Here is a 288358-nt window from a genome sequence, read left to right as displayed (position 1 = left end):
CCTCGGTCTGGAAGAGACAATGGCTCATGCGACTGGGGAAAGGGCCCCTGCCTTCACTTCTGAAGAATTGGAGAAACTCGTGGATGGGGTCCTCCCACCGGTATGCGCTACTCTACGGTCCTCCAGACCAACAGGTAAGTACACTGGGACCATGCTTTGTGGCCAATGCCTGTGTTGAGTGGGGTGGATGAAAGATGGTGGGGAGGGGAGCGATTGAGGCATGCATCAAACGACAGATGAGGGCATGTGCCACATGGCAAGGGTGGGGATGGGGGGGCCACTCACATCGAGCATGCGGAAGGTGATGATTTTTTTTCTCCCCCTGTACATGTCACATAGGTCAGCACCCACCAGAAAGTCGCTATTTGGTGTGCCATCGCCAAGGACGTCCGGATCCTGGGGGTCCACAACAGACGGGGCACCCAATGCCAGAAGAGGTGGGAGGACGTCCGACGCTGGAGCAGGAAGACGGCGGAGGCTCAGCTGGGGATGGCCTCCCAACGTAGGAGGGGTGCCAGTCGTACTTTGACCCCCCTGATGTCCCGGATCCTGGCGGTGGCCTACCCCGATTTGGATGGGCGCGTGAGGACATCACAGCAGACACAAGGGGGTGAGTACAAACACATTCTGCTGACTTTGCGCGCAGTGGAGGTGTCTGGGTGGGGGAGGAGGGCTGTGGGTATCCCTAGGCCAGGGCAATTTCTGTAGGCTAGGCCCCTCTGTAAGGCATGGCCCTGTGCCCCCGCCCCCACCTCTGTAGGGTGCCAAGTACAGGTATCCATGGCCCTGTGTCATCTATGTGTGCAGTTGTCGTCCATAGGCATGTAGGCCATGTCCCACTGATTGAGTAGTGGACCCCAAGTGCGCGGCGTAGTGCAGGGGGCTTCTGTGTCTGTCCTCTCCGCCAACGGTGTCGCCTATGCATGCACTCAACATTTCTTTATTTCTCCCCCCACCCTTTTTTGTGGTCTTTCTGTTCATGTGTGTATTAGCATCATCAGGCGGAGGAGAAGTGGCATCGGAGCACGAGGGAGCTGCATCCCACATGGCCCAGGAGGGCCATGCAACGGACTCTGAGTACACCAGTGGGACGGAGGGCGAGGGAGCTCCACAGCGGGGACTCGTGCTGATGTCAGTGACAGCGACTCGTCCTCTGAAGGGAGCTCCCTTGTGGTGGCGGCAACATCCGTGCCCCCCGCAACAACAGGTACAGCCGCCACCCAGCGCACCAGCACCGCCCTCCCAGCAGCCCCTCAGCGTTTGCCCCGTGCCCGCTCACCCAGGAAGGTGGGCATCTCCTTCGCCCCAGTCACCTCAGGCCCTGCCCCTGTCACCCCTGCTGCCCTCAGTGAGGAGGTCATTGACCTCCTGAGGACCATCATTGTTGGGCAGTCTACCCTTTTGAATGCCATCCAGGGTGTAGAAAGGGAGGTGCACCGGAGTAATGCATACCTGGAGGGCATTCATTCTGGTCAGGCTGCCCATCAGCGATCGTTCAACGCTCTGGCCTCAACACTGACGGCAGCCATTGTCCCTGTCTCTAGCCTCCCCCCTCCAACTTCCTCCACCCAGCCCAATCCCCTGTACCTCTGCCTATCCCAGACACACCATCAGACCAGCCTGCACACACCTCAACACCCAAGGGAAGCTCATCCAGACATAAGCACCACACAAGCATTCACACAAGCAACATCCACATGCAGACATACCAACAGCCACTACCTCCACTGTGTCCCCCTCCTCCTCGTCTCCCTCCTCCCTCCCTGTGACGTCTCCACTCACACTTGCATGCACAACATCTTCAGCCACTACGTCCATCACCAGCACACCCACCAGAACACTCCGCACACGTGCAGTCACCACCCCCACTACCATTTACACGTCCCCTGTGTCCTCTCCCAGTGTGTCTGTCAACCCCCCTTCAAAACCACACAAACGCAGGCAGCCACCCACCCAACAGCCATCCACCTCACGACAGCCTCCAGCCCAAGCACCCGCACCCAAAGACACCAGACTTCACACTCCTACAACCACATCCTCTTCCTCCACTCCCATACCCACTACACCTACCCGTCCCTCTCTTTCTAAATTGCTTTTCCTTTCCAAACTTGACCTCTTTCCAACAACTCCCCCACCCCGTCCATCTCATAAGACTCCAATCAGCACCTCAGCCACCACAAAACCAGGACCTATCAAGATGATTTGCCAAGGACTGTGGAGTCCCCCACCCTCAAGGACAGCTAGTTCTGCTAGGAGCCAAGGCACGGCCAGCCCACCCCCGGAAAAGCACCCAAAGATTGCCAGTGGCCGGCGCGAGAGGCCAAAGACACCAGGGACCAAAATCCCTACCCTGGCTCCTGCAGGAAGTGGGGTGCCACCTGGCACACCGGCAAAGGTGGGAAAGGGCCACAGACGACCAGGGAAGGGTGGGAAGGGCAGCACGCCCGACAAGTCCAGCAGCAGGCCAGCTGGCCAGGAGGGCCCCACCAGCCCCATCCCAGGTGTGCAGGAGGACACCCACAGGCCCGGTACTGCAGCCCAGGAGGGCCCCGCAAGCCAACAGACTGATGGGCAGGAAGGCCCCGCCAGCCACATGTCAGGTGGCGAGTGACATCCATGCCATGGCCGGATCCGCTGACCTGGACACTCATCTCAAGCACCGCTGAACAGGGCACCGCCGTCTCAAGCACCGCTGCACTGGGCCCTTCCTCTCAAGCACCGCTGAACAGGGCACCACCGTCTCAAGCACCGCTGAACTGGGCACCGCCGTCTCAAGCACCACTGCACTGGGCCCTTCCTCTTAAGCACCGCTGAACAGGGCACCGCCGTCTCAAGCACCGCTGAACTGGGCACCGCCGTCTCAAGCACCGCTGCACTGGGCCCTTCCTCTCAAGCACCGCTGAACAGGGCCCTTCCTCTCAAACACCGCTGAACTGGGCCCTTCCTCTCAAGCACCGCTGAACTGGGCACCGCCGTCTCAAGCACCGCTGAACTGGGCACCGCCGTCTCAAGCACCGCTGCACTGGGCCCTTCCTCTCAAGCACCGCTGAACAGGGCACCGCCGTCTCAAGCACCGCTGAACTGGGCACCGCCGTCTCAAGCACCCCTGCACTGGGCCCTTCCTCTCAAGCACCGCTGAACAGGGCACCGCCGTCTCAAGCACCGCTGAATTGGGCACCGCCGTCTCAAGCACCGCTGAACAGGGCACCGCCGTCTCAAGCACCGCTGAACTGGGCACCGCCGTCTCAAGCACCGCTGCACTGGGCCCTTTCTCTCAAGCACCGCTGAACAGGGCACCGCCGTCTCAAGCACCGCTGAACTGGGCACCGCCGTCTCAAGCACCGCTGCACTGGGCCCTTCCTCTCAAGCACCGCTGAACAGGGCACCGCCGTCTCAAGCACCGCTGAACTGGGCACCGCCGTCTCAAGCACCGCTGAACTGGGCCCTTCCTCTCAAGCACCGCTGTACTGGACCCTTCCTCTCAAGCACCGCTGAACAGGGCACCGCCGTCTTAAGCACCGCTGAACTGGGCACCGCCGTCTCAAGCACCGCTGCACTGGGCCCTTCCTCTCAAGCACCGCTGTACTGGACCCTTCCTCTCAAGCACCGCTGAACAGGGCACCGCCGTCTTAAGCACCGCTGAACTGGGCACCGCCGTCTCAAGCACCGCTGCACTGGGCCCTTCCTCTCAAGCACCGCTGAACAGGGCACCACCGTCTCAAGCACCGCTGCACTGGGCCCTTCCTCTCAAGCACCGCTGAACAGGGCACCGCCGTCTCAAGCACCGCTGCACTGGGCCCTTCCTCTCAAGCACCGCTGCACTGGACCCTTCCTCTCAAGCACCGCTGGCCCATTGGCAGAAGGGGCAGGCCCTCATCTGTGTCGGGCAGGGCTGCACGAAGCACTCTGGGCACCAGTCCCCCTCCAGAACCAGTATAGACTGTCATCCACTTGAGAGACTGTGGCTTTGCACTCCCCAGGATGTGACAGTGGGCAAACCACCCACTGTATGGACTTGAGAGACTGTGGCTTTGCACTCCCCAGGATGTAACAGTGGGCAAACCACCCACTGTATGGACTTGAGAGACTGTGGCTTTGCACTCCCCAGGATGTAACAGTGGCCATGGAGGCCCCTCGTGGATCTGGCGTCGTGTACTCATGTGGCTGAGGTGCCCCCCCTTCCCTTCCCCCTGAGGTGCCTGTAGTTTTGGTATCTGATGCCCCTGCAGTGTTCTCTCCGCTGGTGTCAGGTATCCTGTGTGGGCTTTGCCCATGGGATTTGGGCCCAGTGGTCCACGGACAATGCCTGCAAAAATTATCGGACTTTTAATATTTATGTATATAATTGTTTTAAATGTGTGATATTTTTATAAGCCAGTAATACAATATATTCGACTGTTTATGATCATTTCCTTTTGTCTTTGCATTCTTCTGGGGGGTTTGGGGGGGGAACTGTGAAGTATTTCTATGCATTGATGTGTGTGTTGTAGTGGGTGAGGGTGGGGGTGGGTGTGTCGCGTATGTGTGTGCCCATAATATTTTCTCCTCCCCCCTCCCCTGTGTCGTAGGTGCAGTACTCACCATTGTCTTCTGCGCCGGAGTTCGTGCTCCTGGTAGAGGAGCAGGAAGACAATGGCTGGTAGGATGTGGAGTTCGGGTTCCATGCTGTCCAGATTCCTCGTGGGGTGTATGGAGGTGAGCGTTTTCCGTTTGAAATGGCTGTTTCCACCGTGTTTTTATCGGCGGGGCTAGCGCCCCGGAAAAGGTGGCGGATATGTGGGTTGTGATAGGGTGGGCGGTACATTGTCTCCCGCCTGTCTGTTGGCGGTGACCGCCGCGCTGTTTGTTTGTCCCGCCGTGGCGGTCGGAGTGTTAAAGTGGCGGTCTATGTTGGCGGTTTCCGCCAGGGTCAGAATTCCATTTTTTTTTATCGCCAGCCTGTTGGCTGGTTAGCTGCCGCTTTAACACCGACCTCCAGGGTTGGAATGACCCCCATAATGTCTTGCGTAAGCTATGTGGTAGAGAGGGTCAAATGAGAAGAGATATGGAATGATAGGTCAGGTAAAAAGTCCTTCCCAGCGCCACCCCACACACACACATCTCAGTTTTATTCCCATGTGCCCTTCATTATTATTATTATTGGTAACGTGAGTTTTTCCAAGCAAGTGTCCCTAATTTTGAATAACCTCCTGAAACACAAGCATAGGCTATGAAACCATCAGGCTTTTCGAAGAAGTCCTGCACAGATGCCTATTTGCAGATTGGCTTTGTTTGCTTCTTGGATGTATAGGTGTTTTTTTACTAGACGGAGAAGATGATGCAGAAGCTTGGAGATCGCAATTTAGCATTTAAAGAAAACGCCTGGTTCACAATGTGCAAACCTGGTGAACTTTAAATAATAAATATACCCCCCTGGGTACGAGGCATAATGTATGCAAAGGTTGTGTTCCCCCTATGAGATTTATTTGAGCCATTTATTACAGCACTTTTACCGCCTGCTGAAGAGCAGGCATTAAAAGGGGCCTTCCATTCTTCATAATGGGCCCCTATGTACTCTGCAGGAGTAGCGCCAATATTTTGGTGCTACTCCTGCAGAGTACATCAATAGCATCATGAAAATGACGCTATTGCCCCCTACCCTGCGCCATGGTGCACTGTATTTTAAATACAGCACACACATGGTGGCGTAAGGGGGCTGCTAAGGGGCGCAGGGAAAGTGGCGCTTTCCATAAATCTGCCCCCAAGGGTTTGCTCCTGGGCTAGTTCCTGCAAAGTGATGCAAAGCTGTTCAAACTTTTGCAAGGGTCTTTAATTTCCAGCACAAAACATATTTTGTAAATAGGGCTTTGCACTGCTTCACACCATTATCCAACAAGGGGCCATTACTTGGGTGAAACTTTGGTGGATCAGCGCACGCACCCATAGTTTTTGATGCTCAATCTAAATAAATAGCCAGACTGAGTTTTGCAACAAAAATAATGCCTCACACAACTTGTATGTTTCACTGTAAACTATACATAGAATGTATGGAAAGTTGACAAATTTGTGTAGATAAAGGATTTTTTACGTAAAGGGTATTCTTCCAGTGCAAATCCTATGGCAGGCATCATGCACACACCTGTGCACCACAGTGCAAACATTGTGAAAGACACAAGGCAGCCTGGGTGCATGCCAGAATACAGGTAGTGAGCAGGGTATTTTAATAAATATGGCTCGGTGTTGCGTTCTCCTCCTTGTGAAACACAACACAGTTTTTTTGTTGCTGTGCTACGCTGCGTTTCACTATGGCTTGTGGAATTAATTAAGGATGTAAAGACTTTTCAAAGACAAAAATTGGGCCTGGGGATTCCATTCAGCAATTTTTCCCAAATACTGGGGAAGCACATTTACATCAGAGTCAGTGAGGTCCCATATTAAGCCTCCAAAAAGATGCCTTCATTAACCTAACTGTATATAGGCCTTCTCTCTTCTGTGTGGCCAGCAGTGTAGTATAGCCTGCTTCTCACCAGACCCTGATGTGCGGCTCCCTGTGCCCCTACAGATTAAGAATGTGCCTTAGCAGGGTGTTAGGAAGGATCCATATGTTTGCAGCAGTCTGTGAACGCCTGGTACCCGGTTGGGGCGAAGAAGAAGCTTTCACTTTGCATCATGGCAGATGATCCCAGCTGGCCTGCTAATAACACAAGCTGGCTCTCATCATTCGAGATTTCCCCTTGGATTTGCAAATTATGGGTGGTGTGAAGAGTTCCATATGTACAGCACTGACATCTGACTACCTCCCTGATCAGTAGAATCACAGCATCACTGACAGCAGGGCTAGTCTGTGAAGAATTTCAATCCACACCCCACTGATCATGGCATCATCTTAATGCATGTATGTATTTACAAACATATGTATGGATGTATAGATGCACTATTTGTCTGGTGTAGCTCTAGCTGAAAGGCAGTGGAGGGTTTCTCAGTGCCAAAGACAATGCTAACGAAGTATTAAAGAGAAAGCTGCATGTCATGAGTGGAGGTGGAGTTTTCCTTTACCATCATGCAGAATCCTTTAGTCAGCTGAGGCTCCGCTGTCAGAAACCAGGCTCTTCCAACACCTTTAAAAGTCTGTAGAGTTAACACGGAAAGTCCCAAGCACAGATCTCCCCTTGATGCTGCATCGCTCTTGCTCCTGTCTTCTCTTTGCTCTTTCCCCCATTTATTCTGTGCCTTCTCCTTATTTTTTCTAGTTTTCACTGGTTTCTCCTTGCTCTTCCCCCTGTTTTTTGTGTGCCTTCTCCTTGCTTTTCCTTCATTCTCACTGCTTTCTCCTTGCTTTCCCCCGTTTTTGTGTGCCTTCTTCCTGCTTTTCCCTCATTCTCACTGCTTTCTCCTTGTTTTTTTCTCCTGTTTTTTGTAACTTCTCCTTGCTTTTCTCTCATTTTTCACTGCTTTCTCCTTGCTTTTCCCCCTGATTTTTGCGCAGCCTCCCCACACAACTCCGGACCATCACCTCACTTCTGGAATTCTGAAGAGCTCTCAAGACCTGGCTGTACGAATGAGCCTCTGGGACCCGCAATACCCTATTGGGTGATAATGTGCACTTTACAAATCCTGATTGACAGAAGATGCATTGGATGAATATTGACTGTTACTATGTTTCTGCACACTTCTATGAGGGACCCTTACTTTATACTCCCAACACACTGGAATAATTTCTCATTTGTCTCAGGCTTTCTATATTCATTCTACTGTACAAAACATCCACAGAAATCATGATGGAATGTGAACATTGTTTTCCGGTAGGAAGGTTGGACGACATGTACTTTTTCCCCAAAGTTTGCAAAGTTTTCTACTTTCCCTTCACCCTGTAAATTTACCCCACATTGCAAAATAGTTTTCATCAGAGAGCGGGATAACGTTTGTTCAATTTTAACCCATTCTAATTTGAAAAACTGTAAAGACGTTTTGTGAGGCATGGGGGTGAAGACGGCGGACCGAGGCTAGGCCCCAGGAAGTTGAGAGTTTCATAGACTCCGGCACACTCCGCGTGCTGTCCATCTCAAAGAGACTGCATCAGTTGTACCTGCTTCTGACGACCATCTTACCAGAAGACCGGAGCACTGTACCGCTCACAAAGATGGCTCTCGGTCTCCTCCTCCTGCCCTGGCTTCCTCAAACCGCGAATCTGGGTGTTGCCACTCCCCTCATGATGGGGTGAAAGGATTACACAGAATATCCACTGCTCTACTTCCTGGTATTGTAAGACTATGACACTTTTCCATGACAAGTTTACCTTTAGCAGATTTTTCTATGCACAAAGGAAGATGCTTGTAAAATTACCTGTTGCACAGTTTTCCTATGGGCAGTGGCATTGCACAGGAGCGCCTCACACTGGTGACAAGAATGAAGAACCCACAAATGCCCAATAGCCCCCCCCCCCCCAGCTGCCCGAGTACACCTGATGGCTGAATCCCTTGAGGCCCCCCTAGAGGGGCCCACCCCCAGTTTGAAGACCCCTGCCCTAGGCTCTCCCACTGGCCTCATGCTCCCTCTCACCCTAAGTCACTCCTGCTTGCTCACTTCCCCCATTTCTCTCCCACTGTCACTCTTTGAGGGAGTGGGGAGGCAGCATGCAGCAGTGGCAGGAGTGAGGACAACAGTGTAGCGGTGTGTGTGTGTGTGTCCAAGCCGGATTAATAAATAGACAAAGTAGGCACTGGCCCATGGGCCCCACTCTTTTTAGGGGCCCGCGACAACGTATCAAAATTAATATTCATTTGATCTTGAAGGAAAATTACAATCAAGCTTTCTTAAATTGTTTCCAAAAGATAGAAAAAAATGAATCGACTCAAAGAAACGAAAACGTTACTTTAAAGACTCTATAGAGAAAATACTGCATCAATGTAATGTACCCATTAACAATTTAAAGTACATAAACATCAGATTCACATAACAGTTTGTCTCTTAAAACCTCACTTTTGTCACCTGTCAGTTTGTAAAAAAAATTGGTGCAAACTAGTACGTGTAATGTTTAGTTTTGTACATTGAAATTGGTTTATAAAATGTGCTGGTTGGTAAAAAAAAATGTAATAGGAGATTATTTGCAAGGGGGCCTCCACAGGGTTTAATCCGGCACCGATGTCTGTGTGTGTGTGTGCATCTTTGTGTGTCTGTCAGTGCATTTCTGAGTGTCTCTATGTGTCTGTGTGCGTGCACATGTGTGTGCATCCATGTATGTGCACATAGTGAGTGTCTGCGTGTGTGCATGCATGTGTGTGTATGTGCAAATATGTGTGTACACGTGTGTACATCTGAGTGTCTGTGTGTGTGTATACACACCTGCATGTGTGTGTGCTCACAAAAGTGGTAATAGGTGGCAACTTGTGGGCACCCTTGTGATCATGTATCATGTGCATTCCCTGTTGATGGCCTTTGCATAATGGCGGTAATTCTTGGCAGCGTTTGGGCATTCATGATATGATGCCCATTTCCCACTCTGACATGGTGCTGGCCTTGGCAAAATAATGATAATTCTTGGAAACTTGTTGGCATCCATGGCATGATGCACATTTCTCACCCTGGTTAAATGTTGGTCCTTGAACCATATTGGAAATTTGTGGCAACTTGTGAGCATCCATGGGATACTGGTCACTGCTACCACTAATAACTTTCATAATAATGATATGTCTAGCATCATGTGGGCATTCGTGGGATGATTCCCAACACTAGCATAATGCTCATCCTGGCACAACAGTGTTACATTTTGAGCTATTGTGGGCTTCCATGGCAGTGTGAGCATTCTGGTAGTATTGTGACAGTCTCTTCCATATGTGGGCATCCATTGCATACCAGTGGTATTTCTTGACATTTTGGATATCCTAAGCACCCCTATCCTCTATAATACTGGTCTTGGAACTATGGTGGTATTTTGAAACTTGCATGCATACACTTTTATTCTCTATGAGGGATTTTTAAATATGGATTGCTCAAAGTGATGAGCCTGCCTTATTAATATTAAAGTGTGGTTATTGGCTATTTGGCTACATCTCATAAACAACTTGCATAAGTCCCTTAAGCAATGTGCATACGTCCCATAAGCAATACGCATAAGTCCCACAAAAATGTGCATAATTACCATAAGCAATGTGTGTATTTCCCATAGACAAAGTGCATAGATCCCATAGGCTATTTGCTTAAGTGCCATAAATGGACAAGGGGCACATTGTAAGTTGGACAACTTGGAGAATATTCAGCAGTCTGTGGAAACCCTGTATGCTTTTCCCAGCCTCCACAGTATGCAGGAACTGGCATTTGATGGTTACCACCTGCCCTCAACAATGAGTAACCATTCCATACATTGCGACTACAGTTGCTATTGCAACTTACTGCCTTTAACCTTCCCATAGCTCAGCATGCTCACGTATCTGGAACACTCAGACTTTATGGAAGTCTTGGACCTACCAAAGTTCATCACTGCCCTTCACCTGTGGCTTGCGGTGAGAAAATGCGTGTCCCTCCTGGTGTGATCTATGGCTGGATAAGCTGATGTATCTGTAATGGATCCAGAAAGGGAGAAGAGAGAAAGAACTGTCATGCTCTGAACTGAACTGAAAAATGTTCCACTCAGAAGATGATTCTCCTTTGTAACTTGAGAAGGATAGATTGTTATTGGCAGGAAGACAGAGCCTTCTAAGCAGCAGCCAAGTGAGAAGCCGTAATTCACTCTGATGAGAGATGATGTAGGACGCTGGGCCTGCATCCATCAATGCATGGCTGCTGTTGCATCATTATCTGCTGCTTGGCCCCTCAAGCCACCAGGGACCAAAAGAGGAGAGAAAGATGCTGCTGAGGCTTCTGTGCGCTACAGAGGTTGTCTAGGGTAGTGCCTATGTTCATCCGTGGTGCATTAGTGGTGCTTCCAAACACAGGACCTCCTGACCCAGACCTTCAGCCTCTGTGCCTAAGCTTCAGTGCTGGCAGCAGGTATCATCCAGGAGGGCGATCCCTACGCCTTCACCCTGAAGATGGGTGGAATCACATGTCCAATAGGACAATTACAAACAGCCAGTCACTGGCAGCAGGACAGGTGCTCTCGATATGAGGCTGCCACCTGTGCTGAGGATCAGGGCTAGTCTGATGAACTCAGGAAAACATGCAGTTTGGTAGATGTCTCATCCAGTATAAAGGTAAAGCATCGAGAAAGGCTGAACCTGGGACAAAATATTAATCTGTTGTCAGTGCTTGAAGTTCCAGAGGGGGTCGGCACATGTGCATTTGGTTAGAAGGGATCAGTAGGGTAGCTACATCTGCTCTGAATGATGGAAGTGGCAGAATGGAGGCAAAAAGGGCAGAAGGCTTTACCCCTCAGCTTGACAATCCTCCATTGCTCAGTTGCAGCAGGTTTTGCTCAGACCCTTTCTGAAACGAATACATATCATAATGTTTGGTATTGCATGAGGACACCTACATGCAGTGAGTTAGTACTGTCAGCCCAATACCGCCTACACAGAACACCAGTGTAATTGTACCTTTTTAACAGGTTCAGCACAGATGCCCTAGCTGGGCTGGGCTTGGGACTTAACCAAGATGTTCCCATACGAAGGAAATCTTTCTCCATAGAAGCCAAAGAATGAAGGACTGCATTCAGTTTACCCTATGAGTAAGATGTTCTTGTCATACTGACATATCACAAGCACAGAAGTGAAAACGTATGCTGTCCAGATGAAGATTTGTGAACAATAGGGGATAATTTCAAAGTTCATTTTGGCTTGAATCTGAAATTTGTCGAGGATCAGTGTTTTAAATGGGGCTTTTTTCTTACTATCGAAGGCAGAGTCGGCTGCCATTTTGAAGCAACTCACGTGACAAGGCAGGGTTTTGTTGCTGCAAAACAAAATACATTACGCTGCAGAGAGTTTTCTCCTTGTGCGACTAGGACATTTGATTACTTTCTTTAATGGTATCCCATGCCCCAGGAAGATGTAAACTGACTTAAATATGGTGGGGTTAACTTCACTATGACCTGCTGTCCAGGGTACAAGTCCTAAAAAAAGAAGTTGGGGGGATTAACTAAATTACACAGATGTAAACTGACTTAAATATGGTGGGGTTAACTTCATTATGACCTGCTGTCCAGGGTACAAGTCCTAAAAAAAGAAGTTGGGGGGATTAACTAAACTACACAGTATGCAAGTGACATCGTGGTGCGTGACATTAAAGCGTGACATCACGGCATCACAGGAAGTAACATCACTACCCATGACCTCATAGAAAGTGATATCACAAAAAGTGACATCAGATCTTAACTCTTCACACACGTTTTGTAGGTCTTTCATGAGTATATTTAAGCACATTATGAGATTTAACAGGTGAGATTTTGTGCACGGGTTGTGCCATAAATGTGATGCAACCTGATGCAAAATGTGGGCCGTAATTTATACTTTTTTTTTTAACCTCTGCCGCAAAGAAGTTGGCAACAAGGAGAAACATAGCAGTGAATCTGTTCTGCTTAATTGATTGCAAAGTCTGCATTTCAAAATATCTTATTGGTTAAGGCACCTGCTGCAGAGAACTTTGTGTGTCTAGTAAATCCCAGGGAACAATAATAATGGTAAGATATCTTTGGAGGGTAACACATTTTTTTGAGAGACCTATGTGTTTTTCTAGTCCCAGTTTTGAATCAAAGTAGCGTAGAGGGTTAATGTGTCTCCTGCAAAGCAGATCATTTAACATGTAGATGACGGATTTTTATTTTATTTAGCTAGGTATGTGAGTTACTGCTTTTAACACAGACATCCTTTTGTTACTTGCAGTTTGTAAATTGTAATCCTTCTAATATAACTCAGCAAGCTAGTAAAGAAATGTGACTCCCACACCTTATTACCCTCACTGTCTTATTTAACACATCTTTTACACATTGATAGGATTTATTGTCAATGTATAATGTGTATGTGTGCTGTAACGCGCTCTAACACCCTGCATTGGGCTGAGTAGTGCTATAAAATAAATAAAACAACATAGTGAATTAATTGTTATTGGTGTAAATACTGCAACACATCAAAACATCTAACGTTCTCAGAGTGCATGCACATCTCTTATTTACAGGGATTGAACACTGTAAAAAGCATGCCTCTCCTAAATATTTGTAAAGTGATAACAACAAGCTGTGTGCCTTTGTTTCCACTCCCTTATATGTGCATCTAGGTTTTAGAAACAGATAACTCCTAGTCAGGAAAGTGGAATAAAAGGAGGCCTGATGGCTCCATAAATTCAGCCTTTGTTATGGGCCCAGCGGAAGTCTAACAAATGAAAGCCCCTTTGCCGCCTGCACAATATTGCTTGAATCGAAAGCAGACAAGGTGCAGGTGCTGCTGAATGTGTCCCAGTGTCTGAAAATTACACCAGGACATGTTCAGTATATTTCAGTAGGGTCAACTTCTTGCAGGGTGGACAGCATCCACCCTTCTGTAAATAGTGGGTGGACGCCGTGTACCCACATGTACCTCCGACTTGTGCCCTGCTGGTGGCCCAGTGCAGTCCAGCTGCAGCTGGCTGTGGCTCCAACCATGGAAACCCATCAGTTCTTACACAGCTAAATGGGGAGAGGTGAAACTGCAGACTTAGCGGAGCAGAAGCACCACCATTTTATGGTGACAGTCCTGCCCCATCAAATTTTAAATGACTCCTCGTATAAATGCATTTGTCAGGAAAATTACATGGGAGGCTGTTAGACCTGGCATCCTTGGCATTGGTCTCCTCTGTCTTTTTTGTATCTGCTTCCCAGGTTTTGACTGTGTGCTGGACTCTGTTTTTGCTGTTTTGGGGTTTTTGCTACTCTGAGCACTTTACCACTGCTGACCAGTTCTAAAGTGAAAGTGCTCCCTGTGTAAAATGTATGTGCGATTGGTTTATCCATGATTGGCATATTTGATTTACTAGTAAGACCCTAGTAAAGAGCAGTAGAGGTGCCCAGGGCCTGTACATCAAATGTTACTAGTGGGCCTGCAGCACTGGTTGTGCCACCCACCTGAGTAGCCCTGTAAACATGGCTCAGACCTGTCACTGTAGTGTCTGTGTGCATTTTTCAACTGCCAATTCGACCTGGCAATTGTACCCCCTTCCCAGGCCCAAACCTTCCCTTTTTATACATGTAAGGCACCCCTAAGGTAGGCCCTTGGTAGCCCTATGGGCAGGGTGCAGTGTATGTTAAAGGTGGGACATGTATTGATGTGCTTTATATGTCCTAACAGTGAAATACTGCAAAATTCGGGTTTCACTGTTGCAAGGCCTATCTCTCTCATAGGTTAACATGGGGGCTGCCTTTAAATAACTTTTAAGTGCAGTTTCCCTTTGGGAGCAGACAGACATTTGGAGTTTGGTGTCCCTGAACTCACAATTTAAAAATACATCTTTTGGTAAAGTTGTTTTTTTTAATTGTCAGTTTGAAAATGCCACTTTTAGAAAGTAGGCATTTGCTTAAAACATTCTGTGACTCTTCCTGCTTGTGTATTCCCTGTCTGGGTCAGACTGACAGTTGGGCTGTTTTTGAATGCCCTCTAGACAGTGACACAAAGGGAGCTAGGGTGTAGCCTGCATATCCTGATGGGCCATCTGAGCTAGAGTGGAGGGAGGAGTGGTCACTTACACCTGAATGGGCTGTACCTGCTTTCACACAATGCAGTCTCCAACCCCTTGGTGTGAGTCTGGCAAGGCAGGATCTTGTGAACAACAGAGACTTTCCTTTGACGTTTGCCTACTTCAAAGGCAGAAAGGAGTATAAGTAGTGAACCCAAACCCCCAGATTTTCAGATTACTTCTGAATTCAAGAGGAACCTCTGCCAAGGAGAAGACCTGAAGAGCTGGAAGGGGAGTACTGCCCCTTTGCCTGTGACTGTGCTTTGCTGGGTTGGCCTGCAGTTGGTGCTTCTGCCTGAAAGAGAACAAAGACTGGACTTTGTGGTGTATTCCTGCTTGTGAAGAATCTCCAAGGGCTTGGACTGAGCTTGCCTCCTGTTTTGAAGTCTTAGGGCCATCAAAGACTTCCTCTGCCAGCACCTGGAGTCTCTGCTGAGACTCCTACCCTGCCAAGTGGTGCCCTATCCAGTCCCTGGGCCCTAGAGAGGTGAAGCTGGTAGGACAAGGACTGAAATCTATGCACAGGATGCCGTGAGAGGAAGATTTTGACGCACCACCTGCAATACGGCTATAAAAATGAGTGCCACCCACTTTGCGGCTGAAATCGAAGCACCACCTGCAGTGCACCTGGGAAATCGACATATCACCTGCATCGTGGCTGAAGAAACAACGCAACACCTGCTAGCAGCTGCTGAAAACGATGCAGACCCCACAAAGCACAGTTTTCCATCAGGATTTCACACACATCATCGCTGGGCGTCAAAATCATCGTGAACCTGCACGAATTCGAGGTAACCCTTCCCGAAATTGATGCATCGCTCTCTTGTAAGAGAGAAAAATGACACATAACCTACCCGACCTTAGAAGAAACGCCACACGGCCTCACTTGCGAAGAAAGGAATTGATGCATCGCTGACTTTTCTGCAGCACGCTCTCCCTGCTTTATTTTTTTCGCAAACCAGGTACTTTGTGTAACAAGTATGTTTAAATTGCTTTCTATGGAGTAAGACTCTTTTTATTTTAAAAATTCATATCTTGACTTGTGTATGATGGATTTTTTTAGCTTTGGCCTTGTTTGATTTAGATAAATGTTGGCTATTTTTCTAAACTGGTGTGGTGTCCATTTGGGAGTATTTTCACTGGATTACTGTGTTTGTTGGTACAAATACTTTACACATTGCCTTTGAGATAAGCATGACTGCTTGTGCCAAGCTACCAAGGGGTAAGCAGGGGTAATCTGAGTGTGTACCTCCATTTCCCTGACTAAAGTGAGGGTCCCTGTTTAGACAGAGTGCAAACTGACTGCCAACCAGTTACCCCATTTGTAACAATTCCTATGGTGCACAATTATGCACAAAAAGACTGGGCCAGATGTATCAAAGTACCATTTAGCATTTCATAATTAGCAAATTTTAGGAAATCGCTATTTGAGAATTGCAAAATGGTATGAAAGAGAATAGCGATTTCCTCATAGCGATTTCTTAAAGTTCGCAATCACTATTAGAGAATCGCTGTTAGGAAATGGGACTCCATTCATCCATATGGGCCTGAAGGCCTATTGGTGCAGATGGTTTTGCATTTCCTAATTTCCAAATTCCTTTTAGGAATTCACAATTTAGGTAATGCAAATCCTAGGGTTCTGGGGGCCTAAGGCCCCTTTTGATGCCCCCCCAAAATAATGTGCACATGTAAAGTGCACACATGCCCTGGGGCATGTGTGCGCTACATGGCACTTGAAAAAATGTATTTTCAATGCATTTTTGAAAATTGCCCATGGTTACCACCAACTTGGAGTTGGTGGTAATTGCATTTCCTAAATGCCCAGTTTGCATTTAGGAAATGCATGGTAATCGCAAATAGGTACTCCCTATTGCAGCCCAGTCCCAGGAAGGCAGAACAAAGGATTTCCTCTGAGAGAGGGTGTTACACCCTCTCCCTTTGGAAATAGGTGTTAAAGGCTGGGGAGGGTTAGCCTCTCCCAGCCTCTGTAAATGCTTTGAAGGGCACAGATCGTGCCCTCCTTGCATAAGCCAGTCTACACTGGTTCAGGGCCCCCCCACTCCCCACTCCCTGCTCTGGCGCGAAACTGGACAAAGGAAAGGGCAGTGACCACTCCCCTGTCCATCACCACCCCAGGGGTGGTGCCCAGAGCTCCTCCAGTGTGGTCCAGACCTCTGCAGAACCTACACCAGATGAGCAGGCAGCAGACACTGCTGAGCTTTTGGGTACAGGGGGACCTGCTAGGGAAGAGCTGAGTGTGGCACAGCAGACCTGTCCCACACTAGAGGGTTTAATACAGCAAGCTGTCAAACAGCAGAATGGGGATATCACTGGTAGCCATAAAGTCTATTTGGAAGATAACCTCCTCTACACTGAGTCAAGGGACCCTAAACCTAGAGCTGCCAGGAGATTGGTCATCCCTTTGCAGTATAGGGAGTTTCTTCTGACTTTGGCTCATGATATTACTTTGGCTGGGCATTTGGGCCAGAGTAAAACCTGGGACAGACTTGTTCCATTGTTTCACTGGCCTCACATGTCAGAGGACACTAAGGACTTTTGTCGGCCCTGTGTGACCTGCCAAGCCAGTCGCAAGACTGGTGGCACACCTAAGGCCCCCTTAATTCCACTTCCAGTTGTTGGGGTGCCCTTTGAAACGGTAGGGGTTGACATAGATGGCCCCCTTGACCCTCCAACAGCTTCAGGCAATAGATTCATCCTGGTTGTAGTGGACCATGCCACTAGGTATCCTGAAGCTATACCCTTAAGAACCACTACAGCTCCTGCAGTGGCAAAAGCCCTCCTGGGAATCTTTTCCAGAGTGGGTTTCCCTAAGGAAGTGGTGTCAGACAGAGGTAGGAACTTCATGTCTGCATACCTCAACGTTATGTGGAAGAAGTGTGATGTAATTTACAAGTTCACTACTCCTTATCATCCACAGACAAATGATCTGGTTGAGAGGTTTAGTTAAACTCTCAAAGGCATGTTCATGGGACTCCGTGAACAATTCAGGAGGAGATGGGATGTCCTGTTGCCATGCCTCCTTCTTGCTTATAGGGAGGTACCCCAAAAAGGAGTGGGCTTTGACCCCTTTGAACTCCTCTTTGGGCACCCTGCAAAAGGTCCCCTTGCTCTTGTAAAGGAGGGTTGGGAACAACCTTTAAAAGCTCCCAAGCAAGACATTATGGATTATGTACTTGGCCTCAGATATAGGATGGCTGAGTACATGAAAAAGGCCAGTAAAAACCTTCAGGCCAGCCAAGAGCTCCAAAAGCAATGGCATGACCAGAAGGCTGTCCTGACCCAGTACCACCCAGGACAGAAGGTGTGGGTATTGGAGCCTGTGGCCCCAAGAGCACTCCAGGACAAATGGAGTGGACCCCATCTAATAGTGGAGAAAAAAGGTACGGTCACGTATTTGGTAGACCTAGGCACTGCCAGAAGACCCCTTAGGGTGATTCATGTCAATCTCCTGAAACCTTATTATGAAAGGGCTGACTTAACCTTGCTCATGGCCACTGATGAGGGGCAGGAAGAAGAGAGTGACCCTCTCTCTGACCTCTTCTCCACCACTGAAGCTGATGGCTTAGTGGAGGGAGTTGTGCTTGCAGATTGCTTTACTGCTGAGGAGAAGGACAACTGCATAAATCTCTTAGATCAGTTCTCTGACCTATTCACACTGATCACATAATCAACACTGGAGACAGTTGACCTGTCAAAAGTAAGATTTATAGGCAGCCTGACCATGTCAGAGATTGCATTAAACAAGAGGTACAGAAAATGTTAGATCTGGGAGTGATTGAGCCTTCTGAAAGCCCATGGGCTTGCCCAGTGGTGCTTGTCCCAAACCTCCTAGTAAAGAGGGTAACAAGGAAATGAGGTTTTGTGTTGACAATAGAGGTCTCAATCAAGTAACCAAAACTGATGCTCACCCTATACCCAGTGCAGATGAGCTGATAGATACACTGGCTTCTGTCAAGTATCTAAGCAATTTTGATTTAACTGCAGGGTATTGGCAGATTAAGTTGTCAGAAGATGCTAAGTCTAAAACAGCATTTTCAACCATTGGAGGGCACTGTTAGTTCACTGTTACGCCCTTTGGATTGAAAAATGCACCTGCCACTTTTCAGAGTATGGTGAATACAGTCCTCCAAGGATTGGAAGCCTTTAGTGCAGCATATCTAGATGATATAGCTGTCTTTAGCTCCACCTGGGATGATCACCTGCTCCACCTGTGGAAAGTTTGGAGGCCCTGCAAAAGGCAGGCCTGACTATCAAGGCTTCAAAGTGCCAGAAAGGGCATGGGAAAGTGGTTTATCTGGGCCACCTGGTAGGCGGGGAACAGATTGCACCACTGCAGGGGAAGATCCAAACCATTATGGAATGGGCTCCCCCTGCAACTCAAACCCAGGTGAGAGCCATCCTGGGCCTCCCAGGGTACTATAGGAGGTTCATTAAGAATTATGGCACCATAGCTGCCCCTCTTAATGACCTCACATCCAAGAAGATGCCTAAAAAGGTATTATGGACAGCTAGCTGTCAAAAGGCTTTTGAGGAGCTCAAACAAGCCATGTGCTCTGCACCTGTCCTAAAAAGCCCTTGTTACTCGAAGAAATTCATAGTCCACCTGATGCTTCTGAAGTAGGGGTAGGGGCAGTTCTATCACAGCTTTACACTGAGGGCCAGGATCAACCTGTTGCTTTTATCAGCAGGAGTTGACCCCTAGAGAAAAGTGTTGGTCTGCTATAGAGAGGGAGGCCTTTGAGGTGGGCTGGGCCTTGAAAAAGTTGAGGCCATACCTCTTTGGTACTCACTTTTGTGTTCAGACAAACCACAAACCTCTATTATCGCTAAACAAATGAAAGGTCAAAAACCTAAATTGTTGATGTAGTCCATCTCCCTACAGAGAATGAACTATACAGTGGAACATAGACCTGGGAGTACACACTCCAATGCAGATGGACTCTCCAGATATTTCCACTTAGACAATGAAGACTCATGTGGGCAAGGTTAGCCTTACTGTCCCTCGTTTGGGGGGGTTGTGTAGGAAAGTACCATCTTGCCTGGCATGCTACCCCCATTTTCACATGTATGTAAGTTTGTTTTTGCCTGTCTCACTGGGATCCTGCTAGCCAGGACCCCAGTGCTCATAGTTTGTGGCCTGAATGTGTGTACCTGTGTAGTGACTAACTGTGTCACTGAGGCTCTGCTAATCAGAACCTCAGTGCTTATGCTCTCTCTGCCTTTTAAATTGCCACTATAAGCTAGTGACCATTTTTACCAATTCTAACTGGCACACTGGAAAACCCTTATAATTCCCTAGTGTATGTTACCTAGGTACCCAGGGTATTGGGGTTCCAGGAGATCCCTATGGGCTGCAGCATTTCTTTTGCCACCCATAGGGAGCTCAGACAAATCTTACACAGGACTGCCACTGCAGCCTGAGTGAAATAACGCACATGTTATTTCACAGCCATTTTACACTGCACTTAAGTAACTTATAAGTCACCTATATGTCTAACCCTCACTTGCTGAAGGTTAGGTGCAAAGTTACTAAGTGTGAGGGCACTCTTCCACTAGCAAAGGTGCCCCCACATAGTTCAAGGCAATTTCCCTGGACTTTGTGAGTGCGGGGACACCATTACACGCGTGCACTATTCACAATGGTAACTCCAAATATGGCCATGTAACATGTCTAAGATCATGGAATTGTGCCCCCATGCCAAATCAGGTATTGGGGTGCCAATCCCATCCATCCCCGGGGCTTCGCTATGGACCCTGGGTACTACCAAACCAGCTCTCTGGGGTTTTCTCTGCAGCTACCGCTGCTGCCACCCCACAGACAGGGTTCTGCCCTCTTGGGGTCTGGGCAGCCCAGTCCCAGGAAGGCAGAACAAAGGATTTCCTCTGAGAGAGGGTGTTACACCCTCTCCATTTGGAAATAGGTGTTAAAGGCTGGGGAGGGGTAGCCTCTCCCAGCCTCTGGAAATGCTTTGAAGGGCACAGATGGTGCCCTTCTTGCATAAGCCAGTCTACACCGGTTTAGGGAACCCCCAGTCCCTGCTCTGGCACGAAACTGGACAAAGAAAAGGGGAGTGACCACTCCCCTGCCCATCACCACCACAGGGGTGGTGCCCAGAGCTCCTCCAGTGTGTCCCAGACTTTTGCCATCTTGGATCCAGAGGTGTGAGGGCACTCTGGAAGCCTCTGAGTGGCCACTGCCAGCAGGTGACATCAGAGACCCCTCCTGATAGATGCTTACCTGACTAGGTGGCCAATCCTCCTCTGAGGGCTAATTAGGGTCTCTCCAGTGGGCTTTTACTCAGATAACACCTTGCAAGAATTCACCAGAGTTCCTCTGCACCTCTCTCTTCCACTTCTGCCAAGGATCGACCACTGACTGCTCCAGGACACCTGCAAAACTGCAACAAAGTAGCAAGAAGACTACCATCGACATTGTAGCGCCTAATCCTGCTGGCTTTCTCGACTGTTTCCTGGTGGTGCATGCTCTGGGGGCTGCCTGCCTTCACCCTGCACTGGAAGCCATGAAGAATTCTCCTGTGGGTCAACGGAATCTTCCCCCTGCTTCAGCAGGCACCAAACTTCAGCTTCATTGGTACTCTGGGACCCCTCTCATCCTGATGAGTGTGGCCCCTGGAACACAGGTGGTGGACCTAAGTGACCCTGACAGTCCAGTGGTCCAACTGTCCAGATTTGGAGTAGGTAAGTCCTTGCCTCCCCTCTCCAGATAGTAAGCCTGTGCACCACGTGAACTGCAGCTACAAGGGCTTCTGTGCACATTTCCAAGAAATCCTGCATGCACAGCTCAGCCTAGGTCCCCAGCACTCTGTCCTGCAATGCTCAGCTCCCTGAGTTGATCTCTTGTGTCGTGGGACTCCTTTTGCAGGGTTGAGATGACCACTGTGTTCAGACTTCTTTAACCCATGTTCAAGGACTTCTGCTGGTGCTTCCTTCTTGTGCATGGGCTCTTTATGTTGCTAAGGGCCCCCTCTGTCTCCTCTCCCAAGTGGCGACATCCTGGTCCTTCCTGGGCCCGGGCAGCACCCTTTTTCTTGAACCGTGACTCTTGCAGCTAGCAATGCTTGTTTGCAATCTTTTGCCAAAGAAACAAGTCTGCATCCTCCAGCACTCCGTGGACATATTCTGCATGAAGAAAAAGTTCCTAGCACCTTTTGTTGTTGCAGAATCTTCAGCTTCTTCCATCTGGTGGCAGCCATTTTGCACCTTCATCTGGGGTTTAGTGGGCTCCTGCCCCCCCGGACACATTCACAACTCTTGGACTTGGTCCCCTTCCTTTACAGGTCCTCAGGTCCAGGAATCCATCTTTAATGCTTTGCAGTCTGTTGTGGTCTTTGCAAAATCCTCTATCACGTCTTTAGTGTGTTTCTGTGGAAATAGTAGTACTTTACTCCTACTTTCCAGGGTCTTGGGGTGGAGTATCTTGGACACCCTTAGTGTTTTCTTACACTCCCAGCGACCCTCTACACACTACACTAGCCTAGGGGTCCATTTGTGGTTTGCATTCCACTTTATTAGTATATGGTTTGTGTTGCTCCTAGGCCTATGGCATCCTATTGTATTCTACAGTGTTTGCACTACTTTCTGACTGTTTTATTCACCTGATTTTGGTTTCTGTGTATATTTTGTGTATTTTACTTACCTGCTCAGGGAGTCTATAATTAATTTAACTAAAATAAAGTACCTTTATTTTTAGTAACTCTGAGTATTGTCTTTCTTATGATATAGGGGGTCATTCTGACCCCCGCCGGTGGCGGATGCTGCCGGCCTGGCGGGAACCGCCAGAAGACCGTACCGCGGTCGAAAGACCGCGGCGGTCATTCTGAGTTTCCCGCTGGGCTGGCGGGCGACCGCCAGAAGGCCGCCCGCCCGCCCAGCGGGAAACCCCCTTCCACGAGGATGCCGGCTCCGTGTGGAAGGGGTGCGACGGGTGCAGTTGCACCCGTCGTGATTTTCAGTGTCTGCCACGCAGACACTGAAAATCTATGTGGGGCCCTGTTAGGGGGCCCCTGCAGTGCCCATGCCCATGCCAATACCATACCGTGGTGGAAACCGCCAGAACCAGGCTGGCGGGAAGGGGGTCGGAATCCCCATGGCCGTCGGTTTCCCGTTTCTGACCGCGGCTGTACCGCCGCGGTCAGAATGCCCATGGAAGCACCGCCAGCCTGTTGGCAGTGCTTGCGCGGTCGTTGGCCCTGGCGGTCCATGACCGCCAGGGTCAGAATGACCCCCATAGTACCTATATGATATAAGTGGTATAGTAGGAGCTTTGCATGTCTCCTAGTTCAGCCTAAGGTGGTCTGCTATAGCTACCTCTATCAGCCTAAGCTGCTAGAACACTACTAATCTACTAATAAGTAATAACTGGACCTGGCACAAGGTGTAAGTACCATCAGGTAGCCACTATAAGCCAGGCCAGCCTCCTACAACAAGGAGTTGTGGGGCTGGGTGAGGAGATGGCAGTTGGTCTGCATCTATGAGGGCATCAAAAGCAGCAATCGATGAGTGAGAGATGAAGCAAGGGAGCCTCTTTGAAGGAGGAGGCACCGCGTAGGTAACTCGTTGAACAAAGTCGCACCCAGGTGATCTGGGCACTCCGGAACACAAATATTCTGCCCCTGCACCTACCTGGAAAGGCAGCACAACATCTGGTGCACAATGGTAGGAGTCTCACCAGACAGGTCTGATCACATTGCCGAGCAGCAAATTTAGCACCTCCTCGGAAATAAGGCACCATATCTGGTGTGCAGCAAGTTGAGGCGTGCCTGACAATGCCGGTCACACAAACCTCCCTGGAATGAGGCACAACATGGTGGTGGTGTGTGGTGACTTGGGTTGCACCAGTCAATTCCAATCACACAAACAAAGAGTTACCAATTTCGTACCTCTCTGGAAATGAGGCATAGCTTCTGGTGCATGGTGACTTGAGTTGCACCAGACAATTCTGGTCACACAAGCGAAGAGTTACCAATTCCGTACCTCCCTGAAAATGAGGCACAATGTCCGTACCTCCCTGGAAATGAGGCACAATGTCTGGTGCGTGGTGACTTGAGTCGCACCAGACAATTCCGGTCACACACACAGGCACAAGTTCAGTGGTGCCACCTGAAGTAGAATGCAGCACTGCTACAGGTACGCCCCCACCTCCGAGGGTCACAAACTGTGAATCGGACACTGCACGCAATCAGCATGAAGTCAGTTTGTCACACAAGAGAAATGCGGCACGATTGACAAAAAGTGCCACGCCGGGTCCCCCACCTGGGAATAGGCTCACCACCAACAAGATGCTTATGCATGTCGAGGCCCCACAATGCGGAGCCACACTCCTTGAATATGGGCAGTTCCTTTGGGGCTCCGCACCAGGCAATCTGGTCTCCAGGTACAATACTTGGTTTCATGCTCACACTGCTGCTACCAGGTGGGCACTTAAGAAGTGTCACAGGTAGAAGGTGTGGGTCCCTTGCACGAAGTCTTTGATGTCCCTGAGACCTCCACCAGAGAACAGAGGGCATGTCAACAAGCCCTTGTGGAGCACACTTTAGGGTACCACACAGCGGCAGGCAGTCAGCCCAGGCCAGCCACTATTTGGGAGGGGTGTGCGGTCCCTTCAAATGGGAGTAATCTTCCTTGTGCAAAACAGATTCCTTTGGCATTGTGCAGCACACATGCCAATATCTCCGGTCCTGCATCCCCACAAGCGTATCTCTCCTTTGCTGCAGTGTGGCACCAGTAGTTACACTGTAGTGTTCCTTTAAAGTTGGAAGTGATTCAGAGGGTTCTCCTTTGAACCACAGATGGCTCCCCTGAATTTCAGTCCTGTCTACCATGGGGCCAGGGAATGCAGATCTTAATCTTTAGTGGGGCCGTGATCTGGTTCCCAGAGGCCAAGAGTCAAGACCTCTCTCTCCAATCTATGCAGCCAGGCCCTCAAATGGCAGAGGTCTGAAGTTCCAGTTGGATGATCAGGATGAATCCAATGATAGAAAACATTATGAGGCTGCTCCACTGTTACAGCTAGGAGTAATGGTAACTTCCTCCATGTTTAGCTATGGGCAGAGCAACTCACAGGTAATGAAAACACAGATGGATATTCTTCACTCACTGGACATAAGTGTCCTTGTGCATACACACAGCTTCTATGACAGGCTCAGCAAATGTTTGAAACACCAGTGGGCATGCGCTCAAACACTGGCCAGTTCGACTTCCTAACCTATAGGAAAGGCATGCACACTTTCAAACTGTACTTACAGTGGAAAAGTGCCTAAAGCCCTAAGGCCATTAAGAGAGAATCAGCAAAACCTATGGAAAAAAGCAAACAAGTTTGGAGAAACACAACCTCTTTGTGCCAGGCCTAACAAGCACACAAACGGTGATAGAGTGAGAATACCAGAAAAATCCCAAACCTATGTAGAAGAATAGAGTAAATTCTAATAAATAAAATATCAGAATGACAAAAAGCCACTCAGCAGAACCAGAGATATTCATTTTCAAAGTTTTATGGGAAAACAGCGCCTAGAAGCTCAAAGTGCCATTTGCATCTGGCTGCGCTAGACCATGGGAAAGTCACTAGTTCAGGTCGACCATGATGGGGTGCAGGTTGGAGTTAGTAACCATGTTAGTCCCACTGAATTGTTACTTTCAATGTCCGACGCAAACAGTTCCATTCACGGAGAAAAAACAACTCAAGAAGCAGCACCCTGTGGCACACCGAGTGGTGTCGTTCACACTTTATTTCAGCGCAGAACGAGATCCCAGTGCTGTAAATCAGCACAAGCAGCACAACAGGCCGATTGTCAAGGCTAAAAATCCCCTCACCTGAAATCCAGGTTTCTGCAGGAGTTAAGGAAGTCCACATATGTCCCTTGAGACACGTTATCGAATGAGTCTGCTTATGCACCTGAGTCGAGAACTTGCCCCAAAGGCAAAGTGAAATTGGACAACAGAGAGAAGAGAAAGAATTCCACCAGCTTCTTCCAGAACTAGATCTGGTCTCTCTGGTTCTTAAGGGATGTACTATCAACTGCTCTGGTCTTTTCTTCATGTTGGGTAAGTAAACCTCTGGAAGGAACTCCATCACTCCTAAGAAATAAAAGGATTACAGCAATCAGTTTGAGAATATGGTCAACTTGTACCTCACATACAGTTCTACATTAATTTGGTTTCTCATGCCTATTCTTTAAGCTGAGGATGAGAGCATGAGTCTCAGGATTTCCGGGACTGAAAATTGACCTTGCCAATGCGTATTGCCTAGGAAGGGCCAACAATTAGAATGTCACTAGGGTGACTCCTTTCTATACCAAAACATAATGCACAACATGCTACCTATCTCCAGGGGTACCTGAATCATACTTGTCTTTTCTGGTAAGTTCCACCGCAATCCAATGTGCTTAATTCTCGAATCAAAGGACCTTGTTGTCAATCACAAGTCTTTCAAAACTCATTGTATTTCACTAACCTTATTGTCTTTTGCTTCTGTGCGGTTGCACCACGACACCCTTGTATAACCAACTGTTTTTCTGGAAATGTCACAAAATATTGTGTTTAATAGTTTTTTTCAGGTGCCAGAAGAAACAGACCTACCTGTAGTGTGGCAGTGGAGAAAAGAATCAGGCCCAGAGGAAGAACAGGTAAGTCTTCTTGAAGTCAGGTCATGTGCGAGCTCCTCTCTCTCTGAAGTCAAGATGGAAGTCAAAGGAAGTTTTGGTCCTTGGATGTGGTCTTTAAAAGACCACATCCAAAATGGCTGATGTTCCCAAACTCTCATGTGGGTTCAGGAAGGGCTTGCCTCTTCTAGAAGGCCCGCCCAGAGACCTTTCTTAACAGATGGGAATACAGGAATAGCGCAGCAGGCCCAGGGGACAAAAGGTGATTACCTCAATTAATAGTAGCGCCTAAGGCCCCGGGGGAATCATTACTTTAATGCCTAAATGGAAACCTGCCAACAGGAAAATTAAACCCAAAGAAACGTGGAGCACCAGGGGAAACTTCATGGTTTGTGTGTCAATGTGCATCATTGGTGTGTAACATACTGAGGGATATGTCAACGTGTAGTATAAGCATAGAACAGATAGCACCAGCAGCGTGAGACTTGACACCGATTCCCGCTAATTCACAGAACTCTGCTGAATCTCACAGAGTTGTCATGTAACTCAGTGGAATTCCACATTTCCAACCACTGCTAGTTTTCTTTAGTAGGAGTACATTCTGATGCCAGCCAAGGGTCCAGAAACTTGGGAGCACCTCTTGGAGATCAGAGATTCATTCCAGCAGAGCCCATCTAGGCTCAGGCAGGTCCAGTTGCAGGTCCTGGCATGTCCAGTTGCAGTAGGTCAGTTGGGCAGTTGCAGAGGGGCCTCTAAAGCTTGTTAAAGCTGTAGCTCCCACAAGAGGTCTACCAAGTGACCCTTGGAATAACTCTGGTTACCTGAGGATGAAGGCAAACAGGTCCAATCTTCCTTCTCAGACAGCAAGGCAGTCCCTCAAGCAGCAGGGCAGTCATCTCGCAGCCAAGTTGTCAAAAGTTCCTTTGTGTGCAGAAGGCATAGCCCTTCAGGTGTAAAGGCTTTGAAGTGTAATCCCCTCCCCCTCCCAAACCCCTCCCTAGTCATCCTGCCAGGATGGCTTATCCTGTCTACACCTAAGCCCCCCTTCTGTTACTATGTGGAAGCAATATACAAACCCCAACAGTAGAGCCATTCACAATCATGAGACCCAAAACACTGGGAAAAGTCACAAATGGGTGAGGCAAGAAAATGCCAACTTCCTATAAGTGGCATTTTCAGAATACTAAATAAAAACCCGACTTTACAATTAAAGAGAAGAGTTCATTTGAGTGTAAACTGCATATCTCTATCACTTATTCAATTTAATGTGGCAACCCCGTATTATTCAATTCCGCAAAACAGAAGTGGTGAAGGCAAAACGTTTGGGGGAGGACCAAGCCATGGATGACAGGTCTAACACCTGGTTTCTGTGTAGCTATTCAAAGGTTTGTAATATAGTTCTCTTAGGCAGTATCTAACATAAGTGATTTTCTCAGATCTCCTAGACAAACAAAGGATATCATTAGTGCTTCTAGGAGCAGGTTATGCTGAATTTACAGTGAAGGCTGGTGATAAGTAGGTTGTATGTCTTCATCCAGACGTAAAATTGCACTAGCCAGAAGCTTCAATTATGCATTCTTTAAGGGCAGTGAAAGCCACTCTCAGCCCAAACAAAGCATCTTCGTATCAATAACTAATTACATTACAGTTCCAACTCAGTAACGTAGATTGATGGTTTCATTACAGCTTTTAATTAGAAGGTTTTCTAATTTATCTCTTAGGGAGTGCTTTTAATTGGTAATTGAAGAGATGGTGCTGGTCACACAGAGGGCTCAAGATGTTTTGATATTAAAAGATATGAAGCAACTAAATTATAAGGCAGGCAAGGTCCACCTTGAGAGGACATGACTGCTGATAAGGAGCCATAGTGAACTTTCAAGTGGACAATAAACAGAAGGCTTCTCAGAGCTGCAGACACACAGGGGTGGTTGATTTTACTCCAGTTAAAAAAGGAGCACAGTCCTTGATCCATGTGAGCAACACGTTAACATAGGACCATGTACCGGTTGATTTGTATGTATTTATTTAAAGGTGGTATATAACCTGGGGCTGGTCACAAGGGTAAAAAGCACATCACATAAAATAGGAACAATACATACAAGAGAGAAACTCAAAGAGCGGGAGAAACAAGATCACAGTTTCAGGTACATTCTGAAGAGATGTGTTGCAAGTCTTTTTGGGAAGGACGTGAATTGCACCTTGGATAATCTTGAAATTGGTAACCGCTCTAGTGTCTTTCACAAATTTCTCATGATTGTTGCTGATGCTATAACAATACATAAGGGCATATTTACAATAAAGTGACGCATCGGTCCCGGTGTGCCACTTTTCTTGTGCTGCCCCATCTAAAGACACCATGGTTGTGCCGTATTTACAATACGGTGCACCATGCTATCATTAGGACAATAGCGTCAAAAAGGTTGATGCTATTATGGTGCTTTTGCTGCACTAGCATCAAAAATATTGACACTAGTGCAGCAAAGCACAGGGAGGGTCATTGATTAAAACAGGTGTGCCGTTTTAATACCTGCTCTGAGCACGCATTAAAAATGACGGAATAAATGGTGCACTGAAATGTTGTAAATTTCACTGTGCCATTTTTTCGGGCCTCTCTGCATCAGAAAGCCCCCCTTGCATATATTGTGCCTGGACCAGGAATAATTTGGTGCAAGGGTTTCCAAAATGGCTCAATGCAAGCATTGTGCCACTTTGTAAATATGACGTGGGAGAAAGTCCTCCTTAACACCACCTTAGTGTGAAACAAAAATGACGTTAGTGGGTTGCAAGGTGGTGCTAGGGGCCTGTAAATATGCCCCATAGTTCACAAAGTTTACTGCATGTGTTTTTTCATGTTAAAATCACGACTCTTGCACCCCATTTTAAGATATTCAACATCCATCCAATTTCGAAGTTGAGAAGGAAATAGTATTGAAGTTAACTCGTGAGAAAATGCAGTATTCTATTAAGCACTCCGTACAGAATAACTATGTAATGGCATAGACATAGCAACATCAGGATAATAAGTTTTGATAGCTAAAAATTGTGACCATTTATGAAAAGCAATGCAACTGTGGAATATGTATTCAATGAGCTATGGAAATGTGTAAAACATCAATTGTTGTACAGCGCTATGTTGCTATCCTGTTATGATTCCAATATTTAAATGCTGATAAATGAATACGTAGGTCAATAATTGGGAACAACATAAGATTTTGTTCGCATAATATACACTTTACACCCTTAGTGCAGTGGTGTAACAAAGGTCCCCTCAGCCCCCATGGCGAGGGCCCCACCCCCCAAGTTTGAGGGGAACCCCTCAGCACAGTACCCAGGCCTGAGAGCTCCTGGGTAAGTCCGGAGGAGCAACCCTCCCTGTACTTTGTGGGTGGGCCCCCTCAAGTTTTGTTACGCTGCTTCCTTAGCCAAATCTCACCAGGATACACTGTGCAAGATGGTTGCATCTGTGCAGCGGCGACTGATGCATATCTCAGGGGGAGAATAAAACAATTTGTAAAAAAACGTACCTTTGCTGCTGCCACTTCCTTGCTCCTCTTCCCTTGAAGCTGTTGGTGTCCCAGCACTCCATGGGACACAAGCACAGACTCCCCACGGAATCCTGGTGCTGACTGAGAGCAGCGTCAGGATTGGTCTGAGTGGCTTGGTCTGAAACAGTATACCACCACCGGCCTGGAGAGGGCAGTAGGTGTCACTTGAGCAGGAAATCATGGCAGTACTGAAGGTATCCCACATCAAGATGACAACATCAAGGTATGCAGGCATTAACAGTTTTCTGGCAGCATCTCAGTTCAAGATGGCAGCCCATACAAACAGAAAGATATTGCTTGACGTTGATTCATATTTTTGTGGTGGGATTGCTAAAAATAATTATGGCCATTGGACACTATGCACATTTGAGAATGACTAAATGCAATATTGGACTGCAGTGCATATGACCTGGTATTATTTGCACTGGAGCTTTAAACATTCTATTTTTTGATTTGTATGTGCTATAATGATAGAGAACAAGATGCATCCTCTGTGGTTCGTAAATACATGAGGCCTCGCTGTTCGAAAGTGGATTATTGGTGAGGGCAGGTAAGTACCTACACTTAGCAATTGGCCACAAACCCCCACTAGACCCAGTCAGGGGCTCAATAAATTAATTCCAGCTCAACCCTTGGTAGCTTGGCAACGAGCAGTTGGGCTTAACTTAAGAGAGTGTAAAGCACTTAAAAATCACAAAACAGTAAATAAGTAAAACACAAAACACAATAAAAATCTAACACCAATTTATAAAAAATAGATTATATATTTATCTTTAAAATGACACTAAAACGAAAAAAATCCAATAAAGGGAACTGGAGATATGAATTTTTAAAGACCAAAATCTCCAATCTGTACATCTAGTTGCACTCGACCGGAGCAAAGTCAAAATTTGAGGCCAACTGTGATGGAGCCCTGCTTGGCTACAGTGAATGGGGGGCCTCAGTTAAGGTTAGACCTTCAGACTTTTTCTTGCAAATTTTCTGAACGGGAACGAAGTCACATGTTGAAGCCGACCTCTCTGGAGACCTCTTTGAATAAGCGTCGAAGGAGGCCTCGGTCAAGGATGCTACATCGGACTTAGATGATTTTTCATGATGGAAATCTTCAACTGGGACCAAGTTGAAATCAAAGCCAACTTCGCTGGAGCCCTTCTTAGATCCAGTGTGCTGGAAGCCTCTGTCAACTTTTTACGTTCGGACTTCGAAACTTTTTTGGAGCTTTTTCTCTCCCAAGTCAGATGACCTTGCTCAGAAAGCTGATTCCGAGTCAACGTCATCAGATTGCCTTTCCAAGAGCTCCCAGTGAAATCCTGGAAGTCTGGGGCTCTGGAGCTTTTCAGTGGGACGGACCTGCAAGTCAGGCCGGGTCACGGTCAACATAAGCCTGTTGACTCACAAAATCGAGTCGGTCCACTTATGGAATTTTTTTCTAAAGTTGATCCAAACTTCTCCAAACTTCTGGATCTTCTTCCAAAATGTCTTTGAGGGTCCTTTAGGAGTCCACAACTCACCCCCAAGGTTCCAGAAGCTCTGGGTTGCTCATTGAGGGACCCTAACTCCGAGAATACACTGGTTAAAATCCAAAAATGACCACTAGTCTGCTGGTCGGTATTTTCAGGGCTTGATGCAGGGGACTCTAGTCAGCTATTTTCTACCTGTAGCATACAGGGAGTCCCTTCTTGAAGCAGTAGAGGACAGGAAAAGTCATTTTCTTTGTAAAGTTCAAGTGTGCAGCTGGTGCAATCCTTCTAAGAGTAGTGTCCAGGTGCAGCCCAGGGGTTCAGCAGGGCAATCCTTCTTCTTCTTGTCTTGTTCCTGTAGGGATCTGAGGTGGGCTACAGCTCTACCAACTTTATCCTTGCTCTTGGGGTGGAAAGCAGGGGGGTGGCTCTGTCCAATTACGTGCAGGCCACCACCCTCTTGAGTGACCACTTCCTGGGAAGTTTGCAAAAATCAATCCCAGGGAGCAACATCCTCCCAAAACCCATGATGGCAAAAATCCAATCTTAAAGTTTAGGTCCGACTGAGCCCACCCAGTAGTGAGGCTAAATTTCCCTTAACACCCCCGCTCCTTAATCTAATCAGGGGGCACCTGGCTGTCTGGGTTTACAGGAAATGGGGGAGGTACAGTGGCCATCCCAAATGTCCTTCCCTCCTTTGAAGACCAGTTTGGCTGCTTTCCCCCAACCTGTTCTACCGTCTGCTGAGGCAGATCTCCTTCCATCAGATGCTTCCTTTATGTCAGCCCAGGCCACTTCACACCTCATCAAGGCAGCCAGGCTCAGGCTGCCAGAGGCTGACCAATCAGAGCAGGGTACTGCAGGGCTGAAACTGGTAACTTTTAGTAAGATATCTAAAACTCTTTCTAGGTAAAGGTATATTAAATTCAACAGTGGCAAGTTGTTGGATTTATTATAGTTTTAATTTGATACTAAACATGCCATATTTAGCTCTTTCCTATCGAAAATAAGATTTAAAAGTATTTTAAAATAAAGTCTCTCCGTGTTAGCCTATGAAGCTGATTCACTGCAATGGGGGAAAATGAATTTAGCAATGTTACCCTCACCACGGCCTATATAAGATCTGTTATGAAGTCCCTGCTTATAGGTGTACTACACTCAACCCCAGTGGCACGTAGGACATCCTTTGGTGTGACTTATATGTACAAATAAGGTAGCTTAGGACTTTAGAAGTACTTTTAATTCCAAAGTCGAATTTCAGGTTAGCCTTAACTAAAAAGTAGCCAGCAAGGCAGGCCTGCCTTTAAAATGGCACTGGGAACCACAGCAGTGCCCCTATTGGTGTATTACCTATGCTGGGGTCCCTAAAACTACATGCCCTACCATATACTAGGGACTTATAGTTAGGTTGGTACAGCCAATTATAATTAGCCTAATTTGCATATCCATTTTAATCAGAGAACAGGTCCTGGGACTATTTAGCAGTGCCCAAGGCACCATCAGAGTCAGAAAAGCACTATCATAAGTGAAAAATGGGGCAAAAAGTTAGGGGGCTTCTGCAATCAGCCCCGTTTTCCCACACTTGCTATATATAAGGAGCTAAAACGTGCCAGGAGAATGAGCTGCTGCACCCTTTGATATTCATCATTAAAGTGCCTGATGTTTCATGGATCTTGGTGTAGGGTGTCATTTTGTTGTGCATATATACATAAATAAATATTGCCTACTGGCAGTCACCAGTAGATAGTTATAGTTAGGACCATGTTTCCATCGAAAAAGCATTTTTGGCTTCATGTGTCTTTTGCACCGTAAAATTTCCCAAAGAAGTGGCCCAGTGATTCTTGTTGCGCACTGGAAGTTTAGGGGTGATGCATCAAATTGGGGCCAACAAAAAGGGGGCTCAAAAAACATTGTGTTCCCATGTTAATTCCCATAGGAACACGACTACGTCCCAAACCACTGGATGGAATTACACCAAATTTGGCAGAATGCTAGCTGCCGGGACGCAGATTGTGCTTTTTGTTACTTAGTGAAAATCTGTTCAGTCGCTTAGGAGATATTTGAGGGCAAATAAATTTGTATATCTCTGGCGGCAAATAATTTGCAAAATTTGTGAATTTTCACGAACACATGTGCGAAAAGAAGCTTTTCAATTGGCTGCCCGCAACCTGACTAGAAAGTTACAACCGCCATTTTATTTCACTGGACACCTCCACAGGGGTGAAAATTCAAACTGAAAGTGGCATTAGGGGTCAGGATGAAGGAACCGTGACCCCAGGGGTCTGATATAGGTGTGTTTTAGTGGCAAATTATAGGTTTAATATAATTTAGAGTCACTGCGCATGAATTCCCATCAGTTATTCGCAAAATACTCACGATTAAGGACAACATTTGAAAGCAAAACCACAGACTCATTCATACATTAATTCATTCACTCATAGATGCACTCAGAGGCTCAGGTGCCCACTCACACACTCATGCACCCACTCAGACCCACTCATAGACTCACACACCCACTTTCAGACCCACTCAGACTCACGCACCCACTCACATATCCACTGACAGGGACAGGCCTTGAGGCCAACCTGCGCTGCACACGGCCAAAGGCATGAATGGCGCAAGGTTGGGTGGTCATAAGGGCTTGGCTGCAAGGCCAAGCCTTGCGACCAAACCCTGCTGTTTACGGCCAAAGGCCGAGCGTGGCAGGGGTTGGAATAACGTATAGTTATTTAAATTACTTTACGTTAAAATTCCATATAAATTCACTGAAAAAAACAAAGGTTACAGGGGCATTATAGTTAGGGTCTGAATTTACTCATACAAAACCATAAGTTAGAGTTCTTTCAAGTTACTAAAACTCACACCCTAAGGTAACTATGACTCGTGCCTTCGCCACGCACAGCTAATTACTCCACATATTATGTCATCGATGAGATCTTGTATGCCTTCTTTGATATCACTGCAACATTTGCAATAACATTATTGATAAGAAAATTGTGCATGGCAAGGGCGCGAGTTATAGTTACCTTAGGGCACGAGTTTTAGTTACTTGACTATAAATGCTGAATTTCTATGGTTTTGTACAAGTAAATTCAGAACGTAACTATAACATCCCTGTGACATTTGGTTTTGTTCAGTGAATATATATATATATATATACTAGGTAGTTACAGTTAGACCCGGTTTCTATAGAAAAAGCTGTTTTTTGCTTGCCTATATTTTTGGCGCCGCTTGCTGAATCTTCACGAAAATTAGCAAAAACATTCTGCTGTCACATCAGCTGCTGTCTGGAAAGTTTCAGGATGATCTGTCAAGCTGGGGCCGAGATAAAGGGGGGGGTGAAATTTAGAGCGTTTCCAATGTTGATTCCCATAGGTAAAATGGAATAGAGATAGCTCTAAAAACACTGGAAGGAACTACACCAAAACACCAAACTTGGCAGAAAGGTAGCTCTTGGACCAGAAAGAGCCTTTTTTGTTATTTGATGTAAATCCATTCATTAGTTTTAGCAAAATTAAGGAAAATCTAAATTTGTATATCTAGGGATGTGAAGGATCTCATGCAGAGATCTGATTGGCTGACAACACTTCAATAAGGAAATGTTGACAGCCATGTTGGGACTCTGCTTGAGCTGAGTCCCATAAAAAAAGTTAAAAATAAAGAAAATGTGCCAGGTACAGACACACTGACCCCTTAGCTCTGGTGGGGGGATCCCCCCAGAGCTCAAAAGCATTTTCTTGTGAGTTTTCACTGAGATACATGGAGGATCCGCAAATCTGGTGAAAATGTTTAAAAAAAGAAGAGAGGGCTCCTGCGCTTCATTTTTTTGAAGCCCCTGGGTGGGCCAAGTCCCTAGGGAAATTTTAATTTCTAACAGGGGAGGTGCCTGGCCTTTGCCCGTAGCCCTGGGAACCACCACCTCCAAGGGGCTTTATTTAAACTACATGGGGGAGGCTTCCACAGCCTCAGGGACCACCACCTCCCCGGGCGAATAATTAAATATGTGCCTCCACAGCCCCGGGGACCACCACCTCCATGTGTCAACTAGTTAAATATGTGCAGGGGGCGCATCTCCCCTGTGCCCAGGGGACCACCACTTTCCAGGGCATTATAGAAAATGCCTGCAGGGGGGCAACTTGGGCCCCCCTGCAGTCCCAGGGATCACCACCTTCTCGGGTGCATAACAAATAATGTAGAGAGGGTCCATTTCGGACCCCCAAGCCCTGGAGAGCACCACCTCCCTGGGGCTATATCCTCTTGGAGGGGGGCTGCATAGCGCCCCTCAAGGAGCCACTGATGGCCCTGGGGAACGCCAGCTCCTGCTATGTCCCAGGGCTCCCACCCCAGGGACATAGCTGTTTGCTGTGGAGCTTTGAAGCTGCAGCAAAGTCACAGCAAGCACTCATGTTTCTGACCACGGGACCTTTCAAGCAGGTCTCGCTGTCAGAAAGTAGAGCTTTCATCTGTGTTCCCTGCATGGAGGTATGCGTGCAGGGAACAGAGATGAAAGGTTTGCTTCAGCAACCACAGAGCTGCTACTTAAAGTAGCTCCTTGGTTGCTGAAGCAATTCGACTGCAGGGGATGCCTTGAGGCTTCTCCCACGGTCCCAAATAGCACTTAAAGGGCTTTTTCGAAAATGAAAAAAAATATTAAAAAAATGTAGGGACTGCGGGGGAGCCTTTAGGATCCCAGATAGCCCATAAAGGGCTAAACAACAAGAAAGTGGAAAAAATAAAAGACTAGCTCAGTGTGAAGATCACAGACCTTCACACTGAACGTTGAGGGCTTGAGTCCAGCTGGACTCGTTTCTCTCCTTTTTTTTTTACTACAAATGTTTAAGCCTCATACTGAAAGGTGATCTTACTATTTTTAAATGACAAATAATTTTTTCTTTTCAATTTGTCCAGAAGTATCTCATTTTAAGTATATCATATATCAAAGCCTAAAAACCTCTTTATCGCTTTCCCTCTCACTCTCTTTCAATCGTTCTCCAAATCATACAATCACTCAGACATGTTAGAAATGGGGTCTTTGGTTGGCAGTCAGGTTACCCCCTGTCCAAGCAAGGACCCTCACTCTAGTCAGGGTAAGTCACACACAATCCAAATTATCCTGTGCCCACCCTCTGGTAGCTTGGCACTGAGCAGTCAGACTTAACTTAGAAGGCAATGTGTAAAGCATTTGTGCAATAAATCATACAATAACACAGTAGAACACCAAAAAAATACACCACACTGTGTTTAAAAAAATATATAATATGTATCTGGTAAGATGCAGGTCAAAACAATTAAAATGCAATAAGTATTTGCACCTTGTGATGTAGGTCGTCTTTTTCAGTTTCTAAAAACATGAAGAACAAACCATAGAACACATACATTGTGATTCCTTCTTAGTTTATGTAACCCACTTATAATTACCTAATGTCCCTTCTCCCTTTTAAATTCTGGTTCCTGGTAGGCTGGACTTTGGTATGCTGTATGTCTGGAAGACAAAACTCAAGACCATTAACTCAATAGGTAAGGCTCTATGAATCTAGGTAGGCAAATAAAAATCAGTGTGGGAAACTGGCACCTTGTTGAAGTAACCTCCACTTTTTGCCTGGTTTCTGAATGCAACTTGGACTTGAGTGCACTGGGATCCTGCTAACCAGGTTCCCAGTGCCAGTGTTCTTTCCCTAAAACATTGTAAAAGTAATTGGATACACCTTCAGCTACCACTATAAGTCCCCAGTAAAAGGTACTTAGGTACCGAGGGTATGGAGTGCTATGGGTAAGCCCCTGAGGGCAGCAGCCCTGATTGTGCCACTCTTAAGTGCCATGCATCCAGATGCACCCAGCACTGCCTGAGTGTCCTGGTGCAAACCTAAAATACAAACTCGACATGGCACACTCCCAGTGTGCCCTGTCCACCCTACACTGCATATGTTATGGGTAAGTCACCCCTCTAGTAGGCCTTCCAGCCTAAGGCAGGGTGCCCCATACTATATGTGAGGGCATAATTGCATGAACAATATGCCCCCACTGTGTCCTTGCCAAACCTGGGACATAGTGAGTGAACAGAGCAGCCATTTTCATATATGTGCTGGACACTGGTCAATACGAGTTTCCCAGTTACATAATGGCTACTCTGAACCATAGGTTGTTTCTCTCAGGATGATAAATCCAAACTGGTACCAGTACCGGATTTATTATAAACAATACCCAGGGGTCACCTTAAAGGTGCCCCCTGCAAAAACCAACTATCCTGGCATGGTTGCTGACTGGTTCCAGGAAACCTGCCACATCCAGACAGCCAATATGCAAACCTGGGGGGAGAGCCCTGTCTCTCTGGTTTGTAAAACTATGCCCTTCCTGGGTGGAGGAGCTAACACCCCCTCCCTCAGGAATGTGCACTGCCCTGGCAGTGAGCTTTAAAGGGCTACTGCTTTTGAAACTCGATCACCACGTCTGCTGCTAGCAGCAGATGGCCTCCCCCTTTGCAAACCCACACTTTTGGAGGGAGCAAAGGAGGGAAACCACACAAAGGGTAGGAGGAGTGGCCTCACTGAGCATGCACCACCCCTAGGGGCTTGCAGGCAAAGTGGACCCTTCATTTCATTTTCCTCCATGTTGGATGGCAGGAAAATAGCCAATAAGGTCTTACAGGAAATGGTAACTGTAGTGGGTGTAGCCACCCAAGGGTAAGTGTCCCATTGGACACTACCAGGTTCCATCTAAAATACCCACTAACTTCAGTATTTAGTGGACTCCCCAGACCAAGAGGTCAGATTGGAAAAGACAAAGAAGACCAGCACCAAAGCAAGAGAACTGTGCTGCACAAGAAAAGGTGCCAAACCCTGCCTGCTGTGCCCAGGACCCGAAAATCGCAGCTGAAGAGGAGCTGGACACTGGACCAACTGCAAGAAACCAAGGGGACCTCCAGGCTTCAATAATCACTCCAGGTCTCCCTTCTGAGTGGAGGCACCACTCAAAATCAAAGCAAGAACCAACAAACTGGAGAGGGTCACTTCACCGATCAGCTGATATCTCTGCAACCGGAAGTTGCAGCCAAACTGGATAACACACCGACAACTGCCCAGATGTAACCTACAAGTGTTCCAAGTTTGGTGGCACTGCACCCTCCAGTGGCGGAGTTATGGGAATGCCCTTGGTACTGGTCAGCTGACATCAGACAACCAGAAAACCAGCTCCCTCAGAGCTGAAAAAGGATCATGAGGAATCTCCAGTCAAGGGACTTCAAGAACACCCCAGACCTCTGAACAGAGTGTCTCGTTTTCTTGTAAGCAGCCCTCAAAGAGACTCACCTCTAGCTCCAAAGGACTCCATTGCACACAGCTCCTGGATCTCAACTCGCCCTGCATTCGACCGCCCTGTGCCCTGCAACAAGGAACCAGCTGTGCTCCATGGGTCCCCAGCCCCTTGCGACCTCCACAGCCCAAGAGGACCCTAAGGGACCATATTTAAACCTGCAAACCAGCTCCTGTTCCAGGTAGCCCCTCCAAGTGGCCCTGTACCTGTGCCAATAGACTTTCCAGCTCTGCTTCCGCTGGAACCGAGAGCTGCCCGAGGTTCTCCAACTGGCACAAGGTGCCCACCGACTGCTGCGACCATCCTGCCAAAGAAGAGACTGGTAACTCAACTGTACGATTTTTGATGCATTTTTAAAGGTGACTGTGCATTGATTCCAATGGTGCGTAATTACGCACAGAAAGCCTAACTTTATCAATACTTTGAAAAGCCATAACTTAAAAAGTACTTAACGTATCTTAAAGATCTTGGTCTTAAAATGTATATTCAAGTCTGAAGTATTGTTATGAATTCTGGTCTTGAGTTATTCATTGAGTGTGTGTGGTGCATGATTGGATTTATGAGTACAGCAAATACTTGGTACATTTCCCGGATTAGCCTAACTGCTCGACCAGCTACCTTAGAAATTGGAGCATTAGGTGGTCTAAGTTTTACCTCTGGAAACCAACGTGTGGTTGCCTGGAGCCCTTGCATAGTGTGCCTAGTTTTGCGCACAACATAAAGGGCCAGCCTCCTACAATCAGTCCTTTTGATGGTAAATCAAAGTTCATATAACATTCAGATGCTTAAATCAGCTTTTATTTCCTGAAATCATAATGTACAAAATTAAAGCATTGCCTTTGCTATAAATCACTCTTCAATAATCAATGTCATCTGCAAGCGATAATATAATACCCTTAATGTAAGTCTTTGTTCACTTATCAAAACTTGCACTGAAAATTAGATATGTATTTCTTTTCCTCTTTTTAGAAATAAACAAAAAATGATTGACTTTACCAGTCCTTTCAACAAGACTCCATTAAATGAGTATTTTTAGCCTCTGACATTTGTACAATTCTTAAATGTTACCGGAATGTGCAGATTGCTTCTTCAACAATGTCTTTTGTTTTTTTCTTTTGCAGGTAGTCAGTGGATACGGAGGTCCAGTAGAAGGACAACTGACAATTAAGATGGCAAGGAGGGACTCGCTGCAATTCCTGGCAAGGATGCCGAGCGCTCGGAAAGTGGTTTCACAGAAGCCAGAGGACGACGCCTTCATGGGCATCCAGCAAACAGGTGAGTACTGGAGGGGATGGGAACACTGACTATGAGAAGTCATCATGGTGCAGCTCGTAGCCTTATAGGCTACGCGTTCCACCCTTAAAAGGGCAGCCAACTGTACTTGTGTGGCACACCCAACAATGCAAAATAACAGTGGTCTGGGATGCAGCCGGAGTGACTAAGACATATTCAAGCATTTATTCCATCACTTTTTTGTATAATTAAGTGTGTTGCCCGTGTGGGGTGGGTATGCCCAGACGTGGGTTCTGTGCACACTGTGTCACTGCAACCATGCTATATCTGGCTGAAGAGCTCTATATGGGGTGAAACAAGTCCTGAGTTGCTTGGGTGCCAGTTCAGGGAGGACCTGGCCTGACAGTTCGGCCTGGACTGTTGCCATTTGAGCAAGGTCTAGACTGATTTGCATATGGCTGGGTTTGAACTGAGATGGAATGGTGTATAAAATAACAATGATGGACTGGGATGTGGCCTCTGATGATTTCCAGTGGGCGAGATTAATTCAAGCATTCCACCCATCACTTTTTTGCATACTTTGGTTTTAAAGCACAGGGTGTCGACAAGTAAACACACAAACATAGGCCCTCATCATGACATTGGCGGTAAATCCCGCTTACCACCATGCCGACTGCCAACATAACGCCGCCGCAGCAGATAACCACCAAGCATATTATGACACACACATACCAATCCGTCACTATACAGCCGTACACATAAGTCCGTCAGCCCAAAGGTCAGTGATAAACTGGTGGTAGCAAAACCCACATAGTTACGCCAACAGAACTATGCCCACAGCATTATGACCGACGAATCACTGTGGCGGACATTCAATGGCGGTAAACCATTGGCGGTACAAACCGCCGTGCTCAAAATATACACACTCAAACAAAACTACACCAGATTGGACAATTCAAACTACACACACCTGACACACATACACACACCACACCCACACCACTATAAAACACACACCCACACTACCCACAGCCCTTTACGGCTAGAAAGAATTGCCAACAGGGAGAGATACAGCAAGACCACCCACACAACCACAGCCACATAACATCCTCACCTATACACCATCCATGCACCTTACATCACACACTCCAACACATCACCCCACACACCCTCACCCACACCACTCACACTACACCCATGGCACCACAACGACACCCCAGATTCTCTGAAGAGGAGCTAAGGGTCATGGTGGAGAAAATCATCCGGGTAGAGCCACAGCTATTTGGATCCCAGGTGCAGCAGACATTCACTGCTAGGAAGATGGAGCTATGGCGGAGAATCATGGACAGGGTCAACACTGTGGGACAGCACCCAAGAACATGGGACGACATCAGGAAGAGGTGGAACGACCTACGGGGAAGGTGCGTTCCACAGCAGCAGCAGCAAGACACCAACTATCTGTACAGAGGACTTGCGGTGGACCCCCACCTCCTCCCCCACAACTAACAATTTGGGAGGAGCAAGTCTTGGCAATCATGCAATCTGAGGGCCTGGCAGGAGTAGGAGGAGGACTGGACTCTGGTAAGTCAAATCTCTATTACTATCACCCCCCTACCTGCATGCCATCACAAACCCCCACCCTTACCCTCACTCCCATCACTTCACCACCTATCACATACCCCACCATCACAACCCACTCATCCCAATACCAAGCCCTGTATGTACCACTAATGCAGGGACACCCCTCACAGACCTCCATGGACACCTATCACCACTGCATGCACACTTGAGAGAATCACCTAGCCCACCAAATAGCAACTTACACAAAGGAAAATCTGCCAGGGCAACAACAACCAAAGAGGGCAACACACCCATGCACATGATGTCACACGCAGAAACAATAACACTGCATTTACATCCCCACAGGTCCCCCAGCCAATGTCACCGGAGAAGAGGTGCCAGCAACATCCAGTCCCCCCATAGAAGAGGCCCACAGTGATGACAGCAGCTCTGCTCGCCTGGATCTGGATGACCAACCTTGCCCATCAGGGATCTCTGGACAGTCGGTTACCCAGGCACACTCTCACACCACCACAGAGCCTCTCCCCTCAGGAAACACCACCACAGCACCCACCCAGTGGGCCCATACCTCTGTCCCCAGGACACGTCAATCAGCAGTGTGTCCACCACTACAGGGACCTCAGGCCACCCCACTAACACAGGACGATCAGGGTCCTGGGGTCAGTGGCAGTGGGCACATGGTTTAGGGGACAGAGGCACAGGACAACAGGGAAACTGGGAGGAGTGTTGTGCCCAGGGGGAGGGCAGGCCCAGGGAACCGACTCTCCAGGAGGCACTCACCACGATCCTGGGAGCACACCAACATTCTCAGGATACGCTGGGCCAGATACTGGACAAGTTGCAGGAGAACATGCGGCTGCAGGAGGGACAGTACCTGGGGATCAGGGAGGACTTGAAGGACATCAACACCACCCTGGTCTCCATTGCCGGGGTGCTGGCAGACATGGCCAACACTATGAGGGATGGAGTGGCACAACAGCGGGCCCCTACCACTAGCCAAACCGATGAACAATCCTCCGCTAGTGGACAGGAGGCCCCGGCATAGGGCCAACAGGCCACCAGCACCCCTCCCCCTGCAGAAGGAGAACCACCCCGCAAATGTTCCCTGCGATCCGGGCAGAAGCCAGAGACTATTGCTAAGACCCCCGCTAGGAAATAAGACTCTCCTGGTTGTCACCCTTGTGTCCCACTCTGTGACCCTGTCTACCTTGAACTGCCATTGCTCCCCTTCTTATGCCCCCTTAGACAATGCACCTGTGCTACAAATAGACTGGACTGTAACCTGGACTTTCCTCCACCATCACCCCAGCCCATTGCACATTGCCCTCTACTTCTTAGCACTTAAATAAACACCCTTTGAAAAAATACAAGTATGGAGTATGTCAAATGATTTAAGTATGTATTTGTTTAACAAGGTTTAAACATTGAAAATCAACTGTACAGTAATGTATACATAGGAATGACCTGTAGTTGGCTGCAGTCAACACACCAGGAGCGATAGTGGGGCACAGATATCTGCAAATAGAGATGCCAAAGGATACAGTGAGTGGCCATAGAAGTGGGACAATTAGCCTGCCAGTGACAATGTCAAACACAAAACAGTCATTTAAATGTGAAGTTACACTCTCTTACCTGTGTATCACTGGAAGTATTGTCGAATTATTGCACTTCTATTGTCCTCATCCTCCTCGTCTTCACGGTGCACAGGGCCCACTGCTGCCACACGGCCATCTCCAGCCTCATACTCCTGCAGAAAGGGCACTTGGTGACGTAAGACAAGGTTGTGCAACATACAGCATGCCATGATGATTTGGCAGACCTTCTTGGGTGAATAGTACAGGGATCCACCTGTAGATGGAGGCAACGAAACCTGGCCTTCAGGAGGCCAAAGGTCCTCTCTATAATTCTTCTTGTTCACCCATGTGCCTCATTGTAACGTTCCTCTGCCCGTGTCCTGGGATTCTTCACAGGGGTCAGTAGCCATGAGAGGTTGGGTTAACCAGAGTCACCTGCAAATATTGAGGGACAACTGTTAGCCACACACCAAGCCTTAGGGCCCACACCATACCCATACACCACCATATACTGGGTGGGAACCAGGGCTCACCTATTAGCCACACCCTGTGCCTCTTGAGTTGAGCCATCATATATGGGATGCTGCTATTCCTCAGGATAAAGGCATCATGAACAGACCCAGGATATTTTGCATTGATGTGGGAGATGTACTGGTCCACCAGGCACACCATCTGCACATTCATGGAGTGAAAGCTCTTTTGATTTCTGAACACTTGTTCATTTCGCCGGGGGGGGGACAAAAGCAATATGTGTTCCATTAATTGCCCCAATAATGTTGGGGATGTGTCCCATTGCATAGGAATCAGCTTTCACTGTGGCCAAATCGTCCACCTGGGGGAAAACGATGTAGCTGTGCATTGTTTAATGAGGGCAGGCTACACTCTGGTCAGCACTATTAGGAACACTGGCTGAGACATTCCAGCTGCCAAGCTCACTGTCACTTGGAAGGAGCCAGTTGCCAAGAAATGGAGCACAGATAGGACTTGTACCCGAGGAGGGATCCCCAGTGGGGTGTCGGATAGCAGAGATTAGGTCAGGCCCCAATTGGGCACACAGCTCTGTGATTGTGGCCCTGTCAAGTTTGTAGGTGAGGATAATGTGCCTGTCCTCCATTGTTGCAAAGTCCACCAGGGGTCTGTACACGGGGGTATGTCTCCATCTCCTACTCATCCGTAGCAGTTGCAATCTATGGGGCAAAATGGTGTGCAGCTGGTCAGTATCTCTTATTTCCAACCACTACACTTCAATGCATGTTGTGATTGTAACAGTATTTTGTTGGAGAGGTCCAAATGGTGCATATGTGTACTGTGACGCAGTTAGGAGCCATGGCCTGCCCCCCACCCTGAAATGGTGTACGCCTGTCCTGTATGGAGGGACAGGTGGAAGTGAGGTAATTCAGCTGACGTTGTATGCAGTTGCGGGAGGCGGTCGAAAACCACAGTGCAACTCCTCATTGGTTAACATTGGCCCTATGGGGAACAGTGGCCAATGGTGGTGTACGCCGGCGGCGATGGCATGCACCACCGTGGATGTCACCGACATTTTCTATTTGTTCACTCACTTGCTACCTGACCTTCAACAGGAGAGGACCTACACTGCATGTGCTGCTGTGACCTGTGTCTGGAACTGACCATGACTCGTGTCACTGGGGAAAGGGCCCCTGCCTTCACCTCTGCGGAGTTGGAAAGACTGGTGGATGGGGTCCTACCCCAGTACAGAATGCTCTATGGGCCTCCAGACCAACAAGTGAGTACACCGTGAGTACGATGCATGGGGCGTGAATGCATGGAGTGCTGTGTGTGACAGCCTCATGTAGGGGGTGGGTGGTGGATGGGCACTGGGAAGCGTGCAGCATGTATGGTGGGCCATGTCTGTGCTAATTGGGATGGGAAGGGGCATGGTGTGCCATGAGTGTAACAGGCAAGACGGGCCGACAAATACCTTTCCCTGTGTCCATTTCCCTGCAGGTCAGCGCCCATCAGAAAAAGGATATATGGCGTGCCATCGCCAAGGACGTGCGGACCATGGGGGTGTACGGCAGGCGGAGCACCCACTGTTGCAAACGGTGGGAGGACCTGAGACGCTGGGCACGGAAGACGGCGGAAGCCCAGCTGGGGATGACCTCCCAACGAGGAAGGGGTGCCGTCGAACCCTGACCCCTGTGATGGCCCGCATACTGGCGGTGGCCTATCCCTGCTGCCCTGAGTGAGGAGGCTATTGACCTCCTGAGATCCATCTCTGTTGGGCAGTCAACCATTGTGAATGCCATCCAGGGGCTGGCAGCCCCAATGCAACAGACAAATGCATTCCTGGAGGACATTCACACTGGCATGGCGGCCCAACATAGATCAATCCAGGCTCTGGCCTCCTCTCTGATGGCAGCCATTGTCCCTGTTTCTAGCCTCCAACTTCCTCTACCCAATCCCAATCCCATTCCCCTCAACCCCAACCTATCCCATGCACACAGGCAGACGAGCATGCACCCAGGACAACACACAAGAGTGGACATGGCAAACGCAAGCACCACACTTCATTACACAGGCACTCACACAAATACCATCCAGATGCAGACATACCAACATCCACTGCCTCCACTGTGGCCCCCTCCTCCTCTTGCACCTCCCTCCCAGTTGCATCTACACTCACACCTCCATGCACTACATCCTCATCCACTACCCCCATCACCAGCACACATAACAGCACACGCCCCTCACTGGCAGTCACCACCCCCACTTCCATGCACACGTCCCATGTGTCCTCTCCCACTGTGTCTGTGCCCCCTCCTCCCAAAGTACACAAACGCAAGCACTCAGACACCCAACAGCCATCCACCTCACAACAGCATCCAGCCAAGCACCTGCACCCAATCACAGCAGACAGACACCTCCTACAACCACTCCCTCTTCCTCCACTCCCAAACCATTTCCCTCTTCCCACCCCAATGTCCCTACGAAGCATTTCCTCGCCAACATTGACCTCTTACCTAGACCCCCCGTCCCTCATGTCATGCCAAGGTGGTCAAAACCCAGGCAAGCACCTCAGCCACCCAGTCTACGTGCACAGTAGTGTCCACAGCTACACCAGGTGGGAGAGGATCCCGGGCACCAGGCAGCCACACTGATAAGGTGCCTGCACCAAGTGTTGCAAAGAAGGGCAAGGAGGCACCCCCAACTGCTGCAGGGAAGGGCCAGGAGGCAACACCAGCTGCAAAAAAGGAAGGGCAGGGAGGCATCCCCAGATGGTAAAAGGAAAGGCAAAGAGCAATCCCCGTCTGCTGAGAGGAAGGGCAAGGAGCAGTCCCCTGCTGCTGCCAAAAGGAGAAAGGAGCCATCCCCAGCTGCTGGCAGGAAGGGCAAGGGGTGGCCTGCACTAGCAGGCAAAAAGGACAAGAGGCCTGGTGCTGGGACTCAGTCGGCGCCCCCAACACCAACCATAGTGGTTCAGCCGTCCAAGGCTGCAGGGGAAGGGCTGGAGCCTCCCTCCACCACTGCTAGCACCAGCACCGCCACCAGCACCACTGCCAGCAGCAGCAGCCCCAGTGGTCAGCCATCCGAGGCTGCAGGGGAAGGGCTGGAGCCTCCCCCCACCACTGCCAGCACTGCCACCAGTACCGACACCAGCACCGCTGCCAGCAGCAGCCCCAGTGGGTAGCCGTCTGAGGCTGCAGGGGAAGGGCTGGAGCCTCCCCCCACCACTGCCAACACCGCCACCAGCACCACCACTGCCACCACTGAGCAGTCATCACCGCCGGCGGACAGTGTGTAGTCCTGCGTCCATGGGCTGTAGTGCGGCCTGGCCCAGCAAATCCTGTGGGTCTGACACCCAGGTGAGAGACTGTGACCTTGCACTCCCCAAGATCTGCATCACAGGACATGTTGCCCCCTCCAGAAGCAGTGGAAGAAGCCATGCACTCACCCCATCCTTCCCAGGATGAAGCTCACTGGGCACAATGCCCCCTCCAGAAGCAGTGGGCAACTCACCCACTTGAGAGACTGTGGCCTTGCACTCCCCAGGACCAAGCAGTGGGCAAATCACTCACTTGAGAGACTGTGGCCTTGCACTCCCCAGGACCAAGCAGTGGGCAACTTACCCACTTGAGAGACTGTGGCCTTGCACTCCCCAGGACCAAGTTCTGGGCAAATTGCCCACTTGAGAGACTGTGGCTTTGCACTCCCCAGGACCAAGCAGTGGGCAACTCACCCACTTGAGAGACTGTGGCCTTGCACTCCCCAGGACCAACAAGTGAGCAAATAACCCACTTGACAGACTGTGGCCTTGCACTCCCCACAACCAAGCAGTGGGCAAATCACCCACTTGGGAGACTGTGGCCTTGCACTCCCTAGGACCAAACACAGGGCATGTTGCCCCCTCCAGGACCAGTGGCGTTGTACCATCTTCCGGCTGAGGTGCACCCCCATTCCCCGTCCCCCTGAGGTGTTTGTCTATTTTCGACCTGATGTCCCTGCAGTGTTCTCTCCGTGTTGTTGCAGGAGTGAGGTTGGGCCTTGGAGTTTGTGATGTGGCCCTGTGGCCCACAGACATTGAGTACTGGGCAGCTCTCACTCCCTCTCAGAAATACAATTTGGCTTTCGCCCAGGGGTGGGCACAGTCGAACAAACTCTTAATCTGACACTTATAGTCCAGAAATATACTAAAGCCAAAAGGGGCTGTATACACTTAGCATTTATGGATCTCTCCTGCGCCTTTGATACAGTTAGCAGGGAGAAATTGTGGAAGGTAATGTTGGGTATGGGCGTGGATAAAGACATAGTTATATTACTTAGTAAACTTCATGCCTGCACAGAGGCTCGGGTCCGTTACTCCCGGGAGGGAGGCCTGACAGAGAAATTCCCCTCACAAAAAGGGGTCAGACAGGGATGTGTTCTTGCCCCTTTTCTCTTTCTCCTGTATATAAATGGGCTGGAGAAATTTCTTTGTGAATTAGGGAAAGATTCCCCAGTTATCAATAACTCTCCAATCCCTGTACTCTTATATGCGGATGATGCAGTGCTAATTTCAAGGACAGCAAATGGCCTTCAGATATTACTGAATGCTTTTAATACTTTTATGAGGAACCTTGGTCTTAAAATTAACAGAACTAAGTCATTTGTTATGAAGTCCGGTCCTAAATTAGCAAAAACAAAAAAATTTACTCTAGATGGGCAGGAAATACTTAAGGTCCCACATTTTACGTATCTGGGGGTCCCCATTGATGTAGATTTTAACTGGAAGTTTTTAGTTAATATACGCTCAATACAATTCCAAAAAACCATTGAAGCCGTTTTTAGGTTTGCAAGTAGACTCCGGCATAAACCTGTTAAGGAAATGATGACTGTCTTCACTTCTAAATGTCTCTCTATCGCGACATTTGGAGCTGTGGTTTGGGGGCTTGCAGAATGTACAGGACTCCAGATTATAGAAAATAAATTTCTAAGAAGGCTACTATCAGTCCCTCAATCTACATCAGTAAAGTTCTGTCATAAGGAAGTAGGTTTGAGATACATATCTAGCTATATAAAACTTCAACCTCTCATACTATGGGTGAAAATCTGGACTAAGCCTGAAGCGCTTCTCTGTAGAAAGGTGATACAGGACTGTCTCCTTCTGTCACGTTTTCTAGATATACCCTGGCTTAGATATGTTTATCTCTCTCTCCTATCATTAGGATTAGGAGATTTTTTTCTCAAACCAGATACTCTAACAAGACAGGACATTAAGAAGGTTAAAGACATATTCTGGCAGAAAAATCAGGACATGGACCCAGCCTTTAGTTCAATGAGATTATGGACGAGTTATGAGACACAACAACTTCAACCAAAGTTGTATCTGACCATTATTAATCATGAACGACAAAGGTTCTTACTCACAAGACTACGTCTAAATACCTTACACTATTTGGTAGCATTTCCAGTTGCTGGAACCTGGTTTAAGAACCTTCCTCCTTGTTGTTGCGACAGAAAGTCATCTCAAAGTACATTACATTTTATGCTTTTTTGCACTTTATATACTGCTCCAAGAAAAAGGTTTTTACGTCCGCTATTTCAGTCTAACAGTATTAGAACTAGCCAGCTTGCTTATTCCCACTTACATGATTTGGGAAACATGGACATAATCCAGGCTGTGCTAAGTTTTATATATGCTGCTCATGGTGCTCGGAAAATGTATTAACAATGTTTTTAGACATTTTTATGACTGTGAAATCTGTATGTAATTTATATATTTATGTTATGTCTTTTATGGTCTTTTGGCACCGAATATAGTAAAGTAAAGAAAAGAAAGAGTACTGGGCAGTGTTCACTTGCATTGTAAATATGTATATACTTTTTTATTTGGATGCACGTATTTCACCTATATTTATCTTATTACAGCCTTTTTACACTATGGTAGTTGTCCTTGCATTATTCCTGAGGGGTACGGGATGTATATGTTATGTTACTGCATCTAGTGTGTGTGGTGTTGAAGGTAGGAGTGTTGCGTGTTGCGTGTGTGTTTCACTTTCTTTTTCTTCTCCCCTCCCCTGTGTGCGAGGTGGCAGTGCTGACCGTGGTCGTCTTCGCCGGCGTTGGTGTTCGTAATGGAGCATAAGGTAGAAGAGCATGGGGAAGACATGCAGCTCGGGCTCCACGACGGCATGGTTCTTCCCTGAGTCTCCACAGGTGAGTCCTTTGACTTCTGAAATCTGTTTCTACCCGGCTTTTGATGTTGTTGGTACCGCCCCGGAAAAGGTGGTGGATTGGTGTCTCATAATACAGTGTGCGTAACATTGTCTTCTGCCTGGCTGTTGGTGGTTACCGCCGTGGTGACTGTTGGTTTCACCCTGGCGGTCGGTGTGTTAAAGTGGCTGTCTGTCTGAGCGGTTTCCATTGTGGTCATAATTTCATAATTATTACCGCTGGCCTCTTGGTGGTATTACTGCCACTTTAACACCAACAGCCAGGGTTGTAATGAGGGCCATAATGTGATAAGATTCAGTTTTCAATCACTGGTCACAGAACTTTCCATAATTTCAGTGCATGGGTGGGAGGGAGTTTTGTTACATGGTGCTGCTGCACAAGAGCATCTGAAATAATTCCCCTTACAAGTAAAAGTTGGGTGCCCCAAGTTAGTAGAGTGCTTTTGGAAAGTGGCCTGAATAGAGGGTTTTACATACTGTAACATAACACTGGACACTTTAGCCTGGAGAATGTGTGCTTGAACATTGTGGATAATGTATACTGAGTATGGAGCATTTTAGGACCCTGGGGAATTGAAGAGCTCTCAAGTTTTCAAAATTGTTAGGCGTGAGAAATAATATGCATTTTGATGACATCACAGTAAATGTCACACAACCTTCGGCCCTCCACCCAGGCCTCCCCCAGAGGTTCCCTGAACCCGATCTTGGTGCTTGGGTTGGTCGTCCCAGGCCAAGGAGGAGGGGGGGGTTAGAGTGCTCCATAATTGCACTGCTTCCGGCTGAGCTGCAAGGCCACGCTAGGCAATATTTGCATGCCCAGCGGGGCAGGATGCAGCATCGTTCTAATTCGTAGTGGACTGTCCCTAACCCCATAGGCTGAGACTGGCTTGAGGACATGGTGATGGCCCTAACCCGCTGTGCACAGGGCAAAACAAGGCAACCAGGACAAGCATGTCTGCACACTGACTGCAGATTTGGTCAGTGCGGCGCATGTCTCTTCTGGGTGCTTGCCCCTGAGCTCACCCAAGCCTCTGAATTATTCTAGGGAGGCTCTTGGCTTCCGTTAGGTTGGCCCTAGTATGCCTCAGACAACAACGGCCAGTCATCCCAGGCTGCTCAAAGGCAATACTGCTTGATTGGAAACAAGTAGAAGTGCACCTCTGACAGCTTAGGGACTTCAGGGTGGTCACAAAAAGGGATGCATCTATCATGGAGCCACAGCGCTGACGTATGAGAATTTACATGAGGTTTTGCGTGAGAATCAGCTGTCTCAGTGAGGCAGCTGATTCTTTAATTTGCGTCATTCACACATGCAAAGCGTGAGACCTGAGTCCTTTGGTATTATGGTCTGAATTATGGTGTTTTCAATAATGGTGCTTTCTAGATACTGACTTATTTTCCTCACTTCACATAATGGGATTTTTACCGATACTGACCAGAGGACAGTTTAATCTATTTAAGGAAGAGTCTGGCGTCTGCTGGATTGTAGGTGTGTGAAGGGTAAGCCTGTCTTTTGTTGAGGATGCTGTGGCCAGCATGGTCAATGCTGGGCTTTTATCACCCTTTTTTGCACCTTTTCAAACTGGTAGGGCAGTTCCATGATCTACACCTTCTCTGAACTGAGCCTCCGAAAGCCACCTGGACGTAGCTGAACACTAGCAATGAGACATGGTGCATTTCAGGCCACTTTCCAGCCACTCTCAAAATTATTAAGGGTGCTTCTTCTCTTGCCACCTTGTTGCTCCACAATTTGTCTTCTGTGTGGGACAACATTTTTGGCGTGGGAGGGTGATGCTGCTTGGCAGTGGGGTCCAGGCTACTTGTATTTTGGACCTAAGAGGGTAGAAGGGGTCAGGCCCTAGAAGTCAAAGACAAGTTGCCTTCAACACCAAAGCTGACTGAAGGCATCAGAGGCAGACAAAGGGGTAGATCTATGGAATGATACCTCAGCCACATCTTGGAACCTTACACCTCTCACCATGGCAGCCTGTGAATGTCCCAATATGGATACCTCCATGCTCCTGTCACATTTGGAGAGTAACACAGTAGTCTGGCATCTTTTATTAATTATAATAATAACAATAATATTAATAATAATATATTGCTTCATAGCACCTTTTTGCCATTGCTAAGTGCTGTAAATTGCAGGTTTTACTGTTACCCAGTTTATTGGTACTCAGTTTACTGACCATGAAACAATGGAACGCAGAGCCTCGGATTCACGCGCATGAGCTACTCCTTACCATATATGTCTAATTTTGTGAGTCATCCCACTGTTTATTATGGCCTTGTTGGAAAATGGGTTATTGGTAAGGGCAGGTAAGTACCTACACTTAGCAATAGGCCACCAACCTCCACTCAGGTCCAGTTAGCTCTCAGTAAATTAAACCCAGCTCAACCCTTCGTAGCTTGGCAACGAGCGACAAGGCTTAACTTAGGAGACAGAGTGTAAAGCATTCAAATATCACAAAACAGTAATTAAATAAAACACAGGAAACAGTTTAAAAATCCAAAACCAATTTAAAACATTTGGAAATATTTTTAGCTTTAAAATGACACCAAAACTAATAAAATCGGATAATGGGAACCGGAGATATGAATTTTTGCTTTCTAGCGCATAGAAACAAAAAGCGCCAATCTGGTTATCTGGTCGCACCTCGACCAGGGCAAAGTCAAAGTTTAAGGCTGACCGCAATGGAGCCCGGCTCGGCTACAGCCGGCGGAAGGCCTCAGTCAAAAGTTTACCTTAGGACTTAGTCGTTTTTCTGAAGATTTTCTTCAGCGGGACGAACCTGCCAGCCCACTCCGACCTCCCGGAACTCTTCCTCAGATACGCGTCGTGGGAGCCCTCGGTGGAGATTTTTACCTTCGGACTTAGTCGTTTTTTCGAGGTGAAAATCCTTTGACCGGGACAAACCTGGATCTTGATCCAATGTCCTTGGAGCCCTACTCGGATAAGCTGGCTGGAAGGTCCCGGTCAACTTCCTACGTTCTGACTTAGGGCCTGATTTTAACCTTGGCGGACGGCGGAGGCCGTCCGCCAAGGTTCTGCCGCCAAATGACCGCACCGCGGTCACAAGACCGCGGCGGCCATTCTAACATTTCCTCTGGGCCGGCGGGCGCTCTCAAAAAGAGCGCCCGCCGGCCCAGAGGAAATGCCCCTGCAACGAGGACGCCGGCTCAGAATTGAGCCGGCGTAGTTGCAGGGGTGCGACGGGTGCAGTTTGCACCCATCGCGTATTTCAGTGTCTGCATGGCAGACACTGAAATACTTTGCGGGGCCCTCTTATGGGGGCCCCTGCCGTGCCCATGCCATTGGCATGGGCACGGCAGGGGCCCCCAGAGGCCCCGCGGCACCCCCTACCGCCATCCTGTTCATGCCGGGTTTCACTACCTATGCTGGGGTCCCTAAACCTCCATGCCCTACCATATACTAGGGACTTATAGGTAGGTTAACTTTGCCAATTATAATTAGCCTAATTTGCATATCCACTTTACACAGAGCACTGGCCCTGAGACTGGTAAGCAGTACCCATGGCACAGCCAAGAGTCACTAACCACCAGTACCTGTCCAAAACGTTTTGGGGGGTGACCAGGGCAAAAAGGAGGACTTTCCTACAGGCCTCCTGGAGGGCATTCCCTGACAATTTCCCTTAGAGTGGCCTCTGATTGTTTGCATAGATGTTTTATCTGGCATCACCTTGAAGCCTGTTGAGGCTGTCCAGAACACTGTGAAACTGGCAAATATAATACGGGTGATGAAGACTCCCAGCCCAGAGCAAACATTCCCCTGCACCCCAATATCTCCAGCCACCTGCCCACAGACTCTTGCGAACCAAGCGTTTACCACCTTGCCCAACCTGTATTCTACAGTGCCCGGGTGCTTTGGTTACCAGTAAGTCAGATCTGTGCTAGTGACTTTGGCTATTGTAAGAGAATATAAGTAGGTAAACAATTGTGTACCAAAGAATGCATGTCTGTCAGCAAAGGGATGATCTGAGTCATGCATCCAAGGAGACCCAGAAGAGGCCACTATTTATCAAGTGTTAGAATTCAGCAGGTGTAGCAGCAGTGTGAGAGTGACCAGAAGCTAAGCATTTTTTAATCCCAATTCCCTCAGAACCCACATCCAGAAGTTCGAATCAGGAATGATGTAGAAGGCCTCCTTGAAGCAATAGTTGGCTCACCCATAGTAGCACGGGAAGAACCCAATGTAGAGGTGGGGCAAGTTATAAATGTTCCCAGGAAGTCAGGAAGCTCCACCCTTTGCAAAAGAATTTGAGATGTATCAACTTGACCCAAGGCAAAGTTTTGCGTCACCTGCCAGATGAGTCCTGGCTGGCACCCTAATATCACGCCCAGGACGGGTGGGACGACTGGCCGCATGGCACCATTGGTTGCCAGTGGTAAGCGGGATCTGTTTGAAAACTACCAAGTTCACAGATTACTTATGTGTGACATTTTCTTGGTTTCATTGTGGGAATCAGTGACATTTCACTGCTTTATGTGTGACACTTTGAGTGACATCTTATAGCAAGTTTAACTTCCTAACCATGTGCTATAGCTACTGATGTCAGCATATTCAAAAAAGCAAAATTATTAACATTGTAGGCCTAGCAGTAGTGGGGCAAGATAGCAGGAGGCAGCAACTACTAACTTTAAAAAAAAAAACCTGCACCTCTGCATAGCAGAATTGTTAACTATCCATTATTTTCCAGTGATTATCTGACTACTTGAATTAGCAGATTTACTAATGCGCTTTTTAGCACAAAGGAGTAATGCAACAGTTGTTGTTTGGTCGGGTTGAAACACAAGACCACTCTTATAAGTATTATATAAGTATTTCGCATGAGTGGACCTATCATTTTTTTTTTCTGCTTGAGTCCCATGGCATATTTAATTTGCATTGAACCCCAGTCATATTCTCAGAGTTGCCCATCTTAATTCACATACAATGGCCCAGATGTGCTAATATTGCACACAATTACCATTACCACAATCATAGACACACCAAAAAGGCCAAGGGGACAGGGGCTTTGAGCAGGTAGGTTGCTTCCTCGCTCCCTCACTGCTGCCAGCTGCCGCCAGTCTCCTGCTTGGGTTTTCCACGTTTTTCCTCGTTTTCTTCGGTTCTGGTATTTTTTTTTCTTTCCCTCCCCATAGCCGCTGCGTCCCCGCGGCCCCGACCCCCTCCCTCCTCGAGTTTCATTTCTCCCAATGGGTTCCCGCCTGGAACCCAGCTGCCCCGTCCCCGCCCTGCTATTGGCTCCCTCCACCCCTCCTCCCAGCTGACACACCCTCCCTCCTCCCCTCTTATGCCGGCCGCAGCGCGGTGAGGACAGCGACCTCTGACCCTGCTTTGAGCAGGTAGGTTGCTTCCTCACTCCCTCGCTGCTGCCAGCTGCCGCCAGTCGCCTGCTTGGGTTTTCCACGTTATTCCTCGTTTTCTTCGGTTCTGGTATTTTTTTTTCTTTCCCTCCCCATAGCCGCTGCGTCCCCGGCCCTGCCCCCTCCCTCCTCGAGTTTCATTTCTCCCCGTGGGTTCCCGCCTGGAACCCAGTTGCCCCGCCCTGCTATTGGCTCCCGGCACCCCTCCCTCCTCGAGTTTCATTTATCCCCGTGGGTTCCCAACTGGAACCCAGCTGCCCCGCCCCCCCACCCTGCTATTGGCTCCCTCCACCCCTCCTCCCAGCTGACACACCCTCCCTCCTCCCCTCTTATGCCGGCCGCAGCACAGTGAGGACAGCGACCTCTGACCCTGCTTTGAGCAGGTAGGTCGCTTCCTTGCTGCTGCCAGCTGCCGCCAGTCTCCTGCTTGGGTTTTCCACGTTTTTCCTTGTTTTCTTCAGTTATGGTATTTTTTTTCTTTCCCTCCCCGTAGCCGCTGCGTCCCCACGGCCCGGCCCCCCTCCCTCCTCGAGTTTCATTTCTCCCCGTGGGTTCCCAACTGGAACCCAGCTGCCCCGCCCCTCACCCTGCTATTGGCTCCCTCCACCCCTCCTCCCAGCTGACACACCCTCCCTCATCCCCTCTTATGGCGGCCGCAGCGCAGACGCGCCTCTGGCAGGCTGAAGGCGTGCCAAAGGCAAGCCTGTCTGCACCCGTCCGCGCCAAGACCGCGCCCATCGCCAGGCCCCCTGGCCAACACGCCCGCGCTACCTTTCACTATTACACCGCCGACAAACTCCACGCCTTAAACCCAGGTTGTTCCTCCATCTGCATCCAGTCCACACCAACGCGCACCAGAGGACCCTTCTCCTGCAATGCCTGCAACTTCACCTGCAAACTAACCCCCGAATACCATACCAAAACAACAGACTGCCGCCTAAGATGCATCCTGCTGAACACCCGCTCCGTCCACAAACATGCTATTGAACTCTGGGACTTACTGACCACACACTCGCCGGACATCGCATTCCTCACCGAAACATGGATGAACCCTGCCTCGGAACCTGACATAGCAATAGCTATACCAGATATTTACAAAATCACCAGAAAAGACCGCAACAACAAACCATGAGGAGGAATCGCCATAGTCCACAGAAACACCATAAGAGTCTCCACCAACTCCGACGACATCATCAAATCCGCCGAGCACCTCCACTTCACAATCTACGTAAACGCCAACAACACACTCAGAGGAACACTGGTCTACAGACCCCCTGGCCCGAGACCACAGTTCTGCGACGACATCGCCGACACCATCAGCTCCCAAGCCCTCGCCTCAACGGCCTACATCCTCCTAGGCAACCTGAACTTCCACCTGGAGAATAACAACGATACCAACACCACCAACCTAATCAAGAACCTCGCCAATCTCGGCCTCAAGCAACTCGTCACTTCACCGACCCACTCCGCAGGCCATACACTCGATCCCATATTCTCAACCAGCAACCACGTCTCCTTCAGCCGAACTCTACTGGACAGACCACTGATGCATCCATTTCTCCTACCAGAAACCAGTCACTCACCGCCACCGCATACAACCTCCCCGATGCAACTGGAGCAAAATATCCACAGACCAACTGATTTCCACCCTCGCCCAGACCCCCCCCCTGGACCTCAGACCCCAACACAGCCGCCACCAACCTGCAGCACTGGATAGAAGACTGCGCCAACACCCTCGCACCACTCAAAAAACACCCAAACACCCCGCACATAATCAAGGCCAGCTGGTTCACCCCAGATCTACAGGAATCCAAACGACGATGCCGCAGAGTGGAAAAAAGCTGGCGCCGTGACTCTACCATCTCCAATCGCATCGCCTTCAAGGAGGCCCTACACAGACATCACCAAATGATCCGCACCGCCAAAAGGACCCACTTCAAAAACTGCATCGACACCAACGCTCACAACAGCAAAGCATCATCAAAGAGCTCTCCACCCCCAGGGCCTGCTCCAACAAACCCCTGCCATCACAGGAGCTCTGCAACTCACTCGCATCCCACTTCCTTCGAAAGATAGAAGAAATCCACAACAGCTTCAACTCCCAGACCCACCAGCTAACTACAAACACCCACGAACCCTACGCTCCAAGCAAAACCCACCTCCTCCACACCTGGACCCCTGTCAACACAGAAGACACCGCCAGCACCATGGCCACCATCCACTCCGGATCACCATCGGACCCCTGCCCACACCACATCTTCAACAAAGCTAACACCATCATCAATCCCTATCTCTGCCACACCATCAACAGTTCCTTCGAATCAGCCACCTTCCCAGAGAGATGGAAGCATGCAGAAATCAACGCCTTGCTAAAGAAACCAAAGGCAGACCCTGACAACCCCAAGAACTACCGACTGATCTCCCTCCTCCCCTTCCCAGCCAAGGTCATCGAAAAAATCGTGAACAATCAACTATCTCGGTTCTTGGAAGACAGCAAGGCACTCGACACCTCCCAATCCGGATACCGCAAACACCACAGCACCGAGACCACACTCATTGCTGCCACAGACGACATCAGGACCATGCTTGACAAAGGAGAAACAGCAGCACTCATCCTCCTGGACCTCTCCGCAGCTTTCGATACGGTATGTCATCACACACTCCGCACATGCCCGCAACAAAGCACTGGACTGGATCTCATCATTTCTCACGGACAGGACCCAGATGGTCCGCCTCCCGCCGTTCCTATCAGAAGCCTCCGGAATCACCTGTGGAGTCCCTCAAGGATCTTCGCTCAGCCCCACACTTTTCAACATGTACATGGCCCCCCTCGGCAACATCACACGAACACACCACATCAACATAGTCTCCTACGCTGACGACACTCAGCTCATCATCTCTATCATGAAAGACCCCACTACTGCAAAGGACAACCTCCACAACAGACTCCACGCCATCGCCAGCTGGATGGAATCATGCCACCTCAGGTTAAACGCAGACAAGACAGAATTACTCATCTTCGGCACCAACCCCTCAGCTTGGAACGACTCCTGGTGGCCCACCTCCCTAGGATCCGCACCCTCACCCACCACCCAAGCCCGCAACTTGGGCTTCATCTTGGATTCCACTCTCAGCATGACTAAGCAGGTCAATGCCATCTCCTCTTCCTGCTACAACACCCTCCGCCTGCTCCGCAAAATCTTAAAATGGATTCCCATCGAAACCAGGAAAACCGTCACCCACGCCTTGGTCAGTAGCCGATTAGAATACGGAAACGCCCTATATGCAGGAATAACAAACAAACTCCAATCAAAGCTGCAAAGAATCCAGAACGCATCCACCCGCCTCATTCTGGACATCCTACGCTGAGACCACATCTCACCCCACCTCAGAGACCTACACTGGCTGCCAGTATCAAAGAGGATGACCTTCAAAATCCTCATCCACGCACACAAGGCCCTCCACAACACAGGTCCCGCCTACCTCAACGACAGCCTCACCTTTCACACCCGCAACTGCCAACCGCGCCCTCGCCTACGTTCCTCGCATCCGTCTCACGACCACCGGAGGAAGATCATTCTCTCACCTTGCCGCAAAGACCTGGAACTCCCTACCGCTCCACCTGACCCAAGACCTTCTATCATTCAGGAAACACCTCAAGACTTGGCTTTTCGACCAGTAGCTCTCCCACCCTAGCGCCTTGAGACCTTACCGGGTGAGTAGTGCGCTCTATAAATCCCTGATTGATTGATTGATTGAAAGGTGATCCAGGAAACATTTAAGTGTCTTATCTTAAAACAATGTTCCTGGCCATACAATTTTGCAGAGGGTATCAGGCCACATGATGCCAGACACTTTGAGTGTTTCCAAACATTTAAAGTGTCAGTGATGGCAAAGTCAAGAAGCCCAGCCAAAGCAGCTGGCTCAGATCTAGTGAGATCAGCTTTCTTGCGGACCATCGGGAGTGTCTGTGCAGCTAATACGTTCCTGAATTTTCAAATCAGTACCTGCAGCTGCTTCAACCAATGCCAGTGTGTTGCGTGGGTAGCTGCCTTTTCCCTGTAATTGCAGGATATGTAGGGCCATATTTATGGCCAACTCACGCAGTGCAGTGAAGCGCAGTGCCGCAAGTCACCTTGCCGTGCTGCGCTGCATGACAGGGAATGGACAGGAATGCCCCATGTTTAAGGCAATACAGTGCATTCCTGTCCTTTCCCTCTGTGCTGGTGCACAATGGGCTGGCTAGGGCCAACGGAGGTTCCCTTGCCCCATGGTGCAAGTGTGCCTGCTATGCATGCAGAATTATTTTTGTGCAGGGAGGGGCACCTTCCTGCAAAAAAATCAATCCTGAGAGGCAGAGGTGTTTTCTTCTTTCTATGTGTGCTGCACAATGCAGCACACATAGAAAGAGGAATAAACGAACAGAAATAAATATATTTCTCCTGTTTACGCCTCACCTGGGGAGGTGTAAAGTTTTGGCAGATTCCCAGGTTTACTTTTTCTTGTAAATTTTGAAATGTGTCAAAATCTATGGATGTTGAATAGGAACACCTACGCAACACCCAGGGAAATGCATCCCTAGCGCAGAGTAATGCAACGCAGCAATTTGCACTGCATTACATTACTCTGGATGTATGAAGCACACAGGGTTATTCGAAGTAGCCATATATGACTGAATAAATCTCATTTTTCATTTGTGTTGGTCTTGCACCACGCTGCATGGTGCAAGAGCGATGCAAAGGGGCTCATAAGTATGCCCCACAGTTACCTATCAAGCTTCTCCTATGGAATTGGTGCAGCTTCCTTCCCTGCATTTGAGATGGAAAGTATGTAGCAATGTCCTCTCCTTGTAAAGATGTGTCCCCCAAGTCCTATCAGCAACCCACACCCCTGTGTGTACAGCTGTCTATACGCATGTTTTGATCAACTGGTCCCTCCTTCTTTGGCTACAGCGGGGAATCGTTTCTGTGTGTTTGGGAGGTAAACATCTGATCTGTGTTCTAGCAGACTGTGTGAACCCAGCACCTGCTGCACTTGTAGGTCTGCACAGCAGTGGGGGACTCAAGGCAAGCAAGAGGCAGCAGACAAGACAGTGACACCAAGTAGCCTCCCTGTAGAACACAGAGATAACCTCTGATCGGAGTACCTCAAGTGGTGAGGTGTAAGGACACCATCGAACTGATGTGTCACACTGAAGTCTTTAGTCTTTATCCGCGGTAAGTGGTAATGTGGTGACAAAACCACCAACAGGCTGGTGGTACATACCGCTACATTATGAGAGTGGCGGGTTGGCTGTAGCCAACCCGCCACTTCTCCACTCCTACCGCCATGGCGGTATGAGCCCCCGGGCCGGAGATGTCTATCTCAGGTCTGGCAGCCGGCATAGTACAGCCAGCGGCATTACGAGCCTGCCTACCACCATGGTTTTCGTGGCAAAAACCATGGCGGTAGGCCCTAACGGTGACAGGGAATTCCCTGTCACCGGCAGGCGGCTCCCTCACCCAACCAACACTCACCTGACACCCATCACCCCTCTGCCATCCAAGCTACCCCCACCACCTCCGATCCTCACACAGACACACTCACCCCGATACACGCACACACCCGCAGACACACTCCACGCATACACCCTATTACTTACACCCGCTTACACACATACTTCCAGACATGCTCACACGCATTCTTACTCACTTCACCATTCTAACACACATTCACTCACATGCATACTACCACGCAAACAACACAACACACACAGATGCATTCAAACACACACATTCATGCACACACTCAGACACACACACACAACACCCCACAACCTCCCAGCGCCATCCCTGTCGGAAGCCCAACTTACCTAGGTCGAGGAGGTCTTCTGGCAGGGAAAGGGAAGGGACACTGCTATCGCCAGCAGTGCCCCACAAGCAGAACACCACCAGGCCGTATTACTGGAGCTAATTCGTCTGGCGGCGTTCTACTGGTGTGGCAGTGCTGGTGGTAGCAGCATCAGCTTACAACCGTCTGCCAATATGATCACTGCCGGATTTCCACCCTTATTGTGGCAGAAGTCAGGCAGTGCTCCTAATATGGTGGACGGATGGTAGCGCCGGTGATGGTATGTTGGCGGCTGTCACTGCGGCAGAAGGCGCTTTTTACCGCCAATGTCATAAAAACGACCTATGTCTTTCCTGGAATTCTGAAATATCTACCTTTTCCCATGGGTTTCAGTATTTAGTTTGATTGACAGGGAAGGAGATATTGGTCAGTTGCTAAGCTAAGAAGTGGGAGACCTGCTTTCTAGATCTCGGTTTCAACATGTGACTAAATTGTGTGATCTTGGAGAAATCACTTTCTCTCCTTCTGCTCTAACCTACCAAAATTAAGGGTACTTTTAGTCCAGTTAAACACCAGTATTAGATGCTACATATAGAAAGCGTGACATTGCTTCTGCCTAAAAGCGCCTTGAGGCAAATGTATTTTGAAGCATTGTGCTGTACGCGGTTATACACTCTCCAGGCTTCTACCAGCGATCAACGCACAATGTTTTCTAGTTTCAGAGCACCACCAGATTTTTAATGAAATTACAAAGGGCATTGGGACGCCCTTTACATGAGGCCCTGGGCAGGTGGCCAAGCTATGCTGGTAATATTCCAGTCTCAAAAGTTTGTGTCTTACTTGCTAGAGCCCAGATTTACTTAACTTTAATACAACAGAGAGCAGCAAAAATACAGGAAACATGCAAAGAGGCAGTAACAACAAGAAATAAAGATATTCTTTGTTACGCCTGCCTCGGTTAGGGGCACCATTTTGGCGCTAACCCAGTTGTAGAGACCTTGGTAAATCTGGGTTTGCTTCAGTATACATGGGAGGATGGATCTGTGCTCCCGATGCGAAGTAATGCATGGCAGCGCTATTGCTACACAAATATTACTCGTATTTCTACAAATGAAAGCCACCTCTTCTATTCCATTGACGCTTTGAAACTATATCAGAACAATTCCATTTCTTGACATCATGTATACATTTCCCTATGCATGTCCCGTGCATTTAGGCCCCGAGGCCCTTCCTGAGGAGGAAATTAGAGCAGCTGTAACATAAACAATTTGCGACTCATATAATGTCTAAATAATTATTACTAATCGCATATATTTCTTTCTAATTAGGTATTCAGTTGTTTACGTTACACTTGAGCAGACAGCGCGGGTGAGATTGGTTTGCAGCAGACGGGAAACAAACACTGCACGGCTCACACTGAAATTTGTAGAGTTATGGCTAAGAAAGGTGAGAGGTCAGCTGCCAGATGTTACTGGCGCAGGCCCACTGGCACTATCTGCACTGTCTGCGCCTGCGGATCCCACAGGAAGTCTCAGCTTCTCAGGATGCTCACAGGGTCCATGCGTCAGGTACAGCGTGGTGACGCACGCATGAGCCAGCCAACGCTGAAACTCACGCTTACTTGCCTGCTTTTGCCTTTCTAATGTGCTGGAGGTGTGATGTCCTCCCTCTTCTCTGGAGAAGGTTTTTTGGGACTCTGGGTTCTGGCTTAATTTCATTTAAGTTATTTATTCACTAGTTTATATGCTAGATTGTTGCTGTTTTTTATTTTGTCAATCTCTCATCTATTCACTCTGACTTTCCTTCCATTTTTTTCTTTCAAGTGCTTTCCATTTCGTGACCATGTCATAGATGTATTGAACGCTTTTGGAAAGGACTACAGAAATTCAAGTAAATAAAGGCCCATATGGTCAAGGGACTCATGATGAGTAGCACTGGCGGCACAGGTGTAGAGAGCCACTCTGGCACTTCCCAACAGTGTTGCTGATTGCTAGTATTAGGGCTGGTCCCCGGCCCGAGGTGTTAAATAAACAAGTGCAGGGACGCAGAGGGTCTTTGGTTGCTCAACTGTTATCAGAGTGTGGTGTCCTGTTTATTAGCCGACTGATTGCAGTGCGGCCTTGGCATCATCACACTGGTGACGATGATGGACCATCCCACGGTGCCTTTTCCCTGCTTGTCGGTGGGAGTACCCACCCGCTCCGGTCCATTTGCCCTGCCTGACCTGCAGTTACATTGCGTCTGCCCTTGGTGCACCACCGACGAGGCCGAAGCAGCGCTGGAGATGGCGAGGAAGACGGACCACACCGCCGATCTCCAGTCATTGGAGGTACAGCGGCCCGATCCTGTCTGCCTGGCGCCTTGCCACGCATTAGTGCTGCCACCCTCTCATGTGGAGGGGGTTGAGGACTCATGCCGCTATGCCTTGCTTCTCCACCCAGCGCTGTGCCCCTGTGCCTCGATAGCTGCCCTTCATCGTGCTTGTTGGAGGGACCGCTCCAGGGTGTTTGCTGGCACGGAAAGCACAAAGACTGGCTGATTATGGTGGGAAACAATAAAAAGAAAAAAACTAAGGGGGGAGAATAAAGTGAGGACTTTCATTTTCATTTTCAAAGACAGGAAAAAGGAAAAGGGAGGATGCACCATTCCATAAAGGCACACTATCAAAACCTAGAGTTTGGGACTAGCATTTCAACGTGGAAGCAGTGTAATGAGCACCTCACAACAACATGACAAACCAAGGCAATACCTAACACTGGAGCCCACTCATCAGTCGCTGCGCTGCCCCTGTTAGCCAGTTGGCAGACCCCGCCACAGCGGCACCACAATGGCGTCATTGGCTCGGCCGGCTACGACACTATTTTCGCACCACCAGGGAGAAGGATGGCGCAGTGCGAAGGTCCCTCATGATGCACATGGGAGGTGATGAACTAAATGAGCTATTCGAGATGCTGCCTAACACCGGCGGCGACAATGACTTCGGCATTATGAGCGGTTCAAGCTTTGCCAGGCCCAGCAGACAGACACGGATTCTGTCGACATATTTTATGTGAGGCTGCGAAAGCTTGCAAGCACCTGTGTGGTTCTCAACCAGCTGGAAGAGATAGGGGTGCTGATTATCCAGGGGTGCCGCTCCAACATGTTTGCGCAAGCTCATTTTGAGACAGCTGGGCATCACGTTAGATGAGATATTGATTTTAGCCTGCTCAGACGAGCTTTCCGCCAGCCGAGCGGACGACATGACCGCATGCCTGCGGCCAGCCCTATTCGTGCATGGCACAGCGAAGCAGGCCGTAGTAAAAGAAGAACAGGTTGATGCTATTCAAGCGTGCCAAAATCTCCCACACCCACCACTCCTCCAGAAGCCGGACGACAAGGAGTGCAGAAACTGTGGCCTCGAACACAGCACACCAGGGGTCTGCCCAGCAAAGGAAAAACCTGTTTGAAGTGCGGAAAGCTGAACCACTTTACCAAAGTATGCCGAGGGGGGCGACCAAGCCTAGGGTAACACCAACCAAGATGGCAGCTGTAAGGCAGCTGGTGTCCGAAGATGGGGTGGGAACGTTGACTGGTGAGACCTGCCCTGGGAGTGTCCGATATGAGGATGAAGACGACAAGGATATCTTCATCATCTTGTTTGCGGGATGGCCAGAGCAGAAGCGGTGTCTGCCCCCATGTGCACTGTTGACATCAACGGTGCCTCGGTGACAGTCCTCATCAACACTGGCACCTCTGTTAACGTTATGGACATTGACCAGTATCACTGGCTATCACCCAGACCACCTCTTTTGCCTTACAGTACCAAAATCTACACTAATGGCAGACTTGACCTCCTGCCTCCCCAACAGGTGATTGAAGTGACCGTCAACAGCACAAATCTCTCGACGAAAGTGAGGTTCCATGTCGTTAAAGGGAACTGAGGAATCCTGCTAGGATGCCACACCTCTGAGGACTTGAGCTTGTGTTTTTTGCATGACAGATCCACACCATCAAAGGGGAACTGCTCGACAAAGTCACCATGGTGTACTTCCACCTGAGGAAAAAGACCAAAGTGGTGGTTGATGCCAGCCCCATCTGACTGAGCGCTGTCCTACTCCAGGAACAAAAGGATCAGGAATGGGCACCCGTGGCTTATGCAAGCAGGGCCCTCTCAGCAACCAAGGCCAGATTTGCCCAAATATGAAAGGAAGCGCTCGCCATTCAGTGGGCCTGCCAGCACTTCCATCTGTACCTGTGTGGGCAGGAGTTCCAGGTGGACACCGACCACAAGCCTCTAGTCTTGCGGGTACTGCCTAACTGGCTCCTCCCCGAATTGAGTGTTGGGCTGTGCTCCTCCAGCCGTACAGGTTTAAAGTCATCTACTGACCGGGGGTCAACAATCCGGCCGACTACCTGTCGCGGCATCCCCCAGAGCAACAGCGGAGCGAGCCCCAGGAAGATGAGGAAGAGCTGATGGAAAGTTTCATGAGGATGGTGGTCCAAACGGTGTGCCCCATGGCCATAACAATACTGGAGATTACAGAGGCCTCTGGAAAAGATCCTGTCATTTGTAGAGCCAAAGAAGCGCTGGCAAGGAGGGAGTGGAAGCACTTCCTAGATGGGATGAGGTCGCTTGAGCCCGATGAAGGCATGTCCATGCAGGTGACGTGGAAGGTGAGAAACGACCTGTCTGTAGGGAGCGAAGGCCTCCTGTTGTGGGGGCAAAGGATAGTACTACGGCGATGAGTGTGGGATCGGGTGGTTGAGCTTGCCCACCAGGGGCACCAAGGGACAGCCAAAACATAAGCTCACCTTTGGAGCAAGGTATGGTTTCCAGGGATGGACGCCATGGTTCCCGTGCTCACTGAACTGCTGTGTACCCGGCCGTGGTCCAGGGTGAGTATAGACTTTGGGAGTTGTCCTGATGGTCGGTTGACTGTTTTGGTGTTTGATTCCTGCACACTGTTTCCTGTGGTCGAGTTGGTGGCATCCACAGCATTTGAGCATGTCTGGCCAGTGCTTGAGAAGAAGTTTGCCATGCTTGGTCTCCCTGAGGAGATCAGGGCGGACAATGTCCCGCCTTTTCAAGGGCAAGGATTCCAGGAGTACCTGGAATCACAAAATAAAATAGCAGAAAATGTCTCCATCTGTGAAATTACATGTTCTAGGCCAAAACATGAAAACAAGGCAGCTAACCACTGCATAACTGGACCACACTCAAACAAGCCAATGGTTGAAGTGGTCTGACCCTAAGACCATCTCGGTATGTTATACTGTTTGTTGGGTGTTGTGCTTTCCTCAGACCTGGAAAAGAATTAAAGCTGTCCATGGCCAAACCTAAAATTCAAGCCACTGCTAAGGTGAAAAAATAGAGAAAGGGATAGAGCAGCAGAAGTTAAGCAATGTTACTAGATAACTCCATGTAATCGGTGACACTATTTTCTAGGTCTGGGATTTTGTAAAAAACATTATGCATTCTATCAGATACAGTGCTGATTCAAATGAGTTAATTACACAAGTACATCTGAAATTAACAATCTTGAAAATGAAAGCACAGAACTGACTGACATGGATTCACCAAGGAAAACTATCCCTTCCCCCACAAAATTTACCTTAATAAATTTAGTTCAGGGAGTGCTGAAAGAGGGCCATTTCAAGCACACCCGGTCCACATACTTTAAGGCACAAAATGTCCTGTTACTTTACATTAATAAGGATATTGCAAGTAACTTCAAAAATTAATGCCTCTGTATTTTGTTCAGTTGTTCTGTGTTTGTGCATTGTGTTTTGAATTGCTATTGTGTTATTGATGTAGTGTTAATGTTGTGCTCTTCTGCTTTAGTACTGTAATGTTTTATTGTGTTGTTCTATTGCATTGTGGCACTGCGCTTTGTTGGGGTTGCATGTTGGATATCTTTTTTGTTTTTTAAATAGCATAATATATCAAGTACTCCGTGAGAAAAAATGTCATGAGTTAATAAAAATGTTCCATATTGAGAAGGATGATCACTGTCAGTGGGTATGCATGTCTTGCTTCTAAGACATATTATCAAGAAAAATAATACTGACAACTATTGTTAATAAATATTGAAACTGAAACACAAAACACAATAAATATTGAAAACACAAATATTGTCATTCTATACATAAAACACAAAAAACATAAATACTGACCGCAAAAAAAACAGTGGTGTAAAAATATCTAAAATTCCTACAAAAGTTCTTAAAAACAAATAATATATATATATGTATATATATATATATATATATCCACAAATAAATCTATATATAATAATGTACATATTAATGAACTCGAAAAACATAATCAGTGTTTATCATATAAATACCAAAAAAATAAAGTACATTTACTAACCGAGCAACCAATTAAAAATTAAACAAATAGAAACTCTTTCCAAATGTATAAATAGTAGAGAAAGAAAATGAAAAGATGTAACTAACTCCTGTAGAAGAAGCTACCACTGTTAGAATGTATCACTTTGACTGACTGAAACCACAACCTGAAAAGCTAAAATACTCCCAGAAATAAAGCCCCAACATTGACAAAGTAAGTAACAAATTATTACTTAACTTAAACTTGACGACAAAAATAATGTAAGTTGTTTAGTACACACAAATAAATAGCAATTATTTAAAAATATATATCTTTAAAATACAGGCCCCAACACCAAGACTAGAAAAAAAGGACACAAAACAAGGCAAAAAAAACGATCCACACAACTATTGCAAAAATAAATTACATCAAAATGAAACTTAAGTGTAGGAGGCTGGCTTGTAGTGGGTACCATAGGTACTTACACCTTATGCCAGGTCCAGTTAGCCCTTATTCGTGTAGAAGAGGTGTTTCTAGCAGCTTAGGCTGATAGAAGGTAGCTATGGCAAAGCAGCTTAGGCTGAACTAGGAGACATGTAAAGCTCGTACTATACCACTGGTGTCATATGCACAATATCATAAGAAAACACAATACACAGAGGGGGTCATTCTGACCCTGACGGGCGGCGGAGGCCGCCCGCCAGAGTTCCCCCCTCCGAAATACCGCTCTGCGGTCGAAAGACCGCGGAGGGTATTCTAAGTTTTTCCCTGGGCTGGCGGGCGGTCGCCAAAAGACCGCCCGCCAGCCCAGGGAAAAACTCCCTTCCCACGAGGATGCCGGCTCGTAATCGAGCCGGCGGAGTGGGAAGGTGCGACGGGTGCTGTTGCACCCGTCGCGTATTTCACTGTCTGCAAAGCAGACAGTGAAATACTCGTAGGGGCCCTCTTACGGGGGCCCCTGCAGTGCCCATGCCAGTGGCATGGGCACTGCAGGGGCCCCCAGGGGCCCCGGGACCCCCCCTACCACCATCCGGTTCCCGGCGGGCGGACCGCCGGGAACTGGATGGCGGTAAGGGGGGTCGGAATCCCCTCGGCGGCGCAGCTAGCTGCGCCGCCTTGGAGGATTCAAAAGGGCGGCGGTACACTGGCGGGAGACCGCCAGTGTTGCCGGTCTGACCGCGGCTTTACCGCCGCGGTCAGAATGCCCTGCGGGGCACCTCCGGCCTGTCGGCGGTGCTCCCGCCGACCCTGGCCGGGGTCAGAATGACCCCCAGAGTTACTAAAAATTAAGGTAATTTATTTTTATGACAATATGCCAAAATTATCTCAGTGAGTACCCTCAGTATGAGGATAAGATATATGTACACAAACCGAAATTAGGTAAGTAATAGCAAGAAAAGTAATGCAAACAGTGTAGAATTACCATAGATTGCAATAGGAGCACATAGGTATAGGGGCAACACAAACCATATACTCTAAAAGTAGAATGCGAACCACAAATGGACCCCAAACCTATGTGAGCTTGTAGAGGGTCGCTGGGACTGTAAGAAAACAGTGAGGGTTAGAAAAATAGCCCACCACAAGACCCTGAAAGGTAGGTGTAAAGTGCACCTACTACCCCCAGAGAGCACAGAAGTCGTGATAGGGGGATTCTGCAGGAAGAACAAACACCAGCAATGCAACAACAGTGGATTTCCGGACCTGAGTACCTATAAGACAAGGGGAACAAGTCCAATAGTCGCGACAGTGTTGAGAGTGGGCAGGAGCCCAGGAAATGCTAGATGAGGGTGCAAGGAAGCTGCCACTGGTTGGAAGAAGCTTGGAGTTCTGCAAGAAAGAAGAGAGCTAGGGACTTCTGCTTTGGAAGACGGATGTCCCACGTCGCGATGAAGCTTGCCGACGTATTCCCACTCAGAAAGACTGCAAACAAGCCTTGCTAGCTGCAAGGGTCGCAGTAGAGGTTTTTGGGTGCTGCTGTGGCCCAGGAGGGACCAGGATGTCGCCACTTGGAGGAGGAGACAGAGGGAGCGCCCAGCAACTCAGGGAGCCCTCACAGAAGCAGGCAGCACCTGCAGAAGTACCTGAACAGGCACTTGGAAGAAGAGTGAACCAGAGTCCACGGGAAGTCACAAAAAGGGAGTCCCACGACGCCGGAGGACAACTCAGAAGGTTGTGCACTGCAGGAAGGAGTTTCAGGGACCCAGGCTTGGCTGTGCACGAAGGAAATCCTGGAAGAGTGCACAGAAGCCGGAGCAGCTGCAAATCACTCGGTACCCAGCAATGCAGTCTAGCATGGGGAGGCAAGGACTTACCTCCACCAAACGTGGACTGAAGAGTCACTGGACTGTGGGAGTCACTTGGACAGAGTTGCTGAGTTCCAAGGACCACGCTCGTCAGGATGAGAGGGGACCCAGAGGACCAGTGTTGCAGTCTTTTGGTGCCTGCATTAGCAGGGGGAAGATTCCGTCGATCCACAAGAGATTTCTTCGGAGCTTCTGGTGCAGGGTGAAGGCAGGCTACCCCCAGAGCATGCACCACCTAGAAACGGTCGAGAAAGCCGGCAGGATGAGGCACTTCAATGTTGCTAGTAGTCGTCTTGCTACTTTGTTGCGGTTTTGCAGGCGTCCTGAGCAGTCAGCGGTCGATCCTTTGGCAGAAGGAGAAGAGGGAGATGCAGAGGAACTCTGATGAGCTCTTGCATACGTTATCTAAAGAATTCCCCAAAGCAGAGACCCTAAATAGCCAGAAAAGGAGGTTTGGCTACCAACAAAGGAGGATTGTCTACCAAGACAGGTAAGAGCCTATCAGAAGGAGTCTCTGACGTCACCTGTTGGCACTGGCCACTCAGAGTAGTCCAGTGTGGCCCCCAGCACCTCTAAATCCAAGATGGTAGAAGTCTGGGACACACTGGAGGAGCTCTGGGCACCTCCCCCGGGAGGTGCAGGTCAGGGGAGTGGTCACTCCCCTTTCCTTTGTCCAGTTTCATGCCAGAGCAGGGCTGGGGGATCCCTGCCCTACTGAAGAAACCTACGGCGGACCCCAGGGACCTGAAGAACTTCCGCCCCATCTCGCTCCTCCCCTTCCCTGCCAAAGTCATAGACAAGACCGTCAACAAGCAACTTATCAACTTCCTTGAAGACAACAACCTTCTCGACCCCTCGCAGTCCGGATTCCGAGCCAACCACAGCACAGAAACCGCCCTCATCTCAGTCACTGACGACATCAGAACGTTGATGGACAACGGAGAAACAGTCGCCCTCATCCTCTTCGACCTCTCGGCTGCCTTCGACACCGTCTGCCACCGAACCCTAATATCCCGCCTCCGCTCCACCGGGATCCAAGGACTGGCCCTGGACTGGATCACCTCCTTCCTCTCCAACCGCTCCCAAAGAGTCTACCTCCCACCCTTCCGCTCAGACCCCACCAAGATCATCTGCGGCGTCCCACAAGGCTCCTCGCTCAGCCCGACTCTCTTCAATGTCTACATGAGCCCCCTCGCCGACATCGTACGCAAACACAGCATCATCATCACCTCCTACGCCGACGACACTCAGCTGATACTTTCCCTCACCAAGGACCCCACCAGCGCCAAGACCAACCTGCAAGATGGAATGAAAGACGTCGCAGATTGGATGAAACTCAGCCGTCTGAAACTGAACTCAGACAAAACGGAAGTCCTCATCCTCGGAAACACCCCGACCGCCTGGGACGACTCCTGGTGGCCCACGGCCCTTGGCACCGCACTAACCCCCTCAGACCACGCACGCAACCTCGGTTTCATCCTGGACCCACTTCTCACCATGACCAAACAAGTCAATGCCGTATCATCCTCCTGCTTCCTCACCCTCCGCATGCTCCGAAAGATATTCCGTTGGATCCCCGCCGACACCAGAAAGACCGTGACCCACGCCCTCGTCACGAGCCGCCTGGACTACGGCAACACCCTATACGCAGGAACCACTGCTAAACTACAGAAACGTCTGCAACGAATTCAAAACGCCTCCGCCCGCCTCATCCTCGACATACCCCGCAACAGCCACATCTCCGCCCACCTGAGACACCTGCACTGGCTTCCCGTCAACAAAAGGATCACCTTCCGACTCCTCATCCACGCACACAAAGCCCTCCACAACAAGGGACCCGAATACCTCAACCGTCGCCTCAGTTTCTACACACCCACCCCTCAACTTCGCTCCGCCAACCTCACTCTCGCCGCCGTCCCTCGCATCCGCCGCACCACGGCAGGTGGGAAATCCCTCCCCACCAACCTCAGGACCACCCAGGACCACTCCGCATTCCGGAGGCAACTCAAGACCTGGCTCTTCGAGCAGCAGTAACCCCTTCCCCATAGCGCCTTGAGACCCGCATGGGTGAGTAGCGCGCTTTATAAATGTTTATGATTTGATTTGATTTGAACTGGTGTAGACTGGCTTATGCAGAGATGGGCACCATCTGTGCCCATCAAAGCATTTCCAGAGGCTGGGGGAGGCTAATCCTCCCCAGCCTTCACACCTATTTCCAAAGGGAGAAGGTGTAACACCCTCTCTCAGAGGAAATCCTTTGTTCTGCCTTCCTGGACCAGGGCTGCCTGGACCCCAGGAGGGCAGAAACCTGTCTGAGGGGTTGGCAGCAGCAGCAGCTGCAGTGGAGACCCCGGAAAGGCAGTTTGGCAGTACCCAGGTACTGTGCTAGAGACCTGGGGGATCATGGAATTGTCCCCCCCATACCAGAATAGTATTGGGGTGACAATTCCATGATCTTAGACATGTTGCATGGCCATGTTCGGAGTTACCATTGTGACGCTTTACATAGGTAGTGACCTATGTATAGTGCATGCGTGTAATGGTGTCCCCGCACTCACAAAGTCCTGAGAATTTGCCCTGAACGATGTGGGGGCACCTTGGCTAGTGCCAGGGTGCCCACACACTAAGTAACTTTGCACCCAACCTTCACCAGGTGAAGGTTAGACATATAGGTGACTTATAAGTTACTTAAGTGCAGTGGTAAATGGCTGTGAAATAACATGGACGTTATTTCACGCAGGCTGCAGTGGCAGGCCTGTGTAAGAATTGTCAGAGCTCCCTATGGGTGGCAAAAGAAATGCTGCAGCCCATAGGAATCTCCTGGAACCCCAATACCCTGGTAACCTCAGTACCATATACAAGGGAATTATATGGGTGTACCAGTATGCCAATGTGAATTGGTAAATTTAGTCACTAGCCTGTTAGTGACAAATTTGGAAAGCAGAGAGAGCATAACCACTGAGGTTCTGGTTAGCAGAGCCTCAGTGAGACAGTTAGGCACCACACAGGGAACACATATAGGACACAAACCTATGAGCACTGGGGTCCTGGCTAGCAGGATCCCAGTGACACATAACAAACATACTTACAACATAGGGTTTTCACTATGAGCACTGGGCCCTGGCTAGCAGGATCCCAGTGAGACAGTGAAAACACCCTGACATATACTCACAAACAGGCCAAAAGTGGGGGTAACAAGGCTAGAAAGAGGCTACTTTCCTACACTAAGTATGATAAAAAAATGAAGGAAAAACATTAAAATAAATTAACAGTAAACCTATAAATCCCCCTACAAACATGACTGAAATTCAAGTTAGAAATGTCTTACAAGGTGTAAGTGAAATGAGCGCAAGCTCACTACAGCCTATAGGAACAATATTAAAATAAAGTTCCTGAAGATGCAACTGGGCTCCCATAGAGAATCTAAAACAAGACTAATACTTAGAACAAGGAGAATCGCTAGGGAAACACGAAGAGGACCCATAATACATAACTAAATACACATCCTACAACATTTAAAAATCACACATACTAACCATTAATTATTACTGCATGACAATGAAAATAATGACAAAAAAAATTACATATGCAACTAATGATAATCTACAAATCGTAACTCAGTGCAACACATGGATGACGGATGGGACATATAAATCAGGACCGCCACCATTTACACAAGTGTACACTGCGCATGGGCAGTACCATAATACAAACATCCTTTAAGTATATGCACTAATACCAGAAAAGCAAAGTGCAACCTATAACAAACTCTTAACTCGAATCAAACACTAAACAAATTATTACAACCCTCAAATAACCATTATTGATTATGAACATACTATGTTTTATACTAAATGTTTATCCACACATGCAATATAAGAGTGCTACAGCTGTGAATGTATATGAAGAAATCTACATCTATATTAAGGTCCTAATTTAGATTTTGGTGGACGGGTTAATTCATCACTATGGTGACGTCCACCCCTTCTGCTGAAAAATAAATACCTTTATTTCCTATCGGATTTATATTTCGCTGGATGGAATATCCGTTGCCATTGTGACAGAGTAACCCATCCACCAAAATCTAAATCAGGCCCTTAGTAAAGAAAACATTGCAAATGCAGGATTTCATATGACAAAAAGGATAGCAATAGCCTATATTCCAGGTTGCAGGCATCAACCCTAATTTCACACCTCAGGGTAGAATGATAGCACCATCACCCAAGAAGCAAAACTAACAATGCAGTTGAAGGGTGGCACCATTACTTCCAAGGAATGCTCGGAAAAAGCTGCTCAACCAAATTCTAGAAATAGAAATAGTAAAATAAAATAATCAAAAAGGTACAATGCTGCCAAGAACGAACACTAGAACAATAGTACCACAACTGAAACCAAAAATGTTTAAACAAATTGAACAAATGCACTAAATGATAGTAAGCAAAGCATGGCCATTTGCTGACAACTAAAGCCTACCTTGAATCAATAGCCAGAACACTACTAGTAAAAAATCTCCAGAAAGCTTAATCAAACTAAATCCTGACCTAAAAATTTAAACAAAACTTATAAATAATAAACAATTAAATAATTTTGCACTCTCAATAAAATGTATGATTTATTTTTTTATAAAAACATACAGGGCCTGATTCAGACCTTGGCGGACGGCAGAGGCCGTCCGCCAAGGTCCCGCCGACAAATGACCGCACCGCGGTCAAAAGACCGCGGCGGCCATTCAAACATTTCCGCTGGGCCGGCGGGCGCTCTCCACAAGAGCACCCGCCGGCCCAGCGGAAATGCCCCTGCAACGAGGACGCCGGCTCAGAATTGAGCCGGCGTAGTTGCAGGGGTGCGACGGGTGCAGTTGCACCCGTCGCGTATTTCAGTGTCTGCAAAGCAGACACTGAAATACTTTGTGGGGCCCTCTTACGGGGGCCCCTGCAGTGCCCATGCCATTGGCATGGGCACTGCAGGGGCCCCCAGGGGCCCCGCGGCACCCCCTACCGCCATCCTGTTCATGGCGGGTTTCCCGCCATGAACAGGATGGCGGTAGGGGGTGTCTGAATCCCCATGGCGGCGGAGCGCGCTCCGCCGCCATGGAGGATTCAATGGGGCAGCGGTAAACCGGCGGGAGACCGCCGGTTTACCCTTTCTGACCGCAGCTGAACCGCCGCGGTCAGAATGCCCTTGGGAGCACCGCCAGCCTGTTGGCGGTGCTCCCGTGGTCGGTGACCCTGGCGGTCACCGGCCGCACCGCCAGGGTCAGAATGACCCCCACTGTCTCCAAGTAAAACAAAAAACATACAATAGAAAAAGCGCACATACATACATATCAGTACATAATAAATCAATAATTACATATAACTACACAAAAAGCTAAATAATACCAAACCCAATAAAATAAAGAAATCCCACCCAACAAAATAATATAAAAAACTAGTTTCACTCATTGTTTTGTAGCTGAAGTCCCAAGTAGACAATATGACATTCAAAAAATACATATGCTTTCAAAAATTAATAAACAATATAGCCCAAATAATGCTAAAATACAAATAAAAATGTAATTCATCCAGTGTGACCTGATAAATTTCAGGGAAGCAATCCAAAACTCGTAAAACACAAAAAAACACTCCATGAAAACTGCAAAAAACAAGGAAAAATATTAATTTAGCTAACAGTTGATTAAATAGTTGATGCGAAAAATCTCTACTATTTTTCCTTGCAAAAATAGTAAACATATAGTGATCCAAAATAAGAGAACTAACTTCAATAAAAAGACAAAAAAAAAAAAACATAGAAAAACCCTCTGTAGGTCACATAGAAATGTTATTACATTTCTTTCTTAACATTTTGCAGAACAGAAGTCATCCAATACAAAGTACACCAGTCCTGAATCTTAATAATTGCAGTGTAAATACAGCAGCTCCCTGACGTGGTTTCAAATTTCAATTAAACACCATATATAGCATGTTCATTGTTGGTGCGGCATAGGAGGGGTAGGGTGAGGGTGGGGTCCCAGAATATCCAGCCAAGGCAAGCATCCTATGCCTAAAAGGCAATTAGCATTCACGAATCCAATAGAAACAGAGAAGGATGGCAGGGGATGGGGACGAGGATCAGCACAAATTCACCACCGGCACAATCAGGCACACCCAACATATCCCTCATCTTTTTTCCAGTCCTTCATCAAGCCAGGGGCTAACATGAATATTGATGCATAATTCAGAATACCTAGAAGTAGGTGAAAATATAACACACTTTCCTATACATACGCAATAAAAACTAAATTAACTACTGCTCACATCTCCAACAACTACGACATGACTCCACACTAACTATAACCTAAAATTCACATTAACATACAAATATTACTAACCTTACTAACAATCTACCACCTCTCCCAACTCAGTAGGTATAGGCAATAGATTGAAAATAATCTTACTCTTAATAACAAGGAAGAACCGCTAACCTTCAGAGACATAGGAGTCCAAAAACTACAAAAGCAGTCTACAAAATAAAGCAATGGGTAATAAAATGGCAGATAAAGAATATAAAAGTAAACTTTCTTACTATACAAACCAACGCCACAATTAAATGCCAATAGTGCATACATTTTCTAAAAAATTTACAAAATGTGTACAAAATGTAAATATATTAAAATATATATTAAAACTGTTTTTAAACACAACGAAAATCTAGTTAAAAATAATTTAGAATATGTACAAAATATAAAAATATGAAAATATGTGAAAACTGTTAAAAATGTGAATAACAATAGGCATGTAAATGTGCATGAAATAATCAAAAATAAATATTTGCTAAAAATGTTTACTAAGACAAAAAACATATTCATTTCAATAAAAGTTGATAAATGAAGATGTTATTTTTTACAAAATGTAATGTTTCTAAATTCTAAATTAGAAACATTAAAAAAAATAGTTAATTACATTTCTATATTTACTAAACAAAATTAGCTTTATCTCCAAACTAACCAACTTAATCAAGTTAAACATGATTTTTGTAACTTAAATGAAGTATTGCCACTCCAAAAGAATTGGGTTTTCGGGGGAGTTAAATCTACTATGCTGACTTTACAACATTGTGGAAAGTGTTGGACTTTGAGAGTGCTATGTTTACTTTTCCTACTCCAAACTTCGCCATAGTTGGGAAATAGTTGGATTTTGTTTAGGGAGACATGGGAATTAGATTAACTATTCCCACTATAAACTTAACCACATTAGGGAAAGTGTTGGTCTTTGGGGTGTTAAATTAACTATTCTGTAGGAAATCAAGCTTTTAGTTGAAAGGGTTGAGAACCCCACTCAAGGAATAAACTCAATCCACTTCAAGGTGAACTTCAAGAATCGCTAAATAAACCTGTGCTTAACCTTCTGGTAGCTTAGCACAAAACAACCAGCCTTAGCTCAGAGGCAATGTGTAAAATACCAAGGCAGAACTCAAAGAGTAATAAAGTAAAAACACACACAAGAATAATCCCAAACCAATTTAGAAAAATGGAAGATATTTTGATAAATACAATTACACCAAAATGATAAAAATCATATCAGTAGAACCAGAGTTATGAGTTTTTAAAGTTTATGTTAGAGTAGCACCGAATGGCGTGAGGCGCCAACTGTTTGTACCTAGTCATGCTGGACAGGGACAAAGTCACAAGTTCACTCTGACCTCAATGCCAAGCTATGTGTTGTGTTGCGTTGGTTCCATAGAACCTCCAGTCAGGAGATGCGCAGTGCTGCAATGCGTGAAACTTGCGTCATTCCGTGGGTCTAATGAAGTTGCCAATCAGGAGCGGAAAGGTGCTCGATGTGAGGCCCAGCAATGGTCTGCATCTTGCTGCATCCGATCCAGTGATGCTTCTGATCAGAAGCTATGAGGTGCTTAGGACTTGAGGCCCTGAATCACACTGCACCTGATCCAGTGAAACTTTCAGCTGAGCAAACAGGGGAACACTGATTCCAGCCAAGGGCACATGACCTGAAGGACAACACTTGGATGGTCAGATGTCACTCCCATAGATGCCAGCACCGAGAGCCAGGTCATATGCAGTTGGGTATAGCCAGCTGGGAAGAAGGAGGGGTCTCTGGAAGCTTTTTGTATCCCTGTAGCTCAACCAGTAGGTCTACCAACAGACCTTGCAGTCACCTCTATGGATCCTGAGTTCAAGGCAAACAGATCCAGTCTTCTTTCAACAGATTGCAGGACAGTCCTTCTTCTGAACCTTCCACAAGGCCAAGAGTGTTTTGATTAGAGGTACCAAATGTGTCACAGTTATACCCAGTGCTTGCCTGTATGGGGGGTAACCCATTTTGTCTAACCCTAAACTGGTTCTTGTCAGTTCTTCCCTCTTCAATGAGTTTGACTCCAATCTGGTTAAGGAGACCAAAGGCAGGCAGACCAGGTAGGGGTGGGCACAGTCCTCATGCTACTCTTTGAAGTACAGGTAGGGCTGAAGACACCTTCAGGCCATCCTGCTCTGAAGAGGATAACCCATCCCCACAGACAATGCCCTTTGGTCCCTTGCCTGGAAGGAAGGAATATACATCACAACACATAAGAGCAAATAACAGTTATGTGACCCTGGACACTGGCAGAAAGGCACATTTGGTTTAGGCAGAAAATACTTTTTTTAAATGACATTTTCAAAACAGTAATTTAAAATCAGACTTTACCATTAAAGAGGATTTTAAATTACAGTTCAATTGAGTGGAAGAAGTATTTCTATATCTGCTACCAAACTGAACGTATATCTTATTAAGTGTAATAAAGTAAGCCAGTCTACAGGACAGCCTGCTTTGGTACATGAAATATGACTTTAAGAGTTTCTCACTGCCAGGACCTGTAAAACGTAAGTACACATGTTAGGGTGACCACCTGGCAACCAGGCAAATTCTAGACAGGACTGTAAATAATTGAGGACAAAGGGTCAAAATTCAGGACAGAAATTCAGGATGAAGGGTCAAAATTCAGGATCAAAATTCAAGAACAAACGTCAGTTTTACAGACACACCCGGGAGAGGCCATACCCCATTATGTTATCAGTGCATTTATTTAACAGCACTATTTATTCACTGTGGCCTTTTTGTGATTGCCTACTGGTATGCTTCATTCAGGTGTCACATTACACCCCTGTTCAGTAGTAAATTAATGCCCTTCAGCACTGCATCAAGGCCATCACCCCTACCCAAATTTACCCAATCTTTCTTAGAGAGAAAGCAACAGCAAAATTTTGATTATGTTTCTAAACATTGTAAAACTCATGGCAACAGTTTGGGAAACATTAAGGTAAGTAACCTTATGCTAGTTTAAACGGGTTGAACAAAAACATCTGGGTCACTTCAACCTACAATGGACTTTCAACCTAAACATTTTTTAATTAGACAGAGCAGATGGTGTGGGTGACAGTCTCACACCTAATGTCAGGATGTGAGGTACCCACAACTTGTCTGTAGGCTCAGAGCACTAGAGCGTATGTCTGGTACTCTACACTTATCTCAGAACTGGGAGCCTGGACTACCAATCAAAGAAAATAAAAGAGAAGGATGAGACTGAGATCAAATGGGAGATCAACTGCAACTGATTCAAAGGGTTGTTCCTAAGAACTGGATAAATAAGGACGAGAAGAACAAGGTGGGACAGTTCCTAAAATCAGACAAGATGGGTTCACCAAGACTATCTGAAGGTATTGCGTACCTGGGGAATGGTCTCTGCAGACAGGAGAGAAACAGATAAGGCACTGTCAAGTAGTTGAACAAGCAGCACCAACCTACCCTGCCAAACTCTGCTGGTGCAATGGTCCGCAAGGTCCGCAGGGTGAAGGGTGAACAGGGGCCAGACCCCTTGCAAGGTTGTGGAAGGCAATTGCCCACTTTGTCCATGTCTTAAAATGGTTTCGCAAAACCCAAATGAGTGTTCTGGGTTATCCCTAAGTGCAAGTACACATAGAATCTTCAAAATTCGGATGTAATTTGCACACAAAAAATGTAGGAACGTGAGAAAATGTTTTATATGTAATTGGTGTTTCTTTAACATATGGTACTGTTTTCCCCTTTATATACAATTAGACCTCAGATTGAACTGGGAACCAGTTACCTTTCTATACTTAGTGATTTTTATCTACCATTTCCCCACTGATTTGCACGATGGAAATCTCAGCAGAGCGTCACAGTTCCTCCAAGTCCAGTCTGCTTTTTGGTCTTCTCGCCTGAGTTCTGTAGTGGGCCACATGGCACTGGTGAAGATGGTGCCCTACCCCCATTATAGTAATATTTTGCAAACCTTCCCCTGTTCGTCCTTCATTCCTTCTTCAGACATGCCACATATCTGTTTCGATCGCTGGGGCACCGTCGGGTAGGTCCTTTCTCTCTAAAGTTACCAGTGACTGTGGGTGGATTAGGCCTGCTGGACTCCGAACGTTATTATTTAGCTGCACAAGTCCAATGGGTGGCTTGTTGGCTGTCTACCCGCCCCCCCTGCATGAAATGGGGTTCATCTGTAAAGACTTTTAAGGAGGGCTTACTACACTGCTTTTTGTTTTCGACTGACCCTGCTATGGAACACCATCTGGGATTATCATGCACAGCTTTCTCTTGCCTTGCTAGAACCTATAAACTGACTGAGACGAAGAAACCATGTGCTCCTGCACTACCCTTGCTCGGCCTTCCCACTCTAACAACTTCATCAGTGGCATGCTGCAGGTGTCTTAAAATTGGAGGATTTGTTTCCGGACGGTGAGCTACTGAATTTCCAAACTCTTGTGGCAAACTACCATCTTCACCCCGGTCAACTCCTTATTTGCAACCACCTTAAACAATCATTATATGCCATATTTCATTTCTGCCACCTAGCACTAACACTACATGAGGTGTGCCAGAAGCTCTACACCATAGACACTGATGGCAAACTGATAAGATGGGTGTACAGACCTTTCCTGCAACATGGAGAACACTCCAGATCTTCTCATCATACTACCTGGGTGATTGATGTGGCCAAACTTCTGCAAGATACGGACTGGACTAATATACTGGACTTTACCCACAAAGTATCCCACAGCTTTCACTTTTAAGTACATTCATGGAGCTTCCTTGGGAATGCATTCCGCCTGTTGCTTGTCATTGGCTTTGTGGTTTGTAACTTACATTTCGTTGCTTTCGATTTGCTGGCTTTATTTGTTTTAGGCTATCTAGCTTGAGTTTGTCCCTTCCCTTGCCCAAACCTTATTTACAGTATCTTTCTGAGCGCTCCCTTTCTGTAAACACGTCTGTAAATGTTGATCTTATCTCATCACATGTGCTGTGCATTCAAAGAATATGGTCAAATATCAGGCTCTGTCTTCCGTGGGAACTTAGGTGCTCATTCCGAGGGGTGGCCATCGGACCGCTGCAGTAGTGTTGGTCCGATCCACCACATTCTAACCATAGCTGACTGGGCAATGATCAGAAAAGGCATGGCAGTATGGATATTCAGTTAAGATATACTTATATTCTATTATTTATTATTATACAGATACTTTTGTACATTAGGACTGATTGGAAGATAGGATTCTGGATAGTTTGCATAGCATGTATTTTTCAGAAATCTAATTAGTAGTATTCTATGATGAAAATACAAGAGACTTCACTTTTGTGTGCATGTTTGTTACACATATAATGGGAATTTGGCACTGAGGTGATGGAAATGCTGTGATACTCAATGACACTGGTATGGATTGTTTAGATTTTATGGGGATTTCCACTGAGTTGCAATTGAGTGTATATGAGTGCACAAATTAGTCAATGCACTATATGTTTTCTTGGGAAAGGGTTTTAATTGGTATTTGAGACATGTTTGTTTACTTGAAATATAGTTATTATTGTATGTTATTGACAACCGTAAGATGCCCTGAGGAAGTCAATGGGGGAGATACAACCCAAATGAAACACGTGTTGGCTTGGCTGTAGCAATAAAGAAGAATTCATTGGATATTTAAGGTGGAACTTTTATTTAACATGATGTAGTGTCATTTTATATTACTATGAACAAGAGTGCTTTCTTTTGGGTCCTTGTGCACAGCCCCGTCTCAGATTTCACTACCCGAATTACGGGCAGTGAAATGCGTGATGGGTGCTGCTGCACCCGCTGCACCGCCACATTGGCGCTGGATTGATTTCGAGCCGGCTTCAATGTTAAGGCCTCCGCCGCCCGCCAAACTCAGAATGAGCACCTTATTATTTACTTTTATTTCTCAGACTTCAAAGTGAGAGGATTTATGCAACAATCTTGCTGGATACTGGGTGTAGGAAAGAGTTTTTTCTATCACATGACAACATGTAAATAAACTGTGCAAGGATTTCACAATATATCAGAATTAGGAGTGCAAATAAAACAAATTTTTGTTAATTCTGAACAGCGCTGGAAACAAATACCTTTATATGATTAAAACAAATCATTATATTAGGTGCAATTTCCACACATTATCATCTGTGCACTGTATAGTTTTATTTGAAAAACTGTATGTCTGGTCAAATGCAATGGACATTTCAATCAAAAATGTGTTGTTACCCCACAATGCATACTCCACTCTACTCTCTACTCTGCACCACTCCAGAACACTGCACCCTACTCTGCACCACTCCACATTACACCACTACATGCCACTGCACTGGGGGACACTGCACTATTCTCCACCCTGAACCACTCCACTCTACTCTATGCCAATGGACTTTACACCTCTCTACACCACTGCCCTTTGCGCCTCTGCATGCTATACCAGTCTAGGCAACCCCAGTTTACTCCTTACAACTCCACTCTATGCCACTCTGCAACACTGCACTCTATGCCACTGCACTCTATGCCAATACACTCTATGCTTGTGCACTTTACTTGAACACTGAACTCTATGCCCCTGCACTCTACATCAATACACACTCTATACTACAGCACTCTACACCACTTTACTCTATGCCATCACACTCTATGCCACTCTATGCAACTCCACTGTCTCCTGCACCTATCCACTCTATGCCACTTCAGTCTATTGTGAAACAATCTACTGTACGCCACTGCACTCTCCACCACTGCATTCTATGCCACTGCACTCTACCCTGCACGTCTCCACTCTATGCCACTGCACTCTACTCTGAAACAATCTACTCTATGCCACTGCACTCTACACCGCTGCACTCTACTCCCCTCTGCACCACTGCACTCTAAACCACTGCACTATAGGTCACTGCCCTCTACTTTGCACCACTGTGCTCTATGCCACTGCTCTCTATGCCACTCTGCTCCACTATACACCACTGCACTCTATGACACTCTACTCTGCAACCCTGCACTCACCGCCACTGTACTCTACACCATTGTACTCTGTACTACTGTGCTAGAAATTGGGTCTTTGGTTGGCAGTCAGGTTACCCCCTGTCCAAACAAGGACCCTCATTCTAGTCAGGGTAAGTCATACACAATCCAAATTATCCTGTGCCCACCCTCTGGTAGCTTGGCACTGAGCAGTCAGGCTTAACTTAGAAGGCAATGTATAAAGTATTTGTGCAATAAATCATGCAATAACACAGTATGACACCACAAAAATATACCACACAGTGTTTATAAAAATATTGAATATTTATCTGGTTAAATACAGGTCAAAATGATCAAGATTTGGTAAGTACTACTTGAAATATCACTTTAGAGAATGATAAAAAGAGTCTTTAGACTTTAAAAAGAAACAAGTATCTCTTGCAAGCACAAAGTACCTCGTTTGCGTCAAAATTATCCGCAAGGGGCCGTAGAGGAGGAGATGCGTGGAAAACGGGGAGGTGTGCGTCGGTTTCTCCGGGCGCACACAGACGATGCGTCAATATTTTTCCACGCAGTCAGGGCCTTGCGTCAATTTCCCACGCGAAGACTTGGATCCTCTTCGGGTTGCAGGGTATTTGGACACCCAGGGGATGATGCAGAGAAATCCTGGGTGTGCAGCAGGAGCTGCGTCGATCTGGTGGGTGATGCAGGGAAATTTCTTTCGCGCGGCAGGCACTGCATCGATTCTTCTCGCATTAAGTCGGGCTGCATCGTTCTGGCTCGGCTATGCATCAATCTAGTGGGCCATGCGTAAAAGTTCCAGTCACAACGCTGGCGCTGCGTCGATCTCCTCTCGGGGAGCCGGGGTGGGTCGTTCCTGTTTGGTGTGCGTTGATTTTCTCACCGCGATGCAGGCTGTGCATCGTTTCTGGCAGGCTGTAAGTCGAATTTTCACAGCACAAGGAGTTCTTCGCAGGATGAAGTCTTTTGGGTCCTGAGACTTCAAGGAACAGGAGGCAAACTCTATCCAAGCCCTTGGAGAGCACTTCTCAGCAGAACCAGAGGGCAGCAAGGCAGCAGGGCAACAGCAGGACAGCAGTCCTTTGCAGAAAAGCAGTCAGGTGAGTCCTTTGGGCCACCAGGCAGTTCCTCTTGGCAGGTTGCAGGTTCTAGTTCAGAGTTTCTTCACCAGTGGTATCTTGTCCAGAAGTGTCTGAGTTGGTAGCGTCAGATGCCCTGTTTAAATACCCAAATGTGCCTTTGAAGTGGGGGAGACTTCAAAGAGTGGTTTACAATTGCACAAGGTCCACTTTCAGTTCCATCCTGTCAGTATGGGGTTTGGCAGTCCATTGTGTGAGGGCAGGCTACTGTCCTTTCAAATGTAAGTGTCAGGCCCTTCACCCTCCCAGCCCAGGAAGACCCATTCAGTATGCAAATGTGTGCAGGTGTGACTGAGCATCCTGTGTTTGGGGTTGTCTGAGTGAAATGCACAACGGAGCTCTCAACTGACCTAGCCAGATGTGGATTTTAAGGCACAGAAGGATTTAAGTGCAGAGAAATGCTCACTTTCTAAAAGTGGCATTTCTAAAATAGTAATATTAAATCCAACTTCACCAGTCAGCAGGACTTTGTAGTACCACTCTGGCCATACTAAATATGACCTTGTCACTCCTTTCACATCAGAATCTACCACTCAAACAGTATATGAGGGTAGCCCTAATGTTAGCCTATGAAAGGAGCAGGACTCACAGCAGTGTAAAACGAATTTAGGAGTTCTACGCTACCAGGACATATAAACTACCCAGGTATATGTCCTGCCTTTTATCTACATAGCACCCTGCCCTATGGGTTACCTAGGACCGACCTTAGGGGTGACTTATACGTAGACAAATGGGAGTTTAAGGCTTGACAAGTACTTTTAAATGCCAAGTCGAATTGGCAGTGAAACTGCACACACAGGCCTTGCAATGGCAGGCCTGAGGAATGGTTAAGGGAATACTTATGTGGGTGGTATAATCAGTGCTGCAGGCCCACTAGTAGCTTTTATTCTACAGGCCCTGGGCACATGTAATGCACTTTACTGGGGACTTACAAGTAGATTAAATATGCCAATTGGGTATGAGCCAATGTCATCATGTTTTAAAGGATAGAGCATATGTACTTTAGCATCGGTTAGCAGTGGTAAAGTGCACAGTCCTAAAACCAGCAAAAACAGTATCCACAAAGTGAAGGGAGGCAGGCACAAAGTTAGTGGTGACCACCCTAAGGCTGTCAGGTCTAACCTACAGCATTCTGCACCAATACACTCTATGCCACTACACTCTATACCACTCTACTCTGCATAACTTCACTCTACACTACTACACTTTACAGCACTATACTCTACCCTGCACTGCACCACTCTAAACTACTTCACTCTGCCCCACTCTACGCCACTGCACTCTATGCCACTCTAATCTACTCTGCACTCTATGCCACTGCACCACTCTGCACTGTTGCACTCTCTGCCACTCTATTGTACGCCACTCTATTCCACTGCACTCCATGCCACTCTACTTTGTCCCATGCCAATGCATTCTAAACAACTGTACTCTATGCCACTGCACTCTAGTCTGCACTGCTGTAATCTACGCCACTGCTCTCTATGCTACTCTACTCCACACCACTGCACTGACACTGTACTCTGCAACATTGCACTCTACGCCACTACACTCTACACCACTGTACTCCGTACTACTGTATTCTACACCAATATACTTTACACCTTTGCACTCTATGCCTCTGCACTCTACAACACTATACACGACTCTGCACTCTGTGGCACTGCACCACTCTACACTACTGCACTATCTGCCAGTCTATTGTATGCCGTTCTACTCCACTGCACTCTATGCCAATCTACTCTTCTCCATGCCACTCCATGCCATTGCACTCTACGCCACTGCTAGTATGCCACTCTACTCCCCTCTACACCACTGCACTGACACTCTACTCTGCAACATTCCACTCTCCGCCAGTGTATTCTACACCACTCTACTCTGTACTACTGCAGTCTATGCAAATGCAGTCTACACCACTGCACTCTATGCCACTGCACTCTATGCCACTTTACTCTGCATCACTCCACTCTAAGCCACTGCACTCTACCACACTATACTCTACTCTGCATTGCACCACTCTAATCTATTCTACTCTGCTCCACTTTACACCACTGCACTCTATGCCACTCTGGTCTACACTGCACTCTATGCTTCTGCACTATATACTACACTACACTACTGCACACTCTGCCACTCTATTGTACGTCACTCTAGGCCGCTGCCGTCTATGCCATTCTAGTCTGAACCACTCCACTCTGCACCCCTATATTCTACTGTGCACCAATCTAATCTATGCCTATGCATTCTGTGATACTACATTGTACACCACTGAATTGTATGCCGCTGCATTCAATACTACTTCACTCTACACCATTATATTCTACAACACTCTACACCAATGCACTCTACATCAGTCAACTCCACTGCATACCACCCCAGTATGCCACTCCTAAACATGACACTCTCTGCTACTCCACTCTACAACACTCTACTCCGCTCTTTGCCATTGCACTCTGTGACACTTTGTGACACTCTCCTCTATGCCATTAACTTTTAGCCATGCTGAACAGCAGCCACTCTGGTGTATAACATGGCTAAAATACATTGGCAAAGCCAATAACTCTTGCGTACACGAAATCTATTGGCTTTCCCAATGTTTATTAGTTCTATGAGGTACTGAGGTCCCTGAAAGAACTCTGAATGTGTAAGTCCTTATTATAAACATGCATTATGCACATCATACTAAAGGCTGCTGCAAAATGTGCAAATACGTTTAGGTTAAATAAAAAAAAGTCCTTCTATAATACAAATGTTAATAATATACAGATTATACCTAGTCCATTAAAACCACACACTCCACAGCTTACCTTGGAAAACCCTTAGACTACCTCTCTAAAAGAAAATATCTTTGCGAACAAACAACTTCAAGTGACTCCTTTGATTAAAGTCAATACAGGTTTCCAAGCCCCTTTGCATTTGCAGACTTACCAGTTGCGCACATTTGCATTTCTTTAGGGAAAGAGATACCCTGGCAAGAAGATCAGTTTCTTATCTGTCTGCCCCTCCCTCCCGCAGAGCAGAGGGGACTCCCTGCCTTCCACTCCAGCTGGGGAAACTGATCTGTCCTAATTACATTTTGTCCTTTAGGTGAAAGGCTAAAATTACGGACAAATGCTGTACGTTAAGCCTTTCATTACGGACAACAGACGACAGGGCGAAATTACGGGCAGTTTGTGAAAATTACAGACGGGTGGTCACCGTAACACATGTTCTACTTTAAATAGCAGGTGTCCTACTCTATGAGTTGTTAAGGTCTACCTCGGAGAGGTACGTGATTTTAAGAATAAAATGGGACATTTAGGCCTGGCAAAATAATTAATTGGTCAGGTTGAAATGACAGTTTACAACTGCACTACAGGCTGCAGTGACAGGCCTGAGGCATGCTTTACAGAGCTACTTTAGTAGATGGCATAATAAGTGCTGTTGCCCACTAATCACAGTTAATTTACAGGCCCTGGGTAATTGAAGTACTATTTAAAGGGACTTCAAAAAGTAATTTAAATGTACCAATCCAGTGCATACCGATTGGAAGGGAAGGTACAATCACTTTACCACTGGTTAGCAGGAGTAAAATGCACAGAGTCCCAAAAGCCAACAAAAACGGGTTCAGTAAAGGAAGGCAAAAATCTGGGGTGATCCTCCTGAAAGGGCCAGGTCCAATATATTCCAACGCCAGACCTAACTGCATTGAGAAAGCATTGGAGCTTGGTTGTCTACGTTTAATATTCACACTCAAAACTTTATCAAATTAACTAAAGTCAGAAATTTAATAAGTTCTGAGTTGCTATTTACAATATAAACAAACTTAGGCCCTCATTATGACATTGGCTGCAAATGCTGCCTACCGCCACGGCGACGGCTGCAAACATACCATCGCCATGGCTACCGATCGTCCATGCCATTATGACCGTAGAGGGAATTCCACCAGAAGGCTGGCGGAATTCCGTCGACGGTCATGGCGGTGGATGGCGGTAAGGTGGCACTGCTGTCAGCAGCAGCGCCGCGCCAGCAAAACACTGCCTACTGTATCATGTTCCATGATACGACCTGGTGGTGTTTTGCTGGCAGACGCTGCTGCTGGCAGCAGCGCCGCGTCCTGTCTCCTGCCGGAGGACCCCCTGCATGCAGGTAAGTCGGGTTCTCCAACAGGAGGGGGGAGTGGGGGGTGTTGTATTCATGTGTGGGAGTGTGTGTAAGTGTGTGTGAATGCATGCATGCATGTGGAATGCGTGTGTGTATGAGTGGGTGTGTGTGTACGTGCATGCTGTTGTTGTGAGATTGCGTGTGTGCCTGGATGTATGTTCGTGAGTGTTGCTGTGAGTGTGTATGAATGTGTGAATGCGTGGGTGAATGTGTGTATGCGTGTGTGTATGGGTGTGTATGTGTGTGCATGTGTGTATGTGTGTAAATGTGTGGGGGACAGGGAGAGGGGGAGGGTGGGGGAGGCCTCTGGGAGGGGGAGGACTCTGGAGAGGGGGAGGACTCTGGAGAGGGGGAGGAGGGCAGGGAAGACCCCTATCAGTGCCAGGGAAGGAATTCCTTGATTGATATGATGGTAATCACTTCTTGAATAGTGCTGTTCCTGAAATTATAGTCTCACTTCTAAGCATAATAGTGGTAATTCTTTACAGAATGTATCCACCCTTGGCATCTTCATTTCTGCGAGAAGCCCACGCTGACCATAACATAATGCAATAAAGATGTTGGATGGAATGCTTTAACTAATCTCAAACACTGGCAATTTCATGGTGCTGCATTCTTCCGGCAGGCTGTCCTTTGGCACCCATTCTGAGAACCCAACTTTGGCTTCCAGTCAGAAGGTTCACTGTTTTCAAGATCTGTTGCCTTACCCACAAGCCTTTGATGGGTTGAGCACCCACATATCTAAAAGACAAACTTCGATATTACTGTCCTGCAAGAACTCTTAGATCTTGGGATAAGGCCCTTCTGACCATTCTCTGCATCCGCCCCTCTAGATTCGTCGGAGTAGCATTTTCTTTTACCGCCCCATTGGCTTGGAATCAACTTCTGTACCATATCTGCTGCTGTTCCGACTTTGCCAAGTTTAAAAACCTCTTTAGGACCTGGCTGTGGTGTTTCTGTGATGGCTGGGCGCTGAGATATACCTGTGGGTATACATTGTTTGTGCTATATCAAGTGGAAATGACATAACATTGTAGTCCATCATTTTATGTCCACAATGCCACTGTATATGAAGGCCTTGCTTATGCAAATGAGTACCGACTCTGCTCCTCATTGGAACAGTCCATTCCGAACTGCCAGATGATGCCCCCAAAAAAAGGATCACAAGCAGCCCCAGACTGGTTTCTCTCTGCATGGTACTTGACAGTAGAGTGTAGCTTGAGTCCTAGGACACAGGGCCCACAGGACCCATGTCTGGCCATACCTGTTGCAGTTAGGGTGACAACTACAACAACAAGATGATGGATGGACTACAAGAATTATTATCACCCACTGACAATTGATTGGGGCCACATTCCAGTCAATCGGTGTTTTGCCCTACAAGTCACTCTAGGCAAAGGCTCACTTTATGCAAATCAGTTTAGACCCTGCTTCTCATGGGAACAGTCTGTCCAGCACTGCCAGGTGAGGCCCCCCTCTCCATAAGGACCACAAGTAACCCCAGACTGGCTTTGCCTTGCTTGGGGCTTGTCAGTAGGGTGTACCTTGAATCCTATATCACAGCGAGCAAAGGACCCACATATGGGAAACCCATTGCACTTAGGGCCTCAACTGCAAAAACAACAAGATGTTGGATGGAATGCTTAAATTAATATCAGTCACTAGCAATCAATCAGGCGGCAATCTACTTCATCATTTGTCGCCCACCATGCCATTCTAGACGAGCCCACCTTATGCAAATCAGTATTGACACTGCTGCTCATGGGAACGTCTGTTCCAAACTGCAAGGTGAGGTCCCCTTCAAAAAGACCACAAGCAGTGTCAAACTGATCTCACCCTGCTTTGGGCTCATCAGTGGTTTGTCGCTCGGGTCGTATGGCACAGCGAGCATTTGACCCAGGTCTAGTTTATTTCATCATGGCAAACTTATTCTGTAAGTATCATGTGGCAAGTAAAAAATTAGCCACACTGAATACAATTGAACTTCTGGTGTCAGATTTAAGTAACCTTAGAGGAGCTCTATACTGTCATACAGATAACAACCAATATATGGGTACAAACGACTTTCCCCGTTAAGCATCATAAACTGAACAGAAGAAGACAGAGTCCTGACACATTATTACAGCCCCATAGCTCAGCACCATAAAGGGTTGTTAGCCTAGCCTTTGCTGTACATACCTTCTGCGATGGTAATGATGATCTAGTGATTGTGGATTTAAAAAATCTTAATACTGCTGACACAGAGGGGCATTTTTAAGAGCCTCTAGTGCCATTCTAACACCACATTAGAGTCATTTTGTTACGCTAATGTGGCGTTAGAAAGGCAAAAACGCTGCACTATATTTAAAAAGTGACACAATGCAAGCATTGTTCCACTTTTTAACCCTTTACACTACATAATGCCTCCGCCAGGCAAAATGTATGCAAAGGGTACGTTCCCCCATTGGGGAGGGCAAAAAAATGGTGCGTCATTTTTTTGGGCACTTTTAATGCCTGCTCAGAGCAGGCTTTAAGAGGAGGCTTCCACTGGTTACAATGGGCATCTGGGTGCTTTGCAGGATTAGCATAAAAATATTTGACATTAGTCCCCTAACTACCGCCATGGTGGCCATATTTTACATATGGTGCACACATGGTGGCATTAGGGGGGCGCTAAGAGGCGCAGCACCACTTTTCTTAAAATGCCCCAGGGTGTTAAAGGGCTAGCTGACTCTTGGATACTTGCAGTGACCAGTAAATGGAACTACCAGAGATCTTCACCCCCAGATACTCAAAGTGAAGTACCCTTCTTAACATTAATTTACACAAAGGCAATGAGTGCCTCTGCAATTTATGTGCTCTGAAGCTCATGTATTTAGTTTTCTGTGGATTCAGCTCAAGCCTGTGATAATTGCAGAAGACCATAAATTGATCTAATAATTTTTGAAGTCCGATTGGTGTTTTGGATATAAGCAAGGTATCATTGGCAAATAGTAAATCAGGAATTTTGCATCAAGCCATTTGAGGAGAATCATTTGTGCTGGCATTAAGATGGTCAATGACTCCATTTATATAGAGCGAGAATATAGTTGGTGCCAAGACACAACTCTGCCTGATACCGTTCTCAGCTGGAATGCAGTTGGTCAGATCCCCATCTTTCCCCCATCATGTACTTAAGTGTTGGTGAGAAGTCAGATGAACATATTCAAGACGCTATCAGGAGCACCCATGTCTTTTAAGCCTACCCGTAATTTCGATCTAAGAATCATCTTGAATGCTGATCGAAGATCGACAAAGGTTATATGCTGGTGTCCCCATTGTAACTTAACTATTTTACAATAAATGAGGAGAAATGTAAAAATCTGATCTCAGATACTCCCTTTACTCAAACCCAGCTCCTACCTGAGTAAGGATAGAGTTCCGCAGCATCCATTCAACTGTCTACAAAACAAATTTTGGCAAATTATCAGTTAAGCTGATGGGGCGGTAATGGGCCAGATCCTCTTTTTCCTTTTTTTGTAGATGGAGACAGTTACCACATCCCACCAGCCATCCGGGATCTCAAATGCTGTTGTTATTGCACTTGAAACCTCATTAATGTATGGGCCCCACACCTGAGGTTCCGAAAGAAAGAGGTCCTGGGAATTTTGTCAGGGCCGGTGGCTTTACCACGCTCCATGAAACCAACGGCCAAAATATTACCTCACAATGAGAACACTAAACCCTCTTTGTCAGGAACTACTTCAGATATGGTGGATACCTTATCCACATGGTTGGTAGTTGGTTTCGTGGAGTATAAATCTCCAACATATTTCATCCATAAGTGTGTGGCTGCATATGGCAATCCACACCAACATGAGTATGACGGCTTTCATTAGCAACAATATACCCAAAAGCTGTGGTGTCCTTGTTCTTCAGATCCTCAATAAAATCAGACCAGTTTTTCTCACAGGCGTTCCTATTTTTAGTCCCTCATGCATTCCAATGAAAGCTCTTTCTAGAAGGCACAATGATACTCCAAGCAGCCAATAGCATGAGGGGAGACAGAACTATTTCATCTAGATCCAACCCCACTCTATGTACATTCTAAAGAATTGGTAACAATAAGTAACACTGCGTTCCTCTGTGAAGGCAGACCTAAAAAATAATATAAACTGGCCTGGCAGGCGTTGTAAATCACAGCCATTGTAAGGCACGGCACTATATCCTGCAGTGGCCAATGAGTAGAGCAAGTGAGGCCCAGTAGACATTATGAACTGCAGCATCAGTCTGCTTATGTGTCATTGAGCATGTGCTTCTGGGCACCATGGGAGAGGTGAGAGGCGATATAGGGGGGCTAAATATTGAAAAGCAAATAAATAGGAGTGTCAGGGATGGTAATGGAAACAAGTTTAAGACCTAATGGAGTCGGGGGGGAGGAAGGGGGAAGGCAGGAAACTGACTGGACAGCATGCAGCAAAGGATGACGAAGGGTCAGCTGTGGGTCCCTCCCGGCCACAGGAAAAGAGCTTGTGATGTGGCCTAAGATGCCCAGCCATGAAGGCTTGCCCTCTCACAGATGCCCTGCAGTCAGAGCGGTGCAGAACACATTAGCATTCCCTGCAAGCCTGGGCATCGTTTGATCTCGCGAGACCTTCAATAAAGTAGATGAAAGTAGTTTGTGACAATGGGAGGGCGTCTGGTACCCTCGGCCTGACTGGTAGGAAATATCAGAAAGGTGAAATCTCAAAGCATCTTTACATCGTTTTAAATCTTGTCTCCTTTCTCTCACGCATAACAGTAATAAATTAGGCAACCATTAACTCGAAAATGGTTATTAAGATACTAACTAATAAATGTATCACTTTTCGCAATTTACAGCCTTAACCCGGGTTTTGATTAGCAGAGCAGAGGGCTAGTATCTCATCTGATGGTAATTAGCTCTTCTTTTTTTATCACATTGTCAATACAGTTCTAATTACACTGTGCTACGCCTGGGAGACTAGGCCTGGTGTGAAATATACTCCTAATCGATTGCATTTTATGGAACGCCCAGCATAAAGATACACACGAGCGAGGCCATTTCAGCTGTATAAGCAGAATGTAAATCGCTACTGATTAATGAGATGGTAGAATAGTTTTACCCGGGTCCCTAGGCTCTTCGTGTGCCTACACACATTTATGATTATTTACATAGGGCCAACCTGTGCCATGAAGCATATTATATTTAAAGAAAAAATAAGAAACAAGCATGGCCAAAACCAACAGGTTTTACTTTAATGTGCCAAGGCATGTAAACCCAAGCAGAAGCAAATGTTGTTTACTTGTGTTGCATACACAATTGTTCTTTATTGTATTAAAGCCTGTCCTATTGGTGTTGCAAATATTGGGGAACGGTAGCAACTAAAAAATATTTTCTGTACAGAAAGCATAGCATAGCATACACTCAGTAAACTCAGTTGCTTCCTCCTGCTTCTTCATCCTCTGTATGCTCTGCTGAATCTTCAAATGAATCCCTACCAACACCAACATCTGGTCACCAGCCGCCTTGACTATGGCAATGCTCTCTACGCCGGAGGGTCCTCCCAGCTACTTAAAAGACTCCAGACTCTACAGAACACCGCAGCCAGACTCATCCGGGGCCTCTCTAAGTGCCAAGGGATCACCCCACACTTCAGGAACCTCCACTGGCTCCCTGTCCAGAAGAGATGACAATTCAATATCCTCACACTCACATACAAGGCTCTCCACAACCTTGGGCCGTCCTATATCAACCATCGACTGAGCTTCTACGTCCCAGCAAGACAACTACACTCCGCCTCGCATCCATCGCAGCCAGAGCGGAGGCCACTCCTCCTCCTACACAGCAGTCAAGTCCTGGAACAGTCTGCTCCTCCACCTCCAAACAGCTCCCTCCCTGGCGGACTTGAGAAGGAGACTCAAGACGTGACTTTTGACAGAGGTGTCTGTCAGAGGTGGGGCATAGGGGGATATGGAGCTTGGGTGCCAAAAAATGGGGCAAGTCAGGCTGAGGCAAATATTTCGCCTCAACCCGATTTGCGCCATTTTTTTCGACTCCCAACCCCCATAGAAATGACTCTTGTCTTAGCAAAGACAGGAGTCATGCCACCTTGCCCAATGGCCATGCCCAGGGGACTTCTGTCCCCTGGGCATGGTCATTGGGCATAGTGGCATGTAGGGGGGCACAAATCAGGCCCCCCTATGCCACAATTTTTTTTTTTTTTAAGTACTTACCGGAACTTACCTTAATGTCCCTGGGATGGGTCCCTCCAGCCTTGGGTGTCCTCCTGGGGTGGGCAAGGGTGACAGGGGGGGTCCCTGGGGGCATGGGAGGGCACCTCTGGGCTCCTTCCGAGCCCACAGGTCCCTTAACGCCTGCCTTGTCCAGGCGCTAAAAAACTGCGCAAAAGCGGGCGTACGTCATTTTTTTTGACCCGCCCACTCCCGGGCGTGAATTTTGCCCGGGAGTGTAAATATGGCGCACATGCCTCGGAGTCCATTTTTTTAGACGGGAATGCCTACCTTGCATCTCATTAACGCAAAGTAGGTGTCCACGCTAAAAAAATGACGCAAACTCCATGGACTTTGGAGCTAGACGCGTCTAACGCCAAAGTATAAATATGGAGTTAGTTTTGCGTCGGAATTGCGTAAAAAAAAACGATGCAAATTCCGGCGCAAACAGAGTATAAATATGCCCCCAAGTCTTCTACAGGTCCTGGATACTCCCAGATAAGGGCGACCCCTTCTAGTAGCCACGGTGCCGCTTGACAGGCTACGCCAAAGCAGACCGTACCCTCCAGAAGGAGTCCCAGAGGGAAAAAACCCCAACACTGGGGAAAAAACCTCTAACAGGAACTCCTGAAGGAAAACAAGAAAAAACAGGGCTTGACCACAGGAAACAAAAATAGGCAGTATCCAGGGTAAAGGCAGGAAAAAAGGAACAGGCAAAAATATCCTCAAGGCAAAAGCTGGAACAAAGAACAGGCAAAAAATCTCCCAAGGCAAAAGCAGGAACAAAGAACAGGCAAAAATCTCCCAAGGCAAAAAAGCAGGAACAAAGAACAGGAGCGAACAGCACAGCCAGAAGGAAGTGTTTGCAACGCAAGGAGCAACAAGACTGACTGACTTATATACTGAGAAAAGGGAAGTGACATCACAGGAAAGGGAAGTAACACCATCTTGGATTGGGAAAAGCCCATAGACCAGTATAGGAAAAAGGAAGTAGTATAAAAGAAAAACAGAGCATGCTGGGACAAAACACGAAGAAGACAAGATGGACACAACATGGATAGAGACAGGCAAAAGGACCAACAAAAAACCCACCACCAACAACAAAAGAAGAAAAAAGGCTACAAGTAAGTGTAGCGCGTCCGGAAGCGAAATATATGCTTCCCAGAAAGCATAGTCAAAAAACGCGGGGAACGGCGCTCCGAATATCGGTAGCGCGTTCCACCCGCGAGGACAGAAAGAGACGCCGTGTCAGAGCACGGCGTTACACCTGGAAGCATGCCACTGTCACACCCAAAAAATCATAGGCTGACCCAGCCAGGCTGTCCAACTATAGAGCAAAAACAACAAGTGATGGACGGAATGCTGAACATTGTCAAACACTCACCACCAGTCATAGATCTGGGTTTAATCCATCATTCTTTTGCTCACCATGCCACCCCAGTTTGGACCCAGCCATATGCAAATCAGTCTTGACCCTGTTCCTCATGGGAACAGTCCAGACCGAACTGCCAAGCCAGGTCCTCACTGGACCGGAAACAAGCATCCTGGGACCGGTTTCGGGGTTTCACCCCTCATCAGCCAGGCTAGCTTGAATCCAGTGGCATGGGAAGCACGGGACCCACGTCTGGGCATACCCTTCCCACTTAGGGTGACAAAGCAAAAACAACAAGTGATGGACGGAATGCTGAACATTGTCAAACACTCACCCCCAGTCATAGATCTGGGTTTAATCCATCGTTCTTTTGCTCACCATGCCACCCCAGTTTGGACCCAGCCATATGCAAATCAGTCTTGACCCTGTTCCTCATGGGAACAGTCCAGACCGAACTGCCAAGCCAGGTCCTCACTGGACCGGAAACAAGCATCCTGGGACCGGTTTCGGGGTTTCACCCCTCATCAGCCAGGCTAGCTTGAATCCAGTGGCATGGGAAGCACGGGACCCACGTCTGGGCATACCCTTCCCACTTAGGGCGAATGGAGCCGGCAGAGTTGCTGGGGTGCGAGGGGTGCAGTGGCACCCGTCGCGATTTTCAGTGTCTGCTAAGCAGACACTGAAAATCATTATGGGGCCCTGTTAGGGGGCCCCTGCACTGCCCATGCCACTGGCATGGGCAGTGCAGGGGCCCCCAGGGGCCCCACAACACCCGTTCCCGCCATCCTGTTCCTGGCGGTAAAAACCGCCAGGGACAGGATGGCGGGAAGGGGGTCGGAATCCCCATGGCGGCGCTGCTTGCAGCGCCGCCGTGGAGGATTCCCTGGGGCAGGGGAAAACCGGCGGGAAACCGCTGGTTTCCCTTTTCTTACCACGGCTTTACCGCCGCGGTCAGAATTGCCCCTGAAGCACCGCCAGCCTGTTGGCGGTGCTTCCTCCGTCCCCGGCGGTCCATGACCGCCAAGGTCGGAATGAGGCCCTTAGTTTGGCTGGGCCTGTAGGGGACGAAAAGCCAACACATTTTTTCTCCAACAATGAGAGTGACTGATTTTTTTAAATAACGCACACTGTGTAGCTGTAGGTGATCCATCCAGCATTTCCGACGACCCTTTATGTTTTGGCTCTCTGCATTCTGCTATTCAGCTCAGTTGGGATTTGAAAGCTGAAGAATGTATTCTGTTTGTATCAATGCCAGTACCAAACTTTCACTTTAGATCAGACATGCTGGTATGATGAGAGTGGCCCAAACCTTTCGCAAACCCACCATGAGTTTCAAATGTAGTACTTCTTTTAATATGTGCACGAGAAAGAGGCTTCAATGTGCAAAATGTAGCAGCCACTTTTGCCCATTTACTGTGCTAATGCAAGGACCCTTCCCCAGGGACCGGTGTCTGTGATGTGAGCCTACACCAAACTCCTAGTATACACCATGAAGGCAATGCTGCAATCTTACCACTACAGTAAAATCACGTTTTAATTTTTCCATGATAGCAACTCAATTAAGGTAATTTTATTGGGTGTAGATGAATGTAGTTCCAATTAGACTGAGGACATCATTTATTAAAATTGAGATTTGATATGGAGACAGGTTTTCCAACCACTGCAGTAACAAAGTTTATGGATCAGCGTCTGGGAATCTAATTTATGTAGTAAATGTGATTTTGGGGTTTTCCCATCATTCATCCAGTTTGTAGGTTGTTCCTAATTCGGCTGGATGGAAATCATTGTTTGTGACGCATCAAATTCTGTTATAAGCAGAGTGCAAGGTTTCCCTCCAGATTTGAAACAGAAGGATTACAAGGCATCTGAAGCACAATGACTGATAGAAAAATAGGGTTCAGAAGCAGCGTAACAGAAATGTTAAGTAGTGCCAAGTTAAAAGTGATTGGAAGTGTGTCATTGCCTTTGAACATCAGAAGGCAAAGAATCCTGGAGATTTCAAAATCACACTGCTGTAAATAGAGGTTGATGTCTGCCAGTCCCTATTCAGGAGGCTGCAGGGTTGCCAAGGGCAAGTCACCCACACCGATGATGATTGGAGTCATTTGCTTCTGGTATCCTCTGGTCTCCTACTATCACTGTGCAAACTGAGATAAGTACAACCCCTTCCACACTTCACTTTTAGGGCAGGAAGGGTGAGCAGTCAAAGGTTCTCACAGAGGTGGTGAGGGGGCTAAAGACTTAGGCCCATATTTCTATTTATTTTAGCGCCGCATTTGCGTCATATTTTTGACGCAAAAGTGGCGCAAACTTGCAAAATACAATTGTATTTTGTAATTTTGCGACGTTTTTGCGTCAAAAAGCAGCGCAAACGCGGCGCTAAAAAAGTATAAATATGGGCCTTAAAACTCAAAGTGGCAAACAACAGGCACAATACCTTGCTGTCTAGGCTTGTGCTTATTTTAGTAAAAAATAAGTAGTTTAATACCACAGCAAAAGAAGATACTAAGAATTGTAATAGGAGATCTGGAACTGGATTACATTAAATGAGATAATAGGGCTCTAGCTAATTTCCGTAGTTCATTCGTGAATGACTGTGGTGAAAGACAGTGGCGACAGTTCCCACACCACTACAGTGTTTTTGCACAATTGCCTCAGATTTAACCGAGCTACAGGGTTCTAGCGGCAAAGGAAAGTCCATGGGCAGGAATCGGGACAGGTGTGAACTCACTTATTGGCTTCACATGCAATTATTGTGCTGTGTGTCCATGGGTCGCAGTCCACTGCAGAATTGGTGATGCTTCTGTAGCTGTTGTACAGACAATACCTCAACCAGCAGGCTCGAGATCACAGGCAGCAGGCCCACCTTTAAAATCTCATCCCTGAGAGACAAACAGGGCAGCAGATTTCAGAAGCAGTGGATTCTCTTCTGCGGTTGTCATGCAGACACCAGCCCTGGGTCACAGCAGCTCTTTGAGTACTTTGGAGCATTACCTTCCTTGATTTTAAAGAACTTGTAAATGGAGCAAAATAGAATCAATCAATCAATCAATCAGGAATTTGTTAAGGGTACTACTCACCCGTGAGGGTCTCAAGGCGCTGAGGAGGGGTGGGGAGAAGGGGGGAATGGTGCTGCTACTGCTCGAACAGCCAGGTCTTGAGAAGTTTCCTGAAGGTAAGGAGGGCTTTGGTCTGGCGCAAGTGGGTGGGAAGAGTGTTCCACATTTTGGCGGCGAGGTGTGAGAATGAGCTACCGGATGGTTGCAAGAGCGAGGTCGGTGGAGCAGAGATGACGGGTCAGGTGTAGAAGGAGAGTCGTCTGTTGAGGTATTCTGGTCCAGTGTTGTGCAGTGCTTTGTGACCGTGGGTGAGGAGTTTGAAGGTGATTCTCTTGTTGACTGGGAGTCAGTGGAGGGTTTTCAGGTGGTCTGTGATGTGGCAGTGGTGGGGGATGTCCAGGATGAGGTGTGCAGAGGCGTTCTGGATGCGTTGCAGCCTCTTCTGGAGTTTGACCGTGGTTCCTGCGTAGAGGGCATTGCCGTAGTCCAGTTTGCTGCTTACGAGGGCTTGGGTGACTGTTCTTCTTGTTTCGGTGGGTATCCATTTGTAGATCTTTCAAAGCATGAGGAGGGGTGAAGCAGGAGGAGGAGATGGCCTTGACTTGCTGGGTCATGGATAGTGAGGGGTCCAAGATGAATCCTAGGTTGCGTGCGTGGTCGGTGGGAGTCAGAGCCGTTATGAGAGTGGCAGGCCACCAGGAGTCATCCCGTGCGGAGGGGGTGGAGCCGAAGATGAGGACTTCCGTCTTGTCGGAATTGAGTTTGAGGCAGCTGCTCTTCATCCATTCGGTGATGGCCTTCATTCCTTCGTGGAGGTTGGTTTTGGCGGAGTCCTTGTTGAGGGAGAGGATCAGCTGGGTGTTGTCGGCGTATGAGATGATGTTCAGGTTGTGGGATTGGGTGATGTTAGCGAGCAGGGCAATGTAGACGTTGAAGAGGGTCGGTGTAGGAAGTTGGCTCTGTATGCACTATTTCAAAGTAAGGAATAGTATGCACAGAGTCCAAGGGTTCCCCTTAGAGGTAAGATAGTGGCAAAAAGAGATAATACTAATGCTCTATTTTGTGGTAGTGTGGTCGAGCAGTAGGCTTATCAAAGGAGTAGTGTTAAGCATTTGTTGTACATACACACAGGCAATAAATGAGGAACACACACTCAGAGACAAATCCAGCCAATAGGTTTTGTTATAGAAAAATATCTTTTCTTAGTTTATTTTAAGAACCACAGGTTCAAATTCTACATGTAATATCTCATTTGAAAGGTATTGCAGGTAAGTACTTCAGGAACTTTAAATCATTACATTAGCATGTATACTTTTTACATAAAACACAATAAGCTGTTTTAAAAGTGGACACAGTGCAATTTTCACAGTTCCTGGGGGAGGTAAGTTTTTGTTAGTTTTGTCAGGTAAGTAAATCACTTACAAGTCTCAGGTTTGGGTCCAAGGTAGCCCACCGTTGGGGGTTCAGAGCAACCCCAAAGTTACCACACCAGCAGCTCAGGGCCGGTCAGATGCAGAGGTCAAAGAGGTGCCCAAAACGCATAGGCTGCAATGGAGAGAAGGGGGTGCCCCGGTTCCGGTCTGCCAGCAGGTAAGTACCCGCGTCTTCGGAGGGCAGACCAGGGGGGTTTTGTAGGGCACCGGGGGGGACACAAGTTCACACAAAAAGTACACCCTCAGCGGCACTGGGGCGGCCGGGTGCAGTGTAGAAACAAGCGTTGGGTTTTCAATGTAAATCAATGAGAGATCAAGGGATCTCTTCAGCGTTGCAGGCAGGCAAGGGGGGGGCTCCTCGGGGTAGCCACCACCTGGGCAAGGGCCTCCTGGGGGTCACTCCTGCACAGGAGTTCCGTTCCTTTCGGTGCTGGGGGCTGCGGGTTATGGAGCTGTGGAGTTCGTTTTTGACAGACTCCCAGCCCATTTACTCTTATTGCTACCCTGCACTTACAATGTCTAAGGTTTTGCTTAGACACTGTAGGGGCATAGTGCTCATGCACATATGCCCTCACCTGTGGTATAGTGCACCCTGCCTTAGGGCTGTAAGGCCTACTAGAGGGGTGACTTACCTATGCCACAGGCAGTGGGAGGTTGGCATGGCACCCTGAGGGGAGTGCCATGTCGACTTAGTCATTTTCTCCCCATCAGCACACACAAGCTGGCAAGCAGTGTGTCTGTGCTGAGTGAGGGGTCCCTAGGGTGGCATAAGACATGCTGCAGCCCTTAGCGACCTTCCCTGGCATCAGGGCCCTTGGTACCAGGGGTACCAGTTACAAGGGACTTACCTAGGTGCCAGGGTTGTGCCAATTGTGGAAACAATGGTACATTTTAGGTGAAAGAACACTGGTGCTGGGGCCTGGTTAGCAGGGTCCCAGCACACTTCTCAGTCAAGTCAGCATCAGTATCAGGCAAAAAGTGGGGGGTAACTGCAACAGGGAGCCATTTCTTTACAGTCGGGCTGCGGGACGAACCCTGGGGTACGCCGCAGATGATTTCGGTGGCCTCTGAGCGGAATGGGGGGAGGCGGACTCTCTGGGTTCTGCCGGTGAGAAAGGAGGTGACCCAGTCCAGGGCTCTGTCATGGATTCCAGCATTGCTGAGGCGTGAGCATAGGGTGTGGTGGCAGACGGTGTCGAACGCGGCCGAGAGGTCCAGGAGGATGAGGGCCGTGGTTTCGCCGGTGTCCAGTATGGTTCTAATGTCGTCTGTGGCGGCGATGAGGGAGGTTTTGGTGCTGTGGTTGCTGCGGAATCCAGATTAGGAAGGGTCTAGGGTGCAGTTCTCCTCAAGGAAGCGGGTTAGTTGTCTGTTGACAGCCTTCTTGATGACTTTTGCCAGGAAGGGGAGCTGGGAGATAGGCCGGAAGTTCTTGAGGTCCTTTGGGTCCGCCTTGGGTTTTTTGAGGAGGGCTTTGATCTCGGCGTGTTTCCATCTCTCTGGGAAGGTGGCGGACTCGAAGGAGCTGTTGATGATCTTCCGTAGTTGGGGTGCAATGACAGAGCTTGCTTTGTTGAGGATGTGGTGAGGGCAGGGGTCAGATGGAGAGCCCGAGTGGATGGTGTTCATGATTTTGATGGTGTCGTTGTCGTTGATGGGGGTCCAGGAGAGCAGGAGGTTGGTCGGAGGTGAATCTGTGGTGTTGGTGGTTGCCGGGGGGTCTGGAGGCTGAAGCTGTAGTGCATGTCTGCAATCTTGCGGTGGAAGTAGGAGGGAAGGGAGTCGCAGAGTTCTTGGGATAGCGGGATGTCATTGGCTTTGGAGCTGGGGTTGGAGAGTTCCTTCACGACGTTGAAGAGCTCCTTGCGGCTGTGTGCATTGTTGTTGATTCGGTCTTTGAAGGCGGTTCTCTTGGCAGCTCGGCTGAGTTGGTGGTGTCTGCGGATGGCGTTTTTGAAGGCTGTGAGGTTGTCCAGAGTCTGATCTTGGTGCCACTTTCTTTCGAGTCTTTGGCAGCTTTGCTTAGATTCGTGGGGGTCGGCGGTAAACCAGAAGCCCTTTCTGTCGGAGCGTCTGTTGGAGGGATTCTTGATTGGGGCGAGAGTATTGGCACAGGTGTTGACCCATTGCCTGAAGTTGCAGGCAGCTGCATCAGTGTTGGTGGTGTCGATGGGTAGGTTCTGGGAGAGGGTCGCAATAAGTTGGTGTTTGGTGACCTTGTTCCAACTGCGGTGGGGGAATCGTTGTGGGTGGTGGTGTGTTGTGGGTTTCTTGAAGGAGAAGTGGATGCATCGGTGGTCTGTCCAGTGGAGTTCAGTGGTGTGGCTGAAAGAGACGTGATTGCTGGCGGAGAAAATAGGGTCGAGTGTGTGTCCTGTGGAGTGGGTTGGTGTTGTGACGAGCTGTTTGAGGCCGAGGTTGGAGAGGTTGTCGAGCAGGGTGGCGGTGTTTTTGTCATTGGTGTTCTCAAAGTGGAAGCTTAAGTCCCCAAGGAGTATGTAGTCAGTGAATGCAAGAGCGTGTGTGTTGATGATGTCGGCAATGGAGTCGCTGAACTGCTGTCGTGGGCCGGGGGGCCTGTAGATGAGGATCCCTTGGAGTGTGGTGTTTGGGTCAGTGTGGATTTGGAAGTGCAGGTGTTCGGCGGTGCTGATGGTGTCTTCGGTGTTGGTCGTGATCCTGATGGTGCTCTTGTGGATGATGGCGATGCCTCCTCCTGGTTTGTTGGAGCGGTCCCTGCTGTGACCTTGTAGCCGTCCAGGATGGCTATGGCGATGCCAGGCGCTAAGGCAGGGTTCACACAGGTCTCGGTCAGGAAGGCGACGTCTGGGGAGGTTGAGTCGAGTAGATTCCATAGCTCTACTGCTTGCTTGTGGACGGAGCGGGTGTTGAGGAGGATACATCTGAGATGGTTGCGTCCTGCCTTGGTGGGTGGGTCGGTGGCATGGAGGCTGGTGAAGGTGCAGTTCCGGCAGGAGAAGGGTCTGCGGGTGGTCTGCGGGGAGGCTTGAAGGCAGGCGGGAGAGCGGCTGGTGTTGAGGGTGCGGAGGGTGGTGGCGTTGTAGTGAAGACGTGTGTGGCGGCGGTGGGAGGGGATGGGAGCCATGGGTTCTGGCGCTGGGAGCGGTCCAGGCGCGGACAGGCTTGCCTTTGGCGTGCAGGCCACCATTAAGTAGGGAGGTGGGGGGAGCAGAGGACAGCTGGGAGGCGGGAGGGGGACGAAAAACTGTGCAAAAAAGGGGGCGGGCCGAGAATGGTTTTGGTCCCACCTTTATAGTGATTTTCCTGACAGGGGCTGTTGACCCACTGTCTAAAATCCAGGATTTTGTTTGTGGTGTTTCATTTTCGGATTTCATTTTGTGACTGAAGCAGACACAGGGAGTCATTACGAAGTTGGCGGTTCCATGACCACCATGGTGGTCGTCGTACCGTCAACAGGCTGGCGGAGAAGACCGCCAAATTATGACCATGTCGGTAATCACAACAGAATACAGCCAAACCACCGCCAGTGCAGTTAGATCGCCACAGACAGCAGGAGGCACCTTCAGGCCGGCAGAGACCAGGTTTCCACCGGACAGATTACAAAGTAGCACACCACCAACGTTTCCACCGCCGTCCCACAACCACAGAAACCCTGGCGGGAACCAACAGTATAAATGGAGACACCCACCTTCAGGAAGCTACACCTGTCTGGATCTGCCATGGAACCTGAACTACACATCTTCCCGTTGCTCCTGCTCGCCCAGCGGCTCCGGATCCAGCGACATCGACAACGGCAGCAACCGTGAGTACACACACTTATCTCTCACTGTAGCAAAATGGCAAGGTCACTACGCACACACAACATACACATCCGGAACGGGTGGCAAAGGTGGCACATACATGTACTCCTACACTGACAAGCACATTCACACACAGCCACATACACACATGCACAGACCCAGGACACACAGCACGGCCAACACATACTACCAAAACCTCCATGGGTAGGTGTATGAAGGGGGCAGGCAGGAACCTCAGGGATTGGGGGGGCGGTTGTGGGGTTTTGGGCCTAGGTTTGGGAGGGGGAGGTCTTTGGGCTTTGGAGGTGGGGGCTTCAGTTGTGCTTTAGGGGAGGGCTGGGACCACTTAGGAGGGGTACACTTCTTGGCGGGGGAGGGGCATGGGTAGTTTCCCATGGGTGCATGGGAGGACTTTGAGGTGGTAGGGCTGAATTTTGGGAGGGAAACTGATGTTTTGGGGGTCAAATGGGGTAGGAGAGGAGCAGGGAAAAGGTTCAACTCCGAGAGGAAAAACTTCTTAGACACACGGGGACAGTCATGGCAAAAAGGTTTGGGAGTGGAGGGAGGGGAAGTGCTTGTAGGAGGTGTTCTGGTGGATGTTTTGGGTGCAGATGTCTGCAAGGTGTGCTTGTGTGTGCTGGGTGTCTGTTGTGTGGGTGAGTGTGGGCGTTTATGTGTCTTGGAAGGAGGGAGGTGGAGGAGCTGGGAGATGCTGTGCTGGATGGGTGACTGTCTGTTGGGGTGGTGACTGCAGGTATGATGGATGTGCTGCATGTGGTTGTGTAGGTGGTTGTGGTGGCTGCGCATGTGGATGTCTGCGGGTCTGCCATTGTGCTGACTGTGGGTAGGATTGGAGTTGTGGCTGGATCTGTGAAAGTTGGTGTGGTGTCTGCTGGTGTGTCAGGTGTAGTGTCTGTGAAGGTGGGGGTGTTGGGGGAGTCAATGGAGGTAGTGGCTGTTGGTGTATCTGCAATTGGGTGTTGTGCGCATGCCGGTGGTGGGTCTTCTGGTGCTTGTGTTTGACTGCGGTATCCTTGGCTGTTGAGGTGGATGCATGCTTGTCTGTCTGTGTGCTCTGGTTGGGACGGGGAAGACGGGTGTGGGATTGGCTAGAGGAAGATGGAGGGGGAACGGAAGACAAAGTTTGACTGGCTGCCGTCAGTGCAGAGACCAGAGCCTGAAAGGATATCTGTAGGCCAGCCAGTGTACTGTGAATGCCCTCCAGGAACGCATTGTTCTGTTGTACTTGAGCTGCAAGTCCCTGGATGGCATTCACAATGGTCGACTGACCCACAGAGATCGCCCTCAGAAGGTCAATAGCCTCCTCACTGAGGACAGCAGAGCTGAGAGGGGCAGGGCAGGGGCAGAGTTGCCTGTGGCGAAAGAGATGCCCACCCTCCTGGGTGAATGGGCACAGACAACTGGGTGGGGAGCTACAGGGAGGGCGGTGGTAGTAAGGGGGGTGGCGGACATAGATGGAGCTGGGGTGCTCCCAGATGGGTCCACCACCACCAGGGAGTGTCCACTGGAGGAGGATTCCGATAATGATGATCTTCCGGTCTTCCCTGTGGCACTCCCCTCGCCTTCCACGCCACTGTGTCCCTACCGTCGCTGGTCACAGCACTCCGGGTCCCGTGACCAGCAGCATCCCCACTCGCCTGTGCCCTGTCTCCTTCGCCTGCCGATGCTGATGCACATAAATAGAGAGATAGAGAGAGACAGAGAGGGAGAGAAAGGGTCATCACATTCCTTACAAACACACATGGAAACATGCAGTACTGCAGGTGAACAGGTCCAGGCTAGGCTGTCTCAGTTGGCATTACACATAAACTATTGCATGTCACATCATGGTGATACTATCCACCACTTCAGGTCATCCCTCTCACCCACATCCACATTTGAGTAATCAAGCACAACTGGATTAATCTGTACACCTATAAATCCATGTCTACATGCTACTCATTCTCTTGCTGAACTAGATATATCATGCATATTCCACATCCTATCACTTTATACTCCCATCACCAATATGGAGAGCAGGTGAATGATCACAACGCATCATGCATGTCCTAGAACAACGCCTGACCACTCCATCTCAAATAATAATGTCCCTTCAAAGTGTAGACTACCCAAATCACATCCCACACAGCACATGCCATACATATCACATTGCTGGCTGACACCAATACAGAAAAGCCACTGGGTTACCTGAACTGATCAAGCCACTTCAAGTGGCTCTCCCATACAGGTGACAACTGATGTGTAGAAAACATGTCTGGAGAACAGCTATGGCATGACATTCACACAATTACAGAGGAATATCAGCACACACCAAACACAGCTACACCACATCACTTCATTAGTGCATGTCCAGCTACAATGGCCTAGAGATCATCCATTACACACTCATAGTCAATCACAGAGCATAGTGTCACAACAACTACATAACAGGCAGCCACTATAGACACCATAGGCCACCTACCATTCCACCTGACATGCAGCTCAAAGTTCCAGGACTTGGCAATATGAGTACACCTACATCACTCACACCATACCTGACATGTGATTACATGTTCTTAACTCCAGATACACAAATGTCACATGGAAATGACATGTACATATGATTTACACATGGCCCAACACGACTGCCAGTGCATTAAAGACATCTTCAATTGCAAAACATACCTGCTTACTATAAAGTGGTACAACCAGACCATTACTTCATGATCACATGAGTGCAATATATATTCCTCACCTGACTGGCCACAGCAGCTTGGCCAAGGGTAACTAAATTGTCCTACTCCACATGGTGTGCCCCCAATTAACCAATGAGACATGATGTAGGCAGCACATTACCAAGGTTACAAAAGATTGGGTAGCCCATTTCCTCACATACCATTGACATCACATATTGTAAAAGACTGGCTCTGGCAAACCACTAACATTGACTATTACCCACCCATTGGGACTGAGATGAAATGCCCAATCAATCAATCAATCAGTATATTTATAAAGCGCACTACATACCTGTTAGGGTTTCAAGGCGCTGAGGGGGTGGGGTGGGGGAGGGTAGCTGCTACTGATCAAAGAGCCAGGTCTTGCGGAGTCTTCTGAAGGAGAGTAGGTCCTGGGTCTGACGTAGGTTGGTAGGGAGAGTGTTCCATGTCTTGGCGGCGAGGTGAGAGAAAGATCTGCCGCCGGATGTCTTTCGACGGATGCGGGGGGCGAGGGCGAGGTTTGCGGAGCGGAGCTGTCGGGTGGGGGTGTAGAAGCTGAGTCTGTTGTTGAGGTAGGCAGGTCCGGTGTTGTGGAGTGCTTTGTGTGCGTGGGTAAGGAGCTTGAATGTGATCCTCTTGTCAACTGGGAGCCAGTGAAGGTCTCTTAAGTGGGGTGTGATGTGGCTGCGGCGGGGTACATTGAGGATCAGTCGGGCGGAGGCGTTTTGGATGCGTTGGAGGCGTATTAGGTGTTTGGCCAGGATGCCTGTGTAGAGTGCGTTGCCGTAGTCTAGCCTGCTGCTGACGAGGGCCTGTGTCACTGTTTTTCTTGTTTCTGTCGGGATCCACTTGTAGATCCTGCGGAGCATGCGTAGGGTGTTGTAGCAGGAGGAGGAGACTGCGTTGACCTGTTTTGACATGGAGAGGGAGGAGTCGAGGATGAAGCCCAGATTGCGTGCGTGGTCGGTCGGTGTTGGTGGGGTTCCTAGAGATGTTGGCCACCAAGAGTCGTCCCAGGCGGAGGGGTTGGGTCCGAGGATGAGGACCTCCGTTTTGTACGAGTTTAGTTTCAGGCGGCTGTTCCTCATCCATTCGGCGACGGCCTTCATTCCCTCGTGGAGGTTGGTTTTGGCGGTGCGCGGGTCCTTGGTGAGGGAGAGGATGAGCTGGGTGTCGTCGGCGTAGGAGATGATGTTGAGGTCGTGTTGGCGGGCTACTTGTGCGAGGGGGGCCATGTAGATGTTGAATAATGTTGGGCTGAGGGAGGAGCCCTGGGGTATGCTGCAGATGATGTTGGTGGCTTTGGAACGGAAGGGGGGAGGCGGACTCTCTGGGTTCTGCCAGAGAGGAAGGATGTGGTCCATTCGAGGGCTTTCTCTTGTATTCCGATTTTGAGGAGGCGTGTTCTTAGAGTGCGATGGCATACCGTGTGGAAGGCGGCTGATAGGTCCAGGAGGATGAGGGCTGATGTTTCACCGTTGTCCATTTGGCGTCTGATGTCAACTGTGGCTGCGAGGAGAGCGGTCTCGGTGCTGTGGTTTTGTCTGAAGCCAGACTGGGAGGGGTCCAGGATGTCGTTGTCTTCGAGGTGGCGAGTCAGTTGTGTGTTGACGATTTTCTCGATGACCTTCGCCGGGAACGGGAGTTGGGAGATGGGTCGGAAGTTCTTGAGGTCCTGGGGGTCTGCTTTGGGCTTCTTAAGGAGGGTGTTGATTTCGGCGTGTTTCCAGCTTTCCGGGAATGTTGCTGTTTCGAAGGAGATGTTGATGACCTTCCGTAGTTGGGGAGCGATGGCTGCATCGACTTTGCTGTACACGTGGTGAGGGCATGGGTCTGATGGTGATCCGGAGTGGATGGAGTTCATGAACTTGCGTGTCTCGGTGTTGCTGACGTTGGCCCAGGAGGTCAGGCGGCTGGTGTGAGTGGTGTTTGCGGGGGTGGTGTCTGGTGCGGTGGGGGCGGCTGTGGTGTTGAAGCTGTTGTGGATGTCGGTGATCTTTCGGTGGAAGAAGGTGGCCAGTGAGTCGCAGAGCTCTTGAGAGGGAGGAATGTCATTGACGTTGGCGCTGGGGTTGGAGAGTTCTTTCACGATGCTGAAGAGCTCTTTGCTGTCGTGTCCGTTGTTATCTAGGCGGTCTTTGAAGGAGGATCTCTTGGCTAGTCTGATTAGTTGGTGGTGTCTGCGGGTGGCGTCCTTGTGGGCCGCGAGGCTGTCAGGTGTGTGTTCGGTGAGCCATTTATACTTGAGTTTCCAGCAGTTGCTCTTGGAGGTCTGGAGCTCCTCGGTGAACCAGGTGGCTTTCTTGGTGGCTTGGTTATTGGTGGTCTTCTTGAGTGGTGCGAGGGAGTTGGCGCAGTCGTTGATCCACTGTCTGAGGTTGTGGGCGGCGGTGTCTGGGTCGGTGGGGTCGGTAGGCGGGTTCTGGGCGAGGGCACTGGTCAGCTGGTCTTTGGTGACTTTGCTCCAGTGGTGGTGGGGTGGCTGTAGGATGCGGTGGTGCTTGACCTGTTTCTGGAAGGTGAAATGGATGCAGTGGTGGTCGGTCCAGTGGAGTTCGGTGGTGTGATTGAAGGTGACGTGGGCGCTTGTGGAGAAGATGGGGTCAAGCGTGTGGCCGGCTGCGTGGGTGGGTGTGGTGACGAGTTGTCTGAGGCCGAGGTTGGCGAGGTTGTCCAACAGGGTGGAGGAGTTGGCGTCGTTGTTGTTCTCGAGGTGGAAGTTAAGGTCCCCGAGGAGGATGTAGTCCGTAGAGGCGAGTGCGTGGGTGCTGGCAAGGTCAGAGATGGAGTCGCTGTGCATCGTTTCTGGCAGGCTGTGCATCAATTTTCGCTGCACAAGGAGTCCTTCTTGTAGAGATGAAGTCATTTTGGTCCTGATACTTCAGGGAACAGGTTCTATCCAAGCCCTTGGAGAGCACTTCTCACCACAGCCAGAGAGCAGCAAGGCAGCAGGGCAACAGCAAGGCAGCAGTCCTTCACAGAAAGCAGTTCGGTGAGTCCTTTGGGCAGCCAGGCAGTTCTTCTTGGCAGGATGCAGGTTCTGGTTCAGGTTCTCTTCTCCAGGAAGTGTCTGAGTTGGTAGGGGCAGAGGCCCTGTTTAAATCCCCAAATGTGCCTTTGAAGTGGGGGAGACTTCAAAGAGGGGCTTAGAAGTGCACACGTTCCCCTTTCAGTTCAATCCTGTCTGCCAGGGTCCCAGTAGGGGGTGTGGCAGTCCTTTGTGTGAGGGCAGGCAACTGTCCTTTGACATGTAAGTGTCAGGCCCTCCACCCTCCCAGCCCAGGAAGACCCATTCAAAATGCAGATGTATGCAAGTGAGGCTGAGTATCCTGTGTTTGGGGTTTGTCTGAGTGAATGCACAAGGAGCAGTCAACTAATCCCAGCCAGACTTGGATTGTAAGGCACAGAAGGATTTATGTGCAGAGAAATGCTCACTTTCTAATAGTGGCATTTCTAAAATAGTAATATTAAATCCAACTTCACCAGTCAGCAGGATTTTGTATCACCATTCTGGCCATACTAAATATGACCTTCCTACTCCTTTCAGATCAACAGCTACCACTCAAACAATATATGAGGGTAGCCCCAATGTTAGCCTATGAAGGGAGCAGGCCTCACGGTAGTGTAACAAATTTAGGAGTTTTACACTACCAGGACATGTAAACTACATAGGTACATGTCCTGCCTTTTGCCTACACAGCACCCTCCCCTATGGGTTACCTAGGGCATACCTTAGGGGTGACTTATATGTAGAAAAAGGGGAGTTTTAGGCTTGGCAAGTACTTTTAAATGCCAAGTCGAATTGGCAGTGAAACTGCACACACAGGCCTTGCAATGGCAGGCGTGAGACAAGGTTAAGGAGCGACTTAAGTGGGTGGCACAACCAGTGCTGCAGGCCCACTAGTAGCATTTAATCTGCAGGCCCTGGGCACAGACAGTGCACTTTACTAGGGACTTATAAGTAAATTAAATAATCCAATTGGGTAAGATCCAATGTTGCCATGTTTAAGGGGAAAGAGCATATGCACTTTCGCACTGGTTAGCAGTGGTAAAGTGTGCAGAGTCTTAGAACCAGCAAAAACAGTATCTAGAAAATGGAGGGAGGCAGGCAAAAAGTTAGGGGTGACCACCCTAAAGCTGTCAGGTCTAACACCTTTACTAGGAAGAAGCTGCTTCGCTGTCTTTACACAAAAGGCAAACACCTAGGGGACAATTCACAAAGGTAAAGTTAGACCAAAAGTCTAACTTTAGACCTGAAGTCTATGTTTAGACCTAAAGTTTAACTTTACACCTGAAGTCCAAGTTTAGACCTGAAGTCTAAGTTTAGACCAAAAGTCTAACTTAGACCAAAAGTCTATCTTTACTACTTTTCGGTATTCACAAAGGTAAGTTACTACTAGCATCTTTCTACTAGTAATTTGAATAGTAACTTTATTACTGTAAGTTTACTAATAGTAAACTTGCTAGTAGTAACTTACCTTTCTGATTACTGAAAATTAGTAAAGTTAGAGTTTTGGTCTAAGTTAGACTTCAGGTCTAAACTTAGACTTCAGGTGTAAAGTTAGACCTCAGGTGTAAAGTTATACTTTGAATTGGGCCCACAGACTGTAGGTACTCTGGACCAAGGGATAACCATGTGTTTGCTAAACCATCAATTTGGAACAGAAAATAACAAATAAACCGTAAAATAGTGATTGACACAAGTTGCCACTCACACAGCATTTGGTGAAGTAATATACATGGTAGGAATAATTTCCAGCCATTATTAATATTGAGTGCAACCAAGTGCACACACTGTTAGCAAAGGTGTGAATATACAGACCTTAAGTCTAATCATTCCAGCACAAGGGTACCTGTTGCACATCACACATGTATAACCACATTCAAACAGTCTATTCCTGTAGAAATATCTCAGCCTTTTCTTTTAAAATTTGACAGAAATGTGTCTTCTAAACAGTGTCTCCTTCATATACATGCCAATATGTGCTTCCTCCTAATAAGAGAGGACTTTTCCAAGATAAGAGTTTTGTCTAGGGGCGAGCAGAATGTTTAATTCCACCCAGGGAATCGGCAGAATTTGGCGACTCCATGTTACTCTTGTAACATGTAGTTCTGGCCAACTTCTACCAATCGCCACATGACCGAATGTTTTCCCACAAGGCTAGAGTGAGATTCAGCATCCTCTAGTGCCATTTTCTAATGTGGGCAGTCACAGTCAGAGGGCTGCTTCACGAGTAGATTTGCTGCCACTTGAGTACATTTTCTACTTGACCAGAAGCAAAATTAACTCAAACAGCCACATACTTTTGTGCACCATATGGTGCCATTCATGCTGACTTTTCAGCACTGCTTGTGCTACTGGAACTAAATGGCAGTGCGAGCATCAGGACGTGCTTATTTTCCTCCTGTTGGAAGAACTTCACAGAATCTCACAGAATGTTTATAACTCAGCAAGTTCCGCCCACTCCTATCTTGTCAAGGAAATGGCAGCTGACTGGTGCCAATACAGTACTCAGCAAAAACAAACTGGTCTTCCAGGGAGTCATCTTGTCACAAAAACATTGTGGCCCTGCTTAGGAGTGGCAAAATGAATCCCTCCAGGAGTGCTACCTCCCAAGAATATTTGACTGGTCACCATTATGAGGGGCTCAGTGTCCCCAACTCGGTTATCACCAGGTCTGCAAAATGTAGTTTGGATCCAGAGACGTTGGGGCTAGTTTCATCATGTAGGGATGTGCATCAGCTGAAACTGGTGTAGGGGCAGGAGCTCAGCTTCGTCCCTACTCCACCTGTGCTGCACCATGGAAGTAGCAAACAAGGACCATGCAGTCAAAGGACTGGATGAATGTAATTCTCCGACCCTTTGAACCTGTCCATAGCTCTGATAGATGACCGATCAATACAATAGACATATGCCCGTAATCCTCTCTTTTCACGGCTGCTCACCCCAATAATGCTGTACCCCACCATCCCTGAGGAAATAAAAGATGTCTAGTTAACTGCTAAGGAGTGCTCCTTCTACATTAGAAGCATCCTTCCTCATCAGTACAAATCATCATTTGCTGGGTGGGAGTCATTGTATCCCTTCTGGAGGTTCAATACGAACGAGTTTGCTTTCCATGCTGCAAGACTACCACATGGAGCAAAGCTCAAAGGCTCAATTTGCAGCTTAATCTTATCTAAATTCTTGTTTCATTATGTTTACTATAGCACCTGCATTCAAGGCACTTTACGTAGAGAAATATCAAAACGGTGCAATATGTAAAGAAAAAACACAGAGGCCCCGATTAAGAGTATGGCGGTCTCTAGACCTGCCCCGGGGATTACGACCTCGTTCTCTGCCAGACGTTTCATGGCAGTAGCACCGCCATGAAAAGGCTGGTGGATAACGGGTGCAGAGGGCCCCAGGGGGGCCCCTGCACTGCCCATGTACTTGACAGACAGTGAACTTTGTGAGGGTGCTAGTGCACCCTGCATCTTACTGCATTGCCGCTGGCTTGATTACGAGCCGGAGACAATGCGGTAGGCTGTTTCTTGCTAGGCCAGCGGGTGAAATCTCAGGTTTCCACCTGCTGACCTAGCAGGAAACTCTGAATGGGCCCGACGGGGAGGTAGCCAGTATGACAGCAACCTCCCCGTCGGAAGTTCGGCGGATGGTCTAAACCATCCGCGGAATTCGTAATGAGGGCCTTTGGGTCTCCATAGGTACAACAAAGGTATACTGGTTCGTCTAAAGCCAACAGATGTTCCTTCAGTAATTGCCTAAAAACAGAACGGATAGTAGCGGAGCAGATTTCAATCAAAAGGTTATTCCATAAATAACGAGGAATGTCACATTTTAATGTTGAATAATTTTATACATGCATTTTAAATGATACATATATTTTTTGAAATGTTACTCTACTAACTTATTTTAAAAATTATTTGTTCTTAAATGTAATTATATTAAATTGAAGTAAATTTACCTTTTAAACATTTAAAAAATATATTTAATCCACCTAAAGTAAAATGCTGATATGTATAATGCATTCACAATTACAAAAAGTTCAGCATCAAAATAATTTAATATTTTTTAAAATACATTCACCTTTTTAATATGAAAAACATCCATTAAATACTTGTAAAATAAAATAATACTTATTTATAATTTATTTGTAAGAAATTGACCATGTATATACATATAATTCAACTATTTATTTTAACATTATTTCTTATGGAGTTTCATCTTATGTCTCTACCTCCATTATTTTCTACAGGAATGTGTTGCAATAACTTTAAGTGGCTATAGCTGCTCTTGGACACTAGGGGGCTTATTTACAAGCCCCTTGCGCCAATGATGTGTCACTTTTTCCCCTATAAAAAGAGACCCACCGGTGGCGCAAGGGGTTGCAAATAAGCTCCTAGGTCTGATACTAGGTCTGAGCTGGAGTACATTTACAACATTTTTGGGTACCTTTTGGTTGTAGTAACTTTAGAAGTACAGTTTGAGAATAGAAAGGTGGTGACGCTTTTGTGAGTGGGTGTATTTCCCTTACTGAACTTCTACCTAGGCGTCTCTGAAGTGACCCCCCCCCCCTTTAGCCATCAATACAACCGCTTTTTCGGCCATTCTCCTCTGTCCCTTCCACATTTACTAACATATGACCAGACAAAAAATCAGACTGAACAGCCCAAAGAAAAGACGACAGTTGATAAAATATAATGTGTTCCAATAATTTAGAATGAACAGGAAGCAAAGAAATAGGCCAAACTTTAGAGAGAACAATAGGATTGAGAGCAGGCCTTTTGAGTAGAGGTAAAACAGCAGCAGATTTAATAAATGAAAGAAAGAGGCCAGAAATAGAGGAGGATACACATTCTTCACCACTGGGATACTAGTGGATCAGTAGGAGATTCAGTAGGTCTTTCTCTGGGCAGATAAGAATGAACATTGATTCCCAAGAGTAGACTTCTTCGTGACCAACTGGTAGATGAGTAGAGAGGATTCTAGAAAAGGAGAAGGGTCAAAACGAATAGAAGAGGTATCTGAAGAAGATGGAAAAGTAGCATTGATGTCGGAGATTTTGTTTGAAATTATGAAGCCATTTTATCAGAAGTCTCTAAAGGAAAAGAAGAAGAGTTGGGAGAAGGAGGGAAAAGTAAATAGTTGAACATGCAAAACAGATGATGAGAATCATCAAATTGCTCAGTCATGATTGATTTGAATAAATGCTCCAGAGCAGTTTTAATTTGTGAATCCTAGCTGTTATGGGCAGAAAATAAATGAAATAAGCACTGTCATAGCCTAGACTGCCTAGATGCCACGCAGACTCAGGAGCACTCTCCCAGATCCACAGACTAGAACACAAACAACTTTTGAATCAGGTGTCTATTCTGCCTGAGCAGCCAAATCTAGAATCCTTCAGTGGGAGTAGTTCTCCAGCCCATGGTGAAGAATAGGAGGAGCAGTCATGCCCATCAGAATGTTTTGGAGTATAATTATGGAGGCTGATGTATAATTGGAGAGAAAAAGGGCACGAGAGAAACAAGATATGACTAACCAGTGTGAAATTGATTGACTAGCCCTGAAGAAGTCCTATGTTGGAGGACGAAACATGTTGGCTGTTGCTGTTATGATTGTGCACATTACTGAAAAGAGAAAGAGAATAAAAAGAAGACTTTCATAATCTCACATTAAAGGACTGGATTTTAAAATATCTATATTTCTTTGGAGGGTGGTGCACTACCATTATTCTAAAGCACTGTCATAGCCTATAGGTGTGAATGTAATACGTTAGGCAGAACAGGAAGGAAGAAAGATCAGGAAAACCAGAGGGGGGGAAGGACCTGTAAGAATGATGTAAAGAGGCTAAAAATGCAAGGGATGAAAGAAAGAGGACTGAGGTGGAATCAAGACCAGTCACCTTGGCAGTTTAGAGTTTTGGCATTCGGAAGTGGGCAGCTCCTGGGAAAAACCTTTAAGTCCCTGCACCTATTTTTCTTTTTTTTCTTTTTACAAATTAAATACTCTATCGTTGTTTGTAAGCAATAGGTCTAACATAGCTTTTCAATGCAATTATGGGATACATTCACATCTTATGAATCATAGACAATGTTCCTTACTATCAAACTACATTTAGTATAAAAACATGAACATGTGTAACCAGTAGTTTAATGTCCTGAGGCTTGCTATGCTCTCCATAAATGTACTGACTATACCTAAGGTTTACTGTAATATGACTAAAAGGTAATTGAATGTTTGATGCACTCTCTCCAGGATGAGCGATGGGGCACTGCCCATGCCAAGTGCATGGGCAGTGCAGGGGTCCCCAGGGGTGCCCCGGTGCACCCCTTCCTCCAGCCTTTCCCTGGCGGGGAAGTGGTTTGCACCTTGGTAAACCCACCAAGGAAAGGCTGGAGGCTGAGGGATCATTATCCGAGGGGCAGCACCGCTGCCCTGTCGGATGATGATGCTGACCGCCGCCAGGCTGCCTGACGGAGGCAGCCTGGCGGTGGGTGAGGGCCGCCATGGTTTCATTATGTGGTGGTGTGGGCCGCCATGCCGGCAGGCTGGATTTCCCGTTACCGCCGGCATGGCGGCCCACACCGCCATGGTCATAATGACCGCCTTAGTGTGCTAAAGATCCAAATCTGGGCATACCCGTCCCACTTGAGCAATAGAATAAGTATACAAAACAGTGATGGATGGAATTATTCTCAGCCACTGGTGATCACTCAGGCTGCATCCTAAACCGTCATTAGTTTGCACACCATGCCACCTCAGATTGGACCCAGCCATATGCAAATCAGTCTTGACCTTGCTCCAATAGGAACATTCCATCCAGACCTGCCAACCCAGGTCCTCTCTGAACCTGAACGCAAGCAACCTAGGACTGGCTTTGTCCTAGTTATGGGCTCATCAGCCAGGTAAAGCTTGGTTCCAGTGACACAGTGTCTGGGGATACCCACCCCTCTTAGGGTGGCAAAATATGTATACAAAACAAATTTATTCTCAGTCACTTGTAATAATTTTGAGCTGCATCTCAATCCATCGCTATTTTGCACACCATGCCACCTCAGACTGGAATCTGAGGTGGCATGGTGTTCAAAATAACAATGGATTGGGATGCAGCCTTAGGATTCTGAGCACTTTACCACTGCTGGCCAGTGCTAAAGCACCTGTGCTCTTTCCCTAAGACATGGAAACATTGACCTATCCCCAATTGGCATTATGAATTTACTTATAAGTCCCTAGTTAAATGCTCTACATGTGCCTAGGGCCGATAAATTAAATGCTACTAGTGGGTCTACAGAACTGATTGTGCCACCCACTTAAGTAGCCCTTTAAACATGTATCAGGCCTGCCATTGAAGAGACTGTGTGTGCAGTTTTAAATCACCATTTGGACCTGGCCAAATAAACTTTTGACCAGGCCCATACCTTCCGTTTAATACACATAAGCCACCCCTAAGTTAGGCCTTAGGCAGCACCAAGAGCAGGGTGCAAAGTATTAAAAAAGATGGACATGTACTTTTACGTTTTGCATGTCCTTGTAGTGAAAAACTCTTAAATTCATTATTCACTACTTCAAGGCCTTTCTCTTCAATAGGATAACATTGGAGTTGCCTTATAACATTTTACAAGAATACCTTTCAATTGGAAAGAGATGGATTTTCCAAGTTTGGTTTCTAAGGAATCACAATTTCAAATCAAAATCCATGGTGACGTAGGATTTTAAATTGCAATACTGAAAATACCACTTTTAGAAAATTAATATTTTCTTACTTACTTTAGCCACTAAGGGGGTCATTCCGACCTCGGCGGTCTTTTTAATCGACCGCCGAGGGACCGCCGTACGGAAGACCGCCAGTGCTGGCGGTCTTCCGCACTGGCCATTCTGACTGCTGGCAGCGCTCTGCCCGTTTCCGGACGAAGAGCCGCCAACAGCCATGCAGGCGGGGAAGTGGAGGTAGCTCCACCTCCACCGCCACGCCAACAGAACACCGCCCAGCGAATCACGACCTGTGATTCGCTGTGGCGGTGTTCTGTTGGGGTGGCGTGTCGGCGGAGCTGCCCCCATGGGTCCCGTTCCCTCCCGGAGGATCACCGGAACAGGTAAGGTGATCGTCCGCTAGGGAAGGGGGGTGGGGGGTGTTGTGAGTTGTGTGCGTGCATGGGGGTGTGCGTGTGTGTATGTTGAGGGGGCGTATGATTGCGTGCATGAATGCGGGGGGTGTGTGTATGTGCATGATTGCGTGCATGAATGCGGGGGGGTGTGTATGTGCATGAGTGCGTGCATGAATGCGGGGGGGTGTGTGTATGTGTATGATTGCATGCATGAATGCGGGGGGGGTGTGTATGTGCATGAGTGCGTGCATGAATGCGGGGGTGTGTGTATGTGCATGATTGCGTGCATGAATGCGGGGGGGTGTGTGTATGTGCATGATTGCATGCATGAATGCGGGGGGTGTGTGTATGTGCATGAATGCGTGCGTGTATGTGTGTATGTGTGTCGGGGGTGGGGGAGGGGGGTCCTGCAACCTTTTGAGGGTGGCAGGGGTGGTGGGGGGGTAGGGGAGGGAGTTGGGGTGGGGGTTGGGGGTGGGGGAGACCCCTATCAGTGCCAGGGAAGGGATGCCCTGGCACTGATAATGCTTACCGCCATGGATTTCATGGCGGTCCCAAACCGCATGAAATCCATGGCGGTAAGCCGGGGTCAGGCGGGTTGGAATACCGCCGGCGGTATGTGACGACCGCCGGGCTGGAGACCCAGGTCTCCAGCCCGGCGGTCGTTACCGCCGTAGCGGTCGGAACGGTGAAGCCTGCGACTGGCCATGGCCAGAATACATGAAAAAAGACCGCCAGCCTGTTGGCCGTCTTACTGCCGCTTCACCGCCGACCGCCACGGTCGGAATGACCGCCTAAGTGCCTCCTGCTGTCTTTGCTTGCATTTCTGGGGCGTGGTGATATCTAGGCTTTGTGTAGTCCTCCTAGACAGCCGCACACAATGGGTGTGACCTGATGGGCCTTGATAGGTCATTCTGGGCAAGATGGGAGGGAGGAGCTGGGCACAGCCTCACTTACACCTGAAAAGGCTGTGTCCTGTCCACACACAAAGGGCTGCATAACATCCTGTAGTGAGGCTGGAGCCAGGGTAGGAAGGGCAGGGACTTCAAAGGCATGTCTTTGAAGTCTCCCTCACTTCAAAGGCCCAACTGCCAATACGTATTAGACTTATGAAACCACCACTTCAGTACACTTCTGGACCTGTGGATACTCTGCCAGGAAGAAGGACAACTGTGCTGCTGAATTCTTGCCACTCTCTTGGACTTCTACTCTGCTGGACTCCTGCTTTGCTGTGCTGACTTGCTGCCTGCTGCTCTCTTGCCTGGGAGTGAGAAGGACTGGGCCTGCATCTCTCAAATGCAGAACCCAGAGTGACTCCAAGGGCTATTTGAATGGGCTCCTGATCTGAAGACTTCCAACCACTGTGCTTCTGCACCTGAACACTGCCATTTGTGAGTCTACCCTGCCACTTTAAGCCGCCCCAGTCCTGGACCTTTGGAAATATGCCTAAGGTGCTTGCTCCAGTGGAACTGATGCATCCTCTGCTGCCGGAGCAAAACGGACGCATTGCTGTTGTTAAGTGGAACAGAACTGGCATATCAAAGCAATTGAATGGTCGGTACTAACACAACAGACTTGCATTACCTTCACAACTGCTACTATGTGAGGATTTCCCCAGTGCAAGCTACCTGCATCCCTCATCGATGGCAGCCTCAGCGCCGAACTTTCACATTGCTACTACTGCGTGGATCTGAAGCAATGTATTGTCTCGACTGTGCCATGCATCCTCGACACCCGTCTTCACATAGCAAGCCTCAATGACAGGATCTCTGACCTCGACACATCAGGATCTCACACCCCAGCCTTGCTGCATCTCAGAACCAACAATTCGCCCTAGCTGTTCAACGCATCTCAGTTTCAGACCCACGCAACACTCTGCAACAAGCATTTAAGGTACATTGGTTCAGCAGGCCTAACTGAGCCCCTGTAGCCAGCCTGCACTCTATCTCTTTAAAGGCTGTTTTACAGTTTGTTCTTTAAAAATTCATAACTCAAGTTTTACCTATTGGAAGTTTGTTGTTTTGGTCTTTTTCATTTATTAAATTAAGATGTATTTTTCTAATCTGGAGTGGGATCCTTTTTGTATGGTATTTTCACAGTTTTAAGGTTTGCACAAATACTTTACATACTGCATTCAAGTTCAGCATGATTGCTCTGTGCCAAGCTACCAGAGGGCGAGCACAGGTTAATTTGGGGTTTGCTTGTGTCTTACCCTGACAGAAATTGTAGTTGCTGCTTGACCGGGGCTCACATCCCAATAAACCAACAACCCAATTCCTCACACAAGCATAGGCAGAGTATTACAAGGCTGACTGGAGGAGTTGCTGAAGGCTAGAAATCAGAGCACAGCAATGCACAACATTAACACTAAATAAATTAATGTCCATCCATCCTTTCTTTAGAAAGGAAAACATATTTTAATGCACACACAGCTAAATACTACACTCAAAATGATAGATATTTACAAATTGTCTGTTTAAATATCTTTGAATCCCTCCTATAAAGAACTTGCAAGTTTACCAAGGTGCAAACCACTTACCCTAAAGAAATGTAACAGGATGGGAACTACCCTTGTAAATGTAGCCTGCTCTGGATATATCAGTGCACCATGAGGCAATTTGCACATCAGCAGGCTTCAGTTCTAAGAAACAACAATGCTCCTATATGGCCCCATTCGCAACCTATTTTACAATTAAAAGGTTTACACCTACAAGCTCTGTCAAGTCCTTCACAATTTAAAAGGAGATGACTACTGCCTTAGTCTCCACGTTTAATATAAGATATCTACTTGTCCAATGAACAGGGTGCTTCTGAATCTACTTGTCCTCTAAAATATCTGCTTGTCCCTTTTGGTGTCATGCAGTGATGTGACATATTATGGCAGGGTTCCCATTAGATTGGAGTTCTGATACCACCTCTCTGGGTATGCTAGGACTCAGTTATATCAAGGTATATATCATAGCAATGCTCTGATTTTCACAGGAGGTGAAAGTAGTTGGGAAGCGATAATTCCTGCAAATTCATGCAAGTTGTGAATAGCCTCAAATTTACACGTATGAGGGTATTCAACAACTCCTCTTGCATATCTTCCAACACTGGAAAAAGTCAGACATTTACTCCTCATAAGGGCAGGAGTACAATGTTTTCCAGGGAGAGGGATAAAATGTGGGGCTTAGGAGGAAAATATTTCTCCCTAGGATAAGAATAATTTTAACAAGTGAATTTGCAATTACTCAGCAGTATTGCACAAGAGCGAATATACATGTGTATATTTGCTCAAATGAAAATTGAATTTACAAATGTTTGCTAGGAGTATGTTTTCCAGGCCTACTTCTGTATACTCTTGTGAATTCCTGAAAGTCGTACATCTGCACCAATGCAAAGTCTTAGACCTGTGGGTGCACTTTAGGGGTTACCTTTAAGAATGGGGCCCTTAATTTATTTCATGTTGCCCACAATGGTTTTACCATTATAAATCTTTGCATGTGTCAAACCATTTATTAAATTATGTCAAATAGACATGGTATTTAAAGTTGTACAGTAGTTTAACAAAACGTTTTTTTCAAGCTGCAATTTTTTATTTAGATTGTATTTTGTAAGCAAACAATCGCCCATCTTGCTTTCATGCTTCTGCATCTATTTGCTCATAATTGCTCATAATTCGGATGCATTGTGAGAGCCTTATACATGACCTCAAAGTGTTCAATTTTGCAAATATATGTATATGTGTTTAAACTGGAACCACTTTCAGTAGTACAACCTGAAGTTATGGATCATTGTATTTTCCTGGAGCGCCCACACCAGTAGTAAAGGCTTTGCATTAATGAATCATATCTACAATTTTGAATAACTAATACATACAGATACAATTTTTCTCTTAGTGTCAGACAATTCTCTATCCCACAACTCCAAATGGTACTTTAAACTGACAGCAAGAGAGTTTGTATTGCAGGGGGGTGGGCCTACTTGTCTACTGGACATAATAAATATTAAAAGTTTGTGTCCTTGAACCAACAAAATATAGCCTGCCTGTTAGAAATTGGGTCTTTGGTTGGCAGTCAGTTTACCCCCTATCCAAGCAAGGACCCTCACTCTACTAAGGGTAAGTCACGCACAATCCAAATTATCCTGTGCCCACCCTCTGGTAGATTGGCACTGAGCAGTCAGGCTTAACTTAGAAGGCAATGTGTAAAGTATTTGTGCAATAAATCATGCAATAACACAGTATAACACCACAAAAATACACCACGCAGTGTTTAGAAAAATATAGAATATTTATGTGGTTAAATGCAGGTCAAAACAATCAAGACTAAGGGGGTTATTCTAACTTTGGAGGAGGTGTTAATCCGTCCCAAAAGTGACGGAAAAGTGACGGATTTACCACCAGCCGTATTACGAGTCCATTATATCCTATGGAACTCGTAATATGGCTGGTGGTATATCCGTCACTTTACCGTCACTTTTGGGACGGATTAACACTCCTCCAAAGTTAGAATAACCCCCTAAATAAGTACACGTTGAAATATCACTTAGACAATGATATTTTTAGTCTTTAGCAACAAATGTCTCTTGCAAGCACAAAGTACCTGGTTTGCGTTCAAATTCTCTGCAAGGGACTGCAGAGGAGGAGATGTGTGGAAAACAGGGAGGTGTGTGTAAATGTTTCCGGGACACACAGATGATGCATCGTTGACTTTTCACGCAGGGAAGGCTTTGTGACAATTTCCTGCACACTGACCTGGGTCCTCTTCAGGTTGCGGGCTTTTCGAATGCCCTGGGGACGATGCGTTGAAATCCTGGGCGTGCAGGACGAAGTCACAGGAGCTGCGTCGATCCAGTGGGAGATGCGTGGCAATTTCTGCCGCACAGCTGCGTCAATGCCTCTCAGGAAGACGGGCTGCATCGTTACGTCTCAGCTTTGCATCAATTCCGTGGGCCGTGCATCGAAGTTCCGGTCGCAACACTGGCGGTGCGTCGATCTCCACTTCGGGGAGCCAGGCTGCGTCGTTCCGGTTCAGTGTGTGGTAATTTTCTCACCGCAATGCAGGCTGTGCGTCCTTTCTTGCAGGCTGGGAGTTGAATTTACGCCGCACAAGGAGCTTATTTGCATGCTGAAGTCTTTTTGGTCCTGAGACCTCAAGGAACAGGAGGCAAGCTCTATCCAAGCCCTTGGAGAGCACTTCTCAGCAGAGCCTGAGGGCAGCAAGGCAGCAGGGCAACAGCAGGGCAGCAGCTATTTGCAGAAAAGCAGTCAGGTGAGTCCTTTAGGCAGCCAGGCAGTTCCTCTGGGCAGGTTGCAAGTTGTGGTTCAGGGATTCTTCTCCAGTGGTAACTTGTCCAGAAGTGTCTGAGTTGGTAGGGTCAGAGACCCTGCTTAAATACCCAAATGTGCCTTTGAAGTGGGGGAGACTTCAAAGAGTGGCTTAGAAGTGCACAAGGTCCTCTTTCAGTTCCATCCTGTCTGCCAGGGTCCCAGTAGGGAGTGTGGCAGTCCTTTGTGTGAGGGCAGGCTACTGTCCTTAGACATATAAGTGTCAGGCCCTCCACCCTCCCAGCCCAGGAAGACCCATTCAATATGCAGATGTGTACAAGTGTGACTGAGCATCCTGTGTTTGGGGTTTGTCTGAGTGAAATGCACAAGGGAGCTTTCAACTAACCCAGCCAGACGTGGATTGTAAGGCACAGAAGGATTTAAGTGCAGAGCAATGCTCACTTTCTAAAAGTGGCATTTCTAAAATAGTAATATTAAATCCAACTTCACCAGTCAGCAGGATTTTGCATTACCATTCTGGCCATACTTGATATGACCTTGTTACTCCTTTCAGATCAGAATCTACCACTCAAACAGTATATGAGGATAGCCCTAATTTTAGCCTATGAAAGGAGCAGGCCTTGCAGCAGTGTAAAAACGAATTTAGGAGTTTTACACTACCAGGACATATAAACTGCACAGGTACATGTCCTGTCTTTTATCTACAGAGCACCCTGCTCTATGGGTTATCTAGGGCCTACCTTAGGGGTGACTTATATGTAGAAAAAGGGGAGTTTAAGGCTTGGCAAGTAATTTTAAATGCCAAGTCGAATTGGCAGAAAAACTGCACACACAGGCCTGAGGCTTGGTTAAGAGGTTACGTATGTGGGTGGCACAATCAGTGCTGCAGGCCCACTAGTAGCATTTAATGTACAGGCCCTGGACACATGTAGTGCACTTTACTGGGGTCTTACAAGTAGATCAAATAAGCCAATTGGGTATAAACCAATGTCAACATGTTTTAAGGGGGAGAGCATATGCACTTTAGCACTGGTTAGCAGTGGTAAAGAACGCAGAGTCCTAAAAACCAGCAAAAACAGTGTCCAAAAAGTGGAGGGAGGCAGGCAAAAAGTTAGGAGTGACCACCCTAAGGCTGTCAGGTCTAACACTGCCTATTGGGTGAAAGGGATTACATACCAATGTGAGCATAAAGATGACCATATTGTCTCTAATACAGAAGCTATCAAGCTACTTAGTGAGACCCAAAGTACACAATGATAGGAACATTAATTCTCCGTCTGGAGAAATCCAGCATTTACTGTGGCCAGACCCGAAAGGGGAATATGCACTAACCCCCTTCCTATTGTATTTGTCATGAAGCTCACAATCTAAACTCCTGACTTTTCTATGTATCATATAGTAAAGCCCTGCCTGTGGTGTTTGTTCAAAACGTTAAAAAAAAACGTTCTTATGATATTTCTCAGAGAGTCTACTATGCAAAAACCCTTCCTGTTTTATTCCTAGATGTATTTGACATGGGGTCAACGCCCCTATGATATATGAGCAATGACGCTATTTCCTGAGCAAACTAACATAACTATTTTACTATCAAATGGCTATAAAGAAGAAAATCAACATGTCAGCAGAGCCACAAGCCTTCTCTTACAACTATTTCTTACAACTTTTTTTCTTGTGATCATAGGGCTATAATTCAGGCCTACTGCCTTTTTACGAACTACTAACTAATGAATAAAACCTGTGGCATCTGACATAACTTTCCCCTATCACAATTACAGCCTTGATCGTTGGCATGTCAACATAACCAACTAAGGCTTACTATATTGAGCATGATCTGTTTAAAATAAGCACTCTTTTACAGTGGAAGCACACAATTAATCAAGTAGGGGAGGAGATCAACATGTGAGCATTTCTAAATCCACTCTACAACTAGTGTGTCTAAAGATATTTTTTCAGTTGATCACTTAAAATCTGTGGCTTCAAGCTAAATCTAAGAAGGAGTCTCTCGTTGATCAATTCTCTGAAAAAACATCAGCTCTGAAAGAGCAAGAGCATACTGCTGGCCAAGAGAACTGATCCCATCTGCTACAGGGTCAAGGGCATTGATATCAATTAGCAATAGCAATAGCAAAAGATAGCAATTGCCACCCTGGTATACTCATTGGTAGCCTAGGTACTTCCATTTATTCCAACGGTGTCAAGGGTCAAACACAGGAATAGAAACTGAAAAGGGCTTAAAGATCCTATGTACTTGGCCTCGTTACCCTGCCAGGTCAGCAACACATAGGGGGCTGTGAAGGATGGTGTGTGACACAAGTCAGCAATGGGATGTCATCAAAGGCATGTGTGATGTCACTTAGAATATACCTCATATTATGATTACTTGACATCTATTGTTGGGAGCTATCTCTGTCTAGTGCTACCTGAAAATCCCACTCAAATTGTATTCGCACAAAGTGGGCGTGCCTTACCTTGCCACATGTAGTGAGGGGTCACAGCAGATAATACAAGAGGCTGACAAGTCCGGGCTGTGACCAAGTTATAGTTTTTTGCTACAATCAGACCGACAACCCCTGAAGTGTATGGTCAGCTTGCAATCCACAGGCAACACCCCTTAACCCGAAATTCCAGAACTCACTTTCCACTACAAGCATAACTACAATGAGCAATAGTAATTACCCTATAGCATGTAAAAGATTATTAACTGTACCATAAATACAGTGTACACAGGTAAATATAAAACAAAAGAAAATCTACATAAAATAAGATGAATGAATAAATAAATACATAACGAAGTTGAAATGAAACCAAATCCATATTTTTTTGCAAGCGATTGATGGTGGCTATTGTATTTGCCTCATCCTTCCCACACCACACATCTATGAGAACTTGGGGAAAGTAACCCTTAGCCTCGCTCACTCAACTGACGGATGGGAGCACATTAGAGTGGCCTGTTACCCCACTTACCAATATGGGGCAGTCCATCTGTCCCATCCCCATAAACCATGATGTGCCATTGTTCTATATTACATGCATTTTCACACTAGCAGGCCGAGGACCTGAAATGAAGTGAGTGCATAGGCAATATTTTAGTGTTGTGGGGTGTAGAGTGTGCCAATCTGGGTCACCAGAGGCTGTGGTTAGGGATGTGCAGTGAAAAGGATTCCAGGTCACCCTTTGTCAAACCCCAAACCATTTGCTTGTCTGTATCTCACGCTTACCCCCACAATGATCTGATGCCTGTATTTGTGCCTCCAACCATCCATGCTTCTCCTTGATCAGGGACAGATGGTCTGTGGTCTGCTGAGGGCTAGATCAGTAAGTGTGCTCATGGGCATGCTGTTACTTCTTAAAATACACCTTCAAACGTGTTCTTGTTCTTGGGAACAGAAAATGTTGGATCACAGGAAATCTTGTTTCCAACATTGACCATGAAGAGGAACCTTCTCCAGCTGCAGCTTCTTCTTATTGCTCCCCCTATTCAAGGAGTATGGCTGATCCCACAGAGTTTGCGCCCTCCTCAAGCAGTATGATTGACTTCAAGGAGTTTCCACTCTCCTCAAGCAGTATGGCTGACTTCATGGAGTTTGCACCCTCCTCAAGCAGTATGGCTGACTTCATGGAGTTCGCACCCTCCTCTAGCAGTATGGCTGACTTCATGGAGTTCGCACCCTCCTCAAGCAGTATGGCTGACCCCGTGGAGTTTGCGCCCTCCTCGAGCAGTATGGCTGACCCCGTGGAGTTTGCAGCCTCCTCAAGCAGTATGGCTGACTTCATAGAGTTCGCACCCTCCTCGAGCAGTATGGCTGACTCCATAGAGTGTGCGCCCTCCTCGAGCAGTATGGCTGACCCCGTGGAGTTTGCGCCCTCCTCGAGCAATATGGCTGACCCCGTGGAGTTTGCAGCCTCCTCAAGCAGTATGGCTGACTTCATGGAGTTCGCACCGTCCTCGAGCAGTATGGCTTACTCCATAGAGTGTGCGCCCTCCTCGAGCAGTATGGCTGATCCCATGGAGTTTGCTTCCTTCTCAATCAGTATGGCAGACTTTGTGGAGTGTGTGCCCTCCTTGACCTGTGTAGCTGAATTCATTAGTGTCTGCACACCCTTGAGCCGTATGATTGACTTCATGTAGTTTGCGCACTCCTCCAGCAGTATGGCTGACTTCACTGAGTTTGCACCCTCCTCGAGCAGTGCGACTGGGTGAAGCATTAACTTCCTCTCCACTAGGGAATAAAAACAACCTAATCATGAACTAGTTTTCGGTATTAGGTCAAAGCCACAAAGTCCTATTAAAAAAACGCAGAAGAGTCAACCTCACTTTGGACACACTCTTGCTTAAGAAACCAACAGAAACATTAAATAACATCAGTAGGTCCAGGGCCATAGCTTTAGGGGAGGTACTTGGGGGTGTCACAGATCCACATAAATGCATTTTTGGCTTTGCATCTGAGTCAGGGAGCCCTGCGTCAGGTCTGCTATGCCTGTATTGGTTTTGGTCATCTTCCTGTGTTCACTAAGAGGCTTTAACTTGTTCATTTTTTGGATCTCATACTTAAATATATATAGTGATCTGCTTACAAGAAAGAGTAAATATTCACCCATTTAAGTATTCCTTCAATAGATGCAAATGTACCACTTTTTTGAATTCACAAACATTGGCAGTAGAAGGGTTGGAAAGCTGTCCTAGTCTCTTGTTTCCAGCCATACCACTGGCAATCAAACACCCAAATTCTGATGAGACAAATTATTGCAAATAGTCTAACCATGGCAATTATTTGGGGAAGTATTCCAAGTCATTGTATTTGGCTCACTGTGCCACTCTAGCCAGAGGCATGACTTAGGGTTCGGTGGGTGGACTAAAGGCAGAAAGCATGGCAGAGGACTTTATGTCAGCCTCCCTGCCTTTACTAATCATGCAAAATGCAAAAATATGTGCCAGCACTGTGGAAATCTCTATCCATCATGGCGGTTCTTGACAGTGTAGGAAAAGTATGATGGACAGCTCCGTCAAACATGACAACTGATCATCTAACTTTTCCAAAGTTTCTTAATTTTTCAAAAACAAAATCCCTAAAGCAGGAGTTTGTTTCTGAAAAATAAAAACCTAATGACCCCCATACCAGGGGCGTTAACTCCCTTGATGTTGGGATTTTTTTTTCCTTTTTTTTACCGTTGCTCGCCAACAGGATACCTGGAGGTAACAGTTAAAAAAATCCAACCTTCCACTCAAAATAGGGTGGACAGTCAGATGACTTACCTCGGATAGCCCCCTACTGCATTGGGCCTTGAAAGTTTTACATGAAAGAGTACATTTTACTCCATCTACGTAAAACCTGAAATCCGTTCAACCCAAAATCAGGTTGGCAGACCTTGGGTTTTACTGTTGCTTCCATGGAGTAACCAGTCCCTTAAATATTATGTCAGCCCCAGAGATCCACCTAAAAACAATCAATACCTCTTCATGGGGACAACCATCCAAAACCTAGGCCAGTTACCCCATTCAACCAGCAGCCCGCTGTTATTTTAGATGAGAAAATTGAGGTTCACAGCCCCTAACCCCGTATTCTCACTGACTAGTACTCGTTATGTGTGGCTCAGTATTTAGCTAGATATTCAAAGGACTAGATAAAATCCATCTATACCGAGTCGGAATTTGTCAGTCTGGTAAATAACTTCGAATTACTACCTTGTCCCCAATAATAAATGTTTCCCTTTACGGGACTTAGGGGCATATTTACAAGCCCCTAACACCACCTTGAGCCACCCTAACATCATTTTATTTTACGCTAAGGTAGCGTTAAGGAGGCTTTTCTCCTGCACTGTATTTATAAAGTGGCGCAATACAAATGTAAACCTTTGCGCCACATTATGCCTGCACCAGACATAAAGTATTCAAGGGGGCGTTCCAACACACGGAGGCCTTAAAAATTGTGCAGTGAAATTTTCAGCATTTCACTGCGCTATTTTATTTGTCATTTTTAACACCGGCTCAGAGCAGGCATTAAAATGACACACCCATTTTATTCTATGGGCCTCCCTCTGCTTTGCTGCACTAGCATCAAACGTTTTGGCGCTAGTGCCACAAAGCGCTACAATGGTGTAAAAAATGTTGACACTAGTGTCCAAAGACCGCCATGGTGCACGATATTATAAATATGGCACAACCGTGCTGTTGTTAGGTGGGGCAGGGGAGATGCAAGAAAAGTGCCACATCTGGACCAATGCAAATTTGTACATTTGTAAATTTGCCCCTTAATATGGACCTTTAATTTTTGTATTTATTGCTTTTTACGGTTCTTGATCTTTGACACCTTCTGGTTTTCCCCAAGAGTAAGCTTGGTACAACTGTTCAGGGGTGGCGATAGGGATACTCCATAGAGCCCTTAATTCAGTCTTAAAGATAACCTTAGCAAGGTGAGGTCTATTCTTTTGCGTGTTTGAAGGGAAGACACTCTTTTTCGCACCTTCTTCCTCAGTTTGTTCTTCCAGCAAAATATCTTATTTAAGTACACTTTAATGTTATTTGCTTCTGAACGCCTCACTCGTGATCCATTTAAAAATAAAAAAAGTATCTCTTCTCATCCAGAGCTCTCAGGTTTTCCAGGTTCAAGCGTGGGTAGTAATCCAGCTCAAGGTTTTTGTTTGCTTTCTGGGAGTTGTAAACCCAATCTCACAGTGGGATCACCAAGACTACAGATACAGCCTGGAATGCATGGTTATTCACACAAGAAACTAGGATACTTCAGAGCTCTGCTAATCGACTGTGAACTGTTTCTGCTCACTTGCTGCAAAGCCCCCTCAGAGTCAGCGCAGAGACCGGTGCTTAATTTTAGCTGGTGGTTTCCAGTGGTGGGCATCGGCATTTACTTCTGATGGTCAGCACTTATTTTTTTGCATAAAACATTTTTGCGAGCAAAAGACACATATGGAAAATGCGGAGGAAGAGAAAGATGGAAAATCTTCACAAAGGGAGAAGGCAGAAAGCTGCAAGGGTGATCTGAAGGGGCAAGGAGGGGATGTAAATAGATTAGAGAGGCCTGAGATGGCTTTAGGATTATGCTGCCTCAGTGTTCGGTGCTCACACATTTAAATGCCCTGAAGCAGCTACATGTTTCAGGAGAGAGCTTTGGGCACCGGCACATTTTTATTTACAAATTAAACACCAGCAGAGATCCCAATCTATGCGCTGCACCTGTTTAGGTTGGAGAAGGCCAGAATAGCAGGGATCTTTGCCTATCAGTCAGAGTTGCCCACCCTCGTAGTGCAGCTACGCATGTGCACTAATGTACAGTATTCCACAACAGCAAACTATTTTCATTAAGTATTTGCCTAATACCCCTCAGCTGCTTGGGTATTTCCATTGCAGTTCTGAGGCTTTTTTGACAATTTGGGGTGCTGTGCAATTTAGCCTCCATAATTTTTTTAAACATAAGGTATCCACACCCAATTTGCCTCATTTGTCCTAACATCAAAGGAACTCTAAAGGTATCCAGAGTTTGTGGATCACCATGGAGGGGACCAAGGACATAGCCAAAATATAGTTCGATTTTTTTGGTTTTTGGGAAAAAATGTGAAAATGTGCTATGTAAGAGAACTGTTTTTCCTTAAAAAAATGTGTCAACAAAACGCTTGCTGTGCTAAATGATCACCTTCCCAACTTTCAGGAACAAGCAAGGCTGATTTGAAAACATTTTCTAACACAGTTTTGCCATTTTTTAAGAGGTAGCCCATTCTTCCTAATTTTTCAACCTACTTCAGGTTTGTGATGGAAACAGGTGTAAAATCCATGGGGGATCCAAAAAAGCTATACAATTCTGAAAAGTAGACAAAATTCTGAATTCAGCAAGGGGGTATTTGTATAGATCCCTCAGGTTTTTCTCAAAGACGCTAACTGATGAAATAGAAAATATATTGACAATGAGTAGAACAAAGACCACCGTTTGTGACAGTATGTTGATCTCTCACTTCTTGTCACAATGGCTGATTTACAAAACCACCATACTGTTACAACTGCTAGACCCTTCAGGTCGTGGAGATATATCGAGTTTGTATGTTCCCTAAAAATCCAATGTACCCACAGCCAACAACGGAGATGCACCTTCTAACAGTTTTCCACTGTGTACCGAATATCGAGCCATTAATATAGTAAAATATAAAGAGTGAAAATTTGGTAAAAAGAAAACCTAAGTGTTTCTGAAAGGGACAGCAGATACTAAGTTTAGGAGCAATGTTTATTTATACATCTCTGAAGATATATCGACCCATACCAGCATGAAATTCAGAGGGCATTTTGCAAAATGTATTTTTTAATTGCACACAGGCTTACCTTTAGAAGGTGTAAATGCAGAGAAATCCAATTGGTAATTACAGATGCTCTACTATTCTACATTCCCACAATTCTAACAATAAAACTGGTAATCCACTTGTGTCACTCGTTTAATGCCTGTGACACAATACACCACAAAATCAACCTATTTTACCCAGCAGAATCTATGTTTTATTGCAATGTGGGTAGCTGCGGATTTTGGGCTCCAGCTCAGCCGCCACCATGGAAAACCTACCATACTAAGTCACTCCTAAAAACTAGGCACCAGGAGGTGCCCGATGTGGTGTGACTTGTGTGGTTCCACAAAGGTTTTTTTTATCCAGAAGCCCATTTATCCAGAAGCCCATGCAAACTGCAAACTGTGTCTGAAAAACACACATTTTCATCACATTCCTGTGAATCTGAGGGGAGCCACAAATTTCCTACCGCCCAGAGTTCTCCAAGACCTCTGATAAAAATGGTATCTCAACTGTGTGGGTGGGTTTATTACCTGCAACAGGAAAAGGCTGAAAACACAAAATAGGCAGATCAAATTTTTCCACCCAAAAACGTACCCTTTACTGCAAAGTTGGTGGCAGCAGAAATGGGCCCTAACACAAGGCACCAAGGGAAACCTACCAAACCTGCACATTACTGAAAACTAGACACCAGGGTGAGTCCAAGATGGCATCACTTGTGTGGCTCTCACCATGTTTGTTTACCCAGAAGCCCCTGCACCTTAAACAATCAAACTCAATATTTCCTAACATTTCTGTGATGGATAATACCAAAAACGCAAACCGGAGATCTCAACATTTCCTGTAAAAAAAATTATCTGATTTGGCAATGGGGGTAGCCGCAATATTTCGGCTCTGGTTCGGAGGCCAGCCAGGCAAACCTACAAAACACAGGTATTTCTGAAAAGTAAAAACCTGGGACAATATAGGGTGATGTACCTTGCACGGATCCCAGAATTGTTTCTTACCAACTTTACCTAAAATCACAAATTTTCCTTTGCACTTCTGGGAGATAAAGTTCCAGAGTCTGCAGGGATCCACAAAATTCCAACCTCCCAGCATTCCCCTACTTCTCCATATTTTAAGCAAACGTTAATGTTAGGGGGCAGAAAGATATATGGGGCCCAGGGCAGTGAGGAGTACAGGCCAATGCCCCGGAGGGCCAGCCCCCAAAAATAAATATACTGTGCTAAAAAAACACTAGTGTCTAATGGGTTTCTACACCCCTGGAGAGGCAGATAGGTGGTCAACGCCACCATCCACCCACTAGGGTGGGCAGACAGACAGACTTATGGGGCCCATTCCCAGGAGGCCTTTCCCTCCGAATATCCGAATAAAAATACTGTACTAAAAAACCTGTTAGCTAGTGAGTTTGCTGCTCCCCAGGGAGCACATTAGGGGACAACACCACCACCTGCCCCCCAGAGGGGCAGAAAGATTTATGGGGCCCCAGGGCAGGTCCATGACCAGAGGGGCTGCTCCTCCAGCTACCATCATGCCTGGAGTCTAGTGGTTGGATCCCTGCTTGCGGATCACCTTACTGCAGCGACCCCCAGGCAATCTACTAGGAAAAGATATCACTGAAAAGAGCAGATTCTCCTCCCCATACAAATCTGTACTCAGGGGGGCCGTGATAGGCCCCTGAGCACCAATTCAATGAAAGTGAAATGAGCCAGTCAGCTAATTTCACTTTTGCTTTCAGCCGAATGATGTTAGCGTGACATGCGCACTGATCATCATTTCACGAAAAGCAAAAAGAAACGTCTCCAGCAGTCCAACCTCTGAACTCTTAAAACGAAACCCTCTGGTATGAGTAAAGCCCTCACCAGGATCAATCCATGGCTGACAGACGCACTAGACAGGAAGCGCGGGCAGAGGCCATTGCCTGTCACCCATATTTATAAGGTGAACATAATCTAGTCTCATAGAAATATGAAGTAAAGTATTTGTAGTGCTGTGTAATTTTCCTACATCGTTATGGGTATTTCTTTCTATTTTCATAATCTCACCTCTTCTTAAGGGAAGATGTGCATGGATGGCAGACTGAAAGAGTTTAAACACTCCTATTCCTTGCTATGTGTTGCTAGCAGGTGTAGCATTCATTGGTGCAACACGTGCAGTGGCCCCGAAGCTCAGAGATCTGAGGGGCCACTCAACCCTGATTATTGCTGTATGTTATAATTCAAACCGCAGCCATGGTAACCGATTCCCTTCCTTACTCTAAAGACAATAACACACTTTCTACACTACTGTTCATCAAAGTCCAGAATCTTTCATAAGAACTACACAGGTTGCATTTTTTTATTCCACCACCTACGGATCCCAGCATCGCACCCCACCCCCGTGGATCATCTGAGGTCCCCAATTATCAGGAAGTGTTTTTAAACAGAGAGCACATGCTTCTAAATGATGTGTTCTTGCAATAACTTGCTTTGCACATCCTGCAAGAATTGCTCCTCAGAGTCAGAGAATGCCATCTCCTGGATGCTTATGATTCCATTAATACAAATCTAAAAAACATTCTCACTCACAGGGGCCGCGGATCCTTCACTCTGCTGGTTGGAGAAAAGCACAATCAACAAAAACATAATTTGCTTCTAAGCTGATGAGATGTGTCCTCATTTCATCGGGGCTCCTGAGAGCAAGGTCTTACAATTATGTTTTGCTTAATCAGCCAGAATGTAGTTTCTCCTCTCCCTCTCCTGAATCCATGTGCTTCACCCCCCTGTCCTGCCACCTCACTGCCCTTTTATTGTGATCACCTGGTATAGAAGAACATTCCGAACAGTATTTGTAAGAATTCAGGACAAAGGGTCAAAATTCAGCACAAATGGTCAAAATTCAGGACAACATTTTAGGACGAAAGGTCAATTTTACAGACACATCTGCTGAGGTCAAGCAATACTATAAAAAGTAAGTAAATGGCTGGCACAGATGCAAACCAAAAAAGGTTAATATTCTTTGGTTGTGTAATATATAACAGTACTGAGCAAACCTTCACACTCCTGATATGCCTCACACACACATACAGAGCCTTGCACAACATCAGTCCCACCTACCTCAACAATCGCATTAACTTCCACAACCTACTCAACACTTCTGCTCAGCCAGATTCCTATTTGCACACATTCTCTACATATGTGGAACCAGTTCCCGTGGCCCTGCCTTCTCCAAACTCGCTCGCAAAGGATGAAACAAACTACCCCTGACATCAGAGTTGTTTCCTCAGTTCTTGAATTTTACAAGAAACAGAAGACATGGCTCTTCGACTAACCTCGGCCTGGCGTCTGCCCACGACACTGCTATTTTGAGCTCCTGGAGACCCCTCAAGTGAGATGTCTGCTGTAGAAAAATACATAACACAACAAACATAACATACCAGTAAGACCAGCCATCTTGCAACAATGACATGCACCACACAACAAAGCCACTCACCATGCAATCAAGAGACCACCTTGCAACAACGTTCACATTCTCCCATCAAAGAAAAGATGCTCATCCTTGGATAAAAGCTCAGAACTTGGATTCTGACCCATATTTTCCAATCATAGCTCTAGTATTGTAGTAAGATGGTGCAATTCACAGAGCCATGATATATCAGTGTTTTCATTAATTCAGATCTTGCCTATTCATCCTCGAAGTAATGTCCTCTATACAAAAGATCTTCAATCCACCACCCGGGTTATCAGTCTTCACCATCATTGCGGTGAGAGAGATACAAGAGAAGAGAAATTAGAGAAAACCTATGGAATTTCCAAAAGCAAGGCCGAATGAAAAGGCAAATTGGTTCATCTTAATAGAACAAGAGGACCTCATGAAGTCAGGCTTGGTAGATTATTTGTTAATATTGTTTATAACACACGTTCAGGTGGCGTTGTGCAGTGAAAACAACAGGGGTGAGATTGAGAGTATGAGGGAACCAAGGGGGCTTTAAATGTCTGTGCCTCACTGGGACTCCTCTTCTGAAGCAATTGTAGGCACCTGGGGCCTTGTGCAGTTTGGAAAGTGACGAACAAACCAAGGCAAGACTCCAGTGCTGCTGCTGTCTCCTGAGGCTCCTGGGCTGAACCTGCAAGGTGTGGGCACTGTGCGGTGAGGAACTCAACCTAGATCCTTAAGAGTATATTATGGTATAGAGAGAGCGTAACTAGTGCAGCATAAGGGCCATGGCGGGACTCCACGGTGAATGTCCAGTGTTGACACCGCATGCTCAGGGTCCTAACCTTTCATTGCATGATGAGGGTTTGGGTCTGGCACTGCATGCTGGGGGCACAGGCTGACACTACAGCATGAGGGCATTCTTCTAACCCTCAAGGCTGAAGGTCCATTGCTCTCACATTATGGTGGTGGTAAACTCCTGGCACTACAGAGTAAGGGCCGGGTGATGGCAATGCAAGCTGATGGTCCCCCTTAAACTGCAGTGGCGGTGCACCACTTGTTGCTCTTGGGGTGCAGGGGCATCACACTGCTGATAGTATATGTGGAGTGCAGGGAGGAGGTACCATTTCGATCCTTGGATCATTTAACGCCCGGTTCCATGGGCTGAAGAGCAAACAGAAGCCAAAAGCGGAATCAGATGTATGGAAGTAACATCAAGCTTTCAAGCTCAAGCATGCTATCAAATGAACCCAGGGCAAGCAGTGTGGATAACCCTTTGATTGGCTGAGCAATTTATAAGCCAATCATATCTTGGCTCAACTGTGAGTCCAGGGCTTGGGTGGGTCCTACAGCAATATGATTGGCTGCGGTGCAGGATACGGAATAATTTACTCCGGTATTCCATAATTTGGGGGTCAAGTTATGGCAGCAGAAAGGGGTGGAGTCTTGAGGGCCGGGTAATGAAAAGCGGAGTCTGACAGTCAACTTATACATTTATTAAAAATTATCGAATAAAATTGGCAACAAGGACAAATGTGTCAGTAAATCTGTTCTGCTTTACTCATTTGGTCTCAAATAGACTGAATTTTAAAACACCATCCAAGGTTAAGGCAGCTGTTGCACAGATCTTTGTGTGCCCAGCAATTTTCGGGGGTAATATTAATTGTTAGATAACTCTGATAGTTAATGCACATGCAGGAGGCATTTGAGTTTGTCTACTCATCATTTTCACTAATCATAAGGTATAATACTGGGATAATGTACCTTCTGCAAAGCACAGTGTGCAATATGCAGATCGCAGATGTGTATCTTATGTGGCTAGCTCAGTGGGTTACTGTCATGAGAACCTTTTGTTTCTTGCATTTCATAAGTTACAATACCACTTATATAGCACAGTAAGTACGTAAACTTCAAGGCATTGATTTAGAATCATATTGTTTTTTTCTCAAACTTTTCTTTTTCTAAGGTTGGCAAAAATAGTTTTTTTATGTAGTAAAAAAGTCAAATTAGTACAGACAACACAGCCACTGTGTTGCATTTTATATCCTGACTGTGTTTCTCCAACTCAAGCATTCTTAATATATGATATCTACCATTATAGACAATATGTGATGACTACACCTTGTAACCCTCGTTGCCTTATGTCATATTTCCTGCATTGCTTTTCTTACTTTTATGATTCATTGTCTATGTATATTGTGTGCGTGATGCAAAGTGCTCTGACACTTTACACTAGGATGAGAAGTGCAGGAAAAGAGATTGAATAAAAAATACATCAGTAGGTGCTAGTTAAAAAATTATTAGTGTAATTACTCTTAAGCCAAATGCATCTGGCATTCTTATAGGTCATGCAATCTCTTAGATACGTGGGTTGACCAAAGTCAAACACTTGTCTTCATATCAGTGTTTCTTGCAAACATGTGAAGCCAGGATTAGGCTGCAACAAAAGAAGGGCTGATGGCCCTCTAAGGGAGGCCTTTGTGTTGAGGCAAGATGGGAGTGAAAATAAGAAACCCTCTTCACCACCTGCAGGTGCCTGCACTGAACAGAAAGCAGACATACTGGCCCTGCTGAATGTATTCAGCATTGTTTACTAGGGTTGGCTGAATCCAGCCCATTCCCTGCCCTGATTGGCTATCAGCAAGCTGTTCCTAGTGTAGTTCTGCAGCCATAAAATTACAAACGCTAGCCACAATACAACTATAGAGAATCGACACTCATTGGAAATTACGGACAATCCATGTAAATAACGATAGGTGATCCTTCTATGCTGGTTATATCCGAATACCTTTCAGGCAGGACAGTCAGTAAGGAGTAGCAGTTATGGATGCAGGGCGCTTTAATTCTCATCCATCTTCCCCACTTGACGGAATCAATGTAACATTTATAAAGTTTCAGTCTTAGGACGATTTACAAAAGTTCAAAGGCCAATGTTAAAAATTCCTTGAGATCCTACATTTCAATGTTTACATCTAATCCTAAATGGCTAAGGTTTCTGCAAACTGAAAGCATAATCAATGTAAAGGACATAAAAAAGTTGGTTAGGAGGTTGGTACACAGGTACAATGAAATTGTAGTGCATGGGTTCCACCTGTCCCACTGCCTGAGTCTCATTCACTGTAAATTCATGGTACGTGGACTGCGCATGTTAATCACCAGTGTTGACCTTTTAAGATAAGACTGCTGCTGCACAGCTAAGGTAAGGGGCACTGGGCTGCTTACACGTGAACATTTGTGCACATAAGTATGTTATTACCACTATGCACATCCTGGTAATTGCGCACAGGTAGCCTGTTGCAGACAGGACTCTAAAGGGATAGGTGCTGACCTGGGGTAGGCCTAATAATATGAGGGGGCATTCATAAAGTTTGTTTTTAGGGCTTACCGGCAAAAGTGTAAAGCTTTCACTGTATTATACATGCAGATTAAATCTACCCAAAAGTACAATTTCACTCCACTTAGGCCTACAGAATCCAGCCAGGTATCAAACTGGGGTAAAACATGTACATCAAATTTGAATGTGCCGTTTCCAACACAATACATCCACATGTTACAGGACTTCAGGAACTGTCATATTTTTCTGGCTCAACTCATAATCAGAGTCCAGGCCTTTGTCTCCACTACTGGGCCACGGTAATTACTCTGCTCCCCAGCAGAGAGAGGAAATGCCTCCCCAAACAAAAGGAGAGAGAAAAAGAGCTTAAAGGAATTCTGCATCTGCTAATTAGCTTGTCAAACTGCACCTGGGCTGGGAACAGTCCAGGACCACTAGAACAAAGGGGGAGGGCTGGGCCTCTGGATCAAACACAGTAGGGGCATGCCTTTGAAGGTTTTGTTGGAAGCGATCAGGCAGTAAGGCCAGCTAGTGGAAGAGCTGAAGTTGCTCAGAGGAGCTCCTTCCACAGAAAACTTTAAGTCGCTATATTTGATTGTCCCAGAATGCTCTACAGTAGGGTTGGTAAAGGGGTGGAATGATGATGTGGCATCCTAAGTTCAAAACAGGGTGCCTGGCATCTAGAACTTTCCACACCCACTGAAAAACCCCTGCACAAGAGAGACAGTTGAGAAGACCCTGGCCCTGGGAGGCCAATGATGGTGGGAATGATGCCCAGCCGGAGGAAACCTTCTGATGTCCCACAAGGATGGACCAATAACTGTGGCCCATATTTATGAGGCCCTTGTACCGCAGTTGCATCACTTTTTGTGATGCAACAGTAGCTTAAACCACCAAATCAAATTTATGAGGCCAAACAAAGCCAAAGTGTGTAGATTCAAATGGCCTCATATATATGGAGTATGGCAAGGCAGCTGTGTTGCCTTACGCTGCATTACGGAGGCGTTGCATAGGCCTTGCGGTGGTTGTTGCAAAGCAACACCCATGGATTCTTCGGCAGCCCCGGTTTTACAATACCCTGTAAACCTGGGTATTCTCTTTGTTTTTTGCTCTCTCTATGTGTACTGCATTCTGCAGCACATATAGAACGAGGAAAACGCCTCCCAGGACTGTTTCTGTACAATAACAATCCTGCATGGAATGCAGGCACCCTTGCACCATGGTGAAAGGTTACCTGCATTGGTGCTGGGCTGCCGGAACAGTGGAGAAAGGACAGGATTCCAACATGTGCCATTCATGTAGTGTATTCCTGCCCTTTCCTTTTGATGCAGGGCAGCGCAGCAAGGTGACTTGCTGCGCTGTGCTGCCCTGCACCAAAATCTTCTAAATTTAGGCTTTTGACTCCAGCTGATCCCCAGGGCTATGATGGGTTTTTCAAGGACAAGTGGCCATGCCCCCCATGTGCCCCCTGAGGACCAGCTGGGGGAAAAGGACCCAGTCTTCAATTCCTTCACAGGTGATCTTCAAGACAGCTAGGAGGACCTTGGGCCCGGGCAGTGTGAGCAGGAGAGTGCTCTCCAGGCTAGTTGCAAAGGGGCTGCGCAAGACACCCACACCAGCAGGAAAGGAGCACCAGGAGCCACACAGAGGAGTAAGTTGATGAAGGGAGTCAGAGCATCCTGCTGCCCACAACATGTGCCCATTCACAGGTCAGGGGCTCTTCACGACAACTGGGAGGCCTGATGAAAATGCTCCTAGAAGCTAAGCCTGGTCATCAGGAACAAAATAAGCCCAAGATCTAGAAAATTGGACACACGGGGCTAGAATTACTCAGGTTAAAAGATTTGTCTTTTTAAACAAAAGGCACTACACTGTAATTCAAAGATTTATCCCCAAAGTGGACCAAGGCCCAGTAATTTTGCGCACAGAACATTTTATTTATGATTGGGAAGGGTGTGTGTGTGTGGTCTCTGCCAGAGGTCCCTCTAGCCCCGGGAGCACAATCCCCTGGGGTCCGACGCAAGCAAAGTGACCTGGGGGACCCCTTCCCCTGGGACAGAAGACCAGAAAGAAAGGGAGGGAAACACCCCCTCTCCCCATTCCCATAACTGGGGAAGCAAGATACACACCAACCTAGTATTTCTATCATTTCTCCAAGTGTTTGTTGTTGTAGGCCAGTGAATGGATATTATTAGCCCTCAACAACTCCCTTAGTAGGACGTGGAATGCTCTACTTCCCTACTCTGAGAGAATCAATGGCCACAAAGGAGTACTTGGCTCCCAGTGCTAAAATAATTGTGGATCTGTTACTTGAGAAGGACTCACATCCTTTGCCACTAATAACCCAATTTTTTTTAAGGATTAACTCTTTTTCTCTTTTGTTTTCATCTGGAAAATATCTTTGGTGGTAGAAAAATCTCCAGAAAGTGGGTGACTCTGTAGGTATTTTTACACTGGATTTGTACTCTTACGTACGTTTTTTTCAGTATTAAAGTTAAATGCATTAATGGGGTGTGAAGAACATTGTAAATGTTGATGAATAGTCACAAAAGTGCAACTTTATGGATTTTCTCAGCGATGCCAATGACCACTGCCCTGTCTCAAGATCACAGTACTAATCCTTAACCTCTGCCTACACCCTTGTGGATTCTTAGAGGTGATAGGTACCATCTGAAAGCATTAACCTCCACAAAACCCAACTGGATAAATCAGGATCTGCCATTTGCACTTTTGGGTGGCACTCTTTAGGTGTTTACTTTAGAAGCAATAAATATTCATGTGAAGTGACTCATGTATGTCCATTACCTAATTTGTTAGAATTCATAGCACAAGGACACAGAATAAATGCATATTTATGTGCTGTATAGAAAGCTGAAATTTCTCCATTTGGCTGTCATAGGCAACACCTGACTGGGGACAAGCAAGCAGCTACTGTTTGGTGAGATTAAACTTCATGTGGAGGGCATATAGATTCCAGGAAAATAAATCATATAGGCCCTCATTATGACATTGGCAGTAAGTACTGCTTACCGCCATGCTGACTGCCGCCAACATATCGCTGTTGCAGCGGATTACCGCTACCCATATTATGACACACACATAGCAATCCGTCACTATACAGCCACACAAACAAATCCGCCAGCCCAAAGGTCAGTGATAAACTGGCGGTAGTAAAACCCACACCGTTACGCCAACATAACTACACCAACCACATTATGATCCACGAATCACCACAGCAGACATTCAATGGTGCTCAAAATACACACACACTAGCAAAACAACACTACATTGGACAATTTGAATAACACACCTGAAGCCCATACATACACCACACCCACACACCCACACCCCTATAAAACACACACCCACATTACCCACAACCCTTTACGACTAAAAACAATTGCCACAAGAGAGATAGCAAGACCACAGACAAGACCACAGCCACACACCACCATCACCAATACACCATCCACCCACCTTACATCACACACCCCAACACATCACCCCACACACCCTCACCCACACCACTCACACTACACCCATGGCACCACAACAACACCCCAGGTTCTCAGAGGAGGAGCTAAGGGTCATGGTGGAGGAAATCATGCGGGTAGAGCCACAGCTATTCGGATCACAGGTGCAGCAGACAACCATTGCAAGGAAGATGGAGCTATGGCAGAGAATCGTGGAAAGGGTCAATGCCGTTGGACAGCACCCCAGAACAAGGGATGACATTAGGAAGAGGTGGAACAACCTGCGGGGGAAGGTGCGTTCCATAGCAGTAAGACACCGACTCACTGTACAGAGGACTGGCTGTGGACCGCCACCTCCTCCCCCACAACTAACAACATTGGAGGAGCTAGTCTTGGCAACCATGCATCCTGAGGGCCTGGCAGGAGTAGGAAGAGGACTGGACTCTGGTAAGTCAAATCTCTATTACTATCACCCCCCTACCTTCATGTCATCACCTGCCTCCACCCTCACTCCCATCACTCCACCACCTCACACACACTCCACCATCACAACCCACCCCTCCCAATACCAAGCCCTGCATGTAACACCAATGCACGGACCCCCATCACAGACCTGCATGGACAGCCATCACTAAAGCATGCACACTAGAGAGAATCACCTAACCCACCAAATAACTACTCACACAAGGCAAAGCTGCCAGGGCAATAGGAACCATAGAGGGCAACACGCCCATGCACAAGATGTCACACGCAGAAACAATAACACTGCATTTACAACCCCACAGGTCCCCCACCCAACGTCACCGGAGAGGAGGTGCCAGCAACATCCAGTCCCACCCCAGAAGATGCCCACAGTGATGACAGCAGCTCTGGATGCCTGGATCTGGATGACCAACCTGGTCCATAAGGAACCTCCGGACAGTCGGTTACCCAGGCACAGTCCCATACCACCACAAAGCCTCCCCCCTCAGGAAACACCAGCACAGCACCCACAAAGCAGGCACATACCTCTGTCCCCAGGACACGTCAATCAGCAGTGTGTCCACCACTACAGGGACCCCAGGCCACCCCACAAGCACAGGATGATGAGGGACCTGGGGCCAGTGGCAGTGGGCACACGGTTCAGAGGACAGAGGCACAGGACAACAGGGAAGCTGGGAGGACTGCTATGTGACAGGGGGAGGACAGGCCCAGGGAACCGACACTCCAGGAGGCACTCACCAAAATCCTGGGAGCATACCACCATTCCCAGGAGACGATGGGCCAGATACTGGACAAGTTGCAGGAGACCCAGCAGTTGCAGGAGGGACAGTGCCTGGGGATCAGGGAGGACTTGAAGAACATAAACACTGCCCTGGTCACCATTGCAGGGGTGCTGGCAGACATGGCCAACACCATGATGGAGGCAATGGCACACCAGTGGGCCCAGACACTATCCAAACCACTGAACAGCCTTCCTCCTCCGCTGCCACTAGTGGACAGGAGGCTCCGCCACAAGACCAACAGGCCACCAGCACCCCTCCCCCTGCAGAAGGAGAACCACCCCGCAAATGGTTCCTGTGATCCAGGCAGAAGTCAGAGACTATTGCCAAGACCCATGCCAGGAAATAAGACTCTCCTGATTGTCACCCTTGTGTCCCACTCAGTCACCCTGTCCACCTTGAACTGCTGTTGCTCCACTTACTACGCCTCATTGGACAATGCATCTGTGATCCACATAGTCTGGACTCCATCCTGGACATTCCTCCACCATCACCCCAGCCCATTGCACATCCCCCTCTACTTATTGGCACTTAAATAAACACCATTTGAATAAGTATGGAGTCTGTCAAATGATTGAACTATGTATCCGTTTAACAAGGTTTAATCACTGCAATGCAACTGTACAGTAATGTATATATAGGAATGACCTGTAGTTGGCTGCAGTCAACACACCAGGAGCGATAGTGGGGCACAAATATCTGAAAATAGATATGCCAAAGGGTACAGTAAGTGGCCATAGAAGTGGGAAAATCAGCCTGCCAGTGATAATGTCAAACACAAAACTGTCAATAAAAAGTTAAGTTACAGTGTCTTACCTGTGCGTCATTGGAAGTATTGTCGTATTATTGCACTTCTGTTGTCCTCATCCTCTGCCTCTTCATCTTCACTGTCCACAGGGTCCACTGCTGCCACACGGCCATCTCAGCCACATCCTCCTGCAGAAAAGGCACCTGGCGAAGTGAGGCAAGGTTGTGCAACATTCAGCATGCCACGATGATCTAGCAGACCTTCATGGGTGAGTAGTACAGGGAACCACCTGTTAGATGGAGGCAATGAAACCTGGCCTTTAGGAGGCTGAATGTCCTCTCTAAGATTCTTTGTGTTCGTCCATGTGCCTCATTGTAACGTTCCTCTGCCCTTGTCCTGGGAATCCTCACTGGGGTCAGTAGCCATGAGAGGTTGGGGTAACCAGAGTCACCTGAAAATATTGAGGGACAACTGTTAGCCACACACTAACCCTTAGGGCCCACACCATACCCATACACCAACACCAACTGGGTGGGAACCAGGGCTCACCTATTAGCCACATCTGGTGCCTCTGGAGTTGATCCATCACATTTGGGATGCTGCTATTCCTCAGGATAAAGGCATCATTGTCACAGTGCCTTTTCCTCAGGATCTGCACGCTGCCGAACAAAAAGGCCCACCTCCCGGGGTCACCAACTCAGAAAGCTTTGATAGCACAGAGTTATGATGAAGCCTGGCGGGGGAAGGGCATTAGTGTAGGGAACTGCTGGGAGAGAGATCTGAAAGGAAAAAGTTAGAACAAATATGCATGTACTCATTCATAACCATGTAACTCACCAATAGAGTTTTTGAATAAAGGCGTCTCCGTAATATCAGATTGAGACCCTTTATGAATTGGGCAAAGCCTCTTCTTTGAATCATGAAACAAAAAATGAACTGAGACCTCAAAAACCTTGAGAAGACAAGTGCCTTAGACTATGGACACTCCCTGAATATCAATCATGCGCGTTATTCACTGTGAACTGAAGCGCTGTGCAAAGGCACGTTATTCCTGTGTACTGAAGTACTGAGCAAATGCGCTTTATTCCTGTGAACTGAAGTGCTGTGCAAATGCGCGTTATTGCTGAGAACTGAAGCGCTTGAATGTTGAGGCCCGGGACATTTTATCAAAGTGGCCTGAAACGCTTTGCTCATTGAGCTCAGGGGGCGCTTTAACTTCGGAAGAAACAACTCCCTTCTGGGTTGGGCTCATCAAGACCTAACCGGCACGAGTATGACCTACTCATGTCTGAATTCACCATGGAAACAAGGATCCTCCAAGTTACTGCCAATCTGCTATGAAGGAATTCTGCTCTTCTTCAGAGGAAACCCCCACGAGGTCTGACTGCAACAAAGTCTTCAAAATAGTGAGCAACGTGCTTGGGTGTGGTTGGGCTTTATAGGCCTGCCACACCCCAAGATGGCTGCTGCCTCTAAAAACATGGGAAATGTAGTCCCTTCATAGGATAGCACTGATAAGTGCATCTTGTCCACCAATGCCCTGAACCTGCAGCTTTACCACAGGGCAGACGACGCTGATGGTCATTCTTGGAACAAGCGGGGATGACCAGTGGTGCGCATAAAGTGCTGCAAATCCACGCAGCGGAGTTTCGGGTGGGACCTGGACCGTGCACAGCCTTATTCCTGACAATCATGCACACACCCAGGATACTTTGCATTGACATGGGAGATGTACTAGTGCGCCAGGCACACTATCTGCACATTCATGGAGTGAAAGCTCTTTCGATTTCTGAACACCTGTTCATTTCTCCAGGGGGAACAAATGCAATATGTGTACCATCATTAGGCCCAATAATGTTGGGGATATGTCCCATTGCAAAGAAATTAGCTTTCACTGTGGCCAAATCCTCCACCTGGGGCAAAACGATGTGGCTGCGCATGTGTTTAATCAGGGCGGACAACACTCTGGTCAGCACTATTGAGAACATTGGCTGAGACATTCCAGCTGCCAAGCCCACTGTCACTTGGAAGGAGCCAGTTGCCAGGAAATGGAGCACAGATAGGACTTGCACAAGAGGGGGGATCCCGGTGGGCTGACGGATAGCAGAGATTAGGTCAGGCTCCAATTGGGCACACAGGTCTGTGATTGTGGCCCTATCCAGTCTATAGGTGAAGATAATGTGCCTGTCCTCCATTGTTGCCAAGTCCACCAGGGGCCTGTACATGGGGGGATGTCTCCATCTCCTATTCATCCACAGCGGTTGCAATCTAGGGGGCAAAACGGTGAGCAGCTGGTCAGTATTCCATATTTACAAACACTACACTGCATTGCATGTTGTGACTGTAACAGTATATTGTTGGATAGACCCAAATGGTGCCTATGTGTACTGTGACGCAGTTAGGTGCCATGGCCTGCCCATACTGAAATGGCGTCCACCTGTCCTGTATAGAGGGACATGTGGAAATGAGGTAATTCCGCTGACATTGTGCGCCGTTCCGGTAGGCGGTCGAGAACCGCCATGCAACTCCTGATTGGATACCATTGGGCCCTATGGTTTACAGTGGCCAATGGTGATGTATGCCAGCGGTGACAGTACGCACCACCGTGGATGTGACCACCATTTTCTATCTGTTCACTCACTTGCTACCTGACCTTCAACAGGAGAGGACCTACACTGCAAGTGCTGCTGTGACCTGTGTCTGGAACCGACCATGGCTCGTGTCACTGGGGAAAGGGCCCCTGCCTTCACCGCTGAGGAGTTGGAGAGACTGGTGGATGGGGTCCTACCCCAGTACCGAATGCTGAATGGGCCTCAACAGGACCAACAGGGGAGTACACTGTGAGCACGATGCATGGGGCATGAATGCATTGAGTGCTGTGTGTGAGGGCCTCGTGTGGGTGGGTTAGTGGAAGGGCCCTGGGCAGTGTGCTGCATGTATGGTGGGCAATGTCTGTGCGTAAGGGGATGTGACGGCTATGGTGGGCCATGAGTGTAACAGGCAGGACGGTCTGACTGATACCTTTTCCTATGTGTATTTCTCTGCAGGTCAGCGTCCATCAGAAAAAGGGTATATGGTGTGCCATCGCCAAGGACGTGCGGACCCTGGGGGTCTACGGCAGGTGGAGTACCCACTGTCGGAAACGGTGGGAGGACCTGAGACACTGGGCACGAAAGACGTCAGAGGCCCAGCTGGGGATGGCCTCCCAACGAGGAAGGGGTGCCCATCAAATCCTGACCCCCTGATGGCCCGCGTACTGGTGGTGGCCTATCCGGAGCTGGATGGGCGCTTGCGGGAATCACAGCAGCCACAAGTGCAGTGCCCCAATATACTACTTGCGCGTGGCGGGGTGGCATCCGGGTGGGGGATGTGGGCCTGTGGGTGCCCCTAGGCCAGGCCAGACGTTGCAGGGTAGGACCTATGTTGGGGAGGGTCTGATATAAACCTCTTCCAACCAAGGTAGTAGGCATCCACTACTGGGCAGGGGTCTGTGGGTCTCAGGTATGCTGCAATTGGCGTTAGGTATCCCTGTCCATGTGCTGGTGACTAGCATTGTGACTGTTAGTGCATTGCCTAGTGCGTAGGGCTGTTCCCTGTGTGTGTGTGTGCTGTATACGCCAACGTGGGGTTGTTGCCACCATTGACCAAGGGTATCCTTTGTCTCTCCCCCCCTTTTTGTTTTCTCACCCTGTTCTTATGTGCATTAGCATCATCTGGCAGAGGAGCAGAGGCACCGGCGACGGGGAGAGCGAGCTGCATCCCACAGGGGCCAGGAGGCCGAATCCACCGACGGTGAGGGCACCAGTGGGACGGAGGGTGAGGAGAACACCCCGGCGGAGACTGGTCGGGACAGTTCTGACAGTGATAACTCATCCGATGGAAGCTCCCTGGTGGTGGCAGACACCTCTGTGCCCACCCCAACTACAGGTACAGCCGCCACCCCCGTACCAGCACCACCCTTACAGCAGCCCCTCAGCGTGTTTCCCGTACCCGCTCACCCAGGAGGGTCGGAATCTCCTTCGCCCCAGGCACCTCAGGCCCTGCCCCAGTTAGCCCTGCTGCTGTGAGTTAGAAGGCTATTAACCTCCTGCGACCCATCTCTGTTGGGCAGTCAACCATTGTGAATGCCATCCAGGGGCTGGCAGCCCATTTACAACAAACAAATGCATTCCTGGAGGGCATTCACTCTGGCATGGTGGCCCAACAGAGATCAATCCAGGCTCTGGACTCCTCCCTGATAGCAGCCTTTGTTCCTATTTCTAGCCTCCCCCCTCCAACTTCCTCTACCCAATCCCATTCCCCTCAACCCCAACCTATCCCAAGCATACAGGCAGACCAGCATGCACACACAACAACCCAAAGGAGTGGTTCAGGCAAACACAAGCACCACACATCATCCCTCAGGCACTCACACAAACACCATCCAGATGCAGACATACCAACATCCACTGCCTCCACTGTGTCCCCCTTCTCCTCCTCGTCCACCTTCCTCCCAGTTGCATCTACACTCACACCTGCAGGCACTACATCCTCATCCACTCCCACCATCACCATCACGCCTATCACTATACGCCACTCACTGGCATTCACCACCCCCACATCCATGCACATGTCCCCTGTGTCCTCTCCCACTGTGTCTGTGCCCCCTCCTCCCAAAGTACACAAACGCAAGCACTCAGACACCCAACAGCCATCCACCTCACAACAGCATCCAGCACATGCACCTGCACCCAAAATCAGCAGACACCTCCTACAACCACTTCCTCTTCCTCCACTCCCAAACCTTCACCCTCTTCCTACCCCAATGTCCCTAAGAAGCTTTTGTTCTCCACCGTTGACCTCTTCCCTACCACTGCCCCCCCCTCAGTCCTTCATGTCGGGCCAGGGAAGTCAGAACCCAGTCAAGCACCTCAGCCACCCAGTCGATGGCAAATGTATGTCAAAACAACGCATTCTGGAACAATGCATGCCTGAACAATGAGGTCGGAACAACGACTGCATTGTTACCACTAATGCCTTTACCAGTAATGCCTTAACGATTTTTAGTTGTAAAGGCATTCCTGGTAAAGGCATTAATGAACGGCATGCATGGTTCCAGCATGCATCCATCCTGGCCACCCAACCCTGAAAATTATCGCGACCCCCCTGCCCCCACCCCTAAAACCACGCCAACACCCCACCCCTACCCCTAAAACTACCCCAACCCCCTACCCCACCCCTTAAATTACCACGACCCCCACCCCACCCCTAAAACCTAAAACCACCCCAACCTCCCACTCGCCCCTAAAACAACCCCAACCCCCCCACCCCTGCCCCTAAAACAACCCCAACCCCCCCACCCCTGCCCCTAAAACAACCCCAAGCCCCCCACCCCGTCCCTAAAACCTAAACTAGCCCAACCGTCCACACTGCCCCTTAAATTACCCAGACCCTGCCCCTAAAACCACCCCAAACCCCCACCCCAGCCCCTAAAACTACCCCAACCCCCCACCCCGCCCCTAAAACCTAAAGCCACCCCAACTCCCCACCCCGGCCCCCTAAAATTACCCGACCCCTCACCCCCGCCCCTAAAAACTAAAACCACCCCAACCCCGCCACTAAAACCACCACAACTCCCCACCCCGCCCCTAAAACCACCCCAACCCCCACCCCACCCCTAAAACCTAAACCACCCCACCCCTAAAACCTAAACCACCCCGACCACCCTCCCCCAAATACTAAAAATACCCCAACCCCGCCCCTAAAACTTAAAATACCCGACCCCCCTCCTCGCCCCTAAACCACCCGACCCCCCACCCATAAAACTAAAAATATCTCAACCCCCCACCCAACCCCCAAAACTAAGAATACCCCAACCCCCTCCACCCCTGCCCTTAAACCTAAACTGCCCCTAAAACTAATAATACCCGACCCCCCACCCCACCCCTAAAACTAAAAATACTCTGACCCCCCAACCCTAAAACAGCCCCACTTACCTGAATGATCACGTCATCCTCCTCAGCCGACTCCTTTCTCCTGTGCCTTAACCACGCATGTGCGTGGTTCAGCATATGCATGGCTAAGGCACCAAACAACGAAGTCGTGGTTAACGAAAACGTTGTTCCGCTTAAGTTGTCCACGACTTTGTTGTTACGGAGTCGTGGTTAAGGCCACTTCCCGTCCACTGCCAGAGTAGCGTCGACAGCTACTGCATGTGGGAGAGGATCGCGGGCACCAGGCAGCAGCACTGAAAGGGTGCCTGCACCAGCAGCGTCTAGGAAGGGCAAGGAGGCACCACCAGCTGTGACAGGGAAGGGCAAGGAGGCACCAACAGCTGCGACAGGGAAGGACAAGGAGGCACCACCAGCAGCGTCTAGGAGGGGCAAGGGCACACTACCAGCTGCGACAGGGAATGGAAGGAGAAATCACCGGCTGCTGACAGGAAGGGCAAGGGGCCTGTACCATCAGGCAGGAATGACAGGAAGCCTGTTGCTGGGACTCATTTGGAGCTCCCACCACCAACCATGGTGGTTCAGCCATCCGAGGCTGCAAGGGAAGGGCTGGAATCTCCCCCCACAACTGCCAGCACCACCACCAGCACCGCCACCAGCATCACTGCAAGCAGCAGCAGCCTCAGTGGGCAGCTGTCCAAGGCTGCAGGGGATGGGCTGGAGCCTCCCCCCACCACTGCCAGCACTGCACCAGCACTGCTGCAAACACCGCCACCAGCACCACTGCCAGTAGAAGCAGCCCCAGTGGGCAGCTGTCCGAGGCCACATGGGATGGGCTGGAGCCCCCCCCCACCACTGCTACCCCCGATACCATCAACGCCACTGCCACCACTGAGCAGCCGTCACCACCGGCGAACAATGTGTAGTCCTGCATCCATAGGCTGTGTGCATCCTTGCCCCTGCAAATCCTGTGGGTCTAACACCCAGGTGAGAGACTGTGATCTTGCACTCCCCAAGATCTGCATCACAGGGCACAATGCCCCCTCCAGAACCAGTGGAAGAAGCCATCCACTCACCCCATCCTTTCCAGGATGAAGCTCGCTGGGCACAATGCCACCTCCAGAACCAGTGGAAGGAGCCATCCACTCACCCCATCCTTCCCAGGATGAAGCTCACTGGGCACAATACCCCCTCCAGAACCAGTGGAAGAAGCCATCCACTTAGCCCATCCTTCCTAGGATCAGGCACACCGGGCACAATGCCCCCTCCAGAACCAGTGGAAGAAGCCATCCACTCACCCCATCCTTCCCAGGATTAAGTTCACTGGGCACAATGCCTGTAGGAAAGTACCATCTTCCTTGGCATGTTACCCCCATTTTTACCAGTATGTCAGTATGTTTTTGCCTGTCTCACTGGGATCCTGCTGGTCAGGACCCCAGTGCTCATGGTCTATGGCCTAATGTGTGTCTGTATAGTGCTTGACTGTGTCACTGAGGCTCTGCTAATCAGAACCTCAGTGCTTATGCTCTCTCTGCTTTTAAATTTGTCACTGTAGGCTATTGACTTCACTTACCAATTTCAATTGCCACACTGGACCCCCCTTGTAAGTCCCTAGTATATGGTAGGTTCCCAGAGCATTGGGGTTCCAGGAGATCCATGTGGGCTGCAGCATTTCTTGTGCCACCCACAGGGAGCTCAGACAAACCCTTGCACAGGCCTGCCATTGCAGCCTGCGTGAAATAACATACACGTTATTTCACAGCAATTTTCACTGCACTTAAGTAACTTATAAGTCACCTATATGTCTAACCTTCACTTGCTGAAGGTTAGGTGCAAAGTTACTAAGTGTGAGGGCACCCTTGCACTAGCAAAGGTGCCCCCACATAGTTCAGGGCCATTTCCTGAGACTTTGTGAGTGCGGGGTGGCCATTACACATGTGCACTACATATAGGTCAAAACCTATATGTAGCTTCACAATGGTAACTCCGAATATGGCCATGTAACATGTCTAAGATCATGGAATTGTCCCCCCATTCCAAATCTGGTATTGGGGAGCTAATTCCATGCATCCTGGAGGCTCCACCATGGACCCCCAGTATACTGCCAAACCAGCTCTCTGAGGCTTGCACTGCAGCTACAGCTGCCGCCATCTCACAAACAGGGTTCTGCTCTCCTGGGGTCTGGGCAGCCCAGTCCCAGGAAGGCAGAACAAAGCATTTCATCTGAGAGCAGGGTGTCACACCCTCTCCCTTTTGAAATAGGTATTACAGGCTGGGGAGGGGTAGCCTCCCCCAGCCTCTAGAAATGCTTTGAAGGGCACAGATGGTGCTCTCCTTGCATGAGTCAGTCTACACCGGTTCAGGGACCTCTTGTCCCCTGCTCTGGCGTGAAACTGGACAAAGGAAAGGGAACTGACTACACCCCTGTCCAGCACCACCCTAGGGGTGGTGCCCAGAGCTCCTCCAGTGTGTCCCAGACTTCAGCCATCTTGCATTGCAAGGTGTGGGAGCACTCTGGAGGGCTCTGAGTGGCCAGAGCCAGCAGGTGATGTCAGAGACCCCTCCTGATAGGTCCATACCTGATAAGGTAGCCAATCCCCCTATCAGGGCTATTTAGGGTCTCTCCTGGAGTTCTCTTTAGATTCTGCTTGCAAGTTTCCTTCAGGAATCTTCTGCAACTACTACTTCATCCTCTGACCTCAGATCAACCACAGCGTGCTCCAGGAACCGCTGTAACAGCAACAAAGTATCCACAAGGGATACTTTTCCTCTGCAACTTCAGCTCCAGCCAGCAACTGCAACAGTTTCTACAGTGTGCACGCTCTGGGGACTCCCTGTCTTCACCCTGCACCAGATGGACCGAAGAAATCTCCCTTGGGGTGACGGAGTCACTCCCCTGCTCAAGCAGGCACCTTCCAAGACGACGACCGGTACCTTTGGACACCTCTCACAGTGACGAGCGTGCTCCTAAGGACACAGAGGTTGGACCCCATCGACATAGACTGTCCTGAGGTCCTGCTGACGCACTTTGGAAGAGGTAAGACCTTGCCTTCAATGAGAGAGACGGTACCCCTGTGTACTGTGTCATCTTCACCGCCTGAGGCCTCTGTGTACTATTTGCAAAATTCCATCATGCACAGCCTGGCCCAGGTCCCCAGCACTCCATCCTGCGACGCTCAACTTGCTGAGTTGTTCTCCGGCAGCATGGGACCTTCCTTTGTTGTGCTGCACCAACCGCATTTTGCACCTCCTTTGTCCCTGTGTCCTGGGACTCCCGTGGGTGCTGTCTGGCATCCTGAGGGCTCTCTAAAGTGCTGAGCGCCCCCTCTTCCTCTTCACACAGAGTTGAGGACCCCAGGTCCCTCCTGGGTCCAGTCAGCGCCATTTTGACGCAAAACACACTTTTGTCATAACCAAGGCTTGTTGGAGACTTCCAACATGAAATCACATCTGCATCCATCTTCATGTCGTGGGACATCCTTTGCATCATGCAGGAACCCGCTGGCATCTTCCTCGGGTGTATTCCTGCAGGCTTCTACTAACTGGGGACTCTTCTTTTGCACCCTCTTCTGGGTTGGCAGGGGCTTCTGTCCTTCCTGGAACTTATTTAGACTTCTGGACTTGGTCCCCTTATTTTGCAGGTCTTCAAGTCCAGGAATCCAGCAGCTGTTGTTTGCAAACTTGGTTGGTTACTGCAATAATCCATATCACAAGGTGTAGTGTGTCGTAAAGAAACTTGCAATACTTTACTCCTGCTTTTCTGGGCTCTGGGGTGGAGTAATTTACTTACCTTTACTGTATTCTTACTCTCCCAGCGATTCTGCACACACTACACTTGTCTAGGGGGGAATTTGTGATTCACATTCCACTTTCTTAGTATATGGTTTGTTTTGCCCCGAGACCTATTTTCTCCCATTGCAGTCTATAGCATTTCCTATTGTTTGCATTGTTCTGTGACTATTTACTTGCCTAATTTTGGTGTCTAGTATATATATTGTGTACAATACTTACCTCCAGAAGGAGTATTGTCTCTAAGATATTTTTGGTACTGTGTCACCCAAATAAATACCTCTATTTTTGGTAAAACTGAGTATTGTCTTTACTTGTGTATAAGTACTGAGTGGTATTGCATGATCTTTGCATGTCTCCTAGTTCAGCCTAAGCTGCTCCGCTATAGCTACCTCTATCCGCCTAAGCTGCTAGAACACTACTACATTTCATTAATAAGTGATAACCTGACCTGGTATTAGGTGTAAGTGCCCAAGGCACCCACTACAAACCAGGCCAGCCTCCTACAATGCCCCCTCCAGAACCAGTGGAAGAAGCCATCCACTCACCCCATCCTTCCCAGGATGAAGCTCACTGGGCAAAATGCCCCCTCCAGAACCAGTAGAAGAAGCCATCCGCTCACCCCATCCTTCCCAGGATAAAGCACACTGGGCACAATGCCCCCTCCAGAACCCCAGTGGAAGAAGCCATCCACTCACCCCATACTTCCTAGGATGAAGCTCACTGGGTACAATGCAGCCTCCAGAACCAGTGGAACAAACCATCCACTAGAGGGACTGTGGCCTTGCACTCCCCAGGACCAAGCAGTGGGCAAACCACCCTCTAGAGAGACTGTGGCCTTGCACTCCCCAGGACCAAGCAGTGGGCAAACCACCCACTTGAGAGACTGTGGCCTTGTACTCCCCAGGACCAAGCAGTGGGCAAACCATTCACTTGAGAGACTGTGGCCTTGCACTCCCCAGGACAGAGCAGAGGGCATTTTGCCCCCTCCAGGACCAGTGGTGTTGTACCATCTTCTGGCTGAGGTGCCCTCCATTCCCCATCCCCCTGAGGTGCCTCTGTATTTTGGACCTGATGCCCCTGCAGTGTTCTCACCCTGTTGCAGGAGTGAGGTGGGGCCTTGGCCTATGTGTTGTGGCCCTGTGGCCCACGGACACTGAGGACTGGGCAGGGTCCCTCCATTTGTAAATATGTATATACAATTGTATTTTGATGCACTTATTCATGTTATTTTATCGTATTACACTCACTTTCTTCAATCTTTTTCTCCTTACATTATTCCTGAGGGGTATGGGGAAATATGTAATGTTAGTGCATCTGGTTGTGTGTATGGTGTTGGGGGTGTTGCGTGTGTGTGTGTCACTCTCTTTTTCCTCCCCCCTCCCTTGTGTGCTAGGCGGCAGTACTCACCGTGGTCGTCTTCGCCGGAGTTCATAATGCAGCAGAAGGTAGACTAGCATTGGAAATATGTGCAGCTCGGGCTCCATGGTGTCGTAGATGCTCCCTGAGTCTCCACAGGTGAGTCCTTTGACTTCTGAGCTCTGTTTCCGCCATGCTTTTGATGTCGTTGGTACAGCCCCGGAAAAGGTGGAGGATAGGCCGGTGGTAATAGTATGGGCTGTACATTGTCTTCCACCTGGCAGTTGGCGGTTACTGCCGTGGTGCTTGTTGAATCCCCCGTGGTAGTCGGCGTGTTAAAGTGGCTGTCTGTCTGAGCGGTTTAGTCTGTGGTCATAATTCCATTTTGGTTACCGCCAGCCTGTTGGCAGTATTACCAACGCTTTATCGCTGACTGCCAGGGTTGTAATGAGGGCCATAGTGTGCTGAAATATTTCCCTAATGAACACAAATTATGACTTGATATGATCCCAAGCTTACCTGTTTTTCAGGAGTCAGCATCATGATATTTACAAGAGTTCTGCCTCTATAAAGGGGTTGTGGTTCAAAACTGAGGCCCAGGGTTAGAGCAGAGTGGTAATGGAAAAGCCTACAATTTTGGGAGAAAGGTGCCTATTCCAGAGAAGAAACCACAAGTGAACTCTCCTTTGGATATGGTGCTTCATTCAAAAATAGGAGCATCATCTGTTACCACAGAGGTCTTCACAAACCCAGCCTTTCCATGCATGTTTCATCAATTTGCCCAATGTAATCACAACCACATATCTCCTGTCTGATACTTGTCCCTTCCTATTGATTCAAGTGCTGAAGACATACCTTTTGTGATTAGTGTATGGAAATTATAGTTGGGTGACAATGAATAGCAGGGATGTTCTGCACCAAGTATTTCTGAGTGGCATCAGATGGTTGCCTTGGAAAACCAGGCGGACCGTCATGCAAAAACTCATTAGAAGCAGGATGGACTATGTCAACTCTCTCTCTACACGAGAATCCCCAAACATCTCGTACACAGACTCCAAACCATCCAGAACAAGATACAAGACTCGACGTCCCACACTACACCCACATCAAACTGCACCTCAAGAAGGTTCACTGACTCCCCATTTAAAGTGCAGCCAATTCAAACTTCTCACATACACATACAAAAGCCTACACAACACAGGACCAGAGTGCCTCAACAACTGCATACAATTTCACCAAACCACCAGACACCTACACTCTGCCTCACTCTCACACCTCCCTGCATCTACAAAAGCAAAACTGGAGGTCGCTCATTCTCCTACATCACACCCATGACATGGAACAACCTCCCTCTACAGAGCCTCCTCCTTACTTCTTCAGTTCTGCATGAAGCTGAAGGCCTGGCTCTTCATGTAAGCAAGTGCCTTGGGGACCACAAACCTACACACCCGCCTAAGCTCCTGGATGCCCTCTCGGGTGATTAGTGTGCTATACACATCAATATAACATAACATAACATAATATACCTGTATCCCTTCCTGCTGCAGGATTTCATACTCACCTACATATGGGCGGTCATTACAACATTGGCGGTAAATGCCGCTTACCGCAGTGCAGAAGACCGCCAACACACCGCCACGGCCGCGGAAATCCGCTACAGCTATTATGACCCACAGCTCGGAATCCGCCAAAATTCAGACACCCACACAAGTCCGCCACACCAAAGGTCAGTGATAAACTGGCGAAAACAAAACCTCCACTGTCACGCCAACAGAAATACGCCGACACTATCACGACACACGAATCCACGCGGCGGTCTTTCAACCGCGGTATTCCATTGGCAGTACACACTGCCGCGTTCAAAATACACACACGTTTACAAAACACAGCCACATTGGACAATTCAAAATACACACACTTGATACACATACACACACCACTCCCACACACCCATTACAATATAAAACACACACCCACATCACCCACAAACCCCTACGACCACAATTACCGCGAGAAGGCCAGAGAGAGACACTTCAAACAACTACCAAGCATCCACAGGCACACAATGCCATCACCCACATAACTTCCACGCACCTCGCACAACACACCACTAAATACCACCCCACTTATCACTACACACACCACCCCACAAATCACCCACACCACCCCATGGCACGGCAAAGACACCCCAGGTTCTCTGAGGAGGAGCTCAGGGTCATGGTGGAGGAAAGTGTCCGGGGTAGAGCCACAGCTCTTCGGATCACAGGTGCAGCACACTTCCATAGCTAGGAAGATGGAGCTATGGCGCAGAATAGTGGACAGGGTTAAAGCAGTGGGACGGCACCCAAGAAATAGGGATGACATCAGGAAGAGGTGGAACGACCTACGGGGGAAGGTGCGTTCCGTGGTTTCAAGACACCACCTTGCGGTTCAGCGGACTGGCGGCGGACCCCCACCTCCTCCCCCACAACTAACAACATGGGAGGAGCATGTCTTGGCGATTCTGCATCCTGAGGGCCTCGCAGGAGTAGATGGAGGAATGGACTCTGGTAAGTCAAATCTTAACTATTACATCCCCCACCCTACCTGCATGCCATCACATACCCCCACCCTCACCCCCATCACTCCAACTCCTCACAAATGTCCCCACATCACAAACCACACATCCTAACACCAAGCCCTGCATGCATCAACAAAGCATGGACACCCATCACCAAAGCATGGCCACTGCACATACCCATACACCCCTCTAAACCACCATCACACAAGGTCCCACACAGGAATGCATGCACTGGGGTACACGGTCACCCACCTATTGCACACCATGGCACACACAAATGTAATAAACATCCTTTTATACCCCTGCAGGACCCCTACCCAACGTCACCAGACAGGAGGGTCCACACATGTCCACACACCCAACAGAAGAGGCCCACAGTGATGACATCAGCTCTGTCCAACTGGATCTAGATGACCAGCCCGGCCCATCGGGGACCTCGGGACAGTCAGTTCCCCTGACACAGTCACAGACCACTGCAGAGCTTCCCCCCTCTGGAAACACCAGTACAGCACCCACCCAGCAGGCCCATACCTCTGTCCCCAGGACACGTCAATCAGTAGTGTGTCCACCACTACAGGCAACCCAGGCTAACCCACCACCCCAAAAACAACAGGGACCTGGGGGCAGTGGCAGTGGGCACACGGTCCAGGGGATGGAGGCCCAGGAACACAGGGGAACTGGGAGGGCTGCTGTGTGACAGGGGGAGGACAGGCCAAGGGAACCCACTCTCCACGAGGCCCTCTCCAACATCATGGGAGCAGGAGGAACAGTATTTGGGCTTCAGGGAGGAACTCAGATCCATCAGTTCCACCCTGGGCACCATCGTAGGGGTGCTGAAGGAAGTACTCAACACCAGGAGGGGGCACTGTGGCACAACAAGGGGCCCCTGACACTAGCCTGGACGATGAACTGCCCACCACCTCCGCCGGCGCTAGTGGACAGGAGGCACCGCCACAGGACCACCACACCAGCACCCCACCCCCTGCAGAGGGAGAACCACCCCGCAAACGGTCCCTGAGATCCAGGACAAAGACAGAAAACGATGCCAAAACCCCCGCCAAGAAATGAGACCACCCTGAATGTCATCCTTCTGTCCCACTTTGTCACCCTGTCCATCCTCAAACTGCCCCAGCTCCACTTCCTATGCCCATTTGGGCAATGCACCTGTGAGACTAATAGACTGGACTCTGCCATGGACATTCCTCCACCATCACCCCGCACCATTTTACAACCCCCTCCAATATTGAGCACTTAAATAAACACCCTTGAAGCACAAAACAATCTGGAGTCAGTCTGTGATTTCGAAATAGTGGATTAGCAATTACAGTGACAAAATGCTCTTTCATATGTAATGTCAACATACCTATGTCACACAGCTCTAGTCCATGAGGAAACCAAGCAGATGTCACACTGTGGGACCCACATCTGTGAAATCGTAAGGGAAAGTGACAACTCAGTGACCATACACTGGGTGAAAACGACAGACAGTAGAGAGGTAGTAGTGTTAAAGTGCATGTAGTAGGCAGGTTTGTATTCTTAACTGTGTCTCACTGAAAATATTGCAGGATCACCGAGTTCCTGTTGTTGGAGTCCTCTTCTCCTGCTTCCTCGTCTTCACTGCCACAGGCTCCACAGCTGCAACAACACCGCCATCTGGACCATCCTCCTGCAGCAGTCCACGATGATCTGGTACACCTTCTTTGGTGAGTAGAATAGGGATCCACCTGTCATATGGTGGCACCTGAACCTGGCCTCCAGGAGGCCGAAGGTCCGCTCTATTATCCGCCGAGTTCGCCCATGGGCCTCATTGTAGCGTTCCTCTGCCCTTGTCCTGGGATTCCTTACTGGGGTCAGTAGCCATGACAGGTTGGGGTAACCAGAGTCACCTGCAAATGGCGAGGGACAACTGTTAGACACACACTAACCTGTAGGGATATTCCCAGACCCATACAACCATTCCCACTGACTTGCTTCCAGGTGCTCACCTAATAGCCACACACGGTGCCTCTGGAGTTGACCCATCACATAAGGGATGCTGCTATTCCGCAGGATGTAAGCGTCATGCACTGAGCCAGGGAATTTGGCATTAACATAGGAGATGTACTGGTCTGCCAAACACACCATCTGCACATTCATGGAATGATAACTCTTCCGGTTTCTGTACACCTGTTCACTCCTGCGGGGGGTACCAAAGCCACATGTGTCCCATCAATGGCACCTATGATGTTGGGGATATGCCCAGGGCATAGAAGTCACCTTTCACTGTAGGCAAATCCTCCACGTGAGGGAAAACGATGTAGCTCCACATGTGTTTCAGCAGGGCAGACAACACTCTGGACAACACGTTGGAAAACATAGGCTGGGACATCCCTGATGCTATGGCCACTGTAGTTTGAAAAGACCCACTTGCTAGGAAATGGAGTACTGACAGCACCTGCACTTGAGGGGGGATTCCTGTGGGATGGTGGATAGCTGACATCAGGTCTGGCTCCAGCCTGGCACACAGTTCCAGTATTGTGGCACAATCAAGCCTGTAGGTGATGATCACATGTCTTTCCTCCATTGTCGACAGGTCCACCAGCAGTCTGTACACCGGAGGATGCCGCCATCTCCTCACATGTCCCAGCGGACGGTGCCTATGAAGGACAACAGCGAGCAAAGAGTCAACCAACTCAGAGGTACGTACCCACAGCTTACAAAGAACACGAATCATAATCCGAAATTTGGCCTGTATGAGCGTTGAGGCAAGGCCTAGGTATTTGTGACGCAGTTAAAAATTAAGCCATGTGGGCACCTGAAATGGCGGCTGTCTGACCTGTAAAGTGGGACAATGGGATGTGAGGTAACTGTGCTGGCGTTGTACACCGTCGCGGTAGGCGGTCGAAGACCGCAGCGCAATTCTCCATTGGTTAACATTGGACCCTATGGGTCCCAGGAGCCAATGACGATGTACGCCGGCAGTGACGGTACGCACAGCCGCGGACGTGACCACCATTTTCTATCTGTGCAATCACTCGATACCTGATCTTCGACAGGAGAGGACCTACACTGCAAGTGCTGCTGTGACCTCGGTCTGGAAGCGACAATGGCTCGTGCGTCTGGGGAAAGGGCCCCTGCCTTCACATCGGAGGAGTTGGAGAAATTCGTGGATGGGGTCCTCCCCCAGTACACGCTACTCTACGGTCCTTCAGAAAAACAGGTAAGTACACTGGGAGCATGCTGTATGGGCTATGCCTGTGTGGAGTGGGGTGGATGAAAGATGGGGGGGGGTATTGAGGCGTGCATGAAACGACGGTGAGTGCATGTGCATCATGGTAAGGGTAGGGATGGGGGACAATTACTATGACGGTCCATTTGGTAATAACTTTTCTTTTCCCCCTGTACAATTCATGTAGGTCAGCGCCCACCAGAAAAAATATATTTGGCGTGCCATCGCCAAGGACGTCCGGACCCTGGGGGTCTACCACAGACGGAGCACCCACTGCCGTAGGAGATGGGAGGACATTCGCCGCTGGAGCAAGAAGACGGCGGAGGCCCAGCTGGGGTTGGCCTCCTAACGTAGGAGGGGTGCCCGTCGCACCATGACTCCCCTGATGTTCAGGATCCTGCCGGTGGCGTACCTGGAGTTGGATGGGCGCTTGAGGGCATCACAGCAGCCACAAGGGGGTGAGTACACTCTCATTCTGCTGAATTTGCGCGCAGTGGAGGTGTCTGGGTGGGGGAGGTGGGCTGTGGGTTTCCCTAGGCCAGGGCGAGTGTGCTAGTTAGGTCCCCTTGTTCTGGCAGACCCTGTGGCACCCCACCCCACCTGTGTACAGTGTCAAGTACACCCAGTCAGGCTCCTGTGTCATCCATGTGTGCAGATGTCGGCCATAGCCTTGTAGGCCATGGCCCAGGGATTGAACAGTGGAGCCCAAGTGTGCGGCGTAGTGCAGGGGGCTTCTGTGTCTGTCGTGTCCGCCAATGGTAGCAGTAATGCATACACTCAACATGTCTTTCTTCTGTCGTCCCCCCCTTTTTGTGGTCTCCCTATTCTTGTGTGCATTAGCATCATCAGGCGGAGGAGCAGTGGCACCGGAGCAGGAGGGAGCTGCATCCCACATGGCCCTGGAGGGCGACACTACGGACTCGGAGTTCACCAGTGGGACGGAGGGCGTGGGGAGCTCCACGGCGGGGACAGGAGCTGACACCAGTGACACAGACTTGTCCTCTGATGGGAGCTCCCTTGTGGTGGCGGCAACATCTGTGCCCTCCGCATCTACAAGTACAGCCGCCACCCCCCCTACCAGCACCGCCCTCCCAGCAGCCCCTCAGCCTTTGCCCCGTGCCCGCTCACCCAGGAGGGTGGGCATCACCTTTGCCCCAGGCACCTCAGGCCCTGCCCCAGTCAGCCCTGCTGCCCTCAGTGAGGAGGCCATTGACCTCCTCAGGTCCCTCACTGTTGGGCAGTCTACCATTTTGAATGCCATCCAGGGTGTAGAAAGGCAGTTGCAACAAACAAATGCATTCCTGGAGGGCATTCATTCTGGTCAGGCAACCCTTCAGCGAGCTTTTCAGACTCTGGCCTCAGCACTGATGGCAGCCATTGTCCCTGTCTCTAGCCTCCCCCCTCCAACTTCCTTCACCCAGACCCAATCCCCTGTACCTCAGCCTATCCCAAGCACACCTTCAGGCCAGCATGCACACACGTCAACACACAAGGGAAGCTCTGGCAAACATAAGCGCCACACATCCCACAGGCACTCACGCAAACATCACACACATGCAGACACACCAACATCCACTGCCTCCACTGTGTCCCCCTCCTCCTCGTCTCCCTCCTCCCTCCTAGTCTCGTCTACACTCACACCTGCATGCACTACATCTACAGCCACTACTTCCATCACTAGCACACCCACCACCACACCCCGATCACGTGCAGTCACCACCCCCACTGCCATTCACACGTCCCCTGTGTCCTCTCCCAGTGTGTCTGTGACGCCACCTCCCAAGATACACAAACGCAGGCACTCACCCACCCAACAGCCATCCACCTCACGACAGCCTCCAGCGCATGCACCTTCACCCAAAGTCACCAAACGAACACCTCCTACAACCACAACCTCTTCCTCCACTCCCAAACCCCCTCCAGCTACCCCTCCCAGTGTTCCAAAGAAACTTTTCCTGTCCAACCTTAACCTCTTTCCCTCACCTCCCCCACCCCGTCCGTCTCCTAGGGCCCATCTCTCCAGGTCAAACCTAGCACTTCAGCCACAACATCTCCGGGACCAGTGGTGCCTGTAGTCACCGGAATCTGGAGTGCACTGGCCACCAGGGCAGCCAGTGTGGCACGGAGCCACAGCACAGACAGTCCCCCACCTGTGAAGTATCAAGCGTTGGCCGGTGCCCGGCGGGAGAAGGGGAAGACTCCAGCCACCAAAGCCGCTCCCAGGGGTACAGGTGGGAGTGTGGAGTCAGCTGCGACACCTTCCAAGGTGGGGAAGGGCCACAAGAAAGTCAGCAAGTCTGGGAAGAGCAGCACGGCGGAGAAGACCGCCATCATCCCGCTGCCCGAGGTCCACCGCCAGCACCAGCCCAGCTGCCCAGGAGGCGACCGCCATCATCCCCGCTGCCCAGAAGGCCACTGCCACTAGCCCTGCTGCCCAGGAGGCCACCAGCTCTGCTGCCCAGGAGGCCACCGCCACCAGCCCTGCTGCCCAGGAGGCCACCAGCCCTGCTGCCCAGGAGGCCAACGCCACCAGCCCTGCTGCCCAGGAGGCCAATGCCACCAGCCCTGCTGCCCAGGAGGCCACCAGCCCTGCTGCCCAGGAGGCCAACGCCACCAGCCCTGCTGCCCAGGAGGCCAATGCCACCAGCCCTGCTGCCCAGGAGGCCACTGCCAGCACCAGCCCAGCTGCCCAGGAGGTGACCGCCATCATCCCCGCTGCCCAGGAGGCCACCGCCAGCACCAGCCCCGCTGGGCCAGACAGGACGGCCAGCACCAGCCCCGCTGGGCCAGACAGGACGGCCAGCACCAGTCCCGCTGGGCCAGACAGGACGGCCAGCACCAGCCCCGGTGGGCCAGACAGGACCGCCAGTGCCAGCACCAGCCTCGCTGGGCCAGACAGGACCGCCAGCACCAGCCCGCTGGGCCAGACAGGACCGCCAGCACCAGCCCCGATGGGCCAGACAGGACTGCCAGCACCAGCCCCGCTGGGCCATTAAGGACCGCCAGCACCAGCCCTGCTGGGTCATGAAGGACCGCCAGCAGCTGAGTCACTGCAAAGGACCCCGCTGCCACAAGCACCGCTGAACAGGGCACCACCGCCACAAGCACTGCTGAACAGGGCACCGCCGCCACAAGCACCGCTGAACAGGGCACCGCCGCCACAAGCACAGCTGAACAGGGCACCGCCGCAACAAGCACCGCTGGCCCATGAGCGCCATGGGGAACTGACGCTACTGAGTCCGTCACAAGCAGGATGAAGCACTCTGGGCACAAAGCCCCCTCCAGAACCAGTGGAGTATCACATCCACTAATTCTGTCCTTGGCAGGATGAAGCACTCTGGGCACAAAGCCCCCTCCAGAACCAGTGGAGAAAGGCATCCACTACCTCTGTCCTTGGCAGGATGAAGCACTCTGGGCACAAAGCCCCCTCTAGAACCAGTGGAGTATCACATCCACTACCTCTGTCCTTGGCAGGATGAAGCACTCTAGGCACAAAGCCCCCTCCAGAACCAGTGGAGAAAGGCATCCACTTGAGAGACTGTGGCTTTGCACTCCCCAGGATTGAACAGTGGGCAAACCACCCACTGTAGAGACTTGAGAGACTGTGGCTTTGCACTCCTCAGGATGGAGCAGTGGGCAAACCACCCACTGTAGAGGCTTGAGAGACTGTGGCTTTGCACTCCCCAGGATAAAGCAGTGGGCAAACCACCCACTGTAGAGGCTTGAGAGACTGTGGCTTTGCACTCCCCAGGATGGAACAGTGGGCAAACCACCCACTGTAGAGACTTGAGAGACTGTGGCTTTCCGCTACCTAGGATGGAACAGTAGGCAAACCAGCCACTGTAGAGACTTGAGAGACTGTGGCTTTGCACTCCCCAGGATGGAACAGTGGGCAAACCACCCACTGTAGAGGCTTGAGAGACTGTGGCTTTGCACTCCCCAGGATTGAACAGTTGGCAAACCACCCACTGTAGAGGTTTGAGAGACTGTGGCTTTGCACTCCCCAGGATTGGACAGTGGGCAAACCACCCACTGTAGAGACTTGAGAGACTGTGGCTTTGCACTCCCCAGGATTGAACAGTGGGCAAACCACCCACTGTAGAGACTTGAGAGACTGTGGCTTTGCACTCCCCAGGATGGAACAGTGGGCATGTGGCCCCCTCGTGGATTTGGCATCGTGCGCTCAACCGGCTGAGGTGCCCCCCATTTCCCTTCCCCCTGAGGTGCCTGTTTTATTGCTATCTGATGCCCCTGCAGTGTTCTCTCCGTCATGTTCGGGGATTGAGTGTGGGCCTCGCCCATACCGTGTGGGCCCAGTGTTCCACGGACTTCAATGGAGCACTACCTGGACTACTATTCTTGGTGGCCATTTTGTTTATAGTGTATATATATATTTTTGCGTACTGGATTTTAATATATTACAATGGTTACACTCATTTTCTTTGGTCTGTGCATTCTTCCGGGGGGGGTTGCGGGGTGTAACTGTAATGTATCGTGCTGTATTAGTGTGTGTGTTGTCGTGGGTGAGGGTGGAGGTGGGGGTGTTGCGTATTGCGTGTGTGTCCCCCTGTTTTTCCCTCCCCTCTCCCCTGTGTCGTAGGTGCAGTACTCACCGTTGTCTTCGCCGCCGGCGTTCGTGCTCCTGGTAGAGGAGCGAGAAGATAAGGGCTGGCAGGATCTGGAGCTCAGGTTCCATGGTGTCCGGATTCCTTGTGGGGTGTGTAGAGGTGAGCGTTTTCCCTTCGAAGTCCTGTTTCCGCCGTGTTTTTGTCCGTGGTGAATCCGCCCCGGAAAAGGTGGCGGATTGGTAGGTTGTGATACTGTGGGCGGTACATTGTCCTCCGCCTGTCTGTTGGCGGTGAACGCCAAGCTGTTTGTTTGTACCGCCGTGGCGGTCTGAGTGTTAAAGTGGCTGTCTTTGTTGGCGGTTTCCGCCACGGTCGTGATTCCATTTTTGTTTCCCCCGGCATGTTTGCAGTTTTACCGCCGCTTTAACACCGACCGCTAGGGTTGCAGTGACCATCATGGTCCCTCCTGCTGCAAGACCACAGACTCTTGTACCCGAGTCTCTTCCTGCTATAGGATCAAAGACTCTACTCCTTATGTCTATTCATGCTGTGGGATCAAAGGCTTGCCTACCTTGGTCCCTTCATGCAGCAGCAGAAGAGGCTCTCATACCTATGTCCCTTTGTGTTGTGGGATCACAAGCTTGCCTACCTATTTCCCTTCTTTATGCAGCAGCACAGATTCTCATACCTATGCCCCTTCTGACTGCAGGATCACAGACTATTCTACCTGTGTCTATTTCTGCTATAGGATCAAAGACTTTTCTACCTATGTCACTTTTCTTGTAACTCAAAAAACAAAATGACTCCTGCAGGAGTAATTTAACAAATTTGATTGCTATCAAATATAGCAGATTACTATCTGTTAACCACTCAATTAATTTTGCTGATCAATATGGGTGGTTATGGCATATGGCATCCATACATTCGCCTCAAACGTCGCTTGTTGATTAAGAACTTAATTTAATCATCTATTGTCTTTCATTTTGATTTCATGCATTTGTTTTGTACACCAGTAGTGGGTTATGTTTAAGGGTCTACAATTGATGTTGTCACAACACTTTGTCCTGAAGATGGTCTTGTGTACTTTTCTGACATTAAAAGAGTGAAATATCAACATCCTGAACAGTATAACTTTTTCCTAATTGACTACAAGTTTATATTGGATCAGAGCGGGAGCGGCTCCTCCATTATAGCAGAGAAGCCTTGCCCCACTAAACAATGCCCCCAGAAAAGACCTAGAGTTGAAAAATAAAATGGTAGTAAAGTTAATTTATTACCATTTTATTTTTCACGAACCCGTTCTGAATCAAGTGTCAGGACGGGGTGGGGCCATTGCTGCTGGGTGGCAGCAGTGAGCTATGCATTTAAGGTTAAAGTGTGCACGTCTCTTTGGTCGGCTGTCCTGTGACAGCTAGCCAGACATGCACATTTTAAATCTCTCTAACCCAACTGTCTTAGACAGCTGGGTTAGAGAAAGCACAGGCATGCAGTGCTCTTGAAAGCACTGAGAGAGGCCACTCCCTCCAAACCTAGGCCCATATTTATACTCGGTTTGCGATGAACCTTTTTTATGCTAATTTAGCGCAAAACTAACTCTATATTTATACTTTGGTGCTAGACACATCTAGCGCCAAAGTTATGGAATTAACATTGTTTTCTGGACGGGAAAACCTACCTTGCCTCAATGAGATGGAAGGTAGGCATTCCCATCCAGAAAAGGACGACCTGGCCTTTGTGCCATATTTATCCCCTGTGTTAAAATAATGGCGCTAAGCTTGTTTAGTGCCATTATTTAATGCCTGGGTATGGGCAGACGTAAGGGGACCTGTTGGCATATCTCCATGTTCAGATTCCATGGAAATTGCCTACAGGTGCCCTTCCCTGGCCCCAGGGACACTACCACCCACCCCCACCCACACCAGGAGGACACCTAAGGATGGGGGACCCATCCTAGGTAAGTCCTGTTAAGTATATATGTTTTTTTTCTCCAACACCGCTCGGAGGCCCTGACTTTGGGCCCCCTGCATGGCGCTGGCCCCAATGGCCATGCCCAGGGGACGTTCGTCCTCTGGGCATGGCCATTGGGGTGGTGGGCATGGCTCCAGTCTGTACCAAGACAGGAGCCATGTCCATGGGGGTTGTGCACCAGAAAATGGCAATACACTGCTTAGAGGCAATTTTTCTGCCTCTGAACAGTGTAGCGCCATAATTCGGTGCACAAGCCCCGGTTTCCCCTACGTCACTCCAGCCCTGTTAGCGTCCTTTCCAAGGACATTAGCGCCGGCTAGTGCCATTCCATAAATACGGCGCCCGGCTGGAGTCTTTCAATGACGCTATACTTTTTCACGCAAAACTGCGTTAACGCAGTTTTGCGTGAAAAAGTATAAATCTGCCCCCTAGTGCTTCTTTCATGCTGATTGACAACATGAGAGCAGTGCCAGGATTGGTTAGGAGAGCTGGCTGAGTCTCTCGCTGGGGGGAGAGCCGAGAAGAAAACCGGAGTGAGGAGGACATTTGTGCAGGAAGGTAAGTGCCTATTTGTTTTTTTATTTAATAAATAAATCAATACATTATACATATATAAATATATATATATATATACATACATACATACATATATATATGTCTGTCGGTGACTGTATATATTACCTCCTGGCAGTCGCCAGTAGGTAGTTATAGTTAGGACTTAGGCCCTCATTATGACATTGGCGATGGCGGTAGTACCGTGGCCAGGCTGGCGGTAATGACCGTCAAATTATGACCACTGACTACGGCGGTAGCCACCTACAGGCAGGCGGAAGACAAGGATCCACCTACCATACTATGACATAGCAGACCGCCAGGATTTCTGGGGTGTTAGCACCGCCACCAAAAGCCTGGCGGAAACACCTCTTATAAAAGGAGACACTCACCTCCAGGGACAAAGAGGAGTCCGCGGCTGCCATGGAACCAGAACTGGAAGTCTTCTTGATGCTGTACCACGCGATGGCCGTCCAGGAGCACCAACACCGACGAAGACAACGACGGTGAGTACAGTCACCTAGCACACAAGGGAGGGAGGGGAGAGTGACACAAACATGCGCAACACACACCATACACACACACACCACACACCCAGAATAATCTGCAGAGTAAATTGGCAGCAACAGAACCCAGGAGGAAAGAAAGCTAGGGCACATACTTCTGGTCCAACCACTGTAATCATGTTGGATAACGAGAATAAAATCAAATAAATAATCATATACATATTCACAGGGAGGGCCATTTGCCAGTCCAAAGTTTGCAAATGGCCACAGGGCATCGTCCAAGGCCCAACTTGACTCCTGACAACATAGGCACTCCACTCAGCAGAGGCATCATGGAGATGACAGGCAGGCACCTCAGGCAGCGGGGGGTGTTCTTGGGAGGGGTTCTTTGGGCTTGGGTTTGGGAGGGGGCGGGTCCTTGCCCTTCTGGGTAGTGGGCAGAGGAGTGGCCTTGGGACGGGGGGCCAGAGTGCTACTCTTGTTCCCCTTAGTGGCAGGGGAACTCTTAGGGGGATGAACAGGGGTGGAATGAGAGGTGGAGGACTGGGCTGGGGGGGTACTTTCCTCTTATAGGCGAGACGGGGAGTGAGGTAGGGAAGAGGTCAAGGCGGGAAAGGAAAAGCTTCTTAGGACCAGTGGGGCAGGGTGTGGGAGGAGGAATGGGAGTGGAGGTAGAGGAAGTTGATGTAGGAAGGGGAGGTGTGCCAGACTTGGGTGCAGGTGCATGGACAGTGTGCATGTGTGAGGTGGATGGCTGTTGGGTAGCTGAGTGGGAGTGTTTATGTGTCTTTGAAGTGGGGCAGACAGGGTGGGAGAGGACAAACAGGATGTGTGGATGTCTGTTGTGGTGGTGTCTGCAAGTGAGGCTGATGTGCTGCATGAGATGGTGATGGTGGTGATTGCGCATGTGGTGTGTGGGGTGCATATCTGTGGGTATGCTGTTATGGTGACTGTGGGGGGAAGCTGTACAGGTGGCAGGATCTGGGACTGTTGATGCAGTGCATGCAGGTGTGAGTGCTGATGTGACTGTGAGGGAGGAGGAGGGGGAGATAGTGGAGGCATTGGCTGTTGTGTGTGCATCTGGTTGTTGGTTGTGTGTGTGCTTGTGGAGTGAAGTGTGGTGCCTCTGTTTGTCTGTGCGAGTCCCGACTGTTGTTTTAGGTGCATGCTTGTCAGAATGTGTGTGTGGGATGGGTTGGGAGAGAGGAGACAGGGACTGGGAAGGGGTAGTTGGAGGGGGGCAAAAGAAACAGGGACACTGACTGCCGTCGGAGAGGAGGCGAGAGCCTGAAATGACTTCTGTAGGGCCGCCAAGCCACCATGAATGCCCTCCAGGAAGGCATTGCATTGCTGCATCTGGGATACCAGTCCCTGGATGGCATTCACTATAGTTGACTGCCCTACAGAGATGGATCACAGGAGGTCAAAAGCCTCCTCACTAAGGGCAGCAGAGCTGACTGGGGCAGGGCCTGAGGTGCCAGGGGCGAAGGAGACGCCCGCCCTCCTGGGTGAGCGGGCACAGACAACTGGGTAGGGGGCTACTGGAAGGGCGGTGCTGGTACAGGGGTGGCGGAAGATCTTGTAGCTGGAGTGGTCCCAGAGGGGTCTGCCACCACCAGGGAGCTTCCATCAGAGGAGGAATCAGAGTCAGTAGTATCAGCTCCATTCTCCCCTGTGGTTCTCCCCATCCAACCCACTGGCCCCCTCGACTTCAGTGGACTCTGTCTCCTGGGTCCCGTGGGCTGCAGCTCTCTCACTGGCCGGTGCACCTGCTCCTTTGCCAGATGATTCTAATGCACATATGGAAAGGATGACAAAAGGAGAGAGGTTGGGGGAGAAAGAAAGGGAGCACAGGGTCAATCACAGGAGCAACAGCTCATCACATCACAATCACTCCCTGGGACTTACATTGCTCAGTATGAACCACAGTGACAAACCATTGCCTAGGTACTACAGCAGGAAGGAACCCAAACACTATCATCTGCACACCTACTGGGACCAACTAAGCCCTGTCTGCAATGGCATGCTAGCTACCTAGCAATACCAAAAATGCATACTACCATACATAGCTAAGCAGGACACACAGGAATGGCTAAACTGGCATATCGGGCATCTACTGACTAGAACCTTGCACCCAAATCCCATGCCAAGCAACAACAAATGAACACCACACATGCTGTACTCACCCCCTTGTGGATGCTGTGCTGCCCTCAAGTGTCCATCCAAGTCAGGATTGGCCACCGTCAGTATGCAGGCCATTAGGGGGGTCAGGCTCCAATGGGCATCCATCCCTCATTGGGAGGCTGTCCCCAGCTGGGCCTCTGTGGTCTTCCAGGCCCAGCGTCTCAGGTCCTCTCACCATTTCCTGCAGTGGGTGCTTCACCAGTCATGGACCCCCAGGGTCCGCATGTCCTTGGTGATGGCACGCCACAACCCTTTCTTCTGATGGGCGCTGACCTGCAAAGGAAACACAGACAGAAGGACACCATGAACCAAACAATCCAACCTGTCACACAAATGGCTCACATACTGCATTTGCCCCTCATCAAGCACCACATGACCCGTACCTCTCCATTCACATTGCCTGCAGCCATACCCCCCAAATGACACACTGCTAGCACACACATACATCTCCATGCAGCCATGTTGCATGCAACGTACCCATGATGTACTCACCTGTTGGTCTGGAGGCCCATACAACTGTTCATACAGGGGTAGGACCCCATACACAAGCTTCTCTAACTCCTCTGACGTTAAAGCTGGGGCCCTTTCCCCTGTGGCACAGGCCAGGGCAGGTTCCAGACACAGGTCACAGCAGCACACACAGTGGAGATGGATCACTGTGGAAAGTCAGGAATCAAGTGAAATTGTAGATATAAAAAATGGCGGTCACGTCCGTGACGGTGAACACCGTCACCGCCGGCACTGATCATCATTGGTTCCTGTACTCCATAGAGCCCCATTTATGCCAATGAGGAATAGCACGCCGTTGCAGACCGCCTACCACCATGACGCCTAACGCCGGCGGAGTGAGGTCACTTCCACCTGTCCCTGCATGCAGGACAGGCGGTTGTCATTTCCTACAGCTGGTACTCATGATTTGAATTTATATTTGCATCATTGGAGTCGACTGTACACACCTAGACAAATCTGATGTCCTACATACATACATGCTCTGTGTACTCTGATGTTGTGTGTCCATAGGTCCTGTTGACACACCCTTATAACTTTTGGCTCACTTAGATACCAACAACTGCAGAGGAATAGGAGGAGGAGGCAAGCACCTGTGTACAGACCCCTTGTGGCGACACTGGAGGACTGGAACATCATACTCACCTATTGTCTGGACAGGGCCACAATCACAGAGCTGTGTGCACAACTGGAGCCTGATCTGATACCTACTATCCGTAGCACCACAGCAATTCCCCCTCTTGTGCAGGTACTGTCAGTGCTCCATTTCCTGGCAGCTGGTTCTTTCCAGGTGACTGTGGGCTTGGCTGCAGGACTGTCACAGCCAATGTTCTTGAATGTGCTTGGAAGGATTTTGGCTGCTGCCTTGCTCAAACACAGGAGCAGCAACATCGCATTCCCCCAGGTTGATGATTTGCCCACTGTGAAGACTTGATTCTACGCAATGGGATGCATACCACATGTGATTGGGGCCATTGATGGGACACATATTGCCTTAGTCCCTCCCAGGGCAAATGAACAGGTGTACTGGAATAGGAAGAGTTTCCACTCTCTCAATGTCCAGATGGTGTGCCTTGCTGACCGGTACACCTCCCATGTCACTGCCAAGTATCCTGGATCTGTGTGTGATGCCTATGTCTTGAGGAGTAGCAGCATCCCACAGGTGATGGCACAAATACAGAGGCACAGAGTGTGGCTTATAGGTGAGCTTGAGTCCCCACCCAATGTATGTCGGTGTATGCCTACTGGAGTCATACCCCATGCCTTTGTGCATGGCTAATGTGTGTCCCTCACTTCTTCCAGGTGACTCTGGCTACCCAAACCTGTCCTGGCTGTTGACCCCTGTTAGGAATCCGAGAATAGAGGCTGAAAATATGTGCAATGATGTACATGAGTGTACCAGGAGGATTGTGGAACGCACTTTCGGTCTCCTGAAAGCCAGGTTCAGGTGCCTCCATTTGACAGGTGGATCCCTTTGCAACTCCCCTGAGAAGGTCAGCCAGATCGTGGTGGTCTGCTGCATGCTGCACAATTTGGCCCTCAGACGCCATATGCTCTATCTGCAGGAGGAGGGGGGTGACAATGCACCTGTGGCAGCAGTGGACATTGGGGAAAGTGAGGGGGTGGAGGAGGAGGCGGATGTAGACAACAGGACACATATCATTCAGCAGTACTTCCAGTGACACTCAGGTAAGAATGTTGATCTATACATATCCCCATTTTAGTAAAGTGCTGTGTGGTTGTTGTTTTGTGCCAGTCACTACCTTTGCATCACAATTGACTGTCACCTATGCCTTCCCTTATTGCAGATGTTGGTGTGGTGGCAAAAGTGTACTGATGTGATGTCTACTGACTGCTGGAACACATTTGTTGAATGGATTAACACATTACAGTACATTTGCACAGGATAATGCAGTTCAATACAGTTCAATTCATTGCACATTTCTTAGTGATAAAGCACTATTACTCTAGTTGTGTTCAAGGGTGTTTTTTGACCTACAGGAAAATAATGGAACGTGCAATAGAGTAGTGTGATGGGTGGGAAAAATTCAATGTAGTGAACCAATCTGTTAGTAGCACAGGTCCAGTGCCCATGGGGCCATAGGTAGAGGAGCAATGGCAGTCCAAAGTGAATGAGGTGAATCAGTGGAACACAAGGGGGACATTTTGGAGGGGCTCATTTGCTGGCGGTGGTCTAGGTCTTGGCAACTGTCTCTGTTGTCTCTCTGGGTCGCAGGGAACATTTGCAGAGTGGTTCACTATCTGCAGTGGGAGGGGTGCTGCTGGCCTGTGAGTCCTGTGGCAGAGCCTCCTGTTCACTAGCTGCAGCAGATGTGGCCGGCTGGTCAGTACACTGGCTGGTGGAAGGGGCCTGCTGGTGTGTTGTGTACTTACGCATGGTGTTCGTCATGTCACTCAACACCCCTACAATGGAGGCCATGGTGGTATTCAACTCCTGCAATTGCTGCATGACCTCCTTGTGGTGTTCCCCCTGCAGCTGCTGGTTCTCCTGCATGATGTTGATCACCTGACCCATCCTGTCCTGGGATTGTTGTTATGTCCCCAGTACATTTTTGAGTGCCTCCTGGGCAGTCGGTTTCCTGGGCCTGGCCTCCAGATGCTCATACCTATGCCCTTCCTGCTGCAGAAGCACAGACTCTCATACCTATGCTCCTCCAACTGTCCCTGGCCCCTGTGCCTGTGTCCCCTGAACGGTGTGCCCACTTACACCAGGACCTTCATCGTCTTGCCTGTGTGGCGTGGACTCGGATCCCTGTACAGGTGGGCACACTACTGATTGACGTGTCCTGGGAACAGAGGTTTGGGGGCGTTGGCTGGCTGCTGTGGTGTTTAGTCTGAGGGGGGATTCCTGTGGTGGACTGGCTGTGGGATGTGGTAGCCGACTGACCTGAGGTCCCAGATGGGCCATGGAGTTCATCCAGATCAGGACCTCAAGAGTTGCTGTCATCACTGACGGCATCTTCTGGTTGGGAACTGGGTTGCCGTGGCACCTCCTCGCCACTGACATTGGCTGGTGCACCTGTGGGGATGCAAGTGATTTGTTAGGGTGTCTGGCTGTCACATATTCCACATTTCTAATGATACTGGTGTTGTCCTCCCACCTTTGGTAGTGTATGATGATGGATTGTGGGACTGGTAGTTCTACATGCTGTCCATGCATTGCTGGTGGGTGCGCATGCAGAGCTGGGAGGGAAGTGCTTGCAGTGGGTAGACATTTAGGTGTGGTAATTGGGGTGGTGCACTGTGTGGGATGGAGTGGGGTGAAGGGAGTCAGGGTGAGGGGGTGACATGGCATGCAGGTATGGTTGGTGGTAGGATGGTAATGGTGACTCACCAGTGTCCAGTCCACCAGGTACTACAGTGTGGCCCTCAGAATGCAGTATTGCCAAGACTTTCTCCTCCCATGCTGTCAACTGTGGGGGAGGAGGTGGGGATCCACTGCCAGTCCTCCTGATGGTGAGCTGGTGCCTTGCTACAATGGAACGTACCTTCCCCCGTGGGTCGTTCCACCTCTTCCTTATGTTGGCTCTTGTGCGTGGGTTTGATCCCACGGCATTCACCCTGTCAACGATCCTTCACCATAGCTCCATCTTTCTGGCAATGGAGATCTGCGGTACCTGTGCTCCAAACAGCTGTGGCTCAATCCTGACTATTTCCTCTGCCATCACCCGCAATTCCTCATCACTGAAACGGGGGTGGCTTTGTGGGGACATGGGTGTTGTGTGGTGTGTGTGTTGTGCAGAGGGTGATGAGTGATATTGTGGGGTGTGCGGTGCTTGACAGATGAATGGGTAGTTGTGGTGTGTGTGTAGTTATCTCTGGGATTGGCCTGAGATTGGCCTGGCAAGGTGTAGCAGTCTTCTAGTGTTTCAAAGGATTGTGGGTGATGTGGGGGGTGTTTTATAGTGCTGTTGGTGGGTGTGTGGTGTGTGTGTATTTGTGTCAGGTATGGGTTTTTTGGACTGGCCAATGTTGTCTTGTTTTGTTTTTGGGTGGCCATTTCCACCACAGCGGTGTGCACCGCCAATGGTTTACTGCTGTTGATATTGTCCGCTGTGGTGATTCATGGGTCATTATTTGGAGGGCATTGCGTAACACTATGGGTGCTAGTTCTGACAGTTTATCGCATTCGTTGAGTCTGGCCGATTTGTGGTTGTGGTTAGTTTCTGTCAGTATTGTGTGTGTATGTCGTTATCTGGTGGACGGATGGTCGACTCCGCGGCAGTATGTTGGTGGCCATCGCCAATGCGGATTATGGAATTTACTGCCAATGTCAAAATGAGGGCCGTAGTTTCTATAGAAAGAGTGTTTTTTGTTTTGCCTACAAATTTGATGCCGCTTGACAAATCTTCATAAAATTTTCAAAACTTACACTTTGCTAGGTGGCCAGTCAAGCTAGGGCAGAGAAAAAGTTGGGTGTCCCAAAATGCGTTTTCCCCATTCATTTTTCCTTAGGACCTTTAGACACGCCTACAGCCCGAACCACTGAACGGAATTCCGCCAAATTTGGCATGGATCTAGATTCTGTTACGCAGATCACGCTTTTTATTGTGTGGTGCAAATCCATTCAGTAGTTTCAGAGAAATTTAAGGCAACAAAATATAGATATATAGGGACGCAGATCCTCTGTGGATCCAACTGTCCCCGTGCTGATATCTGATTGGCTGGCAACACTTCTGCAAGTGCAGCCATTTTGGCAATCGGCTTCAGCCGAGTCCCAGAATAAAAAAAGACAAAAAAGAATAAAATGGGACAGGGTAGAGTCACCCTGACCCCTCAGCCTTGGTGCTAGGGTTCCTGAAGGACCCCATCAGGGCTAAAAAACATTTACATTTGGCACAGGGGGGCCATGTCCCCATGGGCCCAGCGGACCACCACCCCTTGGGGCAAAAAGCAATTTATGTTCAGGGGCGGGCGCCTCTCCCCTTCTACATTGGGGACCACCACCCCCTGGGGCAAATCTTCTAAAAAAGAAAGGGGGTTCTTATGGGACCCCCAAACCCCAGGGACTACCACCCCCAGGGGTATATCATCACTGGAGGGGGGCAGTGTTGCCCCCCTCTTGGAGCCTCAGATGGCCCAGGGGACCACCACCCCCCAAGGCAGGCTCCCACCCTGGGACATAGCTGTTTGCTTTGGATTGGCTGCAGCACTGCAGCTGCAGCCAAGCCACAGCAAACACTGCTGTCTGACAGTGGGGCCTTTAAAGCAGGTCCTGCTGTCAAACAGCAGAGCTTTCATCTCTGTCCCCTGCTCACGTGCAGGGGACAGAGATGTAGTGCTTCAGCAAGCAGAGAACTGCTGTCAAAGCAGCTCTGTGTTTGCAGAAGCAGTAACACTGCAGGGGAAGCCTTAGGGCCCCCATTTTATTCACTCTAACAGGCACAGATAAATGCAGACTTTAGCAAATACAAACATGTACAAGCCCCGCATCGCTACATTCCTCTGTCTGCCATGTAGGCCAAGTGAGTTATGAATACAGCTGCAGAACTTTAACCGAGTGGGCAGTAGGCTCCACTACTATGCCCCTTCCTCCTGCAGCAACTAACCCTCTCCCACATTTGTCTATTCGAGCTGCAGCAGCACAGCCTCTCATATATTTGTCCCTTCCTGATGCAGCAGCACACTCTCACACCTATGCTCTTTCCTCATGCAGCAGCACAGATGCTCATACCTATGCCCTTCCTGCTGCAACAGCATGGACTCTCATACCTATGCCCCTTCCTGCTGCAGCACCACAGACACTCATCCCAATGTCCCTTCCTGCTGCAGCAGCACAGACTCTCATACTTATGCCCCTTCCTGCTGCTGCAGCACAGACTCTCATAACAATGTCCTTTCCTGCTCCAGCAGGACATACTCACATCTATTTCCCTTCATGAAGTAGCTGCAGACTCTCACACTTATATCCCTTCCTGCTGCAGCACCACAGCATCGCATACCAATGTGCATTCCTTCTACAGCAGGACACACTCTCATACTTATGCCCCTTACTGCTGCAGCAGCACAGACTGTCACACCTATGCCCCTTCATGATGCAGCAGCACAGATTATCACACTTATGTCCCTTCCTGCTGCAGCAGCACAGCCTTGCATACCTATGCCCCTATCTGCTGCAGCAGCAGACTCTCACACCTATGCCCCTTCCTGCTGCAGCAGCACAGACTCTTATATCTATATCCCTTCCTGTTTCAGCAGCACAGATTGTCATACATATGCCCCTTCCTGCTGCAGCAGCACATACTCTCACACCTGTGTCCCTGTATGCTGCAGCAGCACAGACTCTCACACTATGGGCCTTATTGCGACCTTGACGGAGGGGTTTCCTCCATCACAAATGTAACGGATATCCTGTCTGCCATATTAGGATCTCCATTGATCCTAATCAGGCAGACGGAATATCTGCCACATTTGTGGCCCTCCATCCAGGTCGTAATAAGGCCCTATGTCCAAGCAGCACAGACTCTCATGCCTATGTCACTTCCTGCTGCAGCAGCACAGCCTCTCATACCTATATCCCTTCCTGCTGCAGCAGAACAGACGCTCATACCTATGTCCCTTTCTTTTTGCAGCAGCACAGACTCTCATACATATGTCCCTTCCTGTTGCAGCAGCATAGACTCTTATGCCTATGTCCCTTCCTGCTGCTGCAGCACAGGCTCTCATAACTGTAGGAAAGTGGTCTCTTTCTAGCATGGTTACCCCCACTTTTGGCCTGTTTGTCAGTGTGTTTGACTGTGTCTACTGCGATCCTGCTAATTATGCTCTCTCCTTTACATTAGGGTTATAACATACTGGTAATCCAGTATTTCACCCACAATTGGCATACTAGTGCCCCCTTATAAGTCCCTAGTATATGGTACTTAGGTACCCAGGGCATTGGGGTTCCAGGGGATCCCTATGGGCTGCAGCATTTCTTTTGCCACCCATAGGTAGCCCATGCAAAAAGCCTTTGCGAAAAGGTGCATGTACCCTTTCACTGCCATTTAAACTGCACCAGGTCACTTATAAGTCACCCCTACAGCAGCACTTCAGCCCTGAGGGCAGGGTGCAGATTACCAGTGTGTAAGGGAACCCCTAAACTAGCAGAGGTGCCCCCACGACCTCCAGGACCATTGTCCCGGACTTCGGAGAGCGGGGATGCCATTTTACGCATGTACTGGACATAGGTCACTACCTATGTCCAGCTACATGATGGTAACTCCGAACATAGCCATGTTTGGTATCAAACATGTTGGAATCATACCCCAATGCTTCTGCAAGCATTCGTTGAATGATTCCATGCAGTCTGGGAGCTCCTCAGAGTACCCCCAGTATTGCCATTCCAGCCTTCTGAGGTTTTCCAGGCAGCCCCAGTTGCTGCCATCTCTCAGACAGGTTTCTGCCCTCCCGTTGATTGGGCTTCTCAAGCCCAGGAAGGCAGAAGAAAGGATTTCCTTTGGGAGAGGGGTATTACGCCCTCTCTCTTTGGAAATAGGTGTTACAGACTTGGGAGGGCTAGCCTCCCCCAGGCACTGGATTTTTTTTTAAGGGCACAGATGGTGCCCTCCTTGCATAATCCAGTCTACACCAGTTCAGTGACCCACAGTCCCTGCTCTGGCGCGAAACTGGACAAAGGAGAGGAGAGTGACCACTCCCCTGTCTATCACCACCCCAGGGGTGGTGCTCAGAGCTCCTCCAGAGGGTCCCTGGGTTTCGCCATCTTGGATTCCAAGTTGACAGAGAACTCTAGGAGCATCTGAGTGGCCAGTGCCAGCAGGTGATGTCAGTGCCCTCCCCTCATAGGTGCTTACCTGTTTAGATGCCCAATCCCCCTTTCAGGGGTATTTAGGGTCTCTCTTTTGGGTGGTTCTTCAGATTTGGATTGCAAGACTCCAGCAGGAATCCTCTGCATCCTTTACTTCACCTTCTTACTGAAGAAACTGCATCTGGACCCTCCAGGAACTCCATAACTGCAACAAAGAAGCAAAGATGAGTTCTGCAACATTGTATCTTCAGCTCCTACCAGCAACTGCAACTGTTTCTTGGTTGTGCATCCTCAGAGGAAAGCCTGTCTTCAGCCTGCATCAGAAGAACCAAGGAATCTCCCTTGGAGTGAAGGAGTCACTCCCCTGCCTCAGCAGTCACCTCTGGGCAATGACGACCAGTTGTGTGGAACCCCTCTCCTGATGAGCTGCGTGGATCCTGCATCACGGGTGCTGGACTGAAATGGTTCCGATGGTCCTCACGTCCAACTGTCCAACTTTGGTGAAGGTAAGAGCTTGCCTCTCCACGCAAGACAGTACCCCAGTGCACCGCATGTTTTGCAGTTGCCAAGGCTTGCTGGCATCCTTCCACAAAGTTCTTCATGCACCGTGCATCTCTAGCCCCCAGCACTCCTTCCTGTGAAGCGCAGCTTCCTGCGTGGTTCTCCAGGGACGTGGGACCCTTTGTTGTAGTGCTGCATGGGCCTCCTTTTGCACCTCCTTTGACCCTATGCTGTGGGACCCCTGTGCACACTGCCTGGTCTTCTGAGGGCTCTCTGAGTTGCTGAGAGCTCCCTCTGACTCCTCCTTCTGGTTCCGGGCAGCACCATTTTCCGCTAACTGCATGTTTGCATCTGCCAAAGCTTGTTGGCGGAATCCAGTGATGCAAACCAGACTGCAATCATCCATCTGGCGTGGGACATCATCTGCACCAACCAGGAACCCGCATCCGTCTTCTTGGGTGCAGTACTGACTTTTGTTCTTCACCGGTGGTTCTGCTTTTTCACCTTCATCCGGGTTAGCAGCGACTTCTGTTCTCCCTGGACTCTTCTGTGCTTCTTGGACTTGGTCCCCTTCTTCCACAGGTCTTCAGGTCCAGGAATCCATCGTTGGTGTTTGCAGTCTCTTCTGGTTCTTGCATTATCTTCTTTCTCATGTTCTTGTGTGTTCTAGGAAAGTTACTGTGATTTACTCCTGCTTTCCTGGGCTCTGGGGTGGGGGGGGGGGGGGTTCTATTACTTACCTTTGGTGTTTTCTAATACTCCCAGTGCCCCTCTACACACTACACTTGCCTAGGTGGGAAACCGACATTCGCATTCCACTTTCTTAGTATATGGTTTGTGTTACCACTAGGCCCATTTCTAACTATTGTGATTTTCACTATTTGCAATGTTTTCTAACTGTTTTTACAGCTATTTCTGCATACTAGTGTATATAATTTGTGTGTTATTTACCTCCTAAGGGAGTATAGTCTCTATGGTATTTTTGGTATTTGTGTCACCAAAATAAAGTACCTTTATTTTTGTTACGCTGAGTATTTTCTTTCATGTGTGCGAGTACTGTGGGGCTACAATGGTATTGCATGAGCTTTGCCTGTCTTCTAGATAAGCCTTGGCTGCTCAGCTACAGCTACCCGAGAGAGCCTGGCTTCTGGACACTGTCTACATTTCACTAATAAGGGATAACTGGACCTGGTATAAGGTGTAAGTCTCTTAGGTACCCACTACAAACCAGGCCAGCCTCCTACAGTAACAGTGTCCATTCCTGCTGCAGCAGCACAACCTCTCACACCTATTTCCCTTACTGCTGCAGCAGCACAGACTCTCATGCCTATGTCCCCTCCTGCTGCAGCAGCACAGAGTCTCATAACAATGCCCCTTCCTGCTGCAACAGCACAGACTCTCACACCTGTGTCCATGCTTGCTGTGCAGCACAGACTCTCAGACCTATTTCCCTTCCTGCTACAGCAGAACAGACTCTCACACCAGGTCCCTGTGTGCTGCAGCAGCACAGACTCACAAGTATGCCCCTTCCCGCTGCAGCATCAGATTTTCATACCTATATCTCTTCCTGCTGCTGAAGCACAGACTCTCATAACAATGTCTCTTCCTGCTGCAGCAGCACAGCCTCTCATACCTATGTCACTTCCTGCTGCAGCACAGACTCTCATAACAATGTCCCTTCCTGCTGCACCAGCACAGCCTCACATACCTATACCCAGTGCTTTAAATGGAAAAATAGAAGTGCAGGTACTCTGTAATAGAGTACCTGCTTGTTTCTGAGAAGTGCCAGTACTCTCCAATTAAAAGTATTACGTTTTTCTTGAGATATGCCGGTACTCTCCCTCTCAAAATAAAAAAGTGCCGGTACTCAGTACCGGAGAGTACCGGCCCATTTAAAGCACTGCCTATACCCCTTCCTGCTGCAGCAGCAGACTCTCAGACCTATTTCCCTTCCTGCTACAGCAGAACAGACTCTCACACCAGGTCCCTGTGTGCTGCAGCAGCACAGACTCACAAGTATGCCCCTTCCCGCTGCAGCATCAGATTTTCATACCTATATCTCTTCCTGCTGCTGAAGCACAGACTCTCATAACAATGTCTCTTCCTGCTGCAGCAGCACAGCCTCTCATACCTATGCCACTTCCTGCTGCAGCACAGACTCTCATAACAATGTCCCTTCCTGCTGCAGCAGCACAGACTCACATACCTATACCCCTTCCTGCTACAGCAGCAGACTCTCACACCTATGTCCCTACCTGCTGCAGCAGCACAGCCTCTCATACCTATGTCACTTCCTGCTGCAGCACAGACTCTCATAACAATGTCCCTTCCTGCTGCAGCAGCACAGCCTCACATACCTATACCCCTTCCTGCTGTTGCAGCACAGACTCTCATATCTATGTCCCTTCCTGCTGCTGCAGCACAGACTCTCATAACAATGTCCCTTCCTGCTGCACCAGCACAGACCCTCATTCCTATAACTCTGCCTGCTGGAACAGCACAGACTATCCTATTTCCCTTTTTGTTGTAACAGGCAGGCATTCTGACTTAGGTTTCTTTGGGATATATGTACCAACACATTTCCCCATAGACACATGATGGGTAAAACCCTTTGATACATCTGGCCCTTCCTCCTCTAACAGCACAGATGCTTCTATGTCTCTTCCTGCATTAACAGCACAGACTCTCTACCCCCAAGCCCTTACTGCCCTGCACTAACAGCACAGGCTCATGCCTTCCTGCAGACGCCCGTGATGCAGCAGCTAGATAATCGCATATGCTCACTCTAGTACTTGCTGCAGCAACATACGCTCAGGTTCCCATTACAATAGCACAGGCTTCTTCTCTCATGTCAGAACCTGCTGAAGAAGCAGAGTTTCTCTTGACCATTTCTATGTCCGATGCTGTGGCACATGCTTTCTTGGTGTTTTATTCTGCAGCTGCTGTGATACCTTCGGCTTGCTTGTCAATTGCTGCAGCTACTGTGCTACATCAGGTCTGCTTGCAAGGGCCTGCATTTGCGTGCTACCTCAGGCTCACTTGTCGGTTTCAGAGCCTGCTGTATAAACTCAAGTTCAATTGTCCATTTCAGCCCCTGCTGTAGTACCTCAGTTTCTCTTTTCCATTTCAGCTCTTGCTGCTGTATCACTAGCTCTCTTGTTCATTTCAGCCCTTGATGTGGTACCTCAGACTCTCTTGTCCATTTCAGAGCCTGCTGTATAAACTCAAGCTCAATTGTCCATTTCAGCTTCTGCTGCAGTACTTTAGGTTCTCTTATGCATGTTAACACCCTCTGTGGTGCCTCAGAGTATCTTGTCCATTTCAACACCTGCTGTGGTACTACAGTCTGTCTTGTTCATTTCAGCTTATGCATACTCTCATGTCCAGTTATTCATCAGCTGCGTTACCTTAGCTCTTTTGTTAATTTCAGCTTCTTCTCTGGTGCCTCAGATTCTCTTGCCATTTTCAGCTCTTGCTGTCATACCACAGGTTGTCTTGTCCAGTTCAGCAATTGCCGTGGACCCTCAGGATCTGTTGTCGATGTCATCTACTACTGTGGTACCCTAAGTTCTTTTGTCCATTTTAGCACCTGCTGTGTTCCCTCTGGCTCTTGTCCCTTACTATGCCTGCTGCGGGTAGCTCAAGCTCTCTTGTCCATTACAGCTTCTGCTGTGGGACCTCAGATTCTCTTGTCCATTTAAGGTCTAGCTGTTGTACCACAGGTTGGCTTGTCCATTTCAACGCCTGCCGTTGAACCTCAGACTCTCTTGTGCAAGAACCTGAGGGAACACAGCGCATGATAAAATGGAAAAGGGATCCTGAGGTACCACAGGAGAAGGTGAAATGTACAAAAGAGTCTGAGGTTCAACAGCAGGTCTCAACGTACTACTCTTCATCAGGTATTTCTCTTCCGAGAGGACACATTGGCGCTGACACTCAAATAAAGTTATTTTGCCGACATGATTTTATTCTAGAGACTGGTAATATGGGCCCAAATTTCTATATTTAGCTTTTGTAAACTCAGTTTGTCATTTCCATGTTCAATATCATAGCATACACATCGATGGCACTCTGCTCGTATAATGCTGTAGGTTAGGAAGACTGTCACAAAAATGAGGCAGAGCATGCAGGCATAGAAACACACCAGCCTGGTATTGAGCCCTAGCAAAGTTTAAATTACGGGAATTTGGGAAATGTGAACTATGCTTGTTAGGTGGAATTTATGAAATTATGCTAGTATGTCACATATTTACGCTGCAGTTCACAGCAAATTTACTGAGGGGGCTATAGGAACAAAGGGCCTGATTTAAAACTCAGCGGACGGGTTACTCCAGCTCAGCGGTGATGGATATCCTGTCTGCCGAACTATAAGTCCCATAGGACATAATGGGATTTAGATTTCGTTGGACGGGATATCCATCGCCGTTGTGACGGAGTAACCCGTCCGCCAAGTTCTAAGTCAGGCTCAAAGTGAACAAGAATGCAAGAAACTGTTGTTTTTGGCAATTGAGTTTTTTGCGTACAAAATGCGTCCTTAAGACAAAAGGACGCAAGGATTCATTTTGTTCTAAAATATAGTGGTAGGTGAGGACTTTGCATAACCCTAATTATGTGTAGTGTCATATAATTGTCCTGAAATTTCATGTAATCATGTGAAAGCAAATTAAGTGAATTTCTCACACCCCTACTTAGTACACACACATAGGAAAACTACACCTTTTGCAGTTACTCCAGCTTATTATTATCAGCTTTTAATAAGCCTTCTGATTGCCTGCAGAGCAGAAATTTCAGAAGTTTAGGCTTAAAGTAGATAACAACAGATGTTTTATTTAGTACACAGTTTTTGCCATTTCTAAGCACTATAAACAGCAGTGTTGTATCCTCCTAGATGATTGTACTCTATGTATTGGCTGAGATGACTTTGCCAGAATTCATAGTAATAACTACATATTAAAGCAGATATCATTAGCATGCGCTTAACTCACTGAACTATGTGCTGGCGTTTCCTGAAAGGTACTGTGTTATCGTGTTTTTTTAATTTTAATCTCTGATTTCCTTGACGAAGGAAAATATTTTTCATTTGAAGAAATGCTTTTTTAAACAGCTTGAGAAAATAGGACTGTTTTGGGAATATTTCAGGCACCATGCCATCATTTATATCTAGTCGAAGGAGGTGCCAATTTATAAATGCAATGAGGGTGGGAAAAGTCCCGGTGAATTAACGTCCATATTTATGAGCCTTGTTGCGTCACGCTGGAATCACCCAAGGCGGCGCCAGCAGGACACAACTTAAAAAAGAGATTTATGAAGCCACATAAGGCCACTTTGCGCGGCCCTGCGTGGCTGCTTAAGTCTGGAGTAAAGCAACACAGTGCAAATTGCTGCATTGCCTTACTCTGCCCTGGGAAAGCATTCAATGTGCACAGAACAATCTGTGAATCAGAATATGTTCTTTACATTTGTAGATGTCACTTTTTGCACCTGTGAAATGTTTTTGAATGAGGCCCTGGCTCTGAAGCACAATTTTTAATTAATTCTCCTCCAATTTAAATAACCACTGTACTGAGGTTAAGATGGGTAGTATTAATGGAACATCTAACACCTTTTCAGACTTTTCTCCCCTTACCAGTGAAAAAGATGCCACCCTTATCAAGGCTACAAAATCAGGGGCCCCTATAGCTCCTTGTCCCCATAATGTTCTTCATGGCGTTTCTGAGAGGTAGCAGTTCTATTATCTGAATTGCTAAACTAGATCTTAATCTTGGGACATTTCCCTTCAGTGTGGAAGGAGGCATTGGTGCTTCCCTTACTCAAGAAAACCCTATCTGGATCCTCTAAATGTGGAAAATTGTAAGCCCATTTCTCGCCCCTCTATGTCGACTAAGATCCTTGAAGAAGCACTGAATATGGACCTCATAGCCTTCCTTGATAAACACCACATCCTAGATAGCTCCCAGTATGGTTTTAGGTCCAAACACTGCACCCAGTCAGTCCTAGTGGTGGCCATGGAAGAAATCATATCCTTAGTTGATAAGGGTGTCAATGCAGCCTTGATTCACCTGGCTTTATCTGCAGCATTCACCACTCTTTGCTAATCGACCAGCTCGAGTCCAGAGATTCCACCCTTTCCCTCTTAAGTTCTTTTCTGGCGGATAGACAACAAACGGCATCTCTGAGTAATTTTACATCTGACCTTTCTCCCTCCCATGTGGAGTCCCTCAGATTAATCTTTGAGCCCCACTCTTTTCAATATATATGTGACTCCATTGGCGAATCTGATTCGATCTTTTGGTTCTTCTGTGATCTCATATGCTGACGACACGCAGATTGTAGTTTCAGTCTTCTGTGATGTCAAAGTTGTGGCCAAAGAGTTTAGTAAACGTATGGAACAAACAGTGCTCTGGATGAGGGAAAACCATCTCAAGTTAAATTCAGACAAGACAGAGGTACTTTTATTTGGCAAGGATACTTCCTTCTGGTTGGGTGTATAGTGGCCTCAGAACCTTGGTTGCTCCCCTGTCCAGTAGATAAAGCTAAATATTTTGGGGTCCTCGTTGACAGAAAACTATCATTTGTGGACCATATAAATCAGATTACCTCATCCTGCTTTTTCCTGTTGAGAATCTTGAGGAACATTTTTCAGTTTATCCTGCTGGACCTCCAAAAATGTGTTCTCATTGCCTTAGTCATCTCTAGGATTGACTATTCCAATGCTTTATCTGTGGGTATTCAACGTTGTCTGTTGAATAAACTCCAGATTCTCTAGAATGCCGCAGCCCAACTGATCATGAAAATCCCAAAATTCAGTCCAGTTTCCAAAGCCATTGTCAATCTTCATTGGCCTGCAATGCACAAACAGGTCCAATTCAAATCCCTCTGCAAGGCAAATAAAGCTCTTCATAGGGCCGGCCTGGAATACTTGAAAAAATCTTCCAATGGTATGCCCCTTAGCGCACACTTCATTCTTCTGCAGCCAAAATGGAGGCCATCCCCAGATTTAATAAGGTCCCTTGAAGCGGTAGAAGTTTCTCTTTTTCTACATGGAAACTATGGACCTCCCTGCCCTTCAAACTTAAGAGCTCAATCAGATCTGTCACAATTCAGAAAACTGTTGAAAACATAGCTCTTCGCACATTCCCTCTCACATTAGGTTCTGTTATTGGGCTTGTTGCTGATGCTAATGCCAAGATGCCTCTGGGCATTTGTGTGCTTTATAAGTCTCTCACTCACTCCCACCCTCCTTCTGGGTTTCTCTGTGAATCCAAAAATTCTGTATAAAGGATACTTGTGTCCCTATTTTGGATTCCAAATTGAGGCTCTGGCCACGAGGAGCATTTTCTGTACCACTGAAGAAGGAAAGGCAAACATCATGCTAAAAACAGGTCTTCGATGTTTGTGAAAGAAATCAGAGTAGCAGTGAGCCACTCTAGAATGAGTCATCAGTAATGTTTTTGACACTCTAGTCTTGTAAGTGTCAAAGTGTTTTTTGGGGGGCATTAGAATAACCCTCAGAGTCTCTCACACTGTGTAGACTGTTAGGGAGACCCGGCTGCCAATGGCAGGTTGGCGATCATGTATCTGAGTGTTGTTAAACAGAACAACTACACAAACCTGCACTGTTGGAATTGTTATGTATGATTTGAGCTGCTGCTTTTATAGAATTGGTTGAGAAAATATATGTTTTCTGGGGGGAGCAGATGAAAGTTTTTTTTACAAGGGGGCCCATTAAAGGTTTGAAGACTATTCTTTAAGACAAATTTCTTTATTTCCTTGTACCTTAAATTATAATGTAAACAAATCTAATGTAATGATATCTGTAAATTCCTTAACGTTCATCACCAGACTATGGAAGTAAAAAAAAAACTGTTGACAGATGTCTTACAGCCTGACCAGGCACCAACCAAACCTCTGTTGCCCTTTAATGAAGCCCTCGCTGACACACTACTAGGCACTTGGGCCAAACCATGTTCTGGTCCCACAGAACAGGCTGCCAATACTAGGTTGGCAATTCTTTATTTAATTGCATTGTTAAAAGGGATAACTAAACATAGCTGCAATGTTTGAAGCAGTTGGCAACATTATTTTTGATTTCTTTTCATACGTTTCTAGCATTCATTGATTAACATTTCTTTTCAGCTGTATTCCATTGATGAAGGATCATTTCGGTCCAAAATGCTGAGGCCACTGACAGGGGCCACTAATCTGTGAGGACCATGAGAAGGGTTCCTTGGAAATGATTACTACACAGTATAAGCCAGGATCTTACTTTCAAAACACTGAAGGCAAGATCATTCGTCCTGAACTATTAAGATGAAGGAAGTCATTTAAAATGACTCATAAATCTGGAATCAATAAATTGGAAAAAACTTTTTGTGTACATTGCATGGATTTGTTCTCTTTTTGTAAGCGCCTAACACATGGTAACTGTATGATTGTGTTTGCACCATGGCACTGTTCCATTATTGAGAATAGCTGTGTTTGGAAAATGTTTTGTGCACTTGGACTGAGTACACACCAAGTTACATGCCCAAACTAGTTTACCATCAGTTGATAATCTATTAAATTGGGGTGCAGTACAGGAGCAGGACATCATTTGTTTTACAAAATACTGATACTGGCATACCAGAGGTGATTCATTGCATATAGAACATACATGGAAAAATACTGGCATACTTCAGAGAATTCTTGGAATGCGGATACATGTGGCAAAATACTGGTCGTAGCACGATGGAGCCCATGGCATAAAGGTAGACAACCTGGCACATACAACCTGGCGCAGATGGGAGGTGGGAACCAAGACAAATGGTGGCCCTGACAAATTGAGGTCGTTTTTGACACAGGGAAAACCTTTGGTATATGGCCGCTAGAAATTCTAGCACTGGCACATGCATATTTCATGCCCTATTTTATATAAGGGGCACCCATGTGATATGGGAACACCTAAGATAAAATGCTGGCCCCGACACAATGCAGGTAATTTTTGACATATGGGAGAACCAATACTACATTTTGAAAAAAATGGGGTCAGCTCCTGGGGAATGTTTTGACATGCCATGAAATGATTTGGATATTTGAGTACCCTTTCAGTGCCTATGACATTGTAGTAAATTAATGTGAAAACTGTGCCATAAAATGCACTATTTTATCCCATTCTTTTTTATTTTTTAGGTTTCACCTGCACAGCACTGTGCTTGTAAAGTCTTACATTACTGAAAAAAAAAATCTTTAAAGCGTCTCAGAACACCCCCCCACCACACACTTCGCCCCTTACTTAACTGAACTTCCTGTTTGTTCATTCAAACGTCGCTCCAACGTTGCTTGAATTGACTTTATTTTTATTGGCTAGCAGGTCTCTTCCTGATCTTCTGTTCTACTTTCTATTCTGCTTTTGCCATCGCGAGGAGTGTGGCCAAAGTACACCTTCCAGTTTTTGGTGATTGGTTACTTGTTAGTGTTTGTACGCGGAAAGATGAATTGAACGCAAGTCAATTTGCTTTGAAATGTGTGTAAACATGACGGCTATCTTGCAATAGAGTATCGAGTGCAGATGTAAAGCAAGCAGCAAGTGGGCTCATTATGTTGTGTTTTTCACTACTTAATAATTACATTTCTGATGAATAACAGTTGTAAATATTAAAATTACTTGTGTGTTTGTTTCTTAAATTACTACTAACTAATTTTTAAGGAAATGTCACTTGCATAATTGGGCGATGTTTTATTGTGAAATGTTATTCTCTCAGCATTAACAGGCAGCCACAAGTGCAGTTATCTTGCAGGCAACAGGGTGATGATTTGAATGGTGCAGCAGGTGCAGTGGCACCAGGTCCAAATGTTGTCAGAACTCCTCTAAACACCAGATATTGCTATATATTAGTACTAAAGAGGGAGTCATATGTGCGGTTACTTTGTAGGCATTAGGGTCATGATGTGAATGGTGCAGCGGGTGCAGTTGCACTGGGGCCACAGGGCCTCAGAACCCCTCTAAACACAGATTATTGCTAAATTGTACTACAAAACAGGCTGTCACAAGAGCAGTTATCTAGCAGACACTAGGGTCATGATTTGAATGGTGCAGAAGTGGCATCAGAGCCAAAAGCTGTCAAACAACAAATATTGATTATTTTACTACTAAACAGGCAGTCACAAGTGCAGTTACCTTACAGGCAATAGGGTAATGGTTTGAATGGTGCAGCGACACCGGAGCTAACAGTTGTCATAACTCCTCTAAGCACCAAATATTGCAATATTATCCTACTAAACAGGCAGTCACAAGTGCAGTTACCTTGCAGGCATTAGGGTTGTGATATGAATGGTGCAGCAGGTGCAGTGGCACCGTGCCCAAAAATTCTAGGAACCCCACTAAAAACAAATTATTACTAAATTTTACTTCAAAACAGGTAGTCACAAGTGCAGTTATCGCGTAGGCATTAAGGTCATGATTTGAATGGTGCAGCAGGTACAGTGGCACAAGGGCCAAAAGTCATCATAACTCCTCTAAACACCAATTTTTGCTATATTTTACTACTAAACAGGCAGTCACAATTGTGATTACCCTTCAGTTAAAAGGGGCATGATTTAAATGGTGCAGCAGGAGCAGTGGCACTTTACTAACTACACATTACTATACTCTAATGCAATGCCCTATTAAATAAGGTACAAATTACAAGTTTGGTACCCTGGGATATTAATTCAACATACATCACAACATAAACAACTATTATCAAAGTTAAAACATATATTATATCCTTTTTCTAATATTTCAAATCCAGTTAGTAAAATAGAATGCAAAAGAAAAAACAAAGGGAAAACCTACTGGCTTTGCCAATGCTTGTTCTCTGTGGGAGAGGAACGGCTTAGAAGAGTTCTGGCTTACTCCCTTTGCTCGCTCATTACAATTCAAGGCAGTGCTTAATTTGAGCTGGCGGTTGCCGGTGCTTGGCCTCAACACTTAATCGTGAACACCAGCACTGATGACAGCTGCCACATGGTGGCGCTGTTTGTGTAATTTAGAGATGAGCAGAACAACAGTTTATTAATTCAATATACATTAATACAACTAAATCTGTCGGCCCAAGCCATTCCTATAGCTCTGCGGTACTCCAACAGTCTGAATTGTCACACTTGTGTAATTGTTAGAAGTCGGGATTGTTCTGTCATTGGCAGCACTGGCAGTAATGATGGTTGATGCAAGCTGCGGTGGCCTCCTGATGAGCTCCCTGGCACATATTTCGTTTATTAATAAAGTACTGATTCAGGGCAAGTTTTATGGTTCGAAACTTTGAAAGGCCACGTTAATTCCATCATATAGGTGGTATCTAAAAACAAATAATTATCTCTGTTATGCTGTTATACTAATGCAGTTATGGCAAATCAACACAGTATTGTGAGGTTGGGGTCAATTGACGTGCAATTTTTTGGAAAATATCAGGGTCAAGGGTGATTTGATGCCACTTCCTGTGAATTTACTAAGGTTAAAGGGCATTTGATGTCACTTCCCCTACCCGAGGCAACTAAGCAGGATCAGCATTTCCTTCATCCAAAATGGATAAAACGAGTAGGATGAACTAGTCTAACACGAATACCTTTCACTTAAGCAAAATATGACTATTTGCGTTATGGTGTGTGCTATTAAAATAGCCGTTCTCGTTAAATTAATTACGTTGTCACCTAGTTAAAGCAAATTCTCCTGCAAGCCAATCCCTTCCATAAGCCCCCTCGCGTCCCCGGGGCGGGTGAGGCGATGATGAGGCATCTGAGTCTCTGATGGATGCAGTCTCTGAGGGCGAGGCATTTACCGGTTCTTTTTCTGGGGTCCCACCGGGCCGCATCTGCAAGACGAGCCCTCGTTCCCGCCCGCGCAGGGCTAGATTGGAGGTGGGACGCGCGCGCTTTAGGGCAGAGCTGGGATCCACTTGGCATTTAGTTCCGCCTCGGAACGCGTCCTCTGTGGGGATCCGACTCCCCGGACGCCCGGCGCCTTCAGATAATTGTGATGCGCATGGAAGTGATGCTTCTATCCGCGCAAGTGATGTCTGCCTGCGCAGGATCCTGATTATAAGAGCCTCGGGGGTGCCCGGGCTCAGTTCTGCGGAAGCAGCTGGAAATGAGGACATTACAAGGCTCCTCGGAGGAGCCCGCGCAAAGTGGAGACTGTGCCGCGCCCGAGGAAGGGCCCGAGAGCCGCGCATTCTTTGGAAGCAGGCAGAGGCGAGACAGGGGTGATCTGATGCCCTGGAAAAGGGAAATCTTAACGGGGGAAAAAGTCGTCTCTGGAAAGAGGCCGGCGTCCAGGAGTCTTCTGAAAACAAGGCTTAACTGGGGACCAAAAGAAATCCCTCCCTGGCAAGAGTTTTTATTTGCACCCAGCACGTGAGCGCAGCAAACACGCTCCAGAGCCCTGTGCGTCCCTCCATCCCACCCCAAAATTAAGGACAAGTGATGCATTTTAGAAGACAGTTATCAAATATGTTGGCACAAAATCTAGAGGTTTTGTTATCAGTTCTGAAAGGGAACTATTGCTGCAAAGCATACATGTGCCAATAAGAAAATTGTGCATTCTATAAAAACACTGGATGTATAACAGAAAATGTATTTTTCTCATTCTGTGTGCAGGTGGGAGAACACGTGCTCGTGTTGGAGCGTAAATTTTAGTAATGCTTTTAGTGCACCAGACCATTAGGTGACATTTACATTCACGTTTGAAAGCCTAACATAGCGAAAAGATGCACTGATAGCTATTTTAAAATATTTTCACGTTTTATAACATAGTGGATATTATGTCTACCAGAACTGACAACGTGCTAACAAGATTAAAGAAGTGTTGAAGTATATTTTAATCATTAGGGTAACTGCTAGTAGTGAAATGAATTTGATTTATAATGTTTAATGTGATCTATTAGTATAAAGTCATATATACAGAAAAATAAATGCACATCTCTGTCATACTTAATGTAATGCTTTAACAAAGACTGCAATTATTATTGAAAAGTTTTTAATATTCTGATGAGATATTATTAATGCAGAATTCACCAGTTTGCGTATTATGTGTGTCTTAATAATGACAATAATTATGCATTATATTTCATGTGTTAGCATAACTAGACCTGAAGTCTTCATATTTGCAGCCATATAAAAGTGTTGAATAATTTCTTGTCCTTTAACATAGTAAAGAGCCCTATTTAAATATGTAAGATTTGTTTCCCAATAACCTTGCTTCTGGTACACTGAGACCTGGAGACTGAAAGTTAAAGTAGTTGCCATTGCTTATCTGAACTTATTTTCTCATGTGAACTCTGGATATGATCTTGTACCATGAGAAGGAATGTGGATTGCAACAAGTGATGCACAAAATTGTTGTATTACTGGAGTCACACGGAAAGGAGAGACAACTGCTCACCAAACCTGAGAAATCATTAGGATGCTGCAAACTCGATTTGTGCTATAGTTCCAATTGGATATTGCCCCTTTTGCGTAATGTGGAATCATCAAACTGACCAATAGAACTGTTTTGAGTATTCCCAAGTAGGGACGGGCTTTCTAAGTTTCAGGCAGTCCCCTTTAGAATCTTGTTCTGTTAACTTGTCCACTTGGATGTTTCCTGATTTTCCTTGTGCAGCCTATGTTCTGCACTTTCCCTCGATGGTGCTTCTAACGGACTTTGCTGATGATCTACATGGTTTGCTGACAAAACTGAATTGAGTGCTGACTTTGAAGAGGTATATTCAAATGAAAATGTTATTTTCCCCTGACCTGCTTTTCTTTAGTAGAAGTTAGCACGGTGACACCTGCCTATTTTATTTTTCTAGATAGTTTAACTTAGCCCGAGATAGATGATTTTCAAATTTTTTTTGTCTTTCTTTTTGACATCTGCCTGCATGTTAGCCGTTCCCAAACATACTTGTCCTAATTTGGCTAGAAGTATGGGGATACCTATGTTCAAATCCTGATTTCTAAACCTTTTTAATCTGGTTTGGCTAATGTATTCACAGTCTGATTTAAAGAATGTTTCTGTCTGTGAAGTGATTTCCTTATTAATATGCATTCTTCTTGAATGTCTAATGGTGTTGATGTTGAGTATATTAAACTTGTTTTGTAGATCTGCTCAACCTATGGTATTTATTTACCTTTACAATAAAAGTTTTTCTAGCTAACACGTCAAGAATTTTAAATTCTATTAAGGACACAGAGGCGAGGATTATACTTCTCTTTCTTTGCTAAAATTTCTACAGCAGCCAATAAACTTTAAGTAAACCAAAAAACGATGTTATCCAACAGCACTTGTAGTCCTAGAAAGCCCAATCCCAGGCCTGCTCTCCCTACAAATGTCACTGTCTCTATAGTCCTTCCTCTTTCTTGGCATTAACTTGAAACTTGATCTCCACACACTGAATCTGCCAACTTCTCAACAGAGACCACGAAGTGCCAACAGAGGCCAAACTGAGGCGATCATATTGTTTCCACCATCACTATGGTTGTTCAAACATCCTTATTAATGGAACCGGTGAATGAAAGAAATGCGCTAATAATAATAACTTGAAATGAACATGAAAAACAAGGGAGGGTACAATTACCAAAATGATAGTCAAATTTAAACACATATCATCACTTGTCTGAAAATCCTCTAAGCCTATAGGCCCTCATTATGACTTTGGCCTTCTTCCTTGAAGACCGCCAAAGCTGTGGGTGTCAGAAGACCCCCAGTGCTGGCGGTCTTCCGCCCATCATATTACGAGTACTGCTGGATTTCCGCCACAATTTGGTGAGAAATCCAGCAGTAGTCGTGCTGACGGGCGGAGGTGCTGGGGCGGTTCCACCACTGGCCTGCCCCACCAGAAGGACACCACCTGCCGTATTATGAGCAATAATACGACGTGGCGGTGTCCTGATGGCGGGGCGCTGCTGTCGGTGGAAGTGTCCGTTCCCGTTCCCTGCGGGACGACTTCCTCCCCGGACCAGATAAGTCGATCATCTGACAGGGAAGAGGGGGTGGGAGGGTGGGGGGATGTTGTGTGTGCATTTGTTTGTGTGTGTTTTCTGCGTGTGTGCATGAATGTGTGGTTGTATGCGTATGTGTATGCATGTTCGGATGGGTGTGAGTATGCATGTATGAATGGGTGTATGTATGCGTGTATAAATGGGTGTGAGTATGCATGTTTGGATGTGTGTGCCTGCGTAGATGAACGAGTGCTGAGGTGAATGCGAGTATGGATGCATGTGAGTGAATGCATGTGTGTACATGTAGGTGAATGAGTGTATGCGTGGTACGTGTGGGTGTCTGTTTGTGTATGTATGCGGGGATGGGGTTGCTGTACCTGGAGAGGGGTGGGGGAGGGGGGTCACTCTACTGGGTAGGGGGGATTGTGCTTGCTGGGGGAAGGGGGGAGTCATCTACCGGTGACAGGGAAGAAATTCCCTGTCATCGGTAGCATTTCCGCCAGGGTTTTCGTGGCAGTGCTACCCCCAAGGAAACCCTGGTGGAAAGGTGGCTCATAATACCGCCGGCGGTCTACTGTGGACCGCCGGGTTGGAGATGTTTATCTCCAGCCCAGCGGCTCCGACCACCCAGGTAGTATGAGTGGAGATGTGGCGATCTTCACCGCCAGCCTGTTGGAGGTGAAACCGCCACCTTTACCCTGGCAGTCAGAAGACCGCCAGGGTCATAATGATCCCCATAGTTATTACAATAATCTATCATATAAAAATTACAAATAATAACAATAAGGGTGGGATAATCCTCGCCTCCGTGTCCTTAAGAGAATTGCAAATTCTTGACGCGTTAGCTAGAACATTTTTTATTCTGTCAGGACCAGAGGCTTCGGATTATGGTAGTTCAAAGCTGATCCACCACAGCAGATGCTACATCAACAATATGCTTATGAGAAAAAACCTTAAACGTACTATCAGAAGACCAATCTGCGGCCACCATGATATCTTACAGACGAGAACCAGCCCCAAACAACTTGGATGCCATGGCTCTCCAAACGGAATGTGCTCCAAATATGGTAGTGTCTGTGCCAACTTCCCCAATGAACCATCTAACCCATCTAGTCAAAGTAGCAGATGACACTGGATTAAATGGCTTTTGCAATGAAATTAGCAATTGTCCTCTCACATCTCTGTGATTCTCACGAGTACAACTTTCATAAGCTTTCAAACATTGTACCACACAAAGGCCCTCATTATGACATTGGCGGTAAATCCCACTTACCGCCGTACTGACTGCCACCAACATACCGCCGCCGCTGCAGATACCCATTCACCATATTATGACACACACCAATCTGTCACTATTCAGCCAGAGACACAACTCCGCCACACCAAAGGTCAGTGATAAACTGGTGGTAGCAAAACCCACACTGTTACGCCAACAGAACTACACTCACCACATTATGACCCACGAATCACCACAACGGACATTCAGCGATGGTAAACCATTGGCGGTACATACCGCAGCGCTCAAAATACACACACACATATAAAACAACATCGCATTGGACAATTCGAACAACACACACCTGACACCAATACACACACCACACCCACATCCCTAAAAAACACACACCCACATTACCCACAACCCTTTACGACTACAAACCATTGGCACGAGATAGACACCACAACCACAGAAAAGAACAAGAGACACACACTACCATCACCAATATACCACCCACACACTCCACACATCAACCTACACGACCTCACCCACAATACACACACAACACCCATGGCACCACAACGACACCCCAGATTCTCTTAGGAGGAGCTAAGGGTCATGGTGGAGGAAATCATCTGGGTAGAGCCACAGCTATTTGGAGCACAGATGCAGCAGATATCCATTGCTAGGAAGATGGAGCTATGGCAGAGGATCGTGGACAGGGTCAACGCCGTGGGACAGGACCCAAGAACCAGGGATGACATCAGGAAGAGGTGGAACGACCAACGGGGGAAGGTGCATTCCATTGCAGCACGACACCAGATTGCAGTACAGAGGACTGGCAGTGGACCCCCACCTCCTCCCCCACAACTAACAACATGGGAGGAGCAAGTCTTGGCAATCATGCATCCTGAGGGCCCGGCAGGAGTAACAGGAGGACTGGACTCTGGTAAGTCAACTCTTTACTACTTTCACCCCCCTACCTGCAAGCCATCACCAACCCTCACCCTCACTCCCATCACTCCACCACCTCCCACACACCCCACCATCACATCTCACTCATCCCAATGCCAAGCCCGTCATGCCATGCAAATGCATGGACACCACTCACAGCCCTGCATGGACACCTATCACGAAAGCATGCACACAAGAGAGAATCAGCTAGCCCACCACATAACTCACACAAGCTAAAGCTGCCAGGACAGTAACAGTCATAGAGGGCAACCCACCCATGCACAAAATGTCACACACAGAAAGAATAACACTGCATTTACATCCCCACAGGTATCCCAGCCAATGTCACCAAGAAGAGGAAACATCCAGTCCCCCCACAGAAGAGGCCCACAGTGATGACAGCGACTCTGCTCGCCTGGAACTGGATGTCCAACCTGGTCCATCAGGGACCTTTGGACAGTCGGTTACCCAGCCACAGTCACACACCAGCACAGAGCCTCCCACCTCAGGAAACACCACCAAGGCACTCACCCAGCATGCCCATATCTCTGTCCCCAGGACACGTCAATCAGCAGTGTGTCCACCACTACAGGGACCTCAGAGCACACCACAAACCCAAGACAATCAGGGGCCTGGGGTCAATGGCATTGGGCACACGGTTCAGGGGACAGAGGCACAGGACAACAAGGAAGCTGGGAGGACTGCTGTGCCCCAGAGGGAGGATAGGCCCAGGGAACTGAATCTCCAGGAGGCACTCACTGAGATCCTGGGAGCATACCATCAGTCCCAGGATACACTGGGCCACATCCGGGACAACGTGCAGGAGAACAGGTGGATGCAGGAGGGACAGTACCAGGGGATCAGGGAGGACTTGAAGGCCATTAACACCACCCTGGTCTCCATTGCAGGGGTGCTGGCAGATATGGCCAACATTATGAGGGAGGCAGTGTCACAACAGCGGGCTCCTGCCACTAGCCAGACTACTGAACAGCCCTCCACCTCCGCTGCCGCTAGTAGACAGGAGGCCTCGCCACAGGACCAACAGGCTACCATCACCCCTCCCCCTGCAGAAGGAGAATCACCCCGCAAATGTTCCCTGCGATCCAGGCAGAAGCCAGAGACTTTTGCCAAGACCCTCGCTAGGAAATACGACTCTCCTGATTGTCACCCTTGTGTCCCACTCTGTCACCCTGTCCACCTTGAACTGCCATTGCTCCCCTTCCTATGGCCCCATGGAAACTGCACCTGTGCAACAAATAGACTGGAACTATACCCTGGACTTTCCTCCATCATCACCCCAGCCCATTGCACTTATCCCTTCTCTTCAGAGCACAGCAATAAACACACTTTGAAAAAATACAAGTATAGCGTATATCAATTGATTTCAGTATGCATTCGTTTAACAAGGTTTAAACATTGCAATACAACTGTACAGTAATGTTTACATAGGAAAGACCTGTATTTGGCTGCAGTGAACACACCAGTGGGGCACCAACATCTGCAAAAAGTGCTGCCAAAGGGTACAGTGAGTGGCCATAGAAGTGGGAAATTTCAGCCTGCCAGTTACAATGTGAAACAAAAAACTGACAATGAAATGTGAAGTTACACTGTCTTACCTGTGTTTCATTGGAAGTATTGACGTATCACTGCACTTCTGTTGTGCTCATCCTCATTCTCTGCCTCCTCATCTTCACTGTCTACAGGGTCCACTGCTGCCACACGGCCATCTCCAGCCTCCTCCTCCTGCAGAAAAGGCACATGGCGTCTCAAGGCAAGGTTATGCAACATGCAGCATGCCATGATTATCTGGCAGACCTTCTTGGGTGAGTAGCACAGGGATCCACCAATTAGATGGAGGCACCGAAACCTGCCCTACAGGAGGCCAAATGTACATTCAGTGATCCTTTTTGTTCGCCCATGTGCCTCATTGTAACATTCCTCAGCCCTTGTCCTGGGATTCCTCACAGGGGCCAATAGCCATGATAGGTTGGGGTAACCTGAGTCACCTGCAAATATTGAGGGACAGCTGATAGCCACACACTATCCCTTATGGCCCACACCATACCCATACACCAACATCCACTGGGTGGGAACCAGGGCTCACCTATTAGCCACACCCTGTGCCTCTGGAGTTGGGCCATCACATTTGGGATGCTGCTGTTCCTCAAGATAAAGGCATCATGCACCGACCCAGATACTTAGCATTGACGTGGGAGATGTACTGGTCCACCAAACACACCATCTGCACATTCATCAAGTGAAAACTTTTTCGATTTCTGAAGACCTGTTCATTTTGCAGGTGGGGACACAAACGCAATATGTGTTCCATCAATCGCCCCAATGATGTTGGGGATATGTCCCATTGCATAGAAGTCAGCATTCATCATGGCCAAATCCTCCACCTGGGGGGAAACAATGTAGCTGCACATATGTTTAATTAGGGCAGCCAACACTCTTGTCAGCACTATTGAGAACATTGGCTGTGACATTCCTGCTGCCAAGCCCGCTGTCACTTGGAAAAAAACAGTTGCCAAGAAATGGAGCACAGCTAGCACTTGCACAAGAGGGGGGATCCCAGTGGGGTGACGGATAGCAGATATCAGGTCAGGCTCCAATTGGGCACACAGCTCTGGGATTGTGGCTCTGTCAAGTCTGTAGGTGAGGATAATGTGCCTGTCCTCCAGTGATGCCAAGTCCACCAGGGGTCTGTAGACGGGGGGATGTCTCCATCTCCTATTCATCCGCAGCAGTTGCAGTCTAAGGGACAAAAGAGTGAGGAGCCTGTCATAAACTGTAGTTTGTAGCCACTACAGTTCAATGCATGATATGAATTATAAGTGTATTAGTGGCATATGTCCTGTATGTACAATAGTGATCTGTGACGCAGTTATGATCCATGCACTGCCCAACCCCCTGAAATGGCGTCTGCCTGTCCTATATGCAGGGACATGTGGAAGCTAGGTCATTCCGCTGACGTTGTGCGCCGTAGCCGGAAGCAGTCAGGATCCACCATGCAATGCCTCTTTGGATAATATTCGGCCCTATGGGGTACAGTGGCCAATGGTGATGTACACCAGCAGTGACGGTATGCACCACCGCGGACGTCACTTCCATTTTCTATCTGTTCACTCACTTGCTACCTGACCTTCAACAGGAGAGGACCTACACTGCACGTGCTGCTGTGACCTGTGTCTGGAACCGACCATGGCCCATGTGAATGGGGAAAGGCCCCCTGCCTTCACTTCGGAGGAGTTGGAGAGACTAGTGGATGGGGTCCTACCCCAGTACCGACTGCTGTATGGGCTTCCAGACCAACAGGTGAGTACACTGAGAGCACGATGCATGGGGCATGAATGCATGGAGTGCTGGGTGTGAAGGCCTCGTGTAGGGGGTGATTGGTGGATGGGCCCTGGGCAGCGTGCTGCATGTATGCTGGGCAATGTCTGTGCGTAAGGGTATGGGAAGGGCTATGGTTGGCCATGAGTGTAACAGCCAGGACAGTCTAACTAATACCTTTCCCTGTGTATATTTCCTCTGCAGGTCAGCGACCATCAAAAGAAGGGTATATGGTGTGCCATCGCCAAGGACGTGCGGACCCTGGGGGTCTACAACAGGCGGAGCACCCACTGTCGGAAACGGTGGGAGAACCTGAGACGCTGGGCATGGAAGATGGCGGAGGCTTAGCTGGGGATGGCCTCCCAACGAGGAAGGGGTGCCCATCGAACCCTGACGCCACTGATGGCCCGCCTACTGGTGGTGGCCTATCTGGAGCTGGACGGGCACTTGAGGGCATCACAGCAGCCACAAGGGGGTGAGTACAGTCACCATCATTACTACTTAAGCATGGTGGGGTGGTATCCGAGTAGGGGATGTTTATCTGTGGGTGCCCATAGGCCAGGCCTGACATTGCAGAGCAGGTTCCATGTGGTGCATGGATCTCATGTGAAATTCCTCCAGCTTAGCTAGTAGGCATCCACTACAAGGCAGGGCTGTGTGGGTCCAAGGTATGCTGCAGTTGGCGGTATGTGTCCCTCCCCATGCCCTGGTGACTAGCATTGTTACTGGTAGTGCATTGCACAGTGAGTAGGGATGTTCCCTGTGTGTGAGGGTGCCATGTATGCCAAATGTGGTGTAGGTGCAGCCACTGACCCAGTGTATCTTTTGTCCTTCCCCCCCTTTTTGTTTTGTCATCCTGTCCTTATGTGCATTAGCATAATCTGGCGGAGGAGCAGAGACACCGGGGAGGGAGGGAGCTGCATCCCACTGGACCCACGAGGCAGAGTCCACCGACGGTGAGGGCATCAGTGGGATGGAGGGCGAGGGAGCACCACAGCAGAGACAGGAGGGGACAGTTCTGACAAGGATACCCCCTCTGATGCCCTCCCTGCAGCCCCTCATCGAGTTGCCCGTGCCCACTCGCCCAGGAGGGTGGGCATCTCTTTCGCCCCAGGCACCTCAGGCCCTGCCCCAGTTAGCCCTGCTGCCCTGAGTGCAGAGGCTATTGACCTCCTGCGATCCATCTCTGTTGGGCAGTCAACCATTATGAATGCCATCCAGGGGCAGGCAGCCCAAATGTAACAAATCAATGCATTTCTGGAGGACATTCACATTGGCTTGGCAGCCCAACAGAGATCAATCCAGGCTCTGGCCTCCTCTCTGATGACAGCCATTGTCCCTGTTCCCACCCTCCCACCTCTAACTTCCTCTACCCAATCCCATTCCCCACAACCCCAACCTATCCCAAGCACACAGGCAGACCAGCATGCAAACAGGACAACACACAAGAGTGGCACAGGCAAGCACAGGCACCACACTTCATCCCACAGGCACTCACACAAACACCATCCAGATGCAGACATACCAACATCCACTGCCTCCACTGTGGCTCCCTCCTCCTCCACCTCTCTCCCAGTTGCATCAACACCCACACCTCCATGCACTACATCCTCATCCACTACCTCCATCACCAGCACACCTATCAGAACACACACCTCACTTGCAGTCACCACCCCAACATCCATGCACACGTCCCGTGTCCTCTCCCACTGTGTCTGTCCCCCCTTCCAAGGTACACAAACGCAAGCACTCAGACACACAACAGCCATCCACCTCACAGCAACATCCAGCCCATGCACCTGCACCCAAACACAGCAGACAGACACCTCCTACAACCACTCCCTTTTCCTCCACTCCCAAACTTTCTCCCTCTTCCTGCCCTAATGTCCCTAAGAAGCTTTTCCTCTTCACCATTGACCTCTTCCCTGACCTTCCCCCCATCCTTCACGTCTGGCCTTGGTGGTTTAAACCCAGGCAAGCACCTCAGCCACCGAGTCTATGGGCCCAGTAGTGTCCACAGCAACGCGTGGTTGGAAAGGATCCTGGGCACCAGGCAGCCACATAGAAAGGGTGCCTGCCCCAAGTGCTGCCAGGAAGGGCAAGGTGCCACCCCCAGCTGATGAAAGGAAGGGCAAAGAGCCACCCCCAGCTGCTGCAAGGAAGGGCAAGGAGCAATCCCCAGCTGCTGCCAGGAAGGGCAAGGGGCCTGCACCAGCAGGCAGAAAGGACAAGGGTCCTGGTGCAGTGACTCAGTCGGAGCCCCCACCACCAACCATGGTGGTGCAGCCATCCGAGATTGCAGGGGATGGCCTGGAACCTCCACCCACCAGCAGCAGCACTGCCACTAGCACCACCAGCACCATCAGCAGTGGGCAGCCATCCGAGGCTGCAGGGGATGGGCTGGAGCCTCCCCACACCACCACCAGCAGCAGCAGCACAGTCACTAGCACCACCACCAGCAGTGGGCAGCCGTTTGAGGCTCCAGGGGATGGGCTAAAGCCTCCTCCCACCACCAGCAGCGGCAGCAACGCCACCAGCACCACCACCAGCAGTGGGCAGCCATCTGAGGCTGCAGGGGATGGGCTGGAGCCTCCCCCCAGCAGCAGCACCGCCACCAGCACCACCACCAGCAGTGGGAAGCCGTCCTTTCCTGCAGGAGATGCGCTGGAGCCTCCCACCACCACCACCACCAGCGGCAGCACCAGCAGCACCACCACTGAGTAGGCGTCTCTGCCGGCGGACAGTCTGTAGTTCTGCCTCCATGGGCTGTTGTGCGACCTGCCCCCTGCGAATCCTGTGGGTGTGACATCCAGCTGAGAGACTGTGACCATGCACTCCCCAAGATCTGCATCACATGGCACAAAGCCCCCTCCAGAACCAGTGGGTATGGCACCCACTCACCCCATCCTCTCCAGGATGAAGATCACAGGGCACGATGCCCCCTCCAGAACCAGTGGGTATGGCACTCACTCACCGCATCCTCACCAGGATGAATATCACAGGGCACAATGTCCCCTCCAGGACCAGTGGTAAAGACATCCACTCACCCCATCCTCTCCAGGATGAAGATCACAGGGCACGATGCCCCCTCCTGAACCAGTGGTAAAGACACCCACTCACTCCATCCTCTCCAGGATGAAGATCACAGGGCATGTTGCCCCCTCCAGAAACAGTAGGGTATTCACCCACTTGAGAGACTGGCCTTGCACTCCCCAGGACCAAGCACAGGGCATGTTGCCCCCTCCAGAGCCAGTGGGGAAGTCACCCACTTGAGAGACTGTGGCCTTGCACTCCCCAGGACCAAGCACCGGGCATGTTGCCCCCTCCAGGACCAGTGGTGTTGTTCCATCTGCCGGCTGAGGTGCCTCCCCTTCCCCGTCCCCCTGAGGTGCCTGCCTATTTTCAAACTGATGCCCCTGCAGTGTTCTCTCCATGTTGTTGCAGGAGTCAAGTGTGGCCTTGGACATGTGGCCCTGTGGCCCACGCACATTGAGGACTGGGCAGTGTTCCTTGTTTGTACATATGTATATACTTTTTGATTGCATTTTCGTATTTCTCCTTTATTTATATTATTACACTCACTTACATCTATTCGTGTTTTCCTTGCTTTATTCCTGAGGTGTACAGGCTATGTATGTTATGTTACTACATCTGCTTGTGTGTACGGTGTTGGGGGTGGGGGTGTTGCGTGTGTGTGTCTCTCTCTTTTTCCTCCCCGCTCCCATGTGTGCTAGGTGGCTGTACTCACTGTGGTCGTCTTCGCCGTCGTTGGTGTTTGTGGTGGAGCAGGACGTAGAAAAGCATTGGGAAGATCCGCAGTTCGGGCTCCATGGCGGCGTGGTTCTTCCTTGGGTCTCGTAAGGTGAGTCCTTTCCCTTCTGAGGTCTGTTTCCACCAGGCTTTTGATGTCGTTGGTACCGCCCCGGAAAAGGTGGCGGATTGGGCTGTCATAATACAGTGGGAAGAACATTGGCTTCCGCCTTGCTGTTCGCAGCAACCGGAGTGGTGCCTGTTGATTCCGCCCTGGCGGTCGGTGTGGTAAAGTGGCTGTCTGTCTGAGCTCATTCCGCCATGGTCATAATTTGGCGGTAGTTACTGCCAGCCTGTTGGTGGTATTACCGCCGCTTTATCACCGACCGCCAGGGTTGTAATGAGGGCCATAGTTTTTGATTGTGGGGAAAGGCTGGATAACAAATACATCTAGTTGAGGTTTTAGTACGTCTAGAAACAGTGAATGAAACCCCAGTTGGAATAAATACTCTACCTGCTAAATCCAGGGCTCGTACATTCGAAACACGCCTACATGATATGAGGCATAGGAGTACAGTAAGCTTGGCCAATAACTATTAACAAGAAAGGTCCTCATTGCATGGCCAGGATATGAGAAAATGCAAAGCGACATCTACATCCCATAAAGTTGAATACCTAGGTTGAGGGGTGTTGGAAGATGGTTCATTAGTTGTGTGGCCTTCACAAGTAATGTGTCCGCACAAGACCGCCACTGGAAACCAAACACCCCATTGAAGTGCTTGATAGGGTAGCGTTGCAGAGCAGTCCAAGGCTTACTCAAGGGAGGTGGTGTGGGCTAGTAATCCCCATTCACGAGCACCCAAGCATGACTCTCAATAAATGATTGTCCAGTCTGTGCTTTTTCTTTTGATGAAGAAAAAGTAAATTTATTACTCACACACTACTCAATACTATGCAACAATCTACAAATATACACAAAGTGATGGAATCACTCTGGGAAAACATTGTGTAATCTCCCATGTCTCTTCCAAGGGAGGATATAATCCAACAACCCACATGGCAAAACAATCCCCGGTGTCCCCCTTTCGACATGGCATTTAAACACGGAGAGGTGGTTGTCAGTGTCATTATTCAAATTAGCATCATCAGGGAACATATAGGACCATATTTAAGCAATTTAACTGTTAGGATTACTTTTATATTACTTTTGGATTACTTTCAAATAACTCTGAATTGACCATCAAATAACAGTTCAATACATTGGATAATACCAGCCTACACCTCTAATGAGTGCAAGCTAGAACAAAAGTTTACATAAGCTTGGGCTCCAATCAGCAGTTGGACCCTTGGGGGGTTATCCTTCTTTTGTCCCACCCTACCTAGGGTGGGGACACAAACGGCGTTGGGGGGAGGCTGCGCTGCTCCTGCAGCTCCCCCTGTCCCTGGGCATGAATTTGGTGGTGGCCCCATCTTCCTGGGACCACCACAAGCTTGTTTAGGGGACCATCCCCCAGCTCCAGCCCCGCAAAGCATGCTGGGGCGGCCGCACATTGAATTAGCGGCTCTCCCGCTGTCCCGGGGAGAGCTGCTTTACTGCCCAAAGCTGATGCTTGTTCCTCGGGGGTGCCGGTCCCACCAGGGCACCCCCGCACCAGGTAAAGTCTCCCTCGTTGGAGGGCGGCGCAGGGAGCCCACCCCTGGCCGCCCCCGTCGGCTCCCCGCACAGCTCCCCGCACGGCCAGCACCTCCGTGTGCTGCCGCGGGAGCCGACCTTCTCTGTTCTGTCTGCCCGCCCCAGCGGGCAGACGCATGGAGGCTCGCAGCCGGACGGGCCGCTTGGGGGAGTGCAACGGCACTCCCCCCTTCCTCCCTGCAGCTTCGGGGCCCCGGGATGGGTTCCGGGGCCCCTCCTTGTCTCCGTGGGGAGCGCGACGGCGCTCCCCGATGCCGTCATCTTTTTGGGGGTCCGGGATGGGGTCCGGGGCCCCTCGTGGGGATCTTCACGGGGGGGCGCGACGGTGCCCCCGACTTGACATCTGCTGGGGGCCCCAGGATGGGGTCTGGGGCCCCCCGGCCAATCTTGAAGGGGAGCGCAATGTCGCTCCCCGGCTTCTGCTTCGCCGCTGGCTCCTTCACAGCTGGTGGCCATCTGGCGGGGGCGTGACTGCGCCCCCCCACTCCTCATTCTTCATGGGGTCCGGGGCCCCCACCTCAAATCTTCGCGGGGAGTGCGGCGGCGCTCCCTGACTTTACTTCGGCCGCAGGGGGCCCTGGGATGGGGTCCGGGGTCCCTACCCACCGCGGCAGGGGGGGTGCGTGTCGGCGCCCCCCATCGACCCCAATCAGGCCAGGCTTCACGGGGCCCTGGGATGGGGTCGGGTCACCTTCCTCGTCCCTAGGGGGAGTGCGACGGCACTCCCCTCGCTCCTCTTCCTCCTGGGGCAGCCCCCGGGCCCTGGCCCACCCCGGGGGCACAGTCTCAAGCAGCTGTGGAGCCCCACGCGATTCGTAGCTGCTTCTCCAGAGGTCAAAGGTCGCCATCCTTTTTCCTGGGATATCTCGGGCCCCCAATGGCCAATTTTCATCATTCTTGTGTCGTTTCGCTCCTGGTGACAAGCCCTTGCCACCAGGAGCACTCTCCTCAGTCCTCCAGGCCTTGAAGGGTCACAGATCATAGGGAGCCAGCCCACTGACTCCCTGCGCCAGTCTTTCCTCTGGGTTCTGTCTTTTCCTTCTGGGCAGCGTGTTCTCCTTGCGCTAGCCCAGTCCTTCCCCCAACTAGTCCTCTGGGGGGGTAAGGGGGCCAGCTTGCCTGGCCCTGGCATTCGCCTCGCTGGCCTGGAATCCTTCAGGGGCAGAGTCCCTGCCCCAAGGGCAGTCAGGAGGTTCTTCCTTCCAGTTATCCATGACGCCCGTCTGCAGTCCCAGTGTCCAGCAGTGAAGCAGAGCCACGAGAGCTCTCCCCTCTGCCCCTTTTAAGTGGGGGCTGAAGTGTCCAGCAGGTCTTCACCTCTGGCCTATCCAAATGTGGGACATCACTTCTTTGCCCCGTCCCCTCCTTCTTACACAGTTTTCTGGGATAGCTCAAAATGGCATCCTCCAGGAATTAGTTGCCACATGTGCCCTGAAAGTCTCAGCCCCTCCTCACTGACATTCCTCGCAGGGCCTCTCCAGCCTGCTCCTGTTGCACGGAATGACAGCTGGCTGATTAATGCAAGGCCCTGCTCAAGCAACTGGACAGAGCAGTAATTAGCCCTAATCCTGAGCTGAGTCAGAGAAAGATGACATCCATGGACGACCCATAAGTTGTACAACTATGCTCTTGTAACCTACTGCATCATTCTTTTCTTACAGGTTACAGTGTACTTTGGTGTGACTCTGGTCTCGGTGGATCCCAGAGAACTGGAGTTGCACCCTAGGCCCTCCTTTCCCATTGACATTTAATGGAGTATCCCCACAATGCAAATACCTTAAGCACATTGACATTGGCATTGAACTGAGTGTCCCTATAGTGAAAAGACAGTAAGCACAGTGACTCTCCCTCACATGTGTACACCCCTCTCATGAGGCCTACTCCAGGTCACCACCCACTCTGCATAGTTCCTCCTGCACCAGGCTTACCTAAGTGTACTTCTTGTGCTGCGCACACTAGGAATTCTCCTCCCACAGCCCTCACATGGGTGCACAACCATGTGCACACCTGATCACATGTAACCCGCCCGAGACCTCCTCCCCTTGCTGCGCCGCAGCAGCCTTTCCTTAGTACGGCGGCACCGGCGGTAATCATGTGCAGTCCATTTTACAATTTGTTTACTGTGCATGAGTCCCCTCATAGGAGGCTCCCTCACAGTAAAAAGTCAAAAGCCAGGTGGTCAAAAAGCGAAAAATCTGGGCAGACCTGATGGTCAGAACCGTCCTCTAACAAGGGGGCTTGGCCATCCTAATACCCTGTAAAAGTTTAGAAATCAAGGGGTGTTCCCCAACCAGTCTACCCTCAAAGTGAGGGTGTCCTGCTGAAACAGATGACCTGAAGTTATTAATGTTGCTATATGCTAGACCCTGAGTTGCTAAATTAGACAGAACATGAGCAATCATGGTAATCTGGGCCCCCATGGGATCAATACTCCATTCACTGCACCAACCCACCCATCACTTCCAGGAGGCTTCATAGCGCTTATGGGTGGAGGGAGCCCAAGACTGGGAAAGTAAAATCATAGCGTCTCTCGAAATGCCCGACATTTGCCAACATTTCCAGAAAGTCTCCATGCCACGAGAATTAACTGTCCCTGAATTATCAGTTAATGAGGGAGCCCTAACGGGCCCCGGAGTAACGAAGGGAATGATGGCATTCGAACTGGTGGAGCACGCAATAGTGACATCACTACTGGAAACCACGACTGAGCCTTCCAGAGCGGGGTCACTAATATGATCTCCGCTAATTGCCTCTTGACTTGCACGAGTACTCTCTGAATCATAGAGAATGGAGGGAAAGCATAAAGGAGGTCTTGGGGTAATTCCTGAAGAAAAGCATCCAAGCTCATTGCTAGTGGATCCGGGCTCCACCTGAAGAATCGTGGAAGTTGGGAGTTGAGTCTGGATGCAAAAAGATCTATTGAGCATGAGCCCCACTGATTGATCAGACTGTGAAAGATTGATTGATGCAGCTTCCAATCCCTGCCATTCTTGAGAAAATGAGAGTTCCAGTCCGCTTCCACATTGGAGAGGCCTGGAATATACTCTGCTATCAGTGAGATTTGATGATGGATAGAAAAATGCCAAAATTCCTTGGTGATCTCCGCCAGAATGCGAGACCTGGTCCGCCAAGGCGATTTATATACCTCACTGCTGAAATGTCCATCCGCAATAGAATACAGCAACTGGCCTTTAGATGAGAAAGGGAGCGAATCGTGAAAGCTCCCGCTAGAAGCTCCAAGCAGTTGATGTGAAGGTTCAGTTTCTCTGAGGACCAACGACCTCCCATCTCCACTGCACCGCAACGAGCTCCCCAGCTCCACTGACTTGCACCCGATTCTATCACTATTTCTGGTGAGGACACAAAGGTGGCCTTGTCTTTCCATGCATCCATGTGGTCCAGTCACCAATCAATCTCTGACTTGACCTCCTCTGACAACAGACTCTGTTCTGAGTAAGTCAGACCCTTGCAGAGATGCATAATCTTCAGACGTTGGAGGGCTCGATATTACAAAGGTCCCGGAAAAATTGCCTGGATAGAAGAGACAAGAAGCCCTACCAGGTGAGCTAAAGTCCTTAACGATATAGTCTGAGAGGCAAGGGCTCTCCGTAACACTCTCTTGAGCCAGATACACTTCACCAGAGGTAATTTTAGTTGCGCTTGAATGGAATCCACCTGAAAGCTTAAGAATTCTATACATTGCGAGGGGGGCATTATAGACTTTTCACTGTTGATCAGGAAACCAAGATTTTGTAGAATCTGGATTGCCCAAGCCAGGTGATTTAGAACCAAATCCTTGGACTGGGCCATGATTAGGATATCGTCGAGGTATATAATGAGGCGAACGCCTTGTTCTCAAAGAAACTGTGCTACTGGGCGTAGCAGCTTGGTGAAACACCAAGAGGCCGAAGACAGACCGATTAGAAGGACATTGAATTCATACCATTGGTTGTATTGAATCCTAGTTTATTTTAATGGGATACAGGAGTTAGCTTAGCCTTTGGCTTGCAGAGTCGTGCCCCCATCACCTAGTGACTTTTACCCTACTTAGCTTGCTCTGTTTTAGCACATTTATTTAATTAAATCTTTTAAGATGGCAGCCTCGTTTTTAGTTTGGCCCATGTTTTAGTTTGCATAATCAGTGCCACCACGCTAAGGCGGCAATATCAAGCGGCAAAGATAAACACATTGTAGGTGTTCACATTAGGTGCTTTCCCTCTTCACGCTTTCTTGGGCATTGTTTATATAAATTACCATCCCAAGCATGTCTTGTTAACTATTGTTTGGGAACAGACCTACGTCAGGGGATTAGGTTTAACCTGCCTAGCTCTCTTCTAGGTTAGAGATTAGGTACATGACATTAGGGTATTAGGACACATTTCACACTTTTGGGCCTCATTACGACCCTGGAGGCTGGCGGTAAGCTGGCGGTAACACCGCCAACAGGCTGGCGGTATTATTCCAGCTATTATGACCGTGGCGCAATAGGCACAGCCATACCACCGGCCCTTCCACTATACCGCCAGGCTTTCGCCTGGCGGTCAAAATCCCCAGGGCAGTGGTGCAAGCACCGCTGCCCTGGGGATTATGAGTCACCGACCGCCAGCCTGGCCATGGCAGTAAACACCGCCATGGAAAGGCTGGCGGTAAGGGGGACTTGGGGTGCCCCTGCACTGCCCATGCACTTGGCATGGGCAGTGCAGGGGCCCACAGGCATAGCCCCGTCGTGCATTTCACTGCCCAACTTTCAGGTGCTACTGCACCCGCTGCCCATCAGCATTGCCACCGGCTCTATTACGAGCTGGCTGCCACAAATCACATTACTCTGGCTGAAGCAGCAACTATAGGATAGTTCCACAAAGCACAGTCACAGGCAGGGTAGCTCTTCTTCCTCAGCTCTTCAGCTGTTCTCTAGGCAGAGGTTCCTCTTGTTTCCAGGAGGGTTTCTAAAGTCTGTGGTTTTGGGTGCCCTTCTTATACCCAATTTCTCCTTTGAAGTAGGCCTACTTCAAAGTAAAGTCTCTTTTGAATGTGAAATCCTGCCTTGCCCAGGCCAGGCCCCAGATACTCACCAGGGGGTTGGAAACTGCATTGTGTGAGGGCAGGCACAGCCCTTTCAGGTGTGAGTGACCACTCCTCCCCTCCTTCCTAGCACAGATGGCTCATCGGGATATGCAGGCTACACCCCAGCTCCCTTTGTGTCACTGTCTAGTGTGAGGTGCAACCAGCCCAACTGTCAAACTGACACAGACAGGGAATCCACAAACAGGCAGAGTCACAGAAATGGTATAAGCAAGAAAATGCTCACTTTCTAAAAGTGGCATTTTCAAACACACAATCTTAAAATTAACTTTACTAAAAGATTATTTTTAAATTGTGAGCTCAGAGACCCCAAACTCCACATGTCCATCCGCTCCAAAAGGGAATCTACACTTTAATCAGATATAAAGGTAGCCCCCATGTTATCGGAGAAACAACAAAAGGAGGGGCAGCAAAATGGGATATTCGGAGTGCAAACTCCTGGTCCCGTGCGTAAGGTTCCCACTAGACAATGAATCAAAAAAAGAGATTACACACGGTTCCAAACAATGCAGAAGGTTTCTTTCAAGAGGATGGTTCAATCAGTAGATGGAAACCAAAATATTTCGAAGCAAGAGCCCTCACTCACCATCCGGTGACATGCTTCATCATAGGGCCCAGCTCCTCGCCAGGCCGGCGCTGCAATGCCTGACGGTCCCCACGAGGGGGCTCTTTGGCGGAGATCTTTTGAAAATCGTATGTAGCCGGTCAAAAACAATAAAGTGAAGGATTGGTATATAGGAAAGTGTTAAAAATGACTAGAGGTAAAGACTAATGATTTTTATTCTCATGCTGATACCTCTGACATGATTAAAACCAGTAAGCGGGGAATTAGTGGGATAATGTCCACATACCCCATGAAAAAACAGGTAGGTATAGTTGTTATGTCTCTTAATAGGGAATAGTAAGAAAGAGACAGTGCACACAGGGTCCCCTGTGTCACTCTATGTAGTTGGTCAACATGTTTCTCGCTTTTTTAAGAATTGTCTTATGCGATTCGTCAGGACCTAATTACATACCTAATCCTTTAAACCATGGATATTCCCACAAATAAGGAAATCAAAACCCTCCAAAAACTAATGGTAGGGCCACATCGGGGTAGTCCAGGCTCTAAAAAATCCACTCTGATTTTTTCAAGGGACGGCCACTGCAGGAACACCTATGCCTGCTCCTATAACCCGATATTCCCCCATGTTAACCTATGAGAGGAACAGGCATTGCAACAGTGAAAAACGAATTTAGCAATATTTCACTGTCAGGACATATAACCCACATTACTATATGTCCTACTTTAACCATACACTGCGCCCTGCCCTTGGGGCTACCTAGGGCCTACCTTAGGGGTGTCTGAAATGTAAGAAAAGGGAAGGTTTTGGCCTGGCAAGTGGGCACACTTGCCAAGTCGAATTTACAGTTAAAACTGCAACACAGACACTGCAGTGGCAGGTCTGAGACATGATTACAGAGCTACTTATGTGGGTGGCACAACCAGTGCTGCAGGCCCAATAGCAGAATTTGATTTACAGGCCCTGGCACCTCTAGTGCACTTTACTAGGGACTTACTAGTAAACCAAATATGCCAATCATGGATAAACCAATTACATATACATTTGGTAAAGGAGCACTTGCATGTTAAAACTGGTTAGCAGTGGTAAAGTGTAACAAAACAGCAAAATCAGAGTCCAGAACACATCAACAACCTGGGGAACAGAGGGAAAAAGTTAAGGGAGACCACGCCAAGGATGAAAAGTCTAACAATTATATAGATGACTTGTTCAGTTTGTAATGCGAACTTTGAACACTATACCAGTGCGTCCAGCACCACCAGCACCTGCTGGATATCAATCGGCTACTGGGATTAGTCCACAAACAATATATACTATCATGGGTAAGGTACCCACAGAACAAGAGATAATACCGTTCTGGATAGCCTGGAAAACAAATCAGCTGGAAGCTGTGTTTCCCCATAAGGGACCACAGGAGAAACAGAATTCTCACAATGTGCTTGCCCTTTGGGATGGTTCCCTCGGTGGATGATCATTCCAACCCAGGCGGTCGGTGTTAAACCAGCGGTCAAACCGCAAACAGGCTGGCGGGGAAAAAAATGGAATTCTGACCCTGGCGGAAACCGCCAACAGAGACCGCCACATTACCACACGCCCGCCATGGCGGCACAAATAAACAGCGCGGCGGTCACCGCCAACAGACAGGCGGGAGACAATGTACCGCCCACCCTATCACAACCTACCAATCCGCCTCCTTTTCCGGGGCGGAATCCCCACCGATAAAAACATGGCGGAAACAGCTATTTCGAAGGGAAAACGCTCACCTCCATACAGCCCACGAGGAATAAGGACAGCATGGAACCCGAACTCCACATACTCCCAGCGATTGTGTACCTACTCCTCTACCAGGAGCACGAACGCCGGCGCAGAAGACAACGGTGAGTACTGCACCTACGACAAAGGGGAGGGGGGTGGAGAAAATATTACGGGTGCACACATACGCGACACACCCACCCTCACCCTCACCCACTACAACACACACATCAATGCGTATCAACACATCAGAGTGACACCTCGAAAAAAAACCCGGAAGAATGCAAACACAAAAGGAAAAGATTCTAAACATAGGAATATATTGTATTACTGGCTGAAAAATATAAATCTACATCAAAAACTGTTATATACATATATGTACAAGTCCGAGCGTTGTAGCATGTATTGTCCGTGGATCACTGGGCCCAAATCACATGGGCAAAGCCCACACAAGATACCTGACTCCAATGGAGAGAACACTGCAGGGGCATCAGATAGCAAAACTACAGGCACCTCAGGGGGAACGGAAGGGGGGGCACCTCAGCCAGATGAGTCAACGACGCCAGATCCACGAGGGGCCTCCATGGCCACTGTTCAATCCTGGGGAGTGCAAAGCCACAGTCTCTCAAGTCCGGACAGTGGGTGGGTTGCCCACTGTTTAATCCTGGGGAGTGCAAAGCCACAGTCTCTCAAGTCTCTACAGTGGGTGGCTTGCCCACTGTTATATCCTGGGGAGTGCAAAGCCACAGTCTCTCAAGTCTCTACAGTGGGTGGCTTGCCCACTGTTATATCCTGGGGAGTGCAAAGCCACAGTCTCTCAAGTCTCTACAGTGGGTGGGTTGCCCACTGTTATATCCTGGGGAGTGCAAAGCCACAGTCTCACAAGTGGATAACAGTCTCCACTGGTTCTGGGTGGGGCCTGGTGCACAGACTGCTTCGTGCAGTCCTACCCGACTAAGATGCGGGCCAGCCCCTGGCGCTCATGGTTCATCGGTGCTTGAGATGAAGGGCCCAGTTCAGCTGGTGCTTGAGACGGCGGTGCCCAGTTCAGCGGTGCTTGAGAGGAAGGGCCCAGTTCAGCTGGTGCTTGAGACGGCGGTGCCCAGTTCAGCGGTGCTTGAGACGGCGGTGCCCAGTTCAGCGGTGCTTGAGATGAAGGGCCCAGTTCAGCGGTGCTTGAGACGGCGGTGCCCAGTTCAGCGGTGCTTGAGATGAAGGGCCCAGTTCAGCGGTGCTTGAGATGAAGGGCCCAGTTCAGCGGTGCTTGAGACGGCGGTGCCCAGTTCAGCGGTGCTTGAGAGGAAGGGCCCAGTTCAGCTGGTGCTTGAGACGGTGGTGCCCAGTTCAGCGGTGCTTGAGATGAAGGGCCCAGTTCAGCGGTGCTTGAGACGGCGGTGCCCAGTTCAGCGGTGTTTGAGATGGCGGTGCCCAGTTCAGCGGTGCTTGAGAGGAAGGGCCCAGTTCAGCTGGTGCTTGAGACGGCGGTGCCCAGTTCAGCGGTGCTTGAGATGAAGGGCCCAGTTCATCGGTGCTTGAGACGGCGGTGCCCAGTTCAGCGGTGCTTGAGAGGAAGGGCCCAGTTCAGCTGGTGCTTGAGACGGCGGTGCCCAGTTCAGCGGTGCTTGAGATGAAGGGCCCAGTTCAGCGGTGCTTGAGACGGCGGTGCCCAGTTCAGCGGTGCTTGAGACGGCGGTGCCCAGTTCAGCGGTGCTTGAGATGAACGGCCCAGTTCAGCTGGTGCTTGAGACGGCGGTGCCCAGTTCAGCGGTGCTTGAGATGAAGGGCCCAGTTCAGCGGTGCTTGAGACGGTGGTGCCCAGTTCAGCGGTGCTTGAGACGGCGGTGCCCAGTTCAGCGGTGCTTGAGATGAAGGGCCCAGTTCAGCGGTGCTTGAGATGAAGGGCCCAGTTCAGCGGTGCTTGAGATGAAGGGCCCAGTTCAGCATGCTTGAGACGGCGGTGCCCAGTTCAGCGGTGCTTGAGACGGCGGTGCCCAGTTCAGCGGTGCTTGAGATGAAGGGCCCAGTTCAGCGGTGCTTGAGATGAAGAGCCCAGTTCAGCGGATCTGGCCATGGCGTGGAGTTCATTTGCCACCAGTCCTGTAGCTGGCGCGGCCCTCCTGGGCTGCAGTGCCGGGCATGTTGGTGGCCTCCTGCCCACCTGGGATGGGGCTGGCGGGGCCCCCCTGGGCTGCAGTGCCGGGCATGTTGGTGGCCTCCTGCCCACCTGGGATGGGGCTGGCGGGGCCCTCCTGGCCAGCTGGGCTGATAGCGGTCTTGTCGGGCGTGCTGCCCTTCCCAGCCTTCCCTGATCGCCTGTGGCCCTTCCCCACCTTGGGCGGTGTGACAGCTGTCTCCACACCTCCTGCCGGAGCCATGGTAGGGGTTTTTGTGCCTGGTGTCTTCACCCTCTCGCGACGGCCACTGCCTATCTTTGATTGTTTCTCCGGGGGTGGGCTGCCCGTGCCTTGGCTCCGTACTGAACTGGCTGCCCTGGAGGGTGGGGGACTCCATAGTCCATGGCAGACTGTCATGACAGGGCCCGGTTTTGTGGTGGCTGAGGTGCTGACTGGAGTCCTATGACATGGACGGGGTGGGGGAGTTGGTGGAAAGAGGTTAAGTTTGGACAAGAAAAGCTTTTTAGGAGCAATGAGAGGGGTAGGTGTAGTGGGTATGGAAGTGGAGGAAGAGGATGTGGTTGTAGAAGTTTGAAGTCTGGTGTCTTTGGGTGCAGGTGCTTGGGCTGGAGGCTGTCGTGAGGTGGATGGCTGTTGGGTTAGTGGCTGCCTGCGTTTGTGTAACTTGGAAGAGGGGGTCACAGACACACTGGGAGAGGACACAGGGGACGTGTAAATGGCAGTGGGGGTGGTGACTGCACGTGTGCGGGGGGTTCTGGTGTGTGTGCTGGTGATGGACGTAGTGGCTGAAGATGTAGTGCATGCAGGTGTGAGTGGAGACGTGACAGGGTGGGAGGAGGGAGACGAGGAGGAGGGGGACACAGTGGAGGCAGTGGTGTTGGTATGTCTGTATGTGGATGTTGCTTGGGTGAATGCCTGTGTGATGTGTGGTGCTCATGTCTGCCTGAGCTTCCCTTGGGTGTTGAGGTGTGTGCAGGCTGGTCTGATGGTGTGTCTGGGATAGGCAGAGGTACAGGTGATAGGGTCTGGGTGGAGGAAGTTGGAGGGGGGAGGCTAGAGACAGGGACAATGGCTGCCATCAGTGCTGAGGCCAGAGTGTTGAATGATCGCTGAAGGGCAGCCTGACCAGAATGAATGCCCTCCAGGTATGCATTACTCTGGTGCACCTCTCTTTCGACACCCTGGATGGCATTCAATATGGTAGACTGCCCAACAGTGAGCGTCCTCAGGAGGTCAATGATCTCCTCACTGAGGGCAGCAGGGGTGACTGGGGCAGGGCCTGAGGTGCCTGGGGCGAAGGAGATGCCCACCTTCCTGGATGAGCGGGCACGGGGCAAACGCTGAGGGGCTGCTGGGAGGGCGGTGCTGGTGCGCTGGGTGGCGGCTGTACCTGTTGTTGCGGGGGGCACAGATGTTGCCGCCACCACAAGGGAACTCCCTTCAGAGGACGAGTCTGTGTCACTTATGTCTGCCCAAGTCCCCGCTGTGGAGCTCCCCTCGCCCTCCGTCCCACTGGTGAAATCGGAATCCGTTGCATGGCCCTCCATGACCATGTGGGATGCAGCTCCCTCGTGCTCCGATGCCACTTCTCCTCCGCCTGATGATGCTAATGCACACATGAACAGGAAAACCACAAAAAAGGGGGGGGGAGAAAATAAAGACATGTTGAGTGCATGCATTGGCGACACCGTTGGCGGACAGGACAGACACAGAAGCCCCCTGCACTACGCCGCACACTTGGGGTCCACTACTCAATCCGTGGGACATGGCCTACAAGCCTATGGACGACATCTGCACACATAGATGACACAGGGCCATGAATAGCTGTACTTGGCACCCTACAGAGGTGGGGGGTGGGGGCACAGGACCATGCCTTATGGAGGGGCCTAGCCTACAGAATTCGCCCTGGCCTAGGGATACCCACAGCCCTCCTCCCCCACCCAGACACCTCCACTGCGCGCAAAGTCACCAGAATGAGAGTGTACTCACCCCCTTGTGTCTGCTGTGATGTCCTCACGCGCCCATCCAAATCGGGGTAGGCCACCGCCAGGATCCGGGACATCAGGGGGGTCAAAGTTCGACTGGCACCCCTCCCACGTTGGGAGGCCATCCCCAGCTGAGCCTCCGCCGTCTTCCTGCTCCAGCGTCGGATGTCCTCCCATCTCTTCTGGCAGTGGGTGCCCCGTCTCTGGTGGACCCCCAGGGTCCGGACGTCCTTGGCGATGGCACGCCAAATATTAATCTTCTGGTGGGCGCTGACCTATGTGAAATGTACAGGGGTAGAAAAAGAGTCATCACCTATGCACCCTCAATGTGAGTGGCCCCCCATCCCTACCCTTGCCATGTGGCACATGCTCTCATCCGTCGTTTGATGCATGCCTCAATCGCTCCCCTCCCCACCATCTTTCATCCACCCCACTCAACACAGGTATTGGCCACTAAGCATGGCCCCAGTGTACTTACCTGTTGGTCTGGAGGACCGTAGAGTAGCGCATACTGGGGGAGGACCCCATCCACGAGTTTCTCCAATTCCTGAGCAGTGAAGGCAGGGGCCCTTTCCCCAGACGCATGAGCCATTGTCTCTTCCAGACCGAGGTCACAGCAGCACTTGCAGTGTAGGTCCTCTCCTGTCGAAGATCAGGTATCGAGTGATTAAGCAGATAGAAAATGGCGGTCAAGCCCATCCTCATTGGCTCCTGAGACCCATTGGGTTCAATGTTAACCAATGCTGCTTAGCGCCGCGGTCTTTGACCGCCTACCGCCACGGTGTGCCACACCAGCGCATTTACCTCTCATCCCATTGTCGCACTTCACAGGTCAGGCAGCCGCCATTTCTAGGGCCCACATGGCTTACTTTTTACTGCGTCACACATACCTAGGCCTTGCATCAACACTCATACAAGCCATTCAATGCATTGGGAATCGTGTTTTGTGCAAGCTGTGGTTACGTACCTGTGGGTTGATTGACTCTGTGCTCGCTGTTGTCCTTCATAGGCACCGTCCGCTGGGACATGCGAGGAGATGGAGGAATCTTCCCGTGTACAGACCGCTGGTAGACCTGTCGACAATGGAGGAAAGACATGTCATACTGACATACAGGCTTGACCGAGCCACTATTCATGAACTGTGTGCCCAGCTGGAGCCAGACCTGATGTCACCAATCCGCCAACCCACAGGGATCCCCCCTCTAGTGCAGGTGCTGTCAGTGCTCCATTTCCTTGCAAGTGGGTCATTTCAAACAACAGTGGCCATATCATCAGGGATGTCCCAGACTATGTTTTCCAAGGTGTTGTCCAGAGTGTTGTCTGCCCTGCTGAAACACATGCGGAGCTACATCGTTTTCCCTCAGGTGGAGGATTTGCCTACAGTGAAAGGTGACTTCTATGCCCTTGGACATATCCCCAACATCATAGGTGCCATTGATGGGACCCATGTGGCTTTAGTACCCCCCAGCAGGAGTGAACAAGTGTACAGAAACAGGAAGAGTTATCATTCTATGAATGTACAGATGGTGTGTTTGGCAGACCAGTACATCTCCCATGTTAATGCTAAGTTCCCTGGCTCAGTGCATGACGCGTACATCATGCGGAATAGCAGCATCCATTACGTGATGGGTCAACTCCAGAGGCAACGTGTGTGGCTAACTGGTGACTCTGGTTACCCCAACCTGTCATGGCTACTGACCCCAGTGAGGAATCCCAGGACAAGGGCAGAGGAACGGTACAATGAGGCCCATGGGAGAACTAGGAGGGTGATCGAGCGGACCTTCGGCCTCCTGAAGGCCAGGTTCCGCTGCCTCCATATGACAGGTGGATCCCTATTGTACTCACCAAAGAAGGTGTGTCAGATCATCGTGGCCTGCTGTATGCTTCACAACCTGGCTTTGCGACGCCAGGTGCCTTTTCTGCAGGAGGATGGTCCAGATGGTGGTGTTGTAGCAGCTGTGGAGCCTGTGGAGAGTGAAGACGAGGAAGCCGAAGAGGACGACATAGACAACAGGAACGCAGTAATACAGCAGTATTTTCAATGACACACAGGTAAGATTCCAACCCAGCATATTACATATACTTAACCCCTACTACCTCTCTACTGTCTGACCTTTTCCCCCAGTGTATGGCAACTGAGTTGTGACTTTCCCTTCCAATTTCAAAGATGTGGGCCCCACTGCGTGACATCTGCTTTGTTTCCCCATGGACTACAGCTGTGTGACAGTGGTATGTTGGCATCACAATGTAAATATGCATTTTTGGCACGGTAATGTCTAATACATTTGTACAAACTCACAGCCAGACTCCTGATTGTTTTGTGCAATAACTGTGTTTATTTCAGTGCTCTATATTGGTGGGTGGTTGCAAATCGGTGAGGGGTGATGGTGGAGGATTGTCCATGGCAGAGTCCAGACTATTTGTATCACAGGTGCATTGTCCAAATGCCTGTGGAAAGTGGAGCAGGGGCAGTTTAAGGATGGACAGGGTGACAATGTGGGACAGTGGGATGACAATCAGGGAGGTATCCTTTGCTGGCGGGGGTCTTGGCATCTTACTCTGTCTTCTTCCTGGATCTCAGGGCCCGCTTGCGGGGTGGTTCTCCTTCTGCAGGGGGTGGGGTGCTGGTGGCCTGTTGGTCCTGTGGCGGGGCCTCCTGTCCACTAGCGCCGGCAGAGGTGGTAGGCAGTTCTTGGTCCATGCTAGTGTCAGGGGCCCTTTGTGGTGCCACTGTGTCCCGCAATGTGGTGACTATCATATTCAGAGCCCCTACAATGGTGCCCATGGCGGAACTGATGTTTCGTAGCTCCTCCCTGAACCCCAGATACTGTTCCTCCTGCAGGAGCTGGATCTCCTGAAACCTGGCCAGTACCGTCGCCATCGTCTCCTGGGAATGATGGTAGGCTCACATGATGGAGGAGAGGGCCTCGTGGAGAGTGGGTTCCCTGGGCCTGTCCCCCCCCTGTCGCACAGCAGCCCTCCTAGTTCCCCTGGGCCTCTGTCCCCTGGACCGTGTGCCCACTACCACTGCCCCCAGGTCCCTGTTGTTGTTGGGGTGGTGGGTTAACCTGGTTGCCCTGTAGTGGTGGACACACCGCTGATTGACGTGTCCTGGGGACAGAGGTATGGGCCCGCTGGGTGGGTGCTGTGCTGGTGTCCCCAGAGGGGGGAAGGTCTGCTATGGGCTGTGGCTGTCTGAGGGGAAACGACTGTCCAGAGGTCCCCGATGGGCCGGGCTGGTCATCTAGATCCAGGTCGACAGAGGTGCTGTCCTCACTGTGGGCCTCTTCTGGGGGTGGAGTGGACATTTGTGGACCCTCCTGCGCGGTGACGTGGCGTTCGGGTCCTGCAGGGGTATAAAAGTATGGTTGTAGCATTTGTGTGTGCCATAGCGTGTAATGGGTGGGTGCCCGTGTACCCCAGTGCTGGCATTCCTGTGTGGGGGCTTTTGTGACGGTGCTTTGTTGATGGGTGTCCATGCTTTGTGGTCGCATGCAGGGCTTGGGGTTGGGATGGGTGGGCTGTGATGGGGAGACATTAGCAAGGAGTAGCATGTGATGGGGGTGAGGGTGAGGGTGGGGGTATGAGTTGGCATGCTGGTGGGGTGGGGTGGGAGGGATGAAGTAGTGAAGATGAGACTTACCAGAGTCCTTCCTCCTCCTACTCCTGCGAGGCCCTCAGGATGCAGGATTGCCAAGACCTGCTCCTCCCATGTTGTAAATTCAGGGGGAGGAGGTGGGGGTCCGCCGCCAGTCCGCTGCACCGCGATGTTGTGCCTGGATACCATTGAACGCACCTTCCCCCGTAGGTCGTTCCACCGCTTCCTGATGTCGTCCCTATTTCTTGGGTGCTGTCCCACAGCGTTGACCCTATCGACTATTCTGCTCCATAGCTCCAATCTTCCTGGCAATGGTGGTGTGCTGCACCTGTGTTCCGAAGAGCTATGGCTCTACCCGTACAATTTCCTCCACCATGACCCTGAGTTCATCCTCCGAGAACCTGGGGTGTCTTTGTGGTGCCATGGGGTGGTGTGGGTGATGTGTGGGGTGGATTGTGTGGTGATGTGTATTGATGTGTTGTGTGAAGTGCGTGGAAATATTGCTGGGTGAAAGTAAAATGCGCGTCTGGGTGCTCAGTTCTCTTTTTCTCAGTGCATGCGTGGTCCCGATTCTGTAGGAGTGGGGGGTTGAGGGTGATGTGGGTGTGTGTTTTATATTGTGTTGGGTGTGTGGGAGTGGTGTGTGTATGTGTATCAGGTGTGTGTATTTGTAATTGTCCAATGTGGCTGTGTTTTGTAAGTGTGTGTGTATTTTGAGTGCGCCGGTGTGTACCGCCAATGGTATACCGCGGTTGAAAGACCGCTGCGTGGATTCGTGTGTCGTGATAGTGTGGGCGTATTTCTGTTGGCGTAACGGTGGAGGTTTGGTCATCGCCAGTTTCTCGCTGCCCTTTGGTGTTGCGGACTTTTGTGGATGACTGTATTTAGACAGGGACAAAGAGCTACCGAAAATTATACTACTAGTATAGGACAGGGTAGTTTGGGAGCCAAACCAAAGGAACTTTAATTACAGAGTACCACCCCTAAGGAAGGTACTAAACAAGCACTGGAGGGTTCTAATAAGTGCTGTGATAAACAAAAACTATTTAAAGATAGACGAAATAAGAGAGCAGATTCTCCACACCTGGAGAACTCCAACAGGAGATACACTCTCAGAAATAGAAAAAATATAAAAGCTCCTGACAGATATACGGATTCACGTCCCTCTCGTTCCTTTCAGGACGCACCGGATAGATGTAGCGAGAGAGAGGGCCGTCCTGATTGACGTCCTGAATACATGAAACAAAAGAAAGACTCACCACAGTCTTCGGACAAAAAAGTAGATAAGTCCCCACAACAAAAGCCAGAGTTTAAAAAGAAAAAGGTGGCAGCACTGTCAATCAAAAATGCCAGTACGCTTGAGAACATTGCTGAAGAACAAGACGTGGGGATTGACACTGTTAGACAGCGCAGCAGAGGTCACGATATGTCACGATATGTCGCCAGAGTCTGAAAGATCATCTGGATACAACAGCAACTAGTGATGTCATTTTGGTTGAGACTGCGAACGGGCACATTCTCCCACCCGACAGGGTCTATGACTTAAATATCCAAATTGAGTGAGATGTAGAGTGCACCATTAGGGTGATATTTTGGGATGAACTTAGTTGTGATATCCTGCTGGCCGAAAGGAAGCACGTCCGTAAGCTCCCACATGGTGAAGATGTAATTTTGCCTTCTTTATCTGATCTTGTCCTGTAGGCGGTAAAGGAACCCTACGCTGTTGAATGGGCTTTAGCGCAGGCACCCGCACTATACTGCAATCATGTAGGTTGGGACAGAGACTCGCCTTGTCATGTAATTCAGCTCAGGCCTTCCCCCCAAACTCAACCACAATATCCCGTCAAGCATGAGGCTAAAGCTCCAGTGAGGGAACTCCTAGCTCAGCGTATCAGGGAGTGATTGAGCCCTATGCCTCTGCATGAATAACCCGTTATTCCCCGTTGAAAAACAAAACCATTCTTACAGAATAGTAGTAGATAATAGACATTTAAACAGTCATACACGTATATACGCTATACAAAATTCACATAGCACAGCACTAATTAACAATATAGTGCGCAAAAAATATAAAACAACGTTGGATATTTCCAACTGGTTCTTCTGCCAAAACCTAGCACAGGAAAGGCGGGACAGGAGTGCATTCTCATTTGGCTCACAAAAACGCTTCTGTCATTTGCCCCAAGGCTACAAGAACAGTCCCGGGCTGTTCTCAGCTCGAGTAACATTAATATTACATGATATTGATTCTGAGGCGTTGTCTTATGTGGATGATATCTATCTCACAGATGACGACCTCAACATTCATCTTATCAGAGTTGGTCGAATTGTGTTAGGATTCGCAGCCCTTGGCTACAAATTCAATTTTAGGAAAAGTAAGATAGCCTTTCTCAGTGATACGAGCGATCAAATGAGGGGAAGAGCCTGGCCCCACAATTTCTAAAAAAATGTGTGCAACTCCACCCATCTGACACTCTTGAGAAACTACAGTCTTTACTTGGTTTCTTCAACTTTGGCAGAGCATATATTCCTGACAATGCACAACCTATCAAGCCACTCTTTGACTTAATATGCCCTGATTTTACTAGCAGACACTAGACAGTTGAACATACACACATCGTTACAGAATTGCAACAGGACATGCTGGAAGCAAAACACTTGCACACCCATGACAACAAAACAAACTTGGTCATCAGAATAATTGCTGGTGCCATTGGGTTCACTTATGTCACCTTTAATGAAGGGGACACGGTGCCCATAGCATATAAATCACATTTATACTCCAATGCAGAACAACGTTTTGCACCTACAGAAAAAATTCTAACTGCAGTTCAGATGGCTGTCATTAAGGAGAGGCCACTTGCCCAGGGGAAACGCATGATTGTTGTTACCCCGGTGCCAGTCTTAGAGGCACACAATACCTACACGCAGACCTTATGGGACTGCACAGCTCAGTTGGCTAAACTCAAAGCCCTTATTTTAGTGCTAGAACATATAGGCCCTCATTACGACACTGGCGGTCGGTGATAAAGTGGCGATAGTACCGCCAACAGGCTGGCGGTACTTACTGTCATACTATGACATTGGCGGTATGGCTGAAGCCATACCGCAAATGTACCACACCGACCGCCATGGCGGTAACAGCCGCTGGGCTGGAGATACATATCTCTAGCCCGGCGGCTGTTACTGTACCACCGGCGGTATCGTGACCCCGCATACCGCCATGGTTTTCGTGGGTTTTTTACCGCCACAAAAACCATGGCGGTAGGCACAATTAGTGGCAGGGAATTCCTTCCCTGGCACTGTTAGGGGTCTCCCCCACCCTCCTCCTCCTCCCAGAGTCCTCACCGCCCTCCCCTCCCCCTTCCGACCCCCCCACATATACACACATACACACGCATACATGCACACTTATACACACATGCGTAACCACATTCACCCACGCATGCATATATTCATACACACACAGCAACACTCACTAACATACATCCAGGCACACACGCAATCACACGTCACAACATACACTCACACCCATTCCTGCACACACGCATTACACACGCCTCACACCCCCATGCACGCATACAAACACAGTCACACACACATACACAGAACACCCCCTTCCCCTGTTGGAGCGCCCACTTACCTGCTTGCAGGGGGTCCTTCCGGTTGGAGACGGGTCGCGGCACTGCTGCCAGCAGAAGTGTCTTCCAGCGGAATACCGCCAGACCGCATTATGGATCATAATCCAGCCGGCGGCGCTCTTCCGGGGTGGCGCCGCTGCTGGCAGCAGCACCACCTTACCGCCGTACGTCACCATGACCATTGCCGGAATTCCACCAGCCCTCTACAGTCATAATGGCATGGACGGTCGGTAGCCACAGCGACGGTATGTTGGTGGCCGTCACTTTGGCAGTAGGCGGGATTTACCGCCAGGGTCTTAATGACCTCCATAGAGCCAGGATTGCTGACTTTAATAGTCTGTGACTCATACTACTGTGTCCAGTCGTACAATGATTATCTCAATCATTGGAAGTTGAATGGGTTCAAAGATTCCAAAGGGAACACGATAAAACACAGAACTCTGTGGGGGAGGGTGGCTGATCTCAAGGATAAGCTACCTTGTGTCCATGTAGTACATACATTGGGCCACCAACGTGTAGGAGTACACTTTATCGGCAACACTTTGGCTCATGAAGCAGCCAAATCTGCAGTAGCTATGGCTTCTGTCGCTGCAGTGACTCGTTCTCAGACAAGATTGGATAATGAAGTCTTGACTGCTGTGAAAGCTTCGGCTGAAGGAAAGTCCCTTCCAAAAGCATACCCTACAAAATATTCTTATCACATCAGTGCACAGAATGTTGCCTACGCAACACTTCCTGGGGTTGGAGATCGAGCGATTCCCAATGAAGACCAGAGATTAGATCTGATAAAAGCAGCGCATGAGGGTGTCGCTTCTGCTCATGCTGGTATTTCTGCCACAGTAAAACTGTTACAGAAACGCTTCTGTTAGCCAAGTATACAAACAGACAAAACAGTACGTCCTTTGTTGTGACATTTGCCAGCAAATTAAGGGCTCAAACATCAAACGCCCACCACAGACATCCCTCTTAGAGCCCAGCAGGCCACTATAATGTGTGTACCTGGATCACTGCAGTCCACTTCAACCTGATGGTGCATACAAATACATCTTAGTCGCTGTAGATTATTGTTCTAGATTCCTGTGGGTATGGCCTCAACGGTCAGCTGACGCTCGAACTGTTATAAAAGACTTGCTGATCTTTATCTGTACATATGCGGTTGAAGCATTCCATTATGACCAGGGCCCTACATTTGCCTCTAAGGCATTCAGGGACACCATGGGGAAGATGGGTGTTGAACTCCATTACTCCTCACCATACCATCCCGAGGGAAATTCGGTTGTGGAGAGGCGGAGCCATGATCTACAGCAATCCTTAACAGCTAGAGTATTAGATTCTGGCCATAGTTGGCTCCATCACCTATATGGGGTCCATAGAGCACTGAATAATCTGCCAAGACGGTCCTTGGGGGGATGCACTCCCTATGAGGTTCTCTTTGGGATACCTATGTATATCCCAGATCTTGATGGCCCTGGTTTGGTGGCAGCAGACACACCTTTTCACATAAATGAACGTCTCACTTTTTTACAGGAGCTTCAGAAATTTTGTGATGATAAATCATCCGCCAGTGCTGCCACCTTAGGAATAAGGGACTTCCCAACAACTGCCACTGGCTGGATTCCTAAAGTCAGGGATCTGGTTCATGAGAAAATCGCTGTGAAGAAGGAATTCGGCCCCTCCCTCAAAGCACCAGTCCCAGTCCTGGGAATACGAGGCACAGAACAGTCAGACTACCACCGCTGGCTGGTTCCAAAGGAAACAGATTCATTTCCATTGGCGAGGTCAAACTTCACCATGTGGCCGATCCTGCACAGTAAATCCAGAGGTCCCTTGGGTAGTTTCCGGTCCCCTATCACTACCCAACAGGACATACCTCCTCAAAGTAGAAGTAACAACACTACTTCTGACTACACAAGCATGACCAACAAAGCTACAAATACCTCCTCGACTGTGGGGAGGGTGGAAATGAGCTCTTGGTGATTCCAGTTACCACTTCAACGACAGTACCTGTCCAAGATTTGGCTGTTTTCTACACCAACACTCTCCAAGAAAATTGAAGAAATCGCCGGTGCGGAGAAAAAATCTGCACCGTTAGGTAAGCGTCTTTGAGGTCCAGACGCACTAACCAATCCCCTTCTTGTAAGAGGTCTCTTAATAGTTGGATACCCTCCATCTTGAAGTGACATTACACTATCCACGAGTTGATGTCTTTTAGATTTCGCACAAGGTGAAAGCCTCTGTCTTTTTTCTGAACCAAAAATATTGTGCTGACAAAACCTGTTGGATGGGGATGTGAGCTTACTATCGCTTGCTTGCGCAGAAGCGTTACTATTTCTGCATTTATGAAAGAGCTTTCTGTTTGGGAAAAATGGAGAGGAAGGGGGTAGTCTTTGGTTGGGATGGAATGAAACTGTAGTCTGTAACCCTGCACTGTTTGCAGAATCCAAGAGTCTTGAGATATGCATGTCCCAGCATGAAAATGGTCCTTTAACCTCCCCTCAAGTATCACTTCTGCAAAGGGAATTATTCTCACCTGAATCTGAGGCATCTGACACATTGTCAGAACCTCATCCACCGCCTCTGTAGCCACAACCACGACCACGACCTCTTCTGGATCTGGATTGATAGAATCCTGAGGTTGCTTGATAGGAACCTCAGCCTCTCTGGTTGTAGTTGGGAGAGGTCTGATAAAATCCTCTGCCTGACACCCGACCTCGATAGCGTCCGGCCCTTGTAAAATGGTTACCACTAAACATTCTTCTCATCGAGGTTTGAGCTTTACCCAGTGCCGAAATAATGGAGAGGTATTTACTCAGGTCTTTAACAAACATGTCCCCAAAAAGTAGACCATTAGATAAAGATCCCGGTTCCGTACTGGCGAGTGGTCTATATGCATTAAAAACGACTTCTGTCATTCTGTGGACATGGCACAGTTAGCGTTTCCTAAAAGGCAAATAGCTGTTTGAGCCCATTCTAAAATGGCTTCCGGGTCCAAAGGCATGTTAGCTTCCTTAGCCTGAACCGCTAGCTCTAAGATTTTTGTAATGGGTCCGACAGGTCAAGAAGCTTGTCCTGGCACCCCTTCCAGGCTCGATCTAGGCCCTTCTTAGAGACTTTAGAATTTTTTTTTAGGAAAGTAGCCACACTGGGGTATAGTTCTGGGGTATCTGCCACTGTACCAAATAATGAGGGATGAGGACATTCGGATTGCAGTGTACTGCGCACGTCTTTATCAAAGCTCTTTCACAATCTCTCATGCACATAATGTGCCACCTCTACACATGGCACCTACTCAGTAGATCTGGGGTGAATAATGTTTTCAAGGTCCAAAAAATGTTTTTGTTGTGCTACTGCCGCCCTTGTGGTGTGGTGGTATTTGCGTTTATGCTTGCCCGATCGTTTGGGCTCTGCTAGAGCTTGATCTGGGTCAGAAGAATGTGAAATAGATGAATTGGACTCGTCCCTGCGAGGTATTGGTGGAATTGAAAAGGATTCAGAATCCATCTCAGTCCCATGTCCATATTCGTGGCCTTTAAGGACTGGGGTTGCCATCTGAGAGAATAGCTCAGCTGAGGAAAATGAATCCAAAGGCACTCTTGGGGACAGGCCCCTATTATCGGTTTGAGTATCTCTAGTCAGTGACTCAGAGGACGGTCGTCTCATTAACTCTCTCTGCCCAAATCTTACCAAAGGTTGTGTAAAAGGTTTTAAGGCCTTAATCAGGGCCTGACTGAGTCCTGTACATGATGGCCCAGGGCTTGTACCAATCTTTCCTCCATCTGATGTTCGAATGGCACTTCTGCCTCTTCTTGGAAATACCCATCCTCTTCTGAGAAATATACCATAGCCAGAGGGAAAGAAGGAGTTCAAATGGGGGGGGGACAACAACCCCAGCAGGCAGAAAATGGAGAAAAACTCCTAATATATCTCTAGAGACCCAGTCTCTCAAGGCCTAGAAATTGAATGTGGAGGGAGCACCTGACGAATTTCCCCTAGAACAAGCCCTTAACCGTTTTTGCAACCCGTCGAGTCTTCTGGGGGCACTACTGGCAATATTCCAAGCATGCAGCACAAACGACGATCTCCAACTCTGAAAAGATCGAAGATCGCGTCCACGCATGCGCAATGGCAGAAATAGAAAGAGGACACAGTCCTCTAGGCAGCACTCGACTGGCCTCACCCGGAGGCACAAGACACACAAGAAACACACTCCCAAAAGATCAGAGCGTAAAATTAAAATGCCTGATGCTGAGGGAGACGCGAGGCGTCACACTTTACAACCAGACCCACAAGGGGAATGGATCAAGTGTGTAAGCGTGGGTGCCAGTTTCAATACATAAGGGATATCCCTTAGATGAGCGCCGCTCAGCCCTGCTCCTGCTCCACGAGCCCAATCAATAAAGCTACAGATAACATTATATAATAGTAAATAAACTTGTGAGTACTTATCTTCTGCTGCGCAGCAGCAAAGGAAAAGGAAGGACTATAGAGACAATGACATTTATAGGAAGAGCAGGCCTAGGATTGGGCATACTAGGACTACAAGTGCTTTTGGGAAGCATAGTTTTTTGGTTTACTTAAAGTTTATTGGCTGCTGTAGAAATTTCAGTAAAGAAAAAGAAGCATTATCGGAAGCCTCTGGTCTTCACATAAAATCTGATTTTGCACACTATTTATGTGGCCTTTGACTATCTGGTTATATAATAAAGCTTTGAAACTTTTACAGTAGGAGTTTTCTTCCATTGCCACATGGGCCATGGTGTTTAAATGTGTTGTGTGGATTTGAATTGATTGTGTATGGTTACCACACTATTCACTGGGTCAAAAGATCCCATTGACCTCGGGGAAGCGTTTTCAAACCCTGCGAAGGATGAGAAAAATGCGCTAGCACTTGTAATGTACATTTAAATAAACTAGCACCCATGGGGAGACATTCTCAAGGCTCTTTACTGGGCTACACCGCACACCGGCATCTCAACAATGTCAGGTCCAGACAGCTCTCTCATTGCCCCTATGTTTTGGCTTCCACCACTCACTGAATTGTGACTGCTGACACAGAACTCTCATCCATGTCTATTTTGGCTTGCCTAACTCACGATTTACGTCATTGCATCAAACATGGGGAGAGGATGTGGCGTAATGGTCAGAGCTGCCATCCTTGGGGCTAGGGAACTAGGCTCAAGTCTCGGCGTTGGCTCAACATCTAATCCTGTGATTCTTGGCAAATCCCTTAATCTCCCCGTCCCTCCTATGCCGTGTTGCCTGCCTGCATGCCAAGGGCTCCATTGTACTAGCTTTTTGCCATGTGTCTGCATGTGAAGAATTTTCTAACGTATGGCATCCATTATATCCTATGGATTGCCTCTAGTATGCCAGCGTCAATATTTTAAAAAACAAAATATGTCCTGCTTCTCTACTGCACTCAAATTTATTAGAATATCAGATGATGCTAAATCCATTTTGGGCGTGCAAGCCGTGGTGGGCAGTCGGCCCAAGTGCACAAAGAAAAAGTCCAGCTATTCTCAAGTATGGGAATAGTCCCACGGTTCACGCACAATCTTACAGTTACCATTTGTTGGGCGCTTACAATTTCAGGAGAAGAAAATCAAGGCAATTTACACAAAAATGATTTGTCCTTGTGTGATGTAACTGGTGCTCATGTAAAGCGCTCCAATACTTCTGGGTCGAGTTCACGCAATATAAAAAACTGCCAAAAATAAATACATAAGTATATCACAAGTGAGGCATCTGCAGGGTACTAGCAACACACCTACTCTAATTTACATCATGCACTGGGGAGGTATTTCAAAGCCCCCCTCTCTTGGCCCACAGTATGCACTTGTATCTGAGCACTGAGGGGTCCATAGAGTTCTTCAACCCTGGTATCCCAGAACTGAGACATCCACAGGGCTCTCGCAGTGCACATCAATCCTCCACCATGCACTAGTGTTTCACTACACATGGTTCTAACAATGAACCTCTATCCTTAGCTACAGAATGCAAGTAATATTCCACAATATGCCCTCAGAGCTATTACAAAACCCCTCACTGTCTCCTCGCAGCTGCTGCCAGAATCTCAAGACATGACCATGCCTGTTGCAAAAATCTGCCCACCTTGCAGGTTGATCATTTCAAACCGAGAAGGAACTGGTTTATCGTCTCATCCTTCTGAAGTTGATCAAATACGTATCATCAAGTTCAGCTAATAACACAGCAGCCACTCACATGCCTAAACTAATTCACTTTAGACGTGCTATATACCAATGCTGTCTATTCACGTGTGTATCTCTGGAGCCTTCCAAACGTGGCCAGCATTTAAGCCGCTCTGTGCAACATACAAAGAGTTTGCGAGAAACTGATAACAGATCAGGCAACTAAGCACGAGCCAGAGACGTCTATGAACCTAAGAAACCTGCAGTTTACAGGTTCTGATCCAATATGACAGCCCGGGGGTTGCGCGCCTGCTGCAGCCATCAGTGCGTAATCAGCTGGTCACTGGCTCTAGTGGCGCATCTGCTGCAGGGGTCCTCGAGGGCCACAGTGGCACTTCAGCGTCACTGTGCCAGGTATGGGCCTGGCCCTGTGTCCAGAGAGTCTGCACACAGGCCAAGGTGATGTCTGGTGAGCGGCGGGCAGGGGGTCACCGGGGCTGTGCCAATGGGTTGCAGGCCCCATTGGGAAAAAAGGACCACTGGCAGTCAAGGTATACACTTTCCTGAATGTCCTCTTAGAGACCCCGTAGAAAGACCGCCGTTTGTCCTCTTTAAATTGTATTATTTCCCATCAGCTCTTGCTGGTTCCTCGTCATTGGCCCATCACACTTTCTCCATCATGGAATGTTGTCTGGTTGTCGCTGGAGTGTAGAAGGTTTGGGCGGGGACGGGGGTAGAGGGATGAATAAATATGAAAATCCTTCAGCGTACTCTCGAGAAAGTGGGAAAATTGTTGAACTTGGAGTTCTCGAGCTTCAACCGTCAACGAAAGCAATTACCCTTCTGCCCCTCCCTCGAAAGGAATATTCTGAAATTCATCTTTCTACATGTGGAACCGTGTTATTGGTAATTTCGCAGATCTCCCGCGCCCGTCCATCAAACTGACAGGCATTTAGATTAGTCCATGTGGGATGATGTATGGGTGAAATCAGTCCTGGAAACGGTTGGAACGTGGTACCCCGTCCTGCGGGCACCGTGCGCCTCGACGGGCAGGTGCGCTGTAAACATGGGCATCTAAACACTGTGATCGGCGCCTGGGTTTTATATCTACAGGATTCCGCCGAGTGCGGTCTGGGCTTTTAAATGGCGGACTTCCACCGGTTGTCATCAAACATCTTCAGGAAGGTGGAAGAAGGCGACTTCCTCCTCCTAACAGGAGCGCAACTATCAATAGTGCAGCAGGTGCTGTGGTACCGGGGCGCATGGTTGTGAGGGGGTCCGCCTCACTCCAATTAGTGGTATCCTTTTATGATAAAACTAGGTATAGGATTCCAAATGACCGTGTTTGTCTTAGGGGCCCTGGTGCCCTTGTTACAGCACGCTTTTGTAAAGTGCTAAATGCGCCGAACCAGTCACCTCAAGGCGTTGAGTGAAAAAAACAAAAGCAACAAAGGCACGCCCACAAAATGCTGAAATGAAAGAGGGCCAAATTACTGATTGGAAGAATAGGGCCCAGATTTACTAAGCGCTTTGTGTCACCATTGCATCATGCAAGGTAGGCTAGGGCAATGCAAGCTCTTAAGTCAGATTTACTAAGCCACGCAAAGCCACCTTGCGTGGTTTTGAGTGGTTTAGTAAATCTGGAGTAACACAAGGCAGCGCAAGTCACCGTCTTATGTTATTTTGAGTTGGGAAGACGTTTCATGCAGTGCTTGATTTGTAAATTAAAACGTGCCGGTGCCCAAAGTCCTCCTCTTAACCCCTTCACTGCCAGGCCTTTTCCCCCTCATGTGCGAGCCTTTTTTTGGCTATTTGGGGGAGTTCGCGATTAGGCCCTCATAACTTCTTGTTCACATAAGCTACCCATGCCAAATTTGCATCCTTTTTTTCCAACATCCTAGGGATTCTAGAGGTACCCAGACTTTGTGGGATCCCCAGAAGGAGACCAAGAAATTAGCCAAAATTCAGTGAAAATGTTTTTTTTCAAAAAAATTGGAAAAAAGGGCTGCAGAAGGCAGCTTGTGATTTTTCCCCTGAAAAAGGCATCAACAAAGGGTTTGCGGTGGCAAGATCACCATCTTCCAAGCTTTCAGGAACAGGCAGACTTGAATTGGAAAACCCAATTTTTCAATACAATTTTGACATTTTACTGGGCCATACCCCATTTTTACTAACTTTTGTGCTTTCAGCCTCCTTCCAGTTAGTGACCAAAATGGGTAAGAAACCAATGCTGGATCCCAGAAAGCTAAACATTTCTGAAAGGTAGACAAAATTCTGAATTCAGCAAGGGGTCATTTGTGTAGATCCTACAAGTGTTTCCTACAGAAAATAACAGCTGAAATACAAAAATATTGACATTGAGGTGAAAAAAACAGCAATTTTTCTCCACGTTTTACTCTGTAACTTTTCCCTGCGATGTCAGATTTTTTAAAGCAATATACCGTTACGTCAGCTGGACTCTTCTGGTTGCGTGGATATATAGGGCTTGTAGGTTCATCAAGAACTCTAGGTACCCAGAGCCAATAAATGAACTGCACCTTGCAATGGGTTTTTATTCTATACGGGTATACAGCAATTAATTTGCTGAAATATAAAAAGTGAAAAATAGGTATCAAGAATACCTTTGTATTTCCAAAATGGCCACAAGATAAGGTGTTGAGAAGCAGTGATTATTTTTACATCTCTGAATTCCGGGGTGCCCATACTATCATGTGAATTACAGGGCATTTCTCAAATAGACATCTTTTTTACACACTGCCTTACATTTGGAAGGAAAAAATGTAGAGAAAGACAAGCAGCAATAACACTTGTTTTGCTATTCTGTGTACTTGTTTTGCTATTCTGTGTTCTGTGTTTAAATGGCACCTCACTTGTGTGGGTAGGCCTAGCGCCCACGAAAGGAAATGGCTCAAAACACAACGTGGACGCATCACATTTTTTCACAGAAAACAGAGGTGTTTTTTGCAAAGTGCCTACCTGTGAATTTTGGCCTCTAGCTCAGTCGGCACCTGGGGAAACCTAGCAAACCAGCACATTTTTGAAAACTAGACACCTAGGGGAATCCAAGATGGAGTGACTAGTGGGGATCCGACCAGGTTCTGTTACCCAGAATCCTTTGCAAACCTCAAAATTTGACCAAAAAAACACCTATTCCTCTCATTTCGGTGACAGAAAGTTCTGGAATCTGAGAGGAGCCACAAGTTTCCTTCCACCCAGCGTTCCCCCATGTCTCCCGATACAAATGGTACCTCACTTGTGTGGGTAGGCCTAGCGCCCACGAAAGGAAATGGCCCAAAACACAACGTGGACACATCACATTTTTTCACAGAAAACAGAGGTGTTTTTTTACAAAGTACTTACCTGTGGATTTCGGCCACTAGCACAGCTGGCACCTGGGGAAACCTAGCAAACCAGCGCATTTTCGAAAACTAGACACAAAGGGGAATCCAAGATGGGGTGACTTGTGGGGCTCTGACCAGGTTCTGTTACCCAGAATCCTTTGCAAACCTCAAAATTTGACCAAAACAACACCTTTTCCTCTCATTTCGGTGACAGAAAGTTCTGGAATCTGAGAGGAGCCACAAATTTCCTTCCACCCAGCGTTTCCCCAAGTCTCCCAATAAAAAAAAAAGAACCTCACTTGTATGAGTAGACCTAGCGCCCACAAAAGGAAATGGCCCAAAACACATCATGGACACATCACATTTTTTCACAGAAAACAGAGGTGTTTTTTACAAAGTGACTACCTGTGGATTTTGGCCTTCAGCTCAGCCGGCACCTGGGGAAACCTAGCAAACCAGTGCATTTTTGAAAACTAGACACCTAGGGGAATCCAAGATGGGGTGACTTATGGGGCTCTGACCATATTCTGTTACCCAGAATCCTTTGCAAACCTCAAAATTTGACCAAAAAAACACATTTTCCTCTCATTTCGGTGAGATAAAGTTCTGGAATCTGAGAGGAGCCACAAATGTCCTTCCACCCAGCGTTCCCCCAAGTCTCCCGATAAAAATGGTACCTCACTGGTGTGGGTAGGCTGAGCGCCCACTAAAAGAAATGGCCCAAAACACAACGTGGACACCTCACATTTTTTCACAGAAAACAGAGGTGTTTTTTACAAAGTGCCTACCTGTGGATTTTGGCCTCTAGCTCAGCCGGCACCTGGGGAAACCTAGCAAACCAGCACATTTAAAAAAGCTAGACACCTAGGGGAATCCAAGATTGGGTGATTTGTGGGGATCTGACCAGGTTCTGTTACCCAGAATCCTTTGCAAACCTAAAAATTTGACCAAAAAAACACTTTTTCCTCTCATTTCGGTGACCGAAAGTTCTGGAATCAGAGAGGAGCCACAAATTTCCTTCCACCCAGCACTCCCCAAAGTCTCCCGATAAAAATGGTACCTCACTTGTGTGGGTAGGCCTAGCGCCCACAAAAGGAAATGGCTCAAAACACAACGTGGACACATCACATATTTTCACAGAAAACAGGTGTTTTTTACAAAGTGCCTACCTGTGGATTTTGGCCTTTAGCTCAGCCGGCACCTGGGGAAACCTAGCAAACCAGCGCATTTTTTAAAACTAGACACCTAGGGGAATCCATGATGGGGTGACTTGTGGGGCTCTGACCAGGTTCTGTTACCCAAAATCCTTTGCAAACCTCAAAACTTGACCACAAAAACACCTTTTCCTCTCATTTCGGTGACATAAAGTTCTGGAATCTGAGAAGAGCCACAAATTTCCTTCCACCCAGCGTCCCTCCAAGTCTCCCGATAAAAATGGTACCTCACTTGTGTGGGTAGGCCTAGCGCCCACGAAAGGAAATGGCCCAAAACACAACGTGGACACATCACATTTTTTCACAGAAAACAGGTGTTTTTTTACAAAGTGCCTACCTGTGGATTTTGGCCTCTAGCACAGCGGCACCTGGGGAAACCTAGCGAACCAGCACATTTCCGAAAACTAGACACCTAGGGGAATCCAAGATGGGGTGACTTGTGGGGCTCTGACCAGGTTCCCAATAAAAATGGTACCTCACTTGTGTGGGTAGGCCTAGCGCCCACGAAAGGAAATGGCTTAAAACACAACGTTGACACATCAAAATTATCAAATACAAAGCTACCTGTTTTTGCAGGGGGGCACCTGCGTTTTTGGTCCTGGGCTCAGCAGCCTTCTAGGGAAAACTACCAAACCCAGACATTTTTGAAAACTAAACACCCGAGGGAGTCCAGTGAGGTGTGACTTGCGTGGATCCCCCAATGTTTTCTTACCCAGAATCCTCAGCAAACCTCAAATTTAGCTAAAAAATCAAATTTTTCCCATATTTCTGTGTGGGATCACCACACTGGGACACATTTCATACTACCCAATGTTCCCCTCAGTCTCCCGGTGAAAATGATACCTCATTTGTGTAGGTGGGCCAAATGCTTGTGAAAGGGAAGAGCCAAAAACATGTCGATATTGAGGGGAAACAAAAGGGGTCCAAAAGGGCAGTTTGCAAAAAACATTTTTAGGCTGACAAGTGCAGCAGAATTTTTATCGGTATAGATGAGACAATGCTGGGTGGTAGGAATTTTGTGGATTCCTGCAGATTCCGGATGGTTCCATCACAAAAACGTGGGAAGAATGTGTGATTTCCAACAAAGTTGGAGGTTTGCATGGGATTGTGGGTACAAAAATGGTGCGGGGTGCATGTGAAACACACCACCCTGGAATCAACCAGATGTTTAGTTTTCAGATGTGTCTAGGTCTTGTGGATTTTTCTAAATGGCAGCGTCCCAAAATCCATAAAGTGCAGCCCTCACCATTCCAAGTGGGACGATTTTGAGAGTAAGCCAAGTTCTCATGGCCCAAATGTAAAACTAAAATCCCAAATAATCAAATGTCTTCTTGCTTGCTGTGGGATAAGATGTTTTAGAGTGGGGGGAGAGCTGAAAGACTGTTACCCCCTTCAGTTGACGTGGTGCGTAACCAGGCCCATACTGGGTGGTAGCCACCACCCCAATATATATGTATATTTTTTAATTCCTTGGCATCTAGTAGACTTTACGCCGCCCACGGGGTGTGGATCAGGGGTAATTGCCCCATCTGCCCACTAGTGGGCAGAACAACTTTGGCCCCATTTATTTGGGGTGGGTGTATGGCCATACCCCCACCCTCTTATTTTTGGAAAAAAAACTTCCATGGCCTCTGGTGGGCTTTCTGCCCCCCCGTGGGGCAGATGGACCTTCCAAAAATAGGCCCATCTGCCCCCAATGGGGGGCAGATTTGGCCAACAGTAATGTGCTCCCATGGGGAGCGACTCTTACCCAAGGGGCTGCCTCCCTAAAGAAAACACATATATACACACACACCAATCCCTGGTGCCTAAGTGGTTTCTGCCCCCACGGGGGCAGATTGGCCTAACAAAAATTGGCCGATCTGCCCCTAAGGGGGTCAGAAATGGTCTAAATACAATTCCCCCCCCAGGGGAGTGACCCTTGCCTAATGGGTCACTCCCCATCTCTAAAAAAAAAAAAAAAAAAAAAAAAAAAAACACAAAAAAAGAATTTGCCCTGGCGCCTAGAGGTTTCTGCCTCCCCCTGGGGGCAGATCGGCCAAATAACAATAGGCCGATCTGCCCCCAGGGGAGGGCAGAAATGGCCTAAAATAAATTTGCCCCCCCCCCGGGAGCGACACTTGCCTACGGGGTCGCTCCCCTTGTGTGACATTGCCACAAAAAAAAAAGATCCCCGGTGCCTAGTGGTTTCTGATTGACCTAAAATCGGCCGATCTGCCCCCAAAGGTGGCAGAAATCGCCTAAATACAATTTGCCCCTCCAGGGGAGCGACCCTTGCCTACGGGGTCGCTCCCCTTGCGTGACATTGGCGCAAAAAAAAAGATACCCAGTGCCTAGTTGTTTCTGCCCCCCTTGACCTAAAATCGGCCGATCTGCCCCCAAGGGGGGCAGAAATGGTCTAAATACAATTTGCCCCCCAGGGGAGCGACCCTTGCCTAATGGGTCGCTCCCCATCTCTAAAAAAACAAACAAACAAAAGAAAAACACAAAAAAAGAATTTACCCTGGCGCCTAGAGGTTTCTGCCCCCACGGGGGCAGATTGGCCTAATAACAATAGGCCGATCTGCCCCCGGGGGGGCAGAAATGGCCTAAAATAAATGTTTCCCACGACCCCCCCATTCCCCTGGGAGCGACACTTGCCTACGGGGTCGCTCCCCTTGCGTGACATTGGCGCAAAAAAAAGATCCCCTGTGCCTAGTGGTTTCTGCCCCCTTTGGGGCAGATTGACCTAAAATCGGCCGATCTGCCCCCAAAGGCGGCAGAAATGGCCTAAATACAATTTGCCCCTCCAGGGGAGCGACCCTTGCCTAAGGGGTCACTCACTATCGGTAAAACAACAACAGTAACAAAAATCCCCGGTGCCTAGTGGTTTCTGCCCCCCTTGGGGGCAGATTGGCCTAATTAAAATAGGCTGATCTGCCCCCCAGGGGCACAGAAATGGCCTAAAATAAATTTGCCCCCCAGGGGAACGACCCTTGTCTAAGGGGTCGCTCCCCTTGCGTGACATTGCCACAAAAAAAAAAGATCCCCGGTGCCTAGTGGTTTCTGATTGACCTAAAATCGGCCGATCTGCCCCCAAAGGTGGCAGAAATCGCCTAAATACAATTTGCCCCTCCAGGGGAGCGACCCTTGCCTACGGGGTCGCTCCCCTTGCGTGACATTGGCGCAAAAAAAAAGATACCCAGTGCCTAGTTGTTTCTGCCCCCCTTGACCTAAAATCGGCCGATCTGCCCCCAAGGGGGGCAGAAATGGTCTAAATACAATTTGCCCCCCAGGGGAGCGACCCTTGCCTAATGGGTCGCTCCCCATCTCTAAAAAAACAAACAAACAAAAGAAAAACACAAAAAAAGAATTTACCCTGGCGCCTAGAGGTTTCTGCCCCCACGGGGGCAGATTGGCCTAATAACAATAGGCCGATCTGCCCCCGGGGGGGCAGAAATGGCCTAAAATAAATGTTTCCCACGACCCCCCCATTCCCCTGGGAGCGACACTTGCCTACGGGGTCGCTCCCCTTGCGTGACATTGGCGCAAAAAAAAGATCCCCTGTGCCTAGTGGTTTCTGCCCCCTTTGGGGCAGATTGACCTAAAATCGGCCGATCTGCCCCCAAAGGCGGCAGAAATGGCCTAAATACAATTTGCCCCTCCAGGGGAGCGACCCTTGCCTAAGGGGTCACTCACTATCGGTAAAACAACAACAGTAACAAAAATCCCCGGTGCCTAGTGGTTTCTGCCCCCCTTGGGGGCAGATCGGCCTAATTAAAATAGGCTGATCTGCCCCCCAGGGGCGCAGAAATGGCCTAAAATAAATTTGCCCCCCAGGGGAACGACCCTTGTCTAAGGGGTCGCTCCCCTTGCGTGAAATTCACGAAGAAAAAACAACAACAACAACAAAAATCCCCTGGTGTCTAGTGGTTTCTGCCCCCCTTGGGGGCAGATTGGCCTCATAAAAATAGGCCAGTCTGCCCCCAAGGGAGGCAGAAATGGCCTAAATATAATTTGTCCCCTAGGGAAGTGACCCTTGCCTAAGGGGTCGCTCCCCTTGCGTGAAATTCACGAAGAAAAAACAACAACAACAAAAATCCCCTGGCGCCTAGAGGTTTCTGCCCCCCCTGGGGGCAGATCGGCCTAATAACAATAGGCCGATCTGCCCCCAGGGGAGGGCAGAAATGGCCTAAAATAAATTTGCCCCCCCCCCACCGGAGCGACACTTGCCTACGGGGTCGCTCCCCTTGTGTGACATTGCCACAAAAAAAAAAGATCCCCGGTGCCTAGTGGTTTCTGATTGACCTAAAATCGGCCGATCTGCCCCCAAAGGCGGCAGAAATCGCCTAAATACAATTTGCCCCTCCAGGGGAGCGACACTTGCCGACGGGGTCGCTCCCCTTGCGTGACATTGGCGCAAAAAAAAAGATCCCCAGTGCCTAGTTGTTTCTGCCCCCCTTGACCTAAAATCGGCTGATCTGCCCCCAAGGGGGGCAGAAATGGTCTAAATACAATTTGCCCCCCCAGGAGAGCGACCCTTGCTTAATGGGTCGCTCCCCATCTCTAAAAAAACAAACAAACAAAAAAAAAACACAAAAAAAGAATTTACCCTGGCGCCTAGAGGTTTCTGCCCCGGGGGGGGCAGAAATGGCCTAAAATAAATTTTCCCCACAACCCCCCCATTCCTCTGGGAGAGACACTTGCCTACGGGGTCGCTCCCCTTGCGTGACATTGGCGCAAAAAAAAAGATCCCCTGTGCCTAGTGGTTTCTGCCCCCTTTGGGGCAGATTGACCTAAAATCTGCCGATCTGCCCCCAAAGGCGGCAGAAATGGCCTAAATACAATTTGCCCCTCCAGGGGAGCGACCCTTGCCTAAGGGTCACTCACTATCGGTAAAACAACAACAGTAACAAAAATCCCCGGTGCCTAGTGGTTTCTGCCCCCCTTGGGGGCAGATCGGCCTAATTAAAATAGGCTGATCTGCCCCCCAGAGGGGCAGAAATCGCCTAAAATAAATTTGCCCCCCAGGGGAACGACCCTTGTCTAAGGGGTCGCTCCCCTTGCGTGAAATTCACGAAGAAACAACAACAACAACAAAAATCCCCTGGTGTCTAGTCTCTTCTGCCCCCCTTGGGGGCAGATTGGCCTCATAAAAATAGGCCAGTCTGCCCCCAAGGGAGGCAGAAATGGCATAAATATAATTTGCCCCCTAGGGGAGTGACCCTTGCCTAAGGGGTCGCTCCCCTTGCGTGAAATTCACGAAGAAAAAACAACAACAACAAAAATCCCCTGGTGTCTAGTGGTTTCTGCCCCCCTTGGGGGCAGATTGGCCTCATAAAAATAGGCCAGTCTGCCCCCAAGGGAGGCAGAAATGGCCTAAATATAATTTGCCCCCTAGGGGAGTGACCCTTGCCTAAGGGGTCGCTCCCCACCTCTAAAAAAACAAAAAAACAAAAAAATGATCCCTGGTACCTAGAGGTTTCTGCCCCCATGGGGGAGCAGAAAAGGCTGTAAAAAAAAATGGCCCCCCTGGGAGCGACCCTTGCCCAAGGGGTCGCTCCCTTTTGCCAATTTCCCAAAAAATAAATCTCTGGTGTCTAGTGGGCGTTTTAGCAGCTGGATTGCTTGCAATCCGGCTGTTAAAACACTCAGAGAGACTTCAAAGGGAAGGAAAATCATTTCCTTCCCTTTGAAGCCTCTTCGGCCTCCTCCACGTGATTCTCTTCCGATTGCGCTGAAAGATGAGCTTCCAGCGCGATGGGAGGAGGCCTTGTGATTGTCAGCGTGCGATCGTGCGCTGATGTCACAGGGGGTGGGGGGGTTAGGGGTGGAAGGGGAAGAGATTCCCCTTCCATCCACGACCGGGGGGTGTGGGGCCGCGCTCCCCCCGGTTCCTGGGTGCAGGACGAGGTGATCTCGTCCCAGGCACCCAGGAACAGGTGCCTTGGACGTGATCACCTCTTCCAAGGCACCCTAGCAGTTAAACACATAAATGTGAGAACACGGAATACTGAGGCGGTGCAATCCTGAAGCCATCTCGGGCCTCTTCAATCCATTTACAGCCACTCCCTGTCCCTTCAGCTCACTCTTGCAGCTTTCTGCTTTCTCCCTTTGTGACGCTTTTTTGTTTTTCCCGTCCTCCGTCTTTCCCATATGAGGCTTTTGCTCGCAGCAAATGCTTGAGGCAGAACAATAAGCCCCGGCCCTCGAAAACAAGTGCCGGTGCTCAGCCCTGGAAAGAACAAGCACAAATTAAGCACTGGTTTCATGGGTTTAGCATGGGTGTTTTCACCTATTCACTCATTTTGTTTTGGTTCATTCACAGATTTACTAAGACGCGTAGACCTGGGAATGCGTCAAAAGGGTATGCCATCCCAACAGATGTGTAACAAGGAGTAATAGCTTTATTTCTCCTTGTCATTTCCTCTTTCTACATGTGCTGTGTTCTGTAGCACACAGGTAATGAGGAAGGTACCTCTGAGGATTGTTTTGGTGCTAGAAGGTGCGCCTTCTTGCACAAAAACAATCCTGCATCTAGCACAGGCAGCCTTGCACCATGGCGCAAGGCTGCCTGCGTTGAAACTAGGCAGCACGTAGTGCACCAGCGCAGAGAGAGAGCAGGAATGGGCCATATATTAGAAATTTAGCAGATTCCCGCTCTCACCATTTGACACAGGGCATCAAGTTGTCTTGCTGCTTTGCGTTTGGCTGAACCAAAATAAATCTGGGCCACCTGGAGGTTGAGGTCTGTTTACTTTCTGTGGTTCCCTCTCCTTGCTTTCCTAGCAGCTTCTCTGCTCCGATAGCAGACTGCTGTGGGGGTAAGGGTGTAACCTTGTGATCAGCAGTCAAACGTATTGTGACGTCAATTCTGAAACCCAGATTTTTGGGGGGCTCCGTGTATTTTAAGGCCACACTAATGTTCCTCTCATGTTACCAGTATGATTTGTATAAAGGGGGTGGTTGGCCCATTTATCAGAAATTCATATGGGCTGAAGCAGGCAACAAGGGCCCGGTCCCATTAGATCTAACACTGTGATCAGAAAAGCAGAAATTTGCTGTTTCACACATACTTACAAGATCCATTTTTTCCATTTATATCTTCCTCCTTCTTTCCTGAGTTTGAGTTTTTTCTCTCTTTTGCTCTGGATCAAAGTTTGTTGGAAAAATTAAGTACTGGTTTCCAAAAATGAGTGTTGATGGGCCTCACCTACAACCACTGGCTCAAATTAAGCTCTGCATATGTCTCTGTACATCGCCTGGTGCAATATGGCAAATGATATTTCTGTTTTTTGTCAAGACTTTGGTGCAATTATTAACCAGCAAAAAGGAAATGTAGCGCTGACGATTGGGTAAAAACTAACAGCATTGAAAGAACCGTAACTGCAGTCTGATGTCTCTAAAAAGCATATTTGGGCCTCATGCACAAAGGGACATATTTACAAGACCCTTGCGCCACCTTAGCGCCGGCATAACGTCTATTTTTTTTTACACTAAGGAGGTGCAATGGAGGATTTTCTGTTGCACCATATTTACAAAGTGGCGCAATGCTTCAGGCATAATGTATGCAAGGGAGCTTTCTGGCGCAGGAAGACCTGAAAAAACGGCTAAGTGAAATTTACAACATTGTGGGCAGTGAAATTTACAACATTACCATGCACCATTTTGTTCGGTCATTTTTAACAGAGCAGGCGTTAAAATGACACACCCATTATATTAAATGGGCCTCCCTGTGCTTTACTGCACTTGTTACAACATATTTGACGTTAGTGTAGCAAACGCCACAGTAGCATCAAAAATGTTGATTCTATTGTGCTAGCGACTGCCATGGTGCACCATATTGTAAATACGGAGCAACCATGGTTCCGTAAGGTGCCGGTAGGGGGGTGAAAGAAAAGTGGCACATCATCTATGATGGACCACTTTCTTGTAAATATGCCCCTCTGTGTTTTAACAGTCTTAAATCCACAGATTCAGTAAATCTGAAGGTTTGCAACAGTGAAAAAATGTTTAAACATGCTAAACCCATTTAATGATTTGGAAAAGGTTTTCCGAAACAAAATGTAAGGAATCGCCATTTAAAAGGGGCTTTCAAAGGACGTACCTTCCAAATACATATTCCTTAAGGTATGTATTAATGTTTTGCTACCGAAATCAGGTCAGAAAACATTGTCACCAATAGTAATCCATTCACAGATTTGAAGGAGTCCAGAGGGACACCTCCCCCTTTGTGAACAGTGAAAAACATATCCTTTAAGAGAGTTATCAGAGGTTCTATACTACACTTAAAAAAAGTTTGCAAATTTTACCATTTTATTATTTTTAAGGAAATGGGCTGCATTTTTTAAATACACATTGGCATAGCAAATATTAATAGGTCTGGCGTTGGATGCCAACCTTCTGGTAATTTTGGTTTTGTCATGGTTATGCAAAACTTTATTGTGTGGGAATATGCCGGGTCCTCATCAATCTAAAAATAATAATCTGTTACAGCCAAAAACATTTTTTTGGTCATTACATCACTATAGTACTGCCTGGCACTGAAGGGAACTACATGAAAAGTCATCCATTTGAAATTGACTGCAAGCCTCTAGAAGAAAGAAAGAAAGCAGGCAAGAAAAAAGGCAAGAAAAAAGAGAAGAGAAAAGGCATCAAATAAGGGAAGAGAAAAAAGATGAGAAAGAAGGCAAAAAGAAAGAAAAAAGGAGAGAAAGAAAGAATGAAAGACAATGAAAAAAGAGAGAAGGGAAAGGAAAGAAAAGGGAAGAGAGTAGTAAATAGTAAAGAAAGCAAGATAAGGAAAGAAAACCAAAAAGGAAAAAGAGAGAATTAAGAACAAAAGAGAGAAGGTAAGAGAAAGAGAGAAGGAAAGAAAAAAGGAAAAAAGTAATGATAGATGGCAAGAAAGAAAGAAGAAAAAGAAAGATAGAAAGAAGGAAAGAAAGAAAGAAAGAAAGAAAACGCAGAACAGTTTCAAATGGACACAATCTGGCACAGTGTGAAATAGCAGCAGTCAGAAAAGCAAAACACTCCAAAAGGAAGTTACAACAGCCTTGGCAGGAGGTGGGATCTGATAAAGATGCAATGTGCATCAGAATTTTCCTGGTATCACATAAGGCTCTAAACACACTAACATAATTACAAAGTAAAAATAAAAACACTGACACTGAAGGGAAACTAGCTTGTCTGAGGATGTGCTTCTTGTGAGAGAACAAAATGCAGTCACTCAAAGTGAAGTTAACCAGTGGCTTAAGTCGGCTGATCTACTGACCCATGCTATATGCAGTAGTGGGCAGAAGCAACATTTCAATGACACACAACAGGGCAGTAGATGAAGAAAGGTGGCTTAAAGCCCCTTATAGGTAAGTTTATTATACACATGCCAAACCTAAAAAAGTTTGCTTTATTTAAAAGCAGTCATTGACATGTTAGTCAGCTGACTCTAGCAGGCCACCATACCTGTGACTGTAGCTAATCTTACTGGGTCACAACTTGAGACATTGCTTATTAATATTCATGAGGTAGGTTGGCTTGTGACCCACTACGATTCTGTATTTTGTGAACCAACCTATTAATACATAGGTTGGTTCACGAATAAGAATACATTTGTTATAAGTCAGTGCGCAAATTGCAACCCTTTAACGTCATGCATTCTTCCTAAATGTGGCCGTAATTAGGCAAAGTAGTGGACAAAAGTTAAGCTATTGAAATAACATCAGGGATCTGATGTTCAGAGATTACCAATAAAAAATCATACAGTGCATCAAATAACAATTTGCAAATTGTGATTTCTTATTAGGAATCTAATAAAATGTATTTGGTTGAAGTGGGCATTAGTTGCACACTGATTTCTACGAAATGCAGTGGTATGTTGTTAACCACACTGTGTACTTAATCACAAAATACCAATTCATAGTGGGTCGCAGTTTGACCCACCTCATTAATGTGCATGACGTAGGTCGCAAATTGAGATCGGCTACGATTGGTTACAGTCACAGGTATGGTGGCTTCTTGGGGTCAGCCGACTACCATTGCTGCAACTGCTTTTAAATAAAGCAATCTTTTTTTTTTTGTATATACATCCCTTTTACCTAACAGGGAAAAGCAGGATACATTTAAAGAAGAAATTGAATAATTTTACCCAGTGCCTCCTCTTTTTTTACATTCCCAAAGGGGAAGGGGTCCCCTGGGGACTCCGGTTATCACCAATTTTTATTTGGTGGTAAAATACTAATGTTTTTGAACCTGTTTTCACTTGCAAAACATTACTGCCTAAAATAAGGTATCGGTCTCTGAAAGCCCTTTACACTACTTCCAGGTACCAAATCTGTAATTAGATTGAAACCCAAATTTCAATTTGATAATGGGTAAAAAAGCAATTTTTCAAAAGCAAATGGTCAAATTTCACCTTTACAACCCAAAAATCGCTTTGTACATCAGGGCCATAGTACAATATTCTGTAGACGGACAACACAGGGTCCTGCAGGGAGACATACAAAACCCATTTAAGAGTTTTAGAAGTCATTGCTTAAAGGTCCACCCCAGGAAATTGAAAAAGCTGAATATTTTCCAGTGATGCATTATATGGTGTATGAGATTAGCTGCAGAGCAATATGATAGGCAGGTCTTGCTTGACATACACTCTCAGAGACATGAACCAAATCTGTGATATCAGCTCCTCACGCAGGACTTCCCTGAAATCGGATTTGAAAGAGGGTAATTTAGGATCATCTGAAGCATCAGAGCTCTTAAACAGATAATGCTGGACTCTATAATGAGGTGGACGCCTGCGGCGTAGCACGTTTCTGCTTACCTGGCATCTACTGCGCCAGGATCTTTGCATCAAATGCAGGGGATTATGCATACACTGCCTTCAGCTGAATGTTCAATTCTCCAACACATTCATGAACCTTCTTCCGCAAGGACTTTCGTTGCAGCCCAGAATGCCAGTGCATGGGACATCTCTCGCCAGTGCATCAGCATGTTTTGGACAATGGGAGCGAATGCGACATGTAGGTTGCAGCAAATCCCAAAACAAATTCTTAAAATCCCAACAGGAGTATAGGTGACCATAATTGGCTTAATTATATCTAGCTTAATCACTCATAATTACACCAAAATTACTCACAATTATGTGAGAAGCATAATCCAGCATTTAGCGCTATTTTCTTAATGCAAAATGCACCCCTACGTCTAAAAAATAGGCCAGAGGATGCATTTTGTGCTAAGAAAATGGCACTAAATGCTAGAGGACATGAACAGCAGTAGACAGCAGATGCTCGCTCTCTCTTAGTTCCTGTGCTCCTGCAGTGTGAGTTTTGCTCCAAAATACTCCTAATTACGCAAGCTGGCAAAATTGCGTAATTTCTGTGATTTTGCATCATAAGACTTTGCATAATTACTCAGATTACTCCAGCGTGTTTAAAATCTTACCTAGGCCTAGTTAGAAGCCACATCTGCAAAGGCATCATCATTATTCTTCTATTCTTTCTTTAGTACAAATGTTCCCCTGATGTAAGCGTGCGTCATAACATTGAGGAAAAAAACTAAAATATTGTGAGGCTAAAATATCAAGGCCTAAATATCGAAAACCAAAATATCATGTTAGTAAATGCATATAGCTAAATATAGATTTACTAATCTCAATTCCTCATCTACAATATGCTGAAGATATATATATGTATATATCATCAAGATACATAGGTGTGAAATTAAGAGTAGTAAACCTGCACTTACGTATATGTACTGGCTTTCATGGTATTTTGGTTCTCAGTATGACAGCATCACTTTGGTACCATTTTATTCTTCTCCCTGGTGGAAATCCTTTGGTGAGTGGGGCATGAAATAACTTTTTTAATGTAGACAAAATGTAAAAGACACTCAATTTTAGAGATAAAGTTTGATTTGCCAGTGAATTCCTATTTTATTCCTTTCAGAAGTTCCATCATGTGTTACAGACGAAAGGCCAGGGGTTAGTTGCAGGAACACATGGCAAACCTATTGTAGAGATGGCAGGATGACCCTCTGGTAGCCCTGCACACCGTAAATATGAGCTGTGTTAAGTGTGTGTTCAGTAGCGTAGCAAGGATGCCATGGGCCCAGTGTAAGCAAGGAAAAGGGCCACTTTGACTGCTGACTGGGTAGTAAAACACAGCATATTTCAGGGTTCAATGGCCCGTAAGGGGTCTGGGTGCCAGTGCCTCGTACCTGCTGCACCAATGGTAGCTACGTCCATGTGTGTATTATATGAAACAGATGCTTTTGAATACATCATGATGTCTCACCAGCCTTGTTTGGTGGTTCAGTAGCTGGGTCTATAAAATGAGTACCATGATGTGGGTATCAAAAGCATATGGTATTCAGTACCAAGGTATGTTCTCTTCTATTCTTGGTGGGACATGCACTTTACATATACACATGTTATGCTAATGTTCTATCAAGATTACTGGGGCTAGGGGACAGAAACAAATTAAGGGTCCTAGAGGGGCTATTTGAGCTCAGAGGGAAAATAATCCATTGCAGGGATCTTGGGATTTTATCTATGAGATGAGGAGGAGAAGCACTCAGAGATTCCCCCGCCTGGGGTGGAGTGAGGAACCCACAAAGTGTCTACAGAGTTCCCCCTGGAGTAGAGGAACAGTCACCCACCAAGGATCTAGTGACTCCGCGGAGGAGCTGAGGTGCAATCACCACTGATGGGTCCATGAAATTCACCTAGGAGTGAAGGAGAAGCAACTTGGGGTCATGGAGGAGAGGAGGGGGAGAAACCCACTGAAGGATGTTTGGCGTACGGTGCAGAAGGGGAGAAAACAACTGAAGTTTTAATGGGATCCACCTTTGAATGAAGGGGTGCAACCCTCTTTGGTTAAACGAGGTTATCCACAACTAGAAGGGGAACAACCATGAGGACTATGAAAGATCTATGGCATACAACCAGGAGATGAGTGGAAGCAATCTACTTAATGGTCTATAGTTGGCTGTCCCCTTAGGCCCATCAGTGGGTTGCACCCTCTTCTGCTCAGGGGCAACCCATGATGGGTCTACGGGGACCACCAAGATGCAGAAGGAAAGACACCTGCTGAAGGTTCTGTACGGACCACCTAGGAGAGGGAGAAGGAACAACCCACTGAAGTGTCTAGTTGGTACACCTGGTTTAGGAGATGTTGCAACTCAATAAACATTAAGCTGATATCATAGTAGTTGGTTGAAGGGTGTCAAACCTTAAATGGTGAAGGAACAACTCAAACAGTGTTAAAACCCAATAACACAGCACCCCTAATAGCGAAACTCCCCCAACTTCCCCACCCCCTCTGAGCCATATAAAAAATTATCCCAATCCCTCCTACCCCCACCCCTAAAAAACACAAAACACTACCCTGACCCCCCACTCCTGCCCCTAAAAACTAAACTACCCCGACACCCCCACCCGCCCTTAGCTTTATAACCTTCCCCCAATAAGTAAACTACCTCAAACCCCCACCCACTCTAAGCCCTAAAAAAAAAACTATCCCACCCCTAAAAACGAAATTACCTCAAAGCCCCCGCCCACCCTAAACCCTAAAAAAAAAATACCTCGACCCTCCGCTGCCTCCAAAAACAAAGGCCCACATTTAAACTTTTTGACGCTGAACTGCGCTAACGCGTCAAAAGGTTTACCACCGGCTAACGCCACACCAAGACGCCGAGCGTCATATTTATGGTATGATGCTAGCCGACGGTAAGGTCCGGCTAGCGTCATAGAAAAGGACGCAAGCTGGGTGTGGGAGGTCTATGGGGAGCAGGGGGTTTAGCATCAGAGGATGACGCTAGTACAGGAAGAGGCAAAAAAAAATGCCTCTGCCCAGACTAGCATCATTTTTTGAAGGTAAAACCCCATGGACATGACTCCTGTCTCAGTTAAGAGCCCCCACCCCCAATGGCATGGCCATTGGGCACAGTGCCATGTAGGGGGGCCCAAGTTAGGTCCCCCTATGGCACTTTGAAAAGAAATCAAAAATACTTCCTGATATGGGTTCCCCCATCCTTAGGTGTCCTCCAGGTGTGGGTGCACGTAGGTGGGGGTGTCCCTTGGGGCAGGGAAGAGCACCTGTGGGCTGTTTCCATGGTCTCTGACCGTGGAAAAAGGCCCACAGGTCCCCTAACGCCTGCCCATACCCAGGCGTTAAATAGCGCCAAAATCTAAATATGGTGTTAGGTTTGTGCCAGATTTATGTAGAAATAAATGCTGTAAATCCGGTGCGACTGTGTATAAATATTGGACTTCAGACACCACCTCTTCAGTGCACTTCTGAACCTGTGGATACTGTGCCAGGATGACGGGGTGCTCTGCTGGTACAAGGACTGTCACACTGCTGGACTGCTGCTCTAAAGGAACTGCTACCCTGCTGTGCTGACTTGCTGCCCTCTTGCCTGGGGAACAAGAACTGTAACTGTAACTTCATTGTGAACCCAGGACTCCAGAGTGACTCCAAGGGCTAGTCATCTGGCCTATGATCTGAGCCCCCGGGGATGTAAAAGGCTCCCCAACCTCCTCCTGGACCCAGCTGCAGTGAGTTCCTGACCCCCAAAAGGTGCCCCTCAGATCCAAGAGCCCTGTCTCAATGGGCTCTTAAACCAAGCTTTTGGGCTCTTCACGGCCGTGAATTTAGTGAGAGCTGTCACCAGCCTATCTCTCAACACAGCAGCATCTAACTGATCTCGGGGGTCCACCAAAGCAAACCACCTGCTTACCCGTTTGCGGCGCCGGGCCTGCCCTTCACACCATGCCGAAAACTGCCTGTAATGCCCTTCTTGCTCTTTGTGACCCTTTCTAACATTACTGGGACTTTTGACACAAAATGTGAGAAGGTAAACCATCACGAGTCGGCCCAATGCGACCAAATATCTTAAGTTGGCGCATTGTGCTTTGGTGCTTTATTTACTTTATTCTTTAAAAATTCATACTGATTGGATTTTTGTCATTTTGCTCTTGATTATTTATTAATATTTACTCTATGATTTTAACTTGGTGTGGGATCTTTTGGGTGGATTCACTATTTTACTGTTTGAAGTATTGCACAAATACTTTGCAGGTTGTTTCTAATTTAAAACTGACTGCTCTGTGCCAAGCTGCCAGGGGGCTGAACACAGGTTATTTTGGAGTTTGCTTGTGCCTTACCATGACAAGGCATATTGTTGCTGCTTGACCAGGGCTCACACCGCAGTCACCCTGCAATACAACCTCCCTCGCTCACTATACTTTCTTAGAAGGATTGCAACCTATGAACTGCAAAAAACAATGGTATCTCTGTGACAAAAGCAGTAACCCACTGAACTTTCCACATAAAGTACACATCTATGCTGCGTTATGAGTCAAAATTGTGACTAGAAAAATCTCATATCTCTCCAGTGCATTAACTACCAAAGCTATTTTACCATTATCATCATCCCCTGAGCACACACAAAACTCTGCAGCAGGTACCCTAACCAAAGGAGATATGTTATAAAGCAGCCTCTTTGTAACCAATTAAGATAGAATAATCTTACATTTGTCCTTGTTTCCAATTTCATTGCAGTTTTTAATAAAGTGAATGCATCAATTGACTTTCGGACACTACTTTACACTACTGAGCTCCCCTTTTCGATGTCACACTTTAACCCCAATTTTATGGGTTCCCAGAGTGATTTTTTTCTATTTATAGCACTGACTTAGGCTATGTTAGTTTGGAAAGTGTCAACCATGGGTTGTGGGTATTCTCTGCTGCAGTCCACTGGGTAAGGAACAGGTGTTGTGATCTTCCAGCTATCTTGTGTCTGTATGATTAGTAGCATTGAAGGTCGAGAGATCAATAGGGTGGACCAATCTAAGTGTAGTCTGTGTTGTGGGCAGCTAATGCCTTATAGCATAAAAGACATTGGCAGAGGAAAAAGCATCATCAGACGCACCCTCGCCTACAGACCACCAGGACCATGCCCGAGCTTCTGCAGCTCCATCTCTGATCTCATTGCCCTGATCGCCATCTACTCCAAGCACTACATCTTCTCAGGGGATTTTAGCTTCCACATCGATGACCCTAGCGACACCAACACTACCAACCTCCTGGAAAGACTGAACAACATAGGCCTCAAGCAACTTGTCACCAAGCCTACCCGTGTCTTGGGAGAAACGCTTGACGAGTTTTCACATCCAGCAAATCGCCAAGTACAGCCACGTCTCACAGCTCACCTACACCGGCCACTAGAGCCTCCACTTCACCATCTAAGGACCTACCAACACTGGCACAATGTTCCCCAGCTGCACGTGCAGAATGTGGAAAAAATTTCAGAAGACCAGAGGAACAGTGCTCTCAACACCTACCAACCAGGCACAACATCCAACCCAGAACAGTCTGTGAAGAGCTTATCCAGGTGGATCACAAAATGCACCAACACAATCGCCCCACCAAAGCACCCAAATCCAAATGACCTGCCAGATGGTCCACCACAGAGCTGGAATCCACCAAAGGCCACTGCCAGAAGCTACAAAGGAAGTGGCGCACCAGCAAAGAAACAGAAGACCATACCACCTACAAGACAGCACTCAACTAGTACCAACGCTTCCCGAAAGAAACAAAGAAGAATGCCCTAGCAGACCACATATACGCCAGTACTAACCACAGAAAGAAGCTCTTCACCATCATGAAGGAGTTCTCCAACCCCGCAGCTGCAGAGAACTACATCACCCCCTCCCAAGAACTGTATGACACCCTGGCAAACGTCTTCCATGACAAGATGTCAGTCATCTATGAAAACTTCCAACCCCAAGCTCCCCATCACTGACAGCATCATCCTGCTCACGCCCATGAACACAAACCCAGAACACCTGTTTACCCATTGGGACTCTCTCACAACTCAAGCCACAATGTCCCATCATGAACTATATGCACTTGGGAGCACCCACAGACCCCTGTCCCCACCACGTCTTCAACATCAGGAGCAGGACGGTTGGCAATGAGCTCAAGATACTCCTTAATATCTCCATCACCTTGGCATCCTTCCATTAGGACTGGAAACATGCTATAGTGAGGCTCCTCCTGAAGAAACCACCTGTCGTCCCAGCAGAACCTAACAACTACTAGCCCATCTCCCTTCCTAGAGAAGGTTCCCAAGAAGGACATCAACCAACAACTCACCGAGCACCTGGAACGCAACATCCTCCTGGACCCCTCTCAATCCAGATTCTGGGCCAACCATAGGACAGAGACTGCCCTGACTGCAGCAACCAATGACCTCAGGGCCCTCCTGGACCAGAGCAGATCAGCAGCCGTCATCCTCATAGACCTGTCAGCCATCTTTGACACCGTTTCCCACCACATCTTGATCAACAGACTCCACCACATTGGAATCGAGGGAGACGCCCTTTAATGGATCACCTTGTATCTCACAGGAAAGACCCAAAGAATCCTTCTCCCACCGTTCACCTCGAAACCCATTAGGATCATCTGCGGCATCCCCTAAGGCTCATCCCTCAGCCCCACCCTCTTCAACATGTACATGACCCCCTGGCCAACGCCGTCAGAACGCACAGACTCAACATCATCTCTTATACCAACGACAGTCAGCTTATCCTCTCATTGTCAGAAGACCCCTCCATCACCAGAGCCAACTTCCACAGACGGATGAGGAACATCACCGACTGGATGAAGGACAACTGTCTTAAACTCAAAAGGGACAAAACGTAAGTCCTCATTTTTGGGAACAACCACTCGCCATAAAATGACTCATGGAGGCCTGCTGAACTCAGTTCACCCCTCCCCAACAGACCACGCCCGCCACCTAGGCATCATCTTGGACAGCAAGTTATCTATGATGAAATAGGTAAATGCAGTCTCATCCGCCTGCTTCCACACCCTCTGCACACTCCACAAGATCTGCAAGTGGCTCTCAGTCAACACCAGAAAGACCGTCTCACAGGCCCTTGTCACCAGCAAGCTGGACTACAAGAACACGCTCTACATAGGAATCACTGCACGCCTCCTGAACAGACTACAGACAATACAAAACTCAGTGGCAAGACTCATCCTCAACCTCCCTAGACAGATCCACATCACACCCCACCTCAAGAAGCTACACTGGCTCCCGATCCAGAAGAGATGCCAGTTCGAGATGTTGACCGATGCCTACACAGCCCTGCACATCGAAGGACCAGCATACATCAACAAATCCATGACCTTCCACCACTGACCAGACACCTATGATCCGGCTCCTTCTTCCTCACAGATACCATCTCGAACTGCATAGGCAACAGTCGAGGACACTCCTTCTCTCACCTGATGGTTAAAGCTTGGAAGGACATTCCTCTGCACAGCAGGACCGCCACATCGCCCCGGCAATTCAGAAAGGATCTCAAGACCTTGCTGTTCGAACGAACAGACCACTGCAAAGCAGTTAGCAACTCCAGCACCTTGAGACTCTCATGGGTGATTTGCTGAGCTTTATAAATCCTTGATTAATTAACTGATTGATTGATTAAGTCTCAAAGACGAGACCTATTGGCTTTGTCAATGCTTGTTAATACATCTCAATGCAGTGATATAATCTGACATATGAAAGTGAAACGCTTCCACATGTTAAAGAAATACACTTTTTGGAATTTTGAAGAGACTTTCTCTTAGGTTTACATAATGTTTGTTGCACGAATTACATGCCAAATATATTCATGGCTCAGACCATGCATCGGCTCTTAGAGCCAACCCCGACCCTTGGCTCGGCTCTGGCTCTCCTTGTTAATTTGTTGGCTCTTTCTGTGTTATCTGGTAAGGTGTTTGGTCTTGAGGATGTATGTCAAAGTATAGGTTGACTGTCTGAAATTCACAGATTACGATAATGGTGGGGAAAACTGATATTGTGAGGGTATAAAGAGAACTTAGACTTGCCGCGCGCCGGGTAGGCTTCTGAAGCATAAATGGCCACCATGGAAGATCAGAAGGAATTGGGGCTCCTGTGAGAGTGACACCAGGACCAGCTTTGGGCGGTGCAACTGGTGCAACTGCACCTGGCGCTGACCTGGTGAAAGGTACGCTGTGTTTAAAAGAACTCTGTGTTAAAGCATGTGCTTCAGAGTTCCTTGCATGTCCAGCAGTTTTCAGGCATCAATGAAATGTCAGGGTAACTCTAGTGATTAATGTGCTGGAGTGGTCAGAGTTTTTGTCTAGAGGCACTGTTGGCACATCATAATGTAGCACAGAGGGTTAATGTGCCTGCTGCAAAGAACATGTACCATGCAGATCACAGAACTGAGGCCCTGATTCATGAAAAGTTAGCGCCACCTTTATGTTATTTTTTTACGCAAAAGCGGTGCAAACTTACAAAATATAATTATATTTTGTAAGTTTGCACCACTTTTGCGTCAAAAAATGACTTCTCATAAATCAGGCCCTGAGTGTGTATAAACTAAAAGTAACGCTATATAAAAAAATTAAATGTATGTCAGAGAGGAGCTATGGAGAGATGAGAGGCACTGTTGGAGCGTGGTAGTTTTGAAATTCACGGAAAAGGAGTCTTTGGGGGAGGGTCACTAAAACGATTGTTGGACCGTGAGCCACCAGCGATAAAGTAGGCACTGAGTGGCACTGAACGGATTAACTGCTTCTTACATAGAGCCATCCCCTAAAACAGTGTGGAAAGAGCCAGGATTAGGCTGAGAGCAAAACATCCATCAACCGAGGGACAGGGGGCCACACAGGATTGTGTGCATGCGTAATGAGGACCGAGGAGGGGAGGTTCTGCGAAGCTCTAAAGTTGTTATCGTATGGAGTAGAGTGACGGATCGCCTCTGGCACATTCATCTTCGGAACATAACTTGATTTCTATATCAAGCGCTTCTCTAGCGCTTACTCACCTAGCTCTCGAAGAGCCTTCCTCACAGGTGCGACTCCAAGCGTTACTGCAGGGAGAGCAGAATCTCACTTGTAGGGGCTTCTTTCCGCCCTTGAAGCTTTTAAAAAATCCAGATTTTCACCCTTAAATGACCTTGCACAGATCCCTGGTTTTCCTTTGCAAAGTAATCTGCCAAGATTTTCGTGCACATTGTCAGATACTTTTCACCACAGCGTGCTGTTTTTCTTTGTAATCGAAGCCAACCAAGCGAAAAACATATATTGGGTCTTCTAGTGTGTGCTTATGAACTATGGGCCAGATGTACAATCCTCAATGTTTGCGACTTGTAATTTACATTTTTTTTGCAAATTGCAAATTGAGAGTCGCAAACACTGATGTTCATCAGTATCTGAGACATTGTTTGCGATTCCCAAATGGGTCGCAAGGCACCCTCCTCATTGTTATTCATGAGACAGGTTGCAATTTGCGACCTATTGGGAAGGGCCGGCACTCACAGGGATGGTGGCCTGCTGGGGTCAGCAGACCACTATGTCAGTGACTGCTTTTTAAATAAAGCAGTTTTTTTAATGCAGCCTGTTTGCTTAAAGGAAATTAAGATACATTTAGAAAATAAAAATGAAAAGTTTTCTTTTCATTTTTTTAAAGTGTCTGTGGGACCACTGCCTGCTTTGAAAAAATATTGGTGCCCCCATTCAAAAAGGGGAAAGGGTCCCTTGGGGACCCTTCCCATTTGCAAATGGCTTACCTCCTCCTTCAAGGAGTCAGAAAAGTATGAATGTTTTGCGACCACATTCCCAGTCGCAAAATATACAAGCATACCAGTGTGAGTCGCTAATAGGAATGGGCATCCTTTACACGCCCCTCCCTAATAGCAACTTCTAAACCCTATTTTGCAAGTCGGTAATACCTACCATCTGGGATGTGGCTCAAGCCTGGCAGCGGCGCTACCGCGCCTGGGTGCCATAATCAGCCCCACGGGCGTCCATGGCTCCACTGCCAGAAGTGAGATGGGGCAGGCTGAGGGCCTAGGAATTGCCAGTGGCCGGCCCTGGGCCTAGGCCGCAAACTTGGGATACAACGATCGGCTACTAGAAAAGTGAATGCCAGCAGTGTCGATACATGGGCCCTAGCGGCCTAGAGCCTCTCAACGGAGCGCACCCTCCCTGAAGGCCAATACCAACAATTGCGCCAGGGGCATTGACCACTCTTCTACACCTCTGGTGGCTCTTACACATTGCGATGCAAGGGTGGAGCATGCTACTTGGCACCGGGCCCTGCATGAGGCTGGTGGCCTCTGGTATGAACATTGATTGTGGCAGCATAATTAACTGGATCCCAGAACAGGTCACTATGAAGCTGGTGCAACCCTGCCTCCAGACCCGATCAGAACTTACCCCATGCAACATCAGAGGCCCGGTGGTGCTGCAGTGCCCTTCACAGGCTGCCCTGCCCCTTGGCTGGGGACGGCCTTCGGGTGGAGTCGCTGGCCCTCCAGGCTACAGGTGGCAATCAGGCCGTGCTCTGGGGCCAGGTCTATGTACTATGCTGATGTCGCCCGCTTATAAGGGGCAATTTACAGATAACTATCGGGATGGCCGGCGCAGCCTGGACAACCGGAGGCACTGTGACAGTCGGGCATCGGACTTTGGCACTAACAGCCTCCCCCTTTTTGAGACAAGCACAGACCTGAAGGCCATGAGTGCTAGGGGAAGCTGGGGAGACCCTCCTTCACGTACTGTAAATGGAGGCATTGGGGTGAAACCCAGCATCGAACCCTATCAAGATATTATTTGGCTGGCTTCCGGGTGGACCCCCCCTGACGTAGGCTGGGACCGAACAATAACCTCCTGCAGCTTGGCTGGCACCTAGTGCATGGTCCTTTCATTGTGCCTCCCTGAATAACTGTGGTCTGTGCTGATTTGCTTCCCACAAGGGAAATGGTCTACCAGAGGGCTGATTGATGCTGCACATTCACTACAGCAGCTGCCCTTCACAGTCACAGCATCCTACTAGCGGACCCTCTGTTTGACGGCTTAAGAGCCGCCCATCTGACCCACTGCTGGCTGTGATGAGAGCTATGACCTAATAACCCCACCCAAGCAGACAATACGGACAGGGGCTACTCCCCAAAGGCTGTACGCAGCTCTCTCTCTTTGGCTTAGGGCTCATACCACCACGTGGGCTCCATCCTCTGGCATCCTAAGGGCCCTGCAGTTTCAGCCAGGGCATCTACCTGTGGAGGGAGCATGGAGGTGGGTGCTGCACTTTGTCTCTCCACCCCTCCAGGTGCTTAAGATCATGCTGACCATCCTCTACTATGGGTCGCACCAAATCCACAACTGAGAATCAGGCGCTGCATGCACATGCACGGTCCACCCCTTCAGACACCTCACTGACCCAAACACTGGAGAACTATGTCCCCCAAACCAACAAACTCCCGCAGATGGACAAACTGGATGTCATTCTTCAAGAATTCCTGGAGTCCCGGGTAAACACTTAAATGACGGCTGGCAGCCATAACAACAGATTTCAGCCTGCTCAAGGATGACCAGAGTAAATTGGCTGATAAAGTTAGAACAAACAAACTGGCCCTTGCCACGCTGACGCCAGGCCAGCGGAACATTTGACCCAACTTTCCCAACTGCACAGGCAGGTGGAACAGCTTCATGCTCATGTGGATGATGCAGAAGGAAGGTCTTGCAGAAACAATATGCGGATTGTAGGTGTCAGGGAGCATGCTAAAGGACCCCACCCCACCCATTTATAGAGTACTGTCCCCGCACAGTGGTGGCCCCAACAGATTATCTGACTATTTTGTGGTAGAGAGAGCCCACAGGGTCCCCTCAAGAAATCCATACTCATGGCGACTCACTGTTCCATGATGGCCATGATACTCAACTCCAGGGACCAGGACATGATCCTTCGCACCATAGGTGAAAATGAGCCTATCCTTATGCCAAATGCTACAATTTTCTCATTCCTAGATTACACGATTTCAGTGGAACCCAGGTGTGCAACTTTCAAAAAAATCAAGAAACCTTTTATGCACATCTGACCTCAAATATGTACTGCTCTTTCCGGCCAGATGCAAGGTACTCCACGATCAGCGCTCCCTCTTCTGTGAAATCCCTGAAGAGGCATGGAGCTGGTTGGAACAATATTTCCCAGATTCTCAATGGCCACAATCACTAGGATGCGAACCACCAAAAGCGCAGCGAGCTCTGTGGAACCGTCGATGAGGGGCTCCACATAACTCTCACCTGGAGTTGGTCCCCTCACAGCAGCAAGCCTTGGAGAGCCAATGAATAGCAATCTGTTTGATGCACTCCTTGCGACACACCAAAGAGACCACTAGTTCCAGCTCCTCCCTGGGCAGCACACCAGACTCAGATTCTGCCACAACACCTCAGATGACATATGACTTGCTGGGCTGAAGGTTGAAAGTACAAACTATGATGACGTTCTGCATGGGGACACAGAATACATAATGTTGACTCCACCTATTTACCCCTTTTCTCAGTTTTTACCCATGGACCTGGTAACTGCACACTGCGCTATGTTACGGGAGAGAGGGCAAAGGTTGAGATTTTCTGCTTCCTTACTTCAAAAGAGTAGGACCTGGGGGTCCTGGGTCGGGTTGGCTTAGACAGAAGAATGCACTTATACCAGATATCTCTTCCTAGTATAGAAGACTTAAATCCTCAAACCCCTATTAGCTGAGGCAACTGTTCTATAATGATTATAACGTTTTGGTTGTTTACATGCTTTGGTCCAACAATAGGTAACTGTTGGACCTTGAATTTAATAATAGAAGTTGTTTGTTTTCTAATGTCACCTACTTTTTTAACTGGTGGCAGGGTGGTGGTGGTGGGTGGAAGAGCAGGAGCTGCGGGGAGGATCATGGAGTGCACAACTCTGACAGGATGAATGTCAAGCATGTTTCCTATAATATTGTTACCTGGAATGTACAGGAACTAGGATCCATATACAAGAGGCATAGAGTGCTAGCACAACTGAACAGGCGTGGGGCGCATATGGCATTTTTACAACAGACACACCTAATCACCCATGAGGCCCATAAGTTGTTCCACACCTCCTATTCTTCATTCCCGCGTGGTGCAGCAATATGGCTTTGAGCTGGGGTCCCATTCAAATTACTAGAATCAAAGATAGACACACAGGGATGATACATATTCCTATGAGGGACACTAGACAGGGCATTGATTGTGTTGGGATGTGTATACGCACCCAATACTGACCAATATATTTACTTAACTCACCTGTCTTCTATATCAGCAGATTGGACCATGTAACCCTGGGCATTGAGTGGAGATTTTAATGCTGTCATTGATATTGTCCTCGACCGCTCCCGACCCCCCAACACAGCACCAATAAGAGAAGCTAAGGCACTGAAGCAATGGTTAGAAGGTGCGGGTCAACCATCATGCAGCAGAGAGGGAATACTCATTTTACTACCCTCCTCACATGCTTCTCACTACCTCTGAGGGCTGTTCTCCCCATAGACTAACATAGGGGAATGATTGAAATCACGCCCAGCTGCAATAGTAGATGGTAGTAGAGCAGGCTCATGATATTTCCTACCATTGAATTGGCAGTGAAAAACCCCTTCCTAGGGTAAGGCTGCTTTTGTCATTAATAACTCAGATATGCCACTTCTGGAAAGCGGACATTTCTGTGCCCTAAGGGTTGTTGTGTGACTTTCTACATGGCTCCACTCAACACTGGAGGTTAGGCGAGCAAATCTGTGCATTCCCCCAGCGACAGCTATAAACATTGAGCATGCAAACGGAATGAAAAATCTCTGCCATTTGAGGGCCTGGCTGGATAAATTGGAGGGACAGGTTTTGACACCTAACCAGATTAATATCTACATTCCACAGCCCCCTGGTAGACAGGACTGAAATTTAGGGGAGACACATATGTGGTTCAAAGAGAGAACCTTTCAACCATCCCCAACTTCAAAGGCACATTACAGTATAACTACTGGTGCCATACTGCAGCAGAGTAGAGATACACTTGCAGAGACATGGGACCTGAGAAACTGGACCACTTGGTGCACACTGCTATAGGAATCTGTTGTGCACAAGGAGGTATTACTGCCCTTGGAAGGGACCTCACACCCTTCCTGTATCGTGCCTTCCCTGGGCAGACTGCCTGTTGCTGTGTGGCACCCAGAAGTGTGCTCTCCAGGGGCCCATAAGCTTGCCCCATGTTCTCTTTTGGAGATCTCAGGGACATCAAAGACCTTCATAGGTTGCGATCCACGATGATGGGGGCATAACCGTAGCAGTGCCTCATTGTACCTCATGTGGCATTACTTAACTTGTGCCTGTGTGTGTGACCGGAATTGTCTGGTGCAACCTGTATCTAAGCGCACCGGGCGTAGAGCCTCATTTCCAGAGAGGTACTGAATATGCATCTCTTTGATTGTGATTGGAATTGTCTGGTGCAACTCGTAACAATGCACACCAGGCGTTGTGCCTCATTCCCGGGAGGAATGAGACTAGTAACTCTTCACCATAACTGATCGGAATTGTCTGGTGATCCGTATCAACGTGCATCAGGCATTGTGGCTCATTTCCAGGGTCGCACTGGATTTATAATTCTTCGTGGTGTGTGACAGGAACTGTCTGGTGCGGCCCATTTCAAGGTGCACCAGGCATTGTCCCACATTTCCAGGGAGGCCCAAAATTTGCAACTCATTGTTGTATGTGAATCTGGAACTGTCCAGTGCAACGCATGTGCACCAGACGTTGTGCCCGCATTACCTGGGTGCATCTCTGATCAATGTTTACTTGATGGGGCACCTCTACCTTTCGAGCAACCCCTTCCCCCCTCCGGTGCTGGGCTGGTGCCAGAAGGCATGTTACAGAAACCTTTAATTGAATGAGCCACTGCCCTCAACTGTTTCTGCTCCGCATCCTGTGGGTGAACTTCCTGAGTGGTGGCCAACCCCCTTTTGTTTGTCAACTGCCTCCTAATTAGACCTGCTACCTACTTCCTACCATCTTCTATGGTACCTCAACTAAGAGTGACTCTGGCCGAGAGCAGCCTGATCTCAGGTGAAGGGGTGATCTCTTTCTAAACTGTTGGTGTGGGGTAGTTGGGGAAAGACTGAGGGTGGAGGAGTGTTTGGGCCACGGGGTCTGTATTGTGCTACCAATTGACCTGCTGGATATCAGTTGCACTGTACTACAGTGCTGCATGTGTGTGAGTGTGTAAGTGTGCTCCATTCGGACCTGCCTGATATTCATAGCACCGCATAGCAGTGCTGAGTAAATTTGTTCTTGTGGGAATGGCTGCATGAGGCTGCCTGCTAGTGATTACACTACCCAGCGGTGCTGCTTTACACATTTCTTACCAGCTGGATACTACGTTAGACATTGGTTCTATCCGTGAGGCCTTAGCCCATGGTGCTGCTGAAAGTGTTGTCATTATCAGTATGTACATATTCCTGATATCATTGTTATCTGGGGTGCATCCTATAATTGTGTTGTATTGAATTACATTAATTGCCAGGGTGGGCCTAGTTCTGACAACGTATCACACCGCATAAGAGTGCTGGGGGGGTAACGTAGGTGTTTTCGCATGTATGCATGCTACTGATGTCATTTTAACATGGTTGGGCCTACTACTGCTAGTAATATTACCACATGTGATTTATGCCCATAAGTTCATGATTTTTATGTTGTGTTAATTAATGTGTGTGTTGAATACACACTGTGTTTACCTTCCACACGTGTGAAGCCACTTTTGTGATGCTCATTGTATTTATTATGTGGGAGTGCTGCGCCAATGCTTTACACATTGCCTTTGTAATAAGCCTGACTGCCCAGTGGCAAGCTACCCAAGGGTGAGTGCAGGTTATACAGTGAGTGTAATCACCCACCCCTGATGAGAGTAGCAGGTTCTGCTTGGCTGGGGACTCACCACAGCCAACCAGACCATGCTTCCTCCATTGTGACACCTAAGATATTCTTGAAGGCAACTTTTTATGAACTATAAATTCCCTCAAGGGGAAGATTGCCTTTTGGATTACCCTACCCCTGTTTGTAGTCAGCTGCCTATCCTTAGCAAAGATGGTCATGCTGTCACTGCTTTTATATTATTTTGTAAATCTTCCTGTTGTGGTCCCAGTGTGGATATTTATGCTGCTGAGTACAATGTTGGTGGGACTTCCCTGGGGACCAGGACACCATGGTCGGTCTCGCTAAGCTGCAGCTTCCAGCGGATGGTGGAGGCATGGGGGCCTCGGACTTCAAAGCTTAATATCTGGCAGGACAGCTGCAATGAATAGACTACTGGTTAGCCAGATAGATGTCGGACCTACGGCAGCACACCTAAACTGGGGCCAACAGCACAAATTAATTTGTCCAGGAGTGACCCCACCACGAACCACCACACTTTTACCACCTGTGGCCCTCAATTACTGGAAACGTGCGGTGAGATATACCGCTCCCGCTCTACCATACATGCAGAACATTCCACTACACTGCCTCCCCACACCCTCAGTTACCCTGACAGCACAACAGTTGAGGACATGGGAACAGAACGGGGAATTGACAGTGGTTTTGTTGTTTCATGATGGCATGCTGATGTCCCACACTGACTTTACTTACACACACAGACTCCTTGAGACCCTGTTTTTAACCTATCCTAGGCTGATTCGCTATGTCCGTCAATGCTGGGCTTCAGATTGGACAGAACTCACCACACATGAATTATTACAAGCATTACATACCATGGGACATGGCAGACATCTGGTGCATTGACTTTATCATGGAATCTGGGCACATCTCAAAGCTTCCCTCAACCCCTTCAAATTAAGTGGGAAACAGACTTAATTTGTGAATTCTCGGATAATGACCGCGCCCAAATACTGGAATACCCTAAAAAGGTCTCTCGAAATGCGAAGTTCAGATTTATACAATTCTCCATTGTACATAGGGCATTCTTAACACCCCACAGAATCAATGCCATTTTTTCCACTGCCTTCTTCATGTGTCCAAGATACAGAGCTTTGGATGCTTATCTCCGCCATATGCTATGGTAGTGCCCTACAATACATATATACTGGGCAGGAGTTTCGTCGGCTCTGTCGGGTCTCACTAGTCTTGACTAGTGGAACAATCCTGCTCAATGTCTCCGGGGTCTGCACCCCAGGCCCAGGGGCTCCAGAATAATAGCTAGGTTTGCTGACTTGGCCCTTTTGTTGGCTAAGCGAGTTATGACACAACACTGAAAATCCAAAGGGGCCCCCAGAGTGGATCATTGGTGAGCATAGATGGACTGCTGGGGCCTGGAAGAGATTGAGGCTCTACGTAGAGAAGAATACAGAGGTCTATACAAGATATGCTTGAGTGGGATGCACTACTGTAGGGATTTAAGGCGCTGGGAACTGCCTCTGATAGAGACGGCTAGAGTAAATGCATCTGTCCCAAAGGAAGACTTGAGATCCATGTTGCCCCCTCTCCGTTATACACTCCTTGTACGATATTGTACACTCTACACATGCCTCGGCCCACACTGTCCAATCTTATAGGTGACATGTTGGGGAGAGATGGGGGTAACAGGTTCACTACACTCTATGTATAAACATTTGATATACCATGTGTCTTTCCTGCATCTGACTGGGATACTACATCCTTGTATACATAATACTGTCTGTCAATAGCAATAACAAACAGATGTACTGTTGAATTTTACAAGAAAATGCAATAAAGTTTGTGTTTAAAAGAAATGGAGATCCATCAGATATAATGCACTTAAGTGTGCATTGCTGAGTGGCTTAACATCACTTTAATCCTGCTTTTCAGGCTGCTTTTAAATTAAATGTATATGAAAATTCAACTTTGGAATTGAAAGGTACTTCCAAAGTCTCAAACTACCTTATTTTTACATGTCACCCCTAAATCCCCCCTTAAGTTTCACTAGGGTAGGGAGCCTTGTAACTATAAGCAGGGACATTATAAGAGAAAGATTTTTTAAATGCCCTGGTGAGGGAAAACTGCCAAGTTTATTCTTCCCCATTGTAGTACATTAGCTCAATAGGCTAACATGGGAATACTTTATTTAAGTATAACTATTGCTAGGAAAGAGCTCGAAATGGCATTCTTGGACTTAAAATGATAGTTAGAATAAACTTGGCACTGTTAGATTTGTTGCAACTATTACAGAAAAGATGTTATTTAACTTTATTTTCTGTGACTCAAAATCCACCCCTCCAGCAGCTCTTTATCTGATTCACCAGTCTCTGCAAGGCTGAGCCAAGCTGCCTTAATGAGGTGTGAAGTAGCCTGCATTGAGACAATGGGGCATCTGGTGGGTGGAGAGCTGCAAGCTGCAGAGTAAGAGGCAGGGAGGGGGCTGGGTAGCCAAACTGATCTTCAAAGAGGGAATGGAAGTTAGGACAGGATCCAGGCTTACCCCCACATCCTGCTACCCAATCCAGATGGGAGTCCCAGTAATTAGATTAGCAGAGGTGTGGAAGGTGAGTGTTAAGGAATTTAGGCCACACCAATGGGATGGCTTAGCTGGATCCTAAACCCAAGGAGAGGCTTTCTCCATTTTGGATTTTGGAAGAATGGTGCTTCCTGGGATTGATTTCTGCCACACTTTGCAAGAAATGGTCACCCCAGAGGGTGGCACCGTGCACCCCAATGGCCAGGGGTGCCCCCTGCTTGCCAGCCCAGGAACACTGCATAAGTATGAGAGAGTTGCCCAGCAACTAAGATCACTATCTGAAACTACAAGGAGAAGAAGGACTACCCTGTTGGAACCCTAGATGGCACCCCAAAGGATCGCACTCTCTATGACTGCACCTGCTGCACACTGGGGAACTACAGCGCTAAGGACTTTGCCTGGCTTTAAGAAATGAAGGAGTGGATTCCCTGATAGCAACAGGTTAGCAGTGCTTCACTTGCACCATCTCCATCAAGAAGACCCCAGTTGGGCAGTCTCCAGTGGCCTTTGAAGGAATTAGCCAGGTGCATTCTGAGAAACGTAGTTCCAACATCCCAAGGACCATCTCAAAGATTCTACACCCTTGGATTGGTTTTGTGGATGCCCAAAGATCCCTGCCTGGAAACAGAAAGAAGAGGAAGTGCTTTGCGGGTGGAATTCCTGTTCTGTATCAAGAAGGACTGCACCTGCTGCATTCTTGGGGCTTCACAAAAGAGGACTTTGCCTGACTTCTAAAGGATTCAGGAGCAGAATTCTGGTAAGCGACAGGTGAAACAGAGCTACCAAGAGTCACCTGCATCAGCTCCTGCCAGAAGAGCCCAACGTGACAGCATTCAGAGGACTTTTAAGGATTTGGCCAGGTGCATTGTGGGCATTTTAGTCCCAACTCCCAAGGAGTAACTCAGAGATTCTGTAACCTTGGAAAGGTGTTGTGGACCACTTTCCTTCATCATTAAACACTACTGGAAGTGAGCATAAAAGTGTTACATTGCAGGCAGCTGGAACTCTTGACTGTGTCTTGGTCCAGGGTGATCTTTTTTAATTCTTTGAGTGCTATTTGCTTCTAAGCACTAGTTGTACTTTTAATCCTTAAAAATGCGTATCTCTGGTCCCCTACATTGGATTTTTTGTTGTTTAAGTATCATTTTAATAATATAAAAATAAGCTATGTTTATAAATTGGTGTGGGATTGTTATCATGTTTTGTATCTTACTAATTTATTGTACTGGTGTTTTTAAATGCTTTGCATAGCTGACTCCTAGGTTAAGCCTGTCTGCTCGCAGCCAAGCTACCAAGAGTTGAGCAAGGATTAATTTATTGAGACCTTGACTGGACCTTACGCGTGATTGTGGCCTTATTGCTAGCTGTAGGTACCTACCTGCATCTACTAGTAATCCACCTTCCAACATTTGGTGCTCAGCACTGAGGATCGTACTTGTTTTTAACCACACCATACATGTATTTAAGTGACAACCTTTAAAAATCCTCTAAATTGACACATAGCAAAAATAGATTTTTGAATTTTTGAAATTTGAACTATTTTTTTTAATTAATAAATTTTTTAATTTTCCCAAATAGTTCTTGTGTTCAATTGGTGCTAATGTTTTCGTGACCCAAAACTAGGGATACCATGGAGCTTGACGCCGCTAACCTGTCCAAACCACAGTGGTTGACCTTAGGGTACAGTGTAGGGCCAAGGGGCTACCTACTGCTAATAGAATTAGGAAAGCAGAACTGATTAGATCCCTTAAGACCTAGGCACAGACAGTTCCAGAGAGTAAAGGGGAGGTGTAGGATGACCCCTCCAACAACCTCCAGCATGGGGAGGGTGACAACTTGTCCATTGCTTCTAGTATCAGGTTTATTCTTCCAACCAGGTAAGGGAGGGGAGGCTCCCACATTGAGGAACCAGGACTGTCCCTTGAGGAGAGGCAGCTTCAGGCTCAGTTATCAGCCCTAGCTACGGAGAAGAAAAAACTGGAACTAGACAAGAAGAAGTGGGCAAGGGAGGAAGAGAGAAGGAATGGTGTCAGCGACAATGAAGAATATGGTGAGATACACAGGGGTGGTAGATTTGAGATTTGATCCCAGACTTTCCAAGAGAAAGGTTCCCTGGGATGTAGAGGGGGATGACATTGTCAAATGCCTAACTGCATTTGAAATGGCACTTAAGACAAGAAGGGTCCACTCTAAGTATGACGTTCACTCCTGTGGGAACTGATCTCAGTAGCTGGGAGGGATATGGTCCTGACCCTATAGGGGGATGAGGAAGAATCCTACCCACCCATAAGAAAATGCGCAGTCAGACAATTTGGTCCCACCCCAGAACAGTACAGGGTGAAGTTCAGGGACACCTAGAAAGTAAACACACAGTCCTGGATGGAATTTGTAGATGTCTCAGTGAAGGCACTAGAGGGCTGGATTAAGGGTAACCAGGTGAATACTTAGGAGGGACTGTATAATTTAATCCCTAAGGAGCACATCCTGACATTGTGTACAGAAGAAGTTACACCAGCATCTAGTGGACTCAAAGTTGTCTGGTCCCAGGGAACTGGGCGAGACAGCTGATGAGTGGGTGAGAACCTGGATTTCCCATCAGAACTGAGAACGAGACTCAGGGTTAGGGACACAAAAACCTAAGGAGGGAGGTGGTAAGCCCACCACAGAGACTCCCTTAGTACCACAGACCCCTATAAAGGCAGAGAGTTGATTCTGCTCCAGTTCTGATAGGCAGAAGCAGGGGAACCAGGGCTTAAAAAGTACTTGTACAGCAGGGTGTGTTTTGACTGTTAGCAGGCAGGTCACTTTAAGGGTGACCCTTTAAACTAAATCCAGATCCAAACTTGACTTTGGAATTAAGGGTAGTTCCAAAGTCTCAAACTGCTTCTACATATAAGTCACCCTATAGTCCCGCCTAAGTGCCCCAGGGGTAAAGCGCCTTGTAACTATAAGCAGGGACATTACAAAATATGTTTTATATGTCCTGGTAATGGAAAAACTGCCAATTTCATTTTCCCCATTGTATTACATTAGCTTCATAGGCCATCATGGGAATACTTTATTAAAGTATAACTATTGCTAGGAAAGGGTTAAAAATGTCCTTCCTGGATTTAAAATGATTGAATAAAGCCAACAGCTTGCCATTGTTAGACTTGTTATAACTATTACAGAAAATAAGTTATAGATCTGTCTTTTCTGTGAGCCAAACTCCAGCCTTCCAGCAGCTCCTCTCTGATTGGGCAGTCTCTGCGCTGCAGTAATGAGGTGTTAAGTGTCCTGCATTGAGACAATGGGACATCTGGTGGGTGGAGATCTGCAAATAGTAGAGCAAAAGGCAGGAAGGGGGCTGGGTAGGCACACTTGTCCTCAAAAGAGGGCATGACAGTTAGGAGAGGATCCAGGCTCATCCTCACATCTTGCCATCCCAGTCATATGGAAGCCCCAATGTTGGACATGGCCCTTCTTAGGGGATTTCTCTGAAACATTTTGCCTTTTTCTCCTGTTTTTTTGCTGACTAACTTGCAGGACCGTATAACTCCGGGCACTTCCCCACTGTACTGCAATGGGAAAGTGCATGTGCCCTTCCTACATATGCGCAAAAGGAGGGCTTATGTGATTGGTTGAGGTGCTGTACTCAGGAGTGCTCTGTAAAAAGGTACACCCCATCCCCAGGGGGTACCACCCTGGCCACCAGTGGGACTCTACACTGAGTGTGCCACCCACCAGAATAGCCTGACCAATATGTATTAGGCCTGACAGTGCAGGCTTGTAGAGGCACAGTGCATCTGCGCTCAGGGTGGCATCTCCCCCATCCTGGCCAAACCTGAGTAGGCCTTACTTTACCCCTAGAGCACCCTCCCTTGAGGGCGGAGCAGGTGGTAGGCAGAAGGCAGGGCAGGTACATAAGGGGGTTCCCTGCCCTGGTAGGGGAGAACCCCCACATGAGTTTTCTCTACCTAGGAGATCGGCTCTCCCCAGAGGTTTTGCTGATCCTCTTTGAATGATCTTAGGGCCCTGCATACTTTCTCACTGTAAGTACAGTATGAAAGTTAGTGTGCCTTTCTTACAAATATTAGGAAGTGGCGCCTACCAAAGTACGATGGTGTTTTAATATATACTGAGCCTGTAATTGTAGGCCAGTGTGTGCGCATTTACACAATGGTGCTTTAATATGTACTGAGCCTGCAATTGCAGGCCAGTATTGGTGCACTTGCACAATGATATTTTCATGTAGACTGAGCCTGTCACAGTGGGCCTGTGTGGGTGCATTTGCAACTTTTTGGTGTTCTTAAACTTGCGTCCACCCTACCCCTGCAGACTTGTGTGTGCGCCAGGGCACATGTGCCCAGGGAGCAAAAAATACCCATGTGGGTTTTAATTTCCAATGAGAGCTGCTCTGCCAATAGGTTACAATTGGGGAAGCTTTTAAATTAATCCTAGCTGCAATAGTGGGTTGCAGTGGAGCAGCCTCATGATGTTTACTGTCATTGGTTTCACAATGACAAACCCCTTCAAATGGTAAAGGTGTTTTTGTCAAGAATACCTTGGAAATGCGACTTCTAGAAAGTAGGCATTTCTATGTTCTGAAACTCTTTTGTAGGCCTTTTTAATTCAGCTTCATTCCACTGGAAGGTGGGGAAAACGCATCTGGGCATTCCCCAGTGACAGCTATAAAACTTGGGCAACTGGAACAACAGACCTCTGCCATTTGAGGATGTGGCTGGATAGACTGGAGGGAAAGGCTTTGACATTTGGCCTCTCGGGCCAGATCATGGCCCAGCTAAAGATTAAGATCTGCATTCCATGGAGGGTGGCAGAAAGGTCTGAAATTTAGGGGAGATATCTGTGGTTCAAGGGAAGCCCTCTGAACCTCCCCCAACTTCAAGGCACACAGTATAACTACTGGTACCACACTTCAGAGGCTCAGAGATAAACTTATAGATGTGGGACCGGAGACCCTGGACTGCGTGATGCACACTGCAAGAGGAATCAGTTGTCCACAAGGAGCATTTACTGCCCTTGGAAGAGAACCGCACACCCTTCCTGTATTGTGGCTGACCTTGGAAGACTGCCTGCTGCTGTGTGGCACTCTGAAGTGTGCTCTCCAAGGTCTTGTTGGCTTGCCCCCTGTTCTCTGGGGAGGTCTCAGAGACATCAAAGGTCTCCCGTGACGTAAGACAGCATTGCTCTCTTAAGTGCCTATATCGGCTGCTAGGAGTAACTTGGTAGCAGCGGTGTGAGTGTAGAAGTATTGTGCCTGGTGACCGAAATTGCCTCGTGTGGAGTCTTCAAAGTACTGCCTGCATTTAAGGAGTGTGGCCTTTCATCGTGGGGCCACAACATGCATTAGTGTCTTGTTGGTAGTGAGCTGATTCACCAGTTGTGGGATCCTGCATGGCCCGCTTTTGTTGAGCATGCGCATTTCTTTTGTGCAACACCCACTCTCATGTTCATTGTGTGCTGTGTACGATTCACTGGTTGCGACCCTCGGAGTTGGGGGCCTACCTGGAGCAATGCCTCATTCTTCCTTGTGTGGCACTGATGAACTTGTGTCTCTGTGTGTGTGACTGGAATGGTCTGGTGCGGCTCAAGTCATCCCTTACCAGACGTTCTGCCTCATTCCAGGGAGGTACGGGATTGGAACTCTTCATGTGTAAGGAATTGTCTGGTGTGACTCAAATCATCGTGCACCAGATGTGGTGCCTCATTCCAAGGAGGTACGCAATTGGTAACTGTCTGTGGGTGATCAGAATGACTGGTGCGACTCAAGCCATCGCGCACCAGATGTTATGCCTCATTCCAGGAAGGCACTGCAATGGTAACTTTCTGTGGGCAATCGGAATTGTCTGGTGCAACTCAAGCCATTGCGCACCAGATGTTATGCCTCATTCCAGGGAGGCACTGAAATGGTAACTTTCTGTGGGCAATCGGAATTGTCTGGTGCAACTCAACTCCTCGCGCGCCAGATGTTGTGCCTCATTCCAGGGAGGTACGGGATTGGAACTCTTCATGTGTAAGGAATTGTCTGGTGGGACTCAAATCATTGTGCACACGATGTGGTGCCTCATTCCAAGGAGGTACGCAATTGGTAACTGTCTGTGGGCGATCAGAATGTCAGGTGCGACTCAAGCCATCGCGCACCAGATGTTATGCCTCATTCCAGGAAGGCACTGCAATGGTAACTTTCTGTGGGCAATCGGAATTGTCTGGTGCAACTCAAGTCCTCATGCGCCAGATGTTGTGCCTCATTCCAGGGAGGCACTGCATTGGTCACTTTGCGTGTGCGATCGGAATAGTTTGTGCAACTCAAGTCATCGCGCACTAGATGTGCCTCATACCAGGGAGGTGAAGCATTGGTCATTTTGCATGTGCAACTGGAATTGTCTTGTGCAACTCAAGTCTTCGTGCATCAGACATTGTGCCTGATCCCATGGAGGTACTGCATTAGTCACTTTGCATGTGTGATAAGAACTGTCTGGTACGACTCAAGTCTTTGCGCACCAGACATTGTGCCTCATTTCAGGGACGTGCATAAATTGGGAACTCTTTGTGGGTGAACAGAATCGTCTGGTGCAACTCGCACCAGATGTTGAGCCTCCATCCAGGGAGATGCAGATTTGATAACTCTTCGTGTGCAAGCGGGACTGTCTGGGCTGACTCAAGTCATAGCAACCTAAACATGGTGCCCTCTTCCCAGGGAGGTGCGGAATTGGTAACTATTTGTTTGTTGAAATGCCTGGCTTGGCTGGGTGTCACTGTGAACAGCATGGGACCCAAGGCGACCCTCCCACATGCTTTGCAGACTGAGGCCCGCGCAGGAAGGAACGTTGTGGAGACCCCTGAGTGAACATCCAGAGTAGTGGCCAAACCTCCATTTGTCGACTGTTGGCTAATCAGTCATTATCTCTCTCTTTCCTCCAGCTTTTCCCAAGGATTCTGAATAAGTGTAACCACTGGCCGTGAGCAGCCTAGGATCTGGGAAAAGGTTGCTTCCATCTCGAGCTCTTGGGGCAGGAACTGGTTGGAGGGTGGAGGAAGGTTTTGGTCATGGGGGTCTGCGAGCACAGTGAGAACTAACCTGCCACTTATCAATGCATCGCATTAGGATGCTGGGCGAGTGTGTGCGAGTGCATGTTATACTAGCCTGCCTGGTATCTGTGGCATTGCATAGCCGTGCGGATCGAGTGTGAGTGGCAGTAATTGCCTGAGATTGACTACACTGCAGGGCTGGGTTGCGGTACACTTTGTTTCTTTGTCAAAGGACTATAGCGGTTGACATTGAGGTTTACCTGTGTGGCCTAGACCACAAAACTACTTGAAAGTGCTCTGTATGTACACATTTCTGCTATTGTTGTGAGCCACGGTACACCCTATAACTTTGTAATATTGAATTGGGGTAAGCGCTAGGGTGGGTCTCGGGCTGACAACGTATTTGCACTGCATGAGGTTCCTGCACACAATCACTAAATAATGACGATGCACTACTTCTATGTGTGCTGCCTTCTGCAGCACAAATAGGAGTAACACATTGCCATTATTGATTATTCATGTGCAGGAATGTACACCTTCCTGGCATAGACAATCAGTAATGGCCTTTTGCTCTTTCAGTAATGGCAGAATGCAGCACATATAGAAAAAGCAAAAACCAGGAGAAATAAAAGCATTTGCAACGGGATGTCTACCAATCCATTGAGCTGATTAACAAAAAAGGTTTGCTTTTCTTACAAATTTCTTAAACCAGGAAACATGGGCACCGTTTTGAACGTGCCTTAGTCACAGGAAAAGCAACCTTTAGATGATGATAAAGTGATTAATCTGTAGAAAGTTTAGGCTATTACATTCTGATTTTCTTTACACTTCTTAAATCCAGCATCTGAGCTCAAATTACACTTCTGCTCACCTGTCACAGTACAGGCAGTGTGCCTCAGATTCCAGCCCTTCTCATGTCAACGTGACCCTGTTTCACTTCGACTTCCGGTCTGGCATGGTGCCTCCCATTCAAGCTCTACTCCTGGAAGGGTATCTACCATCACTCTTCAGCTCCTGGTCTGTCATGGTGCGTCCCATTCTATCGCTGCTCCTGGCATCCTGTCTCCTATTTGCATTCAGTTCCTGGTCTGGCAAGGTGCCTCCCATTCCAGCTCTATTCCTAGCAGGGTATCTACCATTTCACTTCAGCTCCTGTTCTGCCATGGCACCTCCCATTCCACCTCTGCTCCTGGCAGTATACCTCCTATTTCACTTCAGCTCCTCGTCTGACGTGGTGCCTCCCATTCCAGCTCTGCTCCAGTCAGGGTATCTACCATTTCACTTGAGCTCCCAGACTGGCATGGTACCTCCCATTCTGGCCTTGCTCCCTGCAGGGTATCTACAATGTCACTTCAACTTCCGGTCTGCCAATGGTGCCTCCCATTCCATCTCTGCTCCTGCAGAGTATCAACCATTTCACTTCAACTTCCGGTCTGGCATGGTGCCTCCCATTTCATAGCTGTTCCTGGCAGTGTATATCCCATCTCTCTTCAGCTCCTGGTCTGCCATGGAGCCTCCTATTCCAGCTCTGCTCCCTGCAGGGTATCTCCCATTTCACTTCAGCTCCCAGTCTGGCATGGTGCCTCCCATTCCTGCTCTGGGCAGCATATAACCCATTTTCCTTCAGCTCCCAGTGTGGCATGGTGCCTTCAATTCCAGCCTTGCTCCTTCCAGAGAATCTACCATTTTACTTCAGCTTCCGGTCTGGCATGGTGTTTCCCATCCAAGCCCTGCTCCCTGCAGGTTATCTCGCATTTCACTTCAGCTTCCAGTCTGGCATGTCGCCTTCCATACTTTCCCTGCTACGGGCAGGGTATCTACCATTTCATTTAATCTCCCGGTATGGCATGATGCCTCCTTTTCCAGACCTTATCACAGCAGCATATATCCCATTTTCTTTCAGCTCCCAGTGTGGCATGGTGCCTCCCATTCCACCTCCGCTCCCTGCAGGGTACCTACCATTTCACTTTAGCTCCCAGTGTGGCATGGTTCCTGCCATTCCAGCCTTGCTCCTTGCAGGCTATCTACCATTTAACTTCAGCTCCCAGTCTGGCATGGTGCCTCCCATTCCACCTCTGCTCCCTGCAAGGTATCTCCCATTTCACTTCAGCTCCCAGCCTGGCACGGTGCCTTCCATTCCACCTCTGCTCCCTGCAAGGTATCTCCCATTTCACTTCAGCTCCCAGTATGGCATGGTGCCTCCTATTCCAGCCCTGCTCCCAGCAGCATATATCCCATTTAATGTCAGCTCCAGATTTGGCATTGTTCCTCTAATTCCAGCCTTGCTCTCAGCAGTGTATATCACATTTCACTTCAGCTTCCGGTCTGCCATGTTGCCTTCTATTCTTTCCCTGCTACGGGCAGGGTGTCTACCATTTCATTTCATTTCCCGGTATGGCATGATGCCTCCTTTTCCAGCCCTTCTCACAGCAGTATATATCCCATTTTCTTCCAGCTCCCAGTGTAGCATGGGACCTCCCATTCCACCTCTGTTCCCTGCAGGGTACCTACCATTTCACTCCAGCTCCTAGTCTGCTATTGTGCCTCCCATTCCAGCCCTGCTCCTGGCGAGGTATCTCCCAGTCACCTTTAGCTCCTGGCCTGGCATCTCCCAATGCAGCTCTATTCTTGGAAACGTATTTCCCATTCCACTTCAACTCCTGGTCTGGCATGGAGCCTCCCATTCCAGCTCTGCTCCAAGCAGGGCATCTACCATTTAACTACAGCTTGTGGCCTGTCATGGTGTCTCCCATTCCAGTTCTGCTCCTGCTTGTCAGAGGAAGCCTCCCATTCCAACTTCAATCATGGTCACAGCAGCTATTTCTGCTACCAGTATGGCACCCCCGATGCCACTTTGCTTTCAGCCCTGGCAGGCCATGTTCCTTTCCATTTCTGCTTCTAATAACAGAAGGGCACCTTCCACGTTTCTTCTACCCGCATAGCCAACAGGAGCCTTTCCTTCTGCTCCCAGTGTATCAGTGCAACTACCATTCCACTTCTACTTCTGGTCTGAGAGGGCACTTGGAATTTAGTTCTCCTCTCAGCAGGCAACCCTTATTTGGCTACTACTCCTGGTAACTGGAGGGGGTCTTACATTTAATTTCTACTTCAGATCCCAGCATGATAACTTCCATCTCACTTCTGTTTCTTGTCCCAGCAGGGCACCTCCCAGTCCACTTTTGATCCATTTCTGGCATAGTGATTCTGATTTCACTTCTTCTCTTCACAGGAGGCCTCCCATTCCGCATATGCTCCAGATCATATCAGCGGTATTTAACTAAATAGAAGAATAAGTGTTGGTGCCCAAATCTCTGCTCAGAAGCATGCAGCTGCCACCAGCGTGCCGAATACTAAGGCTTCACCGTCTGGAATCCACCCAGGCATCTTTAATCTACTACCAGACACTCTGCCCCTTTATCTTACTCTTACATGACCCAGCTTTCTCCCTTTGCGGCGTGTTTACATCTTTCTCTTTCAACTTCTTTTGTGTGTTTTCCCTCTCTTGTCCTCAGGAAATGTCAGACGAGGACAAATAGGTGCCAGTCCCCCAAAATGAGTGCCAATGGCCACACCAGCAGCAGCTGGGTCAAAGTAAACACATCATATCAGTGAGGAAAGCAAAAATTAATCTCAACTGCTCATAATTGCTCTGTACTGGAATCCAATCCATTATTTGTTTGCCCACCATACCATTAAAGAAGGGAACCAAACGTATGCAAATCAGCTTTGCTCTTTAATAGGAACAGCCAGCATAAACTGGCAGGCCAGGTCCCTTCTGATCTATCTGGGGCTCACCAGTAGAAAGCAGATTGAGGTGGTCATTACAACATTGGCGGTAAAAGCCGCTTACCGCCGTGCAGAAGACCGCCAACATACCGCTGCGGCTGCCGAATTCCGCCACAGCTATTATGACCCACATCTCGAAATCCGACAAAATTCAGAAACCCACACAAGTCCGCCACACCAAAGGTCAGTGATAAACTGGCGAAAACAAAACCTCCACCCTCACGGCAACAGAAATACGCCCACACTATCACGACACACGAATCCACGCAGCGGTCTTTCAACCGCGGTATTCCATTGGCGGTACACACCGCCGCGCTCAAAATACACACACACATACAAAACACCGTCACATTGGACAATTCTAAATACACACACCTGAGACACATACACACACCACTCCCACACACCCATTGCAATATAAAACACACACCCACATCACCCACAAAACCCTACGACCACTATTACAGAGAGAAGGCAAGAGAGAGACACCACCATCCACAAACTAGCAGCCACAGGCACTCAACACCATCACCCACACAACTTCCATGCACAAAACACCACACAACACTACATATCACCACAACTATCACCATACAGACCACCCCACACATCACCTACACCACCCCATGGCACGGCAAAGACACCCCAGGTTCTCTGAGGAGGAGCTCAGGGTCATGGTGGAGGAAATCGTCGGAGTAGAGCCACAGCTATTTGGAGCACAGGTGCAGCACACCTCAACTGCAAGGAAGATGGAGAAGAATAGTCGACAGGGTCAACGCAGTGGGACAACACCCAAAAAATCGGGACGACATCAGGAAGAGGTGGAACGACCTACGGGGGAAGGTGCGTTCCGCGGTCTCCAGACACCACTTGGCGGTTCAGCGGACTGGCGCCAGACCCCCACCTCCTCCCCCACAACTAACAGCATGGGAGGAGCAGGTCTTGGCGATTCTGCATTCTGAGGGCCTCGCAGTAGTCGGTGGAGGAATGGACTCTGGTAAGTAAAACCTTTACTAATATATCCCCCACCCTTCCTGCATGCCATCACACACTCCTACCCGTACCCTCACCCTCAGCAATCCACCAACTCACACATACCCCACTATCACAAACCACACATCCCAACACCAAGCCCTGCATGCAACCCCAACGCATGGACACCCATCACTAAAGCATGCCCACTGCATATACCCATACAACCCCCTAGCCCATCATCACACAAGTCCCCACATAGGAATGCAAGCACAGGGGTACACCGGTCACCCACCCATTGCCCACCATGACACACACAGATGCAATAATTAAGCTTTTACACCCCTGCAGGACCACTACCCAACGTCACCAGACAGGAGGGTCCAGACATCTCCACCCCACCCACAGAAGAGGCCCACAGTGATGACAGCAGCTCTGTCCAACTGGATCCAGATGACCAGCCCGGACCATCGTGGGCCTCGGGACAGTCGGCTCCCCTCGCACAGGCACAGGCCACCACAGACCTTCCACCCTCTGGTAACACCAGCACAGCACCCACCCAGCGGGCCCATACCTCCATACCCAGGACACGTCAATCAGCTGTGTGTCCACCACTACAGGGAACCCAGGATAACCCACCACCCCAACAACAACAGGGACCTGGGGGCAGTGGCAGTGGGCACACGGTCCAGGGGACGGAGGCCCAGGAACACAGGGGAACTGGGAGGGCTGCTGTGTGACAGGGGGCGGACAGGCCAAGGGAACCCACTCTCCACGAGGCCCTCTCCTCCATCAAGGGAGCATACCACCACTCCCAGGAAATGATGGCAACGGTCCTGGCCAAGTTTCAGGAGACCCAGCGCATGCAGGAGGAACAGTATCTGGGCTTCAGGGAGGAACTCAGAACCATCAGCTCCGCCCTGGGCACCATCGTAGGGGTGCTGAAGGAAATACTAAACACCAGGAGGGACACTGTGGCACTCCATGGGGCCCCTGACATTAGCATGGACGATGAACTGCCCACCACCTCCGCCGGCGCTAGTGGACAGGAGGCACCGCCACAGGACCACCACACCAGCACCCCACCCCCTGCAGACGGAGAACCACCCTGCAAGCGGTCCCTGAGATCCAGGAACAAGACAGAGCACGATGCCAAGACCCCCGCCAAGAAATGAGACCACCCTGATTGTCAACCCACTGTCCCACTTTGTCACCCTGTCCATATTGGAACTGCCCCAGCTCCACTTCCTATGCACATATGGGCAATGCACTTATGAGACAAATAGACTGGACTCTGCCATGGACACTCCTCCGCCATCACCCCTCACCATTTAACTTCCCCCTCCAATATTTAGCATTTAAATAAACACACCTAAAGCACCAAGATCTGGAGTCTGTCTGTGATTTTGAAATAGTGTATTTGCAATTACAGTGACAAAATTTCCAGGAATTATTAATGTCAACATACCTATGTCACACAGCTCTAGTCCATGAGCAATCTAAGCAGATGATACACGTTGGGACCCACACCTGTGAAACCGTAAGGCAAAGTGACAACTCAGTGACCATACACTGGGTGAAATCGACAGACAGGATAGAGGTAGAAGTTGAAAAGTACTTGTAGTAGGCAGGAATGTATTCTCACCTGTGTTTCACTGGAAATATTGCTGGATGACTGAGTCCCTGTTGTCAATGTCTTCTTCCTCTGCTTCCTCCTCATCACTGTCCACAGGCTCCACAGCTGCCACAACACCGCCATCTGGACCATCCTCCTGCAGAAAAGGCACCTGTCGTCGCAAAGCCAAATTATGAAGCATACAGCAGGCCACGATGATCTGACACACCTTCTTTGGTGAGTAGAATAGGGATCCACCTGTCATGTGGAGGCACCAACCTGGCCTTCAGGAGGCCGAAGGTGCGTTCGATCACCCTCCTAGTCCGCCCATGGGCCTCATTGTAGCGTTCCTCTGCCCTGGTCCTGGGATTCCTCACTGGGGTCAGTAGCCATGACAGGTTGGGGTAACCAGAGTCCCCTAATAGCCACACCCGGTGCCTCTGTAGTAAACCCATCACATAAGGGATGCTGCTATTCCACAGGATGTAGGCGTCATGCACTGAGCCAGGGAACATGGCATTCACATGGGAGATGTACTGGTCTGCCAAACATACCATCTGTACATTCATCGAATGATAACTCTTCCGGTTTCTGTACACCTCTTCACTCCTGTTGGGGGGGACCAAAGCCACATGGGTCCCATCAATGGCACCTATGATGTTGGGGATATGTCCAAGGGCATAAAAGTCACCTTTCACTGTAGGCAAATCCTCCACCTGAGGGAAAATGATGTAGCTCAGCATGTGTTTCAGAAGGGCAGACAACACTCTGGACAACACGTTGGAAAATATCGGCTGGGACATCCCTGATGCTATGGCCACTGTTGTTTGAAAAGACCCACTTGCAAGGAAATGGAGCACTGATAGCACCTGCACTTGAGGGGGGATTCCTGTGGGATGGCGGATTGCTGACATCAGGTCTGGCTCCAACTTGATACACAGTTCCTGGATTGTGGCACGGTCAAACCTGTAGGTGATGATCAAATGTCTTTCCTCCATTGTCAACAGGTCAACCAGCGGTCGGTACACCGGAGGATTCTGCCATCTCCTCACATGTCCCAGCGGACGGTGCCTATAAAGGACAACAGCGAGCACAGAGTCAAACAACTCAGAGGTATGTACCCACAGTATGCACAGAACACCAATCATACACAAAATGTGGCCTGTATGTGTGTTGAGACTAGGCCTAGGTATGTGTGACGCAGTTGGTAAGTAGGCCATGTGGGCCCCTGAAATGGCGGCTGCCTGACCTCTAAAGCGGGACAATGGGATGTGAGGTAACAGCGCTGGCGTTGTACACCGTCGCGGTAGGCGGGCGAAGACCGCCGCGCAATGCTGCATTGGTTAACATTGGACCCCATAGGACGATGTACGCCGGCGGTGATGGTACGCACCGCCGCAGACGTGACCGCCGCGGACGTGACCGCCATTTTCTAACTGTTTAATCAATCGATACCTGATCTTCGACAGGAGAGGACCCACACTGCAAGTGCTGCTGTGACCTCGGTCTGGAAGAGACAATGGCTCGTGCGTCTGGGGAAAGGGCCCCTGCCTTCACTGCAGAGGAGTTGGAGAAGCTAGTCGACGGGGTCCTCCCCCAGTACACGCTACTCTACGGTCCTCCAGACCAACAGGTAAATATACAGGGAGCATGTTGTATGGGCTATGCCTGTGTGGAGAGGGCTGGTTGTAAGAAGGAAGGGGGCAGTGTTCTGAGTGCATGAAAGACGGGGAATGCATGTGCCACATGGCAAGGATAGGGATGTGGGCCACTCACTTTGACGGTGCAGTTGTTAATGACTTCTCTTCTTCCCCTGTACATTTCATGTAGGTCAGCGGCCACCAGAAGAAGGATATTTGGCGTTCCATCGCCAAAGACGTCCGGACCCTGGGGGTCCACCACAGACAAGCGCACCCACTGCCGGAAGAGATGGGAGGACATTCGCCGCTGGAGCAAGAAGACGGCGGAGGCTCAGCTGGGGATGGCCTCCCAACATGGGAGGGGTGCCCGTCGAACCATGACCCCTCTGATGTTCCGGATTCTGGTGGTGGCCTACCCTGAGTTGGATGGGCGCTTGAGGGCAACACAGCAGACACAAGGGGATGAGTAAAATATCATTCAGCTGACTTTGCGCGCAGTGAAGGTGTCTGGGTGGGGGAGGAGGGCTGTGGGTTCCCCTAGGCCAGGGCGAGTTCCGTAGCCTAGGCCCATTCATAAGGCATGGCCCTGTGTCCCCCCACCCCACCTCTGTAGAGTGCCAAGTACAGCTATTCATGCCCCAGGGTCATCTATGTGTGCAGATGTCGTCCATAGCCTTGTAGGCCATTTCCCAGGAATTGCACTGTAGAGCCCAACAGCGCGACGTAGTGCAGGGGGCTGCTGTGTCTGTATTGTCCGCCAACAGTAGTAGTAAGCCATGCACTCAACCTGTCTTTCTTCTGTTTCATCCCCCCCTTTTTTTGCCGTCTCCCTGTTCTTGTGTGCATTAGCATCATCAGGCGGAGGTACAGTGGCACCGGAGCACGAGGGAGCTGCATCCCACATGGGCATGGAGGCCCACACTACGGACTCAGAATACACCAGTGGGACGGAGGGCGAGGGGAGCACCACGGCAGTCACAGGATCTGCAACCAGCAACACGGACTCGTCCTCCGATGGGAGCTCCCTTGTGATGGCGGCAAGATCTCTGCCCCTTACTTCAACAGGTACAGCCGCCACACCCCCTACCAGCACCGCCCTCCCAGCAGCCCCTCAGCGTGTGCCCCGTGCCCGCTCACCCAGAAGGGTGGGCATCACCTTCGCCCCAGGCACCTCAGCCCCTGCCCCTGTCACCTCTGCTGCCCTCAGTGAGGAGGCCATTGACCTCCTCAGGTCCCTCACTGTTGGGCAGTCTACCATTTTGAATGCCATCCAGGGTGTAGAAAGGGAGTTGCAACACACAAATGCATTCCTGGAGGGCATTCATTCTGGTCAGGCTGCCCTTCATCGAACCCTTCAAACTCTGGCCTCAGCACTGATGGCAGTCATTGTCCCTGTGTCTAGCCCCCCCCTCCAACTTCCTACACCCAGACCCAATCCCCTGTACCTCTGCCTATCCCAAGCACACCATCAGACCAGCCTGCACAAACCTCACCACACCAGGGAAGCTCAGGCAAACATAAGCACCACACATCACAAAGGCACTCACGCAAGCATCACACACATATAGACACACCAACATCCACTGCCTCCACTGTGTCCCCCTCCTCCTCGTCTCCCTCCTCCCTCCCTGTCTCGTCTACACACACACCTGCATGCACTACCACTACAGCCACTACGTCCCGCACCAGCACACCCACCACCACACCCCGCTCACGTGCACTCACCACCCCCACTACCATTTACACGTCCCATGTGTCCTCTCCCAGTGTGTCTGTGACGCCCCCTCCGAAGATACACAAACGCAGGCACACCCAACAGCCATCCACCTCACGACAGCCTCCAGCGCATGCACCTGCACCCAAATCTACAAAATTTACACCTCCTACAACCACAACCTCTTCCTCCACTCCCAAACCCCCTCCAGCTACCCGTCCCAGTGTGTCCCAAAAACTTTTCCTGTCCCCCCTTAACCTATTTCCCACCACCCCCCCTCCAACTCATAGGTCGCGTACTAGCACCTCAGCCAAAAAATCTCCGGGACCAGTGGTACCTGTTGTTACAGGTATGTGGAGTGCACCGGCCACCAGGGCAGCCAGTGTGGCACGGAGCCACAGCACAGCCAGTCCCCCCCGTGAAGCACCAGAAGTTGGACAGTGCCCGGCAGGAGAGGGGGAAGACCCCAGCCAGCCAAGCCGCTCACAGGGGTCCCAGGGGGAGTGTGGACTCAGCTGTGACTCCTCCCAAGGTGGGGAAGGGGCAGAAGAAACCTGCAAAGTCTGGGAGGAGCAGCACGGCGGAGAAAATCGCCATCATCCCCGCTGGCCAGGAGGCCACCGCCAGCCCCATCGTCACTGCCCAGGAAAAGGCCACCGCCAGCCCCATCATCACTGCCCAGGAAGAGGCCACCGTCAGCCCCATCGTCACTGCCCAGGAGGGCCCCGCAAGCCACAGCCCAGCTGACCCATAAAGGACCGGCAGCCACAGCCCAGCTGGGCAATGACGGGCCGCCATGGCAAGCACCGCTGAACAGGGCAAGCACCGCTGAACAGGTCAGAAACTGGCAACTCAAGCACAGCTGAACAGGCCAAGGACCGCTGAACAGGGCAAGCACCGCTGAACAGGGCAAAGACGGCCATGGAATACACCGCTAGCCCATTTGCGGCAGGGGCAGTGACGCAACTGGGACCGTCACGGGGTGAGTGCTGCACTCTGGGCACCAGTCCCCCTCCAGAACTAGTGAAGACATGCATCCACTCCCTCTGTCCCTGGCAGGATGAAGCACTCTGGGCACCAGTCCCCCTCCAGAACCAGTGGGGACATGCATCCACTCCCTCTGTCCTTGGCAGGATGAAGCACTCTGGGCACCAGTCCCCCTCCAGAACCAGTGGAGACATGCATCGACTTGAGAGACTGTGGCTTTGCACTCCCCAGGATTGAACAGTGGGCAAACCACCCACTGTAGAGACTTGAGAGACTGTGGCTTTGCACTCCCCAGGATTGAACAGTGGGCAACCCACCCACTGGAGAGACTTGAGAGACTGTGGCTTTGCACTCCCCAGGATACATCAATGGGCATGGAGCCCCTTCGTGGATCTGGAGTCGTGCACTCATCCGGCTGAGGTGCCCCCCTTTCCCTTCCCCCTGAGGTGCCTGTTGTATTTCTATCTGATGCCACAGCAGTGTTCTCTCCGTCATGTTCGGGTATCTTATGTGGACCTCGCCCATGCATTTTGGGCCCAGTGGTCCACGGACTATGAATGATGCAAAACCTGCAATAATAATCGTGGTGTATGTTCTGTTTATAGTGCATATATATATATATATATGTATATTTTTGCTTACTGATTTATGATATATTACAATAGTTACACTAATTTCCTTTTGTCTTTGCCTTCTTCCGGGGGGGGGGGTTGGTGGGTGTTACTGTAATGTATAGATAAGCATTGGTGTGTGTGTTGTAGTGGGTGAGGATCGGGGTGGGGGTTGGGGTGTTGAGTGTGTGTGTCCCTGTTTTTTACCTCCCCCTCCCCTATGTCGTAGGTGCAGTACTAACCGTGCTCTTCGCCGCCGGCGTTGGTGATCCTCATAGAAGAGCAGGAAGACTAGCGCTGGAAGAATATGAAGTTCCGGCTCCATGCTGTCCTCCTTCCTCGTGAAGTGTGTAGAGGTGAGCGTTTTTCTTTTGAAATGCCTGTTTCCGCCGTGTTTTTATCCACGTTGTATCCGCCCCGGAAAAGGTGGCGGATTGGCCTGTCATAATAGTGTGGGCGGTACATTGTCTCCCGCCTGTCTGTTGGCGGTGACCGCCGCGCTGTTTGTCTGTACCGCCGTGGCAGTCGGAGTGTTAAAGTGGCTGTCTTTGTTGGCGGTTTCCGCCACAGTTGTAATTACACATTTTTTACCGCCGGCCTGTTGGCGGTCTTACCACACTTTAACACCGTCCGCCAGGGTTGTAATGACCCCCTGAGTCTTATAGCACAGTGAGCTTTTTTAAGTATATATAAAATTAAAACCTACATCTTTCAAGTACAATTTATTTATCCTTTATATTTTTAACATATTTTATAACACGTTTTTTATATGTTTTGCATTATGCATACATTTTTTGTTCATACTTGGTTATAGTTTTTTTTTCATTTACCTGCTTTTTTACCACTATTTCCAATGTTGTGTCTACTTGTCTCATTTAGACCACATTTTCTAGGAAGTAAGTTGTGGGAAGATGCTGCTGTTAGTCGCAGCAGGTAAGTCCTTGTTTATGGTTTTCATTATAGGATATCAGGGTACAGGGGAATTAGATGGTATTTGTTAATTGAAGTTATATTGTTGTTTTGGGGTTTTTGGTATGGCTATTTGTAGTTTTTGTAGTTTTGTTCACTAGTATTTTGGGCTAGATGTAGGTCAAGTCTATTTGTAATATATCATTATATTATGTTAAAATATGTCACATTATGTGCTTTATGTTTATTAAATGTGATGTATATGCTAAGTTTGAAGGTACTCTTTTCCGTGGCTCTGTATCATCTTTTATTTTATAGGTTTACAATTTCCAAGGCTTTTAATGAACAGTTAGAGATTATGCTTTATTTTTAAAGAAAATCACTTTTGGTTTTTAGTAAACCAATGTTTTTTAAATTAGAGTTCCTTTCATTTTTCCAACAACAAAAACAACAAGTGATGGACGGAATGGTGAAACCCCGAAACCGGTCCCAGGATGCTTGTTTCCGGTCCAGTGAGGACCTGGCTTGGCAGTTCGGGCTGGACTGTTCCCATGAGGAACAGGGTCAAGACTGATTTGCATATGGCTGGGTCCAAACTGGGGTGGCATGGTAAGCAAAAGAACGATGGATTAAACCCAGATCTATGACTGGGGGTGAGTGTTTGACAATGTTCAGCATTCCGTCCATCACTTGTTGTTTTTGCTTTGTCGCCCTAAGTGGGAAGGGTATGCCCAGACGTGGGTCCCGTGCTTCCCATGCCTGGATTCAAGCTAGCCTGGCTGATGAGGGGTGAAACCCCAAAACCGGTCCCAGGATGCTTGTTTCCGGTCCAGTGAGGACCTGGCTTGGCAGTTCGGGCTGGACTGTTCCCATGAGGAACAGGGTCAAGACTGATTTGCATATGGCTGGGTCCAAACTGGGGTGGCATGGTAAGCAAAAGAACGATGGATTAAACCCAGATCTATGACTGGGGGTGAGTGTTTGACAATGTTCAGCATTCCGTCCATCACTTGTTGTTTTTAATTTTATATGATTGCCACTATATAAATTATATTTTATATGTTGTAATTAATTAGGGAAGAATTGTCCTCAAAGCCCTAGGGTGGTGGCTGTCAAACAGGAGTAAGTTATTACGGTGAGTCTTCTTATGGTTTGTTTTTTATTCATATCACACTGTTTTGCCTACTTCAGCACTGGAGTTCTCCATAACATATTCACTCTGTGCTTCAGTCAAGGATACAGTCTGGTACATTGCCCATAGACGTGGTAGGAGTTTAGACTTAGCATTCCTGCATAGGGACATTTTGTGATCACGCTGACATGTTAGTTATAAAATCACTTCCTTGTCCCAATACACGCAAGAGGGAGATTCCGACCAGGGAACCACAACTAGACGCTGACTGCCTTGTTGCAGATGCTGAACCAATATCACAGGCCTTTGCTCAGGTATGAGGGCTGATGTCTCCCCAGTGATACAGACAGGCAAGCTAGAAGCTTAACATGCTGTGCTCGAAATAGAACAAGCAGAGGGAGAGTAGAAACTATTAAACACGATGATCGCTTTGTTCTTATTTTTTACTCTCCTGGTAACTATTTCAATCCTACTGTGTTGTATGGTTCTGGTTATTGTGGCTCATGCCTTATTATCTAAAATACAGTCGTTTTATTAAATCATTATATAAAACTTATACTGTCTTTGTCATTTGTATATGAGATCATATTGTAAATGAGAGAGTTGGTTTGGATCTGAGTGACCACGACTTCCCTGAGAAGTTCCAAAGATGTCATGCGCTCGGCTGCCCAATCATCTCTTCCCCGTGGGAGAAATGAGGCACTGCTAGTTAGCCGGAGCAAAAAACGGATTTAGGGTGACAGAGTTCCTTACACGTGGGTCAGACTCAGTCCCCCACACCGTTATCGATCCTGCTGCCTAGAAATCCAGTAGTCTCATTTAGGATAATGAGAGCCCACGCGACATGGCGCCGCCAACGTTTGGTCTGGCTCTAATGTTTAGGTCCGACTGACTCTCTCGATCTCATATATTTTTTGACTCCTCGGTTCCGTAAGCGGAGACGTCCGTGGGGCTGAGGGTTTCCGCCACCACGGTATAGGTACATCCTGTTACTTAGTGGTTGGTTGTTCAAGCTTGAACTTTGAAAGGAAGAACCCCAATATTGGTGTGCCTTCTCTGACCTAGAGCTATTTTTTACAAATGGCGAATCCTAATGTAGTGAATATAGCCATCAATATGCGTCACCCGCTCACAGGACATCTGATAGCACATGGACTGACGGTCCAGGGGGTCCGGTCACTTTTGTGGTGGACGCCCATGCAGCCTATGGAACAGAACTTTTTTATTCTTGGGTCGTATTTCCAGCAGTTGATGGGAGTACAAATACTTTTCACGAATACACTGTTGCGAATGTCCCTGGACAGTACAGGGCTTACGCATACTTAGAGATACCTCTATCTTATCAAGAACACCATAATTGGCTTGATGGCGCCCTTCCACATACAGTAGCACAAGTGAGGTTAGGTCCGTTGAGTAATGATGGTCCGACCTGGCCTTTATTGGCTACTTACACACCATATCCTGCGGTTGCAAATTTGGCAGTGGCTGATGTGCGTCGTTTATATATAGACTTAGCAACTACATACAGAAGACTGGTTCAGTTTGTAATGCAAGCATTGAATACTAATGCAGCGCGTGCTGCTCCGGCGCACCCACAAGCAGTGGTCCTGGGTATCAATCCGGCCACTGTACACTCAGTTATGTGTAAGGTACCGGCTAAACTTGAGGAGACTCCATTTTGGCTGGCGCAAAAAATTAATACGCTGGAAGCAGTGTTTCCCCATACGGGACCTCAGGATAAACATAGAATATTGACGATGTGTTTGCCGTATGGGATGGTTCCTCCGGTGGACCTTTGTAATACCTGGGGCACGGTGTTTGCCGCGCTCTATACTACGGCACACGGTACACCGACATTGGCTAATTTACCGGAAGTGCTTAAACAGATTCAAGATGAATATGGGGCTGCACCTGCCTTAGATTTGGGCATGCAGTTAATGGGCAATTTTGCCGCGGTTTCTTCTATTATTTTGAGTAATCTCAAGGGAGAGGCAGTAGCACTAGCTGTGCGAGTGCGTCTTCGGGATGTTCCGCAGATTAATCAGGAGCGGGAACTTCCGAGAATAATAGCAGAAACCTATTCTAGTATTGGTCGCGATAGCCTAGGGGCTAGACCGCAAAAAACCCAATTGCAGGGTAAAAATAATAAAGATAATGCTAAACAACAGCAACCTGAGGGTACTAAAAAGCGCTGGGAAAAGAAACAGCAAACACCTAAAAAAGATGGGGGACAGTCTCCGCAACCGGAGACCCCGCAGAATAGGTATAATCTCAGGAATAGGGATAATTTGGAGACGCCTGATAGATATCAATATACTGATACACGCCAATCTCGTTCCTTTCAGGACTCCTCAGAGAAGAGAAGTGAGAGAGGTGGGCGGTCAGAGCGGAGGACGGAGTACGTGAAACCAAGACAGGATTCACAACAAGAGAAACCGCTGCAACAAAAACAGCAATTTAAAAAGAAGAAAGTGGCAGCAGTCTCAGTTAGACATGCCGCTCAAGAAGAGAGTTCTCTTGACGAATCAAGACATGGGCGTTAGCACTGTTAGACAGCGCGGCAGAGGTCACAATAGTTCGCCGGAGTCTTCTAGAGCATCTGGAGGTGAAAGCAACTGATGACTTCATACAAGTCGAAAGGGCGGATATGCGAGTCTCTGATCCTGATAGAGTATATCAAGTGACTTTGTGATTAGAAGGGGACATTGACCACATTGAACACGCCATCTTTTGGGACCATGTGGTAAAATCATATGATGTTCTGCTGGCCGAACAGGATTGGCCACCTGACTTTGTTCGCGACTGCCCGGCTGGGGAGGATGTTATTGCACCTTCCTTCTCACCACTTGTTCCGAGAGAACTAGCGGAGTCCTATAGTAAAACATGGGCTCTAGCACAGGCTCCCGCCCTATATAGAAATAACGTGGGGTGGGATAGACAATCACCTTATCATGTAATTCCAATAAAGGGCGAACCTCAGCCACAGCCGCAGTATCCTATTAAATTTGAGGCAAGGGCATCAGTTAGGAAAATTCTTACACAATTGGAGTACCAGGGTGTAATTGAGCCCTGTGTCTCGCCGATGAATAACCCCTTATTTCCGGTTGCTAAACCGGACCATTCATATAGGATAGTGGTGGATTACAGACATTTGAATAGTCATACACGCACATATGCAATACAGAATTCACATAGCGCAGCGCTTATGAATAATATAGTACGGAAGAAGTACAAAACAACGTTAGATATCTCGAATGGATTTTTCTGCCAAAATATAGTGCCCGAAAGTCGGGACTATACCAGTTTCAGTGTGTTTGGCTCTCAGAAAAAGTTTTGTCGTTTGCCTCAGGGGTATAAGAATAGCCCAGGACTGTTTTCGGCTCATGTGACTGAAATGCTGCACGAGTTGGACCCTGAAGCGTTATCATATGTTGATGACATATATCTGACAGACAATGAGATTCTGCAACATCTAAGGCGTGTATCGCGCATTGTTGTGGAGTTTGCTGATATTGGCTATAAGTTTAATTTTAAGAAATCAAAGATTGCCTTCCTCAGCGTCATTTTCCTGGGATATGAGTTGTCGAGTGAGGGCAAGAGCTTAGCGTCACATTTTTTGGAGAAATGTGCTTTATTGCAGCCTCCTAATACGGTTTGGAAGCTCCAGTCATTGTTGGGGTTTCTGAATTTTGGCAGAACTTACATTCCTGATTATGCTACGTGTATAAAACCCTTATACGAGTTGATTCGTCCGAATTTTTTCGAGTAGATTTTGGACGGTTGAGCATACGCACATACTACGAGAGTTACAGACTGATCTCTTAGCAGTTAAACACTTACACACACGGGACAATAAGACACATTTAGTCATCAAGGTGATACCTGGGGCTGTTGGGTTTACATATGTCACCTTTAATGAGGGTGAGACTGTCCCGATTGCATACAAGTCTCACTTGTATTCTGCTGCAGAACAACGATTTGCACAGACTGAAAAAATACTCACTGCAGTACAGATGGCTGTGATTAAAGAAAGACCGCTTGCCCAGGGACAACGTATCGTTGTTGTTTCCCCAATTCCGGCCTTAGAAGCTGTTACCAAAGCAAGTGTTCCTAATTCGAAAGCTTTACACCCGCGATGGATACAATGGGCGACGTCTTTGACAGCCACTGATGTAGATTACATATTTGACCCGAAACTGCAGACTCAAGAATTTCTTCAATATGAAATAGAGTACCCAGTTCCTGCTGGCACATTGCCTATTGACCAATATCAGGTGGTCATGTATACCGATGGCTCTGCGCAACCAGCGGTTGGGACTAAACAACAGTATTCTGCTGCATGTGCGGTGGTGAGCGGCACTATGGAGGGGGAAGTGT

The sequence above is a fragment of the Pleurodeles waltl genome, chromosome 3_1 (genome assembly GCF_031143425.1).
Source record: "Pleurodeles waltl isolate 20211129_DDA chromosome 3_1, aPleWal1.hap1.20221129, whole genome shotgun sequence".
NCBI classification, from domain to species: Eukaryota; Metazoa; Chordata; class Amphibia; order Caudata; family Salamandridae; genus Pleurodeles; species Pleurodeles waltl.
This window is presented reverse-complemented; position numbering follows the sequence as displayed.